Source organism: Sturnus vulgaris, chromosome 4 (genome assembly GCF_052056855.1).
Source record: "Sturnus vulgaris isolate bStuVul1 chromosome 4, bStuVul1.hap1, whole genome shotgun sequence".
Taxonomy (NCBI): Eukaryota; Metazoa; Chordata; class Aves; order Passeriformes; family Sturnidae; genus Sturnus; species Sturnus vulgaris.
Window position 1 is genome coordinate 38,019,378 of NC_142246.1, and position 288,358 is coordinate 38,307,735.

The 288,358-nt window shown below is 36.4% G+C and overlaps 1 protein-coding gene and 1 long non-coding RNA gene across 4 annotated transcripts; both read left to right on the plus strand.

The window, feature by feature from the left end:
- The first annotated feature begins 17,176 nt into the window (after positions 1-17,176).
- Positions 17,177-181,256, plus strand: SPOCK3 (SPARC (osteonectin), cwcv and kazal like domains proteoglycan 3). 3 transcript variants are annotated; one of them, XM_014878569.2, is made up of 10 exons: positions 17,177-17,381; positions 78,404-78,449; positions 91,547-91,661; positions 117,102-117,228; positions 133,878-133,992; positions 159,483-159,602; positions 169,841-170,062; positions 176,368-176,430; positions 177,977-178,114; positions 179,119-181,256. In XM_014878569.2, the coding sequence occupies exons 1-10, from the start codon at positions 17,208-17,210 to the stop codon at positions 179,286-179,288; spliced, it is 1,290 nt and encodes a 429-aa protein (XP_014734055.2). In that variant the 5' UTR covers positions 17,177-17,207; the 3' UTR covers positions 179,289-181,256. The 3 variants fall into 3 exon arrangements, with proteins under 3 accessions (XP_014734055.2, XP_088019751.1, XP_088019752.1); XM_088163625.1 differs by lacking the exon at positions 179,119-181,256 and adding an exon at positions 178,525-179,075; XM_088163626.1 differs by lacking the exons at positions 78,404-78,449; positions 91,547-91,661; positions 117,102-117,228.
- Positions 181,257-214,803: 33,547 nt separating this feature from the next.
- Positions 214,804-233,229, plus strand: LOC148223953 (uncharacterized). The gene is made up of 5 exons (XR_015803557.1): positions 214,804-214,924; positions 216,139-218,355; positions 219,636-219,666; positions 221,130-221,205; positions 232,296-233,229. It is a non-coding gene; the product is annotated as an uncharacterized LOC148223953 (long non-coding RNA).
- The last annotated feature ends 55,129 nt before the right edge of the window (positions 233,230-288,358 follow it).

The window sequence follows — 288,358 nt, forward strand, 5'->3', positions numbered from 1 at the left end:
ACTTTTGAAGAAATTGGTTTTTTAATTTACTACTCTTTGACTTAAAGGAACAAAAGACAAAAGCCTTCCGAATGTTCAGAGTGTATATATATATATTGTTAACCACTATTATTCTTCAGAGCTGTAACCCAAGTGTGTATTTCATCCCCTGCAAGTGCATTGGCATTGTATGCAGGACAAAACAACGTCATTTCCAGCTGCATAAAGCAGTTGACTAGTGAGTATATCTGAACAGGAACGAAGAAATGGAGAAATGAAAAGGGAAATACCTGCCATTCAAAAAGTTTTAAAAAAAATTAAAAGAGGGTAGTGTCACTATAAAGCACAAATTTGTTATAAATCAAAACCTCAAAGATTTCACCGTTTACCTTTCAGTTACACTTACTGTAACTTCTTAAAAACGTCACTCCAAAATCTAATAAGGGATTAGAAAAACAGGCATTTTAATCTATATGTACAAACATTTTTCCAGATTGGTAAAAACACTTTGAACAAGTTATGGGAAGGACAATTATATTTTTACTATCCAGTTAATTATTAAGAGAAAAGCATTCATTACATGCTTTATAACTCTGTCTTTTTATATTATCTGTGTACATGGCCTAGAATCAGGAATAATCAGGTTCAAACACAATTTCAAGTCTTTAGCAATTAGTTCAGACTTCTGACATTCGTAATGCAACTTGGTGTACTTTGATCAATGCAACCCATTCATTTACTGTGAAAGATTTAATTTGCTTCTGCTGTTCTAATTCTATGCACCATTTTCAGAACAATCTCTGAGAGGAGGTATCAACACGATTTCCTAGGCACATGTTTTATGACATTGTCTAAAAATGTCTGTGCTGTGTCTCAAAATATTACCTATCCCCATAGCTTCTGTTTTGGTCTGAGAACTATGGTCTATCTTGGAGCTAATTTTCATACTACCGAGATAGTTACAGGTTGCTGTCAAAAGTCAGAAAGCTCTATGTCATTCACTCATTGCTGGTTTTGAAACTTCTCTTGATGCATGATTCTATCCCTCTTCCAGGGGTACTTTAGGTGAAAATGTAATTGATTATTGTGAGTCTCTCTCAAAGAGAAAGGATTGAGTAACCCCAGCGTTATGACTCCGACATGTGGTCACCAATACAAAAGTTATAGAGTGGGGACATTCCTCCACCTTGATTAAAAGAAGGTCTTCTGTCATGTGGCTAAAACTGTTCCTGTTCTGTAACTCTGAGTCTGAGAGAGATCCTGTTATTAGAATTAGGTGATTCTTCGATATTGTTCTGAAAACATGAGGCTGAATGCTGTGCAGGACTTTCAAAAAACTTGGACGTTGATTTCCTACAAGTAGTCTGAATTTGCATCCCTTAATGAATGCAATGCATTTCTTCAAAGGTCTTAACAGTTTGGGGTTTGGATTCTCTAAGATGCTGGCAAATTTCAGCTCCGATGTTCTTGACTCTCCTTTTTGTATCATTCAGAGTGATACATGAAAATTAAATTTCTGTATGAAATCAAGAACTGCACTTGTACAAAAGAGTGAAAAAAATCTTGAAAAGACTAACCTTCTTTCTCTCTTACAATTTGAGTGATACAGATATTTGGTATTTGGAGAGACTATCCAAATAAGTCATCACTTATAGTATTAGGGGTTTCTCTGAAAACCCTATGCTTATAGGTATTGGGGGTTTCTCTGAAACATAAGCAGCCTCCTTCAAATGAATTCTGGAGCAAGGAAGGAGCACTCTAGATTATTATCTGTAATATAGGGAAATTACGTCTCTTGTACAATGTTTGAAGGTAAAAGGAATTTTGGAATACTTTGTGTTTACTTTGATGATACGAAGGAGAGGAGAACTATAAAAAATAAAAATAACCAAATCAAAGAAAAACCCAAAACAAATAGCAGTGAAAGATCAGAATTGCTTACTGTTATACACTCCTGGGTTGGTATAATTAAGGTGGGTGTGATATATGTTAATACAATAAAATCATAATAATTTATTATGGTGATATAATTTTTTTAATGCAAAGTATTATGTTGTGGACTAGCATACTATTGTTTTACTCTAATAAACTGAGAAACTATTGGAAATTCAATGTTCAAAGCTAACAAAATATCCCAACAATTATTCTTTGAAGAGCTATTAATCAAAGGTCAGCTTATGGTCTAGTGTGCAGCCTAGCCACATGAAAAGTAAGAGAAAGGGAAGAAGAAGTTTCATAAGCTGTGTCAATACATTTCTGCATTTCTGTTGAGCTCTGCAGGAGTCTCTGGAGGAACTGAGGTCTACTGGTGGGGTATGCTGAATCTAGGGGGTAGCTCAGTGGGTTACTGTCACTGACAGCATCTTCACTGCTGTCCAGAAAGGCACCATAGGATAACAAAATACCCTGTAGAAAAGCATGTGATCCCTATTCAAGACCAGAAAATTTTCAGTAGAAATGTTAAACCTGTGACCTAACAAATCTATTTAAACCTAGCTGGATTAAATTCTGGGTAAATTACAGATGTTTAAAGCCCTGTATTTGTCAAGGTAAGTGGAGGAGGTTGAGCAATGTCTTCTCCCCACTTTCCTCTGTACGCACAGACATTTGGCATACTATGTGTCTATGCTAGGGAGAAAATGTTTGCTATGGATGCAGAAAAAGTGCCATCTCAGAGGGATTTAGATTTGATATTGGAATTATGGTAATTCTCCCCATGGTGTCTTGTGCCCTTAGAAACAGATCATCCTAATGGAAAATCATCTTAAAATAAGGGGCATGCAAGTTTCCAATAGATTTATAAATTGCTTTCCAGACTCCTCACAATGTGTACAATATTTCATTCCTTTCACATAGTCTTCCTTGTCAATTTGAGATGAAATAATCAGTGTACCAAAAGTACTTGTAGGACCCTAACTTTTAAAAGAATTTTTTCTTTCATTTCAGTGTTTTAATTGCTTTGAATTGAAAAATTAATTTTAATTGAATGTCAAACTGCATCTACTGGTAGCTCTAAATTTCTGCTTTATTGTCTAAACACCATGTTCCTATTCTCTCCTTTGGTATACCTAAAAAGCCAGATGGTTAGAAATTTTCAGGTTTTTGACCAGGCTCTGTGACAAAACTACATCGTCTACAACTTGTTGCTGTCTCCTTTGAGGTTTAGACATATCTGGCCCACAGAGTCTAGGACTCAGAAATTTAGTCTTTGAAATACAGAAACTACAAAGTGCCAGCCAATTAATTATGACGGAAACTACCTTTTAGTAGGTCACCTAAATTTTGGAAAAATTTAATTTTTCAGTTTGGCTGGATAAAGTGTTAAATTTTGCTGTGTGAAAATGCTCACAGAATAAGCAGAATTAGCTTCCTACAGGAAGATTTTTTTTGCTAACACATTTTAACTCTTTACCTGGATAATTTGTTAATTGGAATGCCATGGAACTGGAGTTCCCTTCCTATGTTCCTTGGGTTATTTTCTGGTGGTTTGTGGTTTATTTTGTTTGGTTGTGAGGTGTTTGTTAGTTTGTTTGTTTTAGAACTTTTTTCCTCCTGATTTTTAATGCAATAAAGGTGACGAAAAAATAAAAATAGTTACAAGAATAATCATATGGAAAAATATTTAGTTCCTAGATGTCTTGATTAAGACAAGCTGCCAATTGTGAAACACTGCTGACAATTAAAAATGTCTAGTTCAATACAGAGAGATTAGGCTGGAAACTGCAATAATCTATAAATCAGTACCAGTCTTCTCCAAATAGTTGCATCACTCCTGATAATCTGGAAGGTCAACTCTATTCTAGAGCAGTGGTATTTTTTGTTGTGGTCTTCTTGTTCCACATCAATTTTCCACTTCTGAAACACCATATATACAACTGAAGAAAGTGAGAAAACAAGGGAGAGATGAAAAAAGATTAAAAGGAATAGGCAAAAAAGAAACTACTTATCTCTATTCTGAAAACCACAGAAAAGGAAATGAATTGGAAATAAGTGGTTTTGAAAGACAAGAAGTAATGGAATTGGTGGTTTTAATAAATGAAATTTACATTAAGAGGTAAATTGAAGAATTGTACTAAATAACAAAATAAATAAATAATATCAAATAAAATGAGAATTTTGAGGTTTTTTTCCTGCAGTAAATTTGATATTTTCTTATTTAAATGTTGGGTAGAAATATGCAGAGGCTCTTCTGAGTCATATCCTAGAAATTCTATCTTGTTTTTTTGCAAGATTTATGATCAATTTAACTTACTTTTAAATTATACAGAAGGTTTAATGATTACAGCACATTTATGAGAAAAAAAATGCCATTTCAGAGACCTCGCCTTTATATGGAGGTTATTTGTAAAGAAATTGTACTAAATTGCATAGCCTCCTCTCACTTCTGAGTGAATTGGTAACAAGGTAAGACATACAGCATGTGTGATAGCGCCTACAGGCCCAAAACAAATTAATGTAATGGGCACAAATGTGTACTCCTGTCAAATTATGTATTTGATTAGGAACAGACTTGGCTTCAACTGTACATGTGGTTTTGTAGAAGAAAATAAGAAGAAAAATAAGCCAGTTAACACATGTAATTCTAAAATGTCTTACACAGATCTAGAATCAGACCCAAAGAATAGATATGGTTTGTGATTGAACTGTAAAACTGACTACGATTCCTCTTCTGCTGTAATACAGATTCCTTTAATGCTTACACTGCTCCAAAATATATCATGTTAACTGAGGAAAACTTGACTTTCATAGCAAAATTCTTTTGAATATGTGCAGTACTCCAGATTTACATCAAGTTGGGTGGGAGTGTTAATCTGCTGGAGGGTTGCCAGCTCTGCAGAGGGATCTGGACTGGTTGGATCAGTGAGCTGAGACCAGTTGTCTGAGGCTCAACAAGACCAAGTACTGGGTCCTGCACTGCAGGCTTGGGGAAGCGCAGCTGGAAAGCTGCCTGTTGGAAAAGGACCTGGGGTGCTGGTTAACCAGCAGTGTGCCCAGGTGGCCAAGAAAGCCATACTGCCTTGTATCAGATATAAGGACATCAGACTGTATCAGCGGGACCATGGCAGTGACTGTGCCCCTGTACATGGCACTATATGCCACACCTCGAATCCTATTTCCAGTTCTGGGTCACACACAGAAAGGAGACTGGATGCTGGAACAGGTCCAGAGAAGGGCAATAGAGCTGGTGAAGGGTCTCGAGCACAGATCTTATGAAGAGCAGCTGGGCTTATTAAGCCTGGAGAAGAGGAGGCTCAGGAGAGACTTCGTTGCTCTCTACTGCCTGAAAGGAGGCTGTAGCCAGGCGTTGATTGCTCACTTCTCCCAGGTGACAAGAGGAAACAGCTTCAAACTGCATTAGGGGAGATTTAGATTGGGTATGAGGAAAATTTCTTCATGGAAAGGGTTGTCAAGCACTGGAAGAGGATGTCAGGGGAGTGTTGAGTTACCATCCCTGGAGGTATTTAAGATGTAGATGTGGCACTTACAGACATGGTTTGGGATGGGCTTGGCAGTGCTGGTTAATGGTTCGACTTGATGATCTTAAATGTTTTTTCTATCCTAAATGATTCTATGATTCTATAGTAAAGAGATGTTTCAGGTGGAGATGGCATGGTGAGTTCAACCAAATTCTAAGTAATATGACTGTCTCTAGCTAGTTCCACAGGTTAATTCATCAACCTACAGTTAGTCAATAAAGTATTGCATGTAAACCTGTCATCACTATAAAATACAGGAGACTTATGGGGAAAGACCTTTTCCCAATTACTGACAGAAGAAAGAGATGGTTCTATCTGATCAGCTTAGCTTTTGCTATGGTGAAGATGTTGGTCCCCTTTTAAGTTGTAAAGATTTACATCTTTCAAAGACATGACATTAGGCCATATTTGTAGCTACCCATCTTTGATGTCTAAAACATTGACAATGTTTATTTCTCACATAAAACATTTTGATAAAGGATAGCTTTCGTCATAAACGACACCTTATTGTGAACATTTTCAGACATGATTAGAATTATTTAGATTTAATTAAATCCTCTGTAACAGTCTCCATGGCAATGAATACATTAGAAGTGTCTCATAATATGTGCTCTATTAAGAAGATAAAGCTTGACAGGATATTCAATATGTAATAACGAATATATATGTCCAATATATGTCCAGTATATATTAGCAAGATACGTTATATTGTATCCAATTGCTTTGGACATCATGCATAAAACACTTTACAGGAAACATTAGTTTCTTAATAAATAAGATTCAAAAAAGTCTGAAATAGGAACTAATATAAAGCAGAATGTTTCTGTATTGGATAAATTGGATTAAATTGTTTTAAGTATTTGAGTAAACTTGGCCATTTTGATCAGTGTTCTGGCAAAACAGAAAAAATCTAATGCCAGTTTTGCACAAAAAAAAAAGCAAAATCTTGTGTTTATAAAAACCCCATGCAAACAGTCTCAAGGTTAAAAATTTATCATTAAATAATATTCTTGCTTGATACATTATGTATAGGCTAGAGCTATTGTTAAAAGAAGCATTCAAGAATTTCGAAAACCCTGTCTCTTCAAAATAAGATGTAAGAGCAGACAATGGCTTGTAGTCAGGGAGAGTAAATATTGGGAAGGAGATTAATTAGCATGCCAAAAGAACTCTACTAAGATGAGGAGGCTACAATGGGGCTGAAAATCTCCAGCTGTGCAGAACTCTCAGGAAGGAGGAAAAAGTGGTAAATGAAGAATCAAAAAGGGTCCCCTATCTGTTTCATCAACCGCAATGATTAGAATAATTAATGTTTTTTCAAACTGTGTTGCAGAGAACATTTCTTAAAAGATGCTGGTGATCTGCATAGTAAAGAAAAAACAGGAGAGTGTTTTTCAGAGAGAAAATTTATAAAAAAACCCCCAAACACTTCTGCTATGTAATATGCATTTTTTTCATGTTATTTTCATTCTTATCCAAAAGAATGAAGAGTTGAAAGTTTAATTACATACTTCATCTTCTAGTTTTGTCTGCACTAGAATTACTTGCCCAAATAAGTTATACAAATGGATTAGCAAAATTTTTCTTATCATTTACTTCAGGCTTGAAAATCCACAGTGAAATAGTCACCCAAACCAAATATACCTTTCATATAATACTATCACCCACAGTACCTTTTGTTGAGCATAACTCAAATTGTACATCTATATTTCAGACCAACATATTTGAGCAAACAGGAGAATTCAGTGGGTAAAAATAGGAGCAGTATTACTTCCTCTTTGCTTATCCTTATTTCTCATTTTTGCCTGAGAACAAAAAAAAGTCTTCTTCAGTCAAATACTTTGGAAAATGTAAACTGTAGGGGGTATGAATTGGACAAGTGCTGACCTACTTCATAAAGCTTCTGGAATACTTAATTATATAAAATGGTGAGAAAGGCGAGAAAAAAATGCAGAGAAGTCAAAGCTCACAAAGAGTACCTATGTCCCACCCTGTCGTGGTGGGCCCTGGGATGGTGGTGGAGTGCCGTGACCTTCTAGAGAAGCGTCCTGGGGAGGATGTCCTCAAGGCACAGGCACATCCTCCGTGCTCACTCCCTGGCAGAGAGTGATTTCAGCTCCTTTGTGAGCTCTCCGCTTCGGCCAGCGCAGGAGGAAGAGATGGGAGTCACAAGGCAAAGTTTTATTCTTCTTTCCTTGAAGGGGTCCAGGGACAAACTGGCTCAAGGGGACTGAGGGAGCAGGGTTGATACAGGAGAGCCAGGGGGTGGGGTAGAGCAGCAAACGAATCATCTGAGGGAGCAGGGGTAATACAAGGGGGGAAGGACCAATGGGGTACAGGGAATTTACATGAAACAAGGAGGCATCCTGGGAGTAAGTTTATTGTAACAATTATGAGAGGGAGTGCCTAAGTGCATTCCTTCCGGTGTAGAGATGCAGACTCTTTTAATGTTTATGCTTTTGGCCTCCACAACTCCCCTTTCTTTATTTATTAAAAAAGCCTCTCTAACAGCCCTTTTAAAGCAACGTATAAAACAGGAGAATGTAAGTAACACAACAAAAATAATAGAAATCCATAGAATGCTATTAACTAGGGAAAGCCTCCATCTTTTAAGTCCCTAATGTTCGAATAAGTCCTTCTGGAGCATCCCAGAGCTGGTAGAGAGGAGGCGAAGCCTTCCTGGCATGGCCTGTCAGGAAACTGTGCCAGGAGAGGGACTTCCTAGCATGGACTGGCACTCTGGTGGCTGTCAGCAGTGGGGTTGACGGTGATTGAGCCATGCAAGGTAGGTGGGGGTGGTCTACCTGGTGACAGGACAATTTGGCTGCTGCTGACTTGGCGGTCGATGTCATCTTAATCTCCAGGCATCTCATTTATGGCGTTGTGATTCTAAGATGGCCTTGCACTCAGAATTGGCATGCGTCATGGCAATTCTGTTTAATACTTCTTTTTGACTCTCAGAACTTTCAATTTGTTTTTTGAGTGTCATCTTTAATCTATCAACAAATTCTATGAAAGAGTCTTTTGCTGCTTGTTTAATATTAGCAAAGTTTTATGCAGGGAGGGAATTGTCAGGGACGAGGAGTAGAGCTGTTCTTGCTGCAGTGGCAATGTCCTGTAACGTCATTTCCAGCAAAATTTGGGCTTGATCGGTGGGCTTTTGGAAGTTCCCTTCTCTGGCTAGTTGTTCCACTGAAAAATTTTTCTTTGTTGGGATCTTTAAAGTATGCATCGGACAATGTTATGAGATCTTTTTTCCAGTGCCTGTCCCTAGCATGCACTCAGCAGGCATAAGGAGACAGTGCACTATGTTTTTTATGCCATGTGGAACAAGAACATGCTCGGAGAAGGTGGCTTCCAAAAGGTTTTTAAGGTAATAAGAGCTCTGGCCATGCTCCTTGGCTGCCTTACAGAGATCTTTAAGCTCCCCATAGGAGAGAGGCTCCCACAGGGCGTATGATGTTGCCCTTCTCCCCTTCTTGCAGATGACTGGGAAGGCTGTGATCTTATCAGCCAGTTCCCAGTCTCCCTCCTGGGTGGCCTCCCTTTGGGTCTTCACCCAGTGATCCTCGACCTCAGGGTTTGAGTCTGAATCAGAGGAATTGCTATGCTCATCCTCTGAAGAGAATGGAGGGCGCCTGATGGAGGGGTGAGACCTTTTCGGGTGTTCTGAAGATGCCAGGTGGTGGGTGGCAGTGGAGGCCAAGATGGCCTCTTTCTGGTCCCTGTCGGGGCCGCTTCTGGTTCGGGTGTCGTGGGAACTGGGAGTTTGGCCATGGAGAAACCAACTGTGGAGGGGGCGTGGATGGGGTCCACGACAGGGAGGGGTTTCCTGATGGAGGGGGAGGGTGTCGAGGTGGTTACACCCATTGACGCAGGGAAGGGGGATAATCTGGGTGTGATGGAGGGCGCAGGAAGTGGCGAAGGAGAGGCAAGAACGGAGCCATTTTCAGGTGGTAGGGCAGGAAAACTTGGGTATGAGGGAGGCAAAATGGTGGGACTGGCCGCGTTGCCAGCACCATTTTATAAAACAGTTACAGGACAAAACTGGGTAAGTGGGCATAGGTAGGAGGTTAAGGGATTGGTCCAGGGTGGCATGGCCAGTACCACTCTGGCAAGGGGAGAGACGGGATCGGAGGGTGTCAGGGAGACGGAGGCAGCCCTGCGTGTCATAGCGACCACCACCCACTGATCACCGCTCGAACAGGGAAGAGGATTCAGGAGCATGGGGAGAGGAAAGAGGAGAAAGGGTTTTTAATGAGGGACCTGAAACTCTTGATTTATGAGACAAAGGAAAGAACTTCACAACTGAAAGCCCAAAAAGAACCCAAACAACCAGATTAGGAAAACTTTTAAAAACCCAATGAATAAATCTTTTAAGTTCCCCTTTAGACAACTTAAGAAGAAAGGTGCTCACAACTTGGTAATAAACATGCTTTTGAGGAGGGCTGAGCTTAGAATGACTGATCAGATTCCCCATCCTCAAAACTCCAATCTCCCACCCAGCAGTGAAAGAAAAAACTAAAAGAAGAAGACCCCAGTATTTCTTAACTCACTCTTTTCTTCAGGCTAACTGAAGCCCGCTGAGTCAACAGAAACGCTGCTAGGGGGTTGTTGGGCCATCGACCGGCCTTGTGTGGTGTTGCTTGAAGGTCCCGGTGGCCCCGCAGATGGCTCTCACTCAAACGTGAGGAGCCCTCCTTGGGGAGCTGGCCACCTGAGAGCAACGTGATTCCCGCAGCCAAGGCTGCGGGAGACACTTATCCAGGAAACCCCTCTAGAGAGGTCCCTGTTCAGGCGCCAGCTGTCGCAGTGTGCCCTAGGGTGCTGGTGGAGTGCCATGACCTTCTAGAGAAGCGTCCTGGGGAGGATGTCCTCAAGGAACAGGCACGTCCTCCTTGCTCGCTCCCGGGCCGAGAGTGATTTCAGCTCCTTTGTGAGCTCTCCGCTTTGGCCGACGCAGGAGGAAAAGATGGGAGCCGCGTGTGGTGGTCCAAGGTGAAGCTTTATTCTTCTCCTGGGAGGGGACCAGGGACAAACAGGCTCGAGGGGACTGAGGGAGCAGGGTTGATACAGGAGAGCCAGGGGGTGGGGTAGAGAAATTAGTGAATCATCTGAGGGTGCACGGGCGGTATAAGGGGGGAAGGGCCAATGGAGTACAGGCAACTTACATGAAATAGGGAGGCATGCAGGAGTAAGTTTATTGTAACAATTATGAGAGGGAGTGCCTAAGTGCATTCCCTCTGGTGGAGAAATGCAGACTCTTTTACTGTTTAGGCTTCTGGCCTCCACACTACCCAGCTTCTAAATTGTTTCTATTGAGATTTTATGGTGTGAGATGGTTAAAACACACCACCATCCAATACACAAATGTCAACTTGATGCCCAACATATTTTGGTGCTTAAAGCTAGATCTGAAAATTCAGCCACAGCTCTTGAAGCTGAGTACTTCTGTATAAAGGACATGTGAAACAGAGATGCCTAAACTAGGAAAACATCTTCTCAAGGAGATTGTGAATAACAGGAAGATCTTAACAGGCATTGGTTTAGAAGCTCCATCAGTCTTATGATTTTATAATTATTTCGTTCACAGCAAATCTACTGCATACAGTGTTTAATTTTAAAGGGTGTGTCTGGGACTAGGACACAAGGAGACATTTGCCTCTTTCTGGAAGCTGTGATGTGTGCCAGATTAGGCTCTGAGATAGGAAACGTTTCAGATTTTTTATGATTACTGAGAACAGTCAGATGAGAGAGTTCCCAATTTATAATGAATAAACTGCATCTAAAAGAATTTATATGTAGAGATAGAAGATTGCCCTTGGAATCAAAGCACTGCTTATTATTGTTTTGTAAATTTTACCATACAGTTTAAATTGTTCCCTGGACAAAAAAAAGAGTCTTGAATCTTTGAACATCAGCAAATACAAACATTCTCTGCATGCTTTCTAGAGACATAAACTTAATTTTGACAATGTCAACTTAAAATATTCCATAGTCAAAGTGAAAAATTTAAGGTTTTATCCCTAGACAAGGTACTTTTCTTGAATATGCTTGATCAAACCTGTGCTTCTGAGTTTGGTCGGGGAAGTTCTTCACTTTGTATTATATAATAAGCCAGATCTTTCTGTGTTTAATACATTTGGATGGAGAAGAAATTCTCTTATTTTTGAAGACCTGAGTTCCAGGATTTATCTTTGTGAATTCCTGTTATATCTGCTGTGGTTGTTGGGGCTATGTGGAACATCAGAAAGATTAAATGCAGTGTCAGGCAGAGATGTCACACCATTAAGATGTTTTCTGTTTCAGTTGTAAGCTTGAGAGGACTTTGCTTAGACCTGTCTTGAGATGGTCTTCTGCCTCTGATCTTGGACAGGTCCACAAAATAATGCCTTATTCTGAAGTGTATGTAAGCTGTCCATAAAAACAGACATCTGAGCTACCATGCTCTCTGGATCTTTGTGGTTTCTGCCTTTTTGATAGTACTTGTGTTAGCAGAGATCCACAGGTGTTTAGCAATCTAATCAAATTCATGAAGAACGAGAAATATGAGTACCTTGGAGCACTCCACAGGAAAAATTAAACTGCAGTAAGAGCAGAAGAATAGGGAAAGCCATAGAAAACAAATACATTCAATCTTGAAGTTTGCAGTGGTCTGAAGTAGAAGATGAAAGTCAAAGAAGAATGAAAGATGAATACTTCAAAGCAGTTCGAGACACAAGTAGCAAAAGTCAAGGAGAAGGTGAGATGCAGCTAGCAAAACACATCAAGGTTAATAAGAAATAAGTGCAAACATAGTATTACTATAAAGAAGATGAAAGGAAAGTATGAGTCCCATTGTGGAGGAAGAATGCAGTAAGGAGAGAAATGTAAGAAAAAGTAATTCAACACCTATGCATCAATCATTAATGGCATGTAGTTGGTTAACTTAGTCATGACAGCAATGACAAGAAAATAAAAGGGCTTTGATAAGCTTTGTCTGTAAGGAATCTGTTTTGTAAAAATGAGATTGTTGTAATAATCTTATGAACTCTGACCTGAATATTAACAGAATTGTTTGAAAGGGTCTCAGAATTGTTAGTCATTGCTTTGGAGAAACTGTAGAGAACAAGCAGATACCAGATGACTGTAAAAAACCAAAGCAAATTAAAGGGTTTCTTTAAAAAAGGGACCTTTAAAAAAGTGGGTGAAAAAGGGTCAGAAAATGAAACACTTGTCATTCTATCTTCAGTTTCTGGAAAACACAGGGACAAGTAATTCAGCATACTATGCCTAAATGTCTGGAAGATACTAAAGAAGATGCTAATCCTATCAAACCAAAATCTTGTATATTTATGAAGTAAATCCTCTGCTCTGTTCAATGGTGTTTTAGTGTTCTAGACATTGACAATGGAAAAAGCTCATAGTCCAATTCAGTGGGATAATAAAGTGATCAGAGATGTCAAAATCATGGTATAAGATTAAAAGAACAGGGTAAAAATATAGTAATAAACATATTACTGAGATGAAATACAGAGTGGGGTTACAATAGTTTCCAATATGGGAAAGACTCCCAGAGGAAAATAGTCATTTGTTCATCCTATTCATGTTCTTAATGAATAGGATTCACTATAAGTTATAAGCTTTAATTGCAGCAGGATCAACTTGTTTCAGGTATTGGAAACCTCCTCTAAATTTAATCTAATAAAACCCACTGACGCAGATCAGTGTGGAGTTTCTATCACTGACAGACTGTACCAATGGTGATTCTAGAATTAGATTTGGATCAACATCTGCCAGCAGTGACAAGGTATATCTGGCTTTGCCTGTGGGCAGTGGAATACCTTGATGTTGTCTCGGGATTTCCTTCAACACAAGTTTATTCAAATATAGTAACACAGCCCTTGCAGTTAAAATACTTTTAAAAATGAACTCCATGCTTAATTGCCTAAAGTGAAAATATTCTGCATTTGCAGGAAGTGAGTAAAGCACTTCTGTGACACGGTGTTCAGGGCATAAATTTCCTTGCATTTCCTAATAATTTCTCAGCATGTCCCTTCTGTTCCATCAGTAACCTATGCATACAAACTTTTCTTCCAATATATATCTCCTTGTATACATTACATAATTCCAACACTCCTTCATATAACACACAGATGTGTACACAAAATACATATTTAAATGTATGCTTCCTCTTTTTTTCTCTTTCCATCCTTTTCCTTGTGCAACAACCATATTACTCATGCCAGTATTGTAATTTGCAAGTATATTACCAGCTACACCATCTTCATTGCTACCTCCCTGTAGGATGCATCAGCAACTCAGAGGGGAAGACACGTGTACAGTTATTATTCTAAATTAGGAAGTCTTAATATTGAAGTCTTTGTTACCAAAAATTTGCACAATAGATCATATTTTGGATTCAAGAAGAAAGATTTTTTTTTTAATAACAACAATGCTTCTTGACCGGACAATGATGAAGAGCTATGAGGCAGAGTTTCCAAACTCTCAGTACAAAATTATGTTCCTGTTACCATTAGTATTATTCTCTTACTCCTGCTGCAGTAACAGACTCCCTGTCACATCTTAAGGATGCTACTGTTAAACACATCAGTATATAACAATTCAGTTACATTTTCTGAAAGAAATGTATGTACATTTAAAATAAATAGTATTTCTCAAGGTACAAAAGTTTAATCCTTGAAGAGAAGTGAAATTACTGAGAAAAAAAGAGAAAACTTCTTAGTTTTATATCTTCAAAATGCCATTTCAATCAAGTATCATTGTGTGCTTGAATAAATGGAATTACCAACTTGTGTAAAGTCCTTCATCAAAATGAGGCTCTTAAACCAATTATGTGGAGATCAGAGTGCTTAAAATTATAAGGAACACGTTTAGAATTATTAAAGGCTTCAAATAGCTTGGTTCATGCAAAATTACATATAATTGATCATTAGTATGTGTTGTCAGTAGAAACTGCAGTCATAGGTGTTGAAGATCACTTTTTAGACAAATTGCAGTGAAACTTTTGTAAAACTCAAACCATAAGAGATCTCCCCTTTCTAAGGATTTTTACTGAATGCAAATCTTAGCTACTTTTATTGCTCTCCTTTAAGTATAGAAAGATGAACAATAACTTAAAAGTAATAACTAATGTTATCTGGATGATATTGTCAACACAGATGAAGCAAACCAAAACAAAAATAGATCACCTTCGATGCTGGGAAAGTAAAAACACAAATTCAGGAATTGGGATGCTGTTAAGAAAGTTCAAGTAAGTAATTCTTGAAAAAAAACCCCAAAACCCCAATACATTAGCTTTATAGAGAAATTTCTTCTTTGCCAAAGGGCAAAGCAATTTGTAGGAAATTAACATTAAGACTGACAAATACAAACTGGATTGTCAGAGAATGATTCTATAAAGCACTGACTCTATAACCCACCCTGAGAATAACATGACTGTTTTATTGATTCTTATTTAGCCTCTGTGCAGTCCCTCTATCCCTTTGCTTTGGATTTTATGATTCATTTATTACAGAATATAGTATCATTCTGGATAGGTAGCATTTTTAGAGTCAGGCACATAAATCCTAATCTGGCAATCATCCTCTCTGTCATATGGGTGACAGGATTTTCATTGATTTTAGTGATAGATGTTTAGGAACAAAATGGCATGTATTATGTACTGTATGATGTAGGTTATTTGATTTAATTAATACTTTACTATCTGTCTGTAGTTACAGTTTATGACCAAAATCAAAACTTGCTAAAATCAGTGGCAATCTCATAATCACTTCTCTTTTTGCATGAAGTGGCATTTTTTCTGCCATCAGAGAATCTCTTGATGGACTTGACCCTAGTTCCAAGTCTGAAAGTAACTCATATTTTACCACAGAAAATACTTTCAGCAACTACACTGGGAGTGTTGTGTACTTGACACGCTTGGCTACCTCGTGGTGGGTTAGTCTTGGCTGACAGCCAAACATTCATCCAGCTGCTCACAGCCCCTCTTCCCAGCAGGACAAGTGTAGGAAGAACTGGAGTGAGAGAGCATGATCATGGGTTAATATAAAATCAGGAATACTGTTTACCAATTACTGTTGCAGACAAAACAAACTTGACTGGAAGAAGATTTATTGCCAATTAAAATAAAAATGTAGTAGCTAGTTTGAGTAGTAGTAAAGAAGAAGACACGTTAAAACAAATTTTCTCCCTTCTTTTCTCAGGCTCAGCTTCATTCCAGACTCCTCTCTCCCTAACCAGCACAGGGAGAATTGAGGGCACAGTCAGTATGTAATAATTTCTCTGCACTGCTTCCTCCTTCTCACACTTTTCCTCTGCTCTGGCATGTCTTTCCCATCGGTTGGAGTTCTTCAGGAAAATGAGCTCTGGTCTGGGCTTATCACAGTTTCTGTGGGTATATCCCTTTGCTCTGGCATGAGTCTTCCAGGGTCTGCAGTGCTCTGCCATGGAGAGCACCTTCTCATCTCTCTCTGGCCCCGGCCGTTCCCTGTTGTTTCTCATCGTTTCTGCTCCCACTTCTCTCTCCGCACAGCATTTTCTGCCCTTTCTTAGCTGTGCTTTCCCAGAGGCACGGCTGGCTTTGCCAAAGGGCTTAGCTGTGTCCGCAATGTCTCCGCTGTGGAGCTGGCAGGAGCCAGCTGTTCCCAAAACGGGAGAGTCCCACACCTCTTCCCACAGAGGCCACCCCGCAGCCTCTGCTCCACCCCCTCCGCCGAAACCTTGCAACACGCAGCTAACAGGAACCTAAAAAGCAGAGTGTAACCCTAGGGAATGAAGCTAACATTAAAAATTAGATTAATTAGGTCAACAGGATGGCAGATAGAACTTAAATATGGAGGCAGCTATGCTGGAAAGGTAATGGAACTATTTCTTCACCTTGCTCTATTCTAAATTAAATTTAACTAATTCGGGAAAGCAACCAAATGTCATTGAAGACTTTCCGTTAACAGACCGTTGCTGTTTAAAAGACAAAAACCAGAAAGAGAGGGCAGAGTGCGCGATCCTTACAAAAGGGATAAAATGGGCAGGCGGCATCACAATGTGCCTCCATCAGCACTCGGGCGACACGCGAGCCTGCTCCCCTCCTTGTCCCGAAGGCGCGGGAAGTTCTATCTTGGCATGACTGTGGGTTTTGAAGGACCATGTCTGCCGAGGGGTTTCCGCCGATCTGACGTGGGGTGCGAGGCGCCAACGCAGCTGTGGCGAAGTTCCAGCGGCATCCCGGAGGAGGCGGCGGCGGCACCGCGGGGCTGCTGCGGGCCCGGACGGGGGCTGTGCGGAGCTGTGCCCGGGCTGTGCCAGGGATGCACCGAGGCTGTGCCGGGGCTGTGCGGAGGCTGTGCCCGGGCTGTGCCAGGGATGTGCTGGGGCTGTGCCCGGGTTCTCGGCCCCGCGCCGTTCCCGAGGTGCCCGGCTCCGGGCGGGAGCGGCGGGCGCGCGCCTCTCCCGGTGCGGCGCGGGGCGGGGCGGAGCGAGGGGCGGGCGGCGCGCGCGGCACGGGAGCGGGGCGGACGGACGGGCGGCCGCAGACGGCGGCGCGTGCGGGGAGGGAGCGGGCTCGGGGCCGCCTTTCCGGCCGCGGCGAGGAGCGCGGGGCTCGCAGCAAGGTGACGGGCTGGGCAGCCTCCCTTTCCCCTTTCCCCCGCCGCTCTCGGGCGGGCGGCTGTCCCGTCTCCCGCCGGCAGCCCCCGGCCGGTTCGGCTCCGCTGTGGGTAACCCTCCTCCCTGCCCGTGTCTCCTCTCGCCCAGATGCTCGCGGCAGCGGCAGCCTTGGTGTGCGTGTGTGCGGCAGCCTGGTGCAGCCCGGCGGCGGCGGCGGCCGGGGGCAGACCGGACAGCGGCAATTTTCTGGACGATAAACAATGGCTCACGACCGTCTCCCAGTACGACAAGGAGGTCGGGCAGTGGAACAAATTCCGAGACGTAAGTTCAGCCTTTCAGCCCTGCAGCCGGCAGCCGCGCCCAGCCCGCTCCCGCTGGTTCTGTTCCTGCAGAGTGTGGGGCATCCCTTGGGGAGCGGGAGCTGGAGTACAGCCTCAACTTTCCCCCTTCTTCCTGAATTTTAATTCTTAATTAATTGCCTGCGGCGCCTCGGCGAGGAGGATGGGAGTCCGGCCGGGCAGCTCCCGGTGCGCTGCCGCCGCCAGCGGCCAGGACCGCTCGGCGTGAGGCGCCCAGCTCGCACCTTCGGGGCCCAGCCCGCACCTTCGGGGCCCAGCCCGCACCTTCGGGGCCCAGCCGCCGGGCTGCGGGAGCCGCTTCCCGCCCTGCGGGGCACCAAGCGATGGAGGGGGAGCGCCGAGTTTATCCTTCCTCCTCCCGTTTCCCGCCCCGCTGCAGGAAGGGATGCGGTGGGGGCGCGGGGCCGGGCCGGGGCAGGGGCTCCCCCCGCGGCCGCTCCGCCGGTGCCGCCCGGGACACAGCCGCCTGCCTCCCTCCCTGGGCAGCGGCGCCGGGCGGCTCCGCCGCGTCTCGCCGTGCCCTGTCAGAAGTGCGGGCAGCGAGGGTGGAGGAGAAGGGCAGCGCTCACGGCCGCGGGGTGCGGTGTCAGGGGCGCGGGGCTGCAGCGCGGCGGTGCGCGGTGTCCGGAGCGCCGTGCTGGGAGCCCGGGAGCGGCAGCCCCAGCCTGACCCGAATCTCATCAGTTACGAAACCTGCCGCTGTAAGGTGGCTCTGTCCTCAGCGTGCTTCGCCTGTGCGCCTAGTTCGGGCTATGTTTGCTGCAAGTTGAGTGAAACACAACCTATTTTCAAAAGCCGTTCACATTTCCCGCAGTGGAAAAGATTTTCTTTAATCATCCTGCGTCCCTTGGCGTTACTTCTAAAAATCCGAATTCCAAGCATGCAAAATAATTTTCTGTTTTCTTTACTGTTTAACCTACTGGATTTCTTTGATTTGGTGTAAAGCATTGATTTGGTTCGCAACTTCCGAGGCAACAGGTTTCTTGTTCTACAGCCTGCTGGCGACTGCAGTTTGCTGTAGCAAACTGAAGTAAATGTCTCCAAGAAGTCTTTTGTTTTGCTGAGACCTGCAGTGTCTTGTGATGCATGTATTTTCTAGCTTTATGTTTGTGTTGCATGTGGGATGCAAACTTGGCTATTTATCTTAAGCAACTAGGAAAGAACTACTAGACTTGTGGGAGAACTTATTTTCCCAATAGTTTAATTAAACAGCGTAATTCTTATGTTCGGGACTGCTTCCAGTCAATAGTCAGATATTTTTGTTTTCCTTGAATATCTTAAAAGAAAAAGCTTAGTTTCACATGAAAAATACCTGTTCAGTATGCTGTGCATTGGGACCTGTGAATTTGGAAAAAAAAACAAAGCTATAGAAATGTTCTAGGATTAAAGGCTGCTGCTAGAAAACTCCAAAATATGTACATCAGTTATGTTTTGTAATTGGGCAAAGTCATTTATGTAAGGACTAACCTGCAAGACTGAGGAAGCTAAGTGCTCTCTAATGCCCGTCTCCTGGGTGCCCACTGACATGTACTGTAATACTGGATATTAGCCAGATAATTTATTCTGTGACAAGTAGGTGTCCCCAGGGGTTTTAAGAGTGACTGCTTTGAGGAAGTAGTGCATACTGATTCTTCTGAGGCAATTTGCAAATCTGCTGGCTTATTTTTACACTGTGTAAGCTTTATAAGGCTGGTGCTTCAATGAAGAGTATGCTTTTATTTCTTGTGCAGAATGCTTATGTGCTATTGATTGGTACCTGGTCTGGAATATTTATTTAATTTTATAAGACTCTCCTTTAAAAGCATAGGCAGCTTAACTGTAAGAGCCTCCCAAAATTGTGTTAATCTAGCTGTACAAGAATGCATTTGGAAAACATATTGTAAGAACACTTATCAATTATCATACTTAAATATAACATGGTGGATAAGTTTTTCCATCCTACATTTTTTTATAATTAGTAAATGTACTAGTATGACTGTAATATGTTGTTTTTGAATTGTGATTAGCAATGTGATCAGTGATTCAGATGTGGCCTCCTGTTAAGGAACAGGACAGCAGCATTTGAAACATATGTAAGGGTAGCTGTCTTGCAGAGTTAAAATCAAGATATGCAAGGTCTGTGTTTGTAATTTAATTCTCTGGTCAGAGTAGGATATTTTTTGCAGGCTTAAATACCCTACAGATGTAAGGGTGAGATGGAATTCTGGTGTGAAAAGAAGTATTTAAAGGCTTAGCTTAAGACTTAACTGACAGGGCTGATTAATGTGAAAGATAATGACCCTGACTTCTGGCTCATTGGCTCAGTTTCTTAAGAGTTTTAGATCATGGTGAGAAAGAACACAGTCATTCAGAAAGGGAACCCTTACAGAACCTGATAGACAAGGATATGATATTTTATTTATAAAAAACCAAAAACCAAGCCAACCCCCAAACCTACCTCTCTTAAGATCCTCTAAAATGTCAGTTTTGTCAGTAATTGTTATTAATATGAGATTATGAGCTAAGATCTTTTCAGTACTTTGTACAGGCAGAACTGTAATTGACTCTTCAATTCTTTTGAAAGATCTTGATCATTCTGACAAATCTGTTGAAAATAATGCAGTAGGTCTAGGCAAGAACTGTGCCTTAACATGTAACAGTGTAACTAGATGTGTGTTAGAGGCTACCTACCTTCCTACTTCTTTTTCTTGTGCAAAAATTGAGAATGGCCTTGTTTTTAAATAGGAGCCTTTCCATCTTAAAAGATGGGGGAGATGGGGTATGTCAAATATCGACTCCCTTAAGTTGTGTGTGCAAGTTAAACATTTTGGGCTCTATACGAGGGTACGTTTATTTTTTGCCTGAAGTGCTGGGGAGGAAGAGTTTTCAACCCCGTCTTTGTGCTGGTGCAGTCCAGTTGCTGAGTAGCTGCAACTATTCACATCTGTCACTGAAATAAGTCTCAGGGTTGATGTGTTTGTTAAGGTTTTCCAAGTTGCCTGGTTGGGCTGCTTCAGCAGCCAGTGGTGTCATGATGCTGAGAGGTTCCAGCCCATGGGAATGTATCCGCTGTTTATTTCAGGCTTAGGAGCTGAGGCTTTTCAGTAGATGTTGTTAGGGGTATCTTCTTCATTCATATTTTGTTACATTGATAATGCTTTGTGGTAATGGTTTTGTCTATGATGATAGCACTAGACATTTGATAAATACATATACATATACTGCAGTTTGTCTGAAAAAAAGATTATTCTTTTTGAAAAATGTGATCGAGAAATGGCATTACATTTATACTCTCCTACTTTGAACAGCTTAAATCTTATCTAGCAAACCTTCATTACTCATAATTCTGTAAACCTGTGGAGAAAAACAGAGTATCAGAATATAGGAATTATTTTTCTGATTACTTTCCAAATAGTGGTAGTGTTTTTAATCCTAGAGCCAAACACAGTGGCTTTGTAATTTAAAATAATTTTGTCTTTTTATATAATTTCTACAGTCAGTTGGGCAAAATTGCGTACAACCATAGTTGGCTGCTATATCACTATGTGAAAATCTTTCAGACTTTCTTTTCCGAAATTTTAATTTTAATTTTTTTAAAATACAATGGAGCAGGATTCTATAGAGTAACTTAGCTTAGCAATTGATATTTGTAAAGTGTATTGTGCATTTGTGTTCATTAAAAAGACTGTATTTTATATGGTAAATTTTACTTGCTGCTGGAAGAGAAATTTTGGGTTCTAACTGGCTTGTTGGTGGTCTATACTTTTTTGTTTTAGAGGTAATAATTTAGGTGATTGATGTATTTTCAAATTCAAGTTGATAAATGAACTCCACAACTCAACTGTGTCATAGTGTTGCTATGAAATAATCGGGCTGGTTGATCATTATAACCAGCTGCGTCATACTACAGTGTTAACTATCATCCCACCATGTTAATACAGTTATCAAGGGTAAAGAAGGTAGAAGAAAATTGAACAGACCATAAAACCAATCAGCTATGAAGAGGAAGTTTGCGCTGGTAGTACTCCTTTTTACTCTGCTTTGAGGTGTTCTCACATTGACCATCAAATATATTGCCTTCTACAAGATGTGGAAAGTTTGGGCAGCTTGTGTTGGCTTCCCAGAGGAGTCTTTTAGAGGTATTTAAAGAGTATGTTTTTTCAGCGTTAGTGAGAACTAAACCTCTGTGTTTGGAAAGGAGATAAATCGAATATTAGGTCTCCATACCAATTCAGTAATAGCCAGCATTAATTATTCCCTTGTCTGTTTTGGAAGTTTAAGGCTTCTCAAAAACAAATACCGCCCCTCAGTTAAGCTCCATGCCACCTGTGCAACTGTTGTGAGGAGAACATCTCTATGTGGATGACAACTACATCTTTGTACAGCTGAGCAAGCCAAAGGCTCTTTTAAAAGGAATTGATTACAAGTTCTTTGCACTTCACTATCATGGGATTACCATGTAAATATTCGGAAGGTTTTCGTGCTCCCAGAGTGGAGTACCAGTAACTTTATTGGAGGAGGACTTCTGTTCAAGATTTTTGCAATGGACAAGAAGCCCTCCTAGTTTATGGAGGATGCTAAATGTGCTTTAGAGAAAGTCAGTATTTAGGGTTGGATAGTGTAGCACTCTTTGTCTTTTCTCCAATTCATGTTAACTCATTAGTTGTGATAAAAGGTTTGGTGGTCTTATTTCTCCAGTACTTTTTATGATTCAGGGGAAACAACCTTATTATTGGGTATGGCAGCTCTTTTCTGATATACATATGTCATGATCATGACATCAGGAGAAAACGGAATTGCAAAGCATGAGAGATGAGCTGCTTCTTTATGTTGCCTTAAGCCTAAATTTAACTAAGATCTTGTAATAACGTAAAATTACTTTTGCAAATAGGGCATTGAATCTTTTCCAGGTCTGTCAGCTGAAACTTAGCAGCACTTCTAAAGTAGTGTCAGTCACTTTTTTCCATGACTTACTTTGTATGATCTGAATTTTATTAATACAGTGAAGGAGGAAAAATTTTGAAGCCTAGGAGGTCAGACAGAAAGAATAAGTATTTTGTACCTTCACCTGTAATTACTGCCTTTGAAATGAAACTAATAAGGACTTGACTGCTCTTTTTTAAACTGTGAAATATGGGAAAGTGTTAGAAATTTGTATTAATTTTAATTAATTAAGGAAATTTAAGAAGCTATTGAATTGTTCATAACTTCTAGATTGAATGTAACAAATTATAATGGGAAAGAGTAATGTAAATCTTAATTTTTCCTGACTTCTGTATTATAGACAAAGGCTTCTAATTTTTAGATTTGCTTTTAATTCATTCTCAAGATTCCTTTTTTCTTTCACATGATTACTTTTCCTGTGGTTTGTTTTTGCTTCCTGCTTGTAGTGCCTAATACTTTTTTCTCTGAAAAGGCAGAGTCTACTTATCTCAAACTATTGTTAACACTGAACTCTTAAATGTCTCTTGGAAGGCATTAGCTTGGAAGCTCTTTATATAGCTAACGTTTAGAAGTTAAGTAAATGGTAATGTGCTTTTCCTTAGATTGGCCTCATAATCTATAGTAAAGCTGATAACATTGTTTCATCTTACCTTTATCTCCTTTCTCTGAAGAATAATCTTTATTTTATATGGCGTAGGTTATTTAGTGGCTATGGATACCCAGTCTTCTCTTGTCTTTCCATTAAATCTTATTGGGATTGACTCTAGCCATCTGTGCTTATTATAGTGTAGTATAAATAGCTTTGTAATACACAAATAGATGGTAACAGTAGCAGAAACTGCATAGGCTATCTTGGCTTTACAATCAGAAGGGAAAGATGCCTAAGAGGTTTTGTAAGGGGTGGCAGAATGTAGAAAGCAGTGGATTGAGCAGAATTAGAATATTTTTAGACTGACGCCATTAATCCTTTCTTCCTATCTCCTCTGCTTCTATTAATTCGTGGTAATTGAAGCATTTGATGTAACTGTCTGCAAAAAAAGAGAACTAATAGCTTGGATTAGTACGTTTGCAAGTGTTGGCCAATTTCTGAGTGTGACTCCTTCGACTGAGTTGAAGCAGTCGTGTGTTGTTTCTGTGTCATGTCCATGTTGTCATGACTCCTGGTGTGTCTGCGTTGTCCCTGCACCCCCTCCCTTCCCTGCATGATATGCTGAAGGAAATAAGAAGATCTTTCAGCAACTGGTTACTTTTTTTGGAACCTAGCTTTAGAGCAACTCCTATGTATTTAAGCATAAGGAAGCTTTTATTCTAACCAAGGTATTTCTGTCCCTTTTCTATTAGTATTGAAAAAGTACTTTAGTAAAATAGCTGTAGTTTTGTTTCATGTTAGTGTTTCAAATGTAGACCTTTCTAAATTTTTTTATATTGATTTTGGAATGGAGTTTCTTCTATTGCTTGTTTTTCTGTTATCCTATTTGTCTTAACTTGACATATTTTAATGTCTTAGAAAACCATAGTGTTTCTTTTTTGCATCTGTAAGCTGCACTGTGCTTAGTGATAAAAATCTTGCCTCTTTGCTTTAGGAACAAATACTATGAAGGCAATGCTAGTAAATGCCAGCATAGGGGATAGTATTAAAAGTTTTTGTGATTTTCATATTTCTTGAAATTTGATTTCTGAAAGAGAAAAGTTAATGGCTAGTTATGTCAGTGATCAGAGCTTCACTGGGCATTCTTACCTAATTTGAACAATCTTTAGTTATTAGATCTTTCTTTTAATGGCTTTTCACTTCTACTGTCCTATTTCACACTGATAGATGATGGTAAGGAAGATTATGTACGAATTAATGATGTAAATAAAAAGGGTGGTGAAGTTTAAGGCAGCAACCTTGGATACAAGGAGAGGTAGAATGAAATTATAACCCATGACAAAACTTTCACATTACAATGAAGATGTGATTTCACTGTTCTGTTACTGTCTTTGCAAGTGGCTGCTTTAACAGGGTAAGAGAATGGGTTTAAGAGATTGAAATCATTCAAACTTGTTGGTATTTTACCACTTCTAGAAAGTATTCTCTTAATATATTTTTATTACAGACTATCCAGTGCTTGACATTTTGCTGCAGAAAATTGTTTTGAACTAATTTTTTATTTTCTCATGTGATACATAATCATTGATTCAGAAGAGACTGTCAGTTTACATCTTGTTCAGTATCTCTCCAAAAAAGTCTGCAAGTCATCAAACAATTTTATGTAGTGAACTTAGACTGGGGCCTACATGCAACTGGAAACAAACTCCTTTGACGTTTTTGAGCTTAGTCTTGATGGTGAAGTTCATTCCAGTTAAATCTTTGTAGCATAGCAGTGAGAAGTACAGAGCTTATTCCTCGTTATATGCTACTGCATGTGAAAAATGATCTGTGTTTTGCCAGCTATTCACTAAAGCAGAGGGAAGCTATTAATGTGAAGAGTGTGGTGATCTATATTTAATGATGCGTATATGTTTGAGGATTTGACAGGACTTGTGTTGGTGACTTCACTTGTGTGGTGACATCACTTTAGGAGAAAATCCAAACAGTGATTCTTAGAAGTGAAAACAATTGATTGGTAGGTAAAGGAGCAGTGGCAAGAATCCATTGTGGCAAGTGGCCTTCCAGCCTTTTGCAACAGAGTAAGTTAACCACTTTGGTTAGATTTAGAAAGTCCATGTCAAGCTCTGAGAACTCTTTGTATTCATAAAGTTTAGGGCCAGAGTAGACGTTGGATTTGACAACATACTTGCCTGTGTATAGTGGCTTATTTATTTATATCTTTACAATATTATATTACACCCAAAAATTCTACTATGGCAAAAGCATTTCAGGTTTCAGGAATCTTTGTGTGCTAGTGGCACAGATTAAAGTTTGCCCTCTAAGGCCTGCACTGTGAGGGAATTAATTAGCTGCAATATACCCAGATGATCTAGGCAAAAGATTTATGCTGTTTTGCACAAGAATAGGAAGAATACCATTTAAATTCATATTGGTCTGATCGGGAGGTGTTTCCTTCTTTGGCCCAAGTATGAAATGACTGGAATGAGTGCTTGATTTTTCTTATGCTAATTTGCTGTTTAAAAGGATTTCTGTTCTACCATCTACATATAATTTTCTTGTGCGCGTTGTCAATAAAAGCCAATTGCGTTTGTGTGAAAAATCACAGTTGATGTTGGAACACAAGCCAATTCAAATCTTAAGGAAGATAGAGAAATGGCTTCAGAATTTACATTAAGATAATCACCAGGAAACATACTTGTCTTAATCTGGTGTTCAAGTCTTTAAGCATATTAAGAAATAGGTAGGCAGTCTTGTTTCCAACATCCAGGAACCAAAAACATGAATGAAGAGTGAAGAGCTCGTACTTAACAAAGCCAGCAAAGGGCTTTCAGATTGCTCACTGTATTAGTGCACAATATTTCATATGTGAACTGGATTAAAGCCCACTAAGTGCGTAACTATTTTTCTAAATCTTACTCAATTTAGCATTTCTCTCCAAAACTGTTAAACGGTTCAATTTATCATACATGTGCTTATTTTTACAGGTGTATATATTTAATTTTAGTTAGGGCTTCTTGGTAGGCAGTTACAAAGTCCTGGTTTGATGAACGCTGGTACTTGGGGCATGAGTGGACAGAATTTCTTTGCACTGTTAAGAAAAAAAGCTCTTATGTTAGAAAAAGAGGCAATCGGTTCCACTTGTTCTACCACTCATATTCATGGGCTCCTCTCAAAGCATGCAGGGATATATGCCCAAAACTGCCTTGTAGTTATGGTAAGTAATGTCTTAGCCAAGTTAAGTGTAACATGATTATGAATCATGAGATTTCTCTCTGAGATCTGCGGGTGTAGTCTCATTAAGATGGAGAGGGAGGGATATGCAGAAGTAGAATTAACTAAGTAAGTTTATATTGAGTGAATAATATAGACATATAAAATCTCAAAACATTTCAATGTTCTTCTCTAGGACTGATTGTGGATTTATAAACTGGGTTCTACGCAGTGGTAGAACTGTGGTTTCAACAAAAGCTACCATACCCTTCTGTCTTTGCATGGTTTTTACGTATGCTGAATGCTTACAATTCCTCTCTTTCCTTTTTTTCATTCCTATGTAAAAGTGAGAGCTTCTTAGGGTGTATGAAACGATCTCTTTTTTTCCTCCAAGTCTTCTAGATTTGGATTGTAGCACAGCTTCTGTAAATAGAAGACATTTTTGAGTAACCTAACTCATTGGAAGACAATAACGTTTTTCCCCCAGAAGGTTTTAAAGTTCTAATATTATAGAGTATTTGATGTCCAGCACATGGAAAAGTTGAGCTGTTGGGTTTTTTTCGTTGTGGTTTTTTTTGTTGTTTTGTTTGTTTTGTTGTTTGTTTTTTTTAATAATAAGTGAATGAGACCATGTGTGTGAGGGCACACATGCTTATGCTAACTGGTACCTCAGATCAATAAAAATGTAAAGTGATTTTATGTTGTCTATCTCTCATTCTGAGGAGCAAAATACCTCACAGAATATTAGAAGTATTTTGTAGGTCCAACCTCACCATGTCTGCAGTTTTATCTTACCATTTGATATCCCACTGATTGCAGATCATTTTTGGAAATATACTGAAGGTGACATGGGTTTAACAATGTTTGTGGTGTGCAGAATGAAATAATTCTGAATTCATGCCTCAGATTTGTGAGGCAGTTATACGCAATAGTTTCAGCTCACTGACTGGAAGAACTACACCTTTTTTTTACATTCCTGTAAATATCACATAAGAACAAGGCAAGTTTTGCTACAAGCATGTAGCGATTGTCAAGAAAGTGTTTGTTTGAACTTCAGCTTCTCCAAGAAAGGTGGGAGAAGTTATAAAAATAATACTTAAAGAAAATGTGAGAAATTATTCTCTGAAGCAAAGCTGATTCTAACAGTGCTTACCTGGTTTTAAAATGTGATAGCATGTTATATAGTTAAGGTTTTAAAAAGATCTTTCTTGTCAAACAGGTACTCCTTTAGCTGGATGGTATAAGGGGATCTTGAATTTTTTTTCTACTGGACTGTGGCTTTCTAGCCTGGTTTGAGTGTAGTTGGACTATTCAACAGCATGAATGTTAGGAAATCTTTTCCCTAAAATATTGTAAATTGCTGTCAAACACTATTAATAATAAAAAATTCATCTGGTTAGTAGTATCTGTTTAGTGCTGCTGCTTCTACAGATATCTATGCTTTTTATTCTAATGCAGATGAAGGCTAGTAATTTGTTTGTGCTTAATTCCCACATACACAGATCCTGTTCTTGCTTAGTTATATCAGAAAGATGGTTTCTTTAATTACTGGGAAAAATAATAGTTGAAGCTAAAATTTCTAGAGCTGTATAATTTTTCACGATATTTATGCAACTGAGTTAAAATATGTCAATGTGCATCATTCATTTATACTGCAATAAAACAAATTTAAGCTTGAAAATTAAGTAGATGTTATTTTCAGATTTGACAAGTGAGTTTTTCAGTTGTTTTAACTTAGGTAGCTGTGGCCAAACAGCTTGCTCATTAGACCAAAAAAACCTGCCAAGAGTAATCAAACATAGGGATGAAACAAAAGATGTGGTGATGTGTTATTTTTTGTCCCATGTTGATCAAGAGAAGTGGTTGATTGAAGGGAAAAGAAGAAAATAATCCTCATAATGCTGAATTAATTACAATTTCAAAGTGATATGTAGGCAGTCAGCCCTATAATGTCTGAATGTTAAAGGAAGTTGTTCAAATAGTGTATTTTTAAGGAGTTTTTCAGGAAATGAAACATTTCTGCTTGAAGGTTTAGGATTGTTTTTTCCATTTTATCAAATCTTCACTATGGGTTTCTCTGGGATGATGCTGTATTAGACTGGGTCTGAACCTGGTTTGCAGGGAGTCTTGTCTAATTGAGGTCACCGAAGATATGTTCACTGATGTTTGCGAGAGGTGGAATTATGCCAGTCTGCTTATTTTAAGTCATTATTTGACCAGTAAGTCTACAAAACAGACTTCTGGATATATTTTGCATCTTTGAAAAATGGAAAGAAAGCAAACTTGAACTGGAGGACAAACTAAGTCATCCATCCAGTAACTCCTATTCATTAGAAAAACCTCTCTAGTGGTCTAAAGTAGTGTAAATACCAAGATTATTGTGTGAGTTGTTTTGGGTTCTTTTGCTTTTATTTTTCTTTTTGCTTCATATATATATACCTATTTTATATATATATATATATATATATATATACATATATATACACACACCTATAGGAGAATTACAAGTTCGTTGCAACTTATGGAGTACGATGAAAACATTGTTTCTTTATTTTGTGAAGTTACTATATTTGACTGGAGATTATCCTTTTCAATAAATTATTTTCCTGAATAAGTTGTTATTCTGCAGCTCTTCCCCCTGCCTCCCCTCTTCAGCTATTTGTGACATGTGGGTACAAAACAATCTTTCAGTTTCACTGACCTGAATCCAGGTATTTCATTTTGGCTAATTCATCTTCAAGGACTTCTGTTTGTGTATTTAAAGTCTGTGTCTGATTCATTTGCTGCATTGCTTCATGGAGTTGTAGGTAGGTGCCTCTGTGCTGCCTTTAAATGCGCTGCTCCTACAGTGAATTGCGGATTGTATGATCACTCTGCTTTCCCCTTTTGCTGAATCACATGTTGCACTGTGCAAAACAATACAGAAAGTCAAGTAAATTGAAGGGTGACAATTATGAAGTAGAAATAAATAAAGTCAGACAAGCACTAAAAAAGCTGCACAGTGCATAGGAAGACAGTATTTCTGAGGCAAGACTTTCATCCTGTATCAGAAAGGCCATTTATATACATAATAATATTGTTAAAAACTAAAGCTGAGTAACTTGTTTTTTCAGAGATTAAAGCATCTATTGCATGGCTTAATTCTGTGGGAAATCACAGGGTTGATGGCAAAACAAAGTACTGGGATTGATTTATACAGTAGTTGTTTCTTTCATCTGATGCTAGAGTAGATTGATCATCTGGCATCATTAATTCTTAGATGTCCCAAGTAAGGTACCAATCTGTAGGCAGAACAAGTCAAAACCAGGTTTAGGTAAGATATACCATTGTATAATTATAACTAAATTTTTTTTAGTTTGTATTTAATCTCTGTTCATATTATGGTATATCCTGCTTATTTCGCTCGTCTTAAGTTCTGTCATACCTTTCTCAGATTTATTTTCTTAAGAAGTTACTCAATTTTTTGATGTTGCTAACATTTGTATTTTTTCCTCATCTTTATTCAGAAATCTGCTAAGCTATTTGTTATTTTCCTTGACCAGGCAACACAGTGGGTTGTTCATGTTCAAATATTTCCACTAAAATAAAAATATTTTATGTCACTTTGCTTTTATGACATTGACCAGAAAATTAGAAATGAGAGTAGGACGAAATGGAAGTCAAAACTTTATTGCTGTTATGTCAGCTGTAGGGATTTGCAGCAAGTACTTTATCCATGTGGATATTTCTTTGACACTGGTCACAGTGATAAATATCCCTTTCTATTCAACATTTACACCAGGTTCACGTCCCTGGTCAATCCCATAAACATCTCAAGTGTTAGTGTTGCTTGGACTCTCCAGGCAAGAACTGGTGATTTTATGTCATTTCTACACCAGTTTATTTTTATGTATTTGGTATAACAGAACTGGAAAAATGGATGAAGAAAGAACTTCCTCCGTTTTCAACCTGGGTCTAAATCATCAAGATCACTCCTGTTTTAAACAGTTAAATGCACAAGACTATAAACTCTGAAACTGAAGGTCAACAGTACCAGCCATCTTTGGGGGGTAGAGTTAGTGAGCATGTAAACTCTCTGCCCTCCCTGAACCTACGTTAGTGGAAACCTGGGCAGTACAGTTGCATTCTATCAGCAGTAGAACATCTTACCTAAAAAAAATGAGTATCAATTGAGATCAGAATTCCAGATCTTACCACTTAGGTCATGAATTTAGAAGAATTTTTCTCATTCTTGTCCTTTCTGACAAGTAGACTGTATAATTCTGGTAGTCTTCCTGCTTTCCTCCTGCAACTTGAAGTTTCCTGAGGAAGGATGTGAGTGAATGGTGAAGTTAATCTGTTACACTTGTGTGTGTTCTGTGAAATTTGACTGTAACTCTAAGATAATGACGTCTTGCTTTTCAAAATACAGTTACTTTCGTATTTTTGACATTTGGTGGGGTTTTTTTTTGTTTTATTTTTAATTTAGAAGGAATTACATGCCTAATTTTTGTTACAAACCGGGGCAGTTTGGCACAGAAAATGTCCTGTAAAAAGTATAGATTGTTTACTGGGAAAAAGGTTTAGGAAGTAATTGAGTTATAGGGGATTAAAAGGAGGTTAAGGGCTTCACTCCAACAACATAAAATTATTAAAGGACTTGATACAGTTATTTACTTTTATATTGCTGTTGTGAGCAATTTTTGGCTTGAGGTGTTACAAACAGGTATTTCTAATGACTGGCTGCCAAATAGATTTGTAGGACAGGGAAGACTCCTGAAATCTTCAAACACTATGTATTAGCTTTCTGAGAAGTTTCAGGGAGATATGTCAAGACTTATGAAACATCAAAATACTTAAGTATTTTGCTAAATATGAAGTAGGATTGTGCCACCCCAATACTTTTGCTTTAAAAGTTAAAAAACCCCACAAATATGAAAAAATATTCTATATTGTCCTTTATTTTACTGTTTCTCACCTAGCTCATTGTCACTGCTCAATTTATGTTGTTTTCTCTCTATTTAGTTTCTTGTACACAGCAATTAAATCAGCATTCTTGGGAGAACGCTTAAGAGCAATTCAGAGGATTTCTAAAGAAAAATTGCTGGTTTATAAATCACATGAGTGTTATTTCATGATTTTTTCTGAGAATGGAGCAGTACAATTTGTGAGCAAATATTCATCCAAAGGCATTTAAGTACCCAGAGTTTTCTTACCTCGGGGATGTCTAGTTACCCTCTATAGGCAGCCTACTCTGTGTGTTGTTTGGAGAAGTGAAATTTATCTGATTCTTTTACTAGATCAGATTCCTAGTTAATTTCTAGGAGTCTGTATTTTACTACACTAAAAATAGCTGTCTTATTTCCTTAAATCACTTAGTAACGTGATGAAAATAAGACTGAGTGCCAAGTCTTAATTTTCACAGCAGCCATTAATGTTTGAACATGTTAAGTGCATCCAGAAATATCGTGATGAAATGGTCAGGTATAAGGATTTGTTAATATAGCATTTAACTATGAAGATTCAATTTTAGTCCAGTACCACTGACCAATACTTGGATAGGTTGAGATCAGTTTTAGAGGGGATCTGACACTGGATTTCTCAGTTGAACCAAACTGATAGTGTAGTCATCCTAGGTAATCACTACTGGGACTGATTTCTGCATACTGAATTTGAATTTCTCTCACATCTTGAGTGCTCTGTGTTCTGTCCAGCCTGTGGCTAATGTAAGCCTGTGAACAAGCTTCCTGTGAAATCACTTGTTGTGATTCCATTGAGTAAGATTATTAATATGTGTTAAGGTCGTTGCTATCTGGTCAGTTTCTTTTTTTTGCTGTTCATTCCAACTGTGTGGGGTTGTTTTTAAATAGATGAAATGACTGAATTGTTTGCTTTTGGCATAGGTAATGCCTTACTGGTGGGTTTGATATGACAATATTACTCGGACGTTTCAGAAAGTTAAGCTCTGCCACTTTGGAAAGATGAATTGTAGCACCAGTTACTTTGACAGCCTAAGTCACATTTCATACACACACAAAAAAGAAATATGATAAATTGTCAAATTACTGTAGTGTCTGAAATGATTTGGTTCTTTTTAAAGAAAATGTTAAAACCACTGGTTTTCTGACCACTGAGACTTGCAACCTTCTTTTAAATTAAGTTTCTCATTAATAATGTAGTATAAGTATCTAAAGCATAGAATTTGTGGGGGGAACTGCTGTACAGGAGCAAATAATGTTAGTAAATATCAGATGTGTGTCAAATATCAGGTGTGTAAAAACATGAAGATTAATTTCTAGGCTGTTATTTGCAGATATAACTATCCTGAGGAAACACTATCCTTTTCAATATTTTAAAATTTATTAAAGAGGAATATACTTCAAGAAACCCAAAATCTTTCCAGTAGTTAAACTAGCTTATCTTATTTGGACATGTTTCAAAATTTTATGTTAAACAGTAAAGCTAAAAGTAAGATTGTGTTCAAATTAAGGGTGGTACTCAGATTCTGAAGCTTCAGCTATGTATCCCATCTTTTTAGTGTACTCTTCTGTGCCTAAAAATTCTACATTTCCTTTATATCTGGACACGAGCCACTTACCCCTTCCTGTGACATAGCTCTTTTAAAGTCAAACGTTTCTGTAACACACAAATCAACAGTTTATTTTGAACACTGGCTTACAATACATGAGTTGCAGAAACTTGCCTTGTTTGTAAAGTTGTTCTTCTGCAGATGTGTTTTTGTTGTAGATCTTTCACAACAACTTGCTGAAGAATAAGCAATAACTAATCAAGAACAGCAGAAATGAAGAGCATGACCTCAATTCTTTGTATCCTAGGGGAGCACTTACTATATGAAAAGTAACTTGAATATCATGAACTATGGGCCAGGTGTCTTTTAGCAGTCAGCTCCTGTAGTTTATGTGCTTGCATTCAGCTAGAGCTGTTACTCTGAAAACACTATCCTGAAATAGATTTTTATGTTTTTTTAGTATCTTGGGAAAGTTTTGTGTTGGTAAGAAATTGTTTCAGGTTCTGTAGGGCTGTTGATGAATTCAACAGAAGATGAAAGTAGCTTTTAAATTGAACGCGTGGAGAAAGCACTCAGTTTCTAGATAGAAAATAGCCCTATCCAGTGGGGTTTCTGTATAGTTTTTTTTTTTGTAAAATGTGGACTCTTTGACGTAAAATTAATTATTTTCACCATATCTGATGATTTTCACTGAAAGTTTGAAACTGTAAACAGTCAATTGTCTTCATTCAGTCTTTTTTTTTTTTTGGGTAGGAAGTGAAGTTAGAGAAACCTCGTATGGAAAGTTAGTTGCATACTCATGGACTTGTAGTATGAACTGTTGCACAGCGCTATCTGTGAGGAAAAAAAAAACCACCAGAAGTACTGCTTATATGTGAAAGGTTCTCATGGGTTTTAGTGAATTCAAGATAGAGCTCTGATCTAAGAACAAAAATGGTGTACTCTTATCACAGTATTAAAAAAACCCCTCTAAAATACCTGATGAAAACAAAATGTGTGATGTGTTGCTATGTATGAGTGCTGTTAGGCACTTTCAGTTCTTACAGTTGTTTCACAATACTACAATTTATTTGTGGTCAGTGCATTTCTTGGCTATTTCTGTTAGCACCTTACTGCCCCATATCACTGATTTGGAATGAAAGTGTGATACTGCAGTGTGGTTTCACAATAGGCAGTGTATTTCTTGATGGATTTTGGTGATTGATTATATCCAGAGATATATGTGGTTCTTAGCTTGTATTTTAAAAATGCCTAAATGAACCCAAATGACTAAGCAACAAAGAAGCAGCAACTTGCTGCATATAATTAAGTTTTCTTGTTATTAAGTTACCATTTAGATTTGGTTGCTTGGTGAATAATTCTTTAACATACCTAGTCTATTTAAAAGGACAAAATAAATATGCTGGTTTTAAGGAGTAATTTCATGTACTTTACATCTTCATATATTTTCGTGTTTGTTTTTATCGGTCTGCAACAATGTTTTTCATATTTTTGTGTCTTGTGTTTACTTTCATGTTGTTTTACTAGATAACTAATAGAACAAAAGAAGCTGAATGCTTCTCTAGGGGAAACAGGAAAATAAAATGTTGGTATATATACAACAAGCACTTGAAGGATATTCTCACTGATGTAAAAAATTATAGCAATCGTATGGTAAATTCTTCAGAGCTGGATTTTTAAAGCCAGTGTTAGGTGTTTTGGATTTATTTAGGCACAAAAGAGCAGGGCAAATATGTGGCTGTTTGCAGGAGGAGCAAGTTGTTGGTTTTTTTTTAGTGTGTGCATACATATTCATGTGGTGGAATTTTTTGGTATATAATTCCTTTGACTGTTAACTGTAGGTCTGAGACATTAATATTCTTCTCTGTTTTTAGGGTGCAAGAAGAAAAAAATGAGGCCGGATGCTCGTTTTGCATCTTCTGTAATTCTAATTGCAGAGCTAAGCTTGAGGAAAGGGTGGTGTAGGTTCTTTCTATTGTGTATCTTGCCATATATCATGTGGCATAAATTAAGTTAGTAGGAAAATTAATAGCTTTTTTATTTGTTTGGTTTTGTTGGGTTTTTTCTTTCTCTTGCAGTCAAAAACTGTAAGTTTGCATTGTTTTATTTTAAGAGGACTCTTGCAAAAGTACTGACTTATTAAGTTTGTCGTGTGTACAATTAAACCTTTTGTCTCATATAGAAATACTTCATTTAAGTTGGGTATGTTAGGAAGACTTAAATCAGTTTATCATAAATCAATAGCGTGTTATCCTTACTGTATCAATTATAGCGAGTAAAGAGAGAACCTTGGAATTACTTTTCTCTCCAAATAAAATTGGAAGATCTTACTAAAACTCCCTATTATTTGCTTAAAAAAGTATTTGTCATCAGGGCATCTGTCAATCCTGTGGGTATTAATTTCTACCGAGCACTTTTTCTATCAGTGGTAGAAATACATCTTTGAGTTTCTTGTTGAAGAGTTACAGAAACAGGTAATATTTTTCTGAAGCAGGAGCAATCTTGTGAATTGAGTCCTGATTACAAAATTGCTATCAACAACTGATAGATGTATATGATGATTAATGTAAAATAAGTATGTATAGAGAACAAATGCTTTAGCTGTTCCTTTTGGTATCTCCCTGTGGAGAGACTAAAGGTGCATCTCCGTGACAAAATGCTCTCAAGAGATACGTGTAACAAATGAGGCTATGTAAGTAATAATAGTATAGAAATAGCGCAGCTCTAGTAATGCAGGGTATTAAGCAAGCAAGTTTATCCTGTTTCTGAGCAATGCCTAGAAAAGCAATATATGTTCACACTTTCAGTGATTTTGAATACTTTCAGGTATTTGAATTTGGTGTGCAGAGGTGATTTGAATGGATCTGTGTGGTACTTTGAACAACATGTGTAGTTTTACACATTTTGTGTAAAAGTGCTTAAGTGCCTTTGTATAGAGTAGCTTAATATAAACCTAATTTTTACCACCTCCAAGTGAAAACTTAATGCAGAACACTTAGCAAGCTTGCTTTAGGCAGGAGTTGGTCCATTGAGCTTATTTTTGAACAGCGACTAAACAATTGTATGTATTGTGGCTAGCAGGATATGTATTACTGCTACTTTCTGAAACCAAAAAATGTCCAGTGGCAATGTTGTAAAAGTAGGTTGTAAAAGACTGAAAATCACTGCTATTATCAAAAAGGTTCCAAATATATTTAGCTTACTCATTTTTAAACCTGAAACTTGAAAAAATGTTTTGTTGGTGTCTTAATTTTTTTGACTTGGTAACTAAATTTTAATTCAAATTGAAAAGAAAGGGTTTTTTTAAAGAATGTATTTGACACATTTCAGATACGCTTTTTTCTTTCAGTAATGCTTCAGAGCTCTCCAAATGCTTATGAGTATCAGACAAAGAGCCCATGCAGATCAGGGGCTCTGTTTACTAATGCTAATCATAAATCAGCTAGACTGCTACAGAGATTTTGATATTTCAGCTGGGATTTAATTCAGGACGCCCTGGAAGTTAGAAGTGACTATTTTTTTGGTTTTCAGAGTACACGTTTTCTTTGACTCATTTTATTCCACCAACTGAAGTAGGCATGAGAGGAGGAAAGAGTCCTTAATCTGTGGGAAAATTTAGTTAGGTATTTTTTTGACCATGGTTGACCTCACTTCTGAGGTAAAAAAGAAGAGCAAAGAGAAGGATTAAACAGAGAGGAAAATAAGTGTACATACCCCAAAAACTTTAAAGTAGAAGGGAGAGGGGTTTTTCCTTCTCAGTTTCTGACAGTGATTGGAGAGAGGTGTAAACTTCAAACTGAGTGAGAGCATTGTTTGAGATGTTCATATCCTCTGCTACATATACACGTAATATTTGAGTAATTTGCCTGTTAAGCTTCAAAATGGGAGCAGCCTTTTCCTATTGATGTGTTTCTTCAAGGTTCTCAAAGATAAAGCAGCCTAAGGGAAAATAGACGTGTTCGAATACTATTAGAGGTGTAATTTAATTTGCTTAGGGCTATTGCATTTCCCCTTTTCCTGTAAGGATAAATGAGGAGCTTGACCCCAAAATACCAAAATAGAAGACCACAGTTAGGAAAAAGTACACGATTGAGATTGGGTATTGTTTTCTCTCTTCCATGACACTTTATGATTATAAGAGTATTTATGACAAGCTTAAGACTCCTCAAGTGTGTATATAATAGTCTTGATGTAATTTATGTTAAAATAAGGAGGTATTAGTTAATATTACAGTAGCCTTTCTACTTTGTTAACTGTGTTCCTGTACATTAGACTCTGTTTTCTGGTTATCATTATGAACTATTTGGAAATGGAGGAATTAGTAAGACATTTTTAAGGCTTTTAAGCCTTTCAGCATTGATTAGTGTGACAGTTGGAGAGAGAAAAATTTTGCTAAAGCTTTATCTCCTGAAAGGTCATCCCTTTTCCACATAATTTGAGCTGTAATTAAAAGGAAGAGTTGTTTAAAAGGAGAATGAGCTTAATGGATACTACACTTGTTTGAAAGGGCAAATCTGCTGTGAGTAAAAATTCTTCTTCTTAAGTGCCTGAGTTTCTTTCTCAAGAGGTGTTTCTTCACTTTTCCTCCTTGTATGAGCCTTTTAAAACTATACCTGAGCTTCTTTCTCCCTCCATCTGAATCACTAAGGATACAGTCCAGGCAGGAGTAAATTGCTAACATTATCATCAGAGGAATGAAAAATCTTCAAGCTCTAAATGACCATGTTATTTTTTACTGACTGGCTGTTACCATCTGTGCCTTAAATCAGATCATGTGGTATGTGCAAGGTCTGTGCTCTGTCCCTGCACATCTCTAACCCCGGTATCTTGGCCTGAAAGTGTGCACATCATACAGCTGCAAATAGTAAATACTTGACTTCCTTTAGCAATACCAAGATAGGAAGATTTGACCAATGTTTCTGTCTTTCCTGCACTTGTATTTTTTCCCTGTTTCCCTCCCTATCTTTTGCATGTTAATTTTTTTTGGTCATTTACATGATCACACATGGCAATGGTCAGTTGGCAGAAATATGTCAAATTTTCCAGTGCTGAATAATTCTTACTAGGATTGCTCTAGATAATTTTCACTGTAGATTATTATTACTCTACAATAATTTGTTGTCTTTCTTCATAGTTATGAATGTAGTCATGGAGGAGTTTTACTTTAATCTGAATGTCAATTGCCTGAAAGCTTCATGCATTTTTTTGTGCTAGAGTGCAAGAAAGAGTCCTGTGATAAGGCAAGAGGAGATTTTAATTTTTATTTCAGAAAAGTTTTGGTAGAAGAAATAGAAATGAAGAAAAAAGCTATTCTTTTCTATAACACATCATGACTTCTGTCATAATTTGTATCTTTGCCGTCGGGATACAAATCCTTAGAAGCTGAGAAAATGCAAAGAACCAGTTCAAGACAAGTTTTGGTAACAAGAATGCTACATCTCAAGGATGTCAGGATATTGTGCAATTCCTCAAGAATAGACATCACCTTAATAGTGGAAAGATTTTTAGAATCTTCTTTTTATAATTCACATGTATTTATGTATTCATTTTTCTGTCGAAATTGTTACTAGGCAAGAAACAAAATGAGGATATAACTTCTATGGCTTTTGTTGAAATAAGAAGACTATTCAGTGCCTGGACACTTACCTTGGTTCCTTAAACAACCAGGAATTTCTTTCTCTGTATTTTCCTTAGCTGATTTCTATCCTTATATTTCAGCTATTTCTGTTTTTCAACTCTTGTAAATTATGAATATTATTTTCATGAGCACCTGAGGTAAGACATTAATTTGTCTTTCCTTAGGAATAGAATGTAAATTAGGTATTACTGTGTTACTGGTGGAGATAATGAATTGTTTTGCCTAGAAGAATATCAACATTAAAGATTTTTCAACATTTTTTTCAGAGAAAAAAACCCAGATGTAAATGAACCATTTTTGCTAGCTTGCAGAAAACCAATTCTGATGAAAGTTGAATCAACTGTGATAGTAATTTATTGTTTCTTATTGTGTGGAGTTGCTTAATTTTCCAGCCTAAAACTGCTACCTAGATTTAAAATGCCATGGTATTGCAGCTGGAAAGGAAAATAAAAAGTGCTAACTAAAAGCATTTTCCCCTTTCCATTTTTTCTGAAATAGACACTTTTGGAAAAGTAGTGTTGTCTTTTTGGGTAAATTTTACAAAACAAGAAAAGTTTCTTTTTTGTACGTTGTCCAGGTAAAGCACTGCTGGGTTTGTGTGTCAGGTGATAATCAGGGTTTCCATGCTTGGCCAAATAACTACTGAGAAGTGGAATGGTTATTCAGAAAGTGAAGCTGGGACTCCTCTTGCCTAACTGCACTAGTGTAGAAGCTTAGCAGAAGCATGTTCTCTGCGGACTTATTTTTTATGGTAAGTGGAAACAGATGTCTGCTTTAAATATTTTTTTTGGTTGTGATTTTGCGTGTGACATATCTTCCTTTCAAAATGGTTACCTTTTTCTGTCACGAAGGCTCTTTGTCCTAGATGCTTTGCTCAAATGGAAAAGTTGATTTTGAATTGCTAAAATTAGGTACAACTAGTCTCCAGTTTTAGGTGTTTTGTACAAGTTGATGGAAAGACAGATTTTTTATTCTGTAAATTCTGCCTGTGAAGAGTAAAGTATTGAACCTGCATGTAAAAGAGGTATTTTATGTGTAGATTATTTTATTTTTACAGTATGGCATTATGGTGCTAAAAGAAGTTGAAAAACTTTAACCCTGACATGTATAGCTGTTATGTAGTTAATAAAAATGTAATGATTTTGTTTCAACATTCTTCTACTTAAGATCACGTTTGAGGTTATTCTGTAAGAATGAAATAGAGTTATCACCTACAGGAACTCTTCTAGATTTTTTTTTTCTATCCTTTGATGTTCAGTAAAGTTGTTGATGAATTGATTTACCTCATAAACATTTAATACCTTTTAATGACCACACCTATGTTAGAGAAGATACATTATATCCTTTTAATCAATTGTTTCTAATTTTTTTTCACAGAAGTGTCTGACCTTCAGATTAGCTTGTTATATGTGAAATATTGCAATGTGTTATATATGCGATGGAGGACTGATAAAGGGCATGGCCTGAAATTCTTGGAGGTATTTGGAGTACTTAAGTGTGCTGTGGGTTAGTCCTTGAAGACCGTGCTGATTAATGCACTCTGGATATGAATGTCTCAAAACATTCTTTCCCTTGCCCCACGTGAGCTGTGTTACAGTACTTTCTCTGAAGGAGGCATAGGCGTATATATTTTGTCAAAAATTCCATTTTTGCAGTAGTGCTGCAGTCTGCAGAGTGGGTGTTGGTTTCTCCAGGGAGCTACAGCAAGAACATTCTTAGGTGTGCTGTAGTTTGTTAAGGAAGAGTAGCTTTGTAGCTTGAATTGCTCTTCTGTCACTCAACTAACCACATCCATTTATATTCTGTAGTTTCAGGGAGAACCTTCAAACCTGCTCATCAGCGTAATGAATTGAAGGATCAGTAGTAAATTCTGAAGAGGAAATGAGAACAGATAAGGCCAGCATTTAAAAAAAACCTTAACTTCATAAATTTTGTGACAAGAATACAAATAAAAGATAAAATATACAGATATATCCATGCATAAGAAAGCCAGAAAGGAGAAAAGGAGAAAAAACTGTAAACAAGAAACGAAGTAAATGAAACAGCTTTTTGTATACTAGCTGCCATACTCCAGTTATCTAGGGATGCATTATATAGTATTTATAAAGTTCCTACTGTTCGTACAAAAAAAATGGTGAAATCTGTAGGCTTTGCACTGCAACTGTTTGTTTCTGAGTAAAAAGAAAAAAAAAAGAGAATTGCACAGTGCATTGAACTACCTATACAAAGATGAAAGCTTGAAATTTTAGACCAAATTGCCCCAAACATTGAAAAAAATAGATGTCGTGACTATTTCACCATGTTTTCTGATACAAAGCAGCTTTCACTGCAGATTTTTTTTCTTGTCCTACATAGCTTTAGCCTGAGAGGCAATGAGAGTTCAAAGTATGAGTTTTCTGAAAGTAGAGTGTTAAGTAAGGGACTTTGTTTTAGGAAGGGGGATGGGAGTGAAGGCAGAGGCATCAGGCTAAGGATGGGGTTTGGTGCCTTATTAACACCTGAAACATCTCGATTAAAAACATTCTTTCTCCTTCAGCCAAAGTAGAAGAGGGGGGCGTGAGTAGTTGTTTTAGCAAACATTCAGTGGTTTGAATTTATTTTTCTAGCTAGTCAAAAAGTCTTTTGTTATGGACTATAAGAATGCTTTAGCTTATAAAATTAAAGTGATTTTGGGCAACAGGATATACTCAGGAAGATATGCTGGAAAGATGAATCCAAAGTAGACTGCATTATATGTAAAATGTAAAATAATTTTTAAGAGTAATTTGAGTGCATTAAATGGAAGCTTTGCTTAATGGAGTTAAAATGAGTGAAGAAATTTTGAACAGCTGGGAGTAAGTGCTGTTTTAAATACAAAATATTGCTTTTATACATTCATGTAATTTAAAATTGGTGCTCTATATTGATCAGATAAATTAAGATGTTGGTATGATCAATGATTTTGTGTTTAAAAGCAAAGGATAATTGGCACTGTACACTGCAGGAAAACCTAAGAGTTTACTTTTTATTTCTTTAGTGTTTCTTTCAGATGAACTTAGATATGGAAGGGTACCTTTGGTCCCAGGCTTGCTAAGCTGGTGAAGAGAGCTTTTGAACTAAAGTTGCTGGGAAAGGGGAACTGCACCCCCCTCTTAACACTTTGATATCAGAGCTATAGGAGAAGCCAGAGGCTGGAGAGACTATGCAGAGCAACTGGAGAGGACCTCAAGGGCAGCACAAAAGAATTCCAGCCAGGAAGTCAACTGACTTACATAGGGGCCCAGCTCAAATGCCTCTATGCTAGTGCACGCAGCATAGAATTAAACTGAGTTAAATGTGTGCACACCTGCAGGGCTGTGATCTTCTTGGCATTACAGAGATGTTTTTTGTTGGCACCTATGACTGGAGTGTTGGAATGGAAAGATACAAGCTTTAGGAAGATAAGGGAGGGGAGATGGGGAAGGGGTGTCTCTTTCTGTGTCCATGACCATCTGGAGTGCATGGAGCTCCACTTGGGGACAGATGAGGAGTTGACTGAGAGTTTATGGGTCAGGATTAGAGGGAGGGCAGGAACAGGTAACATTGTAGTGGGGGGCTGCTACAGGGATCCTGACTGGAAGGACCCTCTATGGACAGAGTTGTGTCATTTTAACAAACCCTGGCTCCCACGCAGGACTTCAACCAACCCAATACCTGTTGGGCATAAGCATACCAGGAGGTTCCTGAAATGTGTTGATGACAGTTTTCTTCTCCAAATGATAGGGGACCCAATGAGGAAAGGTGCTCTGCTGAGCCTTGTTCTCAGCTACAGGGAGGATCTGATGGGGAGTGTGAATCTGAAGGGTGATGTTGGCTGCAGTGACCATGAAGTGGTTCAAGATCCTTAGGGCAATGAGGAAGATGCACAGCAAGCTCGCTACCCTGGACTTCAGGAGAGCAGAGCTGGCCCTCTTTAGAGATGTGGTTGGCATAGTACCTTGGGATAAAGCCCTGGAGGGAAGAGGATCCCAAGAAATCTGATTGATATTCAAGGACCACATCATCCAAGGTCAGGAGCAATGCATCCCAACAAAGAAAAATTCGGGCAAAATCACTGAGAGGCCTGCATGGATGAACAGATTGTTCCTTGGTAAACTTAAACACAAAAAGGAAGCCTGCAGAGGGTCGATGCAGGGATAAATAGCCTGGGAAGAAAACAGAAATTCTCTGAAGAGTCGGAGATCAGGTGAGGAAAGCTGAAGTCCTGATAAATTTAAATCTGACTAGGGACATCAAGGGCAACAGGAAAATCTGTCACTGATAAAAGCCAAGAGAAAGTGTCCATTCTTTCAGGAAGGAAACAGGGAAACAGGTCACACGGGATATGAAGAAGACTACTCCACAACTTTCATGCCTCAGTCTTCACTGGCAAGTGTGCCAGTCACACTGGCCTGAGTTGCAGGATGCAAAAGCAGAGACTGGAAGAATTAAGAACTACCCACTGTAGAAGATCAGATATGAGGCTATCTAAAGAAGCTGAGGGTCCATGGGACCTGATGAGATACAAGTGGGTCCATGGGAACCATCCAAGGAAGTGGCAAAGCCACTACCCATGATATTTGGAGAAGTTGTGGCACTTTGGTGAAGTTCCTTCTGGAAAAGGGGAAACATAACCCTCATTTTTGAAAAGGAAGATAAGGAAGACCTTGGAAACCACAGGTCAGTCAGTCTTACCTAAGTGTCCAGCAAGATCATGGAGAAGTTCCTCCTGGAAATTCTAAGTGATTGGTGACAGCCCAAATGGCCTTCTGTCATGGGATTACAAAGTTGGTGGATACAGTAAAAGCAACTGATATCATCTTCTGGGTTCTGTGAAGAGCATATGACACTGTCGTGCACAACATCATAATCTCTGAACTGGAGAGACGTGTTTGGTGGGTGGATCACTCCGAGGATCAGGAGTTAGCTGGATGGCTGCACTGAAAGGGTTGTGGTCAATGTCTTGATGTCCAAATGGAGATGATTGGCATTCCTCTGGGATTGGTGTTGGTGCTGGTGCTGTTCAATACTGTTGTTGACATGAACAGAGGGATCGAGGGGACCCTCAGTAACTTTGCCAACACCACCGAGCTGTGTGGTGTGATCGTAATGCTGGAGGGAAGGGATGGCATCCAGAGGGACTTGGACAGGCTTGAGAGATAGGCTTGTGTGAACCTCATGAAGTTCATCAAGGCCAGGTGCAAGGTCCTGCAACTGGGCTGGGGCAGCCCCAAGCAGAAGTACAGGCTGGGTGGAGAATGGACTGAGAGCACCCTGGGGAGGACTCAAGTGTGTTGATGTATGAGAAGCTCAACATGACCCATCAAAGTGCTCTTTCTGCCCAGAAAACCAACCACATCCTGGACTGCTTCGCAAGAAGCATGACAGCAGACTGAGGTGATTCTCCTGCTCTACTCTATTGTACTCCCATGATACTCCACCTGGAATGCTGCATCCAGGTCTGGGGCCCCCAGCATAAGAAGGATGTGGATGAGGAGGCAATTCCGGAGAAGAGTTGTGAAAATTGGTCCGGGGCCTGAAGTGCCTCTCCTGTGAAGACAGGCTGAGAGAGTTGGGATTGTTTAGTTTGGAGAACAGAAGTCTCTGGAGAGAGCTTAGAGAAACCTTCCTGTACCTAAAGGGGGCTGTGAAAGAGCTGGAGAGGGTCTTATTACAAGGGCCATGTAGTGATAGGAGAAGGGGGAGTGGCTTCAAAGTGAAAGGGAGGACGTTTAGATGAGATGTTAAGAATAAATCCTTTATTGTGAGGGTGGTGAGACACTGGAAAATGCTGCTCAGAGCAGCTGTGGATGCCTCATCCCTGAAAGTGTTGAATGCTATGCTGGACAGGGCTTTGAGTAACCTGGTCTACATAAAGGTTCCCCATCCATGGCAGGAGAGTTAGACCCACATGATCTTAAAGATCTCTTGCATCCCAAAACATTTTGTGCTTCTATGATATCTTCTATTTTTTGAGTTTCAGCAACCTTTTCAAGAATCTGACTGGAACAGGAAGTGTTAACTGTAGATCCTGATGCCTCAATCTGTATGAGGTTCATTTAACTTTGATACTCTTGCCAGTTTTCTTTTTGACACTCTTGAAGCGTCACTTTTTTTGAATGTGTGGAGGAGGTTACAGGTAAGTTTAGTCTAATGTTCCTATTTTCTCCAGTGAAACTAGAAAAAACATGGTATTTGTATGGAGTCAGAAATTGCAGTTTGTTTAAAACCTCCAGTGCCATTTAGTTGCAGTAATTTAAAATTAATAGATTACAGTTGTTCTTACTGAGAATAGTTTATCCACTAATGCCACATGGCAAAGTAGTTTTACAGCTAAGTAGTCTTTTATTCTGAAGTCTGACTGCTTTTTTTATTCAAATTGAATGTACCCTCAGGCTTTAGATTTGTGACTTCTCCTATATTAGGGTAGCCTGAAGATGAGCTTTCTAGTTCTTGGCAAGTTCTAAGCTCTGAAGAAAGAGTTTTTGTCATACAGAGCTGTGACCATCTGGTGGTAGTTGTCTTATTTTTCCTTCTGGAAGTGTACTTTTCCCTAGTGAGCATAAATATTCTCTAATCCCGTTGAGAGTAAATAATTCTGTTCTGAAGAGCCTGGCAATACTTTTTATCTGGATAGAATGCTCCTATTGTCTAACAGTGTCCTGTTAGAAAGAAAGCTGACTTCATCAGTATTGCTGAGAAGAACTCTAGTTTTACTTTTGTATCTTCTGTCAAAGGCCAGTTTCTTATTCTAGGTTGTTATAAATCTAGATTAATCTGAGTTCTAAGCAAAGGATTGCTTTTGACTTTGTGTGTGGGTGTGTTTTTCTTGTAAAGTGTGTATATGTTCAAAAAGAAAATGGTATTTTTTTCTACTTTATATTTTGAAAAACATCACGAAGTCCTATAGAATGGATGGGAAACAATGCTGCGTTTCTCCTGAAAGGAAAGGAATGGACAGTTTCGAAAGGTTATGTATTAAAAGGAGAAAAATATTTTGATGCTACAATTAATGTGACTGGTGAAGAAACCTTTGATCAGGACTTAAAATGGCTCTTCCGTGGATACTGGTTAGATCGTCGTATTACAGAGTTGTGTGAAGAAAAGCCAGGCAGATATTCTGGGGCATTTCCCAATGTTCCCCTCCCCTGAATTTTTTACAGCAGCTTATATTGCTGGCAAGTGTCTAGTTTGTAATCCTTTTTGCATGTATGAAAGATACACCTGGAAAGGGAAGGCTTTGTGTAACTTGTGTATTCCCAAATCTGTTCTTTTATAACAAAAAGACTGTCCATTTACTCCACCATGTACTTAAGTATCAAAACTACTTAAGATAAAAAAAGCAAAAGCCACAAAGGCATAATGCTGTCATTTCAAAATGATACAAAGACACTTCAGAGCAGTCAATAATATTACAGGCTTTATCAGTGTTGCATCAGTTCTTTCCTTTGTAAGTCTTTCACTACACAAATCAAATAGTCAGATATTTAACAAAAGTGATGTAAGGGAAAAGATATTATGCATCTCTAGTACAGTTAAAATTTCACCATTCCACCCACAGTTCCCCAGTTCATCTAGAAAACCAATTATTGAGAAAGACTTTGTAATTTTGAGGCCATGCTCGTTCTAGGCTGTTTTAAACTAAGTAGTTGGCTCAGGTCCAATAATACGTCTTACTACCCAAGTCACTGGAATTTTTTGGGGGGCTGATTAGTTTTTTTCCCCCCCTTACTTAGTTGCACATAGAATTGGCTGTGTTATACAGCATACACAAGCAATTTTTGCTTTAGCTGATAGGCAGTCACTAGAGGGTAATATATTCTCATCTCACTTTTGGTCTTTCCAAATCCTCAGGCAGCTGCCTCTGCACATTTATTTAGTGTGTGAGGCAGAATTGGCAGCTTTTTGAATGTTTGCAATCAGAATACTTTTGTTGGATGTTGCAATAATGGGGCTGCAGGATTGCCTGAAATATTTGTTGGAATAAACTGGTAATGTCAATGCTGTTGGCAAATAAAGCCTGTATTTTCAGCAAACTCTTGAATTCTTGAGTTCTAAATTTTCATATGCTTGAAACTCTTTGTGCCAAAGAAAGCCCCTTTGAGAATCTACCAGGCTAATTGCTTGCAAAGAAGGATGACAGTCTTGGATTTGATGAGAAGTGTGTGGTTGAGGCGTATGGTTGTTTCAGACCATTGCAATTTGGGGAGAAGAAAATGGAAAGTAATCTTTTTTTAAGTAGCTTGGTTTCCTGTTCTGTACTGGTCAACTTGATGTGTTGCTGCTTAGAATCACAGAGAATTGCATATTCTCAAATAATGCATATCAGACTGTCTGTCTAGAACCGAAAATTGTGAAATTTTTAGTGCAATATTTCTATTCAGCAGTAAGCCCTGATCTACAAAATCTGAAACAGCTTATCTCATTTGACAACTTAGTAGCTACAGGTTATTTCAGGTTTGTTCTGTTCTGCTGTGAGTTTTTCATCAATCTCTTGCAAGAAATGTTCTCAAAGATTCTACTGAATAAATTCTCTACGCTTAGAAGTGCATAGTGGTAACAATTTGCTTTTGAGTGGTAGTTGTCACTTACCTATACAGACAAATTCAGAAGTGCTTTTGAGAAAATCCAGTAATTTTCTCTGGAGTTCTGTTTTATCCTCTGATTTACGGAATTCTAGTGGCATAAATCAGTTTGTTTTTCTGTCCTTCAAAACTTTCTGCCCTCCATTTGCACCTTTTTATCTTTCCAGGAGATTAAAAAGTTACATTCCGTTAGTTTTTAAAATATCTTAAACCTGGTCAATGACTGGATCTGTACAAGTGGTCTGGTAGACACTCAAAGGTATGTAGCTGGAAACTGTAGAAGGAATACCAAGTTAACAGCTGCAGTTGTGTGCTAAAAATATATGAGGGGTTAGATGAAGACCTGTGAAAGTAATTGTAGCATACCTACAGCCTTCCAATGACACTGATCCCGAAGTGCATCCTTGTCTAAATGTAGCCAGCATTGGAGTTGGCCACCAGAGGGCAAACTAAATGTGCATGCTCCCCACTTCTATGTGTTCTTGAATATCAGCTGCAATTCTTTGTCAATGTAATTAGATTTTTTCCCCTCTACTTTAATGGTAATTTTTTTTTAAAAGAAAATACTCTTTTTCACTGAAGAGGCTTATTGTAGCAACAATAAAGAAACAACAACTTTAAAACAGCGTGTTGCGTGGGAATGATCTAAAACATCACCAGGCTAGTTTTACACCTTACTGCTGGATGGGTTTTGATGGCATGTGCAAGCAGAAGATTGTCTGTGAGTATTTTACTTCTTTTCATGATCTGAAAGAGCATTAATCAGTATTAGGCTATCAAAGAAACTCTTTTGTTTACAGTAGGAAGTCTTTAGTCATGTAAGTTTGGGAATAACTATTCTAAAGTCCAGTTCCCTGACGCTGCAGGCACTGACATTCTTCCTGTATGTTTGAAACAAGATAAAATTTTGTTCTGAAACTCTGAGTAGTTCCAGGAGTTTCCTTTTACACTTGCATAGAACTTAGTTACTTACGTTCACTTTAAAGCAAACTGCTTTACTAGACAAAATTGCACTAAAGTTTTGCTGAGGCAGGTGCTGAATTTGGTGTCAGTTTAGGTATAAAAGATGATGGATCTCCATGTTCATACATTTTAAAGTCAGTAGAAATAGAGACAAAGTAGATTTCTTTGGAAAATTATGTACAAAATTAAAATATAGCAAGAATAAATAAAGCCATCTACTTGAAACCTTTCAACTGCTTAACAAGCAGGGAATTGATTATAGTCACCGAATTCAGTAGCTTAAATGGATATTATCTTCTGTCATTGTGTGCTGATAGATGCATCTTAATTTTAATTTGTTTTTCCATGAAAGAATATCTTTGCTATTTGACATAAAATTGTGGCTGTCAGATGAAATAGTATATGTAATGATATGTGTATCTTGTTGGAAGGGAATGGTACAATGACTTAATTTGTTGTTAGTTTTCATGCTGGTTTTAGAATGTAGGTGAATGCATTTTCTTCCTGGTATTTGTCAGTACCAAGCTATGATGCTATGTGTTCCTGTTTAAATTTGGGCCATGGTTTCTTTTATTTTGTAAAAGTTTCAGTATGGCCTGGGTCAAACCACTGTGAAGCTAGATGAGATATTACAGGATAGAAAGTCTTTGACAGGTTCTGTATTGAGTACCTTTGATTTATAGAAATTGTGGATTTATTCGCCCTCATGTGCAGGACAATAATTAACATGGACTGTATGTTTATCATAAAAATTTTCTGTCATTCTTTGTAAACATTTATAAATATATTTGTTGAGTTTTTCTTTGGGATTCATGTGACTTTGTAGAAATTTTGGATTTGATTCATATAGAATTGGTAATTTTATAGTTAGAGACCTTCATAGGTAGAAAATGATCCTGACAGAGTAAATTAAGTAGTTGACAAGTTTTCCGTGGGTCTGCTTTGTAGATGATATGTTGTAATATAATTGTAAATATATTATATTTACAATATAATGTTTCTGTAATGTCTGGTAGAGGAAGATTTTGAACCTCTGCATCTATATACATCTACCTACTAACACGAGTTGTAGTAAAGGACCATTTTCATTAGTGGCAGTTTGATATATTTTCCACAACATCTTGGCCATATCCATTGTATTTCATAAAGGTTTTCTCTTGAAAGATTGAACGTGTCATAGTGTTGGTGGTATGTCCCTGAGTCATTAAAAAATCCAAGAAAACACAAAAAAATTAGAAACTGTCTTAAAGCAGGAAAGTGGCAAACTTCAAATACTTGCTCGTGCCTCATCTCTGTGGTGGATCAAACAGCTTAAAGACTCATTTGATACATATAATGCTTTTCTTTTTAATTAAAACAGCATGTAAAGAGTCAAATTCTCTCTGTTATTTTGCTAAATCTGGGTGTGTAATAATGTATTTTTTTCCAAAATACTCCGTATTCAGTATATACTTTTTGTTAAAATAAAGTGTTTGAAGTTTAAAAAAATAATTTTTGAGATTGTTCTTTCAGAATATCTAAGGGCTTTGAAGCTCCCCTGCTGCAGGGAGCCTTTCATTATAGAAAAGAATTGATGACATTACAACTGGAACAATAGTCTGCATTGATTTTCATAGCATCATAATAATAATGTGAGGGATAATTTTATAATACCTTAATACAAATTTGGTTATTTCAAGCAAAAATAGTAGAATTCAAGTCCTATTTTAGTACAATTTCATATTTAAAACTCAAATGGTATTACTGGTATATACAACTGAAGGAGGCATACTGTGGTCTTACACAAGATTCTTTCCTGAATGAATATCGAAACATGTTTTTTGAATTAATTTAGATTTTTTTAATGGCATTTCTACCATCTCCTATCTAGTTTGAACTTTTATCTGTGTTATTAATAAACATTTCTTTTCCCTCTCTTCTCCATCAGACTTGACCTACCTGCTCATGCTCTTGAATAAATGCAGGGATATCTACTCCAAATGACTCCGGGAGAGGAAAGGTTTTCTTAAAAGTGACTGTAAAAATAGGAACTTGATGTACTTATTAGTGTATTACTGTGTTTCTCAAACAGGGTATAATGAGCAACTCTAAAAGAGGCAATTCATGACTCATCAACTGAATTATTGAAACAAATGAGTTCCCCAGAAATGTGTTCACACAGTAACAGAGGGTTTTCCAGATACATCAGAGATGTCTCTGATGTATAGATGGCTTTTCTTCCTCTGCCTTTTCTGTTCCAAATAGAAGTTCTTGCTGCCTCTGCATGAGATCAGTGATAGTTCAAGGAAAGAAAAAACATCTATTCAATAATTGTGTTCCTTGTGACTGCTTCAAAACTGGCTCTGATACGTTGTTGACAACTTGAGCCTTAATGACATAGAATGCATGGTTGCTTTGTTTCCTTTTAAAAACCTGGTATTTTCAACTAATCTTGTTCTTCTATCATTATGAACATGTGTTGTATATTTAACTATCCTGCCTTTTGGAAGGCAATTTTCCTTGTTTGTTTAACAAACTGTCTTATTTTCAAGGTTCTTTTTATTATTATTGTTTTAGTAATGTGCACTTAGTGAATTATAGACTGCACCTTAATGAAGTAATTATTGAGGGAAGAACAGCCTGTATCCACTGTATAATTGTCTTTTGCTGGGTAATGCAATCAAATTTGTAGTCACCCTCATTCAGCTTTTTGTGTCTCTTCTCTAGGGTCTTTTAAGTGGATTGTTGTAAAAATAAACCAGTTGGTCTATTTGATATTGTAAATACTGTGGGGATTTAGAGTTTAAGGTCTTTTAGAGGAAAAAAACACAATGGCTTCATTGATAGACAGATCCACAGATACCTGTTGCATTTTGTGATGCTGGCTATTAGCAGTCTGCTTTATAGTTCTTTCACATTTGATTTAAATCTGGAGTTTTTAAGGAGTCAGTTATGATCTTGGCTTCTAATAAAATTTATTTGGACTTTATCTTCCTGAAAAATAGAGTCTGAAATAAATGTATCAATGTCTCTGGAATATTTTCTGTAAATGTACCAGAGGTGACAGGAGAATTAAGATAAATTTTTCTTTAAATTAAGAATAAGGCTGTTTGGGACCAGTATGTTCAGGCCATATATCAAACATTAGACATATCTGTTACATTTAGATTCTGATAAGACTGCATGCAAATTTCTGTATTTTAGTTCTCTCTTTTAGTATTTCTCTCATAATCAGGTAAGTTTTAAGGAATAGGTAAAGTGTGTGGCATATATGACACTGATTTGAAGATAGCTATCCTGTTGGACTTGAACTGTATGTCTTGCTCATACATTTATGGCTTTGTATGAAAGGTGCTTGAAACATGCACTGCTTGCAGAAGGGAAGGTAGTGATGCACAGCTGTAGAGATGTTAAGCTAGCCATAGGCATGCCCTTTGTGTTCTTTCTTGCTTTTGTTTTGTCTAGAGTCTTCTTTTGTTTCTTTAGCATAAAAATACTGAGAAAATGAAAGATTGTACATGGCCAGCAACCCAATGATCCTAAAAAGAAAGTGTCATAAATCTGTAGTAATGACTTCTTTATATGAAATATTCAAGATTGAGCTCAGTGTTTCTAGTCTAGCAGCTTATATCTGATAGTTGGCAAGAACAAGCAACAAAAGTAGCCAATAAAAGCATGGAGGTATTTATAGAGGCTTCCTCTTTTAAAAAAATTAAAAGTCTCTGAAAATCTGTAGTGCTACAGTATCTTAATGTATTTCTGTAGTATGCTATAGCTGCTCCCCTTTTTTGTGTTCTGTTTTGCCATTCACGGCTGTGGTTGCAGCTTTGAATGCAAATTACTGTCCTTCTGGTAGGATAATGGTTTTATTTTGTATTCCAGACATTGTCCTATATGGATATTTAAAAATTAAGAACAACATTCTATTTAACTGAATTACATGAAGCATATATAATCTGTATTTCCATAGAATTTAACCAGGAGCTGCCTAGGCCTTCTGGTTAAAATAGATCTTAAGATACTTCTGAGTTGACAGGATTTCACCAGCTATGACTACATCATTTGGCTTCTACTTTAATGAGGAACAAAAATAATTTTGGATATTTTTGACTTTGATTTTCAACAGTTAACCAGCAAACATTTGGGTCCAATAATGAAGGAAAAACTTCTTTAGGTAAACTTATTTAGGTTTGTATTTTGATCTTAATATGAAGTTACTCCTTCCTTAAGTTTTCCTTAAGTTTGACTTTTTTTTTTTTTTTTTTTTTCATTCGTAATCAGTTATTTTGGATTTCCTAGCACTGGATTTGTACCTGTGTCTGTCAGTGATGCCTTTTCCTGCTTCTGAAAACTTAACAACAACTACTTTTCCTCTAACAGTAAAGGATTTTTTTACTATTATGAGTGGCTGTGGGATCACTGCTATTTGGAAAATGTGATATTCTTATGAATTTTGAAATAGTGATATTCTTAAGAAATCTCAGTTGTCACTTATATTGCTTGTTTCAGTTTTGTTGTGTACCAGTAAAATAATTCTAACATTTCTGATCAGTCTACAATTAGTTCTGCAGGTTTGGTTTTTTTTTTATTTTCCCCTCAGTTTAACAGCTGCTTTAGTTTGTTAGATGCGGTGCTTACAAATTAGGAGGTACTGCAGTTCTTTCAATCTCTGAAGGTATTTAAATTTTATCAGTGCTGTTTCCTCATCAGATTAACAGATAAGAAAAAGGATAAAACAGCAGTTTACCAGGGTACTTAACTGAATACTTAGCTCTTCATGTCCTACCTACCTTCATAAAATTCTTGTGTAATCTGTCCTCTAATCTTTGGCCTTCATGAAAGAATAATGTTATGGGCATATTTTCAGAGTGAACTTGTTAGTCACAATGGACTTAGCTGTCATTCGGCACTGCTGTGGTACTTTACTTGCCACCTTGTTTTGTGTGGAAATTTATCTTAAGCAAAAAATTGGATTGTGGTAGTCATGACTGAATTTAGAGTTTGTGGGCTATATTTAGGCATTTTTATAAGGTAGGCTGTTCTGTACTTGGCATCAGATTTAACTAGAATGAACTGATGTATCACTGCTACAAAAAACAGATGACAAAAACCATAGAGGAATTCAGGTTAGAAAGACAAATGAGTATCTCCAGAAACACGTTCTGACATGGACTGTGCCGTTTTATTCAAAGGCAAATTGTACACTTTCATCACAAGTATTTGAGATAGAATCATTTTATGCAGTGATCTACATTTTTATGCAGCTAAGTATTACTTGTTTTCTTCACAAATCACTGATCTTCAAAAAATTAACATTAACAAAGATGCAATTTTCTGAAAATTTAGGCAACAATCAATATAGAGGGGAAGGAGAAAAAATAAGCTACAAAAGTGATTGTTAAAGGAGTTACTAAATTCATTTTAGAGGAGTCTAAAATACTGAGGCCATTGAAAACACCTTAGTAGATATTATGGGCCCCCAGTGATCCTATAGTACAATATTGAGTTTATGAAATGTGGAGAAACTGTGGATAGAAGTCTTAATGGTGCCTTGTGTTTTGGAATACACAGGCTTCAGACAAGAGGCAAGAAAATTTTAAGATTGTGCAGATCATGCAAAATTAATATTCTACATTTTTACTCTTTTTCATTTACATTTTTCTTTTATCGTTTTAAGAGGATTTATATAAATGAAACAAGACTATGACTCACAGTTTTCAGTAACTCCCATGTAATTCAGAGTGTGAGCATGTGAAGTATATTTGTGGAATATGATCAATAATTCTGGATTTGTATCTTAGGTTTAGGTTTAATGTGGACATAACTGAAGCTGGTGTTATGAAACTATCTTATAGACAGTGATCTAAAATGTAGATACAATTTGGTAGATAGTGATGGCAAAACCGGATGTGTAGGCATATGCTTCAGTGAGCATATGAATGTTTTCAGGTTAATCATATTCTGATACATTTTTATCATCTAGTGAAAAAATGTTTGCATTGTGGGTATATATTTAAATCCAGAATGCTACATTTATAGAAAAGAGTGAGGTAATCTCAAAGTTTAGTCATTGAAGGAAAGTACTACTTGTTTACTTTGATTGCAGAGTGAGGCAATTGTGTCACCTTTAATATTATGAAGTTTTTTTGAGGTCTTCAGAGCTTATGTGGGTCCCTTGCCAGTGTGTGATCTTGGAAGGGAGCACCAAGTATTCCCTACTTGAACCTTACACTGCTAAAAGTTCAGGAAGAGCCAGTTTCTCTCTGACTGTTAGAATGTTGCAAATTGCTACTTGCAATTTCAGTCTTTCAATTTCAAACTTACCATGTGGTTATAGACTGTAAATCATTGGGTTTTCTCTCAATTCTAAGTGTCATTATTCTTAACCTTCCAAAAACCTGTTTGATTGTGGTGTTTTTAAAAAAAAATTTCCCTTCCCTACTTTTATCTATCTTTATACAGGAGGCAAATGGTCGTAGGACAAATTTTTCATATGTGAATTGTCTTTTTCTTCATCCCAGCTAACTGAGCTTGTGTCCCCTACAGACTATGTAGATAGTAACCATACAGTGATATTACTGTAATATCAAAAAAAGACTTAAAACAGGAAAAAGTTTGTGATCTGATCCATTTTTTAATTTAATATGTATGCTAGATTTGGGATTGCAGATATTTTAATTAAGATGCAGTCTGTACTTTAAAGAAACATATGGTTTAGTTTTGAACAAAATAAATTATCTTTGTAAGAATTGTTTGGAAGAAAATGCATGTTGTGCTTATCCATGCAATAATTACCTGTGTTTTGAATGGGCAGGCTGATGTGCACTGATAGCAGTACTGGATACTTTAGACTTGCAGCTTCCAAGCATGGACTTGGAGAATGGACCATTGCATGCTGCTGTATGAGAATGAACTCCATCCCAGCCAGACTCAGTACAGCCTGCTGCCAGTTCCTAGTTGCATGGCTTCTATCTTTGAGTACTTTTTCCTTTCTTGCTGGAGTTCTGCCTCCATCCTGCTTCTCCCTTATTTGCTTTGCTTTCACTGCTATCCTGCTACAAAGTCTGTCTCTTGTGAGAGACAAGACATTCACAAAAGTTGTCATTATTCTATCTATAAGAGCACTTTTCAAACTTTGATTTGCTACTGTAATCATACATTGTTCATAAATTGTGGAAGTCGGAGGTAGCTGCTTCTCCCAGACTCCTATTTTGCTTCTAATTAGAAGCATTACATGATGAATTAGTGCTGAAGTGCTCTCCCACATGTATGCCTCTCTTCAGGACAATTACACACTTCATCAGTGTAGACTGAGTTGAGTACTTAGTCTTCTGTCCCACTCAGTTTGCATTACCTTTTTTTTCCCTTTTTTCTTCTTTTAGTCTATTTTATGTCCTTTTAACCACAACAGCTATAGTCAAGGCAGATAACCTATTAATTCTCTATATATTTAATACAAGTGTAAATATATGTATAAAATTTGTTTTTTATGACATAATTATAGTTTAATATTTTAAAATTATTATTGTCCTTTCCTGGATTCAAAATCAGTACTTGATTTGGCAAACAGGCAAAACAAAGGATGTCTCAGACATTTTAGAATCCTAATGAGACCAACTGTCAAAGAAACGCTATGAGATACGGCATTTCTTAATGGAAACGTGCTAAATACTTGAAACTGTTGACTTGAGAATGGTTGGCTTAACTCTTCACAGGGTTTTAAAATTATGGTCTTGGGTAGGGTATGCGTGAAGATTTTAGGTTGTAATGAATTTGATTTTCTTTAAGTCAGCTTGCAGCATGGGTACTGTCAGATATTCGCACTCATTGCACATCAGGAATATTGGAGGGGACGTTTGTTTTTCAATGCACTTGGCAGATTCATGCTTTACGTAGACTTTGTTTCAGAAATTTACAGTACTTTAAAACTTTTCCTGTATTTAATAGCACGTTGTGTGCCTGAACAGCTTCAAGAATTGATACTTTCCAGGTATTTATGTATTAAGGCTGCTATGTACCCTGGTTCTTTGCCAAGGATCCTGTTAAAATTGCAATATTGAAGGATTTATCCTTTTTCATTGTTAGCTGTGTTTCTTGTGTCACTATTGATTAATTTGGAATTTAGTTGCTGTTTGTCAGTGAACTGAAAACACTGGAGACATTGTTACAATACAGTGCTGTTTAAATTATATTGAAGCATTCTTTTGCATTTTCTCTCTCTTTTCACTTGGTTGTAACCTTGTGGGATAATTCCATGGAATAAAGGAGAGAGCACAAAACAGTGGAAACTTCTAATTAATTTTGAGTAATGTTTCTTCTGTAAGTAGTTCAGTTAGTGTACATTCAGAATTCAGGTGATGAGTTACAGAACATTACTATTACTAATAGGAACCAGCTGACCAAAAAGATAGTCAAATCATATGTTAGCAACTATTAGAAAATAATGAAAAACAAATTGGAAGATGTGGTTAAGTTCCTGTATAATTCTGTGAGGCACATTGTCATTCCACCTCTTCTTACCCCTCAAGATATAGTATAGAATTAGAATAAATATTATAAAGAGCAAAAGAAGTGATAAAGGGTATGAAAAAGTAGATTTTCATTTAAAAATTACTTAATATTTGAGGACTCTGATAGGGAGAAGCAATGGTAATGAGAGGATGTTGCTTTGCTTTCTTTTTCTAATCTTTGTTTATCGATCAGTCAGCATCTCTTCAATAACAGACTGCAGCTGTCTGTTCTTGGCTTCAATTGGAAATGGAAATTGGGGTAGGCAGTTCCATGTGGCAGGGTGAGTTGCCTACATTCAGTGGCATACATTCTAAAAACAGAAACATTCATGTCAATGGAAGTATTTAAATGCACAAGAACTCTAGTGGAAGGAATACAAGATGGATTCACTTGAAATTTAAAGCCAAAAACAGTAGCAGAGTTTTAACAAGAAGATGGGAAAGTCTGCGTACCATAAGTAGTGGAGATGGTGGGTTCTCAGTCTTGTGGGTGACTATGCATTTTGAGAGCAGAAAAGAGGTACTTCTCTTTGAATTTGTTTCAATTTCACTGAATTTCAGCTTCACAGGAGGAACAGGTAGGGTCACAAAGAAACGATTTATTTTCCCCAGCTTATGCCAGTCCTAGCAAACATACAAGCTGGGTGAATCTTTTATTTAATCTACCTCCAAAACCAACACTAGTGACAGAAAAGAACTCTGGAAAACAGGTGGTGATGCCATGTTTTTGAAATGTATTGCTAAAATTATTATTTTATAATAGCAGTCCGGGTCTGTGGACACATGACTTGCTTCCAATGCATTAAGGACAAAAATCATGTATAGTTCATTATGTAATTGTCCTTGCTACTGGATGGAAGTCAAGATGGCAATTAAAAAAAACCAAAATTCACCTCGGCAGAAAAAAAAAATAGAAACAAAACTAAGGAAAAAACCAAATTTGTCATGATTTTTTCTTTACCTTTTATTTTCTTCACTACCACTCATTCTGGTTTTCCTACTTTTGTCTGAGCTTTAAAAAAAAGATCTGCAGATCAGTGAGAAGAAACAGGACCTCTGTTAATGAGGTAGGCTTTATCAGCCCTGTTCTGAGTAGTTTCAATCTTCCATATTTATTACTGTACATCCTGTGAATAGAATTATTGTGGTAGGTTTTATTAATTGAGATAGGCTGGAGCCATAAGTATGGAATATTACTGCTGCAACACTTCTTTGAGGAACTGCTGACAGAACTGCCAGCTGGTGACTGGTAAAGATAAGGAGGACTATGATTGCAGATTGCTTTGTCCTTATCATTGAAATCTCAGTATCTTTCAAGAACTTCCTAATATGGCATAAGTAGGACTTGACGTGATTATTTTTTGATTTCACTAAGTGTGGTTTTAAACTTTGTTTTTGCAGTACTTGTTCTTCCTAGTTTCTGATTATTATCTTTTTCTTTTCTGGTAAGGTATGGCCAGACAGTGGATATTGCATTTTAGAAAGGCAAACAGCAGTGCCTTTAAAATTCTGTTGCTGTTACTGATTTTACGAGATAAAGAAAGACCAAAACAGAAATAACCTGGAGTAATAATCTTCTAGGATACATTGTGCACCATCAAAAACTCAACCTGAGCAATGAGCATTGAAGCTCATTGCAGAGGGGTGAAAGGGGACTCGGCATAAATTATATAAGTTGCCTAAAAAATTAATTTCTTCCTGGTATACTTGTTCGAAATAGAAGCAGTAACTGAATGAGTAATTGGCTTTGTCAGTCAAAGCATGCACAAAATATTCAAAGGAAATTTCACTCAAGCTCTAAGATGCTTGCAACTTTCAGATTTACAGTAAGCTGAATTGGCAGAAGAGAAGTTGGCTGGCAGAAAGGAGCTGAGCACGTGAAGTGTAAAATTGCTTTGATTTGGAGTCATTTCATTGAGACCATTTTTAAAATTCATTTTTTTCCCTTTTGATTTGCCTTGTTCCTTGTAGTTAGAATGAGCTTGGGCCATGTATGACCATAATTCCTTCTTTCTTTCTCAAATCATCTTGGAGGATTTTGTGGAAATAATAGGCTGCAAATCTTGTATTATTTTTCATGTTGATTCATATCTATATGGTGGTGTATGTGAGAGAGCTGATGCTTAAAGTTGCCTCCTTATAATGGAGCTGGTGTGGGTGTGGAGTATTTAAGACTGGTGAATGACTTATTTAGAATCAGGGATAGGAAAAGGATGAAAAAGATCCTTAAGATTGTCAAGTCTAACTGTGAAAGTATTACTATTGAATTATTCTGGTTCTTCTCTGGTAAAGCAGGACTGAGTCAGATTAGTGGAGTTTTCAGTATGCATTTTTATGGTATGAGCAAAGATAATGCCCCTAAAATGCCATGTAAATAAGCAGCATCATGTTTATAAAGTCATATTTTCTTTTAAAATTGCGTAGTGCCATCCACATTGTTTTTAAATGCCCTAAGTTACGGGAAAAAAAAGAGAAAATTATGAAAATGTAAGGTAGCAGTAACATGTTGAAGATACCATTGATGTGTCTAGGGTTAGGAAAAAGCTGATTAATAAAAAAACCAAACTAACTACCAGACGTAACGAGATTTTAGGTGGTAAACTAGGGTGTCTTCTTCCATGTAGCGAATAATATATTGGCATAAAAGAAATACGACAAATCAGCCTTTCCTATTGCAACTGAACAAAAAAATACATGTATTTAGCAAGGATATGACTGGCTAGTATGGCAGGAACTCAGTATGATATATAAAGGGATTTTACAGTGAGCTCTGTATTAGTAGCACCCTTAGCAATGTTAGTTTGACTACTTGTAGTACAAGGATTGATACTGCTGGTTTTTAAAAATCTTGTTTAATGTAACTGAGTATTTTCACCCAGAAATATGCCTAACTCTGCTAGTACTTATTGTTTTAATTGTTCTTTGCAATGAATATAGGCAACCGGTGACTTTGGAACATCTGCCCAAATTTTCTTTTGTCAGGTAATTCTAGTAATGCCAATTCTTTTTTTTTTTTAACTTGATGGTGTCCAGTTTTCCATATACTGTGCTTGGTAAGTAGACCCACATAAACAATATGTGGAAACAAAGTTTCTTGATTGATAAATTTAAGGCCAGGAAAAAGCAATATTTTCTTACCCTGATGTTTGTGTATTATATAGGCCAAGTAATTTTACCACCAAGCTCTGTAAAACCCCAGATTCCTTAATACTCTCAATATAATCTACAAATATCAGGCTGGTCCTTAAAATATGATTGTTATGAAATCAAGTTACTGGTCCTGTTGTTGCTAGACAGTAACAGTATGATACAGCCTTGTACCTGCATGCTCATATTTGCACCTATTAAGTGGAAGGGATTTTCTATGAACCATGCTTGACTTCAAGGGCAAAGGACTTATGAGTCATTATACTTTTGTTGCAGTCATGTTTCAAAGAAGAGGTAGTGAGAGGACGAAACTGCAATAAGAAAAAGGAAGGTAAAGTTAGTTTATACTTCAAGTTATGTGTACCAAAATGCAATCTCTTATTTCTGTGTTTATTTTGAAATATTCAAGCTTTCTAACTCAAAGAAAGTAATAGTATTCTGAGTGTAACATAAAAAAAAGTTATTAAAAGTAAATCTTTTGCACAGAACCAGCTATTAAATATTTAATGAAATAGAAGTGATGGATCAATACTGTAGCATTAATGTCTAATGGAACATACACTGAAGAGAATATGTGAAGAGAACGTTACACTTAGAAGCCTGACTATTCTTATTCAAAGACTTCTTCAAGTGAGGTCCCATGTAGGTTTTCTGTCTGTGAAACTCAGAGGAAGGCTGTGTATCCCCCAGAGTGAGCAAAACCAGTTTAAGTTCTTAAATTTGATTCTACTTCAAAATGTAAGTCAGCTGCCTAATCTGTAATGTTTTGTTGCAGAATAAACTGCAAATATTGCATGTAAAGTTCCAACGATGTTTCTTTCATGCAAGCTGTCATAGTAAATTAAAGAATTAAAATCCAAAGTGAACGTGGCCTGCTCTGGTTGACCCTGCTTTGAAGCATGGATGAAATTAAAAGTATTCTGTTGTTCATGCCAACTTGGACTTCACTTTCTCTGATTCTGCAAAATGCAGATGCTGATGGTTCCCTGAATTAACAGGTGATGCTGTTAGTCATTGTTTTCAAGTTCACGTCTTAAAGTAGGCTGTTGGTAAACTCTGGAATGCCTTCTGTGCTTTCTGTGTTTAGGGGTTTGATAGTTTTCGAGTGGTTTTTGTTTTGTTTTAGTTTTGCTCTGTTAGGCTTTTTAAGGCATTTTTATTTGTCCTGGTTATGAGCCTAGCACACAGCTTTTTGGTAGAATTCTATTGCAGCTCAAGTGACAGCAGTGCAAGTATGTGCTACATGTACATACAAAAATATTAAAAAATAAATGATCCAAATCTTAAAGTTGTTTTGTATTGTCCTAAATCTTTTTTTTTTTTTTTTTTTTTTTTTTTTTTTTTTTTGTGAAGAGTAAGAAAGCAGGCTTTTGGATTCTGCCCATTGTTTCCTTCTTGTAGACCTGAATATTGAGTTTCTTCATCTCTGCATTTCTTGCGACAGTTCTGTTTCTGTATTTAGTAGTTTAATGTGAGCAGTTGCTTAAGTGGGTGCCTTAACTTGTTTATTCTGCTTTGTTTTCATATTCCTCAGTTTTTCAGAAAAAAATACTTTCTAGTTAAACATAATGTTTACAAGCTAAAATGCTGATTATTAAAAAAAAAAAATATAACATGATCTATGTACAGGCACATATTCCTGTTAGTAATGTTGCTTATACGTGTATGTGTGTATCTGTGTACCTCTTAACAAAACTGTGTAATTTGTCTTATTTTACTGTGGAATTAAGTAAACAGTTTGAAGGAAAAGCTTATTTGTTTAAGTGTAATGAATATTTGTATGGACTTTGCTACATAGTTCTGAAACAGGATTTATGTGGTTTCAGTAGACTTCTGGAAAATAACTGGCTTGATATCTTACAAGCAGGTTTATAAGAGCACTTTCTTTGGTTTCTGTGCATATACATGGTAAGCCATCAAACTGTTTAGTAATCAGTAGTTTTCAATGGCCACTTTAGACACAGTCTCTACTTTGTAGTGAAACCCAAAACAAAGCATACTATTATAAGATTGGTATTTTTTTCCAAAAATGTGTTGCTTATTTATAATGTAAGTACTTCAGTGCTTTAGAGAATATTTCTTTCTTGATGATGGAAGTAATATACAGTGGAATTCTTTGTATCTGACTTTTATGTGTGAGAACTCTGTGAAAAGTGCTTGTCCACAATCAAATGTCTCTAAATATTCTAGGAGGAGTCTTAGTATTTCTGTATAAGTAGGAAAGCTGCAGTGAGGCTAATGATACATGTAGTGGCAGGACAGGTATTGAAAAGCACTTTGCTCCAGTACCTGCTTTAAAATCTGGAACTGAACTCTGTCACTGAGATAATAAATTCCTTAATATCAGCCAAAGCTATTCAGACAGTAAATTGCATGCAGGCATGCATCCAAATTGAAAGGTGAGTATTGTTTCTTCCTCTCCCTTCACTGTAAAGCAAAGTAGATAAGGTCCAGTCTCTGATTCTCTTGTTGAAAACTCGAAGATGACTTCGTATAAAGGGACTTGGGGTAAAAAACGCAAGGAGTTTTAACAATATGGGAGTCTCACCAACAAGATACTATGATTAAGTTCAAATATGTTGTTTGCCGCTTTTAGAGGATGCACAGAATTGGGATCTGGAAGATGACAAGAACACTCAAGTTTGCAAATGGGTGCAGCCGTTGATCCTGATGTAGCTGCAAGCAGTACTGTCAAGCCAGAAAGAACATGAAAATGCATGCTTTTCTTCACTGAATAGATTACATCATAAAAGGCAATCAAAACCCTGCCATGTATTGAGTAGAGATTTGAAATAAAGATCGTTAGCATCACAGAACAGTTCTCCTCGTGGTTTTGGTCTTTTGAGTAAGGATTGTCATACTTAGGTATAATATATAGTTTTTACAATGAAAAAAGTTTCTGTGTATTTCATAAACTCATAGAATAGTTTAGGTTTTGAGAGACCTTCTAATGGTCTTTAGTCCAAACCTCCTGCCATAAGTAGAGATGTCTTCAGCTAGACCAGGTTGCCCAGAGTTCCATCCAACTTGGCTTTGAGTGTTTTCAGACAGGACATCTGCCACCTCTCTGAGCTGCCTGTTCCAGGGTCTCGCTACCCTCATTGAAAAAAGTCTTCCTTATATCTAGTCTGTATTTGTGTTCTTACCAGTTTGAAAACATGAACACTATAGATGTATTTGTTGGGCTTCTGTTCTTTTATAGGTCATTTTTTTATTATTATATAAGCATGTCAGCTATCATATAAAATATCACACATTAAATGCATTATTAGAAAAAATAGTTGGGCTGTAATCTTCTTGAAAATGTTGTGCGTGGCTGAAAATAAAGCTTGTCGAGGCTAATACACTGTAACAACTTGGAAACTGGCAGGATATTCATAGGCTCAGCTCCAGTATTCAATCTGTGTTGTAGAATAAGAACTGACTTGACTATATTCTAAGGCATAACAGGTAGAAAATAGATCTGTGGTTTGTTTGGGGTTGTTGTGTGTTTTTTTGTTTTGTTTTTTTTTTTTTTTTTTGTAGGTATGTATAGAGGGTAAAAACAAATTTTTTTTAATCCCAGACTTGGAAATCTGTTGTAATACTGAATATCTACTGCATTAGAATAAAAAAGCATGGACTTACTTGATTTTGCCTATTGTCTCTCAAGAAACGTTTGCATGAGAGGATGATGAGAAAAGAATCTTAAATAGTGAAGACTAAGACAGATTTTGTTGCTGTTTTCAACTTCCCTTTGTGGTAGTTTAGAGAAAGTAGAGCCAGGCTGGTCTCCATACTGATAGGCAGGGATGGGATCAGAGGTAAAAGGACATGTTACAATATGAAATCCCTAATTAAGTGAAATAAAACCAATTTCTTGTGAGAGTAGACAAACAGTGGAATGGGCTGCCCGGACCAGGAGTTGGAATCTCTGTTCCTAGAGAAACTCAAAGTTTGACTGGGCATGACTGTGCAAACTTTTGTAATTGGACGTGCTTTAAAAGGTGGTTAAGATTGGATGACTGCCAGAGGTTGTTTACAACCTAGATTTATTTTATGATTATATGGAAAATTAATATTAAATAAGAGGCTTTGCTATACTTAAGAACTGCAAGGGAGTTATTAAAACCTTGTTCACTAAACAGTTTGTGATAGTGTTTTGTGTAATTTATGAATGTAAATTGCAAGCTTTAAGTATTAGATCTGCTAATGTTCTGTTGAGGAAGTTTACAAGATGTTCACTTCTTTCCTAAGTCAGAATGTGCAACTATCCATTATTTGCAGCTTATTTAATCAGCAGGGTACAGGAAATACTTGAGGGAGAATGATACAATAAATAAGTAATTTTCTTTTTAGATGTAACACAAATGATACATAGTTACAGAAGTTAAATTACAGAATATGTTTGAGAGAAATTATGTGTATTTATGTGTACTTTACCTCAAACATATAGATCTGTGCGCTAAAACTTTGTGTTTGCAAATTTAGAAGTTGTTTCTAAGTGCCACTACCAGACTAGGAAACTTGCTTTCTAGTCTAGTAAAAAAGAGTATAGAATGGAGGATGGACAATTTTTTTATATCTTACAAAGGTAGTCTCCTTTTCTGTTGTGGTTGTCTTACTTTCTCCCTTTATCTGTGTGCACAGTGGTTCTGGTGTAGTAATTTCCCTGTCTCATGAAAATAAAAACAATTGTTTCTGTGTTGATCATAATAGCACAGGGTAGACTAATTCTACTTCCTTTATTTTATCAGTAGGTTTTTGTTACAATTACTCAGCAGGACAGCTTAGAGACATATTTCTCCTCTGAGCCTTTTAAAAGTTTTAGCACTGATGCTGCTGAGGCAACACTTTATTTTTTTAATCGCTTTAAATTTCACTCTGTTGACAGTGATAAGAGGGGAGGCTGGAAGAAAACACAATCTCAGGCCAGTGAGGCTGGTGCAGTGTTAGCCACTTTTGGATCTAACAGTGTTGTTGTAGCATTTCTCCTAAAATCTGAGAGAGATGCTCTAGAAGAGGATTTAGGACAAAATGTAATCTGTTTAAAGGCACCATGATTTTCCTAAAGTATTTCAAGGTCCATAAGGAAAACTGGAGTCTGGTTGCAGAAGCTTGGCATAAGGATTCAGATCCCAACTGACCTCACAATCCAAAGCAGACAGATTCTCTCAAGTATTTAAGAGGGAAGATTGTTGTTTCAATGTAGGTCATAGCTGTTGACCTGGAAAACATTTTGCTTTTTTTGCTTCTATCATCAAAACAAACTACATCTGATCCTGACAAAATATAACTAGTTGAGGATGGGAACTCAATCTGTCGTTGAAGTATCACTGAGAAGAAATGAACTGAAATGTTAATGTTCTCAAGTGGCCTTTCAGGCCATTGTTTTTCTTTTCAGCAGAAGGAAGGTGGCACATACAGACCATTAGAAATAATGAAAGATAGTATTCAGCTATGATTGCAATTTATATATAAAGTGTGTTACTGCTGAATATTTGTACAGACTGAAGAAGGGAGTTAGCATCTAGTCTTAAATGTTAGCTGTACTTCTTGTTATTGTTGAATTCACTACAAAGATTTGGTATGTTGCTTTATTTTTTGTAACTAGCACATTGACAGCCGTGACATTCAGCTGCTGCTTGTTTGTCACCGTAACTAAGACAACTTGACATACAGAGTTTGTAGGTAAACACATAGTAAGGGCACTAAAGATTTGATTCTTGTTCTTGGCTTGTAAGTTTTTATTGCAAAACTTAAATGGCAGAGAAAGGCAATGATAGGTGGAGCATATTAGAGATTAGTTTTGTGGTGGATCAGGATTTTCTGCATTGTCATTAGCACTGTATCTGCTGCAATGAACTGTCATTCAGTCTGTGTAAGTAGAGCTGTTTTTACTTCCAAAGTGCTTCTGGTTTTAGTTGCTGTACTCTTTCAGTCTACTTGATAGCTGCAAAACCTATGTTCTTTACTCAACAAATTGGAATCAAATATTAATGTCAACATTTCAAGGAAATGTCAGGCAAAGAGGACATGCAGACAGAAAGTCTGATTCTCCTTCCACTTATATAGTGTACTTCTTTCGGAATCAACGTGGAATTAAATTAACAGAATAGTTATCCCTGATGTTTTCTTTGTAATCTCGTTTCACTGTTTGGAAATGGGAGGTCTCAGCTGTGTTTTACTAGATCAGTCTCCTCTGTGCCAAGCTTTACTTGGGCAGAGAATCTACTGACAGACACATATAGTGCCTTGCTGAATTTAACATGCCATATTCAATAAACTGTGTTTAGAAAAATAGTTCATTTCTATAGCAACATCCCTGTAATATGGAAAGAAGAGAATGTGTTTAATTAGTGATAGACATTTTATTTAATGTTGGTCTTTTAATAAGGCAGGTTATGCTACTTGGTATTTCCTCGTGAAGTAAAATCTGAATATTGATCCTCTGTGTTATACAAAAAGTAGTGGTAAGTAATTCCACCCCCTTCCAGCTACTAAAAGATCAGTAATTATTTTTTGTGTTAGGATATTATGAAAAATTCAACAACAGGCAGGCTGGATGTGCTTAACAGATCGTTATAATTTGTTGAATGTCAAAGTCTCTTTTTCTGCGTACTTTAGGTGTGCTTTTTTTTTTTTTTTTTTTCTTTTTCTCCCTTCTTATAGTGATTAGAATAATGGCGAAGCCTGGTCCCAAGGTGAGAAAAATATTTGGAAAAGCCTTAACGGGCTTATGTGGATTTTGGGTCAAGTCTATGGGGAAATGTTCCCTAAATCTAGGCTTAGAAACTTGATATAGTAAAATGAAAAATGAGATGATGTGATTTGCAATGGATTTTTTTTTTTTTTTTGGCAGTATAAGGCTATGGAGATTCCTACAGGAATGTGGACTGGGGTTTAAAGGTACTATAAAAAGAACATTTAATTTGATCTTCTATAATTTTGGCTCAGTTTAAGCTTTTAACAAAGATAAGTCTCATTTCTGAACAGAAAAGACAATAGCTTTCTGTGAGAAGGAGTAGGGAGTTCTGTTTTGTCATTCTTAGTATAAAGCACTGCATCAGGGTTTAACTCAGAAACTGAGAGAGAAAGAAAGATTAGGAAGAGGCTGAAGTTCACAAATTGCCTTCTATTTTGCCTTCTATTTGGAAAGATCCCAAAATAAATTGCTGTATTTTGTACAAATGATTAACATTTGGCAACATTGAAATTAATCTCATTCTGGGGCAGGATACAGCAGATTTTTAGTGCTCAGCAATAAAATTCTATTTTAAGGCAAATTGAAGACTCTCACTGTTCTTGAAGCACAGGGAAAACTCAAGAATGCAGAATTCAATTTCCTAATTGGATACCAAAAAGGCTAATCTTGCCTTTCAGGGTGTGTGTGTGTGTGTGTGTGTGTGCGCCTGTGCATGTGTGAAGAATTGCGTCAGTTGTAATTGCAGCTGCTAAGAATTCAGCCCAAGTAAAATAGTCAAGTCCTCCGTGTTAAGTCCCTCAGAAAAAAAATGTTTCTAACAGCACAGTCCTTTCTAATACACTGCTCCTCTGAGTTCAGCATGGACTTGGTGTGTCACAGACTGAAGCATCAGGAGGATTTCTTGCAGCCAGTGGGATTATCCTTTGTCACTCATCCTGGCAAGTTCTGAATCTGCTGGGTTTGAGATTAAAGTCCATAATAACCTGACATAAGACCTGAGGGACTGAGATAACAGAATGCTCTTGTAGATGGGAAAGGAGAATGATGCTAGGAGTGCAGTAAGGTTGTGAAAGTACCATGATGTAATTTATTTGATTGTTAGATAAAAATTTGTCTTGGTCATGGTACTTTATTTTAATAGTTCACAGATATTTGGTATTGGCAGTTTCCAGTTAAGATTCAAACATTGTGGTAAGCATAGCTTCTTAATTTTGATGTGTGTAAACTAGTCGTTTAGTTTGATCAGTGAAAGCATTCAAACATTTGCCTTGTCTGAAAATATTTCTGATGTCCTTGAGATCTCGAGAAGCCCTAAAGACTGAAATAAGAAAAATGTAACTTTTTGAGGAAAAAAAGTGAAAAATTTTATGAAAAAATTCAGAAGATAAAGACTAAGAGTAAAGAGCAGGTGATTAGTTACAAAATTTGGAGACTCTAGTGGAGTGCACATTGTAAGATGCTGCTGCAGCAAGAATACCAGCCAATAGACTTTTTTCTTTCAAAAGTTTCTGGTCTTAAATTTAGGGTAGATTTTCCTTTTTTTCTTCCCAACACAGGTAATAAGATTTTCTTTACTTGTGCTTGGTCTTTGCTGACATTTCTTACTGTAGAACTTTGTTCTGTCCTGTTTCACATTCAGGATGTCTGCTGTCAGAGGATCTATACCAGGGTTCTGGGAACCATTTGGAAATGGACTGCTTCTTGATCTGTGTTCTGCTCTTCTGTGAGGGATGCAGGGCAGGGCATCTTACAGCACCATATGCTGAAGTTGATTGGAGGTTTTTGTATAAAGCAGGAACAGAATACTGCATCACTAAGATCTACAAGAAATGGGTCAATTACTTTGAATTAAATTTAGATGGTATGTAAGAATAATTCCTTCGAGAAATTCAGCACTTGGTAATATACTTGTTCGTTATTCTATGTGAATTTATTAAAAGAATAATGCCGGTATTTCTAAACTTCCATTTGTGCTTAAAATCCTGTAGATTCCTTTACTGATCTTTTGAATGTTTTTATCGTTGCTATTAACAGAAATGACTAATGATTTTATTTTCTTTAGAACCAGTGGAAGATAGGAGAACTGTCCTTCAGTAATTTCCTTGAGGAAGACTATTCTGATGCAGCAGATTTGACAATAACATTTAGTGATTAAAAAAACAGTAATAAAAAACACACGGTACCAAAGTGTGGTTTTGTACATATTGTCACCTCTGCTCAATAAAGACGTTAAGGATGACTTTAAGGATAGTATCTCTGTATATACTTAGGAGAAAGAGAAACCTCGTTTTCTTTTCCTTGCTTGCTGAGCTAAGATGTGTGTAAATAAACAGATGATGCCTGATACATTTACATCCCTAAGAGAAGACCACTGTAGGAGCTGACTTGGAGAAACCTCTTTAGAACTGTTCCCAAACATTTGGACTAAAACTAGGTCTGGATCATCTTCTCTGAAAAGGGAATGATCAGGAGGACAAAGCAAATGTGTCACATGTGCAGACTTCTTGCTGTATCTGGGAGTATTAATAGAGGAAGCTGAACCAGTCTGAACCCTTTTTGCTGCTGATGGCCCTGCAGTCAGTAAGCCTACAGCTGCAGTTTGAAAGACAGTGGAAGGCTGCTGTTTCTCTGAAAGACAGTGGAAGGCCACTGTTTCTCAGCTATTTTATGGCTTCTGTAAATGTTTTGACTCATATTTCTCTGGAACATATCCTGATTTTCTTGGAATTTTAGGAAAGTTAATATATAATAGAATAGTTTTAATACTTGTTAATGAATTTAATGCATGTTAATGAATTAGGATATAGAGTTTCCTAGGTAGTATTTACTTCATGTGGGAGTTTCTTACATGTTTTTCACCGCACATGGTTAAGATATCGAAACAACCTTAACTCTCTGTAACACAGGCATAGTGGCTGGAGTTAGGAAACAAAATATCCTTGAATTCTTTAAAATTAATTTAATTTTATTTGGTATTCTTAAACTTCACTGTCAGTGATGCCTTGAGGGGCTGGAACAGAGGTTGCACACAGAGTTAAGGGGGACAAATGGGTATTTATTGTGAGGCCCATGAAAGGCCTACAAAAGCCACACCCCAGCAATACAAGTGCCACAGTCGTGGCCCCTGCCCGGATGGCTCCAAGATGGAAGGAAAGGAGGGCTTGGCCATGAGTTCTCACACCTTTATAGGTTTCAGTCCATTTGCATTCAGGAGTCAACTGTCCAATTAATAGTCTCAAATAGGGAAGTTTCATCCTCCTGCTTGCTTGTGTGTCCGCCCTCCTCTTTTCACGTTGTTTATGCTTAGGGCTTGAAGTTTAAAGACACTGTCCTCGAGTCCCTAGGTAGAATTAGACTGTTTTGTCTTCATCACCCAAGCAAAACAGAAAAGCACATCCAAGCAGAACAGAGCAGAAAACTTAAACTTAGAGGTATCATCAGTAGGATTCAGCCTAAATTTCTTGCCTTGTTTATCCACCTGGTATCACCATCATGCATTTTATTTGAAATTGTTGCAACTTTCGTGCCTTAACATAGCTTTTATCAAGGGAAGAAATAATTGGAATGTGCAGTGTTGTCAACATTTTTGCTATTTAGTATTTGCAGATACAATAATAAAAATGTCACAAGACAGGTGTTTCTTAAGGGATGAGGAAAAAGCTCTTAAATGGTGGACATGCTAGAACTAGTGTTTGAAAAATTGGAACATTAGAAAGCTTCATGAAACAGCAGCCTCTCTTGATTTATCAAAGAAATATTGTAGTGTTATATTAATCTCCGCTAATATGAATAGAGCTTTACTTGGAAGTATCTGATTAGGCGAAGTTCAGAATAGGAAAATTAATATGGCAATATTGTAAATTTTTGACTGAAATTCCACCTTAAATATAGGTTGAATGACCACAATTCTTACCATTTCTTCCTACAAAGACTGGCATATTTTTGAAAAGAAGTTGCAGTTGTGAGGTGCGTACCTTAAGGAGATAAAGTAAAGCCTAAATTTCTTAAGCATATGGGACGTTTGGCTTGCAAATATTTTTCTAAGAAATAAACCCTGACTTGGTTCTGTTTAAACAAAGATATGCCATTGAAATCCCTTTCATCTGTAGAATAACTATTTCTTTTCAGTGAGACAACTGATGTTTTCCAAATGTATCTAATAATTAAGCCAAATTCAAAAATATATTGCTTGCTGAAATACTTATTTTCCCAAATCATGTGATATACCATTGCTGTACTAAATCACCTATCACTCTGAAATCTGTATGTGCTTCTTCTGTCTTGTTCTTCAATTTGCTAAATTTGTAATTTTCTAATGTTGGCAAGAAATGTGGTAATTTCTTTGTAGCCTACCAGTCAAAAGGGATGACTGAGTTACTTAGAATATAGTTATTTTCTTCTTACATGGCATCATATTTAAATTCCTTAATTGTGAATACCAATTATTTTCTTAATATGTGGTTAGCACTCTTTTGAACTGAGATCAGTAATTTTAACTGCTTCCCTCTATTAAGTTGCAAATATGTTGTATACATGTGGTTTTTTTTCCATCTCATTTTTTGTTGACACATCTGTTCCTATTTGTTTTTTAATGACAATAACATTGTAATTCCTCTCTCATAATATTTTGTATTCCTTAATTTCTTCAATTTTGGACTGTTTTCACACTAGGGTGTTCTTTGTCTCCATGGCAATGAGAGGTAGACTAGAACATTGTTCTGAGCCTTAGCGTGAGAGATTTTTTTTTTCTCCTCTGCTAGGAGAAACATACCGAAATTCTGTCCATGCAACTGGCATTTTATGGTAGATCTCATGATTATTTTTTAAATTAATTTTCTGCAGGCTGAAAAATGACACAAGCAAATAAAAGCAATGTCAACAAAAGTATAGTGTCTGTTTTGTAAGTTATTCCAGGTTTTTATGCCTGCTAAAAAGACATAAATTTTCACCTCCTGAATGAAAATTGATGAGTAGCACTTTTTTCTCCCTCTTGCTGTGGTCAGATACGGCTGAAAAAATGTTTTCCAAAAATTGCTTAAGAGGCAAAGCCTTTTCAAATCCTTTCCTAGACATTTAGTAGACCTTTAAAACCTAGAGTGTTATTGTCCTTGTGTCCTCTGTGTGTCCTTCACATCTTACAGGACTTCTGTCCTGAATATAATGCAAGTCTTTATTGCTGCATTATACAAAAAAAAGGTGGGTGGAGGGAGCGAGAGAGGAGTTTGAAAAGACAAATTGCATGAGCTCCTGTCATTTGTGGAGTAGTGCAGCATTTAATATAGAAGGTGCACCACAGCCCCCATTGTCTCCTTGTGCACAAAACTGTTACTTCCTTGCACAAGACTCTCTGGCTGGTCAAGCACCCTTGGTGGGTCTCTGCACTGAGTATTTCTTTCTTGGCTTTTATTTTTTAAGATGTTAACTGTTAATTCCAGTTTCCAGAGATCTCCTTTATACAGTTCCCCATTTTCTTTTACAGACCCAAACCATAGTGTCACAATCATATTGTCGTTCTCTTTCAACGTACCAAGGTAAATTCTCTCCAGCCCCACATATGTGATCTGAGCTCCCTGTATAGTCTGTTGCTGTTTTGCCACTCTTGGCTGTCTGTGGAACTGTAGGCAGAGGATTGGGGAGTAATTTTTTCTCTTGTTGCCTTGGGCTGGTGCATTAGTGAAGTTGCACCTGAGGAAATGGAGCAGCAACAGATCTATGAAATGCCTGGTCAGGCATATGAAAGTCCCATGGATAGTCTTTTACCTCGCATATGTCACCTATTTTAATTTTTTTCTCTCCTGTTGTCTAGCAAATGTATTTTAAGGCCTTCTTCAAAAGTTGACTCTTGAAAGCATAATAGGATGAGCATGACCAGAACTTTTAGTATTTGTAGTGAAAAGATGGTTCATTATTTCTTTTATTCATGACAAGAAATATGAGATGCACTTTTAAAGAAACAATGTTTTAAATTTTACTGGGATTTGGAAGGTTATAGTGTTTATGCTTTGATATTAATTCCTTCCTTTTCAAAATGTTTTTCAGTATTTTCTCCATATTTCTGAATATGTGCTTTAGTGAGCATTTGGTATTTCTTGGCAAGTGCTTTCAAATACTGTGCTATTCAAACTTGCTGTTAGTAACGCTGCTAAGTACTAAATAGACAGCATCCACAGAAATCTTACTGAATGGGAACTGTGCAACAGAGAGGGCTGAAAAGTGGTGGCTCCTAGCCCAGCTTCATCAATAGTACTAGAAAAACGAGGCAAAGGAAGGGAGCAGGACAAACATTAAATGTGGGGAGCTGAGTGCCAGAGTCACTGGAAGCAGCTATTGATTCTAATAGTGCTTTGCCAGCCCCATGAATACAGGGCCCAGGGGTGGCACAGCTCAGGAGCTGTAGCCCTGGAGGAAGCTGACATCAGCTTCCCTGGAGGCTGGCACTGAGCAGCAAACCAGTGTCCTTTCATCCGTCAGTCCTGCACCCTGCTCGTCGAGGCTGGGTGCCAGGCAAGCAGGGAGTTTTGCAGCAAAGCTCTATCTTGCCTGCAGGTGTTTAGGGCTTTCTCTGCCAGAGAAACAGTGCTTATATTACCTCAGGGGTGTTTCATTATTTTGGAGTTTTTCTCGTGTTGGTTCTTTGAGTTAGTAAACTGATTATTACCTTGACTTCTTGATTCTCAGAAGTATTGATGTGAAGGGCCACTACCTTTATCTGTATCTGAGTACTTTGTGCACTGAACTCCTGCTGGTTTTGGCTAAACTAATTATGTTTCTAACAGGAGACTTAATCTGGAGTCAAAGCTGGCAGAAGTCACCATTTTGCTAGCCTGTAAATATCTTTTGCACTTGTTTTCTTCTAACTTCCTAAGTGTAATAAATGTGATTTTAATTTTTTTTTTTAAACTGATTCACTGAAGAAGCATTCCTTGTCTGTGCAGTTCTTAAATGTGGTTTTATGGGAATCATAGCAGGTATTTCAGCTGATGAGAAAAGGGAGATAGATCCTGTTGAGAAGAAAGTATTAAGCCAAAAAATGTGCTAGATACAACAGTCCCTGCCCTCCTGAGACTGGTTCTGTTCTTAGTTCTACTGCAGACCTGTAGCTATATAACATCATGTAAGGTCTGACAGATCAAGTAACTTACTGAATGCATCTGGGACAATTAGTAAAAAAATGTGCTAAGGAGCACATGGTCCATCCTGGCTTCTTGCCTTCACAGATGTTCTGAGATACGTGAGATGCTGTGATAGTAAACAGGGTTCTGGGGAGTGTGGTATCTGCCTGGTTCTCATGTGTGCACGATCCTGCACTTAGGCTGAGCTAACACTCCACATTTGTACAGCAGAGAGCTCACACGGCTTGTGATAGATCAGATGCCTGTGCATGTCAGCACAGATGAAAACCAGCATCTGATAGGCAAGTGAATATCCACATGCTGCTGAACAGCTTGTCTGCATCCTGGATGAGAATTCCAGACTGGCTCAGGTTTCAGGTTGAGGAATTTTCCAGTACATAAGCATAATGTGCTTTCCTGGTGCAGCTTATGGTTCCTCGGTTATGATTTATGTTTTGGAGTAGTCCTTTCATTAGATGTGTGTTTCTTAGTTATCCTATGTATGCTGTCTGTGGCCCTCATTTATTTAAGGAAACTACTCTATTTAGAACTGGTGGATTTCCCATATGATGGCAGCTTTGTTATTGTCTTATCCTTTTATTCCTGTAACAGTTCTCCATGTGACCAGCAACTTAATGCTTCATAGGATGATGGCAATCTCACTGAAATTAGACTGAAGGTCCTGGAGCGAAATACAAGCAGAAAAAGATTTCTGCAAGTGTTTCGTGCTTTCGTTTCCCAGCACTGGGAAGAGGTTGGTGCACAGATATCAGATGGCAACCCTACCCCAGCTCTTTCAGTGAGACTTAGGATACAGATATCTGTTACAGAGTCACTGAGGAGGTTTGGGACAGATAAGTCAAATCCTCTGCTATTGAACTGGTGCAAAGATGTGGAGATACTTGGTGAGCTCAGGTTTGCTGCAGAAGCGAGCTTGAGACAAAGGGAGAGCTGTGATGTGGGACAGTTGGCTTGCTGGAGTCTGAAAACAGCATAGCAACCAAATAGCAAAGACCTAGCTTCAAAGAGGTAAAGGGCTTTCATGTCAGATGAGAAGCAGATGTGTGTACTTGAGATGCAGATAGAAGAATTGGAATGGCAAGCCCATTAAGAACTCCTTTAAATTAAAAAGAGTGAAATACTCAATAGGAAAACAGCTAATGGCAGTGAGGAAAAAAAATCTGAATCTAATATTGTAGGCGTTAAGTTTTTAGGATGCATGTGCAGCCAGAAAACTTCTGCTTCTAAAATTGTCGGATGCAATTCCATTTCGCTCATATTGAAGTATGTAACTTTTTGTTAAAAATAAACCAACCCTTCTGTAGGAATAGGGAGGGGTTTTGTATGTATACAAATACATGCAAATGCGTTTTTTGCATTATGGTAAGTCATACAAAATTCCACTCAGATTTTATGTAGGTAGAATTAAGTTTGCTGTTGAACAGTGTTCAGAAAATCTTATATTCCATGCTTTGGTAACTGTTAGAAGTATTGTTTCTTGAAAATTTATTGTAAATGGAGTCTGGCATTGAGTAGTTGCCTATTAGACTTCTTCTAAAATTGGTACTTTATAAGTCGCATAAATAACAATATCCCTGTATTGCAGCAGTGAAATTGTATTTCAATAAAATATAAAGATAATTATAAGTTCAGAAAACTGCTTCAATTTTAGTGGATTCTCTGTTACAAGTCAGCTTTTATTTTAATATATCAGCTTTTATTGTGTAGGCCATACTAGAGCTAAAATGTTATACAAAACAAGGACTGAATTTTCTTTATCCAGTTTTTCAGGTCAACCTTGGTCTGAAAATATTCCTTCCTTTCCCATGGACACTTGCTGTTCTCTGAGTCACTCATCAAACCTGTATTACTGTGTTCTCTGGAATATAGATTTCTGTTCAAGTGATGGCAGCATCTAAAGAAAATGTAGAGGAGAGATCAGTTAAAAAATGTAACTAATGTGCTACAGAGGAAAGAAAAGTAATAGGATTGTAGGTTCTGTGTCTATTGAAAGATGAAAACCTCTGCTGCACAACTACATTGCCATGTATGGGTTAGATTTTTTGTTGATTTTTTTTCCATTGAGCTTTTTTCTCTTTTATCATACTTAAATGTAATTTTTTAAAACTTATGTAATAACTCCTTTTTAAGAATGAAAGAATACATATAGAAGAATATTGAAGTCCAAAAAAAGCAATAAACATGTTCAAGGCAGATTTTTTTCCCTATTTTTAATATCTTTTCTGATTTAGCAGCTGTTTTGGTTCTTTTTGGAGGGTTGTCAGATTTTCAGATGAGATGGATTTTTTTTTTTTATAGTAAGACCTTTTCAAGAAAAAAAAATTAGTCTCAGTGTATTTATAATTGTAGCATGAGCTTAAGTTCTTAGAAACACTTCATCACTATGACTCCAAATGAGAATAATGCTTAAACATGCATAATTTTAGGGCATGGATATTAAGCTCATTGAAATCCATCATCCATGGCTATTAGAAGTGCTTTGTGTCTTTCAAAGAGACACTTGAAAGAAATCCTGACATTTCATGTAGTTTCAAGTAGAGAAGTAAGGATAAATTTCCTGTTTAAAATGTGTGAATACCTTTAGCTGGAAAATGTTGGAAAAGTGGTATGGTTGCTGTTACAAATCTCTGGCTTTATTCTGTGTACTTTTACAGCTTCTCCTTTAGCATGCTCAGGACAAAGGCAAGGAAACCCCTAAAGAAATTCAGAAGACTTAGGCTCTGTCCTGAGATCCTGAGACATTGACTTTTGCATTTATAGATTGTTAAAGGGTACCTAGAGATGCTGTGATACTGTGCAGCCTTTGCTGTAAACTGTGGATTCCTTTAATCTGTTTTGATATTAAAGTTATGAAAATGAGGCTTTGTACATTACATAATGATCTTTATTACATTCTGCAGAGGATATTGAACATTATTATAATCAGACTTACTGACTGAAGATCATGAAAGGTCTGAATGCAAGAGGAAGCCAGGTTCTTAGGCAGAAGGTTAAAGAGCTTCAGGTATATTTGTAAAATTGTGAAACTATAATTTATTGAAGCAATTTCTTTACTTAATCTGACAATTGACTAACAATTTTAATTGTTTGTAGAGGCACTTAGGGGTTTTGTTTAACATATCCAATAGTGGATTTTATTTAAATAGCAGCTGACTGGAAAAATTAATTTTTTAGGAAAATCAGCATAGGTATATATGGTTTATGGGTATTCATATTTTGGATTTAAGATAGAAAATTCCATGCAAACCATTCAAATAATACAATTAAAAAGAGCAAAACCGCAGACACAACTTACAAAGACTACAGAGGGATAGGCATGTTGGGGAAAAGAATACAGAACAAAATAGATGTGTTGTGTATAGATCCATAATGCTGCTTCATCTTGAATGCTCTGCACAATTCTGGTTGCCAAGAAAACAGACTTGGAAGAGATTCACAGAAGGGTAACAAGAAAGGTATGGAGTTGCTTTGTAGACAGAAGTAAGTCAGCAAGACTTCTAGCAATGCCTGAGGGATATTATATTTGAGATCTGTGAAGTTGTCTGCAGTATAGAGATGAACAAGAATTGATTTATCTTCTGGATGGTTTGAGGCCAACTTGAGAGCATATAATTTATACAAGCCCCACTTGTACATTCTTCCTTAAGCAAAATGCAGGATGCTTGGCCTTAGAGGGCATATTTGTGACATTCAGGATGAGTTCTCTTTTTTCGAATACCTTTATGTTCTAGATATTTTAATTTTTCATAGTTTTAATTATAACAACCCAATTTTCTTCGTGAGCTTATTGTGCATGAACATTGTTGATTTAGTCGACATAGAGAATCTACCACTTCGTTTTGTTTTGGTTTTTTTTTTCAAGAAATATAAGTTTTGTGACTGTGGTGTGACTCCTGGAACAGCATTGCCTTACAGCTGGTTCAAACCTGCTCAGAACACCACTGTAGGAATAACATCATAGTGACTATTAGGAGGAATATTTGAAAAATACTATCATAGTTGTAATTTCTGCTTACTTCTTGTGTGATTAAAAAAAAATGACAAGGCTGTGTGTATTTTATAATTTAAAAAATATAGTAATTAAAAAGGCAAATCACATATACTGATTTGTCGATTGTTGATCTGTGCAGCACCAAAGCAAAGGAATGGGTAAGTATTGGTACAGAAATACAGTTTTATTTTGCAGTTCCAGATTCTGCTCATTTGCATTTTTCACTTTCAAAGCACAGGTTTTTGTAATAACATTTTTACTAACAGTACATAATCAGTCAAATACAGTTTAGGCTGCAAACACTTTTTTTTTCCTTTTCTTTTGGGGTAAAAATCCAATGCGTGTTCTGTACTTGCAAAGAGGTATTTGATGCGTGATCATTTTTAACTTCCGACTGTCTGGTTTTGACAACTGTATAAGATTTACATATTCTCAGTAGTTAAAATTTGTATAAATGGATGGTTTTTTAAGGTGATCTTTTAGCAAGTGGGATGGAACTGCTGGATTTGATAGTACACCCACTGTGTTTTGTTAAGTTTAATTTATGTCCACTTCAAAATGTTTGGTAGTCTTTAAAATATTTTGTTCTAGAGAATAGTTAGTTGGATTAAGACATAATAAAAAATAATTCCAGCCATTTTTCTGTGACACGTGTTATCTGAGATGTGCACATCAATCTATTGTCTTGGCTATGAATTTGTAATTTATTATCATATTTCTCATTTTTGGAGAAATCCTGCATTGAAAATATAATTGAGTTTTTCAATATCTTTGAAGTTAAAGTGCAGGAAAACTATTGTAATATTTTAAAAACAATGTTAGAAACATTACCTATGTGAGTACTATAAGACTATAAGACATTTTCTATTTTAAATGCTAGTGACTAATATTTTTGAATAGCATTTTTACTTTATGCAAATGGCCTCTGAATTACATTGTTTTATTCTATATAAGTAATTTGTCCCGTTATGATAACTGTAATCTTTTTTTCTCCCTTTTTTATTTTGCTGCTTGCCTTTTCTAGGAAGTAGAGGTTGGTATGCTTCTTCTGTCTCTTATGATACTGTGATCTTTTTATGACTCCTTATGTTTTACTAAATTTAGATTGTTTCTCCCCCTCTAGGATGATTATTTTCGTACGTGGAGTCCGGGTAAACCATTTGACCAAGGTAAGAATTTTCTCCTAGGTACTTCTGTGGGATAAAATTTAAGTAATTACATTTGTGCTCCTATTCCAGAATACTAACAGAATTTTGTTAAGTTGTGTAATTTTCTCTGTCTTCAAATAATTGATTTAAAGAGGACCAGAAATTCAGCCTAATCATTGTTTTGTGTCTATGATATTTATTGATTACACAGAGATGGGAGCATTAGAAACCTCCAGAGTAGATTAATGTTTCCCTTGGAAAAACATGAGGGTTGGAAGATTTTGTTTTAGTTGTATACTTAAGTTAAGAACTCATGTCTTTTCAGTAGGACATCTGATGGAAAACAGGCATGCAGTCCCATACTTATCCTTTGCAGTCAAGGAAGAAAAAAATATTAAGATTTTTAATGTCTCTTTATATCCATTGGATAAAAGACGATCTAGAAAACCAATTTTGGGAGTCTGTCATGTACAAGTGATCTATCTTGAGGCAAAATGCAGCTGGAGCTTTGGGACTGCTGCAGTACAACAGTTTTAGGCTGAGAATACTATGAGCAAATGCAGCAGATATTCCTATTACACGTTCTCTCCCCAGACTTGGAACTTTGTATTTACTGTCAATATAATCCCCCTCATGTATGTTGTTTCAAAGTGTATTGCTGCCATTTTAAAACTGCTGACAATTTTGATACTTTTTTTAATTGCTCTGAGAAATGCTTCAGGGACTTTGTCTTTTCTAATAGTACCAGTGACATAAATGCAAAAAAGAAATCGTGCTTGAGACCAAGATAAAAATATGTTGCAAAGATAGTGCCTTTTCAATTTCAAGAACTTTCTCCGCAATGGATATTGACTTGTGAGGGATATTATTTTGTGTTAATATTTGAAAAATTTGTGGTTCAAGGAATTGGTAGTTGTGCATATTATAAAACAATGAATGTCTTTAAATTTAAGTCTTCTAGTCCCTAAAGGCGCCTGCATGAAAGCTGGTGAGAATGGACTTTTCCTATCCCATGTCCTCGTAAAAAGAGGCAATAGCCTTAAGCAGAAGGAAGCTAGGTTTAAATTAGATGTTAGGAAGAAATTCCTTACAAAAACATGGGATGAGGCACTGGAAAAAGTTGCCCAGAGAGACAGTGAACTTCCCATCCCTGGAGGTGTTGAAGTCTAGGCTGGATGGGGCTCTGAGTAACATGGTCTAGTGGAAGGTTCACTGCCAGCAGTGAACAGGGCATTGGAACGAGATGATATTTAAGATTCCTTCCAACTTTAACTGTTTCATGATTCTATCAACAGTGTTTTGATTCATGCTTCCGTACTTTGGCACATTTTGAAAGGCCTTTTTATGTTAATGTGTTAAAGTATGTCAGAATTGCTCATGTAGGCATATCTGTGTAATTCTGTTTGTATTAGTAAGAGTTTCTATATGGAAATATATATGTCCAAGCATACTAGGTGGGAAAATGTATAATGGTATTTATTCCTGGGCTGCAAAATCTATTTTAAAAGGTGGAAAAATAGTATGATTTACATTGCAATCTACCAGCGCCATTTCTTAAAGCAACATCTGACATTTGTTTGAAAAAGAGGAACTTGTTCCCCTTCAGCTCTTGCTTGCTTCACATATTAAAATATGTTTGACTATATTTTTTATATTTTGACTGTATATATGTTTATAAGCCTCTAAATGTTTTTGTATTTCTATAAATACCACAATGTAACTTGTTAATAAACAATTATGTAGGGCAGGTATTACTTTGGAACAAATCTGAGTGTTCTGTTAGCATATTTAGTTACTGCTAAAAGGCAGGTTTTGCTCTTTCAGTGGTTTTAGAAATAAACAAATAGAATGTTCTTTATCTAGGACTATTCAAAGTTGACGACTTTAATAGCTTTATCAATGTTTTATCAATACTTACTCAAATTAACCTCCCCATACACACACTATATTTTCTGACACATTTCTTCATACACCACTTTTACATCAGATGAAAATATACAGAATACTTCTGCTACCTTTTATTTTTAGACTACAGATGGTAGCAGAGCTTGGAGGGTGTAAGTATTGAATGAAATTACATATACAAAGACACTGGTGTAATTTTGTGAAGTGTAAAGGATGTTTTCCTTTGCTCAATAGAAATACCTTGGGGGGAAAGTGGAGTATATTCATGTAATTGAAAAAATGCAGCATGACATTTCTCTGAGGTTGAACAACCTGGAGGTATAGTTGGTTTGTAGATGTATTTATAACATTTCTTGTAGACCATTCCACTGAATTATTTTTGGCTTTTGTAGTATCAGGTTATATTAGATGTCTGTTTACAGCAGGAATTTTGTAGATACTGTTGTACAAGAAAACCAGATTTTGAAACTATTTCACTTATATTAGTTTAATGTTTGCCTTTTAGCTCTGTGTATTTCATCTACCTAGTTCTGTAATAATTTGGGTAACTAAGGATATCCAAATAGATGCAAATACATATCTATAATTTGCAAATACATTTCTGTACTGTGAACTGAAATAATTTAGAGTCATATTCAATAAAATAATTTGATTCACTCATTTGCAAGCCCTGGGAAGTCATAAGGGAGTTTAATGAAGATCCATTAGTTGAAGACTGAAAACAGTCATGTAGAATTAACTTTGCTGCATTTGGTATGTGCTCTCAAGATCTAGTTGCAGTGCTTTGCAATTAAAATGTATCACATAGCACTTTGAAATGTTGTCTCAGATAAAGAAATAATGATGTCTTTGTAGTAGGACACTATGAATTTCAAAAAGAGCAGAACTTAAAAGCTTTTAAAAATATTTCATGCTTATTTACTATTAAGACTAAACTATATTTAATCTGGTCAACAGTTTCAGGTAATTAGGTATGTTTAGGAATCGTGCTTACTAATGGAGTACACTAAATCCTATGTTAAACAGATTCCCACTCCTTCTCAGCTAGCCCTTGCCTAGAAAGATCTCTTGTAGATTTCTGAGGAACACTTTCATGGCTTTTTCTTAATTATCAGATGCTGTGTTTAAATGATTCTTTTCTTATTTCTCTTTTATAAGTTTATCTATTGTGGTAACATCACGAAAACACCTTGTTCTGTACCATTCACAGACATGGCTCCTAACTCAGGTTCACTGGATAATACAGATCTGCTTCTCTAGTTACAGCTTGCAAATTATTTCAGTATTCATTTCTGTGGGATCATTGAATGGATTCTAAATTTTATAGCTATTTTTAAAAGAGGCTGTAGAAAGGATTTTTATTGAAGGCTACACTGAGCCCATAGTAAGAGATTTTGCTTGCCTTCAGTAGCAGTCTAAGCCCTTATTCCTGCTCTCCTGACACCTTTGCTTTATGCCCTGATGTTAGGTCTAGAATCACCACATTGAGGATTATTATAAGATAAAATAAGAAGTGGGTTTTTTGTTGGTTTGTTTTTACATGGCCAAATCCTGTTCAGACTCACAAATAGTTATGTCAGAAAAGTAGAAATGCATTGCAGGGTGATGGTGACTGGCCAGAGGTACAACACCAGAGCTTCTTGAGCTGGCAGCATGCTGAGAAAAGGGTGTGTGGAACTGTTTCTTTGCAGTTACTAACCTGCTAAAATTTAGTCCTGCAAATCTCTCATCTTAGAAGTCCAGCTTCTCTCTACTGTGCTGACATGTCCCAGATAATGGTCAGGTCCGTGAGCACTGTGTACCTGAAAATATTTTGGTATGTACTAGGACTGCTTCTTCTTCATAGGCTCACTTTAAGTGCCTAATTTGCTTATATTTGCCACAGAAATTCAATATGAAGGCACGTAAAGCAGCTAATTATTAAGAATATGAAATTGGAAATAACATTACAGTTTAATGATGAAGAAAAAGGAAATAGTTTGATAAATTCCTTTAAAAGAACCAAACAATAAGCAAGACTGTTGTCTTAGACTGCAATACAAGATGTAACCAGAGGTATGTATTCTATCACCATCTGTTAAAACCAAGTGGAGCAGTATTCCTTCTTTTCCATAACTCATTCCTCATAATTCTGGGGGAGATACCCTCTATTAATGGGCCAGCTGTTAAAACCAAGTGAAGCAGTTTTCTTTATCTCTTCCACAACCTATCTTTTATCCTGAAAGATATCTTCTGTTAATGGACCATTGAGTCTCACTACATAACTAATAAAATTACATCATCCCATTATAAGATGTCCCACCCAGAAGGAAGAGCCAAGCATTTCCTACCTAAATAAAATCTAAAATTTAGAACATCAGAGCAGCCTTTTTCCACTAAAGTCCCAGAAGAAGACCAGACCCATCTTCACCACCAACTGAACCTTCAGAAGAAAACTACACCCTTTTCCAGAATCATTGCTTCAACAGACCCACATCTGTCGCTCCAGGAGGACTGCAGCCACCGTTTAATGGGACTGCTACCAACGCCCTGATTGATGGAGTGTCAGGTTGTATTCTGACTCCGTCAGTGTTTTGTTTTTTGTATTATAGTATTTTTATTTTAATTTTCCTAGTAAAGAGCTATTATTCCTATTCACGTCTTTACCTGAGAGCTCCTTAATTTCATAATTATAATAATTTAGAGAGAAGGAGTTTACATTTTCCATTTCAAAAAAAGCTCCTACCTTCCTTAACAAATACCTATCTTTCAAATCAAAACAACTGTAAAAAGAAAGAAGAGCTGTACATAGTTTTACGTGAATAGAAGAATTAAACCTGGAATATTAGAAGTTACCTTTTCGACTTATTTAACTTCCTATATTTAAAAACCTGTTAATCTTTAAAATGACAAAAATAAAGACTGTTAAGATGTACTCTTTACAGAATTTATTTTATATGGAGGCTATCACAAGTACATATCCTGGTCATTTTTGTTATTCCAGGCTTTTTCAAAATGCAAGTGTATTTATATGTCTGATGTATTACATACTTCATATGCATAGTCTACTGGATTCTGGTTTTGTTGGTTTAAAACATTTAAATGCTGAAGTTGATTACAGTAAAATGAAATTATGATTAAAATTCCCTATGTAACTTAAGAATATGTAATGAAATACAGAAATAGGAGTTCTCCAAGAGACAAAAACAGAATCATTAAAGTTGGAAAAGACCTCTAAGATCATCGAGTCCAACCTTTAACCTATCTCTTCCAAGCCCACCACTAAATCATATTGCTGAGTGCCACATCTGCACATCTTTTAACTACCTGCAGGGACAGTGGCTCAACTGCTTCCCTGGGCAGTCTCTTCCAATGCTTGGCAACCCTTTCCGGGAAAAAAAAAAATTCCTACCATCCAGTCTAAACTTCCCTGGTACAACTTGAGGCCATTTCCTTTTTGTCCTATCACTTGTTAGCTGGGAGAAAAGACCATCTCCCACCTCAATACAGTCTCCTTTCAGGGAGTTGTAAAGGGTGATAAGGTCTCCTCTGAGCTTCCTTTTCTCCAGGCTAAACAGCCCCAGCTCCCTCAGATGTTCCTCAGTCAGATCTGTGATCCAGACCCTTCCCCAGCTCTGTTGCCCTTCTCTGAACATGCTCCAGCACCTCTGTGTAGAGAGGGGCCCAAAACTAAACACAGGATTTGAGATGTGGCTTCACTAGTGCTGTATCTTATCTAGCATGTTGTTTTGTAAGAATAATCATCTTGGCAAGGTGAGAGAATTTTCAGGAAAATGCATTTCTGCTCTTATAGGTCAGCAGATTTTTCTTTTGCCCTCGTTGCCCAATTTGAAGAACCCAGAAGAGAGTTCTAACACAGCCAGCATGTCTCTAAATTATGATTTAGTGTATTTAGGAAAGGATAATATATATAATGCTTAACTGTTTGCTAGTGATATATCACTATTGTGAATGTTCAAGAAGTCTTAAGGTGTTATTTATTTTCTGCCAAATCAAGAAATTGAACATTTCCATATAAAAATTGTTTTAAAAAGTGCTTTACTAAAGTTGAAAATCGAAAAATGTCTGCCAGTGGCGTGTGCACTTGCATTTCTCCTTGTCTTCGTAGGTTTGGATATCTTTGTTGAATATTTGAGAGTTCCTTATTATATATAGAAGAAACTCAATATAATTGTCTTAATTTTTTTGTCACTTCCATCAGTCTGAGCCCAAAATAACTATGTTTTTCAGCAATTTAAATAAACAGGGTCATTTCTGAATTGTCACAGATAATAAGGAGGGCATTTGACTCTATGTGGAATTCCTCATTTACATCTGTTTTTGAGCTATATGGAACCTATTCTCTTGTAAACTTTCAAGAAATACCCCAAAGACAAAACACAAAATAACAGGAATGTTTTTGAAGCAGAGATCATAGGTATTTGTGAGGGGGATAATTTCTTATAACTTAGTCACTGCACAAGTGGCTTAAAAAGTGTGACTCAGTGAAGATGATTGTTTTAAAGGGAGTGCAGAAAGAATGAGTGAAGTATTTGAAATTTTGAAAAAGAGATCAAGCTTTAGTGGGTTTGTTCCAGAGGAAGAACAGAGACTGGCAGATTCAATTTTATTTTTTTAGCACTTATTTTAGCTTATCAGTACCTAGAATACCAGGTACTATGTTATGAATCAGTATAATGGCATTTTCATGTCCTTTTTAGAAAAACTTTATTTGCAGCTGTGAGCAAAATGGAAATATGCAGTACTTTGTATCAGATGGTTGTAACCAGTGTCAGATGGTTATAAATTGGTATTAGATGTTTCTTTATCAGAACTTTTGTGTAGCATAGCTACAACCATTGCAGGGCAGTTAGAAACTCGGTGCTGACATCTCAGAGCTTTGTAATATGGAACACTAGGAACGGTGGTGCTTTTTTAAGAAGCCTGATAAAGAGGTGTCTTGCGGTGACTGTATGATGCCTGTATCCCCAAATCATCTGATCTGTTGGTGTTGAATATTAAATTCTGCAACTTTAAGACTGGTTCCAGGAGTAAAGGGGGGAGGGGGGGAGAAGAAGTGCAGAGTTTGTTATCAGAGACTGCACTGGCTCCCCCGCATTCCTGCTCACAGACTGTGTTGTCTGCGGTGGACAGTGAGAGAGAGCTCTCCTTTGCTCTTGGTTAGTTTTTCTGGCTAGCTGAGGAAGAGGAGCTGCCTGGATTGGTTTTTCTTCCCCCTTTTTCTGTTTTCCTGGAACTGTTTGAACCTGCTCTGGACTGAAAACCCAGAAGAGCACCGGGAGCTCACACCTGTGTCCCACCACGCCTGGCCTGGGCTGTGACATTCCCCAGCACCGGAGGGACTGAGAGCAGACTGAGAACAGACTGAGTGAGCCAGGCAGCCACGGAAAAAACTCTTCTAAATCTGCTGTTTCCTCGGAACAGCGAGAGGTTTTGCTGTTTGGTATTGTTAATTTTTGTGCTGGGAGGTGTGTTGCCTGTTGAATAAACAGTTTTTCTTTTTTCTACTTCTCTCCGAGGAAATTTTTTTTCCCCTAGCCGACTGGGGGAGGGACTGCTTGGATCTTTTTTTCCTAGAGGGACCCCATTCAGAGGTTTCCTCCTAAATTTGCCCTAAACCAGGACAAGAGGCTTTATACAATTGTCCTTGAGTCATGAGTACAAAGAGTTCTGAGCACTCGTGAGATGAGAATTTCTTGGGTAGAAGCTTCCTCCATACACATAGCCACCTTAATTATTGAAGCACTTCCTCACAAGTTAGAAACAAGACTAGACAATCAATGATGTTCAGGGATTTGAATCTAAATTTTTAATTACTTCTTTGGCCACCTACAGAAAAGCCTCCACTCTAGCCTTCTTACTGAAGTTGTAGATTCATGTGTCCAGATGGAGCTAGTGTTCAGGCAGATTCCTTTTGTGAACACCCAGCTGTTGTTACCCATTCTGCTTTTAATGCTATATAGTGAATCTTACATGCAAATACAGTCCCTGGGAAAAGAAACAAAAATTTGAGGTTCTTCTTTTTCAGACTGTTCCCATCAAGTTACTGAGGTGGGCTATTTCCTGTTTATTCTCTCATTTTAATTTATGATTTTCAGATTTCTAGCTGCACAGTGATTCATTTTTATGCTGAGGTTAAAAGGTGTTTATTCTCAGTAGATATATTGCATGGTAAGATGCATCAGCTTTTCTTGTTATGAATCCACAGCAGTGTGGATTCAAACCATCTATGACTGAGGAGGGTCTGTGTATGCACATGCAAATTTTGAATGCTGATCACTGAAGAGTTTAGGCAAAACCATAACCATTACCACTATTAATTTTAAACATTTATCTGGGCTCCATGTTAGCTGACAGTATCAGCTGAGTGTTTATGTGCTCTGCTTGTTCTCCTTCCTACTGTTACTGGAAATGGTGGTGCTGGGATTCTGCAATTATCTAGACCCACAACGCTTGTCAGTGAGAAATCCTGCTGTAGCAGGTGAGAAATTGTCATCTTTCAAAATACAGAAGTAAAGATACTCATGGTCTCTAGGTACCTTCAGGAATTGTGTGAAATATCAAAGGAGGCAGTATGAGTCATTCCTTTCTATGGCTCTGTCTGCCTTGGGTTATAACCTAGGCATTTGACCTGATTATTAGTATTTTAGTTAAAACTTTCAGATAATTTAGTTGTTTTTTTTCTCTCTGCATTGTCAAATATGAAGACTTTTAAGGCAAAGCTTACTTGCCTTTTAAAGTATTAAATTACTCATGGGAATTAAATGGCTCGTGGGATGCACAAAGCCTAGCTGAAGTTTTGGTAAATGGAAACAAAATTTGAAGTTGCTTGTTATTTTGCCCATCAGAAATTAATCAGAACATTACAAGAAGAAATAAACTTTAAGTCTGAAAACTTTGTCCTTAGCCTTTTTTCACCTTCCATTTTACTTGGAGTGGAAAGTAAGGAACATGTTAGAATGCACTCAAAAGATTGTGAAACAATGATAATTTACTCTGGTTTCTGCTGCAGTGCTACCACTAAGAATATTCCTATGTTATGGTTTGCGAGTCTTTATTTCCTATTACATTTCCTATAAAAATGATGCTCTGACTAATGTCAGTTTTCAGGAGTGCTAGCTATAAATTAGCTTACAGAAGGGATGATGGGAATCTTTTCTTAATTGCTTTCCCAAATTTGAATTACAAATAAATAAATAGATCCTTTTCTAATTATTGAATCAAGTTTTCGAATGTTAATTGCTTCCTTACCATGTGAGCAGAACAAATCCATACTAATCTATAAAAGTCAGCAGAAGTTCCTAATTGTGTTCCATTATTTTTTGACAGAGCAACTTACTTGCCATTTACAATGTAAGTTCTTAGAGAAATAGTAGATGTTAGAAAAAAATTTATACTTTTGATATGCTTTATGTGACAGTTATATTTTTCTGCTCATTGAAATTTAGTTAACATGATATTTCATGGTATTGTAGCCAGATACATGGACAAATATAAAGTAGGCATGCAGGCAAATAACCTATATCAAGTGCACTTTCCTGAATATTAGAAGCTGTATAAAGCTGAACATTATCAAGTTGTTGAAGCTAAGATCAGACCTGCATCTTTAGAAGCTTGTTGTATGTGACATTGTAGGAAGTTAGCTGGTACAGTAGTGAAGAGATGATTTCTGACAAAGCTTACATAAATGTATTTCTTATGTCTAGTCTCCTCTCCATAGTGCAAACCTTTACCTCTTTTCAATAGCAGTGTAATTGTACTTTAAAATTGGTATTTTCACTTCAATTATGGGGGGAAAAAGCCTCTAATTTTAATAAAGATGATATTTTAGTAAATGTTAATTGGATAAAAACTTGGATTGCTACCTGTTTTGTGTTGAAGACAATAGCTGTGAGGAATACATTAGTCCCGCTGGGGAATTTTGATGCTTGTGATGATTTTGGTGTGAATATTGTACTTTTTCAAAGCTGCTTATTTCGGCAGAAGTGGAAAGAAACATGCAGTGTTGTCTGTGCAAGTCTGCATACTTTTGAATGAGGTGGGGGAATGCCAGGTATGTTTTGTTAGGGGTAGCTAGAAGATGGACTGAAGAAGTAAAGACTTAGTGCCATGTATTTCTTGATACAAATGAGTTACATGCTTAGCAAAAATCTATGATACTTTTCCTGGAATAAATTTATGCATTTTCATAGTATTTTAAGATATTTAAGATGACTCCTTGTAGAGACCAGACCCATAGTCATATGTGTCCCTGCATTGTAAGGAGAGTACAGTTCTTCCCCAGCATGAAGGACTTCAGACTGTGGTTTTGAAAACTGTTTTTCTTGTGGTTCACCCTTTCTTTCTCATGAAAATTATTCATGTCAGTTCCAAGTATCAAGTAAAACAGATTCACAAGAAAGGCAAGCCATTTCCATGCTTTTGTAAATATAAATTTTTTTTAGGCCTTTCAAAGCTGGCGAAATCACTAATGCAATCTGATGTGGATGCTATGTACTTTATAACGTAGGATTGACTAGAGCATCTGATATTCAAAGAGAAAAAAGAGGAAGACCTACAATGGTTTTCATGGTTTCTAGCAATATTTCTTTGTATGTTCCTCTGGTATGTTGTTAGCCCAGGCAGACATTTACCTTTCAGTTAGTTCACTTTTTTTGCATTCCAAAAATCTGTGGTTTTTTATCAGTTTTTTCTCTGATCTCTCCATTGCCGTTTAATAAAAATGTTTCCAAGCATCTACATTCTTCTTCAAGTTCTGCATCAGTAAAACTTAGTTTGGTAACTAAGAAGGTTTCACAAAAAGGTGCTGGGAAAGGGAGGTCGTGTCACACGTAAGACAAGGAAAAAACACTTCTACAGAAGGCTCATAGGTGACAGAGAACAAGTTCAGTAGGTCATGGAGTGATAATGTGACTTAGTGTCAGTGGCAAGGCTGTGAGTGCTGAAGGGGCTTTTGAATGGAAGAATGGTCTTGTGATTTTGGGACCCATCGCTCTGTTGGCTTACTTGCCTTGCTTAGTGAGTATGTAACTCACCTGAGGGGATCAAAGGTTACATACAGGGCATGATAACCACTGAGTCAGCAGGTAGTAAAAGATTATGTTTCTTATATCAGTAAATACTGGAAGGCCTAGTTTCCATTTCATACCTATCTTCATATTGTCATAAAGACAAAGTAGGAAATTACCGTCTCTTGCTTGTAAAGTTGGATTCTGCCTGTAATGTTTTGCCAAAACCATATTTTATGGCTAGCTAAATTTGATGGAATTGTCAAAATATACCTTCAGAGTCCCAAGAACTTTTGAAATGAATGTAACCATTTCAGTGGGAATGGTTACACGATGTCCCCTGTTCATCCTTTTTCCTGAAACCTGTTTCCTTCTTGGTATTAAACTCAGCATCCTTATATGATTCCAGATTTCTGTTACTCATGTTTTGGTTTTTTTAAATTTCATTAACCTATTCTATTTTACAGAAGAGTTATCTGAAGATAGGCCGTATTCCAGTATTGCTACCTTAGTGTCTCCATCAGGGAACAGTCTGGGAAGAGGTGCTTGGAACAGTACCTTAAATGATTACTAGGGTTTGGCATCACATTCTGCCTGACTTAAAGCAGAGAAAGTATTTTAAATGGAATCTAAAATCTAAAGTAAATCGGGGAAGGATATGCTCTCTGTAATTTTGACTCCAACTCTAACCCTAGTTCAGTCTCTCTTTTTTATTGTTTTTGGTGCAGTTTCTTCCCATTCATGTAGAATTGCTGTAATCAGATTTATTCTGGATTACTTGTGGTGGTTTTATGGCTAGTTTGCTATAGAAATAAAAATGTATGGAAGAAAAATATACCTTTTTGCTGCAATTAGCAAAATACTTATTTTCTATCTGCATTGAGTTATTATTATACTAATGATTCAGTCACTTTTCTGCTTTGATGATAATATGATGTATTTGTTTTGCACAGTTGAATGTATTATTAAAAAAGAAAACTGAAAAAGTCACTGCTCAGACTATGTTTAATCACACTTAGCAGTACAACATCACGTGTCAAAACTGCAACTAATGATCAGCTCAGTTCTTGTTTTCTGGGTACATGCATGGTTGGCAGGCTTAGGTTAATATCCTCTGTCAGGTCACACAGAGATGTGCTTAAAAGATTACTTTTGATTGGGAAGAACAGAAGAAACATAAATTTTCTTTCAGAAAATATGTATGCAAATGTGTGTTCTCAGGCACATGGTGTGCTTGTTGGGAATGTCCTTTGCAGGGCTGAGAGCTGGACTTGATGGTACTTGTGGTCCCTTGCAAATCAATATTCTGTGATATTTATAAGCAGATGCAAGAGATGGGGAAAGAACATTTCTGAAATACAACTGAATACTGGACAGTAATATGCTAATGTGAAAAAGAATACAGGAAAACTGAATTCCAGTTGTTCATAGCTTTCTTGATTTAAAAACGGGTACCAATAGGGGTAAAAAAAAAGTCAATTTTGGAATACTTAGATTACTTGAAAGGACACCATGGAGATTGGAGAAGGGAGAAGTTGATTGTCTCTTGTGAGAGCTTAAATTGGCAGATGCTTTACTATATTATAGCCATGTAGGCATGGGTACTCCAGAAAAATGCAAATTTACTAGTAAGAAATAAACAGCATTATTTGGATCTTTCAGTATTATGGCCAGAAATCACTGTTTGTAGTTGGAATTGTACTTGAGAAATGAATATGGATAATGACTAAAGGACCAGCTAAAAAAGAGAAAACAAAAAGGAAACCACAAAGCAGAAATAGAAACCTAGAAGGAGGTAGAATTTATGTTTAAAGATGGAGCCACACAAATTTTAGTTTACTTTTTCTTCTACTGAAATCTCATCTGAGTAATAATTTCTCAGTAAATTCAGTGTCATTGTTCACTGTGTAACGTTGAGTAGGAGGAACCCAGTTGTGTCTTAGTAAGCACTTAAGGGAAACTGCTTTCAAGGTGGAAATATGATTATTTTGGAATTGCAGTCAGAGAGTGGCAATTGTTAAAAGAATACAGCAGGGAGTACTCACCTCAGTAATACAATAGCTGTGTTTCTTCCCGGATCATTTTAGTCCAGCACTGTACAAGCAGCAGCCAACCCCCTCCACATACTGGGTGGGTTTTATGTGTGGTGTTGCCTTAATTTCACATTCTAGATAACTGTTAACAACTTTCTAAAACTATTTTCAGCTTTAGATCCAGCTAAAGATCCATGTTTGAAGATGAAATGTAGTCGCCATAAAGTGTGTGTTGCACAGGATCAACAAACTGCAGTTTGCATTAGTCACCGAAGACTGACGCACAGGTAAATACTTCAAAAGTTAATCCTAGAGACATTTTTGTAGTGTTCATGACTGACTTGTAAACCATAAATCCATTATACTTAATTTAATTACTTAGCAACGTATGAGCAGGGTAGAAGTGGATTTTAGAAGTCATTATGTGTACATAATTTGATTATAATGTTTACTAATTGATTTTTTTGAACTAGAAGGTCTACATATTTAAATATTGAAAGCTGCTGGTACAAATGCATTTAGGGAAATACCTACTGTGCCAGTATCATATGGATAAAATTATTGTGATAGCATCCTACTGCTGCATAACTTTGACATCACTTCTTACATGAAGCTAGAGAACTCATCACTGTGTGCTGAAGTGTAGGTAACAGCTTGATACAGTATAAGTCGTTTGAGATTAGTGGTGTTTTTTCCCCTCTTTTTTTTTTTCCTTCTGTGCATTCTGATTTTCTATGCATGCTGGACTGGTTAAATGTAAGGAGAAAATATATAACAAATTCATGTATTTTTGTGGCTTTACCTGAGGCAGAAATACGAATATGAAGGACCTGAACCATACACTTAGTTGTGTGCTAAGGAGATAGAGTCAAATTGCATTTTCGACTTGAGATTGTTCTTTTTTCTACACTTCACTGTGGGAAACAGGACACTGTAGAATGGCTAAATTTCAATAAATTGATTTAAGTAAGTGTCTGTTAAAGTACTTTGCTCAGTACGGGCTGACAAAAGCTGAGGAAAATAAGACTTCCTTGTGTGTTAGAAGAGGATCATTTCAAGTACAGTTTAATGAATGATGCAAGGAATGTTCTTCTGAGTGTCTAGTTTTGTTAAATACGTCTATCTGGAGCTTTTCAAACAAGCAGGATAGTACATAGTGGAAGGAAAAGTTTAAACTGTTCTCAATCTGCAGTTGTACTTAATTAACGAAAAACAGTATTTGTGGAGTTACACTGTTTATGTTAACAATTTCAGTGTAGAGCTAGACATTTTAGTTTGATAAGATACTATATATGGTGCAAGAATTATTATCAGACAAAGGTAGGTAGCCTGATTTCAACTGAAGTGTCACGAATATATGAGTGTTAACTGTGAAGAGACAACATAATAATTCAAAATTCTGAGGTATTACATGTCATGGAAAACAATGAAAATAATTACATTTCCTAGTTAAGTATACATGCAGTAGGTGACAACTGAAAACTCTTTTAGATTAGATGAATATGCGTGCTCTTGTTGAATTGAGAAACTTTTTGACATCAGCCTTCATCCCTGTATTACTCATCTCACAGTTCTTGGTACTCTTTTAGAAAGACAAAACTTGCCTGAATATAATGCAGTCAATAATGGGAAACTTTGGAAAGGCAGCAACCTGGTGATTGTAAAAAGCACTGTAAATCTAGTCTTGTAAGGTAGATGGAGCAATTTTCTACCTACCTGTGCTGAGCCCAGACAGGGTTTTCCCAAGTTTAGATCTCCCTATTTCCCCAGATTACCACATACAAGGAGAAATCATTTGCTTTGTCCTTTCTTTCTAAAAAGGTTTTTCTTCATGCAGTTTCTGACCTTTTTGTGACATGGTGGGATTATAATATGAATATCATAAACACAAGAAGTCATGTCTGCTGGATCTCTTTATCACTACTGATTTTCTTTGCCCAACATGTTATTCTTTCAGTTTTATCTGCAGTTTGCATTCTGATTATTAGTAGGGCCATCTGTTTCTCAGAATTCTCAAAGGACTAGTCCACTCTGTATGAGTCTTGGTAAAAATTAGATGAGAAAGCATAACTTGACTGTTGATAATATAACCTATCTACCACTATCCATTTCTAATATAGTATTTGTGTGTAATCTGTTGTGAATAAACATCTACAAAATTCTATCCCAGTAATCCTTCATTTTGCTTAGTCTGTGTGTGTGCACATGTGGAGTTCTTCTAGGATAAGATAGTGTCAATAATTAAGGCAGTTGGGGATGTTTTCTGAAAAAATAGTTGAGACCTTTTTTATGAATTACTAGGAACTCTTTATGAAGAACTTGCCTGTGGCTTAATTGCACAAAAGGAAAGACACACTCTGAGGAATTAAGCAGGGAGAGAACCACTTTATTTACATTACATGTTTATTTATAGAATTTTATCAATAACCATGGATTGGACAGTGAGGATAGTTTCTCCTGACCCCATAGGTCCCATTACCAGTCCATTAAAGCTTTCTTCCTCCAAAGAGGAATGCAAACAATCATTATTTACAAGAAAGAGTGTAAGAAAGTGTAAAAGAATCTATCAACAGTCAAAAAGCTAAAACACCAAAACAACACTTGCCCATATATTTTAACTTGAACATAACTGCTGTATAAATCCATAGATGTTCCAGAGATTTTTCCCAAGACTCTTGCACAGGAAAAGTAATTTAAAAGTATGTGAGTTGATACAGTGGCAAAGATAATCTCCAAGAGACTGTCAGGGGAGAGGAGACTTTGCACACTTCCAAGATAAATAAAAAGTTTATGGGCACCTTTGGGCTACCCTCAGGTAAAGAGGCATGAAATACAGTTACAGCTGAATAGATTTTTCTGTAGTGTCATCAAGTTGATGTGCTCTGATTTATAGTTGAATTCTCTATTACTAGAAACAGCATTCCCAAGCAGCCCTATTACCTAGTTCATAATTTTCTGTTTATAAATTCTGTTACTTTCTTTAGGTAATAGTATAAACAGAGAAGTTGCTAATCAGTGAAGACTGATAATTGTATCAAAGGGAGGACTCAATTTAGTAATTGCTTTTGCTGTTTGTAAGAAAATAACTTGCAGGAAGAACACATAGGCATAGACATTGTTATTCAGTCCATGCTGTCCTAGGTGTTCTTCTCTGTACAGTACAATCTTCAAACTATTGTAGCCCAGTTTGGATTACTGAGGGCCCCTAAGTAGTCCAGATCAGTACCACACAGTGAAGCATAGGTGGATATCCCAGCCACCTGCAAGATTGTAGTGATGTGATATGACAAGGTCCCAACAGGATTAATTAATGTGACAGCACACTTTAGTGATGATTCTATCCGGGCTTTCAGAAGTACTAAAATTTCTATTAGCTTGGGGACTCAGTAGTGTGATCTTGCTGCAGTGTGCTTGCATTTGTATGGTTTAAAAACCAGCTACTGTGTCTCACTGTCCTTTTTATGGACTTGTGGATCAGGCAAGCCTATGGTTTTGCTCATTCCTCAGTTTCCATGGCAGCTGAGATCATGGTCTCCCCTCAGTCTCCTCTCAAGGCTCATTTCCTTTTCTGGTAGACTGCCAAGATGGCAAGTCCTCTTCTAGCACACTCCTGCAGGGCCACAGCACAAGAGCTTCCTTTATGTGCTGTCCTGGAAAGACTGAATAGCATTTGACAAAAAGATGAAATAGGTGTTGTAGATCATTGGTCATGAGAATAGTTGTAAGTCCCAGGACTCTGAAAACACAGGGACATACTTAAAGGAGCAAGGATTTTGTTGGTAGCAGGTAACAGCATTTGCATCTCTGCTAACTTTAACTGTGTTGGAAGCTGTGTTCTGTGTGCTACACCCTTAGCTCTGTGCTGTGAAAGGAAGATAACATACTAGAGGGGAAAACATGCAGGCTATGTATATAAATGTAGTTCACATTATTCCCATGTGGATTGCTGTGAAAAGGGAGTATGTGCTGGCACTAGAATGCATCACAAACGGGTAATTCAAACTATAGTGTAAAGTAGAATTTTCATTGATTCTTTGAAATTCAGGAATTTGTCATTAACTTTTCCTTTTGGCTGAATGGTGTTTTGCCATCCCATTGTGCTTTCCAGTTTATCTTTTTTGGTTAAGTGAAAAGGCTTTATGGAGAAAAAAACCTCGAAAGGGTCTACATGATATAATGAAATGCTTAGGACTATACCTTATTCAGTTACAAATACAACTTGCAGAATGTGAAATACAATATTGCTTATACTGGGATGTGTTGATGTGAGTGTTACGGTGACAGGCAGGATATTCATCACACTGAGAGAAATTGTCCACTCATCTTAGATTCCAATCTCTTCATTCTCAGGCGATTTAGTTATTAGCATCTCTGGCAACTGTGAGTTCACCCCTATGAGCTTGGGGAAGAGGAAAGAAGTTATGTGAGTGTTCCACCAGAAGATCATGGGACAGGAATAAAAAGGGATGAGTCAGAGGAGAGGGCTGTAGGTGGTAATGGACGTTTCATAATGCCCGCAATGGAATGTGTGCTTTTTGTCTATTTAGTGCAGCAGGTGGTAGAGGTAAATTCTTAAATCTCCATGTTCTTCTTGTTACCACTTTGGAGTGAGGAAAGAAAGGATATGTGCAGACACAACGACATGCAGGAGCTCATTAAGGCCATGCAAGCTGGAGACTAACCAGGCTTAGAAAACTGGAACAGTTAGTCCAGTGGTGACCTATCCTAGATGTACAGATTCTGATTAATAATGTGTTAACTTTCTTTTAGATTTGAAACAGACAATTATCTTATTGACACATGCTGTAATTTTCACTAAGACTGACATTCTGTGAATAACAGGCTGCAGTACTAAACTAAGCAGTATATAGGTGAAGTTCTAAGCCACTAGGTTAGCTGCAGATGAAGAGCAGGAAAACATGAAAAAATGAGGAAGAGTTGCTACCCAGCAGAGAATTTTAATGTATGCATAACAGTAAACATGGGGCAGTGCCTGTGGTTTCAGGTGAATTACTTTTATTGGAATCCTTTTTGTACTCCATGTTTGTCAGAAATATCTAAGCCTAACACTTAAAGGTGAAAGAACGAAGAGATGCAGGCTCTGTCTTCTTCAAATGTTTCTCTTTGCTTTTATCTCAAATCAGCTGCAGGAGACAGTTTATAAAGGAGATGAATTCAGTTGAGACCTAGTTATTGTACAGCCCATTCCTGGAAACGAGTGAAGAATCTCTCAACATGATTTGTCTAAAAGTTCTGAAAATTAGGAAATTGTGAAACTGTTTTGGGCCAAAAATCGCATTTCAAGTAAATCTCAGTGTCTTTGATATATTAGAACCTCATGACTAATCTTGTACTTACTCATTGATCCTAGTGGAATCTGATAAAAACCAGTCTCTTTTTCTTCTTCCATAAGTAGAAGAAATGTACTGTGTAAAATTGATTGGATACATTTAATCAATCAATGCTTGGAGGCATTAAATTATTCAGTGCATTGAAGGTGTGTGCAGTTTTCCTAGGCAGATGTAGATCTATCTCTTTTATGAATTCCCCACAAGACATAATGCCTGCTGCCCCCACTGTGAAGGTCCTGCTATAATCTTATAGTTTGTTTATGTGAATTGTGCAGATGAGCACAATGGCTCCCTGCTATGGCAGAAATAGATTGCATTTGTCTCTGCCATAGCATATTAAGATGGAATAACAGTGTTTAAAGACCTGACAGCACTTACCTGTGTAATGATATCGAACTACCTATTTCTTCAGATTTTTTACCTTCTCCAATCATTTATTCTTAGTTTTCAGAGCAGAAAGCAGTAGTAGCTGGTTCTCAGTAAATATTAACTAAGCCACAGATTCTGGTGGTACTAGCAATTCTAAAAAGAATGTCGCTCCATTTTATTAAAGTAAAGGTTAAGGTAGAGTGGTGACTTTTTTCATGGTAAAAACATTTCAGATGTTGATCACCTGGAAAATAATGAGAGTTCACCAGTCATGAATAGAGAGTCACAATAAGAAAGCATTTCTCTAAGTTTAAAGTAAGAAATAAAAAAAAAATCACAGCAGGCTCTTCATCTATTTGAGCTTCACAAGGCAGGTTCCAGAGAAGTGTGCAGACTGGACATCTGTGAGGTGCACAGCTGGGTGGAGGTGAGCAGTATAGAAGGCATAATTATACAGAATTCACTGTCTAAGCGTCAGTGACTCTTCAGAGTTCTGTGAAATGAAGTTAGATTTAGTGACAATGGTTCCCTGCCCCAAGCCTGTGTGGAGTAGGACCTGAATTGAGGGATTAATAAAAATTCTGTAATGTTTCTGCCTATGGGTGCAGTCAGCAAGTTACAAGAGTTTCACTATTAGAGTGTATTAAAGAGTGTCACTTTATTGCAGACTCACAAAAACTGATAGTGGTAAATATGTTGCATCACCTAATCTAGTTTATTATAGTAGAGGAGTTGGATAGCTTTATAGATTTTGTGGTGGCATTTAATCTTGTTACAACTCCTTTCAGAGTTTTAGTTCAAATGACATCTTGAAGTGCTCATTTGGTTTGGTTCAAGTTATTGGTCATCTAGACCATTATCTTGCCTTGGACTCTGTCCTCTTCCAGTTTTCTGAAGAATATGGAAATTCAGTCTAAATACATTTCAGATAATCTACCTCATATGAAATTCTTCCCTGTGTTTGGTCACCTTAGTATTTTAACTTGAAGAAAATGTTCCATCTCAACTTGGAAGTGATGACTGTTGGGCCTTGAATGGAGCACGATGAGGATTGGCCTGGATGATGTGACAGAAGCTCAGAGTAACACTGTGAAAGACAGCCAAAACCTTTTCTGTTTCTATTTGTGCATGGCTGAGTTTATGCTCCCAAGCAGAAAAGGTGGAGAAGTCAAAATATGTGAGAGGTTTACTTATGCCTGTATGTGAGAAAAATTCACATATATATAATGCATACATATACATATGTATGTGCACATATATATATATGAATGTATATGTACACATGCATATGTATTCTTTTTGTTTCTATTGTATGTATATCTGTGTCCTAGATTTCCAAAACATCAGACTTTTGAACCTGATATATTTATTTTGCTATCTCCACTCCTTTGCAACAAAGGAAAGAGAGGTTTTAATTTAGACTTGTTGCCACTAAATTTCTGATTAGAAAAAAAAAAAGGTGTTATTGCAAATCTGTAGTTGTATTAAAGTAGTCTGAGCAGTTTTGAAAATAAATCTATTAGAGCTGTTTTGTAAGATTTTCTCATTTGGTTAGAAAAAAAGGAAAAGAAGCAGAGAAGAAGGAACAGTATAGTTTTGTAGCTTTCCTGTAATTTTAGGTGCTGCAATGTTTTATTATTTAAAGAAAACCCCAACAAAACAAACAAGCTTTCAAAAAACTGAAGGAAAACAAAGGACTTGCTTTGGTGAGATTTTGTGAAAGTTGCAAACACCACTATTTAGGATGTCATCATTTCACATGATAATGCTGCTGAAGAAGGCCAGCTGGTGCAGTTAAGTCCCTTATTGGAAATTTTAGTCTGATTCATTACTGTGATTTGTAGATGTACACAGAATCACTTAATCATTCTTATCCTCCAAGCTCTATTGAATCTACTGAAGCCTTTCTGGTTCTTTGCATAATTTGTGCCGCCAGTCTGCCAGCTTGGCAGTGTTTCAAGCTTGTTGTATTATCTGTGTTTGTTTGCACAGGAAGTGATGCTGCACGTAGGCTGAATTTACAGTAATTCTTTTGTAATAGGCTAATGAGCAACACTACTTCATTCACAATACTAACATTATATAGCTTTGATTAGACCAATTATTGTGTAACTATGCCATTGTGATCATACTTGCTCTCTACAAAGTACTGAAAAGGAAATTTGCTTAGCAGTAGCATAGTTGAACTTGCTGAGAAAATAATTTGGACTTTTATGTGCTTAAAAGACGTGAAAATTTGAATATGTTGGAAGTTTTTATATGCTATGCAATTTAATTTATTAAAGTGAGAAAAATGAAGCTTCTTTTTTTACTCTCCATTTCATTGCATTGGGGAGGAAAAAAGGCGACTAACACTGCATCATAAATTCTGCATCTGTTGTGAAGGCCTGTTAATTCCTTGGTGAGCTTGTGTGTCCTCCATTCATGTTAGTAGGGTTTATGGGTACACAGCTAGAGGAAGACAGGATCCTCTCATGGAATTCCTTCTCTCTCTGTATAGAGCTTTAGCTATGAATAGTGGAAGACACCTGTGACGATTGCATTGTATATTGAAGTATCAGTGTTGTCCCTATCAGCCCTACTATTTATTAAGGTTGTTACTAAGCCATACAGTATTTATACTTTTTTTTTCTTTCTTTCTTTTTTGTTTTGTTTTGTTTAGTTTGTTTTTGTTTTTTATTTGTTATTTTTTGTGGGTTATTTTAGTATGTAAAGCAGACTTTAAATAAAAGACACCTAAGCAGAGCCTTTGTGTTCCATTTGTTAGCAGAACAGGAATTGTCCACTATACTTTCCCCATTCAAAAATGTGTGAGATGCTTTTTTTTAAGAAAAATGTGGAGCCCTATGCTAGACTAAATCATATGGATTAAATCATATTCCATTAATTTAATAAGTCTTGGACTGCCTAATTTTCTACCTGCAAGAAGCTTGGTCAGCTTCTCAGTTGCCTGTCGGAGAGAGAGGGTGCACTGGATAATCAGTGTGCATGATGATTTTTTTTGTGATCATGAGAGATCTTCTTAGAAATTCTTCAATGAGATTATAAATTAGGACTGCAATTTTTTCAGGAAAATGGATTTCAGCTTGCTGTATTTCTTTCTGTCTTGCTGGTGGTGGCTGAAGGCACACTCAGTTGTACCATCTCCTAAGAAGCAGTGAGTTAGGACACTTCTGTTCGTAAAAGTAACAGGAAAAAATGTGATCAGGAGTGTGCAATTTGACTAATCCTGGGGGTAGTGTCCTGTTTGTAAAAAATGGTGTGTCAGCTTTTGTTGTGTTGTTTTAAAATGGTCTTTTTCCTTACGGTATTCCTCAGAATCTACTTTAAAAGTTAGGGTTTTTGTTAAAAAGGTTAGGAAGAATGATGAAGACAGTTTTTAAATTACTTCTCTGCCCTTAACTATGAAGTTGTGATTGCAGTCCACAACAGTAAGACTCAGTGTGTACAAGTGTAAACACTGAAATAATACAAAATTATAATAATAAAATCTTTGAATATTCCTTTATTAGAAAAGGTAGGCAAATTGAATTCAGGAACAGTTCAATGCCCCTTCCTAGAAATACCTGTGATATGTTTTAGTGGTAGTTTAAAAATTAGCTGTCAGAATCAGTTTTCAGTATACTTTATTAGAAAATATTATCAATTCTAAAATAGCTGATGCAAACATTTGTAATCAGTTAATGCTTAATTTGGAGTTTCTTCATGTGTTGTGTGTTCAGGGGTTTGGTTTTGTTTTTTTCTTCTTTCAGTATTAATAAAATACTGTAGTACTAGGTAATGGAACACGATAGAACTTCAAGATGCTTGTCTATGAAGGGTTCTTTAACAGGTTTTAAAATTTAGTTTTGGTTATAATGAGGTGCTTTTATTGCTACCTAGCATCAGTTCTTACGCATTTCATTTTATGTGAAAGTTGTGGTTCATAAGTTGTTTTTATAGGCTCTGAATACATCTGTTGTTTTGCTTATGTACCAGTGGTGGGAAAAGGATAGTGTATGAAACCGAGTAGGAGTGCTGTTCAGGGAATAGAAAGCATTGTACTAATTTCCATTTATGTGAAACAATACATTTAAGGTTTCCAATGTTGAGAAATACATGAAGTGTAGTAGCTGAAGGTGTTTGTTATCATTGAATGAAATATGTGCATGTAGAATGTATTACTGCTTTTGGAAATCAGATAGTGTATTCAGGATGCTAAAGGCGTGTCAGGAGTCTCTAAATGTTTGTGTTTGTTACATGGTCAGTTATGTTAGGGGATTTTGTGTCTGGCAGTATTTTTTTCTTTTGTTTAAAATCAAATGCCAGAACCCTTTTCATTTGTCCAGATTGTCTAAATTAGGTTTGCTTTACAAAATGCTGTAGTTTGCTGCAGTAGAACAGAATTATTTTACTTAGATGTGTAGCTTTTGCAACAGTCTTTTGCAACAGTTTTTTCTTTTTCCATTTTATGTCAAAATCTGCATACTGGAACACTTACACCACACAAATACTTTTCCTAAAACATCTTCTGTATTAGTAATAATAATAATAATAATAACAAAAAATTCTTATAATCACTTTACAGTTAAGTCTCGATTTAAAGCTTCCTAAATCTGTGAGATCCACTGCCTTAATTTAGGCATTATCTGTCCAGTGGTTTCAAGAGTTCTTTTGGGTTTATTGTACATGCACAGACTATCCACATGATGTGTGGCACTGCAGATTCTGTGTCCATAAATCTAGAGAAATACTCAAATTCTATCTAAACAGAACTCTTGAGGGAGGCAAAGAAGAGATTGCACCTGAGGAAACCTCAACTTAGAGTAGCTGTGACTCCAGTGTGTTCTGGTTCAATTCCTGTGAGGGATACTTCTTTCAAATGCAGACTTTCAGTGATGCAAGTGCAGGTACACTTTGGGGGTAAAATTTATAGAAGCATTTTATAATAGTAGAGTGTGTTTTTTTACAAGATTGCAAAAATTCAAAACATTGAGGATGTATCCTAGTTTTATAGACTGTGTTGCCTGAAGTTGAAGATGCAATAGCAACAATGGTTACAGTGTACCACTTTCCTACTTGCAATTCCTGGACTGTTCCATAAAGCAATAAAAAGCAAACGAACAAAACAACCCCGAACCAACCAAACAAAATTACATAGAAAAGGAGCATCAATTCTCTTCTGTGTTCAGGACAACTTTTCTCCACTAACTAATGGGGTAGAAAGATTAAGAGACTGCTGAACTGCACCTATGGATCAAGCCATCCAAAATTATCATCTTAGAGGATATATATTCATCAATGCTATTTTTTTTCCCTGTGATTTAAAATTATTTAATTCTTCATGTTTTTGAGCATGACTGTGTGTGGGACATAATTTTTCTGTTCCGCTTTCTAATTATTATTCTTTATCCCTTAACTGTAAATTATTTTAGTTCAGAGTCTAAAATAACAACTGTTGTAAAATGCAACCTTTTGAATCTTAGAAATAATGCCTCAGGGAAAGATGTTTCACAGAGAAATGTACCTACGTGGGCTTTTTCTTGTCAGAGAGTTTCATATTTGTCAACATTTAAGATAATTATTGTAATTTAGGGATTACTTCATTTCTTGATCAGCTGAAGATCTGGGCACCTAAATGTTTCTGAAAACATTTGTGTCTTGAAGAACACATTGCCCTTGCCTTTGCCTTCACCATTTGCACATTAATTGCCAATGAATGTTTGTAGTACAAAGATTTGCATACTTAAGAAAGCCGATTTGAAGTTTTTTTCCATAAATTCAACACAAATTATGTTTCAGGCTTTTTCTGTTGGACCTTCTTTTTAAAGATAACCCCAGACATCATCTCTTCAACCCCAAACTCATTGGTGCAAGGTAGAAGCAAATAAGAGAAAAGATTGTCTGAGAGGAGATTAAACCTGGGGAGTAGGGTGATAAACATAAGACTACAGGAGAGTGGTATCCTGAGGTTATCAGTGATTGATTTTGCATATTTGGAGTATGCTACTAGAGTAACTAAAAGGTATGAAGGTACAGCCAAGATCCTCTGGATGATCTTAGATATCATAAAACAAACATACATGCTAGGAAGTAGCAGGTGAGGGCTTGCTGTTCCCTTATTCATTATTACAGTGAACACTGGAGACCTTTATACCGTTGAACTTCCTACCTATACAGTTCTTTCACAGAGAACTCACAATAGTGTAATTTCCAGGGTAACTACAGTGCTTTTTTTGTTCACATTTGAGATGTCTAGAAAGCTGAATTTCCTTCATATTCTAGATGTGTACTGACACCTAGAAGTTATATTACATCATATAACTGTTTACTTCAAAGTAAAAAATGCTGGAGGTTCTTTACCTACACTGCAATATTTTTGTCATCTCTAATTCATCTCTCCTATCTTCAAATCATAAAACAAGATAATTTCTGATAGGATCAGTAATTGCTTATATGTTCAACTGAGAAACAAACACAAAGGGTCATTATGAAGACCTTGTATAAATTAAGCAGGTGCAGTAGTTATAAAGGCAAACAAAACAATGGAAATTTGTAAAGAATGATAAAGAGAATAGTCTGTTAAGAAATCGTTTTGAGTGAGGTCTCACAATTTATTTACAATTTATAGCCCTGTTATCTATGGCCACCTAGATAAATGACGCATACCAGAAATAGAAACAATTCTGAGCTCCTGAAAATAGGATCAAAGACCTAAAGAGACTTCTGGATGAAGACACTGGAAAATGGGCACTTAACTTAGCACTAACTTAGTAATAATGACTATGCCAAGATTTTGTTTCTGTAATCATTGCTCAGTTACTTTAATTTAGTCTCATAATGAAGGAAAGGGGAGAATACATGAGACAGAAAATTCCAAACAAATTTTAAGAACCTGTTTAATTTTGAAAGACACTACTGCCACAGAGCTCTTGGTCCACATTGTGGTTAAAAAGAAGGTTGAGAAAGGTGTGTGTGAAGAGCTGGAGCCATCCTCTAAGATAGCATGCAGGTAAGACAACTGATTTTCCTGGCAGTTGACAAACCTGTTCTTCGCAATAGTTGTAAGTTTTGCCTCTGGTCACTTTACTGCTAAGTACCTTTTAGCTGTTCCATTTAGCTATTCCTTTCCCGCTTTCCAGCTGGTTTCTACAAAGAGGTTCTGTATTTCATGAGCAGACTGGACACTAGTCCAATTAGAGACCACAATTTACTGTCTTACTAAAGTAATTTAGATATCAAAATATACAGTTATTTATATATGCCTAAACTTATAAAGACTGCAATAAAAATAAAAGTTGAGCTAAATTATGAAGTAGAGAAGGAAAATGCCACTGGAAGAAGTAGCACTGTCCCCTTTCAGGATTTTTGAAATAAAAAAATCCTTATTTTGTGCAAACAGATGCTTTCCCAAGCAAATTATGAAATGCTTTTTTTTATCCCAGAGTGGGGGCAGAAAATATCTGTTTCCATTTGTCATCTCTCAGTAGATTATTTTTTTTCTTTTTCCATGTAACCATAGCATTTTTATCATTCTAACTTCATTGTGATTTTGGGACTTCAAAGCTGAATTTGTGGTTGGTCTTCTAAAGCAAATTATTTGGAAACATATTCAGCCGTGAGGCTGAGTGGTGAATTTTTTGTTTTGCAGAGTCATGATTTGAAGATGAAATTAGGCAGCTAAATCAGGATCAATATTGTGTTGTGGTATGCAGAGTACCAGGGGTGTCCATCTGAGGCACCAGCAAGGGCCCCGGTTGTTTGAAAATGTAGACGTTCTAGGAGTAATTAAGCCGAGGAAAAGGTGAAGCCTTAGGTATCTGATTTTTCAGTTTTTCTGAATGGTTGGAAATAATTTTTGAAATACTCAGAGAATTTTCCAAATTCTGTGTGCTGTAGAATGAAGACGTCAAAGTACAGAGCCCTAAAAGCTGAACTGCAATTTGCTTTGTGTCACCATCCCAGAAATATTGATTGATTGCTGTTTTACCTTTTGTAACATGTTTTTGCTCATTTAAGAATTTCTCTTTAAGCATTTTTGTTGTAGTTTTGTTTAGTTTTTTTCTCTCTCTTAAATAAGTCTTCTCTGTTTTTCTATATTACTTTTCTTTATCACAGTACTTGGTATTTTCACTCAGGATGGCTTATTATTTATGCAGTCATATCCAGTAAGAGATGCTTTATGGTGGCTTGAATGGAGAAGAAATAGATTATGTATTATCCTGTAGGTACTGTTTTATGGGACCCACATTAGAGTAATTGAGGAAGGAAGAAAGAAAAAGTAAGGAAGAGTCTATATGGTTGATGTTTATGAACATTAATAGAAAAGGAAAAAGTATTTAAATTGGAACATTACTGACTTCTTAATGGCAGAAAAAGAAATTACGTCCAGTTGTTTGCCTATCAGATTATTTTATGGAATCAAGTTGAGTTTCTTTTTTCTTATAGACATAAGGGGAAATATAGTGTCAGCATAAATAATAAAAGAGAACTTCTGTCATGCTAAGCTAAATAATGTGAAATAACATTACAGTAGGTAGTAAAACTACTTTTGGCAGTATTATTGACAATTTGTTTCTCAGTGATATTCTGGCACACATATTTCATCATGGATATGTCTGTTTTGTATTAAATTTTCATCTCCAAAATGATCTATTTATATGTGTGAATTATCAGACTAGAAAACCTCACACTTTAAATCTTTGATTTTCTTGCCTTGAGCAATAGCACAAGTAATGTTTTATATTTTAAAAGTAACTTCATTTATAGATGTCAATGAAAGTAGCAAAGTTTTATTTTAAACTGTTTTTTATTTTCAATGCAGCAATAACTGTATCTATCTCTATGGGTTTAATATATCTATGACAAAAGCAGATAAAGAAAAAAAAAACTATATATTATTTCAAATTTGAATATTTTCGAGCTGTAAAAATCTTCACTTGCAATATATAAAAAAGCTAAATTGCTTCCTAATTGTGAAGGGAACTTTTTCCCCCAGTGAGAGTCACTGTTGACGATCTTTGGATTTGATCAGAAGTAAAATACTATAACAAATTAAAACTAGCATTTAGGGAACAACAAGAGTTGTTGCAAAATATGGCCAAGTTTTGAAGAGCAAGGGCAAACACAAACAATATCAGCCAAAATGGAGGCTGTGCAGGTGTTGCTCTTTCTTTTAGTACATTTATCTGGTCCAATGCTTTGTTGAACTGGGTTTTATATTTTATCAGAGTTTTGCCCTCTTCTCCCATGAAGTTTGTCTAAACAGATTTTGGTACTCATTCAGTGAATTTCTGCATATTTACCGGTATGGGTGACCACAGTGTACAGGTGTATTGCACAGTGAGTGTGTAATAGAAATGGTACTCGCTGATGGTTTGGGCTTATCGTGGCAAGCATGGGTGTCATTGCCTAGGCAGGCTCTGCCCTCAGCTAGCTGGGTGAGATCTGAGAAGAAACACTCTTGACCTATGACAAACCTAGCCTTCAGTAGTAAGCAAGGAACAAAAAAGAAAAAGGAAAAGTTTAATGTTCTTTCAATATAAAAGAATATCAATAAGTTAATATATTGCAGCAGGTGATCCTCCATGGCTAATTGTTTGACAACCCGTTTTTGCTCCTTTATCATCTTACTAGACACTTGTTGCTATATGTTTTGTCTGAGCAGACCTCTACATGATAAAAGCTTGTCAGCTTGTCAGCTCTATCTTCCCATTTTCTGATGTTACCAGACATAATTCATAAACTCAGAAGACATCATACTGGCAGAAAAGATAATATCAAGCTGAAAAGCCTTTCTGTCTCTTTTCTGTTTGTTTTTTCTCCTCTTCCTCTCCCTCTGCAGGACTGAGAAAATCGGTGCTGATAGGTGCTCTTCCATCTAAGGAGCACTTAGAAGATTACAGTACAGTAAGCTGACAGTTGTCTACATGATCTAAAGGACTTCTCTCTTTCACAGACATGCTATAGCTATTAACCAGTGCCAGAATACAGAACTTTTATGAGATATTGCTTCACAGACATAGATAATTGTCTTAAACACTTGTGAACTGTAAAGCAGTGCTCTTTTAGCACCTGATTAACAACACTATCTAAAAACATCACAGCCTTTGTCAAAAGTGACCAAGAGTTACCACAATAGCAAAACTAGTTTGAGATAATAGTTCTTTAGTTTTAATTTAAATACCATATAGATGGTACTTGTAGTCCTGAGCACCATTGCATAACACAATTTTCTATCTGTGTGTGCTATGTCTTAGAATCTGTAACCACAGACAAGTTATTATCTTTATGCTTTTGAAATTATTTTGGCTGCAGAATTAAGGGCAAATAATAACTAGCGCTAGAATTATCAAGACAGCTGGCCTCTTTCAAGCCTTTTTCATAGGATGGTTTGAATTGAAAGGAACCTTAAAATCCTATAGTACAACACCACTGCAATGGACAGGAGCACCTCCTGCTAAACCAGTTTTCTTAAAGCCCCATCCAGTCTGGCCTTGAACACTTCCAGGGACGGGCCATCCACAACATCTCTGGGCAGCCTGTTCCAGTGCCTCACCACTCTTGCAGTGAGAAATTTCTTTCTATATCTGATCTAAACCTAACTTCTTTCAGTATAAAGACATTACCCCTCATCCTATTCCTACATGCCCCTGTATTGGCCCTCAGCACCAGGCAGTAGATAATACATAAAGAGGTCTATTGTTTTTTTGTTTAGCAGAATTATTCTTAATTTAGATAGAGTATGAGTCCGGTTCGAAATTGTTTAATATAAATGGGTGTACGGGGTAGGTAAAATTACATTACACAGTGCCTGTAATATAGCGAATTAAAGTAAAAAATTCCACTTTTACTGCTTAAGCAAATGAGTTGTGCTACTTCTGGAGGAGGGGAGAACAATAGATTATACCTGGCAGGTTTAAGAAGCTGAGCTGTAGGTGATGAGTGCAGCATCAACCACACAGATGGATGCACTGATAAATGGAGTTAAGGACTGTACAATAAAAGCTGAAGCAGGGACTGGGGAGCAGGGAAGTATCACTGACTCTAAAGCTGTGCTAAAGAGCAAAGAACATTTGTTAAAATGGATGACTGCAAGATTTTGTGCCATAAAGGGACTCTGAAGCAACCCTAAGTAACTTACACAATTAAGGGATATTCAGATCCCTGAACATGAATACTTTGAATGTATTCTTTGTAGAAGTGTCTTATTATTCCTCCCAGGTGTAATGAGGAACTCAGAATTGTTAAATACAATCTGGAGAGACATATAGTTCCTTATGTCTCTCCTTAAGTTTTTCAGTTTTGGTTAAAAGTATGTTTCTTTAGTTACCTTCTGTACTTGCTATATGGAAAGAAAAAATCCCCAAACATGTTCTTTTGAAATTGATCAATAACTGATATTTTCTACCTTTAATCCTACCTAAAGAGTTGAGTATAGAGAAGATAAATTTTAGTCATTGATAGGGAGGAATATTTAAGGAAGAAAGTGGAAATCCTTCTTTCAGATATTGATTACTGTGATGCTTGTAAATGGATTTTTCTTCCTTCTTTTCTGTCTTTATTTTTAAGCAGACACTATGACTGATCCTGCATGAGGGAAGAAAAAGCTGCGAGCATGGGCAGCAGGGGTGCAACTTGAATTTGTCAGACAATGAGAAAGATAGATTGCATGAGAATCACTCTGCAGGGTTCTGAATCTGATGAGTGGAATATCATTTTATTCTTATAGTGGTGAAAGAACATTTTTGTGGCAGCCAATATTTTGAGCCAATAGGAAACGTAGCTATTTTCTAGTGAAAATTATTCTGTAATTATGTTCAACATAAAATAGTGAATGCTGTAGGAGTAGACATCCTCATAGTAATATTAGTCAAAATATTGTTACTATTTGTCTACTTTGGGTTGTAGAAGTGATTATTAGTTATTTGACTGTTTCATTTGGTTTAATTTTTTTTTTTGTGTTTAAATTATTTGTATTCACTCAGTTTTTGTAAATCAGAAGCATTAAGATGCTCTTTAATGAACTATCAAATGCAGGTTACAGAAAACATCATATTATGAGAAACAGATTCTGAATTAATAACTTTGAATTCTCTCTCAATAGTAGATATATAATCATTGAAAAATTTAAACCATTATCCTACCTTGCGGTTTTTCAATTGCTAAACATGCTGATACATAAGACCCCCATTAAGTGATGATGATCAAATGAAATTAATTGTGCTTTTCTTACTATTAGGGAAATTTGGATTCTTGTTCAGAAAACTACCAAGAATTTAAGATGTGACAGAATACTCTGGTTATTAGATTTAGTTCTTAAAATTATGTCTATTGACTGAAGAGAACTCTTTTCTGTCTTAAAAAAAGGTTTCTGCTTTATTAAAGAATGTGTAAGAGAAAAAAAGAGATTACTTTTGCTTCTGTGTTATCTGTTTTAGAAAACGTTGAAAAATGTCTGCTTTCCTTTGGAACACAAATTGATGTCTTTTCCAATAGAACTAATACATAGTGAATATATTTATATTCAAAGAGGTAAACTGAGTCCACACAAAATCTATATAATGTTCTGCCTTTGCAAAGTAGAAAATGTTAGGTTTGAAATGTGTTTAGTAATTCTTTTGGCTTTATAAAATTAAAACAGTTCTGAGAAAAGGTAATAAATATCTCTAAGAAATCATTAAAACTGCATTATGACAAGGTCAAGCACTTAGATTAGCATAAAAAGCAGTTATGAAAGATATTTGCATATCTTGGTGATCAAAAGGTGAAGTCTAAGTTCATAAGTTAATATACGCTATTAAAAATCTTTTAAAAATAATACATAATTGCTTTCCCAAAGTGGGGGATGTGTGTGTATGAATCTCAATTTCTTTTGTAATATTGCGTATATGTTATATCAACTAAAATGTGTATTAAATTTTTTGAGGCTTCAATTCTGGAATGACTTAAAATTGTGAGCATCCCATGTAGTCACTGAAGCTATTCAAATCTTTGCAACTTTATTTCTATCAGTTTGTATTGTGAAAAATTTAGCTATTGATTATTACTGGGGTATGTCATGGAATGTTTAAGATTTTATAGATTAAAATAAAGTCTTTTTTAAAATATTTGTAACACTTAAGTAACTTTTGCAAGTTAGGAGATCCTTAGTTTCTTACCATCTGTTGAATGAGTAAAAATGCATCTATACACTGAAAGGATAGAAGTCATGTTTAGGTCAGTTCTTATATGAAGTACAGGAAGTCCTCTAAAAACTTGAATTAGGAAAAACAGTAGGTGAGTTGATAAGCTTAAAATTTATGAAGTCAGTAGTAATTTTGTATGATCTCTAATATGTGAAAATAATATATAGTAAAGGAAGCATCTTTATGATTTAAATTATGATACATTTTCATACAGTTTCAAAATAATTGAATTGAAAGATCTTTTTCTGTAACTTTACTGTTCTCCAGCTCCTGTGTTGGAGGCCAGAATAACTGCTAAAGAGCCAAATTAGACATCCTGTGATAGGGGGATCATTCTACCATGTGTAAACAAACACCTGCTTCATCCAAGGCTTCCTTCCAGCTTATGCTTAATTTGTGAAACTCTCATAATCTTTGCTCTCTGGACCACTCTTAAGTAGTTTTTACAGAGCACAGAGGCCCTGTAGGCAGAATACATGCTACCTAAAAATATAAAGTTATTTATTGCTCAATGGACACAATATTTAACTGTGACTAATTTGCTTTTAGACTGTACTGATGGTGCTCTCCACCTCTTTCCAGATACTCAGTGAGTCTTTGCTGGCCAGAGAATTCCAAGTATAATGTGTTGATTTCCATGGCTCATTGAAATGGACTGATCCTCAGGGTTGTTTAAACTTCTGTCTCTGTTTTTACTTTTATGATTTTATGAATTTTCATTTTTGTGGCTTGTTTTCCCTCCACTCCTGACTGACCTTATTCAACAATCTTTGTTCTGTCTGCAGTTTTACCTATCTTACATTACATGGTTCCACCCTACCTAATTTCTGATAGTTCTTCCTCACAATTTAGTAGTTTCCTCAGTAGCGTATGCCAAGGTTATTCATCCATGCCATATTAAAACATCAGTCCTTAGGAGGAAGGCTAGACACTTAGCTGTGAGTTAACTGGGAAATGTATTCCATTTTTCCCTATTCTCATGGTCTGAACTGCAGATACTTGTGGGGTGATGGAGTGTGCTTTACTGCTTCTTTGACCAGCAATGCCTAGATTTCTTAGAGACAGTGAGAATATGATTTATGCTCAACTCTTACCTTTAATGGGTGAGTCTAAAGTTTTGACAGAGTCTGTAGCTCAGGATTTCCAAGTGGGATTTGTAGAGTAGGTAGGAATAAAAGGCAAAACATAGACAAAAGTCATATGGCAAATGCAAGTGTGGGGTAAAAGTGGTAAATACTAATTTGTTTAATAGTCTTATTATCTAGGTATTGTTTATGCAAATGTGCCTCGCTTGTTTCTCTTAAAGTAATTTTATCAATCTGCTAACTTAAACAGATATTGTGATAGTTATTACAGATGTTAAGGGTCAGCTTGCATCTTTGTATTTAGAAAAATCTGAGTGCATGGTTTCTGTGACAGAAAATTAACTCTTGTTATATACAGGATTGCTTTTCACGTCTCTGACATTTACTAAGCAAAATCTGCTTCAGCTATATTTATGCATCCATTTCTAGTTAAATATATAGGAAATGCACGGAACTGTGTCTGATCTGTAGTAGGTGTATCAAAAATGTTGGACAGGAATTTCCACCTGAATGGGTCTCAGTAGACTTGCAGATGACACCAAGCTGTGTGGTGCTGTTGACACTCCTGAAGGACAGGGTACATCCATAAGGTCCTGGGCAAGCTCAAAAAGTGAGCCCATGGGAATTCATGAGGTTTAACAAGACCAAGTGCAAGATGCTGCATCTGGGTCAGGCCAATCCCTCACATCAACACAGGCTGGGATAAACAGGTCGAGAGCAGCCCTGCCCAGAAGGACTTGGGAATACTGGGCATGAGCTAGCAATGTGCACTCTCAGCCCAGAAATCCAGCTGTGTCCTGGGCTGCAACCAAAGCAGCATGGCCACTAGTTGAGAGAGGTGATTCTCCATTCTTGTTAGACCCCACATGGAGTGCTGCATCCAGCTGTGGGGCCTCCAACATAAGAAGGATGTGAATGGGATGGAGCAGATTCAGAGGAGGGCTGCCAAGATACTCAGAGGGCTGAAGCACCTCTCCGGCAGAGACAGGCTGAGAGAGATGGGGGTTGTTCAGCCCAGGGAAGAGAAGGCTCTGGGGAGACCTTGTAGGACCCCCTAAAGGGGGCCTGCAAGAGATTTGGAGAGGGAGTTTTCATAAGGGCATTTAGTGATGGGACTCAAAAATAGTAGGTTCAGATTAGATACTAGCAAAGAATTAATCACTGTGAGGGAAATGAGGCACTGGAACAGTTTGCCCAGAGCAGTTTTGGATGTCCCATCCCTGGCAATGTTCAAGGCCAGGCTGGATGGGACTCTGAGCAGCCTGGTGTAGGTAAGGTGTCCCTGCCCATGGCAGGGGGATTGGAATGAAATGTTCTTTAAGGTTCCTTCAAACCTGAAACGTTCGGTGAGCCTATGATTTCGTGTTGGGATGCAGTCTTTATTTTTTTTATCTTATTAAAATGGTACACTTGCTAACTCATTCAATCTACACTAAGATTGATTATAAATAAATACAAATGTCTTACCAACGTTAATTTTTAAATTGCTAAGATATATTTTATTTTGATTCCCACATCAATCTTACTAATTTTTCTTCTATTTATCTCAGTTTAATTCAGTTATTAGTTTATTCAGATGGGTTTTTCTTCTATTTGTTAGGAATAGTGCAAAGTAAAGAAACAAGTGAAAGTAGTATACTCAAAAAGGCTGGCAGTAATGAATTGAGAGGTTTTTTACATTTGAAAGAAAGATCTTAGTAATAAATTGACAACTATAGTTTTCTTCCAAGAGGCTTCTACGTGGAAAGGCAACTTTGAAGGAAATTCAGGAAACTCTAAAGAAAGCAATTTAGATTTTATGATGCAAGTGGTTTTTTTGTCAGATTATGTTAATCTGACATAGCCTGATTGTGTCCCCCAAAGGCCATGGCAAAACATAATCAGGCAGACTCTCTAAATTGGAATAGCTCTAAAATCTCCTAAGGATGCAAAGTAGTTATCAGAGAAGAGTTACTGGAGTTCTTTCAAAGATTAGTTTTTAGTAACTCAGATTTTTTCCACCAGTTTGTATTTGAAAAAATGTGTTTGAAGATTATCAAATCTAGCTATAAAATAACATTTTTCAATTGAATTGGGCACTCATGCATTTCATAGATATCATTAAATAAGTCATGCTGCCAAAGAGTTGCTTGAAGCTAAATTTTAAACAGGTTACATTAAGTATTCTCAAAGTATTTGCAGGCACAATCACTGTGTATGCAGGAAGGTGAGTTTATGTATGCAAACAGGTACATAGGCTAGAGTAATTGGGCAGATTGGCTAATTATGTTTCTAGGCAGGCATGCACAGTTTGGTGTGTGCAAATTAATGCAATCAGAAGCATTGCTGGTAAATTAAGCCCATATATTTAATTTTACCCTTTAGGTGTCAACAATATCAGATAAGGCAGAGCTTGCATTGAGTAATAGTTACTTTATTACAAGACAGGTACCAAAGCTTTTTCGGGAAATTTTTGGTGGAAGAGGTTGACTTTCTCATGACATTGTATTTAATGTGACAACATACTAACAAGTGCAAGAACATTCATAGTGATTGCAGTAGAATTGCAAAATTAAATGACAAAATTTAATTAGCTGCAAGTTGCAGTGATCTGGGTATTCTTCTTGCATATTGAATTATAATAAATACAAGGAAAAAACAAGTGATTTATTAAAGTGAAATATCTGCCTTGTTTGCTATTTTTTGTCTTAACATTTTAAAATGTAAATATATATTGCTTTATCTATGTAGCTCACATAATAACTAATTATATATGTTACAGTTTTGTGCCTATTTCTGGATATTGTTGACACACATCAATGATCATATCTCAAGATAATTTTTATCATCATAGTAGTTTCTCAGTTATTTCCATGTCAGTAGTTTGTATTGTGTGATCATTGCCTAGTTGTGAAAACATAACTCCAACACCTGGTTATGAAGAAATCAACAGAAACAAATCTGATGCAGTTAAATTATGGTGAAAGGAAAAGCTTGAGTACATAAGTAAAACGCATTATTCAGATATTTTTGAAGTGCATGTATCTACCATAACTAGCATTAAAAATATTTTAATTGACTTTTCATATTTGCCTGTCTGTCTGACTGACTGTCAAAAAAACCTGTTCTGCAGCTTTAATAATACAGTCCACTTTCAGCATCATTGTTCTAAAGCTTCTGAATAGATATCTATACAAACTGTTCCCATGACCAAGTCTCTGGATTGATACCTTCAAAGTATCGTTTTTTAATAATTTCTTCATCCTTGTGCCTTTCATTACAATTTTGGAAAAATACAGATCTATTTGTTTTTTCCAAAAATATTGTTAGTTATATAGAAGACAGTTTTGGTAACAGTGATCTGCTGAAGGTCTCAGAGGAGTTCTGTGTAAAAGGGGAAATTTTACACTCTTCAGCTTAAATGAGTGCCCTAGGACATTTTGCATTTAAAAGCCAAACAAAGCAGAGGTTAGTTGAGGAAAGTAATTTATCTGACTATATCAGATATTTTCTGTTTTCTTCATATCTCTCCACTCATCACAGAACTTCTACAAGAATTTCTACATTCTGAGCTTGTTCTAGTTTCCATCGTCCTTGTAATCCTGAGACACCTCTTTTTCTTCAGGTGATTTTACTTCTCTTCATCTAAAAGGAAGGTTTTTTTTCCTTTCTCTGTCTTTTCTTGTCTTCATGAAGGGCATGCACAAAGGTGTATATATACTAAAACACTAAGCATCACTGGTCCTTTCTTTGGTATATTTTATATTCTACTTCCAGTCTGGGTTTTGCTGATGCCAGTGAGCTTCTCTCTGTTGGTGTCTGGAATTTTCGCAGTTGATTTGTACAGTATTTTAAAGTTACTGTATCTCTGATAATCAGAAATTGCATCAAGTTGATAGTTGGGATGCTGATCCTGTCAGTAGCCTCAGGCTACTGGGGCACTTCTGGATAATTGTGAGCTATAAAAGTAACAAGAAGTTAGAGAAAGATGCAGCCATCTATATAATCTAATGATGCTGGAACTCATGTGAATGATTGGAAAACTCTGTCAAGGAGCAGCAGTAGTCTGATTATAACTATATATTGTACATAAGCAAAGATACAGTTAAGCTTTTTTTACTATAATAGAAATAAGATGATTTTTATTTTGTCTTCAAATTATGCAACTGATTAGAAGGATTGTTACTTTTTAATGAAGGTGATATGTTTGAATTGTTTTCTCTTTAGTACTTCCTGATGGACATAAAACCTTCCTGTATTGAACTTTTATTACTCATTATGCTACATATAACTAAAGCTATTTCTGAATTTTTCAATAGTAAATGTCAGCTTCTGTGTACAGCATCTTAGATTCCTGTTTACACTGTAAAAAATCTGTGCAGTTCAAAATTTCATTACATAGCATAACCTGAGTGTAAACTTCTGTGGTTCCTGTGATTTTTTTTTTTTAATTTTTTTTTTTGTCTAAAAGACCACGTTTACAGCTAAAATTGTTCACAGCATATAAACATTAGCATGGCTTGGAAATGGGCTTTTGTTTTTTGTCATCACCAGTTTAGTGTTAGGTGAATGCTTTTAGCCTTTGACTCTACTCATTATAAAACCAGAGGATAAGGAGTTTATTTTCTCATATTTCTTTTTCTTTCTCCAGACAAGTTCTTCTCAAACAGTGATTCATTACTAGGAAAAATAGTTCTTGATTAAATGTAGGTGAAAGAATTGAAAGAATTCTGAGAGTTCTGCTCCATTAAAGAATATTTGATTTGAGATTTTATGAGTTTGAACATTTCTGTGTGTCCTGATAAGTCATTGCTGTATTCTAACTGTAGTAAATTTTAGGTTTGACATCAAGATCCCAAGAATCAAAAACCCTGTATAAAAATTATGCATTATTGTTTATTTTTTTATTTATATGCAAGAAATAACTTCTTCATCTGTTTTTAGGTCATAAAGGAGCTGTTTCAGGATACAGTGGCTGCTAAATGCTTTCATAGTAGAAAAAAAAAATTGGAAAAAATAATGAATAAGAATTGAAAGCTAGAGAAAAAAGCATGCTTGTCTCAAGATGTCATACCATAAACTAAAAGCTATAAAAGTATTGTGAGGAAGCATCAGTAACACCTTTTAGACTTTTAGTCTGAACCAGCACAGCCTCTAAGTTGAAATAATCCATCTAGCTCTATATATGTTTATATAGAGGATACACATTTATGCTTGTGTAGATTCATTCTGTGCTCCAGTGGATTAACATATTTTTTTCCCTTTGAACTTTAACGTGTTGACTGAATTTTGCAAATTGTAAGCAGTGAAAAACAGTATTAAGAGTGGGGCAAACAGTAGGACCACCTCCTTGATTCTATGGAAGCATTTATGATACAATTCTCTAAAACCTTAATGTTACCTCATAAAATACCAGTAGTGGCACAACAGTTCTATTCATACTGTTTAATAACAAAAAGAGTAAGTGCCACGTAATTCCAACATTTTTCACTGATAATAAGTGTAGCAGTGCCCAAAGCATCATCTTAATCATCTTTTTCTACTCATATGTTTTAGAAAGTGAAATAATATGCAAGCATCAAGTATCACTACAGTGAGTAAAGTACAAAGGAAAAGAAGCTTATGCCAAAGACATTGGCAGCCCTTTATGTAGAAGAAAACTTATTGGTTCAAATTATGTATGGCTTACTGTTTGTAAAGGCTCATTAAAAATACCCTGAAAATGTTCTATTTTTACTACTGCTTATCAGAATTACATACTTTTTGTTTACTTACAGTATGAAAGAGGCTGGTTTAGGCCATAAACAGTGGAGGGGTGGTCCCATTTCATCAAACTGCAAGCAGTGTCCAGTAGTTTATACCAATCCTGTTTGTGGATCAGATGGTCACACATATTCTTCTCAGGTAAGAATTGAATAAAGAACTAAATTAATATTTCATTGTTCCAGTCAATTCCAGCTCTTGGAAAATAAAATAATGTATTGTAACACAAACCAATATTTATTTATTTTGGCTAAAATATGTATTACAGAATGCAACCTACAACAATTCCAGTGTTTTGCATGATGTAAAAGCAAAATAGTAGCAAACCCTAAGCAGTATAAACCAGTAATACCCAGAGCAGCAGAGTGTAAGGGTGCTCCACAGTGTAACTGAGCACGCTGAGTGCTCTGCAGTCTGACAGGACACCATGGGTTTTGAGTATGCAGGAAAGTGTTGGGTGTCCCCAGGGGTACAATAAGCATGTTAAGTCAGATTTTCCAGTTGAGCATTGGAGGTGTGCTTCAAATTCCAGACACTTAGATATAGATGTGACATACCAGAAAAAAACCGTAATAATGTAAACGAATGCTGCATATCTTTCCTTGCGACAGTGTACTATGAGTTTTAAGATCATAATAAAATACTCATTTTCTAGTCCTTAACATTCCTGTCTTTTCTCTCATACATATTTGAGATAAATTAATAATTTTAAAATGTTACTGTCAGTTTACCCAGTTATGTTTGGATGAAATATTTTGTGCTGCTCCCGCTGAAGTCCAAAAATCCTGAGACTGCATTAATACAGTGCAAAGATGAAATTGTGAGATGGAGGGACTTCATAATGCTGAAAACAGATTAATTTGTTTAGCATCCTTCATTAGCACTTTGAGCATAATAATGCTCAGGCAATACAAACAACTGAGTCTTCTTTAATGGAAAAAAGTGTGGGCTCTTGATAAACCCATTTTTCTCAGAAACAGCACATAATTCAGTAGTGTGAAAAGAGCTACTGTATTTTGTCTTACTGACACTGTGTCCTTACACTAACAAATTGTTTCATTAGTAGATAATATCCAGTGCTTCAAGAGAAATATAATAATAGATTAAATTGATGGAGATGAAAAAGCTCTGTGTTTGTTACTTATGAAGAAAAAAACCCATATTGCATTTTAAACAAAATACTTCAAGGATATTTCCCAGTATCTAAAGATTTTTGGAGTTTCCATGATTTTATTTGTTTTTACGTAATCACAAATTAATTACATCTGAAGTGTACACATCTGTAGTCACATGCAAAGTTTACAAAAAAAAATTAGTTTCCAGGAGGGGCTGGGTGTTGGACTCAACACCAAGTATCTTCTCCAAGGATATTTTGTTCTTGATAAAATAAAATCAATGCTTCCTAAACCCTGACAATACTTAGGCTTTTATCCTAAATCTTACATTAAAAAATGGATTTTCTACTAACTTGATTATTTAATTATAGGGATTTGGTCTAGAATCCTAGTTTTTCTTTAAAGAAAGCAATTTAAAAATTTCTAATGCTTACACCAGGTTATCTGAGGCCCTACGGTTGAATTCTGGACTCTTTGGCGTAGCTAAAATGTACTTCTTCTCATTGACACTATGATTTTAATTTAGGAATTTGAAAATTATTCTGATTTTCATTAACTGCAATCTCTTGCCTATGTTTTTTACATGCTAAAAGGTGATGCTGTCATTTAGTATTTACTTTGCCTTACCATTCAAAGGTTCATGCAGTCTTTAAATTTCAAGTCCAGGCTGCACACAGATATAATACAGATACTAGTCACTACAATTTTGCAATTTAAATAGATGAGGTAGATAAGTTAATATAGTAAATACTGGACGAACAACTTTTTTGTTTTTTAAATACTATATATTTATTGCAATTTCTCCCTATGTTCTTCGTAGTGGAATACAAAGTTCACCCCACTTTAACCTTATTGCCTATTTCCTGTTTTACCATATAGTAATGCTGTGTTCTAAATAGCTCCATAGGTAGAAGTGACCTTTCTGGCCTCTCATGGTCTGGTCTGGAGTAGGTGTACAAAAGTCTATAAATATTGATGAGATGCAGATATTTTTAAATCAGTTCATGTGTTAAAAGTGCAGCAGTTCAAAAGGAACGATGAGAAATGAGTGGATTAAATAGACACACTGGGCTCCCATTCTAGTGTATTGTCAATGCTGCAGTCAGTGCAGCATTACACATTATCCAACCTTAATATCTCTTGCATGCAAACAATGCAGAAGTAACATGCCATCAGAGATATTCTGCAGGGTTGTGCTTTTGTCTTGCACTACTTTGTAATGGGAGATTTCAAATCTCAGCTAATGGAAGAAAAATGCTAAAGATGTTTATTGCCACAGAAATATCTATATTATCCTAGAAATATTTATTTTTATTTCTTTTCAGTGATGTGAGGCTTTCATATTCTTTGCTGACAGTTGCATCAAAACAGAGGCCCTTGCCAGGTTGTTTCAAGAGCAATGTTTTTAAAAATTGACTAAAGACAAATATTTGTGTTCCTGTACTCCAGGCAAACTTTGTTTCATTGTGTCATCAAGCTCCAGTAGGAGTTAATACAGCACTTTTCTTGTATTTAGAAAGCATTCATCAATAACTCTGGAAAATTGTATAATACATTTTCTGAAAATAACTCATCAAATAGTATTGTAGAACACAGCCAGGCAGTTGACATTTGGGAGTATATCCTTGCTTTTCAGGACAAGCCCATGAAATGCATGAATTAAGTTATAAAACTAGCTATTTCATACATGTTTTTTGCTTTAGGAAGTAAACAAGCAAAAAAAGATGATAGGTGGATAAAAAGATGTAGGTGGACAATCTAGAAAGAAAAATTATCTCCTAAATTGAGCTTTTCCAGAGTCAGGTAAGTATATTTTGTTTCCTGCTCAATTTTGCAGTCCAGGTTAGGTTTACTGTTTTCTCAGCTCACAATTAGTCTCATGAAGTCAGTGTAAAAGAAAAGTAGCAGGCGTAAGATATTTGTTACTGGCATTACAAGAATGTTGAAACAAAAATGTTACATGCTCAAATGTTGAGTAATCAAAGTGAACATGAATCATTGTGCGAGAAGAAATTCAGTATAAAAACATCCTGCTGTTTCCTTGGCATGGTGGTGGTACAATTTTTACTTAATGGCCTTTAAATAATATGGCATGGGTTCTACACTTCGTCTGTTTTTACTTCTGCATTTCGCTAAACTTTGGCACTTGAAAGTGCGCTATGCATTTTTACACTAACAATTCTCAAGCAGTGCTGTCTCATAAGGCCTTAGTACCCCTATATACTTGACTTTCTCCGTGAATAACACAGCCTATTTGTAACTTCATCTTTCCTGGGATTAATAGGGAAATAAAAGGGCGTGAAGTGCAGCTCAGATGGGTTGTTTTGAAGCAGCATCCCAGCTGCTGCTATTCTTTCACCCAGAGAGGCAGCTCACTGCTGTGCAGCATGCACTGTAGAGCTGGTGTAACTGGGATGAGATGGTGATGCTCAGGCTTGATGCTTCTGTTGGAATAATTCTCCCATATTGCACTATATTGTAACTGGACTTTCAGAAAAATGGCCAAGGGGAGAAAAAATATGGCCATGCAGATGAATCTTTTTTTGAGTGGATTTTGCATATTTTGATTTCAGCTCTGGTATTTGGTATAATACCAAATTATAGGCTGAAGTTTTCTCTCTTAGGTTGAATGCAGTTGACAGTTAGTCCCACTTCAACAAAATCTAACCTTAAATAAGATGAATGAACAGTGCTTGCAGTATTTGAAAAGACAGCAGAAATAACTTAATCTTTAAATTATGCCTATTGCCCCACATTTTTATGCCAGAATCACTTAGGCAATTCTATCGTTAGCAACAATTTTCTCAAGATGACTTCATATTGATAGTGAATTTTTTATGATATATATTCTCTCCTACCTATGAAAGCTTCATGTTATTGATGACAACCCTGTATGTGTAAATAGCAATAAAAATTACATTTTTCAAAAGTAGTGGGTCTAAACTAGCTTCTCAGATTAAGATGCAAACTGTATAGAAAAATAGTCAAGAAAGAGGATAAAAATCTTGAAAGACTCCACAGATAGACAGGTATGTCGATTTAGATATTTTTAATATTCAAATACTTTCTTCAGTCTGCCAAATTACAATTCCTTTCTCTGAGGAGGCTTGAAAGAGTTGGGGATAAAATTGCACTGTGTGAAGGACTGAATTTAATACTCCAAGTTTTGTTTATCTTTTTGTATGTATCTGAAATAGATTTTTATTTTCAGGGCATCCCATGTTTAACATTTTTCTTTTTAAAATCATTGCTATCTTTATTCATTTCAGGAATTTTAAAAATTTTAATTCAATAATCTGCATCTCTTAGCAGTGTGCTTGGGAAGAAACATAAAAAATACATATTGGCATTTTTAATCTTTGTTGTTATTTTAAGGATTGTAATTTTATAAAAATTAAATTGATTTAAATGTATTAATTAGTGTATTGTAAGCTTTCAGGTCACATGCCTGAGCTGTTGAAAGGAGAGATTCAGGAGAGATTGCTAGAAATAGACTTGCTATTAAAAAATAGATGTTTTGTAATAGTAAATGAAAGTATTTTTCACAAGCCTGAATCAATGTATGTCAGCCTTACTTCCTAAATTGGGCTAATCCACTATGCCTTTCCATTTTTATCTGCCTTGTTACTAAGCAATCTACTGCAGACTTAACTGTCAGTTGAATTGCAGCCAAAAATAATAAGGTTAAATCGTTGCCTGCCACATTTAGTAATAAAATAATGTAATCTCTCTGAAATAAATTGTTTGACAGCATACAGATCTTACACCTTTGCAGCTGGAAGAATCAGCTTCTTCCAGGTGCTCTACCTGCACTGATTTGTTTTTCTACTAAAAGTAGAATTTGTCAAAAGGGACATCTCAAAATTAAGATTTGTGTCTCTAGCCCAAGCAACACCCCAAATCACTCCATTCTTAGTGGAAAAATTTAAAACCTTCTGCAGACCAAATCTGGGTTTTTCTGTTACTATGAATTTGTGGCTGAGATATAATGATAAATAGAAAAAAACTGTTGGTAAATGGGGTGGGGGGAAAACCAACCTCAACGGAAGCCACTGCCAGTCCTTTTTCTGCCGCATTCTCACCCCTTAAGAAAACCCACAAAGAAAGAAAACCCTGAAACAAACCTTTCTTAAATGAGACTGATGAACAGACAGTGACAAAAGTAAAATGCATCGTGCTTAATTAATCCTGGATTATACTTCAGGTTTTTACAGAAGTAGTAGAAACTGGTTGTTAATTGTATGAGAATGGCCAAAGCTGGAAAATCAGACATGGATGGGTTTTACCAGCAAGGCCTGAAAGGCAGAGAAATATCATAAGGGTAAGTAACTTTATTTAATCCAGATTATCAAATTGGCTGTGGTACTAAAATTCCAAATTACATAAAATTATACATACCTGATCTCCTCTTTATCTACTGCGTTCGAAATAAATAGCTGCTAAAGTTGTAGGGAAAGAAGACAATATCTTAGATAGCAAAATGCTTTACAGAAACTTTGTTATTTTGAATTTTTGAGCAATTCAGTATTTCTTAGACTAGGATGATGTATTTATGCAAGCAAGAATCGAATTTGATTCCATTTTTCATTTCCAGAATATCATGTTTGTTTTAAGATAAAATTATATATTGAATTTGCATTAAGAGATACCTAAACCTTGATAAAGTTTCCTTCAATAAAAACAAAAAAAATGTGACTTCATGGACTGGAAAATATTTTCCAAAGGCTTCATCTATGTAATTGCTTTAAATGGAGGTCTACCTCAGAGTGGATGAGATGCTGACCAAGAGCTTAAGGGTCAGGATTAAAGGGAGACAGTGACAGGTGACATTAAAGTGGGGGCCTGCTACAGGCCACCCCATCAGGAAAAACCAAGTGAATGAGGGCTTCTATAGGCCGATAGGAGCAGCCTCAGTTTCACAAGCTCTGGTCCTCATGGGGGACTTCAGCTGCCCTCTTGGAGGGTATAAGCATTCCAGGGGGTTCCTGGAATGTATTGATGAGAAATTCAGTCTCCAAGTGATAGAGGAGCCAAGAAGGGGGACATACAAGGCAGCTGGAGGGAGACTTTCTGCAAGTGATAGGATAAGGGAGAACGGTTTTAAACAGACCATGAGTAGATTTAGTTTATATATTAGGAGGAAATTCTTTACTATATAGGTGATGGGTTACTAGCACAAGTTGCCCAGAGACGTTGTAGATGCCCCATCCCTGAAAGTGTTCAAGGCCAACTTGGAAGGGGCTTTGAGAAAAGCAGATTTATTTGCCCATGGCTGGAGAGTCTGAACTAGATGATCTCCAAGGTTCCTCCCAACCCTCAAACATGGAGTCATACTGTGATTCTGTGTGTGATTTTTTAAAAGTAGTTTCATGTTTTTTCTAGAATAGAAAGTATCTAGGCTCTAAGGAAAAATTAATAAAAGGTAAGTGAAAGAACTGTCAGTGTTTATTAAAGAAGTCTCCTGTCACAGCAGTAGGATACGGATACAAAATTGTAAATTTGTGTGTTAACTGTCAAATGGGACAGCTAGTAAAACAAGAGGAGTCACATTTCTGATAGTTAAATATTCAGATTTCTTAAACTTTAGATTGCATTAGAGACATACCTACTTATGTGGAGAACAGTCTTTCTCTGAGAAGTTTAACCATCAGAAGTTATTATTTTGAAAGTAGTATCAGAAATATTGTAACTAGAATTACAACTAAAATAGCTCACAGCAATTATTTTCCAGAAAAATGTGTCCACATCATATGTAGGCAGAAATGCACAGGAGCTGAACACAGAACTTGCACAGTTAACCTTGTGGATCAGAAACCAGTTCTCTAAAGAAACCAACAGAGAGATGGGTCTGAGTGTTGAGACAATTCATAATGTTCTTATGTTTTATAGTTGATTGAAACATTAAGGCACTGAGAAAATAGTGTGGAAACTAGAGATGAGCTGTGTCAGTTGCAAGAAGGAGATCGGGAGACACAACAGCCTCAGATTTACCAAGTGAAAGCTCATTAAAACATGTTTTCAGTGGAGTAGAAGGATGGTAATAATTCACTAGATAGGTGGGTTTTAAAGATTTTTATGTTCTTGGGAGGCAGCTCTTTAGGCATTTATTTCTAAAAAATGGAAAAGAAGCTTTTAATAGGGAGAGAGAATGGTTAAAGATGACATGAAACGAAATAACGTCAACCTAGGGGAAGGGATTTTGACAGTTTATAGCAACAATCTGTAAGAAGAATGGGGTTAAAGAAGTTGACATGGAAACAAGCAAATGGCAAATGAGAACTGGCTCAGATCTTGGCCCAATGAAAGCGTTCTGTAGCAATTAGCTACAGAACTGCAAATAAAGGGAAAAATACTGGAAAACTTAATTATTCAAATTTAAAAATTTAAAACATGTAATTAGATTTAGTAACGTTTGCATTTAGAAAGAAGCTGAAATACTGTGAAATTTAGGTTTCAGACACCATAACGGAGATTTAGACCAGCAATGCTATAGTGCTATAAACTAGTCATGTTGGCCTGGAGAAAATGAGAAACTTAATTTTTTTTTGTCAGTTTCCAATGAGGAAAAATATTTGTAAAATAAAGAATCATCTTCCAAGTCCCACATTTTTGTTTTTGTTTTTTAAAATTTGTAGTTCCTGCAAGCTCACAGTGAAATATTATAAATTTGAGCCAATTCCTACATGGATATTTAATTGAAAACAAATTCAGACATATAACTGACGATCAGAGGTAGGTCCTCTCTATCATAGCAATGTGTCAACAACAGAAAAAAAAAGTAACATCTTAGGCCACCATGAACTTATTGGAAAAGAAAAAATAAGCACTGATGTAGCAAAATTTGTCACTCTGGCTCTTCATTCAAAACATAACATATGAAAACTTGGCTTTTTGTTGTCCTGGTTTTAATCCATAGGGATTTATCACAGAACAAGGAAAATTTTTGCCTGTTTTAGAAATAAAGTACTAACAGCACAAGGGAAAAGACTTAGGCACAGTTCTCTGTGTTCTCACAGAGAGAGTTCTCACAGTGTGCCTCTACACAAGACATATCTCTTTAAGCTCAAGAAGAGATATGTAATCTAGTGAAAAACAGTAATGCTTTGGAATGTTAATTCCCACTTGTCCAACACCATGTTTCTGTCCTGACAGGGTGAAAACTAGTATGAATGTGGAATTTCATAAGTATTTTTGTCACTGATAGCACATGGGGCCTTGTATTTTGGACTGTTTAATAAATTAAATCTACCACTTGGAGTTCAAATGAATGTTAGCATGCATTTTTTAGGTGAGCAAAAAAGCAGAGAGCTGATACAGGCAATACACTGATAAGAAAACTGAAAGTGCCTAGGTGTTTCACTTATTTGTATCTAACTATATAGAATTTATTTTTCCTTTTCTTTCTTTCTCCCTTTTTTTTTTTTTTTCTTTTTTCCCCCCACCTTTTTTACTACAGTTGTCAAAGAATAGTTTAAAAGTCTTTGAAACTTTTATGGGATAACCCATTATGGACTGTCTAGGTCTGAGCACATTGCTTTTAGTACTTTTATTATTTTTCCTGTAATTGAAATGAGCATGCCCTTTAGATGCTATTTTAGCTCAGACACAACTTTATAAATATTTCAACTTAGATATAATTGGATAAATTGCACTTGTTTAATTAGCAATGCAATCAGCCAGCATGGCTTAGGAAGTCATATCACATTAAAAATATAGTGATAATGCATGTTAAATAGGAATAAGCAAATCGTTTTACCAAAAAAATTTCATAGTTTTAGAAGCCATTTGTGTCTTGTTATAAGGTCTTACAGCTTTGCCATTACTTCTGTTTTACTATTGCCATTTTTCAGATATTTGCATGCCAGATGAAAATCAGTGAAGAGCTTTACTAGATGATTTTTGAACCAATATAGTCAGCTATTTTTAAGATGGTTGTGTAGGAGAATGAAATGGGTTTTTTCACCTTTAAAATTTTTCTTTGAATGTTAATTCAGTTTCAAATTTGTAGTGGGAACTTTAAAATGTAAAGTTAGTTTTATCTAAGCTATATTTATTTCTCAGTCTCACAAGAAAATTTATCCAAATTGCAAAATACTGAATGCCAGCAGTGGGGTATGCCAAGGATCTCGCATACACACAGTGTTGAGTCACATTCTGAGCTTCTCTAGCTTGGGTGGGATAAATATGATGGAGAAGTTTGAAACAAGGAACCTGATGAAGTGCTGAGGTTTGGACTATACAGACAAGAGCTCTGAATAAGAGCCAGAATTTATGAACTTAAGTATATGCTTGTATATGTCAGAAAGAGGTTTTTTATGTGTGTGTATTAAGTATGCTTACAAGGAGCTTTTAGTAAATTTTCAGATTGCATCAATGTTTCTATTTTTGGAATAAGTCAAGAGCACGATATAATGTGTAATACAGTTATATTTTTTTACCCCTTTAGTGAATAAATTAAAAAAAACACAATAATTTTATTTGAGATATCTTTTTACACAATTTATTGTATTCAAGGAATATTGAAATATTAATTTGGATGTGAGGAAATATATTACATTTTTTACACAGATACTAAAAGCATTATTATTAATTATTCTTAATTTACTAGAAATAGTGTATATCAGGTAGAGATTTACCATTAACTAAGTTTTGTGTTCTTACTTGATGGTATAAAATATTACTTAGCCTGTTTGTGATATGTACAGAATAAGATAGTAAGGTATGTATTTTCCAAACTGAGTAGGTGTCTAAAAATTCAGACAGCTGATTTTAAAAGCAGATAAGTTCTTCAAAGGATTTTCAGAATCTCCTATGCATCATGTGTCTCTAAGAGCCTCTAAGTAGGAAAGCAAACATAAGCAGGCGCCTAATTTAAATAATCCCATTAGGCTCTATCAGCATGATTCTGTGACTTAGTATGTGTTCTAGGATGTCCGAGAAAGATTGAATATCTAGTTGACCTGATTTCAATGTTTTCAAGTTTTTTATTTTATACTATTTCACTGCAGAGCACTGAAGAAAACAGACAAGAGCTGTTAAAGGTGGATGGGAAGAAAACTCTGCATTTAGGTTTTCATTTTGTCATGAAAATAGCATTCTCTAATTCATAGCTTCATAAACAATGTATCATCAGTTGTCTTTCAAGCACAAAAGATTTTCTTTGCTCGGAGTCTTGGTTCAATAGACACATTTCCTGTTTTTCTCTGACCAAAATTCTAGTTGTGTGTCTTTATGGTTAATATATTCAACAATTGTTTTCATTTTAAATAGTAGTACTTGTTTGCTGAAAAGCTTTTTATCTAGACTCCTATTTTTTAGGTGAGTAATACACATGCTTAGCAGGTTACTGATGAGATAAAAAAGCATCTGTAGATCTGACTGATGCTTCATGGATAGATTTGCACATTAATTTTTCCTTTCTTAAGCTTGAGTTAGTTGTAAATATGGTCTCTTGGCATTATGCCTTGCTGCATTTGGCTTGAAATGCTGTGCCTTCTTGGCTGCTTTTTGTAAAGAAATTCAAAATTACATAAAATTTTCAAAATTAGGTTTACCACATCACTAACTTTGGCCATATTTTCACCTTCGTTTTAAGCCAGCCTAAAGTGATTGCATGAAGCAGTCCTTTACTTCTCTTCCATGTTCTGTATCAGGTAGTGGTCTGTGTTGAACTGGACCTGGAACACACCTGATCAACATTCACTCTACCCTCCCTGCCCCCCTATGTTTGTGGCAGGAACCACCTTTGTATAAAAAGTAATTTACTAAATGCTCAGTATTATGGTGTTCTAGAAAGCATTTCTGTAAGTATCGGTACCTCAGCAGATGAAAATATCTGAAAGATTCCTAACACTGAATTCACACTTTGGCCAATATTACGATATGCTTCTGTTTAGAAAAGGGTATGTTGATATATCTGGCCAGACTTCAGTCTTTCAGTGTGAAGGGCTTGAAGCACATAATCGGCACAGCATTCACTGGACATCTAGATGAATATCCTGTCAGCTAATTTCTGCTTGTGTGTTGTAGGGGTGTACCAGATCTGCTTTCCAGCTGCCCAGGCTGTATATAGATGGGAAAGAGGGTTTGGAGGGGGGTGTCTGTAGGTTGTACCTCAGGGCTCCTGTTTTTTATTTGCCAGAGAAGTCACGGGTGTCCTCATTACTAAGTTTGAGTTAGTTTTGTTTAAAAGCCACTAGATATTCCTTGCAAGACAGTACTGTTGTGGGAAGACATTATCTTGCACTGAGGTTGTAGCATTCTCAAAAAGAGCAGAATTAAGTCTATGAGAAAAAGCAGATTGATAGGAAATGCCAAAGTCAATGCTATACAAGGACTTTTTCTTTCTTTTTGTGTAGACTTATAATGCAATCCTAATTCTGTTGCTTTCTTCCAGGAGGCTCTTCATTCATGTAACACACAGAATGGACCTCCCTTTTATCTAATCAGGAAATTGTTGTCGGTACACTCTTACGTCTTTTATTATATGGTAGCCAGACAGTTAAACTAAATTTCTCATCTACTTTAATATGTCTTTATTCCCTGTACATTTTGAGAAGTCTGCAAATAGCAACTAATTTACAGCTGTCTCACACATTGTCCCTCAGTGTGATATGTCTTTTTACAGGTAGATGATTGTTCTGTAGATGAAAGCAAATAAATTATATGTGGGATGCGACTATCCAATTCAAGGATTTTTTGTTCGTATTTCACATTGCAAAGCATTTATATATTCAACTATTTTTTGTTTTAGTTTATCTAAAAATATCTACCATGATCCCAAATCATATGTCAGGTTTTCAAGAGCTCAGGAGAGCACAAATACACTCAGTACCAAACAGAACTTTGCTGAAATTATCTAAGATCAGTAAACCCATACGAGCATTACTTTTCATTCCTTTCATGCCATCTCCCTAGTTCATTCATTACACATCTTTCAAAGTCTTCAGTAAAAGAACAAGATTTATGCAAGCAATAATCTCTTGACACTGGTTCATTCCTGGAGTGGGTCTGTACTGTACTTCCCAACTGAATAAGCTTGATGCCATCTGATCCACCCATATTCTCAAAGCAAGATAAGCTAGCAGGTGTAATTCCTGATAGATTTATCTAAGCCTGGTTGTAAAGACAATTATTCAGATTCGAAAAGCTTCTCCAGTGATTTAAGATGTCACTACCCTTCTTAAAAAATCTGCCTAGTATCTAACTTATTACTTCTCTGCAGCAATTTTAGACAATTACTTCTCGTAACATTGATCGTGGTATTCTTTTCAGGTACCTTTCAGATGTCTTTTGCCTATTTGACAGCTGTTATGTGAATCATCTTTTCTTAAGACCCAGTCCTTCAGCCTCTTTTTGGCAACTGTTTTCTAGGTTTCTTATTCCTGTTACTCCTTTTTCATTTAATTCCTGTCTTATTTGAAACCTTGTCACAAGCTGTGCAGTGTTGCCAGGACTATGTGAAATTATCTTACATGTTTTTTAGGTTGCACTAGCATTTATATATCCTGGTATAATGTTTTTAAACACTGTTCAATTGTTCTTAATGATCACTAGACTTTTGTTTTTCCATTAGAATGAATGTCTAGCCAGTTGCTCCGGTTTGTTGTTAATATCTTGATTATTTTGTCTACGTAGCATAGCAATTTTCTGTTTGCCTATTTTAATATTATGAATATTTTTATTATATTTCTGTCTTCTAAAACCTTCCATGTTTAATAGGATATCCTTTAGCTCATCTTCCAACACTCTAGTATCATAGAATAGATAGAGTTGGAAGGGACCCACAAGAATCTCATGTCGAATTCCTGGCCTGCAAAAGACATTCCCAAGAGTCACACTATGTTCCTGAGAGCCTTCTTGAACTCTGTCAGGCTTGGTGCTGTGATCACTTCTCTGGGGAGCCTGTTCCAGTGCCCAACTGGCCTTTGGGTGAAGAACCTTGTCCTAATATCCAACCTAAACCTTTTCTAACACAACACAGACCATTCCCTTGAGTCCTGTCACTGGTCACCACAGAGGAGAGAACAGTGCCTGCCTGCCCATCCTTTTTCCCTCATGAGGAAGTTGTAACTGCAATGAGGTCTCCCTTCAGTCTCCTCCAGGCTGAACAGACCAAGTGATCTCAGCTGCTCCTCATATGTCCCCTCAAGGCCCTTCACCGTCTTTGTGACTCTCCTTTGAGAGCTCTCTAGAAACGTAATGTCTTTTTATTTGTTGTGGCACCCAGAACTGCCCCCAGGACTTGAGGTGAGGCTGCCCCAGAGCAGAGCAGAGCAGGACAATCCCTCCCTTCCCAGCTGTGATGCTGTGCCTGATGCCTGCCAAGGCACGCTTGGCCCTCCTGGCTGCCAGGGCACAATGATTCAAATTTAACTTGCCATCAGCCAGAACCCAGTTTCCTTTCCATGGCACTGCTTTCCAGCATTTCATTCCCCAGTTCATCTGCACATCCAGGGTTGCCTTCCCCCCCACCTCCATTCTAGGTGCAGAATCTGGTACTTTTCTTTGTTGATATTCATACAGTTGGTATTCCTTGTCCAGGTTTCTCTGCAGGACCTCTCTGCCTTGAAGGTCAACAGCTCCTCTCAATTGAATATCATTGGCCAAACTTACTTCATATGCTTTTGAGTCCTGCACCCAAGTTGTTTATGAGGACCTTGAAGAGCACTGGCCCTGCAGTGGAGCTGTGTGGAACCCCAGTAGTAGCTGCTCACTAGCCTGATGTACCCCACAGTGCTTTGTGCACAGGTGCTCACCCATGGCATGCTGGGTTTATCCTGCTGTCTGCTGGACAATTTATTCAGAAGGGCCCTGTGAGAGACAGTATTGAAAGCATTACTGAAATCCAAAAAGCTAGGTGGGTAACTTTATTGTAAAAGGAAATTGTCAAGTTGGACTTAATCCTTATTAAGCTGTCCTGGCTGTGGCCAATGACTGCCTTCATGTCTTCCTGTAACTCCCAGAATAATCTTCTCCATAAATTTACCAGGCACGGAAGTGGGACTGGGTCAGCATTTGCCAGCTTCCTGTTAATTCTCCAGTTTCCCAAGAGCATTGGAAGCTCGTGGAGAGAGATCTGGTTAGGAAATCAGGCAACTCTTTCAGCACTACCCTGGCATGAATCCCCTCACACCACCTCTCCTTTTTGACCACTATTTCTCATTATGTCCTCATAGCATGCATGTCAGTGATTTCTTTTTCTGTGCAGTTTTTCAGGTATGTTGCTTGCTCTTCTACCAGTTTAAGACTGAAGGAATTTTGAACCACCTTTATTTAATTGAGCTATCTTTACAGTATCCTAGTGCACTGTTAATTTGTGGAATGATGTCAAGAGGTTTGAACCAGAGTTCTGTTCCTGGTGTCGTTAGCTGCTAATAGGAAATTGTCAGAACTGCCTTGATTCATTACCAGGTTATGCAAGCACCATGATGTCACTTTGTGTCTGAAAAAAATGAATATATCTCTGCTGCCTGCCTGTTCTTAAAGTGAGTTCAACGAGAGTAAAGTTTTATCATACCTGGGAATGGGAGTACTGATTTGGAAGTGTTGTGTGCTGACCTTGCACTCAGTATTTCATGTATCTCTGCCTGTGCCAGGTGTTGAGCATTAAGTTTTTTTTAGCATTTAAAAGGATAGTGTTATTTGCAGATAGGACTGAGTAGACAGCTTCAAAGAAAAATAAATCAAAAAGACTAAACTTGGAACTCATGATTCTAGCTTTCTTTTTCTTCACCCTTCATACTCTGTTTCTCAGTAAATCAAACCTGAAATGCGTTTGTGTGTCAAATATTAACTGGTGGTGTCACCAACTAGAGTAATCAAAGCCTAAAGCACAACTGTCTGTAGGTTTGCATCCTTAAACTACTAAGTTTGAATAATCAAAGCTCTCAGATCTTAAAAAAGAAAGGCATCTCTTTTTAACCAAGAAAAGTATTAAATTTGAGCAATATAATCCATTCCACAAACTCCAGATATTGGTTTGAGCATTAAAATGTGAAGTAAGTAATGTACTCTCTGGAGAGAGGGCTGGTGGGCATCATAGTAAATGCAAGCACTCTCCTTTACAGCCAGGATAATTGAGATAGAAAAAGTATTCAGTTGTTTCAAAATCAGCATGGGCAGGTGTTTGCTTTGTGTCCATTTTTTAGTTCTTTATGGGATGGGATATTAGTGCTGTATAGCTTTCAGTTATGTTGGGGTTTTCTTGGGAGAATTAAAAGGTTCTATTAGTTTCATTTTCCTTTAACCATGCCTTTTTGGCAAAAGGTGACACATTCAAAAGTGAAGTACAATGATGACTTTATTTAAGTACACAAAATTTAAAGTATTAATTTCTGTCTTTTTAGTACAGGCATTGGTGCAAAAGTGTACAGTTTTGATACAATGATGCACTTCACGTTATGCAAGATATAGAGCTGCATGAGAGTGTAACCAGAATAGAAGTCTGCTTAAAAAGTTGATAAAGTTCTGTAAATTCACAGTACTCTCATCTGCATACTAGTGGAAACCTCAAGTGCAGTCTTTCAGGAGGCTCTTTGATTCTTACATAGCTACAGTGCTCTCACCCCTTGCATATTTTTAGGTCAGAGAATAACTTTGACTTTAGCATTCTCTGGAAATCCTGAGAATCATATAATGGAACTGCATTACAGTGAAGTTATGTAGCCCAACAAAATATGACTTGAGGGATAAGAGACAAATTCTGGTGAGATTGTTCTGAAGTGTTGTGATACATAGAAAACACTTAATATTTTTATTTGTTACTTCAACTGGTTTTCTGACTCATATGCTTCTGTGTCCTTTACCTATTTAATGAGACATTTGGCATCTTTTTTTCAAATATGAAGTGTTCCCCGTAACACTCTTTCTTCTTTCTCTTTTTGAAAAAGTTCTTTGTAGATGCTTCTCCTCCCTTGATTTTTTGTTTATTTTTCCTGATAATACATTGACAAAACATCCAAGAGAAAGTTCTCTATGTAAACTATTGTACTGGAAGAAAAGTTCTGCTTTTCAGTAAGAATGACAGTGTTTACAGTGATATTATTTTCTGTGTGTGTGGTTTTTTAACCACATTATTTTTATATGCTTGAAAAACAATTTTGTTTCGCAGATATAGTTAACTGCTATGTGGTTTCTGGATTGGAGCTGTAAGTACACAGGTCAGAACCTCAGAAATTAATCTGTTTCTGTATCAGGAAAAGTAGTCACTATGCAGGATTACATTAGGCATGGCTTTTGCTTTTATTCATTAATGCTTTTTTGCCAGAATACTGTCATCTTAAAGATAGAAATTCAGTATAAATTCTATAAAAAATGACTGTTTATTACTTCCTATTGATAATGAATGTTGCTGTGTTTATTTGTTCATAGAATACAGATAAATCCAATGCAGTCTACTTCCATTTAGCATGGATATTCAAACCAGTCTCACACCACAAGTGCATTCATGCTTAATTGAGTCTGGAATTGTAGCCAGGTTAGGAACCAAAAACTTTGTACCTTTCTTTATTCTGATTTTTTTGCTAAAGTAGCATATACTGCAGAAGACTTTTCTTTGTACCTATATGCAAAGATTTAAGCATTTCACGAAAGATTGCTTCAAATTTCTTAGAACTACATTTTTTTTTAATAAGATATGTTTATATTAATGATAGTCATTCTGTCTCCTTACAGTGCAAATTAGACTATCAAGCCTGTGTCTCAGGAAAACAAATTTCAGTGAAATGTGAAGGACGTTGCCCTTGCCCTTCTGACAAATCCACAAATGCAGGCAGAAATGACAGGAGAGGTGAGTGATGGTAATTCTTGTAATATTTTTAATACTCATTTCCAGAAGGAAGGAAGATTTTGCACACAGAATATTACAGTTATCAGAAACACTCATTATTCTTGAATAAAACCAGCTTTATTTGTTCATGGTTGTTTCTTTGCCGAGGATTTTGAAATTGCACCTACAGTAAAATATCATGGTATTTTTCAAATGAGCTATTGTAGTACGACTTACTGCTGTTCTTTTTTTCATTTGCTTTTTAATACTCCTTGAGATGCTTAGAGGTGTATTTAGGACAAGAAATTAATTCCGTGTTCCTCAGTGTTTTCAGTTGACTATTCAAGAAAACAAGGTGTGATGGAGAGGAAGTAAACTTAGAAGTCCTCGTTGCTGGTCATAGGAGCAAGTAGTTGAGCTGTATAACTGTTAGTAATGGCTGTATTATGTAAGTGAGTTCATTTGAAAAGTGCTTGATAGGAGTAAATCAGCTTCCTTTTGGACCACGAATGAGATTATGCTGGTAGAAAAGGAAGTTGCTTTGCAGTGCTTCTTAGCAATTGGTGCAACTGGAACAAACTGGGGAGAAGAAATGGTGGCTAAGCATATTTGTGTTTCAGGGGCTCCCAGGTGATTATAAAGGGTGATTGTTAAACAAAACATGATAACATCTTTGGTGCTTCTGAAGAGAGAGCTGTCATGAGGTTTTAGGCTACCATGGACTTGAATCTGTCAAGAAAAGCATGATTGGAGGTCTGCAATTTTAAAATTTCTTTAGACTGATCTCTGTTAGATGCATCATTTTGTTTTTTCTTTCTTTGTATAGTAACACTTTTGATGAGTAAAATGCATTGAAAATACAGCAAAATGAGTTTCAAAGATAATGTTTTTTTTTTCCCTGTAGGAACCTTATAACAATAAGTGAAAGAAATATTGCATTCCTGCATTAAGATTGATATTTCATTATAGTTTGAAGCACTGTTCCAGATTTATTGTGCAGGATAGTCTTACTTTCCATTATAAGCTGTACCTACTGCCAAAGCTATGTTTTTTTTCACTAGTTTAAGGAACAAATTTATGTTCTTTTAACAATGAATGAAAATGACCACTATAAAGATTGAGCTGTATGCAGGCATACAAGTCAATTAAAAAATTGCTCTGAAACACTTCTTTAGGTCCCCTTTTTTCGTATTTGTCAATATAATTGATTGTGTAATTAAATATTAATTGAATATATGTAATTAAATGCTCCCTGTGCTGTAACCTCTCTGCAAAATTTTGATGTTTTTTAAAGCATTAATTTACAATTTCATATAGTATCTTGAAAATAAATAGATAAATATGTCATCTTCTCACATTGTTGAATGAAATGAAAAGTACTGGAAGACCTGGCATCGTGTGGCTAATGTGGCCCCTTTGATAAGATATACAGTGAGTGTAACCTTAATGTGGTTGCAGCATCCTCTAGAAATCATTTCTGTATCTCTAGGATGGATATGGGAATATTTGCGTAGCAGTGGGCATGAAGTGAAATTAAGATAATGAGGTCAAAAGCATGTCTCTGTGAGTAGTGGGCCTGCCATTCTCCATTGTTAGTCTTTTAATATGCTATCATTGCCCTTAGTTTTTACCAAAATAAGATCAGCATTTTCTCTCCTGGCAACTGGTTTACCTGATGCAGTTATTTTTGTCCTTGTGTGTATTCTTTCAAGCATATTTAAGTTTTCATACTCCTGTGCTAAAACACTGAAAAAAATCTAGAGACAATTTTTTTTGCTTCAAATATTGGAATTTTTTAAAATTAAGAATTACTCTTCTTGATTATTTAAGTTGCCAAGGAGTCAGGATTACTTGTGCCTGGTTATGTAAAAGAGAAGAAATAAAGGTCTCATGAGTATAGGAATTAACACTAATCCTATCCTGACAGATTGTCAAAGCAAGCAAAATACAGTGCTTTTCCAAATAGTACATTTTGTTGCAATGCTGGAATTTGTTAATACATTTTCTTTACAAGGCCAAAAGCCAGGAAACGTGAGAAATGTGAGCGTGAGCTGAATATCATTAGAGAAATTTCAGCTTTTATTGTGACAGAATACAGAATTTCTTACAACAGAAATTCTTCTAACAAAAGTTATACGAATATACAATTTTTGTCTTTAAATGGAGCTCTGTAAATGTGGTGGTGGTTGGACTCGATGATCTTGGAGATCTTTTCCAAACTCAGTGTTTCTAAGCTGCATATGCATATGTCAGTTGCTTACAAATTTGATGAAGCCAAACAGGCAAAGTAAGGTTACTATTGCTTTTTCAGGGATAACTTAAGTAAGGCTTTCCTAAAATACATCCACTGTCTGGGCTGTTTAGGACAATTGTTCATTGTTTTCAGATTGAAATGACTGATTTTTTTTTTTTTTTTTTTTTTTTGGTAAATCTAGAGAGCAAACTATGTCTATGAAGTTTCCCAAAATAGTCTTGGTGTGGATCCCTATACTCCTTTGGGAAGCAAAATTAAACCACTATTCAGAAAAACAGATTTTCTTCATAAAATGTATGTGAACGTAGTAATGAAATCATAGGGTCCTTTTATTTGGAAGTGAACTATGAAGTTTGCCTAATCCTTATCTCTGATGAATGCATGAGGCAGGTGAGGGGATTCAGGCTTTTGTAAATGCTGTCTCATTTTAATGATACATTTAGAAACATTGAACCCAACTGATGTGCAGGGTCTCTTAGGTTAAATCCATAAATGAAAGGGCTAAGAACTTGATTTGACTCTAGATGCATAAGTTGTTAAGAAAAGCAAAAGTTACAAGCAAAGAAAATCCCAAACCCCACAACAAAAAAGCCCACAATAAAATAAAAATCTTTACCATCTTTGTCTTGAATGTAATTTAGGTAAAGCAATGGGTGTCATATAAACTCAACTACAATAATTTTTAAAAAGTAATTTTTAAAAAGAGACAAAAGACAAATAAACTTACGTTTACAAATGAGAGAGGGACATCAGCAGAGCATTAGAGGCATAGTAGGGGAACACGAAGTTAAAAATAAATGGAGAGTACAGAAGAGAGGGAGGGATTTGGAAGTTATATAGAAGCACAATGAGAAAAGGTAGAGCAGAATGAATGGGATGCCACTTGTGACAGAGATGTTAAATAGGAGATGTGAGGAAGCATCTTGTTTTCCAGGCATAGCCATTGCCTCATGTCCTGCTTTTTGCCCCAGTCTCCTTTTCAAGTATGTGCTAGGATTTGGGGTATCTGGGTCATACTGAGTTGCACAGCTGTAAATGAAAGGATTTAATTGAGCTGGAATCTGCAGATCATTATTTTCCTAAGCACTTCTGAGGCTTTTTTCAGTGTTTATGTGGAACTAGAAGCTAGGAAAGATTCTGTGCACTCTTTTTTTTACAAAACGGAGGAGTTTTTTGTCCCCTCGTCAGTGTCTGGGCACATTTTTTTCTTCCAAATAGTGGCCATGGTCCTTTTGCTTTGAGATATAGTGAGCCCTGTCCCTTGCTTGTCCTTCTCTTCAATCTGGTGGGTAAGAACAAATGCACATGATGCAAAGTGTGGTCAGTGAAGACCACAGGCATTTCTGCAGAAATTTTGTCAGCAGATGAGTATATGGCTGACAGCTCTTAGATATGGTTAAAGACCTTCAAAGGTATCCAAGAAAAGCATTAATTGTCACTTATTTAAATTTGCTCTACTCTAGAGTATATACATTGGGAAAGTTTAATTATTGTTAAAACTAAAAATCTTGACAGAGTACTTTGTTTTATTTCCCTGTCAAGCTGCGCTAACATTCTGACAAATGTGACTGTGACATGCCGAGGATCCTGGTTTCCCAGTCTATTTCAAAGATTTGGCTGATGTATATTGCAGCATCCTTCTCAATTATGTCTTTGGTTATCTTCATCATAGAAATAAGGCTGTGTTTCTGCCCTGACACAGGGTCAAGATTCAGCTGGGACATGCAGTCACATCCAAAAGCTCAGGACCAAATGAAGGCCCTGCAGTTTAAGTGGCAAAAGCTGTATCATTGTTGGTAAAGTACTGAAGGTGAATTTTTATTAGCTATTGAAATACAAGAATTCAGTCTTGATAACTTTTGATTTTCTAACAAATCCTGTGCTAAGGCTCACTTGATATTTTTCACTAAAATAAGGAAATTTGGCTTATATTCATGGGAGAAAAAAGGGCTTCTCTTCCTTCATCATCTGAGGAGGACTATATAGGTAACAAGGAAACTTGCAAATGTCACACTCTTTGACTAAGCTCTTGCTAGAAGGAGGTGAAAAGGCAACATTGCATGCTCAAAGTATTTTCAGTTAGCATATCTGAAAGACTTTAATCACAGAATATGACTTCTCTCTCAGGTGCATCCTGTTTTGTACTGAATACTGCCGAATGGTTAATTGCTTTGTAGAGATAGGGAAAAATAACAGTGGGACTAAAGGCACTGGGGATACTGGTTCATTCTGTGTGCATCAGTGCTTGAAAAAGAAATAGAGGGACAAATAACCAAGCAGCACTCTCCCAAATCCTCTGATTTAATTTGCATAGCATCATCTTTTTGATACATGACCTCCCCAACTCTTCATATAGTACAGGTTGAGATCCCAAAAAAGAGCTTTTGTTTTGTTTACATTCAGTGAGAACACTGACGGGTTTCCAGACTTCACAAATAAAGAGCTTGAAGGCCAAGAATACCACTTGTGTTAACTCCTTAATCTCTACTTTGTATTTCTGCCTTTCAATGACAGATACTACTGTTTTGTAATTCTCTTTTTCTCTTTTGAAAAAGTAACTACAGGACATCAATAGAATAAAACTCCTTGTTCAAACCAACATATACTAGGCCAGTTATTATCAGTGACCAGTTATGGGGTAGCCAGAAGAGGCGATTTGTAAGAGACAGTGAGCAAACTTTCCATCTCTCAGTTGAAGAGGTTCATGCTGTGTGGTTGAGGATAAAATTGAACTTTCAAACTTGAAATACAGCAGAAAATAACCCACCAAAGAAAACTGCTGTTATGTTATAGTGCTGTTTGGGCTCTATTTACAAATGTGGTAATATATTCTACTAGAGTACATAGCATTTACTTTTCATTCTTAATGAAAAGATTCATCTGAGATCTGTATTTGTCCAAGCGTCCAAGCTACTATTTTTCACCTTTTTTACTTCGTTACACACATTTACAGTAATGGTGAGCTGTAAGTATACATTATGTATAATTCAAAGCTATTTGAAGATAAAGTGAAAACTGATGCATTGTGGATTTTTGTGCTTTGGTATTTGGTCAACCTGATTCATTAAGAATGTCCTTTTTTTTTTCTCTGTTGTGTATAAGGTGAATGATAGACCATTTTTTACTTGATCTTTAATAAGATCATGTAAATAAGATAATATTGTTTTACCAACTTTTTAGATTTACCAGATTTTAGAGCTTCACTAGATATTTTATAAATGGTAGGTTATTTCTGAGATAGCAGACTAATAATCTTTGCAACAATTCATTTGTATATGTAAATTATTTCTGTATCTATGATAGAAAGGTTTGATTTGCTAGCACAAAAATACTGTATTACTGTATTTGTAAAAGGCATTTATTTAGGATTCATTACTGTGTTTGTGCAATAACAGAAACTCAGTGGAGCTAATTTTATTGGCTGTTTCTTCAATCCTAAGATAAATTTTTTGCATGAGTCTCTTAAATTTTTTAACTGAATACCTTTTTTTCTCAAGTGACACTGAGGCAACTAAAATTGTCAACAGTATCTTCTTTTCATTAATCAAACTCCGTGCCAAGACTTTCTAAAAAGAAACTTCTCCATCAAAATTAGTAGTAATCCAATGTAGTGTGATTAATAGCAATCTAATGTGGTATAGAATGACAGAGAATGTGTTTGGGATGAGAGTGATTTGACCTGTGTGCCCACAATCTCTGGATCTCTTGTCAACTAGCCTGGGCTTAGTCAGATACCTGGGCTTCCTTCCTCTGGAAGCTGGGAAAGATTGGAAAAGGGCTTTTTAGGCTGCTTGCCAGATATTGTCCATGTGTGATGTGGAAGTGATGAGGGGCCTGTGGCTGTGTTTGAAGGACTGGAGAAATGCAGATGCAGCTGTGTAAGCTGTTTTTAGGCTCTAAAAATGATGTCAGTGTTGCATCTCTGCTCACTGTGTTATCACAGGACACTGAGGGCATGTATGTCCTGTGCAAGTTGTGGCTTAGAAAACAGATGTGCATGTTTGAGGAGCTGGGCACAGCATGGGACTCCTTGTCCATCCTGTGTGTAGGGAGCAATTCAGGGTGAACTTCCCAAACTCTATCACAAGCAAAGCTAGCTGGTTCACTATAATATGTGGAAGTGAGCTTATACCCATGAGGTGAATGCTTAGAATGCATTGCTTTTTTTGTAATCCTTGATTTCTGTGGGGTTATTCTAACACTCAGGGCCATTTATACACTGGTTCTTTCCAAGTAAAGTCTCACTATATCCAGGATGAGTAATCAGTCATTCAGAGTTGTATTCTTACTACTACACAGTATTGATGTACTTTTCACAGAGGGAAAACCTCTATAGGAGGTTGCTTTAAAATGATTTCTTATGAAAATTTTGATCAGCTTGATTGATTTCTTTACTCCCTTTCCCCTTGCATTTTAGTAGGAGGGGAAGCCCCAATGAACCCAACGACAAATATGCCTTTAGAGGTGAAAAAGTTACCTACAGTGTATCAGCCTGTGGTTTTGTGTGTGTTCCTGCAATTCTGAGAGTTAGGCAAGCTGTTATGGTTAAAGAAGATAATTAATGCTGTTTTCATTTTAGGTTTTATAATCATTAATTTTAACTTAGATCTTGAAACAATTCATTAACAAATTCAGTTCTAGAGTCCCCAAAATATGCAAATTATTTTGAAAGCTTAGTCTGTGTAGCACAACAAACTCATTTAACTATTTTAGGTAGTATGACAGCATGCTTTTTAAGGATATATTAATTATTTTCTTTTGCACTTTGCCAACCAGCTTCCATGGATTATAAACCAGAAGCTTAAATATAGTCCAGACCATTAAAATGGTGTTGCATTTGATTATAATGGCTATAATTGCCTTAATTATGTAAATGAAGGGGCCTTGCCAATCTTATGGTACATTAAAGGCTTTACAAATGTGTCACATTAGTTGTATTGAGAATAAGTAACCAAAGAGATGCAGATCGTATGCTAAGTATCTGCATCAGCATTATCTTTCTGTTCTGTTATCTTTCTGTAGAAACAAGCTAAGGATGCCTTTATGTTGGTGTCTCAGTTACTAATGTGATGGTAATATTTTTTTACTGATATTATTTTTATGCCATCAGTATGCAGTAATATTTAAAAATCTTTCCTTACTCAACAGTGGAAGAAAACTACTAGAAAAATCAGGGTTTTTTTTGTAAATCAGGTAATTACTTTAAATTACTTAATTTTCTCCTCCTTCTTATTTATTGAAGATAAAAAATGGTGCTAATTGCATAACCTAATTCTGAATTATTTTTTCTGTACGTATGTCAGTTTATTGAACAGGGAAGCTACTTGAGATCCTTAGGAAGCTCAGGAATGGACTGGTGATGGTTCAGTAGTGTTCTGAAGGTGGATGAGTGAGATTCATGGAGTCCTCTTCAAGCAGGATGTAAGCTGAGTGGTATTTAAAGAACATGTGATAACCTTGTGGCAACCACTTCTCAATAATATTAATTGAGTCTTTAGTACTTCAATATCCTATTTGCTTTAGTACTTTAACTGTGCTCTCTGTGCTCCCTGTTAAATAGTTGCAGTATCACTTTTCTGAAATGACTGTTCTAATAGCTGCTAGAATTTTAGAATTTTCTTTAAAATACCGAAATCCTTTTGAAGACAGGGATTGAAACGTCTATTTTTGGCATCTATTGCTGATGTTTCGACAGCTGCTACACTGAAATTGTCAGAAATTTGTTATTATCCTGGTAATATGATGGCCCTTCCAATTTTCTTTTTTTAACATACATGTTGTATCTCATTTATTCTTTAAAGCTGACCTGTCATGATAGCTAGTTTCTCCTTGAGCTGTTTTTAAGCAAATATTCCAGTGACTTACTAGGCAAGGTAAAAAGTTTACTTGGTATCACAATATCCTTTTTCTTTCAATAGCAAATATATAATCAGTTCTTACACATAAAAGTAGAAAGTTTCTCTAAAAAAAATCTCTCACCTCTTCTGAGCATACAGACAAAAGGTATTGATTTACTGTTTCACTTTTGCTTTTCTCACATAAATGTTTGAACATTCTTTCACAGTTGACAACCATTGTTCTCTTGGTTTGTGTAAAGTTTTGAGGCACTACTGAACATTTTAAGGTAGTTGTGTGTATTCACTGATACTCTGAAAATGTCTGTGCATTGAAGGTGTGATGACACCTAGGCCATGTTCACATCACTCATTTCTAGCTATGATGAATCCTAAAAGTTTGAAATGATGATGCAGTGTTAGAAAAAAATTTAACAGTATTTGAAGAAATTTATTTAACAATATCTCTCCAGGAAAATTTTTACATACTTCTGAGTGTCTTTAAGCAAGAGAAACATGTATTTTCAAAACGCCCCCCCATCCTTACTGTGCATGCAAAATAGTCCTGCTAGCTTTGAGTTTTTATGTAGGTTACTACAGCTTTACTCACAGTCTAGGTAAGAATATGTACTAGGGTCGGCATGATCTAAATCTGTTTCAAGGGATACATTTTCATATCTTGAATGTTTTTACATCCAAGAAGGCAGGTTTTGTATTTGTAAATACAGATTTGTTTTGTATTCTTGATGAATCAGCATTATGAAAACATGTTTTAATACAACTATTAGCTCAATCCTTTGTGCCTCAAAGTATAGTAATTACCCAACTGTGTTGCTTTTTATCTGCACCACAAAATACGATTCTTATTATATTTTTTCTTGATGTCTTTATTTTATGTCGCAGATGGAGATTACTTTACATGTTAGAAATTCTCTAAATAAAACATTAATGTCTTCATGGAAAATGAAAAACCCAACTTCTTTCCTGAAGGCACCATGATCCATGAAATTAGCTGTGGCATCCGTTTTAACTGTTGTGCTGATACTGCAACATCCAGTGCTACAGCCACCTCACATGTAGACATCAGCACTCGTTCAGTTTTGTCAAATTGTTAAGCTTCGCCTCATTAGCATGGTGGCACCTTTAAAACTTAACTACCCCCTAAAATTAAATGGCTTTATATTGTGATTTACTTGTACTGAAGTATGTTTTTTCTAGGGAAAAAAACCAGCAGACAAATCTTCTATTTACCATTTCTATGAGTACAAGTCATAAGAAATCCTGGGTTGATTCATCTTCAGTAGTAATTCCTGTCAGTATATTTTGCATTATTTATCCTCTTTTTAGTAGAGGTTTGTTAGAATACTGTTCTCAGTATTCTAACAAATACAAGTATTCAAAATATTTTAAAACAGGAGTTGTAAAGCCAGTTTAAGTGGAAACTAAGTAATTAAGAAAATTTTATTCTGTTTGGTCTCTTCAGCAGGATTGTCTCGAATTCAGGTGTGGTTGAAAGTTTTAAGGGAGTTTACTATGTCTCGTTGGAATCTGATTTTTTGGTCTAGTTCTCTTTTAAGGTCAGTACTAGAAGCTGATCAAGTTCTGTAGTATTTCTATATTTCAGTTTAAGAGGATTAAAAGATACGTTGAAGATAGAGGCCACTAAATTGCTGGTATTATATAGTTACCTTCTTTCTAAAGGTTTGGCTTTGGAAAAGAAGTACTAAAAGAACGTATAGTTTTAGGAAAGTGAAAAAAATACTGCTGTGGCTTAGAAGAACAAAGAAAATAATAATACTCACTGGTTTTATGTTTCACCCTGTTTAAATTTATTAAAGAGGTAAAAAAGAGTTTTAACAAGTATATTCATGGCAGTTGGGATGTTTCTGACTTAATTGAGCACTGTATCATAACTAGACTTCATAGCAAACAGGATACATAACATTAGGAAAGCAAGTTTAAAAGAAAACTACTGCAGATTGGAATAATTTAGAAGAGTTGTCCATCAACTTTAAAGATTACTGATAGATAGCTTAAAAGTTTTTTTTCTGAGTCAAAAGCTGACAATAGCCAGCAGTATATAGTGTGTCAAGGCTAAAGGATAGAGAGAATTGTCAGAGATGAGTGTTTGTGACCATTTTTTGCTTAGGAAACAAAAGTTAGAGATCAGCGCAGTTATCCACAAGGTTGTTGTGTGCATGTGTCTTGATATCTCTAGAATTTCGTTCACTAGGGTTAAAGGTAGATTTTGTAATGCAAGCACTGATTTACACTGTCCATGGTTCATCCAGATGGTCTTTTAATTATTAGTGAGAGCTCTCACTGACTGTAAGGATTAGCATCCTGCACCTGTTACAGCCAGCACCTCTGTAGTGTTCATTTGTGGGCATGAATCTCTTCCTGTAAGATGCCAGTCTGTCAGGATGGTTTTCCTGCATTGCATGAGGAGTTGTTAGAAGTTCATTGATGTCAGTGAGTGATGCCAGGGAACAGATTTCTTTAGCTTTTTGAAAAAGGTTCTCAGCAGTGGCAGGAATGTAGCGCTCAGTACAGAGTAAATATAGTAATTCAGCTTTCTAGCTGAAGTATATTCCCTTTCCAGAGACCATCCTAATTTTCTTACATTGAAGGACTATATATTGCTACTTTCTTTGTCTTCTTCCCTCTCTTTAGGCCAATTGGTACTATTTTTGCACACACGGTAAGTCTAAGGTATTAGTCCTTGTAAGTTAGAGTAGGAGAGTTAGAGTGAATGATAAGCAGTTAGTTGCTCATTTATCTTAAATAGTTTCATTTGCTATTTTAGTTTGAAATTAATTCAGTGCTTTGCATAAGTGATACCCAGTGTCATAAAGATTTTTCCTTTTTTCTTGTAACTCTATTTCCAAATTCCTCCAGTGTATTGGGAGAGATTTAAAATCAGTTGTGTTTTGTAAGAACAGACTTCAACATGACAAAGGGGTCAGGCTTTTGACTTGCTCTATTTCTCTTTTCAAAATCAGAAACAAATATAGAAATAAGCTTGGAGGTTGGGGGGAGGTGGAGGTGGAAAATTTTGCTTACTGTGAAAGGAGCAAGAAAGGAATATCCTTTTTTCCTGAAATAATCTGTGCAACTAGGGAATATGAATAAAGATCCAGTAAATGAAGAATTAAATTTTACCATCACTTGAATTGATTTTTGTTGCGATGTTTGAAATTATCAGTAAAATACTTCTGCTATCAAGCTACACACCAGTATTACAGAATCACAGACTAGCAGAATGGTTGAGTTTGAAGGTGACCTCTGGAGGTGCACTTGCTCCAGCCCCCTGCTCAAGAGGAGCCACCTGGAAGAGGTTGCTCAAGACCATGTTCAGACAACTTTAATATATCTCTGAGGGTGGAGCCTCTACAACCTCTCTGGAAAAGTCAGTCACTCTCACAGCAAACAACTCTTTCCTCATGTTCAGCAGAAACCTCCTGTTTCACTTTGTGCCCATTGCTTCTTGCCCTGTTAGTGGGAACCACTGAAAAGAGCCTGGTTCTTTTTTTTATGTCCTCCCTCCAGGTATTTATTCACATTTATAAAATCCCATTGCTTTCTTCTCCACCAAAAGAGGTCCAAGCACTTTCAACATTTTATCATATGAAATTCTTTTGATCCACAAAATGTGAAATAAAAAGGTCCACATTATAATTAGCTAATCAAAATTGTCTATCATAATAGAACCTCATGAGTGATTTTGTCACTTTCAGTGGCAGTTAGTGAGACTAATTGCTAATTTTGGTTAGCTGCAAAGACCGGTGAAATAAAGTTTTTTAAGTAGTCTGAGAACTATAGCACTTGTATGTATATTAAGGAATGCTACACTTGCTTCTGTGTGCAAATGCCTTTTTTCCTTTTATAGCCAAAATATAAAGAAATACAGTCTGATTTCATGCATTTGAGGAGCAAATTGAGAAATGTGTATCTTATCATATAGCACAAAATATAGTCACAAAAATGTGATTTATAGCTCAAAATATATTTATCACAAAAAATTGTCATTTTAAAGTGATGATGTAAATCCATAAATTTCCTAGCTAACTTTGTACAGTTACAGTGATTCTAGATTTATATGGTATCTTATGTTAAGAGTAATCTCTCAGAAAAAAATATTGTTTGCCTATAGGCACACAGAATGCAGATGTTGTAATACTTCATATATACATATGAAGCATATTTTATATATCTATATGAAGCACCTAGAATATTGAAACTATTCTGTGAGACTGAGTGGGGTTTTTTGTAGGGTAACGTACTTATGTAGAAGATACACTGAAAACTATGACCAGTAGTAGTAGTAGTCTAGAAACCCAACATATTTTACAGAACATGAATTCATTAAAAGTGTTTGCAAATCACAAAGCCTACAAAACAGCCTTTGCTTTCCATCTGCTTCAGGCACAGTGATGTAATGTTCAATTCAATCTGAAATAAAAATTTTAGTGGGTAATGATTTATTCTTGACATTTCGACAAAGGACACAAGGAGCCTTGGAAGTAATTTTTAAATCTCTAGCTATATATATTTATATGTAGAAGCAAGTTAATTATACACAACATAAAGATAAAATTGTACTGAATTTCATTACCACAGAGGTCATGGAATAATTGCACAATCTACTATTCCTTATTTTCTATTGCTCTACCTTGAAGGAAGATTTCTTCAGACTGGAAGAATGCCCCTGTTTTGGTTTAAGGACTTCCATAATGGAAATAGAAATGCATATATCCATTAAAAAGGCGTTTGCAAAGGGATTGACAGTGTTTGCATGTGTTTGCTAAGCACCAGGCAAGCAATCAGTCCATATGTGCAGACTGCCCCCCTGCATGTGCTGTGAGTCTGGTGTGGCCTGGAGGTTTGCAGCTTAATGACTTGAAACTTGTATGGTACACGCTTCTGGGAGAGCTGAATATGAAATGGTCTTGTCAGAGCTTCTGCTCTTGTTCTATTATAATCTGAATTTCCTTTTTATTTAAAAAGTTTTGGGGTAGATAAAGAACTGCATTCTAAAAGTTGAAATGTGGGAACTTTTTTCCTATCTGATTGAGCAATTTGTTCCAGTGTATCACATGGACATTGAGTCATTCTGTTACATAAATCAAAATGGAATATAAAATCGTTATCAATCAGTTAATAATCAGTTTATCAATTATAAATGTTTCTTAGTGTTATTTTGAGTGACAATAAATTATTTTGTAATGGAAGCCAACCAGTAACTGTGAAAACAAAGTACATCTGCCTATTGCAGTCTTTGCAGAGGTCTTCTTTTTTTTGCTCTCAGTGTCTCAGTGTTAGCCTGTGTTATTTTATTTTTTAAAAATTTGAATTTACTTTATCTGTGCAATATCAGGCCATATGAAAAATGGACATTTTCCTGAAGACAATTTCCTTACTTTTTTCAATGCTGTAAGAAAAAAAGGTTGTATGTGGGCTCAAAAACTGCACATATTTGCATTTCTTTGTAGCAATTGGATGAATATCAATCAATTAACTTAGATTAAAATGTTCAGCATCTTACTGTTGTGAAAAAAAAGAAAAAAAAGTTTTACATTGTAGTATTTTTCAAAAAAATAAAACCTATTATTTTCTTCAGAAAGAAGTCATTCAGTAAGATAATGATAAAATATATTTTGTTACAGAAATATGTACTGACTGACAATACTTGATTTCACAAGAATCTTTTCGTCACCAAAGTGATTAAATGGGACACCTTGATTATGTGTTGTACAATGAAATACAAATAATGTGTGGTTCATTAGCTCTTGACACTTCAAAATCTGAGAGAGTTAAAAAAGAAACAGCCTAGACAGTGGGAAAAGGGGAAAAAAGAAAATGTGCGTAGCAAGGAGATGATGATTCTTTAATTACATCTTTGGCTTGAGAGCATAGTTTTGTGCCCACCAGGCAGGTGCTTGGCTGCCTTGTCTAGATAGAAGGGAGGAGAGAAACTCACTATTTTTTTATGTCTGTATTCAGCTATATATTTATGTATGTTCCTATCTTTTGCTGAAGAGCTGACTTACTTTGTGCCTCTGTGTGTGTGTAGTAAATGAGAAACAAGTAAAATCTAGATACCTGATATACCTAGTTGACTACCTTTCAGACCTTTCAGGGAGAGTTTGGAGAGTTTGTGTGAATTGCTCCGTTGTGGGCCATTACTACTGCCTATATCCTCAGGAAGTTTCTTCTAATTATTGTCACTGTTGAGTTACTGAATAATCAGAGGAGCTGTTACCTGCATCTTTTTCACAGGTGATCAATATCAGTGTGTTGAAAATGTCATGGTTTCTGTTTCCTTGTTTATTAATTTCTTCTAAGAGACTTACCTAACACTTGGGCATTTTTGAACTTTAGGCAGTGACTAGACAATCAGTATTGATTTAATTTATTTTGGTCAGCTATTTGTTGACATCAGATATTTTATGCAGCAGTGTCATGGGGGTAGCAGGAGTGGTTTTGAGTTCAGTGGACCAGGTGTTGTACATTGATACTATTTGGTCACAGCTCCGTCATGCTGACTCCTATTGGAATAAACAATATTGCTGAGTAATGCTGGGTGCAAGTCTAAATTGAGAGAGAAGTGGCTGAAGAGCAGCCCTGCCAAGAGGGATCTGAGGGTGCTGGGTCCTTGGATTCATCCAGAGCAGGGAAACAAAGCTGGTGACAGGGATAGAAACAATGTACTGTGAGGAGAGGATGAGAATTTTGGGCTTGTCGAGTTTGAAGAGAAGGAGGCTGAAGGGTGACTTCGTTGGTCTCTACAGCTCCCTGAAAAGGTGGAAAGGGAGGTGCTGAGCTCTTCTCCCTGGTATCTGGTGATAGGACACATGGGAATGCTTCAGAGCTGTGCCATAGGAGGGTTTGACTGGACATTTGGAAGCATTTTGTGACTGAGAAGGTGGTCAAACACTGGAACACCTCCCTTCCTAGGGAAGTGGTTGATGATCCTGTCAGTGTTTAAGAGTCATTTGGACAATACCTTTAATAACATGGGTTATGGTCAGCCCTGAACTGGTCAGGCAACTGGACTATTGTAGGTCCCTTCCAGGTGAAATACTATTCTAAGTGAGTAAGCATTATTTTAATTTGATTGCTAAGTTATGATTCTATTTAGGAGCCTCCCCACTTACTTGTTTAATAGATCTACCCCAAATTCAATATAACATACCTTGAGGCACAAACAGCAAAATTCACATATTTAATTTCTAGTATCTGGAAGATAATAAAACCAAATTATTTTCTATGTTTTTTATATATTTTGTTCTTCTCAGTCTGTACAAGAAAGTCAGTTTTTTGTAAAGTTTGAAGCTTTGATGAGTTTTTGGTTTATTTCTATGTTCTGAGGCTTAAACAACAGTTTTGATACCATTTTAAATTGCATATTCAGTGCCTTCAGGTTTGGTGGGAAGCCTGTACTTAATGTAACTACCCTTATCAACCTGGAAACTTTAGGCTTTAATGTAATTTTTTTTTAAAGAAATCTTTTCACAGCTCAAGTTACTAGCTGATTTCAAAATACTAGTTGAAGTTGTACTGAAGTTTTTTATATGGAATGTTAAACTACATTACCATAGCTGCAACTGCTGACCATACTGCATCAAGTCCTGCAAAAGTTTGTTTAGTCATGGCTATCAGCTCTGGGACCTCCAGCATAAGAAGGACATGGAGCTGCTGGAGTGAGTCCTGGGGAGGGCCACAAAGGTGCTCAGAAGGGCTGAGACCTGTGGTTGTTCAGCCTGGAGAAGAGAAGGCTCTGGGGAGAGCTTATAGCAGCCTTCCAGTATCTAGAGGAGGTTATAAGAGAGCAGGATGCTCAAGGCCTTATCCAGCTTGGCCTTGAACCTTTCAGGGTTGGAGCATCCACAACCTCCCTGGGCAACCTGTTCCAGTATCTCATCACCCTCACGGAAAAAAATTTCTTCCTAATGTCTAACCTAAATTTCCCCTCTTTCAGTTTGTGCCCATTAATCCTCCTCCCATTACTACAGTTCTTGATGAAAAGTCCCTCTCCAGCTTCCCTGTAGTCTCTCTTGAGATACTGGAAGGTTCCTATGAGGTCTCCATACAACCATCTCTTCTCCAGGCTCTGAACAGCCTCTACTCTCTCAGCCACCATCATAGGAGAGCTGCTCCAGTCCTCTTTCCAACCTTGTGGCCCTCCTCTAGACTTGCTCTAACAGCTCCATGTCCTCGTGTTCGGGACATTAGAGCTGGATGTGATATTCAGGTGGGATCTCACAAGATCAGAGTAGAGAGGGAGGATTATCTTCAATTTGCTGGCCATACTCCTTTTGGTGCGCCCAGAGTTCCCCTGGCTTTCTGGGATGTGACTTCACGCTGATGGCTCATGCTGAGTTTTTAATCAACCACCACTCTGAATTCCTTCTCTGCAGCCCTTCTCTAAGTCTCTTCTCCACTCAGCTTGTCAGTGTGCCTGGGATTGTTGTGACATGAGACCTTGCACTTGGCCTTGTTGAACTTCATGAGGTTTGCATGGGCCCACCTATCAGGTGTGTCAGGGTCCCTCTGGATGCCATCCCTTCCCTCCAACATGTTGACTGCAGCACACAGCCTGGTGTTGTCAGCAAACTTGCTGAAGGTGCACTTGATTCCACTGTTCATGTCACCAACAAAGATGTTGAACAATATCAGCCCCACAATATAATTATTCTCTACGTTTAATGACCTTTTAAAATTACACAGTACATCCAGTCCGATTAGACTTCCAGGTGTGGCTATAAATTATAAAAATACGCTCTCTGCCATGTACAGTATGTTGTAGGATTATGTTATATTTAAATTTTGTCATAGTTACCAACTCTTACTAATCTGTGAACAGCCCTAGAAACTTAGAAACTTCTGTTTCTAAAACAGGACTTCAGTATAAAATGAGACTAAACTAGTGTACTTTCTCTGTAAGTTGATTGCATATTAAGAAATAATCACAGTGTTGGTTCTTAAAGTAGAAACATCTGAAAGTGATGATGATGTCCTTTCAATTAATTAATTAATATATGCAGATAGCAGCAAGGAAATAAAATCACAAGTCTGTGCAGGTATTCAAGCAATAGCCTTTGAATTACAACTGTGGAACCAGGAGGAAGTTTTGAGGTTTTATGCAGTAGCAGTTGGGGTTTCTTATCTTCATTGAATGTAAAACTGTACTGAAATCAGTGACAAAACTTCCACTAAATGGAACCAGGGTTTCTGTTTTTTTAATGAAATATGAGCCATGGAGAAACTCTTTAAACTTGGACCCATTACACTGCAAATTATTTTTTTGGTGGTGGTGCCTGCTGTTGAGTCCAGTAATCTCTGCACACATTTGCTGTGCCTCAGCTTCACCTTGCTAAATATGAATTTGCTGTTTAAAAGTCATTGAGGAGCAATATCAACATCTTGAAAGCAAGGCAATGAGCCATGCAGGCAGGAAAGCAACAGCTTTCTGAGCTCAGTGCAGTGGTAACAAAACATGGGGTTTGACCTCGATGAATTCACATGTGGCTGTAAGGGCCTGTATCTTTTAAAACCCCCTAAATAGCTTAGTGATGCAGCTGGCCTTAAAGAATAGAGTAATCAGGCAGGACTCTGTAGTGCCATGTTGATTTAATGGTGGTCGTTGTTGAAGAAATAACGAACTTTTGTGTGAAATTCAGTGAAATTCTCTGAAATTCAGGTACCACTGTGATATATTTCTGTTTCTTTTCTCTGTAGTTATTGATATGTTTTCAGAAATACAGAATACTTCTAAGAGCATGGCCCAAAATGGGCAGAAGAGAAACATGCATGAAATTGAATTTCAGTAACAAAAGGAATAACAGCTAGAAATTATGTTAAAATTCTTTTAACAGAGAACAGAAGAATCTATGTGAGAAACAGACATCATTTCACACTATAAATGTTTCTTACTCTTCTTAATAGGATGTCTCCAAAACCATTATCAGTAGGTATTTCGTTATTTCTTAAAATAATTAAACTACTGATTTTGTTTTTCACTTTTAAGTCTCAGGTACTGATGCATTATTTTCAGACTCTTGCTGATGTCACCAGCTGTTTAAAGACTTCTACAGGTTTTATAAACAGTGCAAAACAGTGATGCCATTATTAGGGATAGTAGTTTGGAAGTCTCAGATGCAGTGGTGAAGAGGCTCACAGTTGATGATACTTGGCAGTTCTTTTCAGCTGTAGGCAATGGTGCTGATAATCAGCACAACCAGTTAGTATAAATGCCTTTCATGGCTTATGATTAACAAGTAAAATTATAACTGAATAGATTGCTACCTGGCATCTCTAATTGCCCATACCCTTTTTGCCTCGAAAGGTTCTTAATCACCATGTTGAAAAACAATGAACATTCTAATTATATAGATTTTGTCTAAAATGCATCACAGTTTCTTGTATAGATTTTTTCCAACATATAATGCCATATTTCTTTATACAAGAAGGTTATCTTTTTCTTTTAATAGATTGCAAAATTTATTAAATGTAATTTTTCATTGTGAAAAATGTCAACAGAATTGTTTAAACAGTCATCACTGTGTTGATCAGTGTTAGCATTCCTTTCCTCTTCAAAGAACCAAGTAGCTGGTCTAGACAGCAGCAAATTGAGGGTGAAATTCTGGATGTACTGAAGTCAGCAAGAATTTTACTACAGATTTCAATAGTGTAAGGATTTTAAAAGAGCTTTGTTCTCTTCTGCATACACATGGTGCTGATTTCTGCCTTCTGTAAGCAGCTCCTTTTGAAAACTTCTGTACTTGTGAAGCTGACGTGCAGACAACACTGCATGCAGGTAGCCAACAGAAAGGCTATAACTGGAAAAGAATTTCCTGAAACCCCTCATGATGTCTGATTTGGATCTGATGTTGATTTACATCACACATAGTATATTCCATGTATTAAAGGTTATCTGTAAGACATGAGGATCACTGTTGGTAATGCAAGGTTTTTGGATTTAAAATACATACAGGAATAACCACATTAGAAATTATAAGGCTAAATAAATTCCTATCTCTATGAATATTCATATACAGCTCATAAAATTTCCCTGATCTGTATCAGACATTCATGCACAATCCATTTAGTGCTGAATGCATAGACTAGCAAAACATAATTGCACTTTGCTAACATATTTCATGTATGCATTTGTAAACATTTTGGATATTTGTGCCCTATTCATATTTTTTCAAACTCATTAGTTTCTTCATTTCTCCTTACACTTTTGATTAGTGAATTTGTGTGGAGACACAGCTGCACATTACATTTACTTGTCCAGCATTCTGATTTCACTGAGGTGGTGGTGGTAGTGTAGTAGAGTTTGCATTTCACTGCCTGGTATTTCTGGGCCAGGGGAATTGGGTCCTGCTGTTATGTTACTATATAATGGATGAACTGTCATAGGTTTCTTCAATAGTAGAGAAAGAGCTTGTCTACCTCTGTTGGCCTTACTTTGGGGAAGATAAAAATTATTAGCTAAATTGGAGTAATTCTGCCCTCCCAGTCCTTTCTGAAAGGTCTACGGGCAATTGTGCTCTTTGATGAACAATTCTGTGCAATTTATAGCAATGTTAGTGATTAAACATTCAAGGAAAACACACAAGCAAATGGTTAGATTAAATACAAAGTGATTTAAAGCATCAGATCACAATCTAAATATGAAGAAAAGTAAATTGCTGCAATGCAGCCTTGGGTCTGTTAAACTTCAGTGGGATCCAATATAATATAAGATTCCTTTATGCCATACACTTACAGAGTAGACTGTAGTTGATTTAACTTTTTTCTGTTAAAGGGTGATTGTTCAGCCCACTGTTGAATTCTCCTGCACTTCTGTGCCAGAGAAAAGGTGAAAACCAGTAAATAGTCATAATGAGCAGTATTAATTTTCTCTCACAACAGAAATAAAAGACCATCAGTCCCTTCTAGGTTCTGTGCATGGCTACTTTTAAAATCTTTTATCACGACAGAACATTTCCGATTTCAGAAAATACCTAATATGAAATGGTGAAAGAATATATACATATTTTTAAACTTTCTTTATAAAGAGCATTGTTCAGCGATCTTTTTACCTTTGTCTACTATGTTTCATGGAGTTGTGTGTCAAATGAAAGAAGTCTTTGCAGGTCTCTCAGTCATGATCTTGAGGGGAAGAAAATGTCCAGATTTTATCCCAGAGCTGTGTAGTGCTTTCAGGAATCCTTAAAACTGAATTTTGAAAACTACCATACCTTTGGGTTATGGTTTCCTTAAAACCTTTCACCACTTTTATGATTTCCTTTCCTTTCACCACTAACATAATTTTTAGTCTGCCCCTATTTGATACTTGCTGTATCTTTTATAACATGAAATACTGGATTCAATCGAATATACAGAAATATTTGAAAATTATATTGGAATATAGCATATTAAAGTGGAACGTCTCTTTGCTGTCTTATTTTGGTGTCTGTATTCATAACTACACAATTTAACGTCATTTTCATCCTCAGAAATGAATAGTTTGCAATAACAGACCACGATGAGAAATGATAGCCAGCTCTAAAGGTTAGCAGCAGTTAGCAAAGGAAGCCATAGACATTGACTGTCCTTCAGAAAATAAATTAGCTAATTCCACAAGAGGTCTGTGATACTTCTGAGAGACCAAAGAATCACTATTGTCTTACTTAATTGCAATGTCTTTTTATTTCTACTTATTTTAAGTTGAAGACAATAACTTGGCACATAAATTCTGTGTGTTGTAGTTACTACTATTTTTCCTGCACTCAGAAATTATTATTATATATAAATGTGGAGTCTTTAAAAACTGTGAGGACACAAAAAGATTGGATTTATTTTATGAAAATGTAATTTATTGAAATCATTTTGCATTTTATGAAGCATTAATCATGTACAGAATGTCTGTATGGAACATTAATTTGGGGCAGTAAGAATAAGCAGCTGCAATTCTCTGATATGGTATCTGCAGCATTTGTATTAATTATCTCATAACATAGACTAACTGAAGTAGAAAATTCATTATGTTTAGTTAAATAGTAAGGAAATCAGAATGCTTTTATTTATTAATTTCAAGGTATTATCTTCCTAAAATCACTGGCCCTAGAGGTAACAGATGGCTCTTAAATATCAGCTTGTAGAAATTGAAATATAAGCATGAATTTTTTCAGTTTACAGCCTTTTTTTGTAAAAAAGCAAACCAGTTCTAACTGTACATCTGGGATGGTAAAAAGATGACTGATATGACTGTCCCATCCTTCAGTTACAGGTTTGGAGGGACTTTTGTCCTTCTGCCAAATTTGTTGGGCTCATTTCTTTTTGCCATATGCTACTCTTCCCATTTGTGACAGATGATGCAGAGCTAAAAGTGCTGCTCTATATTGCAGGAATTGTAAGTCACTTGTATACAATTCTTAGACATTTAGAGTTAGCCACATGGGTACTATCCCTTATTCTGGAGCCAGGAATTTTCACTCCAAGTAATCAGTTCCTCAGGGCTAAATTCACAAACCTCTGCAGAATGGCAGCCTTGCAGAGTACTGTCACTGAGTCATTACATGTGCTATAATGTTCCAGCTTACTATAGCAGATCATGTCTTTAAAGGCAGCACTGAGTTCTGATGGCAATTTTAGGGTTACTGTATTTTTAGAAGAACATTTAAATGCCAGTGGTGGAACGGATGCTCAGCATTTCCTGTGTAGCCATATGATAGTACATGGTTGGTAGGTAACTCTTTGAAGGGGCATTGGGCTACATGAGCATCAGCTGTGGACAGCTCCTAATAATCCTGCTCACAGCTGATTCAGAATTGCTAGCAATCCTGGACAGATGAGTGCAATCATCAAGTTACAGCATGAGGAAATGCTCTTGTATTTTTCAGGGAGATCAGTATAGACTACAGAGTATAGAGCTGATAGTAGTTCCTCTACTGGAGTTGTCTCTCAGACACTAAGGAGCCCTCATGAATTGCGTGATGGTCACCGGACGTGAAGGACTGGACACTGCTCTGAGCAACCTGATGTAATTAGAACTACATTTAGCAGAGAGTAAGACTGAACTACTTCTGGAGGTCCATTTCAACATGTATTATTGTTTGATTCTTTGAATCAAACAATATAATATTGTTTTTTTTTTAAATTGCAGTGCTTTTCTAAATCATATGCAGTGATTTTAATATGTTGAAAAAGTTTGAATAGCAAGTCTTGCTTCAGCAAGACACACTGACTGATCAGCTTCCCATCCCACATGGAGTAATTACTAGTTGACTCTAAAACATGGTTGATTTGTACCCTGTTCTTAAAGTTTTCTATATACCCCTCTTTATATTTACTTCATGGTTATTTTATTGTATACATGAATTTATAAATATAGTTCTGCCTGATTGAATGAGATTGTGTGTGTTGAGGAAGATCATCTACATAGTGTGTGGTGTCGTTTCTTGCTTCTTTTTTTTCTAAATAATTTTTTTGACCCCTCACTTAGCAAAAGCTGCTCCTTGATATACAATATTGCCATGTGCTCATTATGTCCATTCAATATTTACAAACCGACAGATAATTTTTTTGTGTCTGTGTTTACATAAAAAGGAAGCACTTTTAAAATAACTTACTTTCTCTTATGTCAGGAAGCTAAGACTGGTTTAAATATGTTAGGCAATTCAGTACATTATGCTAGTGCTAAAACACGCTCTGCATGTCTTTACAGCTTTCAGTAACAGTATTTTTACTTCATTAATTAGCTTGAGTTGAAATGCACTAAAAGAACTCAGGCTGATACAGCATTTTCAAATATTTTACTTCCAATCTGTAAAGTATATTCAAATGCCAACACAAATCATAACATATTGTATGAGAAAACAGATTGAACGGTTGGTTCCACCTAACATTTAAATAATATTTATCATAAAGATATATCCGGATTAAGTACCTATAAATTTTCAGATCCCTTTATTTTTTTTGCATAGCCATAGCTCTTAGTTTTAGAAGACAGTCTCATTGCTTGAAATGACAGTAGACTCCAGTAACCTTTGAGCTAGTGACTTCTTATTACCTTGTACTAATTCTCTTAATGGCTACTAAAATTGATTGTAATAGCAGGATTGCCTTGCACTGGCATTGTGCAAAAACAGAAGTACTTCTTGGCAGGTTCCTAAGTGGATTCATGTGATTTAATATGCATTTTTTGATTACTGTCTAACCTTCTACAACCTTTACTGTCTGTCTTTCACCATTAAAGATTCATCTCCCAGTCTATCAGGTGAAATAATAGTCTGAATAGATCTGAATTACCTCATCTTAACCTATTTTAAATCAGTACAGACAAATTTGCACAATACTCGCACTACTCTGTGTCTTTACAAGCTCATCACCAGGATGAAAAATTCCTAAACATTTTTTAGTATGTATCAACTAATTAATATAATTTTTCATCATACAATATACCCTTGAGCAAGCATGTTTCAATGGCAAATAGCATTCTAGTGAATGGATTGTTAGGTTGATCATCTCTGTTACAGAGCATGAAGTTAAACAAGAATATGCTGTCTTATTCCTGACTTACTTAGCCTTGGCCAGCAGTCGGTCTGTCCTGGAGCCTGCTGACCTCGGCTCTGCTGGACACACAGGAAGCTTCTAGCAATTTCTCAGTGAGGCCCCTCATGTAACTTCCTGCTACCAAAACCTGGCCCTACAAACCCAGCATATAGCTGTAATGGAAGGAGAAATTAAAGAGGAGCAGAGTGTCCAAGTTAATAGCTAATTCTTTGTGCTGACCTGTCAGCTGATTGCAAGAGTTGGTACAGGAAAGTGTCATTATAGCAAACATAGAAATCCCACAGGTTTGAATTACAATATGTACTCTTGGACCAGGAGACCATTTTCATCTGGTTGTTGTAATACATTTTTGAGTACACATGCTTATTTATCATTATTTTTTCCCAGTTCCCTATAAATTATCAGAAAAGAAATAATTCTGTTACACAATAGAGCAGTACAAATACAAATTTTATAAAAAAGTCGGTCCATAACATATGCAAATGTATGTATAGATGAATTGTAGTTTAGTCTTTCTCGGATAGAATCAAAGTATCAAGAGGGACTTCAGTAAAGAATAAATAATCCTGTGTTTAGATGGATGCAGTTGTACAGGCATTGATAGTTGTTGACATAATGACCTTCCTCTATCTTATTCCAAAATACAAATAAGTCTTTCACAGTGTTTTTCAGTTTAATGAAGTACTAAAAAAGCTATGTCACTAAGTGTATTGGATTGCTACACAGTAAAGGAAAAATAAGCAAACTGGAGATTTGTTTTCAAGAGTGTCACTGTGAAGCTCTGCCAACTTAGGTATGAGCTCTTCAGGTTGTAGCTTATTTGGTTACTGGTATACCTGGGAAGAGATCCTCGTTTGGAAATGATAGCTATTGAGAATGGCAGTGGAAGGTATTTTGTTCCCTGAGCAGGGATACAGCTGCTGGTGTCTTTTCTGCTCTTGTCATCTTCCAGATACTGTTTTGTCTTTTGTCTTCTTTTAGTTTTCCCCAAACAAATGGGAAGATGGAGTTCTGGGAAGGATATCTACTTGCTTCAAGCATGCCCTTCCTTTATCTTCTCAGTGAATAAGCCTCTTGACTGCATGTTTCTCTCTGATACCTACTTCTGGTGCTGGCTTCTGTATGAACTGCCAGTACTGTACAGCACTTCAGCCTGTCTGCTGCTAATCTGCTGCCCTTGGTGCTACAGATGCTCTCTTTGGTCTGGTGTGCTTTTTCTGCCTTTGCTATTTCTGGTCAAAGAATCCACCCTTTCCATCACCAAGTGGCTGTATAGTTGCCTGTTTGCTGTTATGTGCTCGCAGGTTTGGCTTGTGAAACTCCATTCTATGGTATAAACTTCCAGCACACTGTTGAAACACTTTCGCTGTCAATCCTACTTCCTCTTTTCATTCCTCAGCATAGGAAAGCAGGTTGGGTGTTCATGATGATCTGCCTAAATCACACCTCTGACCTATTCTGGTAGGGCTTGGATTTGTGTTTCCTTGATGAACGTGGAAATAAAAAGAATGTCATGAGTGTCTCAGCCTCATCCGCAGTAAGATGTGAAAATACCTGTGCTACAACTGTTTTTAGTAGTTTGCAAAGGAAGTTTTCTATCTCTTGGTATCTGTAATTTTATAATTCCTTAATACAGCAGGTATCTATTTTTGAGGACCTTCACTGGGTTTTGAAGGCATACCTAAGCAATGCAACTGAATTAAATTAATTTTAAAAGCTGTGGAACATATATTTTTGTATTATTGTGTAGTGTTCAGTTTTTGTGGGGGCCTGGGGGATTTTTTTAGCATAATTTGAGAAGTTTTATTTAGCACCCTGAAGAAAAACATTAAACAACTCTGCATTTTGTTTTTCAGTGTGCAGTGACCTGGAATTCAGGGAAGTTGCAAACCGATTGAGAGATTGGTTTAAGGCACTTCATGAAAGTGGAATTCAGAATAAGAAGACTAGGATTGTTCAAAGGCCTGAAAGAAGCAGTAAGTGATTTCTGCTTCTTATTTGATGTTTTCTTTGATCCTTTTCTGTTCTTCTGTTTTTCAGTTGCTGAAACCTGCCTTATTCTCATGTGCTTTAAATAGGCATGTGGACAAGACTATACATTTGGGCTTTTCTGAAGTTAATTTCCTATTTATGGCTTAGTACTAATACAAGACATTCGCTTTAGACTTGAAATATAATTTGGCAGGACAGCTACCTTTCACAATGCTTTAATTTGTGAATGCCATCAAATTAAAAGAAATGAAATAAAATAAAAGAACTTAAATTATGTGTGACCCATCTTTGCTAGTTGATGTCACTGTAGGTACTGGTACAGAAAAACAGATGGAAAAGAAGCTTGTAAGTAAAAAAGGAATTTTTAAGGTTATATTTGAAATTGGAAAAGACTCAGGAGTACTAATGAAGTGGAAACAGTAGGGGGCATAATTTGTTTTTAACCCCCTCAAATATTTAAATAGATTTTTTTTTTTTTGTGGAAAGTAGTTACATCTTAAAATGTAATCATCAAAGGGCGTATTTAGAAAAGCAGTTGAAGTGTGAATTAATAGTTCCAGAAGTGAAGTCCTACTGTGAGGGGAGTTAGATTGGATTTCATAAGCCAAAAAACCCTAGCTGTCATTAATATGAAGAGCAAACTATGAATTCTTCTAGAGTATGTTTCACAGAACTTGGCCACCACTGACTTCTTACCTTACTTATTTTATTACTAGCTTTTTTAGTATTTGAGATTTTTTTTAGCTTTTGTTTGTTTCAGTTTGTAGCTTTACTTTTTCTTTTTTTTCAAGAAATTCATTAATTTCACTTAATTGGAAATGACATTTCATTATGTGATATTTTCATGCTAAGAAAATGTGAATAATTCTGTAAAGCAGAGTGAATTAAAGATGATTCTGTCTTATCTGTGAATACTTTTCTTAACATTGAGAAAAATTGTTTCTGAGGTAAGGTGGTAATACAGTAACGCCACTTTTTATTGATATAGAAAAAAATTACGTTAAACCCATATAGTTCCAATTTACATTCTGGTTGGTGCCCATAACTGGCATGTGATATGCTTCTCATGCAGTAGTGAAAACAATAGTAATGCAAAGTTTGCAGCCCTTAAGTTAGAATTTTTTGTTTAAATTTATGTTTTTAAAAAAAATGTATCTAATTATGTAGGTTAGTGCTCAGTTGAAGGTAAACTGAAATATCATGCAGGGCCCTGTTTCTTGCTGAATGCTTACTTTGAACTTTGGGCAATGTTAAAGGAAGCAACTGTAGAGCTGTTAAGCATTATGTCCTGCATAAAGTCAGTGTTTCAAGAAATTGGATTCCTTATAGTGCAAGAAAGTAAAGTTCACAATTAATACTTTGGATACTGTGAGATGTAGTGCAAACACGAAGTTCTTAAGAATGATATTTTTCTCTTTGCTTTTTATCCTTTTTTAAGCACACAGGGGGTTTGGATAAGACCTACCATCTCCACTTGAAACAGGCATTTGTAGCATGATGTGTATGTGGATATAATATAGTCATATTTATTATGTCACTTGGTTGTTTGCAAATTTTTACTTTATAATAGCAATCAAAGACTATATTTAGACTTAAGAGCCAAAATTTTAATATGTGAGGCTAAAAATGCAAGAGTGTTGTGGGTTTTTGGATACTCAGTTTTGGAAGCCTTCAAAGTCATAAAGTTCTCTCCTTTAGCATTGTACAGAATCTGCACATATTTTAAGAGGTACATAAAATTTAAGGCACAATTTAGATTGCATGCTAATCTACCATTTTTTGAGAGATAGAATCAAGAGTTAATTTGGATGGCTAAGAATAGTCTTTGCAAGGTTCTTTTTCATCACAGGTGAAAGATTACAATCTCTGTGGAAAATTCTGTTTCCCATATATAACTGACTTTAAATTACTTGTCAACGTCATACTGTCATAAATGTTTGACTTAGGTTTTTATTGTGGTACCAGAATTTGGAATTTTAACTAAGTATTAATTCATTACTGGTTCTAAACTTGGTTGAAGTTTGATGATAGGCTTTGGGATGTTTATTTTCTTTTTACTAAAATAAAGCAAATAAAGTTTCACAAAATGGTTACATGTGAGACATTCAGTTTGTCCTATATTTTCTTCTTTTTCTTTTCACGAAAGAGGCATTCAACAGAAACCTACAGTGTTTCACATTTGAAGAATAACTGTTCAGTGGGTAATGTTTCAGTACTGTGGTCAGTTACTCAAATTGCATATAGCTAATTGTGAAAAAATACTGGGTTTAGATAGTAAACATCTTATTTGTGCAATATTTACTCGAATTTATAAATAACCGATATTTACATGTTTGTAATAATTTGACAGGCTGCTGCATGAAGTCCATCTACAGACAGAAGGCAATTGAATGAGTGTGTGCTCAGTAGTAGGTTTTTTTTTGTTTGTATATCTGGAGATGCACAAATTATTTTAAAACTGAGTAGTGCTGTATGTTTTTCCTATCATGTAAATTTTGTATTTCAAAATTTCTCGTTTAAGACAGCAAAATACATGCTGCATTTTATGAGAAATGAACATGTCTGTTGTTTAGAAGAAAATACCATGTCACTATGTCCCAGTAAACACATAAAGAGACCTAAAATATGATAACCATTTAACATGGTAATGTCCATTCTAATACCATTAAAAAATTCTTTAAACTGTTTTCAAAGAGCAAAATTCTCAAGTAATATCCCTCGATATCTATTTTCAAAGTCATAGGAGGTCCAAGACATCAGGCCTACTGATATCTAAGTATATCAGGGCATCCATCCATACTGATATCTTAGTATACCAGAGATGTCCATTTCCTATCTTGGAGATGCCAGAAAGCTACAGCTACAAATAAAACTTGCCAAGAATTTCTTACCATGTATAATGACTTTACACGAAGCACATCAGACTTGGTGGTCTGTGCAGAATAACAAAAAACTGCAACGAAAATCCACCTGAATGCAACTTCCCCTTTCAGAGTCCCATCTAACAGATCCCTGGAGTTGTTCATTACCCTTGGGGAGTTAAAAATGTGATTTGTCACCCTTTTCCCCTAGGCTTTCTTGTATTCTTAAGTTCCTTCCTCACTGAAAAACCATTCTGCATTTAAAGAAGCAATTTGTGGCATCCTCTCCGGTTGTCTTTTTGTATTTTAGGTTTATTTCACATTTCAGTTGCTCTGGTGGCATTTAGGATGGGATATATTAAAAGACTTGAGCACAGTCCTTCTGACCAAGGCAGATGTGGTGGTGGAAGTTTATGGTGCCTTGCTGATGCGTTTTGGAGTTGTTCCAGCTATTAAATAATCCACTTAGTTCCATACAATCATTAATATACTTAAATAAATCAAACAATAGTGTTCTGCTAGAGCCGTCAATATGCTGTTAACAAGTTAAAAATGTCAGGTGCCTACATTGCTGTGTTTTTACAAGAGTAAGGTAATTTTGTCTTACTGACACCTTTTTTCAAAGCAGAATGTTATTAGTAATCAAGAGTAGGATATTTCAAAAAATAATAGGATATTATTTCCAAAATCCCTTTTGGGTCCAGATGTGGTCAAATGTAATATACCTAAAAGTATCAATAATATGGATACTACATATACACTTAAATCTTTTCCTCAGGCCATTTATGGTCTAAATAGATGACACAAAGGGGAAAAGTATATTTGACCCCCATACTACAATAATACCCCCATTATTTTTCACTTGTGGATTGGAATAGGTGGAGTTAAAAAATTAAATGATATTTTATATACCTGTTTAAAGTCTATTAGAATATTTGTTCTATTTCTATATTAATTTTGTGTGATAAAACACAAAATTAATGCATCATATGCAAAGCACAAAAAATACCATAGTCCCACAAATATTTCTGCTAACAGGCAGTCTATTTCTGAAGAATACTTGTGCACCTTTTAATGTTAGAAGATGAAAGACCAGGGGCCAAAGGTAATAAATAGAGAATCTTCTTATGGCTTGGAAATAATATGATGATTTGGAGTATAATACACTAATAATTTTGAAAATAACCTAAAAATATGAGAAATCTGAAAGAAAATTACTTTTAAGTGGCTTGTCTGGAACTAGAATAGGAAGATACTATTACACTAAAATAGGAAGCTATTATTACACTATACAAAATTGTGGAGAAAAAGGCTAATTTTGTAAAGAAAAGTAAATAAAATAAGCAACTTCAGATTTTTGCTTGAAGATTTTAATTTCATTCTGACTATCTTAAATTCCTAATTGATGAAGAGACAAGCTGATATTATGCAGTGATAAATTATATTTCCCTGATCTTCACTGCCAAAGCATATTTGAAAACCCTGAGGCAGAGAGAGAATTCATGAGAACAATAGGGTTTTCCTTACTTCTAGAGTAAGGAAAGAACTCCTAGAACTGGAAAGAATTGTGGTTTTAAACAGTGTTTTTGATGTCTTCAAAACACTGATGGCTTGAAAATTTGTCTGATTCCTGAAATTATTACAGAAAATGTTCCATAAAGCTGAACTGCAAAGTTGAACAGGCTGACAACCTGAGCCATAGTTCTAGTTTACTAGAAAGGAAAGGTTCTTCCAATGAATTTTTGCATATGTCAGGTTAGCTTATGCAAAGGCATCCTCAATGAAAGAGTCTGGAAGAAGGAATCCAGCCTAGAATTAATTCTGTACAGGAATTTTAATGAAGCCATCTCTACTTAAAATTAAGTCTCTAAATGAACCACATCACTGTTGTTGACTGAAATTGGTCTTGACCCAATCTTTTGTAGAGAATTATCCTTATACAGAATGAAACGTTTGTCATTATCATTTTATTTTATTTTATTTCAAAATGTATTTCTTTATCCTCAGTTATCTGCTTTCCTCTAACAGTCACTCCTGTTAATAAAATGGTAAATCTGGTGTCCTAAATAACAAATTTAATCTTATCCGTCAATCTATTAGGAAACTGATAGTTTCTAGCAATAGGATTCATGTTGCTTTCTCCCCCCCCTTCCATATAAAATTCTAGAAAACACTTTCTGGAAGAGACTTCAGAATGCAAACTTTCACAGAGACATTGCAATTGTACTTAATTTCTTTCTTTTGTACCTTTTGTTATGACATGAGAGTCAGTTTTCCTAGGTTTATCAAAATACCTTTGGTACCTTCTGCATGTTCCCCAGGGCCAGGAGTTGGTCTTCGATGATTCTTGTGTGTCCCTTCCGACTCAGGATATTCTGTGATTCTGTGTCTTGCCCTAACCTGGGCTCTGCTGGTATCTGTGTAATCGCAGTGAGCAGGAATGTATTAGAGCCTCAGACAGGAGACAGAGAATGTTGTGCCTAAATCTGTCTCCTGCCTCTTGTGGAGCCAGATGAGGCCACCACTTTTGTAATCAAGTACAGAAGCATTCACCTCTGCTTAGTCCTCTTTATTTCAATCTTTCCTGCTTTGCTCTCCCCTGATTGCATTAGGAAGGGAAACATTTTCCCAACTTGTGCACAGCAGGCCTCAGCTGTGAGATGCTGTTCACTGACGGTTTTCTGCTAACCACAGTATTACAGAAATCCATTTCAAAAGAAAACCTTCTTGCTATTCAGCTTTCACACTGAACAGGTAAAATCCGTGGTCTAGATGACAGCCAGGAGTCTGGCAAAGAGTACATGTGTGCTTATTCACATGTGTGATTTGCCAGCATCTTTTATTCCTTCAGACAGCACACTGGTACTGGAAAAAATTGTGCACTTCTTGGCATTTTAGAGAAACAATTTCTATCTATGTGAGCCCTGTGTATGTATGCTGTTTTAATTTCGACATGGTTTCAAAAGCTGTCTTTCTCAATGTCCACGTTACTTATATGCTTAGTAAGCAGGCAAATGATAGTTTTACCTTGGAAAGCAGGTAAGAGTTGAAATTCTCCCCAGAGAAATAACCAGAAAGAGGAGCATTTCTGTTGGTTCCTTTTGAGAAAATATTATGAATGCCCAGTATGTAAGCCATGGAGGATGATTATATTTCTTAATAATTTTTCCCTTGGGATTGTTTTGACCAGGAAAAGAGCATGAGCTGGTACTTCGTATTTTTTAGATAGTGTTCAGAAATAGCTGCATAAAAGTTCATTATGGTATAGGGAAATAGATTTTGAATAAGTGGTTAAAATGAAAGAGAAAAACATCTTTCATAATTTAGTCATCTGAGCAGCAGTTTTTGCTCTGCTCAGCATAATGTCCTGTACTTAATCATAAAGAATAAATTATTATCATTCAATTATACTAATTATTCCTTAGTTTCTGCTTATTGCTTGGTGTTACAACTGTGAAAAATGTGTAAAACCAGCATTCTAGTTGTCATTCCAAGTGATAATAGACATAGTATGTAATTTGGGAAATAATTTTCTCGGTCTAGGTCACCTGGTAATTTTTTGATTCTTAGTTCTGTATTACCTGACGCCTTCGTGTGTCCAACCATATTAGTAGATACTAAACTCTAGATAGGTACTTCAAGGCTTTTCTGCCTCTTTTACCCAAGTGTATCACCTCCAAGATGTATTATTTTACCAATATTATAATAGAGGAAGCAAGACATTGTTGAGAGAAAGTACTTCAGATAATTTTAAATTTCGACGGTTTAGTAAAGGTTCTTTCAAAATGAACCAAGAATTTTACCACAATAATCTCTAAAAGAGTTGGTAATGTGTATATAGGCCTGAAGTTATGATCTTTTTGTGTTATAGCAGTTCTGGAAGAGGTGTAGTGCTCCATTTTATATCAAACAAAGCTGCTTCTATCTCTGTCAACACCTGCCTGGTTTGCCTCTGAAATACTTGAGCCATTTTTTTTTTTTTAATTTGAGCAAACCTAACACTTCACCTATATTTCAGCCATTTCTATATTGCAGTAACTGATGGTTGTGAAAGCCTTTGGCTAGATGAAACAAGACCAATGAAAACTAAGAAGAAATGTGATTTTTCTCTATTTACAACACTAAAATTGTATATACTAAACAAGAGAAAGAACGGAAAACTAGTAAAAACAACAACAAATATACCTGGGGTGTAAATGAAAATACAAACTACTTCAGAGTTGAACTCTGGTAAAAGAAACATAAATTCCTTTCAAGGTAAAGCATGATCAGTTTTAGAAATTATTAAATCAAACAGTTATTTAGTAGAAAGTAAGACCTCATGATCCACAGTACTTTTTTCCTCCATTATCTGATGCTATTTAACAGCTAGGTTATGACAGTTTTAATAAATGTAAGCTTTTCTTATATGAAATGTTACTGTTCGAAGTAGGTTTATTAGTTCTGATGTACCAGAATAATATATTCCTATCTTCTAGGAAGAGTGTGTCATGAATATCAGACTTCATACTCTATATTTAAATATTCAGTTATGGTTATGTTGAACTTTGTCAGGATTTATTGAAAATATTAGAACATAATAACATTTTTCTGGTGCTATCCTGTTGGTATCAGTGATCTGTAATAAAATGATCTGCCTTTTAATTACATTGCTGACTCCAGCGCAAGTTTTTTTAATTTCAAGCTTTGTCCTTAATTATGAAAAATGTAATAGAGAAGATACTGGTGGGACATCACTTTAAAAAAAAAAATTAAAAGCTATATAGAAAGAAGTGTGAAAAAAAATTGAGGAACGGAACAGAGAATGAACTCCAGTCACAGGTTAATGCTAGTTAAGGAAATCAAGAAAAAAAATACGGCTGAAATCTTACACAGTTGTATAATATTGTTCCAGCAATTACAAAATATTGTAATTTAGTGATGTGTACGTCTTTGGAATGTTCAGTTCTCTTTCACTATTCTTCAGATAAATTTATTTCTTTTTAGAGTATAATTTGAAACTGACTGAGGAGTTGGACTCGATGATCCTTGTGGGTCTCTTCCAATTCAGCTTATTCTGTAAAATAGGCAGATGTTTGGAGGGTTTCTGCTTTTCCTTAGTATAGTTTATTAAAACATAAAACTGTCTTCTGGTATCCTAAAATACAAATACTTTATGATGTGAGATTTGCCAGCATGAACCACAAATGCTAATTTAAAAATATTTTGTCCCAAATTTGAAAGTGATGCCTCTTTCAATAAACTAAAGCTGGAGTTTCCACATGCAGAGATATTATCTTCAATTACTTTGGCCCACAAGGTCTGTCCTTAAATACACCTTTTAAATGGCTTTTATCTTAAATTCCTTACTAGTTAGCATCTTATTAATTAAAATCGTAGTTGCTCTATTTCTGCCCTGTCTGTTAGAGTTTGGTGAGCTGGCCAGAGTGCTAAATTTAGAAAAAAAATGTGACTACAAGAATAATTTCTCCTGTCATGCAGGTACACAAAAGGCAGGATAGGTAGCAGTATGTTTCATGTTGACCTCTTTTGGTATCCAAGATCATGAGGAGGATCTCTAGTTAAAAGCAGAATTAAGAGAGAAAGTGTTAAGAGGCCATCAGGAACTGAGCCTTACAGGTAAATAATGTTACACTGAACATTAATTCGTAGGAAAAAAAGATGGAGGAACTTTACAGATTTTTCCAATCAGAAACACCTGTTGAATAATTCTGATACCTTTTACAGATAAAGTTGCATAAGACATTTACTCTATATCCTTATTCATTCAGTTGGGTCCTGTATCTCACTGCTCTTCGTAATCCACAGAAAATAAGTTTTGTCCTGATTTTTTATCAGGGGCTGAAGAGGAAAGGAAAGAGATCTTTGGCTCAATGATTGGGTATGTCTTTAAATTGTAATAAAAATATGAAAACTTCATAAATATGAAATGGTTGGCTTAAATTTTTTTTTGCTTTTTTTTTGTCTTCTTTCTATCATACAAAAATAATAATTACTGCAACAGATCATCAGGGAACTAGAAAAAGTGAGATAATTAACAATGACCCTGGTGAAAAGCCATGGTTAATTTAGAATTTCTGGGGAAAGTGATTTTATGTGTTGGTCTGACTTGCACAGGGAGTTTTGATGCTATCAGCTTTCTAATCCTTTCTGAAATGGTCATTCTACCACAGAGTAGGCATTTCCATATATAGATACATATCTAAAAGGACATCTAATGACTTCTAAATATAATTACTGGATTAATCCTGTTTAGCAGTATAGAAGTACTTTCCTGATTTCTTTACTTTTGTCAGAGCAACAGCAAAGGCAGGCAGGCCTGATTTTCAACAGCAATAGAAACTGGTAATTCCTGTGTGGTCTCATATCAGCTTTTCTGTAGCCATATCTACCAGTCTCATTTGTTCAGTGCTCAGTTAAAACTTGAAAGTTATGAGAAGAATGATGTTTAGTAGCACTAAATCTTGTTCTGTATTAGGGTGTGTACTCAACTGCCTGGCCACATCAGCCTGTGGCATGACCCACAGCACATGAACCAGAAAAAGAGTGTGTTTTTATCATCTGCAGCTCACAGCTTCAACAAAGGCAAGAGACCTGCTGGTTTCTGCATTTTCTTTTCATGTCCATAGGCAAGTCGGCATGTACTTTAAAGTTCACACAGGAAACATAAATAGGAGGTGTGAGGGCTGGCTACAGGAATAATTAACTCAGTCTGTTCAATTTGTTAATTTTTTCAAGCACTGATTTAGGAAGATGCAAGCCATATAGGTAAGTACAATCATCTTTCATATGGCTTCCTCCAAGATAGAAAGTACACCAGTAAAGATAAAATACAATTTTCAAACCACTGCTGGGACAATCATGTTCCTTTTTCATAGATTTAAATGTATATTATCAGAATAGAAAAAAACACCCAAGCACGGACTCCTACAAGTTCTGTGGAATTTATTCTCTTCTTAGTTCAGTAAACTTTGCAAACAACTAAAGTTTCATTCTCTTGATTTATAGTATCACTTAAATTCCTCATCAGTATTATTTTCCAGGAAATCATTATATATCATTTATTACTGTACATAATGTATGTGCTATATGTATAACATTTGACATGAAAACTCTTACTTCTAAATGTTTTGAGGCTGACTGTAGAATTTATTTTTTAGCAGGTTAATTTAGTGACTTTTAAAGTGAGTCTGACATATAATTTCTATGTGCATTTCAATAGCATACACTGTTTATTTATGGTATCTATGTACCACCAGAGCTATTTCTATGATGCAGCATTCTTTTGTGGTGGCTGAGATCAGCAGCTGCTCCAGCTTTCCTCCTATATAATTTTTTATTATTTTTGTTTTGCCTCTTAGGATTTGATACCAGCATTTTGCCAATTTGCAAAGACTCCCTTGGCTGGATGTTTAATAGGCTCGATACAAACTATGACCTGTTGTTGGACCAGTCAGAGCTTGGAAGCATTTACCTTGACAAGAACGAGCCGTGCACCCGGGCGTTCTTCAATTCTTGTGACACATACAAAGACAGTTTGATATCTAACAATGAATGGTGCTACTGCTTCCAAAGACAGCAAGGTAAAAGATGAGATCAACCTGCATATATATATATATATATGACTGACCTTTTATCTTTTTTTTAACATATTAAGAAGATTACAGTGAACTATAAGCTCTTAAATGCTGTGCAATGAATTTGTGTTAAGGTATGTGACATATGGTGATTACCTAAAATGAAGTAAAAAAATAGCAAACAAACAAAAAAAGCAAAATTACTCAAACTAAACAGAAAGGCTTGCTAGAAATTCAAGGATTCTAAATAAAGTGCAACACTGCCACTAATGTTTTTGCAGCTATATTATTCCTCATGCCTAAATTTAGTATGTATGTAGAAGAAAACAGATGAAAATAAAGAAGAAAATTATTTCTTTCCCAGTCTACTTTGCCTACATTATAAAATAAACTTTTTTATTGCTAATTTAAAGTATCTTAATGTTCAATGAGCCTAATAAAATAGCTGAATGAACATTATGGATAAAGTTATCTCCAGTCATTTAGACCTAAAACCAGTTGGTTTTTATTGAATCTCTTGAATCTCTTGTTAATGTTCTGATATCACAACCTCTATAAGCATTGTTTTCCTGAGTAGTATATAACAATTTTAGACATAGGTGAGACATCACGTAAATTATATAATCAAGCTAGTTGTGATGGATCAAGGAATTCACTCATTGAATATTGTCTGAAATTGGTCAGAATAACCCCTACATTTTTCCTACTAACATGAGGGAGTTTTTCTAAAGGATAAATAGCAATTAGGGTTCAAATTTCTACTGCCGATAGAGGAGCTGAAACTGATTTGGTGGAAAGTTTGCTAAGCTAATTCAGCATTTTTGAAAGTTTTAGTATCGGTTTTTAAATCTCACTTGTACCCTTAAAACTCTCACGATAAATTCCCATTAGCATTCAACATTTATGGTTTCATTCTGATTTCTGTGGAAATAAAGATTTTTATCATGCCACATCTGCCAGCTGTAAATCTAAGTAAAAATAAAGCTGTACTTCTGTAGAGCAATACTAAATAGCAGATATCTTTTCTTTGGTAACTTTCTTGTTAAAAAGTTAGCATTTAAACTTTCAAAACACCTTGTTTGTTTATAGTACAGCAATAACTTGTGCATGATTTTTTTATAAGCATGTATGTACTGCTACCAACACTAGGAAATTAAAAATAACCGATCCCAGAAGTAATCTGGCTCTTAAAGAACATTTAATAATTTCAGCTTAATATATAAATACCCTTAGTCTTTGGAGGGCAGTATAATGCTTTTCTATTGCCAGAGAAAGTACAGCAAATTACATGTGGGCTACTATGGTCCAAGGTTTTTCCACCAATTTCATATAATATATGCATGACATTACTAGGGCATTAAAAAACATTTCCACAGATCAGTTTCAAGTAGTTTTGCATTTTCTTACCTATAAACACGTTTTGTACATAGTATTTGTTCAGTGGACTGTTAGAACCTCAGGATGGTATTGTAAAGACTGATCTAAACGCTACAGAATTTTACTAATGCTATCCCAACAGATCCATCTTTCAGTGACGCTGATTCTGCAGGTTGCAGTACCCAACATTATCAAGCTCTTTTTCCCCTTTTTACCAATTTCCTCATTGTCTTGATAATGATGTTGAGATAAGGTGCTGATTTCAAATAGATTAGATAGTCTTTGATACCACAGTGTGTTTTGAGTATATAGTAAAAAAAGATGTCTCCTAAACATTGTATATGAAGTGACATCTCAAGTTCAGCAGCCCTTGCGTATTAAACACGCACTCATCCTTCAAAATGAACAATGTCTGGGCCCTGTCTGTTTCCCTAGTGTATTAGTTACCCATTGCATTCTCTGTTTGTAATTCGCATTGTTATGCTCAACCGTGGAATATGTTCGTGTCTGGTTATGTTTTACTTGATGAAATTATCTAAATAAGGCCTTTAACTAAGACCTTGCTATTAATAGCAAAAAGATGGAAAAGCTGAAAAAATTCAGCAGCTTCTTTCTGATGTTTATTAAAATAAGTTGGTATTAACAGAATGCTTCAAGCAATATAGAGTAGTTCTCTCTGTTCACTGAGCTTAATAGTGCTTTCTGGGCAGATCAGTGGTTTTACAGTACTGTTGTTGATTAATGTTGTTCTAAAGGGAATACAAAATTTAGTCAACCGTACTGGGATAGCCATTTCATTTTGCTTTTTAAAAGTACACAGTATTTGCTTGAGTCATTATCTGAGAAGCCCTCATGGTCTTTGATCTTAGTTTTACCATGCAAGACTGTCAGGATTAGACAAGTACTTGAAACTCTTCTTCAGTCTTTCTTTCTGCTTGATTACACTACACTAGACCTATTACTGCACATTGCTAACAACTTATAGTCAATATAGGCAACATTTTTATGAATCCTGAAGTCAGATCTTTCTTGTGGAGATCTTTCTGTAGTAGTTGTCCCACCTTGACTAATGGTTAAACACTTAGGTACAGTCCAGTGATGCTTATTGCATTTTTTCTTGCCCTCACTCTGCTTTATATGTAGTTTAGTATTTCTGAAGTATATCCAAGACATTAAAATGCATTTCTGCAATACATCAAAATCTGCATTGTGCCAGTGCTCTTTTCCAAGTCTTTCTGTACACTTGGGTCACATGGCCTTCTAGTTTCAACAATCCATGCAAGCGTTTCAGCACCCATTTTCAGAACTTCCTTTCTTAATTTCTTAGTTTCAATGCTAACCTGACACTCCAATGCTTACTGAAATTCTGAGGCCTTTGCAATGTTAGTCTTTTTCTAGGCTGAATTTTTTTTCTGCCAGTAACTGATTACTGCAGCCTTGTTTTGTTTCATCACTGACTCACAGTAGGAGAGTAGCCAATTCTGCTGAGAGTACTAATGCTTAACAGCAAAGTATTTCTTTACTACAGGCTCTGCATGGATCTATTAGTCCAGCACATCTCTAGATGTGTTTTCTTAGAGGCTCTTCTGTCTGTCATGCCTAGAAGACATCTTCATGACTTTAAAAACAGTCTCTCTTACAGAAGAATGATAATTACCATGATTTGTATCTGCCAGTCTTAAAATTGCAGGGACTTCAAATATATTTAGAGATAGTTTCAAAGGAAGATGCAACATGCTTTTATCAAGATAAATGATGATCATAAATTAAATTCCCTGGCAGACTTCTTGAAGTGTAGTACTGATGCTTCAGATTCCTGAAATACAAACCTTGGATGTCCGACAATTACAGTGCTAGACCCTAAGTACAAGCAAGACATCATTGTAGCTGAATCTGCAGTGGACCATATTTTAGAACCTAGGGGCTCTGCCAAATATTATATACTTGATATGTGAAAAATCACTGTTTTATTCTTGAGTAAGAAAGAGAATCTCTGAAAGTTGAAGGCTCACTGTGTGGGTAACAGCTCCTTGAGACCTATCTGTTAAAAATCATAGACATTCTTTGTCAAACCTACCAGTTTTGGTAAATCAAAGCTTAATTATGCTAGCCTTGAAGCACTTCTTGACATGACTGGATATTGATGTCTCAAGGGCCAGTGTTGCATACTCTGGTGTGTACTAGTGCTTTGAGCACTGATGAATTGTGAATGGCTGGTGTTGTGTGGTTCAGGATTCACTCCTAGCCATGCACTGATATTATCAGAAGGACGATTCCTGCCACATCTGTGAACATAGATTAAGGATGAAGATGATTAGATACCTTGCATCTAATTAATCTGCCTTGTACCTTACATTTGTATTCAGATTTTTAGACTGACTGATGTCAGATTCTTTGCTATTTCAAGAGAAGCTACCACTCTGATATTTGTAAAGGATTGTTTTTTCTCCTTGGCTCAAGACTACCTTAAGTTGTCCAGTGACTGCTTTTTTTATTGAAATAGTTTCAGAAACCTAAAAAAAAAACTTTTCAAACGTAGCAACTAACCTGCAAATGAAGAGGGAAGCATTATGATTTAGGAAGAGAGGAAAAAGGATGTGCTGTGAGCCAAAAGGAATTGGTTGAACTTCTAGCCTGCCATTCTCTTTGACAGTTTTAAGCACCAGAGTGATTAAGTATTGTTAAGAGTTTTTGCTGCTTTTATCCTGAGAAGCAAAGCTTAAGTGTGAATCTTGAAGACCTAACTTCTGAGAAGGAGAGTGTTTTGGGTAAGTAACTACCTCATGTTGCCTTGTTACCTCTTGGTTAGTGGTATTCCTTTTTGTAGTTATGCCACCAAAGATTCATAGCTATAAAAGATTTTTTTCTTTAGGCATCATCCATAATTTTTACATTTCCACATGTTAGTGCTCATGTGTGCATATCTCTGTTTCTAATTTAGGTTTATTTTTCATGGAAAAAAAAATACATGTATTCTTCCTATTTGACTTCATTGGCATATTTCCATCTCTTTTGGAGGAGGATAGGACAGGATAGGACAGGACAGAACAGAATAGAATAGGTGGGAAACGTTCTGTGACATAACCCAACTGTTAACCTAACCCTGCCAAATCCACCCCATTCAGATCCTGTGATATTTGTATGATAAATTACTGTCATTTATTAGATAAATAGTTTAAGAAATAATTGATCCTCAGAATGCTGTAGCATTAAGAGTTTAAGTCATCAAATATTGGGAAAGGCAGAAACCTTAGTTTTGAAAGGTAATGAAATAGTGAGCATGATCATCCTCAAAGTACTTCTTAAAACGAAAGAAGTGAAACTTTGTGCTGCCTCAGCAAATACTCAAAGGCTGAATTATTAAAATCCAATACCCACCCAGTGATGTCAAATCTCAGTGATTTTCAAGACCACACAGAGAAATTGGTTTGTTGTCTGGAAAGACAACTCCTGAAAATTTCTTCTGGCATTAAGACTCCTGTGGACAGTATTTTGAAAGTGGAGCCTACCCTTAAGGCCTTTGCTGTAAAAAGAATCATTAGAGATTTTGTGTGAAAAGCCAGACCCACCAGAGTTGAGACCACTGAAAACATTTATTAGCTTCTTTAAATGTATTGCATATGTAAATGTTATTTAAAATGTAATATTTAAAATGAACAGCCTGCTTCCAGTAAGAGGTTATTGTTGTCTACTAGTTTTTATTTACTCTCTTAGATAATACCAAAGGCCTGTTGGAATAACTAGGCTGTTCCAGCCAACAGGCTCTGTGTTCATCAGAAGTATATTTTTGATCCCCACTTCACGTAGTCATTTGACACCAGAGTGCCCTACATACTTACTGGGTGCTTGTCTTATGTGTGTTCTGCATCAAAGTCTTACTCATCTTTAAACCAGCTCAGAAAACCTTTTTCTATTTGCATGGAGAAAAAGAGATCCTTAAGTACATGGCAAAGATGTATTATAAATGATCAGAGTCTTCTAAAATTGAAAATGCACTTAATATTCATGGAATGTAAGACTTTGTCTGGAAACGGTGCAAGCTAAAGACACCTGTGAGCAAACCTAGTAATTCTATTGCTGGTTCAGAATGAGAAATATCCTGGTGCTAATAATGGTCTAATGTGGTATGCAGTGCCAGTGTTCAGAGATTAATTAGTGCTTTGCTGTCTTTGATTCTTTCACTTATTGAACAATGATGTAAACACATTCACATCTTATTTTCTTCCCATTCATGGGGCATACTGCAACTTTCTTTTATGGACAGTAAAAAAATAAATTATTCAGAACTAGAATAAGCTGTAGCTGAAGAATAGAACACTGAATTGTAATACATTTTCTGCTTCTTAGAGCCATCTAAAGTTTGGCCTCCATTTTTAAGTTAGTTTGCTGCACATGGGGCTTCATACCCATGGGGTCCAGTCTTAAATTGTTGCCAGAGAATCACAATCTTGCAGATTTCAGTGAAGAAAAAGGCGTTATTTTCTTACTGTAGTATGTGAAATACAAAATTGGAACATAACTTCTAAAAAGGACAAAAGGAAGGAAATTAAGAGAGCCATCCTTTTTTTTAGCTAATACGTGAGATAAGCTTCACAGTTGCACTGGTTTTTATAGACCAGTAAAAGTAGGGTGTGATAGAGTTACTATTTTGGTCTAGCATTCCTCGATATTCCAGACTAGTGACTAGATGCTCACTTGGAGATGAGTTAACTGGGAGTAGTGTTCTGCACAATCCATGGTGGTATGCAGATTCTCAGTTCTGAAGCTGTAGCAAGGTGTGGTAATTCTTTTGTTTCAGATGTGTGTGTTTTATAAGATTGGTAGTTAGAGTGACCTTACAAGATAGCAAACTGTGAAAATCCTGTGAAAATGTAGTCATGTGCTTTCTGTCCTAGATACTGTGTAACGTATTTAACATCTTTTTGTCGTTTTAGACCCACCTTGCCAGACAGAACTCAGCAACATTCAGAAGCAGCAAGGAGGAAAGAAGCTCCTAGGTGAGCCATAGATCATTCTTTTGAAGGTTTTATTACTTACATAAATAACCCTAGTTAAACAGCAACACAAAATCAATATTAATCCAATGAAGATAGACCACAGTAAATCTCAGCAACAAAATTTATGAAATTTTTGAAAGCTATTAAACTTGGTTTTATTACGTTACCTACCAAAAGCTCTTACATCTGTTTTATTACCCTGATAGAAGGTACATTTTTACAGTTACAGAGGGGACAGCATAAGGTACTCCTAAAGCAGTATTTGTGCTGATCCTTTAACTGTAATATTCTGTAAGTAATTGAAATCTTTGTTGTGAATCAGTTTATACTGCATCACTATTTCTGAAGTGTAAAGTCTTCATTTACCACTAGCCACTGTGTAAAAGCTGCAATAAAAGGCTTGGCCTGAAGCAGTCGAAACTGTGTTTCTCATAAGGATGGTTTCTAACAAGAACGATACACTTCAAATGCTTTAATAGGAATATTATGTTCCTTGTGGTCTCCAGTTGGAGATTCAGTGGATTATTGAGTTGTAGGCAAATCACTGCCTCACAAAATAAGCCCCTCTTGTACGTATAAATGCAAATTTAGTATTAATATTTTATAGTTTTTTTTGTGGTGGGTTCTGCTGCATTTGTCTTCTGTGGTGGAATAATTAAATGTTAGTGTGTAAATAAGTGGTTTGTACAATGCATATTAAACACAACTCCTTGTAGCAAGTAGTTTGTTAGTCAGGAAGTCTGGCCCTTACTATTCAGACTTGTTTGTACTCTACAAATGATAGAACTTCCCATTCAGGAGTGGGTCCTACATTTGAGCCTTTTTCACCAGGATATAGTGAAAATCTGGACTCAGATATTCAGGGAGAAATATATATCATTGGATCAACAAAAAATTCAAAGGAAGATCTCTCGCTTTATTTGTTGAGATCAGTCCAAGACTGATGTGTGTTATTTTCCTTCTCACATTTCATACATTCAGTCACTTTGAGTCAACTGCATTTAGCACTACTAAAGCAGTCAGTGTAGAATCTGAAATGATGAAACAGGAAAAGTGTGGACACACACATTTAGAGAGCTAGAGAATTACAGCTTGGAAATTCTTTTCAGGCCTGGATTTCTCCTGACTCTCAGGTCCATTCCCAGGCTGACAAGCTGACTACAGCTTCAGTTAGGGAGGAAGTCTCCCAGGGTGATAATATGGTGAAAAACAGAGTGGAATTCATAATAAAGATTAACACCTGGTGTCTTTCCTGTGGGATACATCCTGAGGTACTGTCCCAGGGATGTTTTTCCCAGTTGTCCAATGAACTACTGTCCTGTCCTAGCTGCATGTAACACACTTTAAATACGGAATGTCCATACAATGAAGTTGGCCTTTTTTCCCAAAGAGGTCCGTGTGTGTTGCTGTCCTTTCTCTCTTTGCAGCACAGTAACCACAAAAAAAGGTAGTTGCTTTCGTCTATAATTGTGATGTTGGCCAAGACATGGACTTCAATATACTTATTCACCATATCTATCTATCTATCTATCCATCTATCTTGCAGGGCAGTACATCCCCTTCTGTGATGAGGATGGATATTACAAACCAAGTCAGTGCCATGGAAGCCTAGGGCAGTGCTGGTGTGTGGACAGATATGGCAATGAGGTGTCAGGATCCAGAACAAATGGCGCAGCAGAATGTGGTAAGTTAAGAACCTTCTGTGGTGTTTGGTTTAGAGGTGTTATTCCCTTTGATTGCCAGCCAGGTTAAATTTCTTCAGTAAGAAATGTGGGACTAAACTACATGGATTTTGATACAAAGCCCAACAAATTACAATTTGTTATTGTTATTGCTTCATTAATTTTTGAAACTCCTGTCACTGTGTCCACTATTAATAGACCTCTTACATGTGCTTGGCATACTCTATATAAACCCAGGAAAAAATAATTTTCTAGAGCAGCATTATATAAGTCCCAGAATGTTTCATGAAACTCCTTTGGGTCATCAGCATGCAAGTGAATTCGATTTGACATTTTTTTCAGTTTATATTTGAGAGAATTGCCAAAAGTTTTTAGCACACTAAATCTTCCCTTATTTTTCCCTTCCCTACAGCATTGTGCAGCTTCTTCCAAGAATTCCCATGTCACCTTTATTTGATGTCCCAGATATAAAAGATGAAAAAAAATATTTTTACTCTTTAAAAAAAAAAAGTCATTTATGACTCCTTTCCACTTCTCCAACAAAAGAACATAGCCTGAAGCAGAGAGTAAATTGTACACAGTATTTGAGGTACAAGCTCAGGCCTATTATCTGTCTGATCCAGGATCATTTCTAGATAAATGGACAGTTTGATATAGTTCAAGACAATATGTAAGAAGTGAACAACACTCAGGGTATATTATCGGTAGTCCTTACTGTCATCTATAAGTTGTACTTAATTTTTTTCAGTTGTTCCTAGCGCTCATTATAGTTCTACAAATCTATTAAATTTGTCTCCTTTTGTTAACATTGAGAAGTTAATTCAATATTGAGGTGGATTTTTTATGACAAAAGAATCTTCATATTATTATATATTTTTTTATGTAACACTCTGTAGTTGTCCTGAAAGTAACTATTCTGGTGTACCTTTTGTATGATTATGTAAAATATACTATAAATACGTAGTGTATCTTGTGAGTCTTTTCTATAACTGTCATACCTTTTTAGCTGTCGATTTAGAGACTTCAGGTGATTTTGCCTCTGGTGATTTCCATGAATGGACAGATGATGAAGATGATGAAGATGAAATAATGAATGATGAAGATGAAATTGAAGATGATGATGAAGATGAAGGGGATGATGATGATGATGACGATGATCATGATGGATATATTTGATAATACTAAGAGGTCCATATGTTGTACCTTTCTAAATTTCGCAAGATGATATTTCATAAAATCCCTTTGCTCTCCAAGATCAAAAGGGTTCTAACAAATATGTATATTTTGTATGATTATTTCAAACATTGCAGCTGGAGTCATAGACTTTTTTTGTTTAAATAAGAATAATTATATCATGTGCTTTTGAGTTTTAAAATGCCGTTGCGCTGAAGAAAACACATTGGAATTCTAGTCTGAAGAAGAAAATGTTATGTGCTACTGAAAATATATATATGTGCAAAACACACTAGAAAGCCAACCAATCTCTTCAAAATTCTGTTGAAAAGATATTTGCCCTTATTTGGAACCATGCATGTCCTCTTCAGAATGCATACTGTGACTTAACTTCAGTTCTGTCAGTGTTTGAGGCCCTGCAATTGTTCATTTAATGAATCAGAAATGTATTACAGTTGAAAAACATTGGTGCACAAGTAGCATCTCAACCAGCCTTTAATTAACCAAAGGTATTGAGAAAAATCAGGAGGGAAAACTCTATCAAAGTCCTCCTTTGGGTTTGCATTTGTAGTTACGTTTTTGTTAGGAAATGGCTAGATTATTAAAAGGATTTTTCAAAAGCAGTAACATGGACAAGTACCAATTCTGTAATTCTAAAATGTTCTTGTCCTTCCTTTTTTTGATTTCATGTCAAGGTCGTATAAGCTTTATCATTATTTACTTAAACATTGCTTCACCCTTTGTGGTTTCTCTGTATTTCTCTCTAATCAGACTAGCGTAAAATATTTACATTGGGAAAAATATTTGCTTAAAATTGTATTACCTTTATACATGACTGTATTTCAGAGTATTGTCACTTGCCCCGAGGTAGTTTTTAATAAATGTATAATGATGCTTTTTATTTTCTTATTTCAGGAACTAGTTTTGCTCTTTATCTTAATTCATGTTGTTTTCTGTTACTAGTGCAGAAACTTATAGAACGTATTGTAAAGGTGCCTTGCAAAATAGAACTAGAGAGGTTTTAGCATGCATACCAGTATAGGATGTTAGGCAATAGCTAAGCACACCCAGTTACCAAATTAATACCAGTATAGGTACTGCTGCTGGAATGAAGAAAATGGATTATTTTAATTTTTTTCCTATTATTATGTAATTACCATTTGGTCCAGATTATACTTGTTGTGTAGAGTAGCACTTAAGATTTGACTGTAGAGAAAATTACTTTAATCACTGTATTTATGTTAGCATGTTAATTAATTGTGTAGACATTTTGGGACTCCACCGTCTTCATTCATATCCTATCTGTTTCTTTCTGCCCACAATAAAATTGACATGACCTGTATAATGTATTGCTACAGGTTGTATAATTTAAAAGTGAATCACTGATTTCCCATCATTAATAAAAGGAAAATCAGATTCTTATTTGAATTAATTTCTACACAATAAATATTAAATCTAATGTTTATCTTATGTAATATTGAAAAGTATAATGCATTTTCTTTTTTACTGTTTCTGTATAGTTTGCAAAATAAAAACTCTTGTAACCAACCTTTGGCCAGTATAGACCATCATTTTGACTTTTTACATAGTCTGAAATTTAGAATCAGGAAGAATTAATGTTTCAGATGCATTTTACCTATTAAAATATGTATTTATTTGAATTAAGCCATTAATGTTTTATTTCTATTAAAAATATTTGAATAGGGCAAAACACATACGGAGCTTCTGTTTTTCCGTAATTTCCCTGATTTTTCTATAGCTTTGTTATGTACTTTTATGACATTGTCTTCGTTACATAGTAAAGAGACTTCTTTTCAAGCTGTCATAATTTGCGCGGCATAGTTGTGTTATTTTCTAAAATAAAGGTAGTTAAGAGTTTACCATTCTGATAGTGGGATTTTGTCAGAGAAGTTTCTTATGACTGAAATTCACTGATACATAAACTGATTTTAAATAAAGAAGCTAAAGAAATAGTGTTGTCATTATTGGCTGATACAGTAAGTACTGTTGTGGGGAATTTTTTGTATGTGACAAACTGAAAATGCATTTCATTAAAACTTATGATATTACCAAAATTAAAGAGAATTCATAATGTGTTTTGTCTAAAGGGATTACAGTATGAAGACCTTTCTGAAAACAGCTTCATGCAGAAGAGCCTGAAAGAAGTTTATATTCTTTATTCCCTGAAAATTCCCCACTGAACTGAAAGAGAATAGTAGGTGCATTTTAGTCCCTGAGTATGAAAGCTACTTAGCATAAATTCAGAAGTAAGTCAAGATAGTTAAATCCACTAAAGAACAGTGACAGTGGGGAATATGGATAATTTGGGATGATTTTTGTGGTCCAAAACTAAACCAGCAATAACAAAAAATTGAATTGTTACATATTCCTGAGGAAAAGCCAGAGAAGAGACTGGTACAGTGCAAGTCTTCCTTTGAAAACATCCTTTAGTTTTGTAAAAGATAGGTAACCGTCTATGGATTAGTACCGTGGTGTTGCTTTCCTTTCATGATACCAAAGGAACTGGAAACTGCTTCACTGTGCACTTTTTTCCCGCAGTAAAGAAAGGCAGAAAATCAGGAGCAGCTAGAATAAATAAAGGCAAAGGCTGATAATATAAATGTACTAAATACTTAAACTATTCAGAAGGTTTTTTTCTGCTTTCCATAAAATGCAAGAATTTCCACAGATGTCTGTCCTCATGACGACAGTCATGCAGAAAGCAGTCGGGAGCCCTTGACTATTTTTACAATGTTGCTGTCATTCGTTGTTTTTTCTTGATCTTCGAGTTCTGCACATGTATTTATAGATAGGCAAAGATCATGATACAAATTTGAGGATTTTCAGACACAGTGATTATTCCTTGTGCTCTTCTGAGAATGTGTGAAATTGCAAGTTTCAGTTTCATTGAAAAGTAAGGAATACAAAGCTAAATGCAATAAAATATTATGTAGTCTTTGAAAGGAGTATTTTGGGTCGAGGCACAGATGTGCTTAGTTTAGAAGGAAATTAATTAGTGCCATTAGTTTGCTGATACGAAAATTAGATTATTGTACAAGACTGAGGGAGATGGATCATAATGATAGTAGAAAAGTTTTTGCCTGATTTGTGCATATGGACAAGAACTGAATTTCCTTTATTCTTACTTAAAAATTCCACTGCCCAGGTAGAATAATAAAAGTTTATCAGGATGTGGATTAGCTTTATGATTAATAGGAAATTAAAGTCTTTTTATTTACAGATTCTCTGTGAAGGCAGTGAACATATTTCTAATAACTAAAAGCTTTTGAAAACTGGATTTAAATAAAGCCCTGGCAGCACAAATTTATTTGAAATACTGTAATTCTTTTTACTGTTTTTGCAGCTAATTTATCTATATTGGTTCCAAATCATTCACAATTTCATTTCAGCGAGTGCAGTGGACACTAAAGTAGTTTGTCAGCAAGTTCCTGTATGAAGAGAGATTGGTATTAACATGAAGAAAAATGCAATGGATTGGAAGAATCTCTAACTTAACCAGGTACCACTGGGTGAGTAATTAAAATACCAAGTTTTAAAAACCTCAGCCACCTCCTGAAGGCAAATACAATGCTGGATATGCTGAATTAAACCTTTTGTGACAATTGGATTTCTGTTAACAGTGTCTCTGTACTTGCTGTGCGGGATGGGTACAGTTTGCTAATTTGTTAATTCATCCAGTAGAAATTACTCTGAAGTTAAGGAACCAGAGCAAGAATGGGAAAAAGAGTTGCCTAGCCTAAAAGATGACACCTCCACTCGAATTTTATGTTGTGTTTCAGATGCTAATTGAATCAAATCCTGAAAAAGAGACTTCTGCACAGTATATGTTCTCCTTGAAGGTGAGTTTTACAAGTGAACTTTGTGTGCCTATTTTTAAAGAGAATCTCCATGCTATACTGTTAGTAATAGTGCAAGACATTTTACATTTTTTCATCAGCTTTCCACACAACTCCATAGAGAAATCTGATTAAAACTTCAGACAGGGATATGCACAAATCTGGTGCTCATGCTTATAGCCATTTTTACCAAGGTGGTTGAAATTTATCAGTTAAAATTAAGATGAACAGAGGGGTCACTTGTTCACCCTCTCTGCCCATAACATTCGCAGCTGTTTTATAAACTCATGGAGCATCCTGCAGTCTGCTGTATTTAAAATGAAAAAAAAAAAATGCTATTACACATCCTTCCAAGTCAGGTCATTTATTCTGCTCATCAGGCAAGTGTAGTTTCGAAAGAGCCGGCTTTACCCAGCACAAGGCACTGAGAGTCTGCTCTAGAGGTCTTGTCATTGATGTCAAATACACATTTTTGGGAAGACTCTCCCTTTTCATATTTTATTTATTTCACAGACTTATATACTGACATGTTTCTGTGAGAATGTCTGCTGGTCTTTGGTCTCTGTGAAGAAGAGGAGATTGGATCTCTTCTACTCTAAATGCAATGCTTCTGATTGATTCCATATGGCTGAGGAGGCTGGAAGGCCACAAGAAAAAGTCTGGAGTATAAGAAGAGAGTATTTGCTATTAAAATATGTTGATTTTGTATGAAAGCTAGCAAAGATTACTGCGCTTTTCACTTGTTTTAAAAAATGCCTGGCAATGGCAATGTATAGGAAGAATCCAGTTTTGCAGTCATAATGCCATGAATATTTTTCCTTGTTTCTTAAGAAAAATGTAGTTCTTCGAATACACACAGTAAGTCACATTCGATTGGTTGTTTTCATTCTGCAAAGTGTCTTCAGAACTTGTTCAGTTTTATTATACTTCTGTAGTAAATTTATTAATGCACATTAATTCCACTGTGCTGCATTAGTGTTAAGGAACTGAAACATGCTTTAATACAAAATCTATTGGGTGAAGTTTTTATTTGCTTTTTTGGTATGAGCTTTCATTACTGAAGTAAACAAAACTTAGGGATGATTTTACAGATGCCACCAGTAAAATCCAAACCAATTCACCCAAAATAAAAAATTACTGTAAAAACCACACTCAGTTCTCAGCAAGCATACATTTTAGTATTGAGTATGAAATGGTTAAAACTGGCTTAAGAATTCTTATTGCTGTAACATCTGTGGCAGTTACCTGAAGAAAACAAATGTATCTGTAGGAAGTTTATGTACTTATTTTGTGTTGGGAAGTTTTGTATTAGTATGATGAAGATTTGTACAAAGCTAGTGTGTCTGTGCAGTGTCATCACTGTGACTAATTGTGACCCAATGGCTGGTACCAGTTCATAGGTTAGTGTAACTTGGAGTATGCACAATGTGAAATGACACTGCAACAGCACAAGGTGATGGTACCAGCCTGTGTTTCTTCATATGCAAGTGAACTTGTTTCCTCAATTTCCTCATGTGTTTGGAAACATAGACTAGTTTCCAGTGAAAGACGGAAATCAAATGTTGAGCAGGACTACTGCCTTCAGCAGTAAGAACTTTAGGATCTATCCCTAGAAATCTTGCCCAAATATAGGAAGGAGGCTCTTTTGAAGGCACAGCAGCTTCAAATGCATGATTTAGATTGGATTGATTACTCTTACTTTTGTAAAGAAAACCTACCTATAGTTTTAATTTATGCCTTGAAAATGTACCTGAATATAATGTACCTGAATATAATCTTTACTCATGGGAAGACAATGCCTAGTTAGAAAAAAAAACGAAACAAAACAAAAAACAACCCAAGATAGTTATGCTGAAAATAAAGCAAGTTCAAAGGAAATGAAAGGCAGGAGAAACATTAGAATGTGACAGCATTAGGACAGCATCTATGTATCTGGGTAGCTGACTGATTCTGTCATTGAATTAAAAAGTATGTGGATTCTAAGTTCATTGCTCACGTTGCTCTTTCTCCTCATAATTTCACCACATATGTTTTTATTAGTCTATGTAGCCTTCTACATGTCTTCACATCAGAAATTAAGTATAATTATTATATTATATATATAATATATATAATGCTGAGATGAGTTAAGTTCCCACAGTGGCATCTGTAGGAATTGCACCATTAAGCAGCCCAGAAGCTGAGGATGTTACTGACACATTAAGTCATTCCTCAGAAGGAGTTTTATAGCAGGTGTTTGTCCAGATGTACTTTAGTATATCCATTACAAATGCTTGACTCAGTACAAGGAAGTGCCCAGAGTTTTTGTTTATATAAATGGTAATTTACTCATATTCTGACATAAAAGTGGAATAATACCATTGACAGTTGTATCTCTAGTCCATTAAGAGCTTGATTTTCATGTAGTGGAAATGGTGTTACTGTTTTATCTCTCTGCGTAGGTACTTTCATTTGAATCAACAATAATAGCAGAAAAAGTATTGTCTTCTAAATAGATTTCCTGTATCAGTTTTGTAAAGATAAAAAACGTCAGTGTTGACATAAGGGATGTCTTAAGGCCAAAAAGGTAATGAGTAGATCCCCTAATTTACAATTCACTCCTGTGATTCATAGATCTGACTTTCACTAAAAGCACTAGCTGCCTGTTTAGCTGTTGTCTGGCCGTACTTAGAATTCAATGATAATGCAAAAGTGAGTGAAAGAAGCTCTCTTTTTCCCCCTTTCAAATCTGTAACACATCTGTTGCTGTTCATTAGAGGTCAATTTGTATTAAATTGTCTCCCATTCCACTGCTTCTTAAATACTATTACGTAACATTGGGGGAAAAAAAGGCCTAATCATCTTCAATAGCAGGAATGAAATTGCACAAAATTCCCATTATTTGCTGCTCTATGGAGATAGGTCTTTTTCTTTCTGTGTGCAGACAGGAACCTTGCAGTGCAGCCCCTGTGTCCTTTGAGTGAATGGTGCTGTCATGAGTAGAGCAGGGTTTTGGAAAGCTCTGCTGCCTGTCTAGTTCATCTGTGTGCTGCCCTCCCTGATGCTCAGGCTGTGCTGTGAGCTGGCTGCAGAGGATTTATTTGGCTGTGCACAGACTGTGTTTGCTGAAGGGGAACTGCACGTGCCTGCTGAAGGGCTTTGTGGCAGTGCTGCTGCTCATGCTTGCCCAAGTGTGGTGGAAGAATGGGAAAGATTTTTCTCTTTTGGCATAGTGAGGTTATACAGACTGGATAGTCCTGCAGCATGGCCCCTCTAGTGTCTGTACTTCGTCTTCACAAAAGTATTTGCTCTGTCAAGTGTATCGACTTTCCATTTCTCCTGGTCGTACCAGCCTAAGCAGCATAGTCAGCTGCTTTTCCCTACCATTTTATCTATCTCAAAAAGAAATAAATACTGTGCTTGTGAAGTTTGTTTCTATTTTTTCTAAAGCGTTCTTGGTTCAGCTCTTGTTTAAAAAAAAATTATTCTAAACAGGAGAAGCAAACAAGGCAGAAGTGTAAAAAATAGTGAATTACTAACACAGAATTATGGAAAAAAGTAACATATTGAGGGTGAGAAAGCCTCACACCACTCTTACTCGTCCTTACTTCAACGAACAGCTCTTTGTGATCTTTGTCTGCATCAATCTGTAGCCAACATTTAATTTAAACACTTCTGGGATCACACTGGCTCATGGAGAAAATGTCCGTAAATTGTCAAAGCTACATTTTTCTCATGGGAAGAAATTCCAGTCACTCTCCCCTTAAGATGGCGATTGCAATGGATAACTCTCAACATGTGAAAATTTTGAGAGTTTAATTCACGTGTTAATATGCTGCAGTATAATTTCTTCCATTCCCTTGAGTTCTTTAGGACCAATTTCACATGCCACAAAATTTAATCATCAACTCAGTATAAGAATACCAGAGCATCTAAGATGTGATGCATTGAACCAAAGGAGCTGATGTCCACTGAGCTTTGCCTTTACCCCATGGAAGACCATCCCACAGCTGTGATTTAGTAAAGGTACATTGCAGTGCTCTCTAGCAGACACTACAGCAAAAAGTAAAGAGGGAAAAAAATGTAAATGATTAGTGGTTATGATAATAGTTAATGTTTCTCTTTGTCCCCTACAACAACATGTTCTTCAGGATATGGTCTATTTGTAGTGCTAATTTGGCCCTTCCCTCTGAATCTTACCGGACCAGATACTGACTTTAGACAAGGTACTGTCACTTCTTCCCTGAAATAGATTCAGAAGGTCAGCACATGGACTAAACACACACACGTAAACAAAAGTATCAATGGCCATTAATGACATCTATAAGACTGCCCAAAATCAATTTCTATAAATATGCTTCTAGGCATTGCTCAGGTTTATTGGTTCATTGTTCCAGAAATCTAATCCTTTTTCAAACTATGAAAACATATGGTGGATCCTGACTTTCCTTATTGAAGCTGTTGAAAAGAACCAAACCAGAACTTTTTTTTTTAACACATTCCTCCTGACCTACAAGTTGGCCTTCAAGTGGCATCTTCTTAGCAGGATCACAAAGCATTCAACACATGCTCTGAAGAATTGGCCTTGCCTACAAAAAGAGCAGGTATGACTTTTAATTGTATATCTTCTTACTTAGCTAAACTGTAATATCTTTTTCCCATTTTGAAATGTGATTTTAGTGGTCAGACTTCTTTTTCTTTGTGAAGAGCCTGATCGTTGTTCTACTCTCTTAAGCTACTATCTACTGAAAATTGTCACAGCTAATAGATGTCTGCTGCTTAAATAAATTCTCCATGCATCTACATCTATTCTATACATTCATTTTATCCTTTTTGTCACTGAATTCCGCTCTTCTAGGAATTACAGCAGCAGTCAGGAGGTTCCATGTTTGCTCTTGGTCTCAGTGTTTCATATGCTCAATAGATCTCTTTAAGCAGAAGACTCTTCACATATGATTTGTGCAGCAGCAGATGGCCTACTTCACATTCCTTGAGAATTAGCAATTGACTCAGAAAAGTTTACACTATTCTTTTCCCTCTTATACTACCTCTTTGCTGTCACACTTGTTTCTTAGGAATGTTCCTTGAAAGGAGGCTTATTTTGTGGAAATTTGCCAAATTGATTATAAAAGTCCAAATAATCAGGTTGTATGTCTTGTTGACTTTCATAGTAAATTCTTCAAAGGAAAACTTAGTGATAGGCAAGAGTTCTTGAGGGGCTTATTGCCCTTTATTTGTCAAACAAGACTGGGAAACCCACATCTGGATCCTCAGGGAAAAAAATACTATGTGACCTATTGGCTGGAGTTGGTATTCTATGTAAGAGTTACACAGAATCCCAGAATGGGCTGGGAATCCCAGGTTGGAAGGGACCGCAGTGGTCTGGTCCATCTGGTCCAGCCTCCCTGCCCGAGCAGGGTCATCCCAGAGCACATGGCACAGGATTGTGTCCAGATGGTTCTTGACTATCTGCAGTGAGGGAAACTCCACACTCTCTCTGGACAATCTGTTCTGGTGTCACCTGCACAGTAAAAATGTTCACACACCTTATGTTCGGATGGAACTTCCTGTGCATCAGTTTCTGCCCATTGCCACTTGTCCCATTGCTTGGTTTATCCTACCTAAGGATCTCATCCAGCAGTATTTTTAAAAATGGATGTAAAAATAGTGAGCTTTCTTTCACCAAGGGTTTTGACATTAATAGCATTTGACTGACATAAAAGAGTCACTGATAATTTACTGTAATGTGGTTGTGAGGAAAATGACCTTTATAGCAATTCAAATGTAATTTTATTTTACAATGAGAAATTATTTAATACTGCACCCCTGTTAGAACCTAGTTTTTTATGTCAATCCTGGTTAAATGTTATTTTCAAATTATTTGAAACTCATTTACTTAATTTTTTTATTACTGGGTAGAAAGTAATTCATGCCTTTTTAACTAAGGCAGTTTTAAGAGATTTTTTTTTTATATTTCTTCCTTTTTTTTTCTTTTGTTTTTTTCCTTTTTTTTTTTTTCCTAGAGAGTGAAATGTATAGATACAAAACCTGTATCTCATAGTTACTTTAATTTAATTTAAAATTGCACTTGCCACCACCTGCCAAATCCCATAATGGAAGTAGTATAATACCATAGTGACTATACTAGCAGTGTTGTAACTAACAAGAATTTATTGTTAAAGTTGCTAACACTAGTAAACACTGCAAATCTCACCTGGAAACCTTCTCATACATTTTCCAGATCTAAATTTTTTTAAGAGCTGCCAAAATTCTTTCATCTGAGAGTCAATCCTCAGAATTTTGTCATTTGGCATCTGCTTGTTTCAGATTAAATATGTTTCCTCAGTGTGCACAGTGTGTATTTAGGGACAAGGCCAAGTTCAGCTAGGGTCGAATCCCATTTATGTCCCCAGAGGGACATAAATGGGACATTTCCCCAAAGTTTGAGTTAATTGTTTTAATTGTTTATAAGGAGCCTTTCAGACTCCTTATTTTCTTTGGGGACTTACTTATAAGACCAAATGTGTCTATTTGTGACAGACAAGAAGGATTAGTACTGCCTTTAGATGTGCTCTTTTATATGCATTTTTCAGAAGCTGTTTCCTCTGATACAGGACTCTATCCATGAAATAATTTTTAAATTTCCTTTAAACATGTTTGTTTGGGCTTTTTTCCCTTTTTGTGTCTTCCATTTCTGCATTTACTTGGTGGCTTGAAGAGTAGTGGCCAAAGGTGTTTTACATGGTAGTGGTGATGTTTTACACTAGTTTGTTCTTAGGATTTGTGCTGTCTTAGTAGTCCACCAGAAATTAGTGATTTGGCATGTAGGTATTTAGAAAGATAGTATCATTCGACAAAAGTGTCACTAAGTGTCTTCCTGCACTTTACAGATTTAGGTATTTTTAATATGCAACCTCTGGGACACCAAAATTTATCATCTTCATTTTTGAGGGTAATGTCTGAAACTTTTCAATGTAATTAAAATATTTTCATTTTATTTGATATTGCAAGGTTAGGATGAGAGATATGATTAATGCTATCTGTGAAAACAGTGTGTAATGAAATTTTCAGTGGACAAAGTATATTGCTATGGTTATTGCTTCAGAATGGAGTTCATTCTATGAAGGGTGGATTCCAGAAAAGCTGTGGTAGTGACTACTCTTGGATGAACACTGGATGACAGAACTAAGGGAATATTACATGCATATGTTTGCCAAACAGAAGATAAATTTTAACTTCTGCTTACAAAAGGATGATCATAACTCCTCCATTGCAATACCCAAACAGGAAGGCCTTGTTTCTTAAGAGAGAATTGAATAAAAAGAAATAATTGCAGTAAGTAACGTTTTTATTATATAGCATCTGTTCCAGATTTTGGTAAAATTTAGTTACATAATTTCCCATTCTGCTTGTAACATGTGCGAAGTAGTGACAAGTGTAAGTATATTAAATATTATATGTGTGCTATGCAATAATTTGGATAAACTTATCAATGTTCTATTTGTATTTAAATTCTTCCCCTGTTCATATAGACCACTAATCTTGTTAAAATCTTAATCATCAGCAATCTTGACCCTAATAACAATTTTTTCTTGGCAAAAATTTTAGATTTAGTCTTCATTATAAATTTAAAAATGAAAAACAAAACATAATTTATTTTCCTTATTATATAATTTTAAGGACAGCTTCATAATTTTTCTAGTGAACATAATTTTTCTGAAATGAACGTAGAGGAGTCTTAGACTCTCCATCCTTGGAGGCATTCAAAAGCCACCTGGACATGGTCCTGGGCAACCTGTTCAGATTGGGACAAGGTGATATCCAGAGGTCCCTTACAACCTCAGCCATTCTGTAATTCTGTGAAACTGAAATAAGAAAAACATTTTCTATTCACTCTTCATCATTGATCATAGATGGGTTTTACAGAATCACAGAATCACTGGGTTGGAAGAGACCTTCAAGACCATTGAGTCCAACCCCTACCCTAACCCCTCAACTAGACCATGGCACCAAGTGCCACATCCAATCTTTCTTTAAACACATCCAGGGCTGGTGACTCCACCACCTCCCCAGGCAGACCATTCCAGTACTTTATCACTCTTTCTGTAATAGACTTTTTCCTAATATCCAACCTATATTTCCCTTGGCACAGCTTGAGGCTGTGTGCTCTGGTTTTGCCAGTTGCTGCCTGGAGAAAGAGACCAACCCCACCTGGCTACAACCACCTTTCAGGGAGTTGTAAAGTGTGATAGTACATGTCAATCCTTCTTCCTCACCTGTTTCCTGTTAGAGTGGTGGAAAACAGTGTGCATTATTTAGGGCCCTCATTATTTAAGTAGCACTTACTGAAATGGAGCCAAGATCTTTTTGAGCCATCCATGTGTTGATATGATGCAGATCAGAGTAACCAACTGTTCAATAAGTAAAGCAGACACATGTTCCTATTTGATGAGAGTTTCTGCTGGCCCTTGGTAAATTCCAGAGAATAATTTTTTATTGCTTTTCTGGAGAGAAGGGAGTTTTGGTGGAGACAGGATACAGGGGGAAGATGAGCTTTATAGAAAGAAGTTTGAATTGATAGGTCAGAAGTTGGTATGAATACGCTCACAAGACTTCCCTCTCCCAAAAATAGGACTGTTCTGTATAACACATGCCATTTATTATTTTTAACTCAAGAATTCAAGCAGACTCTTGTCCTTGTCAAGGATTACTGAAGGCCAAGGATCACTACTGTTCAACAAAACTTTATTTTAATTCATGATTTTTACTCAATTTATACTTTTTGTTGATCTGGCTTTTTCTTTTTTTAGTAAAAAATAGTAATGAATTTTTACCATTTCCATATTTGTGGCAGTTACTGAAAGTTTTCCACGTCATTGTTGTTTTGTGTCTGTTCATTCTGTCTGCTAATGGCTTTAGCAATCAGTTTCTTTCTCCTGCTGCTTGATTTATTTCACTACCAATCTGACCTTAAAATAAATCTGGGATTAAAAGCATCATTAAGTTTCACCATTCAGGAACAGATAACCATAGTTTCATTGGACTACTGCAAAAGTAATTTGGATTTCACCCAGAAATATTGAAGGAAATGTCACTAGGAAGCCCAGTCACAGGAGAAAGGAATCTTCTCCCCATTTCTTTCACACAAGGACTGTCAATAACAGTTTTTTAGCCAGTACAAATGAGACCACTAGAGAAATCTTTGAATGTTTTTTTTTTTCTGCTGTCTCACTTTATTAGGTAGCTTAAATATTTATTGTATGTTAGCTCTCTGGAAAGAAAGGTTATTGTGACTAAGCAGTAAAGAGAATCAGGATTTGAGTAACTCCACACTTGTGATAGAAAAAGACATATTTGCTAGTGACAGCAGAGACTGGGGCTGGCAGCATGCTGTGAGATCTCTGATTTAGTGAGTAGTTACAATGTGATGTGGCAGCTTAAGGATAAGAGAAACTCTTTTTGTATTATTTCCATGGAAAAGGATGATTGATGGAATACCAGATTTTTTTTGGCCTATTCTCTACAAGGTCTTGTGATTCAGAAGCAAAACAGAGTCTACAGAATTTGAAAATAATTCCTCATTGTCTAGTAAATAGTATTTTTGTCTGAGAAAGAAGAGAAAAATGTCCTGAGTAAAAGTTAGTCTTGCCTTATTGTCTAAATATTGTAGGATGCATTTAATAAATTCCTTCTAATCTAAGTGATGCAGGTCGTGTTTCTTCCAAGGAACATCATGCAGGTCATGTTCCTTCAACTTAGATATTTTTTAGTGCTAATCTTGAATCCTTCCCCACAGTATCTTGATGAGTTAACATTGGACAGGCAAGAAAGCAAATTTCTAAATCCTTTTACTATCCTGAAAAAAAGGTCCTTAATGTGTCTTGGAAACTTTCACTTGCTTTGCAGTCAAAAAAAAAAAAAAGGTTAATGACAACATGCAGAGGAACATTTTATCACTGAAGACTTCACAGTCTCGCAAAGCTGATTTGTCTGTCAAATGTAAGAAAAAGAAAGAAGTCTAGCTAATCCCCATAGCACATAATAATTAGCAAGTTCTCACATTTTTACACCTGAATTGCTGTAAAAAAAATAAGGGGCCTAAAAATAAAATCACTCTTCCTCTCTTAATTTGGAAATGCCCTGTAATTACTGGCAAATGACTCTATGTGGTGTCTAGAATATATATGCAGAGAAGCAATGATTATCTATTACAGGCAGATTTATATTCATTCTTGCTGTGACAAGGTGGCTGTGCTGTAAAATCAAATTACAAATGGACATTAGCATGTGGGATACACATTTGTTGCCACATGCCACTTCGGGAGTCCAGGGGCAGCGTGTGTCCCTTCAGCTGTAGATCAGCGCTACAGTCGTTCTCAGCTGTCAACACCCAACAGAGTTCAGTGGGTTTTTTATCCCCCAGGCTGTTCTGCTGCAGGGAGATGAAGCTGAATGGGAAGTTTCATTCCACTCCTCTTTGGAGCCAATAGCAGGTTTAGAAAATATTTTTGTTCCACGTATCCAACTTCTGTCTGCTAGTGAAAATATTCTGTGGATTACAAGGGAACCAAAGTTCTGTACTATAAGGACTGCATCATGATGTGCAAGGACAGAAATGCAGGACAAGGGTGTAATGGCATTTTTGTTTGTCTAGTGAAAAATTTCGGATAGATTGGTGTAATTATAGTTAAATACCAATGTGAGTGGGAAGTCATTTGAATTCCCTAAACCAGATGGTCTAATTCATCTCTCATTTAAAGCACTTCGATATGAAAATTTTGAAAGGGTCTAATGCTCAATTTTACCATATTTAATTCTATAGAAAGGTGGGAGAGCAATGTATTGCCATGTAGGATATTACAGTCTGGGTGTGTGCAATGAAAACTTAGCCACAAAGAAATGCCAGCATCTTGTTGTTATGTAATAAGCTAGACATGCTTTCCTGCTTGTGCACTTCTAGCTCTAGATAAAAACCATTAGGAAATCAAATCTTAGCCACTCTCTTTATCAAATGTGTACATTTCTTTCTCATCTACCAGTCCTTCAGTTGCTGGGGAGCTGGACATTTCCCCTTAGCAGGTTGACTGGCCTTTCTTCCAATTGTTTGTAGTGAATGAAGTTTGAAGCCCAGAGAGACTAAGGGATTAAATCTGTTGTCTGAGGCTTGTTTTCCCCAAATGTGTATAATGTACAAATGTGTTTATCTGGAAAAAACACCATTGGGGAAAAGGATTATGTATTCTCTATAGTTGTGAGGATTTTGAAAGGTACTTAGGCCATCAGCAAAGAGATTTGTTGAAATGAGATTTCTGTGGTCATCTCTTTACACTGGTTCAACAGGAAACATTTAACAATGTTGTGGTTTAGGAATGGGATTCTCCCCTTTAGTACTCCCACCATGCCCCACTCCTCTCCTCCTCCAACTGGAGGAACAAAAGGCAAAGAGCATGGGTTGAGATAAGTACAATTTACTGGAAATAACAATGAGATAAGAAAGCAGGCAGTAACAGCAAAAAAACTAATAAAAAAGTGTGCGAAAGTGATAGGGGTTCATATGCAAGAATGTTCAATGCAGAGTCCATGACAATAAACAGTATCAGACCTCTTCCCCTGCCACATTTTCTTGACCAGAAGGAACCTCTTCTCCTTGGAAGAGAGTCGATTTCCCTGACTCTGGCATTAACATGAGGAGATATCCCTGTCCTACCCATGTTCCTTTCCAGCTACTGCAAAAGATTAACCCTGTCCTGGCTGGAAGCAGGGCAAGTAGGCACTAAACCTGCAATAAATAAATGATAATTTTTTACCCTGACCTACCCTGTTTCCAGTCAGATAAAGTGTATTATCTGAAAAAGATTGTTTATTCAGATACACATGCACTGAAGCAAAAAATCCTGGATGTTTTATGCATTCTTGTTCAGTTACTGAATATTTACATGAACCTCAACCCTCAGCTTCTTAGGTAGTTTTCAAAGTGGAGTCACTGTTCAGCTTTAAATTTTGTGCTATTTTGGCACCTTTATAAACATGGAGAGAGAATTTTACTGGTAATTTTTTTCAAAATTATTAACTGACCGTGATATTTTTGGGCTTACCATGTAATAATTTCTCAATTGGTCTCAATAAAAAGCTTCTAAACTCTTTTTCTAGTGGAAATACTCCACACTCAGATTTATTGTGGAATTCAAGAAAATTGCTGCTTTTTACTTAATTTTCTCCTGTGACATATTTGCTAGGTAACTACATTCATAACATTCCGCTGTCTCAGCATGACGGGCTTTGTACCTTTTTCTCTCCCTCTGAACTTCCTTAACTGCCAGTCTAGCATATTTCAGACTTAGATACTTATAACTCATTTTAAAGGCAAACTTATAATGATCTGCTGGGAGAAATAGTTCTCAGAAGAACTGTCAGAGCTAGTGGTCATAAGAATGTGTAGATCCCTTTAGTAGCAGGAAAGATGGCATCTATCTGAATGGAGCTGATGGGGATAAAAATGAATCTGTACTAGTATTCAAAAGCTGTTTCCCCTGAATCCATATTTTAAATCATTGATTTGTTACTTACAAGTATCACTTACTGTTGATGGTCCTGATCCTCAAGGGCTCTAACTCTGCCTTTTCCTGGTGCATATGTGAGTAGCACCTGGGAGGCCTAAAGGAAAACATGGAGGAATACACAGGTATATTAAACTAAACCCTAGTGTTTTGTGCTCTCTGCCATTCCAAGTTACTGTTTTGCTGACACAAATTCTGTAAAACTTTATTGTAGAGAAATGAAACACCAAAGTTACTGTCAGGCTGGCAGTAACATTGTGACCTATCACTGATGCCAGCTGAGGGGTGAATGATGAAAACGGAACCTCTAGAAACATTTTTCACCAGCTTATTAAGTACAGAAAAACATTGACAGTATCTATCTGTTTTGTCACTATCATATTACCTTAATATTTATTTTCTCATCTAGAAATATTAAAGGAAGGCAGAATAAACATAATCCATAACATAAAAGATGTGTGAGCCCTTCAAGCTCAGTCTTCATAGTGTCTTCATCCGTGACTGGTGATTATGTAACAAGGTGCTCTTCTCAACAAGCTCTTGCTAAGCAGCCTTGCTGAGCCTCCTTGTAACCATGCCATACCAGCAAGGATGGAGACAAACATACTCCTTCTCCAGCACTAATAGCAAAATCAGATAATGGTGACACTTGACACTCTTGTGCCAAGTCAGAACAGTCCTACCTATGCTGAGCCTGTACACAGCACAGTTTCATCTGCTATTTCTAGCTTGGTAGTGTTCTTATATGGTAAAGGCCTCTGGCTTTATATGGGAATTCAAAAAACAGGTTAATATGGAAGCCCATGTACCTCTTTCCATTTTTTGTTTGTTTTTGAGATAAGTATAGAACATCAGTGATTTTTCACATGTAGTTTTGAGTGTAGCCAAGAAATAAAACCTATACTAGGCTGAATGATTTTTTCTCTGAATTTGTAACTATGGCAGCCAGGCATTTCCTGACATTAACATACATATTTTTATGTGCCTTTACAAAAAAGAAGTTCTGCTTGTGTGCCTCAGGACAGTTGTTGCCTTTGGGCACAGGTCAGTAACTGAGGACAAACAGGATGTCCTTGTGGAGTACTTCAGGTCTGAACATAGATCTACTTCATCTACTACTTATGTTATTCTATTGTCTGACAGAGTGCCTTCAAGAAGCTTCTGAAGTGTCTGTGCACAGGAAGTTTTTTTTTTCTGTAAACATAGGTGAAATATTTATAACAGTTGCTGGACTGTGGTATTCATTCCCCATCTATCTTCCTGAAATGGGATCTCAGCTGAAGGAAAAACACAAAAGAAGGGTTTATATGAGAGAGTGTCTGAACAAGGAACATGTTTTTCCTTTGTTTACTTTTTTTTTAATATTTGGTAGCACAGACACATAAGCTGTAAAGAATTGACAGTTGTGACAGCAGAATAGGGTGTTTGTTGAAGTTATTGATGCTGAAGATACATTCTTCTTCTGAAGTTCAATAACACTTCTTAAATAGGATCAGTTTGAAAAATCCTTCACTGCAGAAAATGATTTATCTGTATGAAGGCTGAATTGAAACAGGTTAGAGTTTACATTTCACCCAGAATGAAAAATCTTATTATATATTTGGGCTCATGCAAGTAGAGATGTGCTCAAAACTGAGAATTAATAGGAATTTCTGAAAAACACTCTATTTTTTTGGCAAATCAAAGACTTGTTTTGTGGTCAGCAGCTGACATCTGTTTCTCTTTCCTGGTATATCATAAGTAGCTTTTCCTGCTTTCATCTAAAGATTAGAAGATAATGCTGTAGGGTCAAAGCTTATTCTAACTTAAACCACTGAAGTTAATGAGCAAAACTCTCCTCTGTCACATTAGCACACCTGCTGCCCTGAAGTGTGTTTCAGTGATGGAACTTACAAAACCACTGAATGTATTACTGTTTTGTTGGGGTTTTTTTCTCTCAACAGCATGGATACATCTTTAGAAAAATCAGTGAAAGTGACCCATGAGGTTATTCAGGGTGTAAATTCAGCAGATAGTCTCTTTCACTGAAGTTGCCATAATACTTTTGAACTAACTTTCAGACAACTCAGCTTCTCATCATACCCTTTTTTAAATAATGTAGCAGGCATGTAGAGTCCAAAGCAGTAACATATTCACATGGAAACAGATAAAGACACAGAGAAAGACATTTATATAAAAGATGCTAAATATTTTGTTTTCCTTGAACCCTGAGAGGGTAAGTATACATTTTAAACAGATTCACTGCTCTAAAACAATTGCAGTAATATCTATATGAATTAATAATAAATTGTTTGCAGAAGTTTAAGAAAACAGGTTTGTTAACTTTAGTCAACTAATAACATCTTATTTAAAGAAAGAAGTTTTGAATCAACATTTCAGAAGGATTATAGGTGGATTAGTCATTATAATTAATTTCTATGGAGGGAAATGTCAGGAATCATGTTGATTGATAATGGTATGAATCTCTTAATAAAGCATTTGTAAATTCTGATGAAATCAGAAATCAGTTGGTAGGGATTGTTGAAGTATATTTGATAGAGACTCAAAATGCTGAGCATCTATTATTTTACCTTTCATTAATTCTTTGCTACTGGGGACCATATCAACTATTTAGACATTTGGGGTTTTTTTCTCTTATTGTTGGGATTTTTTCCAAGAGAACTGAAATTCTGCAAATGGCACAAAGACTGGCAGAGTCATAAACACTGAAGAAGACAGGTGACAGTTCCCTTGTTAGTTAGACCCAAACTCCCTGAAATAATTTTCATACAGACAAAGGTTCAGCCATTTATCTTGGGAACAAATAAGGCTGTCATGTAGAGTGTGAGCTCTTCTGTTTTAGGCAGAAGTATTTCTGAAACGGACTTATGAAGAATAATTAGTGTACCACAGTTGCAGGAGTGACATTTTGGCCAAACATACATATGTTATAATATTTAATGGTTTTCCTACAAAGTATAAGCCACAATATTGCTGCCTTTGAAGTTATAGGTTGACAGGTGGCTCTTGGATTGGCTTTCTTGGAGATTGTTGTTGTTATTCCTAATTAAAGATGGAGAGGAGAAGAAGAAGGAAAAAGAAGAGGCCTCCAAACAATACCCTGTACATTTGTGTCTACCTCAGGGAGGTTCAGGTGCTCTGTCCTGACAGCTCTGAGGGACTATGATGGGATTCTGACTTTTTTTGGGTAGAAATCATTCCTATGCTTTCTTGCAGATTGTATTGTCACTTCTACTTAAACCAGTTCAATAGGGAACACTTTAACTCTTTCAATTTGATTTAGTAAAGAAAGGTGTGCTAAGCAGAGTGATGCAGATTCCCCAGGCAGATCCAAAGGAAAGCCGCTTTATTCCAAAAACCAGGCCTTTATCAGTTACATAGTTTTCAATCATAACAAACATAATTCAGCCAACCACCATCCACCACGATGTGAACACACATGATATAACTTGTGATGTAACTTGTTTTTCTACCTCTAATTCAGCTGAGTCACTTGCCCAAAGTCTTTTTCTGCTTAGAAGTAACAGGCCTGAGCCATGGGTCTTACAAGGCCTTCCTTTTGTAAGGTTTTACCTATATGCAGCACAAAGGTAGTCTTAAATGAATTTTGGATGCATAAATTAATCTAGTTTAAGCTCTGTTGGTATGGATTATTGTTTCATATCAGTAGGCATTTTTTACTGCATCTGAATAATAGAAGGTGGGGCTGCTACAGAACAGTGAGGCATCTTTGCTTACCTGCTCTTGGGTACAAAAGCATTCATATAAAAGAGAGAAGACAAGAAAGGAGGGAGGAAAACAAAATTTGTATGCTTAGAATCCTGCTTTATTACTCTTTTTAAAAGATCTGTCCAATATATGGCTTCTCTAAAATACTTTTATTCCCCTTATGGCTTTTAAAATAATATACCAGATACATTGGTTCTGGAAAGGGATAACTACTAACAGTGTTACCTCCTCTGTGCCAATATGAGTGAAGAAACTAAGTCAACACAACCTAAATCCAGAGAAATGAAATAAACTAAAACCTGCAGAGCACAGAATAATGAACATGTAGGGGGGAAAGGCAGTTAGCTCTGGAAAGCTGAAATGGATTCAGAAGCCAACTAGACTATTTTCCTTAGAAGCAGAGCACTGAAACAGTCTGGTTACACACAAATGAGTGAATGTCAACATAAACAAAAAAGGAAACCATTTTACCCAGGTGTTCTCACCCCAACCCCTAAAATTATTTGCAATCTGCAATGTAGCACGTGCTTTGAATAAGAAGTGATGGGGAGAGAAAGAAAAGAATAATTTGTTAACATCTTAAATTTGCATTGCAGTTTATAATATGCCTGCTGTCATATTTTACATGCAGAATCAATGGTCTCTGCAGGCTCAAGTTGCTGCACTTCCCTAGCAAAGGCAGCCTACCTTTCTTCAACTAGATGAGGCATGTAATTGGTGATGGGTTATATCGCCAGCCATGGAACTTCTTGTTTGCAGATAGACTCTGAATTTTATTTATATTGCTGGCTCAGTGCAGGATGGTGTCTGAATGTCAGATCAAGGAGTTTCCTATGTTAGTTTCACATTTTTAACCTTTTGTACGTAGGCATAAAAATAAAGGGGACTCGGGAGGGTTCACATCATCAGTATTTCACACTGAAAAGGAGGCAAGAAAAAGATGTAGTTTCAGTGTCTGAAATCTGAACAATCTAGTTAGAAATTTCATCATTCAAAGTAAATCCAGCTGTATGATAAATTCAACTCCTTTTACAAGGGTAAAAGGAGGTGAATGTCACTATGTCTGCTGCAACCCCTTGATATTTACAATATCATATTATACCTCCTTGAGAGCATTGCCAAGAGCAAACCTGCTAACGTGGGTGCCAGTTTCTTTCCAGTTTTGTCCTTCTCACCCTTCCTTAATAATCATGTAGCTTAGAATTCTCTTCTACTTACTCAGATTTGTCCTGTATCTACAGACCTGGAAATGAAGCAGTGTTCCTGCTACTCTTAAAGCTGACACAATCTTGTTTCTTTTGGCTAATCTAAGTGAGTCTTTTGCATCTTCAGACTAAAATTAAAACAATTATCAGTTATTTTTCAGTATTTGCATTTAGTATCTATGTCTCTATCATGGAATAAGTTTTCCTGTGAATGAATCTGTCAGGTTCTTTTAAGGTGAAATCCTGTCACTACCAAGTTGTCTGCTAATGTCAGTGTGTTAACTATGGAAAGAGAATACTTCAAGTTATTGAAAGAGAAAAGGAAGACGAAAGCATATGGTGTAGCTACTTTCTGTAGGGTAGGTTGAATTAGTTTTCTTTTATGATTAATTTTCTTAATATTTTGTTTTAATAATTCAAATAAGATGTCAAATATTGCAATGTGTTCATAATTGGCATCCAGGAAAATAAAGTGTTTTCTGTTTAGTAACTAAAATATTGGTGATTCAAGCATGATGAAAAACAGTCTAGAGGGCTATAGAATTTTCCTAACCCTAGATTACTTTATTTCCTTGAGGGTGCTTAAAGTTTTTTGAGGTAGCCTTTGAAATTTGCCTTTCTACTGGATTTCCACTGACCTTCAATGCCACACTGTACAACCATTTTATAAAGTGTTGGAAAGTAGCCTGAATGCTGAAGGAGAATGGAGGCAGAGATAAGAGGCTATGTAAGGTCATAAGAAGTTCATAATAAAATGAAAGAAAACCGTATCTATTCATCCTCAGCTTAAGGTTATCCTACTTTATTTTCCCTAGGAAAATACATTGTGTCAAAATTTCTGTGAAACTTGGGAAAGGTTCCCTGTGGTGTTTCTGACACCACATTTTCTGGCAAAGCAGTATAAGCTGCAGTAAATACTCTGTCACCTGATATCTATTTTCTGGTATTTCACTATCCATGTGTATTTCCTCCAACTTTCCTCCAGGCTATTAAAAATACAGTTTCCATTCCTTCCCCAAAATGGTGGAAGTGACAGTGATGCCCACTTGTCACTATACTTTCCATCTGAATGTTTCTCTATGCCTTTTCTTTTAAAAAAGGAAGCCCAGTTTATTTGTTAAATACTGTTTTTCCTGTGTTAAGTAATACAAGTTTTAGTAAAACAAATACCAAGGGATATTTACTAAAATGCCCTGAAGAATGCACCATTTATATTTTTGAAGTTTCCTATTGTGAAAGAGAGACTGGCCTAATCTCTAGAAGATTCTTTTATTTCTTTCATTTTCTTGATACTGTAGTAATTTGTCTTAAAGGAATTTTATTTAAAAAAAAAACAACTCCAAAAAACAAAAATCGAAAAACCAAAACCACACAAAAGGAAAAAAAAAGAAAAACCAAACCCACAACTCGGGTGTATTTTTGTGTGCATTTGTAAGATGAAATTCATATCTTATTGAAGAAAAAAGGTATTTTGTCTTGTCAGATAGAGAAAAGACTCGGGATCTTGAAAACCTAGTATGTCCTTAGGGGGTCTCGTAATGTACCAGAGCATTTTATCATGACTGAATGCATGTTAGGAGGATGATCTGTGTTAGTGCAGTAACATATTTTGAAGATACATTTTTGACTTGGTCAAGTCCTGAACTATGTAGTGCCTGAGGAGTTAGAAATAATCTTTCTTGCTGCTATCTGTTTTACCAGTGTGTGATCTATATCTCTGTGTGATTTATCTTTCCAGATATTTGTAGAAATCTCCCTGCTCTCTGTGTATGACAATTTTTCTCTCTATTCTAGTCTCGCTGCTTTTGACTGTTTAAACCTGGTAAGCAAGAGAGCTGACTTTTAGCCTTTTGGGTGGTTGACCTTTCTAGCAAAGAAATGAAGGGTTTAGAATAGATTTTATGTGTATACTTTCAAACTGTGTGAGATAGCAACAAAATAATGTGTGATAGATACAGTGTACTGTAAAGGGTAAGGTTACGTTTCAGTGTATACCAGCAACATTGATAATTGCATTATCCTCTGTAAATTTGTATTTCTGCTGACATTTTGCCATTTGAAATTTTATTCATTTCCCTATGGTGTTTTGCATTTGTTTTATAAATGACATGTGCACAAAGCTATGCCATGGTCTAGAAGAAAGGGAAAAAAATCTAATATTAAGCCCTAAAGGCATCTGTTCAGTAACCTGTATCTGAGAGTAAAGCAACCATGCTGCCATCTGTTATATTTTCTGTTTGATGGCTATTGCCCTCATTGTAGGTTATTGCAGGTCTCAAAGGGCTATGCTCACTTTGCCTTTGAGCCATTTTCTAGAGAATAAAAAATATTTTGCATTTTCTCCTGTCACCGCACAAGCTGTATTGAAAAGATTGCTTCAATTACTAGATCACTTATGTTGTTTTTAAGGAGAATTGATTTTGTTTTTATGTAGTATAGATGAAAGTGAACTCTCTAAGAGGTTATTAAAATGTGATGTTGTTGCCGTACATGACTTTGCATAATATTAAGGCATTATTTACTATTTATTTCAGATATTTAGTAGAAAAACCACAACTCTCTGAGCAACTCTTTGTCACCTGCACACAGCAAAAGGAAGGCATTATTTAGAGCTGGATGTTAAAAACCAAAAAAATAGCATGTATAGAAGTTGTTTGGTTTTTTTCAGTCTTGTTCCAGCCACTAATCTGTCATGATCCTTGTCAGAGTAAGTCAGATGTTTTATGAAGAAAAAAGCAACTCTCTTCTCTCGCTATTTTCTTGGCTCTGCTGAGTGTGAAAGGTGCAATACACTGCTGTGATCCTTTTCAGATAGTAATTTCATTTCTTTGCCCAGACTAACAAACAGATAAGTAGAAGCCCAAACACTTCACCTGCCAGTGCTTGCATTTAAACTGTAGCTTTTCTCTGAAGCAGAATTTTCCTCACTTTTCTGAGTGGGGAAAAAAAAATTAACCATGAGACTGTGAGGCTGAAACACTTATTTTTGAGGTAAGAAATAGTCTAGGATTTCAGAGGCCCTTTATGACCCCTAGTTCATGAAATGAGAAATGAATGGCAAAAATCTGTTCCTTATTTATTTTGTTTTTAAGATGGCAAAAGGACAGCCTCTCCAGCATGAGTTATTTGTTAAAGCTAGCCAATCTTTGCGGGGGGAAATATTCCTAGATTAAATAATAACATTTAAAGAACCTGAGGTAGGGGTATTTATAGTCATTTGTAAGAGTTCTCAACAAACATTATAATCTGAATGCTTTGGAAGGTGCCATTTTAAATTCAGGGTTTACAACTCCGTGCTTCAACTCACTACTTACAGCTCGGTGCTGTGGGGAGTAGGAGGGGTGAGGAACAGCAGAACTTTTCATCCAGACAGATCCCAAAGGCAATGTCCTGGGCCAGCCCCTCTGTTGTTGACCACTAAGCAAATTCCTACAGCAGTGCCCGTATTTGGAAGCAAAATATTATGATAGCCTTCAGAGCATCATTTAGCATATTTTTATGTACTACAGCATGTAGTGACAGGATAAGGGGGAATGGCTTAAAACTGAAAGGCAGTAGGTTTAGTAGGGTATTAGGAAGAAATGCTTTACTGTGAGGGTAGTGAGGCACTGGAACAGGTCACCAGTCTCTGGAAGTTGTTGAAGCCATGTTGGGACTGCAGCCTGGTCTGGTGGAAGGTGTCCCTGTCCACAGTGGGAGGGTTGGAACTAGATGGTCTTTAAGGTCCTTTCCAACCTAGACCATTCTATGATCCTATGATGTCATTTAACTATTGTAAACAAGATGACAGTCAGCATCTCATAGGGATTTGTTTGGCCAGGTAGCTTTAGGAATTAAACTAGCAAATATATTTTAAGTTGCAGTTTACCAACAGGTAGTATAGGACATCTCCCTGCATATTTAACCATGAGATTTCCTACCTGAAGAAATGAATTGTAAATATCTTAAAATATTTCCTGTTTCTTTAGTATGTTTGTGTGAAAACAATTGCAGCATTACTGGCATTTCTTTAACCAAGATATGCAGTGTCTGTGAGGTGAGCAATAGATGAGATTAACCATTTCTCCTTCAGACATACAGAGTGAGGACAGTGACTTTTCATAAAACAGCAGCCTGTTCCATATGTGATTGTCTTTTTATCCTCCACAGCAATAGTTTATCAATATGGAGTCGATGAATATAAAAAGAACGGGAAATGTTAATGAGGGCAGTTATTCTTTTCATTGCTTCGTTAGTGCTGATAGATAACTTAGCTGAAGTTTGTCCAAGGCTTAATACATAAAACAGGGCATTTTTACTAGATGTAGTGAAACACCTGGTTTAGGGGTGATAGTAAACACTATCACTAAAGAGGGTGCTTTGCAGGAAGCTGTCATTAGAAGTGGAGGCAGAAAACACCTGGAGAAACACATTGTGTTGCTCAGAGTAGTTTAATTCATATTCCATAAGAAAAGGTAAGGGAATAAAAGTCCCTTGCTTCAATCACCTTATCAATGCACAGGATTACAAAATGGAAGTTGGAGGTTGTAGTGGGTAGAAGAGAAACAGCTGAGACAGTGTTGCTTATTTGGTTTGGGGGTTTTTTGCATTATACAAGTGTCTTGTTATCTTGTTCCATCTTGTTATCAAGTGAGGGATCCAGACTCATGGGGCAGTCTTTGGAAAGATAAACAGAAATGCAGTGGTGACTAAATTTATATTCTTAAAAGGGCTTTTGCAGTCTTTTTGCCAATTGGTCACTGAGGTTATGGCTTAAAAAGAAAAAGATGTCATTAAAAAGAAAAAAAAAAGGAAAGAAGAAGAGAAAAGCAGAACGTAACCATTCAATTTTAAAACTGGTCTGTTGATTTAGAGAGACTGCTATTTAAATATTTAAAGCCTGCTTATCTCTAGTACTTTACTGCTACACAGCTTAACTCCTATTGTATGAAATTCCTTTTTCCGCTTACTTCTCTTCTTTCAATGTGACAGGAACAGAGACTATGTCCCTAGAATATTTGGAAAAGTATTTATAAGGCTCCCTTTAGAATTATTGCCTGCTTTTGTTCATGGATGTGGTCTCCTGGAAACTGGTTCATGCTATGTAACTGTGCACAATGGATCTCATTTTTATATGTAAAAAATACATGGTTATAAACACGAGTCTCAAAAGGTTAAATTTCTGTTAAATACTGCACTCAAGAGACAGAGGCCTTTATTACTGCTTTAAAAAGACAGAAAATAAAACAAAGCTTTTCTAAAAAAAATTCAATTTTGACTTTTGACTAGACTGGAAGGCCTATTTTTCTCCATTGCTGATACTTTTTCCCTTATATTAAGAAAAGTCTATTTAAGGGGAATCTTTTTAAAATTATTAAGGATAGCTCTAATCTGTTATGGGGTGTCTTTCAACTTCATGTTTGGCAATTAATTCATTGTAATTACCCATCTCTGGGTAATCTGTAATTACCCCGGCTCTTTAGCCTTTCACCGTAACATTTTCTGCTAAACCTCTGCTGCTTGGGAATCACTTCATGCCATTTTTTTCTCTTTATCTTCTTCCTGTGCTTTCCTAATTTTGTGGACGTGTCCAAGGAGGAAGTGGTATGTCTGAGGAAATGACAAAAGCATTTGCAAGCAGTGGGAAAAGAGACCCTGAAGGGTATTTATATTGTACTAGGGTAGAGAGGGAAAGAGCTAAGTGCTTGTGCCTTTTGCTCTTCCTCCAAGTTTTTAAAAGAAGCCTTTTCAGTAAGTCACTGCTCCTTCTGTGTTACTGAAGAGGAGGAAACTTTCCTCTGACAAGGGAGTCTTCACATACCATGGACATTTGAAATAGTCTGTGGCAAGTTGTTCTTTTAACAGCTCAGAAAGGATGAAGGAGAGGTGATTATTGATACGTGGATCAGTGCGTGGACTCAGTCAACGCTGCTGTGTAGTGTGCCCTGGACTACCAGCTGCCAGGACTGTGACACCATCAGAGTTGTTGCCACATTTATTAACCAAACCATCTGTCACTGTAAGATAAACCTGCAGATTTTTTTCTTGAGACAACAGACAGCTTCCAAAAATCAACAAGACCTGATTACTCAGTATGATAAAGCCAACATAAATGCTTTTGGGGACAGCATCTTATTTGATATGTTTAAATATCACATACAAGGTTCAAAACACAAGAAAAAATGATTGGTCGACCCCCAGAAATGTTTGCTGAATTAAAAGCTTTCCAAGCTGCTGAAGGTAGAAAAATAAAATCTTTCTCAAAGGAAGCTATTTTCTGCATCAACATTGCCAAAAATTTCAGATCAAATAGGTTCAAATCTTAGGAACTGAACATCTTGAATGACAGTATCTGATACACCTGTTGATGTGACTAATGCTGGATAACATGTATCTTTATTGAAGAAAGATTACTTTTCTCTAAAGCTGTTCTAGCTGTTCTCAGCAGGCTAATACCCATTTCAGATTCTTTAGAAGGAAATTAAAGATATCCATTAACAGTAAGTAGAGCATTCGGTGATCTGGCCAAATAGTGACAAGTCAGTGACAGTAAAGAATAATATCATGTCCCTTCAAAAATGTTACATAATTCTTTATGAATTTCCTAAAGGAAGAGTCTTCTTATGTAGGAAAATTAGTTACTAGTTTAGACAACCAGCAAAATGAGGCCTTGAACAAAATCTTTTCTTTGTACAAGACATTGCCAGAATTATTCCTTCTCTGTTGATATTCTGAACATATTTTTTTTCCGCAGAGTAACTGTTTGCCAGACAACTGAATTAAACAATTTCTAAATCTGTATGTCTACAGTCAGGCACTGACCTGTGTAGCTGTTTATTTATATATGTCTTTCTTGCTCCTAGCTCTGTCAATACTTGTTTACTCTGCCTTTCATCCCTTGCCTTTCCAACTTGGCAAAGCAAAGAGGCAGCCCCTCTGCATTTGCTCCCCTCCTGCTGAGGTGCTACATTCCCATCTTACAGTAGAAGGCTTGTCTTAGACATAAACAGGCACTGTCTATATATATATATATATATACATATATGTATGTATTCCTGGGATTCAATTCATCCCCAAAACTCACTAGCTATCCACCTGTTGAGTAAGATAATGTTCCCAGGTCAGAAGACACAGCATCACACTCAGCCTGTTCTCCCATGCTTGGAGCAGGGCACAGCAATTGATAGTGCCCTTGTTATTATTTATCATTACCTATATGTAGGACAGAGAATAGAGAAAGTACAAGTTTATGAAATTAAACATTTAATTAATATAGTGTGAGACAGTGAGATATTCCCAGAACCAGAGGCACAACCAAGGGATAATGCAAAAACTTCCCCTGAATTATATATAAATGTAAAAATGAAGAAAAAATGAAGATTCCATATTAGTGAGGGTCTTCTTTTCAAAGTTAGGGAAATTATTTTTGCCATTCTGATTTAAGACCTAGGAATTACCAGTGGTGTTCTTTGAAAGGAATCTATAAAATGTCATGTTGTTTAGGCCATCCTTTTTCTTGCTTCCCATGAACTATATAGGTGGTCCATTCAGGACTTCTCTTCAGGCTTTCCTTTGAATGTCTCAACAAGTATAAGAAAAATTGAATCTTTATAAGAAAAGTGACCTTTAGTTAGATTTTATGCCAGACTTGTCATCATGTGTATACATTCTTTTCTCTGCTTTATGTCCAGAGCACTTCTATGCCTTTAAATCGTTATACTTCTATCATAAAGCAGTCCAGCCCAAGTACATTATATTTTATATTATAAATATTATACTTATTTATTAGGTTTCAGGTGCAGACCTCATTCATTTTTGTATATAAAAATTTTTCAATTTTAAATTATTCTCTCCAGCATGGCTTTGTCACCATGTGGGTGCTCCAGAGCTCTGAAATAAAAGATTCATCAGCCAAAATTACATTGTCCTCTACTCAGGTTTCTGTGCTTTCTCTTGCTTGATAAACAATAAAGAACTTTACAAATTATTGTCAGGAAAACCTTGTTGCTCAGAGGAGAGATTTAAAAGAAGGTTGTAGCTAATGGAGGGCAAGGGATTCCTTTTGTTCTAGTATGAGGATGAAAATCAGCAAGTAGTAACAAGAAGATGTTGAATTTGGGACATTCCTTTGAGATGCTAAAAGAAATTAGTTGGTTTCATTTATTATTGAGGATTCACCTTTCTCCACTCAGATGTTATTTTTGAAATAGGTACTGGTGTGGGGGTTTTTTCCCCACAGAAGCAGATTTACATGCAAATGCTTTTTCAAGAACTGAGCACGATTTTACATGTGCAAAATGACAGATGTTAGAGACACCATGATATAATACACACATATATGTATTTGAACAAATACCTCATGAAAGCAAGAGCAGCAGTGCTACTGCTAAGACTGTGCTATTGTTTCCTCTACTTTACTACTGAGGCTTTTCTAAGTACTTCCTCATCTCACTTCTCCATATGTTTCCCTTTTGCAACATTTAAGTAACACATGCCTTCAGCACAGTGATGGAGAAAATCTCTCTCATAGGAGAACTGATGCTCAGATACAAATAGTTTGAAATGTGGAGATGGTTTGGAGGCTAGAAAGGTGTTTGCTATGTCTCTTTACAGCTTCTCTGTGCAATACCTACACAAAGCGTATAATAAAAAAGGTCTTTTTTCATGAGCAAGGATTTAATACTAATGAAAAAAAAGTGGTTATCTCTAGTGATATCCTTGTGTGGAATGTCTTTTAAAATAATGCATCCTTGCACATATTTTATAAATAAAATGCATTATAAATCTTGCAGTGACAATTCTTGCAGTAATTAGAATGGAAATGTATCTGTGATGCTTTTTTATTGTTTTTTACAAATCCTTCTGTTCTTGTTATTTGTCAGTGACTATATTCTGAGGAAATACATTCAGAAACTATTTGTTTCCTCAGTAATAACTCTGAAACTTAAGAAGCACTAATTGGCACTAAAGGTTATTCAGAAAACTCTTATTAGGAGGAATGAAGAAATAATTGTTTCAGCAACTGCATCTTTGTTGTAAGATACTGAAAACCACTCCAAATCCCACTGAAATAGCCAGAAAGGTTTTCATTGACTTCAGTGAATTTAGAATCAAGCCAATTAAAAGCTGATAGCCTCAAACTCTCTCCCTACTAGTAATAATACTTAATACCTATTACAATGGTAATTACATCTGTTTCTCTTTTCTGCTTGCATTTCTCTAGATGTTGTGACAAGCCCATACTGTGTTTCTTTCCTCTGGCCCTGAACTAGATTTCTACATGATATGTGCTTTGACTGTGAGATACTGTAGGTGATGCAAGAAAGCAATCAATCTCTTATTTTTGTGAATGCCTTGAGGTTAATTCTCATTAATTAAAATTAATTTGTTGATCTTTTTCTCAGTCCCATTATTGTAGCTACAAGACCCACTAACAATTGTATGTATAAAAGTATTAATATAAACCACTTTTTCCTGTTTTATTACTAGATTTTTTTTTTTTACTTATCTTTTAATTCCTCTGCTCCACGAGGAAGAGATTTGTGGGAAGATAGGTTGAAAGGATAGTGCAGAAGGCAATATTTCCCAATGAATTACAGCTGCACTGATCGCTGAGAAGTGGAAACAGCCTTGCCTGCCCAATGAGGACGGATGTTATAAAAGAGGGGGTTAGCTGGTCTAGAGATAGTTGCAGTTGGATACCCAGAGTCTGCTGCAGTTTGGGATGGAGGCTGCTGGCTGTGCTGTGGGGAGGCAAGGGACAGGCCAGATAAGAAGGTGCAGCGTGAGGGACAGACAGGGTAAGGGATGGCTTGGGTTTAGGCAGCTGTGCAGAGAGGAGAGAAAGGAGTCCGTGCTGTGTGGAGCTGCCTGAGAGAAGGCATGAAAAGCTTTTAATGAAGGATTAGTGATGACGCCAGTCCAGTCTGTCTTGACATAATTGCTATAGACAATGCCTTGTGACAGCATTTCTATGTTAGAAAACAGAGAGAAACTTTCACTGATCATAATATAAGCAGGAAAACATCAAGAATTCTTTTTCATGATGATGTTATAGTCCATTATTTATGTTCACAGCCACTTTGCTTATAATATGCTTAGTCACAAGTGGTTTGAACCAGTTTTTTAAATAATTAATAAATTTAAAGTATTTTGATCATCTGCTTTTCTTCTGAGACAGGCTGTCCTTTCTAAGTGGTAGCAGTAAGAGTTGACTGACAGATACAAAGTTCTGGTCTGTTTTTCAGTTTGCATTTAGTCCTACCTCAAAAAATAATTAAATGCTTACTATGTTAAAAGAAAACAATATAGATAAATACTTTTATTTAAACTATTTGAAAGCAAAATAAACAGCAAATCCAAGCACAGCTTGAAGTGGGAAGTGAAATTTTCTAATTTTTTCTCAGAGAATTTTTTTACTAAGTCAACTAGGTAATAAAAAAAATTCAAATTCAGAAAACTTCTCAATTTCCTAAAGCACGTTTCTAAAGATAGAGGGAAAGTTTTCTTTTTTTTCTTTCCCTCTCCTGTACTGAAACAAGGGATGCCCCACTTTAAGGGGCTCCACCAGGCTTTTGATGGACCACAACACGTGTACAAGCTGTGTTTCTGAAGATTTCTCATTATGTAAAAGCACAAAATTATTGGTGCTACTGGTGTTACTGTTATGAATGCTACAGGTACTAATCGGCGGATAGAAAAGTTCCTGCAGTCTGAAGTATTCCATACATTTAAGGCTTTCTCTTTGCTAGGAGGATAGAGTGGAAAATCAACTTTAATTCAACTGTAACCCTATGCTTGGTTCCTTAAAAAAATCTCCACTAATTTTCTGTAGTTCCCCACACCTTTCCATTACTTTTTCTCTCTTTCTTTCCCTCCCAGTGGTCAGTAAGCAGCAGCGGGGCTTCCTCCCTTCCTCTTTTTCAGGTTACATTGTGGTAGCTGGCTGGTGAGTATCTGAATGTGAAAATCATTCATTTCAAAAAGTTAAAATTCCTGAATGTGGGTGCATTTCCTGCTCAAGGAACTACCACTGGATCAGCAATGGTCATGCACGACCTGATATTGTCATCCAGCCTGCTTGTTGTAAGGACGAGAGCAGGAAGAGAGGAAGATGTAAACATTTTAAACATTAACTTGGAAAAGAAATTAATTTGGGACTTTATGTCGTTCTATTAAACCCTCAGTTTAACTAGAAACAAAGGAAAGTGCTAGCATTTGCACTTATTGTTTCAACTCTATACAGATTCATTAATCTTCATTCAAACATTTACTTACTGAATGATTCAAACTGTTAAACATGCACTCTTCTTACTAGCGAACTGAGTAAAGATTTTGTTTGAACACTTCTGAAGTGGTAGCATAGGTGACATTTTCTTCACTATTGGCATGTATACCCAGTCCAAAAGAGACTTGGAGCTATAGAGCTCCTGAAATACACACTGCAGTAAGCAGGACACTTCAGAGAGAAGGCATGTAAAAGGTCTTTGAAGAATAATTTTCAGAATGGTTTAAAAGAAAAGTAACTTTGAAAAACTGGGGAAAAAAAGTCGTCTTAAATAATCATTCAGTAGAATGGAGTTTTTTTCCTTTCTTCTTAGAAAATCAGCAGCTTGGCAAATTCAAAGCTGTAACTCAAAACTTGGGTGATGGCACAGTATTGTAAGAGATCTTCGAAGAGATTGCTTGGTAAAATTGTGCCCGGAATGAACTTCAGACACAGGAAAACCAGCAGTTTCCATAACTTGATTTCCTGGAGTGTAAAAGGGAATAAAGTCACTGCGGTACATGAGGGGAAAGATGAAAGATTTTTTAATTTTCAGATTTTCTTTTCTTTCGATGTTCAGGCAATAACCTTACCAGCTGAGGTCCAGAATAATGCCAAAATGACCAACTTCCAGGTTCTTGTTCTTATCATAGATAGAACACAGACTTTAGCAACAATTTTAAATCCTCATGGCGTCAAAATATTTCAAGGTTAATTTTCTCTTACCCATTTAATTTTGCCTGTAGGAAATGTCAGGTGTGCCCTCTAAAATGAGGCCACATTTCTAGCAAGTTTATATGCCACAAATTGAAGAAAAAATATTCCTACAGTGTTGCTCGGTGGAGGCCTCCAAATGTCCATTGGTGGAACCTCCAAATGTAGCTGTGGAAAGGGGTTTTAACCCTTTAAGCACGGCAGAAATAAGATGCACAGCTACGTGGTCGTCTTTCATAACAGGAAGAAAGAGACAAGTTTATTCAGAAACACACTTGGTTTATAGCATGACTCGCAATTCCAAAAGTAGAAAAAAGATGATTGGTTTAGAGAGAAGGCACCCCATTCCCAGGGCCTGGTCACACACCACAACAGGTGTTTTATCTTGTTATTAATTCCTTTTTATTTTGACCAAATTATCAGCCTGAGAGAAATTCTCCCTAGCTTTCAGCTGGACCAGCTTATCGGCTGGGAACAGAGCTGAGAAGCTCCAGCCTGGAATATTTTTCAGGCTGTAATTTTCTTACTTTCTCAATATGTGTCCCACACTGCAGTCTGCATTATTTCCCCTTTTTTTTTCAGGTTTGACAAAGAGGTAAAATACTAATAACCTCAGTATGGATTAAACTGCTGTGATTACCATTCTCATTCAGTTCTTAGCTTTTCTAGCTGATACTGAGCATTTCTTAATGCTAATTCTGAGAATACTTTTAAGGCTAATTTGAAGCAGAATGGGAATCAATCATGTATCTTCAGCATAGTGACAAAAGAAAACCCTTCCTGAAAACCAGAACTAGCATGTGAGTATTTACTTGTATGTACATTACCACAATACTTTCTTTGCTTTTCCTTTCACAAATCCATTTCAAAATCCTACTAAAATTTTAAACAATCAGGATTCTTCATAAGCAAAACAAATGAAAGCAGCTGCATGTGAGTGGGAAGCATCAGGCTGTGAGTGCATAAACTCTGCTGGCTGAAGAAATGGTGTCTTAATAATTAGAGAATTGCTTCTGATGCTGGCCCCTTTCAGCACCCATAGACTCAGTGGAATTCCAAACACTGCAGCCATATCTCTATGGTTGTGACAGTAAGGAGCCAAGGTTGCAATGGCAGTCACAAATGATGCAGAATTTTCTAAAGGGCAAAATGTCAATCCTGCTCCTACTAGAGCCACTGAGACTTCACCAGAGAAGTATTTTTGGAAACCCCACTCATACTTTGCTGTCAATGCAAAATGCACATTTTGGAGTCTATTTTCCTGCCATAACAAACCTCTTGAGAGCACAGGAAAGAGTAACCACAAGAAAAGAAAGTCTACCAAAGTTGCTCTTGAAATAATGGCAAGCTAAAAACCAACACAGAAGACCCACTGCAAAATGAGGAAAGAAGCAATGCAGAGGTGCATTAAAATAAGAGTATTAAAAGAGGATCGATGTTACTATGGCCTTCAGTCTAAAGCTCTTTGAGATACATGACCAGGGCTATTGCCAAGTTTGGGCAGCAGCACAGTCACTTTAATCTCAGTTAATCAAGGCAAAGAAATACTTTCTTCCCCCTAATTGAACAGTTTCCTCCCACGGGTACCACAGAAGTCAGTAGATTTGCAGTCCTATTGGTAGGATAACTTTACTTAATAATAACTAAATGCTTTCAACGAAGTGCCATGCAGTTCAGTATCCTGTTCTCCCAGCTGCAGAGGTTACAAATTACTGGAGCCAGGTAGAGGTATCCTGACTGTTTAGGAAAAGGTCCCTGAAAGATACAAGGTAAATGCCACCAAAAAAACAAGTACCAGCAATGGACTAGTGCTTAGCACAAATTTCTGCATGAGCCCATTAATCACATCAAGGGCCACTTCCATCCTTAATGGCATTATAATGAGGAAAAGCTTAGTATTTAACTAACTTCAGAATTGATTGTGCTTATAGAGAATTTTAATGTATTACTAATGCAATACTAATTACTGGAAATATACATGTACAGGAACCAACTGAGACTTGATCATTTGGTTTCTATTTTTGGTAGCAAAAAAGTTTTTAACTGCAATATTAACAAAACCAGAACTTCAATATGTTCTCCAAAACACATTAAAACAAATATTTAACTAACAGCCCTTAATTTACTGCTGTAAGATTTACTGGGTGATGAAAAAATACTGAATTACCATTATCTGAGTTTTGCTGCTTCAATAACTTGAATGAAATCTCATGCTTCAGACAGTAATCTTCAGTTTTTCCACTCTAATAGGATGCTGCAAGCAACATCACATGTTGCTTTTCCAGTCAGCCTAGGAGAAGACAATTGTGGAAAGTGGGAGAAATGAGCAACCTGAGAGGATCTTGTGGGATAGGTACTGCCTAGGAGTCATAATTTGGCAATCACAAACCTACACCCTGGCCATTGTATTGATGTGATTTTGAACTGCTGCTCTGAATTAAGCTGTCTTTGATATCAGCTTAAATAGTCTGTTACCAGAGGTGTAAAAAATGAGGAAAAGAGAAGTAGGAAGTGTCATTTATAAATCTGGTTAAAATACTTGCATGTTTTCAATTAGAAGTGATTTTGGATGAAAATTCTGGAAAATAAATTGGTTAGGTAATCTAGAAAATAGCTTGGTTTGGTTTTTACTATTTAACTTTTTCTGACATGAATTAGTCATTGGCAATGACCTAGTGCTAAAAACATTATGGACAATACTCTGTGAAGGCCATGTACAAGGGCAGTCATATATCATTCTCTGTCAGAAAATGTCATTGCAGTTAAGTAAAAAACCTCTGTAACTTTATAAAAGGAAGCTTCTTAGTCACCACATTTCTAGTGATGGGGTTTTAAGTTTTGTTTTGGTAAGCAGCACAATAATGTGACAGAGATCAAAGAACCAAAGGTTCATAAATACCACCTTCTTGATATGGAAAAACAAGTTAGCTGACACATGTAAAAGGTGACATCTTGTGAATAAAGCTGCTTAAAATCTCCTTTTTATACCTCTTTTTGATTCAAAGCATCTAATTAATAGCATCTAATTAATGAATGTTTCCCACTGCATTATGTTTTTTGTCCCTAATTAAATATCTATTACACTTTTACTTGCAGTATTTTTATGATCCTTGTTATCTTACAAATATTTTACAAAATTGCTCAGTGTGACAAACCATTTAAATAGTAATTCTCAAATAATATCAAAGCATTCTAATGAACCTTAAAGGTTTTCTAGTCCAAGAACTGAGTATGTTATACCTCATTAAGAAATCAAATGTCTTCCTATGTATGTTGTTTTGTTGTTGAGGTTTGTTTTTTCACTGCCCAGTTTCCCAACAGCAAGGCACTCATGGGCGTGGATTTAGATACTGTATTATTTTATAGTGTTTAGAATTAAGAGGAAACTGTTATGGCAAGACTACATAATACAGTTGTCAATGACAAGAGAGGACTGAATTAAGAAGTCCCCTCACTTAGCTTGTATTTTGATATTCTGTTCCTTGCTGCAACTTAACTAACATAGAAATCCCGCATATGAAGAGTGCGTATGAAACACTGTGTTGAACACATCCTATCTTTTTTCAGGGATACATTCTGTTCACCATTGTCACTACTGAGCTGGAGAAAGCAATGATAGCAACACACAGACCTCCTTGAGGGAAGAAGGCGATTTTATTGAGAATGCGATTCTATTTATAGGGTCTTCTGCGGACCTGCGACAAGACAGTAGTTCATTGGATAATTGGGAAAATGCCTCTGGGACAGCACTTCAGAACGGGTCCCAAGGTCGCACCAGGTGCTAATCTATGTTATTAATTCCATTCTATTTTGACAAAACTATAGTCCTGGGAAAAACTCCCTACCGGAGCTGAACACGTTATCAGCTTGGGAACGGATCTGTGAGAGAACCAGGAGAAACTCCAGCCTGGGAATGATTTTCCTGGCTGTAATTTCCCCAGATCTCTAATAGCATGTCCACACATCACGGGAAGAAATATGTAGGGAGGCAGGTTGTATGGCTAATTCTCACTGTAGTATTAAATGCAGAAACAGCCGGGATATGCACAGTGGAGATGGAAATGAGATCAGATATATGATGGTTTGATATGGTCCTTTTTAATTTGGCATAAAATTAATATATATGGAATAAAGAGCTCTTTGGAATATTTTGAGAGCATGCAAACAGAGAAACTTAAATCAAATTAAATTTAAAAGGACTTTGATGTAGCCTGTTCAGAAAATATGAAGGGTAAGATTCTTAAAATTATACTGTCCTAGATCCTAACAAACTCATAGAGAAAGTGTCAGATGTAAACCTTCATTAAAGCTAAAATAGATACAAGTTTAAAGTGATAGTTTCTTAAATGAAAAAAAAACATTTACTTATATTGAAATTGCTAAAACCAATATATTTTTCTTTAAAAATTATTATATTTTTAAAATTTCCGTTTGCTAGAAGCAATTCTCAAACTAATTTTTCTAAAGTGAGTGGAGGTTTTAAATATATTGAGAACTCAGAAATAGTGGGTATTTCAAAGTTTCTGAAAATCTGAATGCTTAAAATCCTTCAAGCTGAGTGCACTATTGCTCATGTAATAAAGTTGCTTCCACCTGAATTCTGACAATATCTCCTCCAGAAGAACAGTCCTTTGCTGTGGGCAGAGAGTTTTCCTTCAGTCCAAAAACTTCTGTGAATGGTTGCTTTCAACATAAAAATGTTTTTGCCTACCTTTCCTATCTTTTCTGCTGTTTTTAGCATTAGATCCTGGAGATGAGGTCATCTTCTGCCGCATCTCCTACAGCTGAGACTCATTTCACTGAAGATGGATGAAGCGTACAAGAAACAGTGCAGAATGTAAAGGTCTTGTGCTCTGCCTCCCCATGATGTAGATAAATGGAGGCTTTTGTGTCTTTAGTGTTGTTGAGGCAGAACATTTCTCAACTGCCAAAATCGCACAAAAAATCAAAATTCACAACTGGCATAGCTCTATGTATGATATACAAACTAACATTTTCATAGCATGCCATCAATTTTAAAGTCTATCTTTCTCAGTAAATCTCACCCAGGGCAGCCTTTCTTGAATGAGAAATCACCAGCAATGTGGCTTTATTTATGGGATTGATCACATTCTATGTGTGCTATGGAAATAAAAATATTATTCATATTAGTGCATGCAACACCATTTTTGATAATGTACATAATTTTAAATTCCCAGAGTAGGGTCCAGAAACATATATCCTCCATCACCTTTTCAAATCTGAAGCTTTATAAGCTTCATATTTACTTGTTAAATGTAAGGTTCCCCTTAGCTTTAAAAAGGAGGAAGTGTGTGTACAATTCAACTTGTATATAGAGAAATACATAATATTTTATTCTGACAGTTGGCATACCTGGCTTGATTGAATAATTCTTCACAAAAAAGACTGTATGGCAAATTTGTAAGTAAAATATTTATTCAAGAATAAGTATTTTTTTCAGTCCCTTAAGCAACTTTTTAATGGAAATGTGGAGCTAAATCTTCCTTTAAAAGCATGGGTTGTAGAAAATCCAGAGAATGTTACAATGGAAATGGCAAAATGCTTTTTTATGTGCCAACATTCTACTTGAAGGGGAGACAAACTCTATCTACATTTATAGAGGCTGTTCTAAGAAATGGGAAATCTTACTGTGTGCAGTTTATCACAGGACATACTTTTCCAGAAGGAGATTCCATTCAGAAGATGGAATATCTATGAGGTACATGTATGCCAGATCCTGAAGCTTGAAATGCATTGCACAACTTGGAAAGGATGAATTTTATGGTGAGATAACAAGTGGAAAAGTGTGTGCCTGTTTTATCTATGCAAACCATGTAAACTATGAATTTTCATAAGTTAACATCAATATTCATCAGCTGGTCTAAGTCTACTGTATTTACATGCAATAAAACATATTCTTGTCTATATAGGGCTAAAATTAGCACTACCTGATTTCCCAGAAGATAGTCCACAATATGTAATTTTTTTAAAATTGATACTTTAATGTACATGAGGACCGTTTATTTTGGAAGGAATGCAAAGTGGCATCTCTGGATGCACTGTTCTGAGCCTGTGTATCAGGGTAGACTTTTAGTGGTCCAGTGCAGCAGTTGGTAACCAAGCAGTGCTGAGCTGCAGATGATTCCTGTCTCTGCTTTTGCCATATATTTGCTTTTCTCACCAAGGGTATATCCATCAAAGGTGCTGACAAGCAGCACTAACAGTGTATATCAGAAGGGTCTTGGTTATGGTTTTGGTATGAAACTTGGAGTAGCTGTGTCATGGAAGGTGCTTCAGGTTGCCTTTAGAGATGAATGGATAATCCAGGGACAAAGAATCTGCACTAACTGTCTTTCAGAGCTCTGAGATTTTATTTTCTTTCTTTTTTTTTTTTTTTTTTTTTTTTTACTGTCTGTGCTGGCGAATGGGAGTCAATTCCATGTTTTTTTTTCATCACTGCAATTTCTAGATTGCAGGAAAACGTATCAAGATATTTGAATAGCAAAGAATGTAGTGATAGGAAACACCTTATCATTATTCCTCAGCACAGCAGGAAGTTAGCAAGGGGACATTCAGATAAATGACTTGTGCAGGCTCCATAACATTGTGAAATGCTAACAATTTCAAGTTGCATTTTTCTAGCTAGAAACTGTAACGACCAAAATGAAATATAAACACTTCTTGAAATAATTTTTTTTACATCTTTTTCTTAAAAAGTACAATATTTTTTTAAACACAATAATTGTAAAAACTTATGTTTCTGTTGACATTCATTCTTACAATTGAGAGCCCTAATATGATCTAAAAGCAGACTAGGAATTTATTGTAGACCTGCCTGTTCAGCCATTTTAAAAAGAAAAATCTGAACTTTGAACACACTGGTACATATATTTTATTTGGTTTGGGGTTTATGTGGTTTTATTAATTTTCCTATAGATAATGGGGGCCGTGGCAGTTTGTTAATGGCATCAGTGTTGTATATTTAAAATTTTTGATTTATGCGTTTTAAATAATATTGTAAAAGTTAGTTTTTAAAACTACACTTCTAATTCTTTTCTTCATAGGTATGGGTGCTTCATTTGCGTGACTGTTGTGGTAAGAAATTACATTTGGCTTGTCATATTTGGAACCTGTATCTCTTGGTGACCCTCTTCAAGAGAAAGAAACTGTTCAGGGCACGAATAATAAAATATGTGCCTTTTCTTGCATCACTTTTACCTGCTTTAGTATAATATATATTTACGGCTTTTCCCATTTTCCATTAATTTTGACTTTGAAATCTCCTGCTTGTATGTCATGCCTGCACATACAAAAACTCCAAATAGCTGGATGACCTGAGATAATTCTCTATGAGGATTCTTGCCATGGTTTAGACAAAGGGGGGAAATTGCTCTCTCACACTTGTGCAAGCTCCCTGCCAGAGATTTGTGACTTTGGCTGTGCTCTGGGCAGACAATCTCTCTTCTACACAGATGGCATTTTTTGCAAAAATTGTGATAATTTCTGACTGGCCAACAGGCAAACAGAAAGTAACTCTTCCACCCTGGTATCATCCATTTTGATTTCATAAATCTATCTAACCAAATAAATGGGAATAAGAAGCAGATTTGGATCCTGAAGCTGCTGGCCTTAGCATTTTGTTCTGTGGTTTGAAAGTACGTTGCTTCAATCTACCATCTATTTCAAATTCAGAGGATGAGTTATGTTGCATCTGACAGAGAAATATATATGAATTATTGTAGCCGAAGTTACAAATTATGCTTTGAGATGAATATTATCAGATAATGATTTTTTTCAACTATTACATCTATATGGTAAGAAAAGTACAATTTTCCTCTCACTGAATTTCATGACTACTTCTAACATAAGTGATAAACCTTTAAAGTGATGCAAACAGATTTAGTAGTACAGCTTCCACTTAACACTAATAGGACTTTTAAGGCTAATTTCCTGTGCATCAACTGGAAAATATGCCACTTAATATAATCTAAACATGTATTTATAGCTTAATTATTCTCTACCATTAGACAAAATGCACCATTACATAGTTCCATAACTTATTTTAATGATATCCTGTACTATGCCCTGGTTGGAGAAAACACTTCAAAATGTTTTGAATGCCTGCATCTATGATAAATCTGACAACTGTGTGTGTACATAGTTTGGAAAGAAACCACAAAACCTCAAAGTGCAATGAAAACTTATCTGTCAAGCTAGAGAATTTTATTTTGAAAATTGTAATGGCAAACAAAATGAGAAACTTCTGAAGAATACAGTGAATTTGAGCACTCTGGAATCATACAAGAATAAAAGCCTGTACTTTCACTGGTGTGAGTAGTGGAAGAGAACAGACTTTGTATCTAAAACAACAGAACATGCCTGATGCTTAGAAAAATCTATTTGCATGAAGAAAATACACTGTCCCTACTTTTATCAATGTTCAGAGTGTCTATCATGGGTGATCAGTGTTTGAAATCTCAAAAGTATAACCTTTGACAGTTGCAGTAAGAAACAAGGCAATTTTAAAACAATTTTTTTTTTAATTCTTTCTTTCCCAGGGTATGTTTGATCAACCAAAGTGAATTTGAAAGGAAATGGCAAACTTCCTTGAAGTGGCCTTCAAAATAAAAAAAGGTAAAATGTTAATGTTCTGGGAGTATGTAAGACTTTAATGTCTTGTAAATGACTGTGGAAAAGCAGCATGCAAGAATTCCCAGTTATTGCATAGTGGTTATACTTGGTATAATACTGACTTCCAGAATTTGTTTGCACCAGAGGAAAATAAAATCTGGATATTTCTGCAAGACTTGGGGAAAAAAATGACCTTCCAGATGGCACATGGCATAGATATTGGTGTTAGGAGTACCAGGTAAACTTGGTATCTCTCTAGTACACAGACTAGAAGAACATTTTATTACATTAAAATAAGCAGTGAAAGTACAATTAAAAACACACATAAGACTGGCAGATCTACTACCATTTAGTGAATAAAATTCGCAGAGTTGATTAAATGACATTTTTCTGTACTTAAACATATTGTACTATAGCTACTTATATTAGCAAGAAAGTAGATTAACAAGATGAGTGATTGTTCTTGGTATTTTTAATAAGTATAATACTGCAGCAATAACTTCAATGATAAGTTGAACTGCTTAAAATAATTGCAGTGTGGTAAAGGCAAAAAAGTATTAAGTATTTTTAGTGTCAGGTGCCTGCTGTGCTTAAGAATAAGAGCCCAGTGGTCATCTTGTATAAGTTTTTATGCCTTCATTTATGCTTATTGAGAATCTGGCCTTTAAATGTAATGCTTTGATTTCAAATTTGATCAAATACCTTTTAAATTTGGGAGTAGTTACTTTTGCAAAGCAATTCAGACTAATCTGAAACTAGATTATTAATTGCAGACACTTCAATGATCTGATAGGAGAGGGTGACATCATGTAAATGATTACACAATTTTAAATGCAGAAGCTTACTTTTTCTTTTTTCTAAAAAAATAGCTCTAATGCTTCAAGGCTACAACGAAACCAATTAGCCCATTTTCTAGTGAATAAGTCTGAATTAGAGATTTCTATGTCATAAATCAGAAAGGGTAATGGAACTTCTTTGCGGCTTAGCACAGAAGTGGCAGAAGTTAACATGGGGAAGATGAATGTGCCATACACATCCTTCCTCTGTATTATTAGAGGATGTGAACTAATGGCATTTACTATGATCACTAGTTGTGGGTTAACACTAAGCTTTACATAATCAGCTTCATGGATTTTTTACCGGGACTTGCAAACTGAGAAGCTTGTTTTTATTGGCACAGTTTGCTCTGTGAACAGATTATCACATGGTTTAGACCACCTCAAAGACCTCCTTTCCTCTCTGTAAGCTGTGTCTGTTGTGAACTTGCATAAGCTCATGCATTAGGTGGGATAATTTTCTTCTCAATCACAGACATTTTCAAATGCAGTTTTTAAGCTTTCCTTTTAAATGCATTGATTAAAAATCCCAACAAAACACTTTTTAGTATTCCCCATCCTTAAGGAATCTCCTACCCCTTATAAATCAGCTTCACCTAGAAAAAGGAGATTCTGCATGAGAATGACCTGTACCTAAATGTTGTTCCAGTATGGCTCAGACTGCTCAGTCCTTTATATCTTATAGCAACGTTCCTCAGTAAAAACCATATTGGTTTAGTATTTCTTTATTCATCATCACTTCTAAGCTCTAACAGAAAATGTCACTGGAAACAGATCCTATTTGTTTTGGTTCTGTTGACCTGTTTCAACCCCAATCCTGCATTTTAGTTTTCTGCCTTATTACTTTGGCAGTGAGAGATTTACACATATCATTGTGTCTCAGAAACTAATTTTTCAATGCAAAAATATAACCATGAGAGTTCTCAAAACCTGGGTTTTGGTCCATAAGAAACCGACATACAGAATATTAACAGGGATGTACCAAACATTGCCATCAGAAGTGAATATCGCTTCCTTTAAGATCTGCAGGTACAAATTCAGATTTTATATCAATGTCTCAAAAATGTTTCCTGCTACTGTTCCCTAAGACCTGTGAGCATTTAGGATGCTAAAGAAAAAAGTTTAAAACAGCTTTAGAGTCTAATTACTGGATATATTCTAAGACACATATCCTAGTTAAGAAAGTGTAACTCAAAATGTCTATCTTCCTTCTTTTTTTATTCTAAACCTAATTATATCTGAGGGACACTGTAATTTGTGCAGCTTGATGTATCTGCCTCAAGCTTAATGAAAAAACATCTGATGATATAATGAGGAAGCACTATGCCATAAAAAGAGACCTAAAGGATTTCCACAAGAATAGAGGTAGAAGGATTAAGGAGTCCTCCACAGTTAGCTCACCAGCTGAAGGCAATTTTAAAATTTTGCTTTGTTGCTTAAAATTTAGCTCACATTAGTTTTCTCTGAAGTGGGAAAAAAGGCTATTACAACTATGAGTAATTGGAGTGCCATCTGCTTGAGGGACATAAACTTACAATATAGTTCAGACAGTTAATATGGATTAAAACACCGTCAAAGTTTTATGCCAAAAAGTTGTTGAGACTGTTTTTTTTTCTGGCAGAACACTGGCTCTTGGTAATTTATCCTAATTTTCTATTTATACAAGAGCTGTAATCTTAAGCATACAAGATTAATGAAGGTTGATTTGACTGCCCTCTTTGCTTCCTGTGCCTTCTACAGCATTATAAAGGTGGCAGATTGCTAATCAAGAGTCCTTGACACTTTGTCCAAACTCAGGGGTGAATTTCTTAGAAATTATAATTACCTGTAATTCCAGACATGATCTCTTTGACTGAATCACAGCTAAATTATTTCTTTTCCACGCATATTCCTTGCGAAATGAGACCATGCTTATAAATAGCATTTCATTATTCAAAGTACTCTTTCCTTCTTTCATAGTTTAATCTCTGACACTACAGCAGTAGATGTCATGAAAATATAGATGGCAATAGTTCACAATTACACTTGTCTTATGTAACAAATAGGACACTTGTTGCTGTTAATTAGAGATTAGCTGTTGGAATGGCCATAATAAAACACACAGCAACAAAGTCTCCTTTCCAGATAGGAAAGGAACATTTTTTTGTAACACTACCTTCCTGAAGTACACTCACTCGCTAACCCAAGAACAGAATACAGCTCCTTGGTCAGAGCGAGCAACACCTCTTGCACAGATGTTTGCATTATAAACAACAGAGTTCTCAAAATACACACTCTGTAAACAGTAGCAGGTGCCTTTGTTTGCTCCTGGGAAAACCTCTGCCCCCAGGCCAGCCCTTGGGAAAGCTTTCTGTTCTCACACAGCTTTCCCAGGCTACTGTGTATCCACAGACACTAACCTGTTTTCTTCATTTTTTGAGGATATTTTCGTGTGCTACAACAAAGGATTATGTTGCAGTGTACTGTGTACTATATACAGTGCCCTGTGTATTGCACTTGCAGCCCAAGCTTATTTATCTGAATCTGAACATATGTTCATCTGAGCTTTGCAAGGGCCTTATAGTACTAGAAGATCATGTCTCTTAAATGCCAACTATTCTCAACCAGCATAATACTGCTTTTTTTATAAACTCCAGTATTTAAGGAATCCACTAACTGGATAAGCAATTATAATTTCTGTCATTATCTATGGCATCCTAGACACCTGCCAAATGTTCGATAAAAGATCAGGACTGGAAGGAGACATTCAGAATCTAAAGACAAGTAGGCAGAGATTACAGGATACAGATAGTGGTAAAAAGAGATTAATATACAGTGAGAAGATTTTCCTTCATAAATATAGACATTCAGATTACCATAGATGAGCGTGATAGAAAAAGAAAATTACCTTACAGTTTCTTTATTTCAAAGGTCAATATGCCTATAGTGGCTGCAGTGGTATTTCGTGGTTTTGTTCACAAAAGACATTTGCTATCACCTTTATTTCTGCTTGCTTTCCTGTTCTTTCCTTCCTAGCTTGCCAGCTAGGTACCCAAAACACTGATCACATAGGTGCTGTGAAAAGAGCTACTATTTCTATTTAGACTTTCTAAACCATTTTAACAGAAGGAATTAAAAATAAAATTGGTGATTAAATAATAATTACATAATTTTTATTGCATTAAAGACTCTTAAAGCCAGGGTGAAATAGTTTGACACTATTTCTACTTGATCTCCTTTGCTAGTCTGTAATGACTTCAGCTTGGTTACTTTAAAGCCATGCCTTTTCTTCTCCCTGGAGAGAGATCACCAGTCACAGATTATTGTGATTCTTATTTCATAACGGACAAAATTTTCTTCTCCTCATTTATGCAGCATATCCTACTAAATACACTTGATTCATGTTTGTTGCTATTACAATACATACAATGATGATAATAAATGGGGCCATGTGGGAGTCAGCACGACTGGTGTTCCAGGTCAGGCAACCATCACTGAAGAAGAGTTGTATCCCAACCCTAGACCATGGGAAGCACTTGTTTAAGTTGTGGTGACCCCAGAGAAATGTTCCAAAGAGTTATGGGATTGGCCACGTTAATGTCTAATTTACTAGTCAGTTATCACCACTCCCATATCCAGAATGTTTTCCCTTCCTTGTGTTCCTATTGGCCCCCAGTTGGTGCATTGTTCCACCCCACCTACCCCACTGGACCCTACCTTTCCTTACTCCACCTCTGCTCCACTTTCCCCTATACCCATTGGACCCAACCTCAACTCCACCTCCTCTCCTACCCCATATTTAAACCCTGGACCTCCCTTCACCCTCGGCTACAAGCACTGGCTCCTAAAGAGGCCTCATCCCCTTGGTTGCTGTAATCGGATTTTTGGGCCTCGTCCCACTTTTACTTTCACTGTTATTAAAGTGTTTTATGTTACTAAGCCGTGGTCATTGCACTGCTCTTCTTTTATTTGGCCACTCTTACCCTGAATATCTGCAAGCCCTAAAAAAGGATTGTCAGGGACCGCCCTCGATCCCGACAGGGCCAGACATCTGCTATGAAGAATTTTTTGATGCATTGGTCATAAAGGTCAGATCAGGGATGATTGTAAGGATACTGAATTAGCTAGTTCATTGAGTTCCCCTTCCTTTCCAGGTTTCTTTGTCCCTGACAGTTTTCACCTCTCTCCAAGACGTTTCCATTTCACTGCAGCAGATTTAGGTCTTCTGCCCTTTAGTCTGTGCTCTGGGTTCAAAGGCATAGAGCAGCAGCCTGACTTCCTTCTCCTTGCACAACACAAGTAGCAATAGTTTATATTTTTGTCTGAGTGCAATAGATAACTTCAAGGTTAAACCTCAGGATTAGAATATATATAGCTCAATGAATTAATATAAATTGATTTTTAAAAGCCAAATAAATACATGTCCATGCATTTCTTTATGGGAATGCTCACAAAAAAATATTTGCTGCAGGCAGCTGTACACACACAGGCACTCTATGTATTTAATTAAAATGATGAATATAAAATTAAATTTAAAAATCTGTTCAGCCTATATAATCAACATCCTGTCCTAGTATAAGGATGAAGAAGAAATATCCAAATTTTGTTGATTGAGTTAATATTACATTTTTTTTCCAAATACATTGTTTCCTAGATGCCTTTCATGCCTGGTCTCTTCTAAATTTGAGGTCATGTCTTCCTGCTATGGATCCTTTATCATTTCACTGGATAACCCATGGGTACCAGTGTTTGTCAGGATTGTTTTTTCTGTATGTTTCAAAGACACAAAAACTGCAGTATTTTTCTATTAATTTCAAATTTATCATGTAGAAATTAACTTCATTTTCTGAATGAATGCCCTTGGTATTAAAATTTCACTTTTACGGTTTCTTCCACATTGTAAAACTTATGTCATCGAAGCCTAAGACTGTGTATTAGGCTTGATTAAAAAGTTATGAACAGGCTTCAATATATTTTGTTTCCTGCCCTTATCCACTCATTCATGTTCCTGTTGAATTTGATAAGCCTCAGCATTTAAGAACCTCAGCACTGAAGTAACACAAGAGCACAGGTAACATTTTTGGACCACCTCAGAGCACCATCTTCTGTTTTGGTTTGTTGGGGGGGAGTTGTTTATTTATTTGGTATATTTTTCATTTACAGAGTTTTTAATGGGAAAAATGAAAATTCTAGCACTATGTTTTAACTGAAAATATAATCAATTCTTCTCTTAATATAAGGTGCAAAGTACCATTTTTCATATATTATATAAACATATATATAAAGTAATATATAAATATTAATTGCTTAAGTAATATTTACAAAGTTAAACACTGAATCTCTTTCTAAATCGTATCCTTCTTTTGCTTTTCTCTATTGCTCTATATGGCAGATTCCATTACACATCTTGTCCTATTACTGCTTCATAGTCTTCATGCTGTTTGATCTTTACTTTTTTACTCTGCTTTTCATAATTTTCCCTGCTCTTACAATTTAATTCATTGTTCCATTTTTCATTTGCTTTTATAAATTTATATTCTGTTTTCTATTTTTAAACTTATTTAACAACTTTTATTGTCTTTATTTCATTTTCTGTCTTTCCATTGTCACTCAAATTAAATACATCTTAATTTTCTCTCAGTCATGCATTATGTACCAGGAATACATTTCTGTTTTCTTCAGCTATTTTGTGAAATTCTGAGTTTGGTTTTGTTTTTTCTTTTTTTGGGGGGTGAGGGGGAAGGAGAACTAAAACTGCTACTTCTCCAACAAGAACTGATATTTCACCAACAAGTGCTGATATTTCAATATTAGTTTACATATGAGAATCAGTGGATTGATTTTATCCAATCATTTCTATGTGTAGATCCAAGTTAATATTACTGCTACCAATTTATTTTCAGATTCAGGAACACAGTGAAATGTTGTGGTCGAGGTTTTTGTTGAAGTGAAACAGGTGAAGAAGCAGGAATGGCCTTTGTGAGGGTCTCACAGAGATGTTTATTTCAGCCACGCGTGAGCACAGTCCCAGAGATCAGAGGCAAAGGCAAGACTGTTGGTCTGGGACTTTGGGTTAAGTACATGGGGGTTTTACAAGGATGGGGTTTGAGTGTAAGGGTCAACAGGGAACCAGGGTGGGAGCGACCAAAAGGCTGACAGACAGACAGAGGGCAGGGAACTGTCCCAAGGAACAGAACAAGGCTTGTCTAACCTGATAAAACAGGATTCGTTATCAAAAGCAGATAACTGAGAGGCTTCTCCAGTCTTTTAACTGGGAGCGCCTTGCAAGGTCTCCACAGTGAAAATAACCAGGAAAAGACATTATTCCACAATCACAAACAGTAGATTCTTGATAAAGAATACTGATGACATCACTGTGTATTCCCATACAACAATCTACAGAAAAGACTGAAGGCTACAAGGAAAGAGTAGGAAAGGTGGGGTTTTTTCTTTTCCAGACACCCTTCAAAAGTAGGCTTTATTACATAAACATCACAGGGCTTTTGGGGTGCTGGTCCATATCTTAACTACAAAAAGAAATCAAAATACCAGACATGCTTCCCCCAAAAACCTCCAAAAATACCATTCTGTTTCTGCCTGAGTTTAGAAAGTTATTTCCTATCTGTAGATTTGCTGATCATTTTATCACTGAATGTTAGTGACTGCAGAACTCTTTTGTGATAATTCACCTTTCAAAATTCATGTAGATAGAAGCAAAGGTAAATAGGAGTATAAGCCAATTTCTTATTTATTCAGTTAAGTAAAAATATGCTTTGAAAAATTTACTTTATAATGCTCACCTTTGGTTATCTTACTGAATTACTTCTCAGTCACCACTGAAAAACACCACCATCAATTGAATTTTCTGTATCAGAACCTGGTATTTAATTTTTTCAAGGAGAAAAAGGCAGTTTTTTAACTTATTCTTGAATTTTAAATTTGAATTACAATGAGATACTTACTTTTTTCTTTCACTGTAAAAGGACTTTTTAAATTAAGAAAATTATATCTTGTTTATAACTTTTTTAGTGTAAACATGTGGCAAGTGATACCAAAAGTCCTTGAGAAATAGATATTAAATTGGACTTATTATACTAGAATGGCTTTGTTCTTGTTTAGCTGTGTACAACCTGCAGCTACTGTTTTCCTTTACAATGAACTTTGGGTTCCTCCAAAGGTCCAGAGTAATCTTGCTTTTAAATGGAAGAAAAGAGAATGGCATTTCATTGTCCATAACTTAAAAATTCACTTCCTTACTTTTACTTTTTATAGAAAGTGTTGGCATATTATTCATATGAATACTTAGAATTTGTAATCACCAGTAAGGTTTATTGCCCTTGACTTGTTTTCAGCAGAGGTGTATGGTATTCTTTTTATTTTCTTTTTTTCCATATACACTGACAGTTATGCTGGATCAGGATGAAGGTATAGCAGGAAAACTTTAATCTTTTAGGCATGTTTCATTCAGTAACAAGCACAATTTCTGATGAATAGGGGAGTGATCTGACACTGACCTGATGTCTAAATCTTCCAGGCGTACAGTGTTACAAGCAGTGTATTAAAAAAAAGAAAGTCCATCATATATATGCACTAGTTAATTTGTATGGAAATTAATAACTTGCCATTTAAAATGAAATTTTTTAAAAAATTAGTCAGGGACGAATAAACATTTTGAGATTGGCTCTAGTTTAGTGGTTAGACTGTTCACGAATGTGAGGAGCCCAGATTCATGGTTACCTGAACAGAAAGGATGGGGTTTTTAACATATCTTAGAGGTGAACACTAAAAGAATAAAGATGCAATAGTTTGCGTGCTTTTAAGATGCAATTTTTGCGTATTTTAACAAAATTGAGATAAGACGTGAAAAATAATACTTCACAATGAGAGTGGTTAAACACTGGCCCAAAGAGGCTGTGGAATCTGCACACTGTAGCTTTTTCTCTGCCTCAAGTCCTGAACAACCTTTGAAATTAGTTCTAAGCAGAAGCTTGGACTAGATGAACTTGAAGGTTCCCCTCCAGCCTTCACTATTATATGAGTATTGCACTAATTGTCAGAGCCCATAAACAGACTATGGGAAATCCAAATTCAAATTAATGTTCTTTCTAAGTTAAAGGAAACATCCCATATCCCACTGAATGCCAAGTCCACAATGAACTTAAAGTCAATTTCTTCATTTCTTGACCCTACATCACTGAAGTTATTAGTTGAATAACTGGAACAGAAATTTTGTTGGGAACATCTGTTAATTGGGTCCTTTCTGCACTCCATTCCGTTTCAGTCACTTGTTTTCTGCAGGTTCCTTCTTGAGATGCTTCATTTTCTTGCACTATCTATCAAGTAAGAGCACATAAGCTGATGCAAGAAATGCCGCCTTGAGTCCAAGCCCTGTCAGCAGGTGGTAGCCCCCACGAAATTCCTTGGAAGCATCTAGTGGTCCATGTTTGATACACCATGGTTCTCACTTCTCAGAAATTCTCTCATTTTATCAGCTTATTTTCACTTGAAGCTCTGTGTCAGGAGATATATAAAAAAAACTGAGATACTATTAATTTTCCATCTGTGGTCCTGGTGAGTTTGTTCCACCATTTCTTGGAAAGAATGAGAACTGGTGTGCATTTGTACCATTAGAAGCAATTATTTCATTTTTTTGTGATGTACCTGGCTGTGATTTTTAGGACAGCATCACGCTTTTTATTTTCTAGCATTGAGGCTACTTGAAGAATCAGAGGTAGAATTTCAGGTTGCTTTTTGTTAATGTGCAGGACTACTGTTTACTTTCACTCTGAAGTAATAGAGTGCAAAGTAGGTAGAGGTGAATGCATCTTTCCAGATGGTGCAAAGAGGCAGAATAACTGTCTTTGCCTGGACTCCTGGATGTCTGGAGCCAGCCCTGCTCTACTCTGGAAGTAAGTGCCCCACTTCATATACCCTATGTTTTGTCAGGTCTCATTAACACAAACACAGGTCACCCAAATTCTCTCTCAGTTTCAGGGCCAGAGCTGCCTTGCAGCTACCCAGGTGCACTGGTGTGCACAGCAGTGCTGTCTGTCTGTCTGTCTGTGAGCAGTCACAGCACCACTATCCCCCAGCAGGGCAGGTGTGTGGAGTGCCAAAGCACAGGCAGAAGACTGCTCTCACTAGGTAGGATATCTCTCTTCCCAGAGCTGAGAGAGATGAAGATCTCGGTAACCAAGAGTTGACCTTTCCTGCAGAAGTAAACCATTCATTACCAGTAGAATCTGCTGGGCTCAGTCTAGGGGGTCACAGTGATCAGGCACAGCTACCCATGCATTGCATCAGTGCCACCCTTATTAGTACAGGTACTTCTGTTATTTGGAGAACTGCAAGGGTGTGTGAGAAAAGGTGCAGAGGTAGTCCAAATGTGCAGAAATAGAAATTCAGATAATTTATCATTCTTCTGTCTTGTGAAACTGCCCTCTCCTCAGGCTGTTGGCAGTAGAGTCAGCAGGTGGGGAGAGGAAATAGACTGCCTGCTTTTCCTTACATTGATTTATGTCTGTTCACTGTAAACAAGAGAGTATATATAATAGATGTGGACTTTAATTAAACTATTGTAAAATAAGCAATTACAGCTACTAGGATCCCTTTCATGTCTGAACACATAAATTATTTCAGGATTTTTGATGAAACTTTGTAAAGGAGCTAGCTAGTTTCCAAAATATGCATTTATGTGTTTGGTTTTTTCATTATCAAGAACGCATATTCATTATCAAGTTTGCATATTACAAAGACCTGAACAATATAGGTAATGATTTTGTTTCCATTTTAGTATTTTTTAAATAATTACTAATTTCTGAGAAGCAATAAAAAAGCAAAATTTTCTGTAGGCTTTTTTTTTCCAATGTGTGGGCCCAGTGAATTACATGATATGCTAGAGATACCACTGAAATTATAAGAACAATTTACTCATACTCCATGCAATCATGGAGTTGCTTTTGATAAGCAAAACAAAAATATTTCCTGTGTCTGTGATCTGTTAGCAAACTGCATGTTTTTGTTGTGTGGAATTCAAATAGCTTTATATTCCTATTAATGTTTGAACTCATGCTTCACCTTCAGCTGTTACTTAGATTTTGTAGCCAAAAGAGATGTTTTGCACATAAGGAAGGTGATGAAAAAATATTTGCTGTAAGCCAATATAAAAATTAACTTGTTCAACATGAAGCAAGTAGCTAAATAAGCTTTTCACCTTAACTCTTCTTTCTTACCCGCTTTTTTGCTTTTTTTCTTTCCTTCCAAATCATCATACGAAAGCCAGTGCAGAAAATGAGAGCAGAGCTGGAGCTGGTGACTGATTTGTAGACAGCCCTTGTACAGATATGAGGGAAGGAATATAGCTCAGGAAGACTTGTGTCTGTGTCTGCAGCACACGGAGCTCAGGCTGCTCTGTGCACAGCTGGAGCACAGTGCTGTCTCAGAGGCACCCAGCCTGCAAAGCCCCCACTGCTCTGCCCCTGCGGCACCGAGGTTACACCTGCGTGTAGAACTCCATCCATTTGACTGTGTCACTTAATGGGACAGCACGGTGCCAAAGCAAACACTGAATTTCTAAGTGGTGTGATGCACGACAAATGCAGCCAGTGTTTCATTTATCAGCAGCCAAGGTTTGTTTCCTTTATGTGCAGCTGCTCAGAGCTGCAAAAGCATCTGAAGGGGGACTGGTAAATCCTACGGCACTCAAGATGACCTCGTGTGACCACCCATGTCTCTGCATCCTATTTTCATGGGCTCGAGATAACAAATTTGCAGAGAATATGACCATCTTGGGCCTTCAGGTGTGGCTTGATAAATGCTGCACAGTGGAGAAGAGATGAAGCTTTTTCTGTATGTGATGTGGCCTGGAAACAGAGCAGTACCTTTGTTGCACCACACCTGCCCTAAGAAGCCCAGACGACCTGGACTGGCTCTGCACAGAGCCAGCTCTGAGTCTTCCCATCCAGGGCATGATTAATCCACCTGGATTTGATTATAAATGGTTAATCCCCTTGGATAAACCACAGATGATGTGAACTCACTAAGCCCTGCTGCATAAGAAATATTATTCATTGACTCTAATAGCAGCTCATGTGATTTAAAATAGAATAGTCTGTTTTGCCAGGAAAATAAACAACTAAAAAAAAATAAAATGGAATTGGGTTTTTATCTCAACCATAGATTACATCTAGAAGGATTTTTAAAAGTGGATTTTAAAAGATTAGTTTAAAATAATCCCTACAGTTTGATGGGATTTAAAATTGTATTAATTTATTTCAAAAATGTATTTGAAGTCCTTTTAAAAAGTAATTTTCTTTCCTTTTCTGTTGCATAAAATCTTACCTTCCAATTTGTCATACCACTGGCCAAATGTTAGTTGATAGTTTTTTAATTTTCACTTTAGTTAATATTGATTCATAATGCTGTGTCCTTAACTTCAGTCCTACGTCTAAAGATACATAAATTATGAGAAAAACATGAAAACATCAGATTTTGACCTGAGCCTTGGTGTTTTCTGTCTGATGGAATTAGAAACCCATCCTCCAAATACTGCTTTTATATCACTTTTCACAGACAAAACTCAACAAGAAATGCTTTTAAATATGTAAAACACTGGGGAAAAACACATTTCTATTGTTTTAGTATTTATTTTGTTACTTGAGGAAAGGTAATGAAAATGTTTTTATGGTGTTATTTGATGATTACCCTCCTTGTGAGGTTAGAAATGTTCATAAAACACATTTAAAATATGCTAGAAGTTGGAAAAAAATGTAGGAAAGAATGTGCTGTGGGTCCTCTTAAGCCAGACTTCTTGAAGTATTTCTTCCAAATGTGTTAAATGAGCCTTCCTTGCACTCATGAATGTGTTCTTTCTGAATCCTACTAGGACTATAAATTTAATTTTTTTCCCTCTGATTTCATAATTAAATGAGAGCTATGGATCATTGAATAGACATAAAGCTTGTAAGTAGGTGGAATTTAGGTCTGGGATAATGTGGGGAGAAGTGACTGATGTGTGGATGGCACAAAGGTATTTACATTACAGTAATTCTGTGTTCCCTGTATGGTAAAGAGCTCACCTGAATTCCAAGACCTCTTCCTTCCTCCTGTCCTTCCTTCCATCTTTTTCTTTCTGGAAAAATAAAAATCCTTTTCTGTGAAGGGTAAGAAATATAAGGAAGCAGGCTATTAGACAGGAAATTACATCTAATTTTTTCTGGATGAACTCATCCATGGTGAGAAGAATAATAAAACAACCCTTTGTACAGATTTTTATTCAGAAAATAAAGAAGCATGTGGATAATTCTTTATGAAAACATGTTTGGATGATCCAGAGTATCAAACTTGGCAGAATAATGAGAGATCATGTTTTATTCCCTTTGCATTTTTTCCAGCTGAGAAGAGTAACAGTACCATACAGAGGTAAGTTCTTAATCAGTCCAGGAAAGGTGATGGAGTTCTTGCCTACCAGGCTATTATTTTTTACTGAAGAGCAAGAGAATTGCTTTTTCTTGATGTTTACAATAACTTAAAGGCCAAAAAGATTGTTCAGTAATTTAGATTCCACTCACATAGGCAGAACACATTCTATCTAATTTGAAGGTATTTCAAATATGCTCTCCAATCTCATGTATTTTTATAGGAATATATAATTTTCTAATGACACCTCTATAAGCAGATGCCTCCATGCCATTAATATGGTCTTCTGCTCACAGCAGTTATACAGACCCATTGTTTTTAGTGAGATATTTCAATATTTATGTAAACATCCTAATAAAATGGGAATAGTTCCTAAGGGTCTTTCCGTGTTATATAAAATTACACCAGAAACACAATGAAAACCCCAAAATTATTTACTGCAGAGCAACTCCTCATTCCCTATCCATCCCACAGCCACTTCCTTAGTTTCCAGTCATGGAAAGAGGATCATGGAGGGAGAAAACTACACCTAGCTATGCTCACAGCCCATCCATGCCCTATTGATTTTGTGTGATGGTGGGAGCCCTCTGCCTGGACACCGGATTGCACCTCCTGTGCTGCAGGGAAGAGTGAGGAGCTGCAGCACTCCTGGCTCTGGGGAGCCAGTACAAGACTTTTATGTTTGGCAAATTTAATATGGTTTTCAGCTATCATTCTTGAACTTCAAACACTTGCTACTATTTATCATGAACTCTGTCATTATTAGCATCTTGTTGCCACCTGCTAAAGATTCTAAGTCACGGCTGATGTTTCTTTGGTTCTCTGTGCTTTCATAAGGCTTCCTTTCATTTTTTCCACACTTCTCAATTTGCTTTAGAATATTTAATTGCTCTTAATTTTAATATTTTTCTTCTTTTCAATTAATGATGAATGCTTATTGTATTTCTAACAGCTGTTCATTATTTTGTACTGAACCAAAAGAGCTTGAGCTACACTTATCCCTTCGTGGTGGGGGAGCTATGATTGATTAGATCTGGCCTCTAAATATCCCAAATTAAGTAATTTGTATTGAGATTCACATACATTTTTCTCTTTACATTTTCCCATTCATGTTGTTCCCAACCTTTCCTAGTCTTGAGGAAGCAAATGTTTCTACATAACTATATGAAAGTGTCTGTTTCTCTGGATCACAATCAACTCTGGATTGCTGGTATCCTGGCAAATATTTACCCTTGGATTAGAAGGGGAGTGGTATAGAAACATCCCATGCTGTTGGACATTATCTGTATTTCATAGGAAACTTTGGCTACTAATGTTTCAAGTCTCCCCACATTTGAAACTTTCCACGGGTTTTGCATCCCTTTGAGTTAAGTGTTTCTCTCCAGTGTGAATCTCTTAATTCGAGACCCAGCCATGCCAGTGTTCCTCCTGCACTCTGATCATGTATGTTAGAGACTGCAATTCAGCCGTTCAGATCTCTTAGAACCTGCAGAAAACTGATGTCCTTCTCTCTCCTCCCTTTCCCCTGAACTATGTAGGTGTCCATCCCTTTTGCCCACTCTCCAGCCAGTGATTTTAGCCATCACACTACTAGGCCTGTGGACTTCATGGGGCATCATAGTACCAAAGGGAATTTTAGCACTGCTCAAGGTAGTGACTCATCACAAAGTCATATAATGAGCTTGCTTTCTGAAATTACTTCATTCTTTGAAAGGGGTTGAGTTAATACTTCTCTGCTGTGCTAGACTGCAGGGCACCCTTCTATGCTCTATGTACAACAAATGTCTACTACAGGCATTGTGATTTTAGTCAGTTAACCTAATTGCACTTATGGACTAAATCTTCTGTTTGTCACTCCCATTTATTCAGAGGAGACCTCATCAGAGTGGGGAGGAGGGTTTAGTAGGTAGGTACATTTTGGGTTTACACCCTCCCTTCGGAAATAACATTTAACTCAGGCACTTGCATCATATAATGTAATGTAGTCTTTGTGTAAACAGCTCTGTGTCAGACCTTGTGGCCTCTGGTGCACCATATTTAGAGATTTTCAGAACAAGTGCCCATTTTTGAACTTCAAAATTCCTCTGGGAACACAGGTAATCTGAAGCCCAGAGCTAGTAGTTTATTAACAATGTTATTTCCATTTCAATTGAAACAATTAGAGTAGAATAAAATTGAAGTAACTAAATAAAGAAATAACTACCCAAAGCACATACATACGGTAAAAAATTGATTGCTTATGAGAGACTGAATCTTTTCCATCTAATCCTAGTAAAACTTGGGGTAATTTGGCACAGTTTTTCTGAAAGATTAGTATTTTTTATGCGGGCTCCTGAAGCCTACATTACTGCAAGTTTCAGCAGAGGTTAGAGGGATAGCCATAGTATAAAATGTTAATATTAGTACAGCATATTCCAAACCAACATATAAGAATGTGTTTTCCAATTGTTTTGTGGTTTTAGGAGATTTTTTGCAACCTGTTCTCAACTTTCTCTCAATTCCTGTATTATAAGCAATTTAGTTACCTATTTTCTTATGAAAACACTAACTAAATTTTCAAACCTTTTTATTTGAATTTAGATATTGCTATGACAGAGGTTAATGACAGAGGAATTTCCTTAATCAGTGTTAATAATGTATGATGCTGCACACTGAATTTCTTGTGTCTTTTGTTTTAGATTAAATTGAATCTTTACACAAGAAAGTTATTTCACAAGAAAACTAAATGTCCTTAAACCAATGTTTAGTTCTTTCCTGACATATGAAATGAGAAATTATGATAGATACATTGTATCATGATGAGGGTAGTTTCTTGAGAAATTTTGCAAAAGTAGTTAATTTTAGGTTTACTTGATGGATGTATATACAAATCATATTGCGATATAAATAAGAGTTAATGTCAAAGCAATTTACCTTGAAAGTGCTTTTCACTTACAGACTGCAATTCTGAATGCACGGAAACTATAAGAAATAATACAAAAAAGAGTCTGTTCATGATGGGGGTGTTTCGATACCATTCAATGAGAAGCCGTTCATTATCATCAGTAATTAAAGAATTTCTTTCATTAGTGGGTGTAAATGTATATATATATATGTATATATGAAATGGTGCTACATGAATCACATCAAAGAGCAATTCTTCCCTAATACTAAAATTCAGAGGTCCAGAGCCCTCTTTACAGTTAGTTTTAATAATATCCTCATTGCAAAACAGATGATTGCAGTCAGTAACTCTCTTATTAAACTTACTTTGAGAGTTTCAAACTGCAGCAAATCATAAACCAATCTTCATTTGGCTTGAATTATTCAAAAGGAAATGAGACCTAGTAGAATGTTCCTATCTTCTGAATCTGGCATAGAGGCAATGAAAGAGCACTGTTTATTTCAAACTGGTACTGTAACTGATTTACACTATAAAATAAAGTGTGCTTCACATTTCTTGTTGCATAGATATTAATGTATATCATGAACTCAGCTCAGTTTATGTCTGCGTGGATTAAGTCCAACAAAAGAGGCATTTCTGTAAAGCTGTCAGGAAAACAAACCTGTTACCACATAAAAATACATGCAGCACTCTGAACACTTTAGTTTAACGAATTTATTTTGCTGTGCTTTTCCCAGGCTGTGAGGCAATGGACAGTGATTTATAACTTGCAGAGCCATAGGCCTGATAGGATGATGAAGGACCATTTCTTCTCATTATGCCAACGGAGCTTCTTTTAATCTCTTCTCTTACTCTCTGTTCATTGTTTGTCCTTGGCATCATCAGTCACCAGGCAGTGCAGTTTACAAACATTGTTTTGGCTGGCAGAAAATAAATTGGTCAACCAATGATGTGAAATCTATCAAATTCCTACAAAGCAGCATCTTGAAATCCCTATTCGAGCTGATCCATACTTTAGGTAACATTTTACTTCTAAGAAATAGATCCTTCTCTCCTCACTCATTACTCAGAGCAAGATGCATTTCCTTTACTCTTTCAGCAGTCAAAGGCTGACCAACTTCCAAGGGCTATAGAGACTAAATCATTTATCTCTGAACTTTTTTTGCTTCTGTTACAAAACCCACATGGACAACTTTATGAAGGCATAGTTGAGCAGTATTTGTCATTGTGGGTATCCAAATATGAATAACAGCCAACGTGGTGAAATTAGCTGAACTTCATTGTTGAAAGGAAAATATATAAACCAGAAAGGTGACAGGAACAGGTCTAAATCCAGAAACAAACAATGTGTTATGTTTATCCACTTGGCAATATCCACATGAAGTCATTTGAACTATAATGCCCTGTTTGTTTGAGGGGTTTGGAATAATCCACAAGTAAATCAGTTGTCCACAAATGACTGAAGCTGCTGAATGGGAAATTAGGTTCTTATATATTCTATCTAAAAAAATAAATAAATCTGGATAACAAATCTGAACAGAAGTAGATACACTGGTATGGTTTTCCTTAAATAATTGAGCTCTCTGGTAGAGCTGTTGTGACCATAATGTGACTAGATACACACTAGAATGGAGACATGAAGAAAATTTGCAGAATATGAAGGCTGAAAGGGACGTGGTGTTTTTAGCGTCATACATACATGAATTTTAGACTCTTGGGACAAAGTCTTGAAAAATATCCCATAGCTATCATTATTGCAAACTAGGAGATCACAGACTGAGACTAACAAAAAAGTAATTTACTCTGCTAGTCTACTACGTCTGTATTTTGATGTGTGTTTGAATGATTTGAAGTATGATGGGTTGTTTTTTTTTTATGGTAGCCATTGTAAGTTGATGAACCTGAAGTTACTGCTAGGTCTGAGTTTGAAGGTAAGTATGAAAGGAAAACATTTTTTCAGTGTTCTGACCTTTCCTATGTCCTGTTAACTGGATTTACTGTTTATAGCTCACACAGTGGCAATATCAATGATTAAAGTCTTCCACAAAGAACCTAAGGACCAGAATGAGATTTTTCAAGAGTTTTGCTCTGCACAAATTTCTCATAAGTGTCACTAATTATTTGCCATCAATAACTGGAAATTGAAATGTGCATAGAAGAGCCAGAAGTAATAATTGAAATGTTCGGAGTAATATTTCTTAAGTTTGTAGTAGCTTATATGTGTGTGTCCCATGCTCCTTTTCTTTACTGGCCTGCCCTGGAAATGCCAGGATTGTGAGGTATCCCAAAGACCAGGGCTGTAGGCATCCCAGGCCATGTTCATATGTATCACACTGTTCAGTCTCCACCTGTGACACGTGCCTTGCCCTGCTGGGCACAACTGGAGGTTTTAAGCTGATCTAAACCATTCCAATGTGCAGAAGGCTGAGCTGTGGGGTACTGCAGGCTCAGCACAGAAGACTGCAGTGCTGTCAGTGCCAGAGCCCTGGAAAGACAGGTCAGGAGGGAGATCTCTTTCATCCTTATGTCAGTCCCATGGTTTCTACCTGTCTGAAGTGGGTCAAAACCAAAATAAACTCTCTGATCCTAATTCTTTCATTTATTTTGTTCTCCAATATTGTGATCAAGTCACAGTAGCCAAGTGTCTAAGAACATGCAAGTCCCTCAAGGACCAGTAAAGAGTTTAGATGAGAATTTTCAGACCTGCTGTTGATTCAGAAGAGATGGGATACTGCCACCGCCTCCCCAGACTGCATGAGTTTATTTGATATTCTGAAATGCATCAGCAGTCAATAATTTCGCTTTGCTCTTTTTGGTGCAACAAATATTTGTAGAAGGAAAGACTTGACTGAAAGTCTGTCCCTGAGAATGACAAAATTCAGAATGAAAAATACATTTGCTATAAAAAAATAGGGGGCTCTTTAGTCCTTTTAAAGTAGTAAAGTAGGGAAGTGTGTTTTACTGGTGGTAAGTTTGATTAAGTGCCATATCTCTCTTGTTCCTTTTTTTTAAAGTCATCAGGCTGTCACAGCTGTCCCAGATCTGGCTATCCAACTGTCTAAAGTATTTGTTTTAACAAATGACTTTGTGCTTTGGCAGCCTCCTCAGGCAGTGAAGTTGTTAGATTCTTAAATTACTGTTTGGATACTTATGAGATTGGCTGCTGATGTCCATTCAATTTACTTTTTATCTTTCTGTGAGCACAGTAATTTTTTCTGGGCTGTTTTTATATTTTTGTGGAATTTAGACAGCTACTTTTCTGGTCCTCTCCAAGATCTGCAACTCTACAGGTGACTTTCTTTCTGGAAATGTTTGAAATCAATGACTACTTATTGAAACATTCAAACTGTTTCAAATAATTCCTTGTACAGTTAAGTTTGTATGACTCCTTATTTATTTTAAAATGAGTATTCTTTTTAAAACAATATTTTTAAAGGCCATTTTTTCCCCTTAAGTACACATCTCTCTTAAGTCATCGTTTTCATCTTACAGGTTTGCAAATGATACAGGCAATTACCTCTATGAACTTCTAATATGTATAGCAGACAGAGATGAGACTGTTGAAATGGTTGAGAATTTAATTTATTTTTCTTAGATGACGGAGCAATATTTTTCACAAGCAGCTCTAAGGAAATAATTGATTGTTACAGGGCTTTACCTGCTTTCTTTTTTGACAGCAGGCAGAGCTGGTAGTCCTGCAGAAGGTAATAGATGAGTTCAGCTGTCAGATAGATGTCCCTGAACAGTCTTTTGACTTTTTCGTGGGAAACCTTGCTCTGGTTCTCATTCTTTGACTCTTGGTGCAGCAGCCGTTGATGGATTCCTTTGAATTGAAGGTAGAGTCCGAGCCAACATCTTCCTTCCTTTTGAAAGAGGATTTTTGGTAGGATTTCTTTATCAAATTGAGGAGCTTCTGTGCTAAGGAACCTCTTAAAAGTAATTAATCTTTCATTGGTACACATATTGAAGTCTTGACATAGCTATGACTTCATCCATATTTAGTTCTTGTAGAGGTATGAAGAAAGACAACTTTTCTCTCTATATGAGTAAAGACTGGGTAGAGGAAGAAAGATTAGCTTCAGGATCTGAGTTTCTAGGCGCTAATTCTTAGAAGTGTGCTAAGTCCTTTACAAATAAATAGCTGCAGTCTCACTTCTCCAAGGGTTTTATTCTGCTTAATATATAAGAGGGTTATTTAGATCTAAAGAAATTGTAGCTGCAATGATGTTTAATTGTCACATTTCAGTCATGTCCTTCCCAATGAATATAATATGCCACCCTTTATTTAAACATGGAAGTGTAATTTGGCAGCAGCGTACATGCTGCTATTGGTTGTAGAGTCACGAAGTATTTGTATCTGCAATTTTCCAGGGGACCACTCTTTAATCTGCTGTGGGCATTGAAACAGCTGAAACTTCTTTGGATTCTCTATATGGCAGTATTTATTGCCTTACTGTTCAGCATCTGTTTTTCATGCAACATATCCCTGTGTCTGCAGGGAAAAATCTATATTAAAACTTCAGATAAAACTTTCTGGCTAAAGTTACATAAAGTCTTGGATTTAGAGTTTCCCGAGTACATCTATATATAAACAGCATCAGCCTGTGAAACCTTTATATCTATTGTATATTTTTATTTTACTAATCATGATTAACAGCAACATGATTAAAAAATTTTAATCAATTTATGAACACCACTAGAATTACTGTTAGAATTAAGGACTCTGCATGTGTTGAACATTTCAACATGACACTAGAAACAGTAGTTTCAAATCCTTACAGGCTTTTGAAAAATTCTCCCTTTTTTATTCCTTTCTCGTACAAAAGAGATAGCTTTTGAAGATTTCATGCTTTCAAGGAAATTAGTATTCTTTGCATCTTCTTATCACTGTGGAAAAACCATGCAGCTCTTCCTCTTAGAAAGCCACTGTAGACTATTTAAGTTAGCTGATTATTAAAAAAACACAACATGGAAGGGCGATCATTGTGCTCTTATAACGACTTCTTCTCTTCATGGTCTGTTATATTTCTGCCTATTTCAAGCTGTGCTGAAATGCCTTCTGTATTTTGCTCCCTTTAGCCTATGTGCCTTTATTCTACTTTCAGTCTTCCATCACCAGTCTGGTCCCATGCTGTGTTTGTAGGTCATGATGAAGGACAGCAATATATCTGAGTTCATAACCACAATAAGTTTATCAAGTAACAGGTTAAAAAAAAAAGGATTGAAAAAGATCTCGTGAAGAGCAGGCAAAAGTTCTTCAGTGTTATCCTGGCCTTCCCATTAGCAAACACTTGATCTGCTCTTGCCTCACTTGTCCCTATCCTGTTGGAGAGATATAACTGTAAAACTAGTTGAGTCTCAGTTTTTTAAACCAACATAGGTCAAAAAATTGGAAGACTGCAAATGAAAGCTACCTGTAAGGTTCCTTCACAATAACCGTAGTCCTTCAGAATATATATTTAAAAAAATAAAATTGATGTTATATCCGTTTCTCATAATAAGCTTTTCTGTTTGCATTTCAGTCATTTTTCTTACTGTGCTTTTTAGCAATGTTATATTTTTATGGGCCTGTGTATTTGTATGTGAGAAGATAAATATTTCAGTATAAAAAATATCAATCAATATCTTCTTTGAATCTTCTTTAATCTCTATCCTTAAAGGTTTGAACATTCAGCAAGGATTTTTTTGTTTTGTTATACTTTGTTTCCAAAGTCAGTAGGAAACATCTCATAAAAATGCATTTTATTTTGTAAGTTTAATGCTAGATGTTATTATTTACAGGCTGTATTATGTTGGGAAAAAATAGCTTAAATTAATGACATGAAAAATTCCTCTCATAAATGATATTGTAAAGAAAAGAATATAAAAAATTCCAATAAAATCAGTTTAAAATATAACTGATACACCTCAGGGTGTATCTTTTAATTACCTTTCCTAAGCAAGGAAATGAATATGGTAATGTCATAATTCCAGTAATATTTGCCTGGGTGCTTGACCACTTCTTTGCAAAAGAAATTGTTGTATCCCTGTGGCAGCCCGGGTCACACAGATGGAGAACATCCCTACCAGACCTGTACAGACTCTCAACGCAAAGTAGGCTTTTCCTGTGGAAAAACTGACAATTGCTGTGGAGTGAATTTTCTATACCCTTCACTTTTAAATTGAACTGTCAGCAGGCACTATACTTAACAAGCCTACTTTATATGCTATTCATTAGATGTCTGCTAATAAATGACTGACAGGGCAAATCTGAAAGATTTCATCAGTGATCTGTCAAAATGCAGCATGATTAACTCTCAAAACTTAGAAGTTACTGTCATGAGGGTTGTCAGTTTGAGTTCATTTGTTTGCTTCACTTGGTTTGGCTGGCAAAACCTATCTTTGTTTAAAATCATGCCTCTGGGACTATCTGCCTGGTTCATTTTGTCTTCCAGTGCTGGAATCGTGTACTTCTCACTGAAATGGTATTGGAGCAGATAGATATGACTTCTGGGAAAGCCACAAGTCTCCCACTTTATTATGGTACCCTCCCCTAGCCTGCACAAGTGTATGATTTATCCTTTAGTGTGTACCACTCACACAGATCCATTTCAGAAGCCAGGTAAGGTTTAGATATGACACCAGATTGGCTTGTGTTTTCAAATTTTGGAATTAATCAAAAATTGGAATCTTAGGATTTTACACCGATTCAAGTAATTTTGAATCAAACCTTTGTCCATGGTATTTTGTGAAGGTGGTTTCTAGACTCTAAAATGTTCTGCTATATGACATAGAAACTGTGATGATTGTTGTGCACTGCAAAGGGATCTAAAACTTGTGCTGTGACGTTCCTATACCCTTTTGCAAAATGTCTTTAAATTAACTGTTCTGGAGAGAGCCAGGTGCAAAGTCCAAGCAGAAACTAGAGTACAAACCAACAGTTGGGCAGTCGAGTAGATTTTGGTTCTTGCAGGTGAGATCATTCCGTGATCTTCCTTTGCTATGAGTGTATATCTCTCACAGACACATACAGCCCTATCCACTGCAGCATCCGTGGATCAATACACTGTATCACCAAGGTGTCTTGTACAAGAAATGCTGCATGTAACCTGCTCTGAGATAGAACAAGGAAGCAAAATAGAATTAAACATTGATGCATTTCCCATTCTATCTTTGGCTGACAAAAATAACTCGGTAGGAGGCTAAGTCCAAAGTATTAAGTGCTCAGCAGGAGCCCTTAAAATCCCTTTAAATCAGTTAAGACATAATAATCTTGTTTCTTTGTTGGACTTATTAGATTCTGTTCCATAGTGTGTACTGATTCTTCTAGTCGAGAATCTGCATGGGGAACAAAAGAGAAGGTTCTATACTAATTGTAGAAAAGATGTGTTTCACTTTCATTTAATCCAGAAATGATTTGGCTTAGGTGAAGGTGTTATTTTAGACAAATTGTTCACACGGAAACTTATTAAGAAATTCAAAATTATTACTTCTTTCTCTAGACAGGCTGTAGCATTAGGGAGTAGGTAACTTACAGCTCAAAAAATGTAGCCTTGTCTTTCTCAGAACTTTGGAGTAAGTCAGGTGCCATATTTAATAAGTTAAATTGCTGCATTATGCTAGAAACATGCAAAATTTTAATTTATGTTTTCAAGTAATATCAATCTATACTTGTTTTTTTATTTTTAGTTTTCTAAGTAAAATAGTTAGAAACAGAGATTTTCAGTTTTCGCATCTTTCCCCAAATGTCCTGGCCTGCCTTTTCATCTGTGGCTTTTTAAATTTATAATTCAGTTTTCACACTTGAAATAAGATACTGCTACAATCTCGTAAATAGGGGATAAAATACTAAATTTTTGAGTGGTTCATCATCCAGCCTTCAACTTTCTAAGATGTGAAAATATTTCTCATCTTTTCAAAAACTCATTAATTCAGCAGGATTACTTGTGCTGAAATTAAGTATGCATCTCTTTTCAGGGATTAGATTGACAACTCACACCTTTAAAATCCAAGCCTTTTTAAAGATGGGCACAATGTTTCCCTTTTCCAGTCGCTTGGGACTTCACCTGACTGCCATGACTTTTCAAACATCATAGAGAGTGGCTTGGAAAGTGTCCTAAGAGTCCTGGGGTGATTTTATGATGCTTGTATCTCCAATTGTCTGTTCTGTTTACGCTGGATATTGAGTTCTGCACCTTGAGGACTGTTCCGAGAGCGAAGGGGGGAGAAGAAGGGCGCAGTTTGTTTTCAGGAGCTGCACTCACTGCTCCGCATTTCTTCTCTGGGGCTGTGCTGTCTGCAGCACACACAGACAGCGGGAGAGAGCTCTCCTTTGCTTTTTGTTAGCTTTTAGCTAGCTGAGGCAGAGAAGTTCCCCAGACTGTGGGTTTATTTTCTTTTTCTTGTTCAGACTTGCTCTGTGCTGAAAACCCAGAAGAACACCAGGAGCTCACACCTGTCGCCCACCAAGCCAGTGAAGGAGGGACTGATAAGAGACTGAGTGAGCCAAACTACACCCCACGGCAAGGACTCTCTGAATCTGCCATCTCTTCAGAACAGCGAGAGGTTTTATTGTTCATTCATTTTTTTGTGCTTGTGAGTGCTTTGCTTGCTGAATAAGCAGTTTTTTGCACTTTTCTCCAAGGAAATCTTTTCCCGAAGCAGTTCAGGGAGGGGCCACTTGAATCTGCTTTCTAGAGGGACCCCTTTGGAGGTTTCCTCCGTAATTTTGCCCTAAACCAGGACAGCAACATCAGCCATTTCCCTCAGGATTTGTGGCTAGATCTATGTAAATAATTTATGTGCATTCAGGCTCCTCAGGTTGCCTGAACTTGATCTTTACTTACAGTGGGAAGCACTTTGTTCCCCCAGTCTCCATCCTACAGTTTATCCTCTCAAGAGGTGTGGGAAGAGAGGTTGCCATTGAAGACTGTGGCAAAAAAGTTGTTGATTATCTCAGCTTTCTCCTAATCAACTGTTACTGGTTTGTTACTGTTGTTTTTCAGAGGGGTGCACCTTCTTTCACCTTTCTTTTATGGTTAACATACCTGTAGAAGCTCTTATTGCTATTGTTTGAATCCCTTGCCAGGTTCAGTTCCAGCTTCTCCTTGGTATTCCTTGCCCCTACATAAACAAACTTTATACTCTTCCAGGGTACCTTTCCTTGCGTGCATTGTCTGTGCATTTGCTCCTTTCCTTTTGCTTTGTCCAGCAGTTCCCTACTTAGCCCTGCTGGTCTCTCACCTGATTTTTTGCTCATGGGAATTGCCAGTTCTTGCCCTCTGTGGAAGACTTCCTTAAAGATCTGCTGTTTCCACCCCCTTGTTCCTGATCCTATTGACTATATGCTTGAAAAGCTGGAAGTTTGCTTTCCCAAAGTGCAACTTTAACTTCACACCTTTCTGAGCCATATCCCTCAGGACTGCAAACTCCACCAATGCACGATCTCCACCACAGCCCAGGCTGCCTCCAGTCTTGATGCCCCCGATTACCCACCTTATATTGGTCAGATCCAGAATTAAATTCCCTCTGGCAGAGCTGTCTGTTGGCTGGTTCAAGGAGTTATCCGCCATGCATTCCAGCAGTGTCCTGAATTGCCTTCAGCTTGCTCTGCTACTTTCCCAGCAGATGTTGGGGTGGTTGAAATTCCCCAGCAGGACCTGAGCAACTTTGATTACCTTGTTTGAGACTTGGCCTTAAATTGTGTTTCTTTTCTCAGTAATGCTGCCTGATAAGTCCTTCTAAATATAGTTGGAAAAGCTAAAAGATCACATATCATCAGTGAACAGAGAAACATAAAATCATCTTTGCTTCCTCTGAGCAAATCTGGACGTTAAATCAGGCAGACCCCCAGCTGCTTCACATTTCTATCTTAAGAAATAAAAATGTGATACATGCTGAGAAACTCTGACTGCAGGAAGCTGTTAAAATAATGAGCAATTTATTTGAAGGGATAATAAGGGTTTAGATCTGACTGTCTGCAGTGAGGAAAAACAAAAATAATACAATTAAAGTATATGAAATCACGTTGGTGTGAAATCAGTGTGGATGAGGTCAGAAATAGAGGGTTCTTAATATATTTCCTCGTTCAACTGTATTGATAAAATCAATATTTTCAGGTAATATAAAAATGTTTTGTATTAGGAAAACAAAATTTTTCAACAGTATTTCTTCTGTTTGTTTACTTTATTGCATGTATCTGAGACCTGTTCATTTCACCCCTGTTCACCTTGAAATAGACATCATATTCAAATGACCCCATTAAAGACTGTGAGGTTCACTGATAATGTCTGAAGGGCTCAGCCTTCAACTAATATGAGTTGGTTTTGAAAAAGGTCTACATTAGCTTAAAATATAGCTTTTTTAATTTAAAACAAAGTTTCTTTTTTTCCTAGATAGAATCAATTTATGCAAAAATTGAAATATAAATGCTTCTACTTTACAATGCATTTGAATCCTCTTATAGGTGTCTTGTATATCAAAATCCCCAGAGTATATTTTTATATCTTTATCTGTTGGCGTTATGCAAAAATTCTAGGGAGTAATTTTGTCATCCTATTATTCTCTGGATAACAGCAAATGAAAATTCTGGATCACAGTATTCTACTTTTATCTAGCTAAAAGTTAGAATAATCTATAATATAAAAGCTAAAGCATTCTTTTTAGGTTTCATCAGGTCACAATGGTGGTAACTTCAACTTCACTGTGTAATGTTCTGTCATGTCACCTCAGATACATGGGGAAAGGATTTGGCATGGTGTCACCTGAGATCATTATGGTCAGGACTTACTATACCTAGCTTAGGGGGGAAAAGAAAAGACAGTTGTAGGAAGACATTGGTGAGAAAAACCTCAGGATTTGGTATTTCTCATTTGGAAACACAAGAGCATTTCAAATCATGTTATGGTTAAATTAAACCAGTATGTATCACAGTGGTGTAAGGTCCACCCTTCATCAAAAACTGTTTCACTTTTTAGAGAAAAAAGCTTGATTAAACTAGGAAAGATTTTGCTCTAATTAGTAGAATATGTCGCCCAGAGGGAAGACACCGTGTGTCTCTTTCTCAACATTCTTGTAAGGAATTAAATTTGGAATTTTATTCTTGTATCTCATGAGACATTATTTGTTCTTTCAGATATTTCTAAATTGAGTATTCCAGTATAAGACTGTTATGACAGTTTTGTTCTCATTTTCCCACCCTTCCCAAATCACCTTTCACCTCACAACTTTTGGACAGGATTGGAATCAAAATTACTTAAAAAAAAATCTCCATGAGATAATTCTTTCCGTATTCTAGCCTGACACAGAAAGCAGCAAAAATCTCATATATCTGCATTTACATGATTATAGTGCATATTTAATATAATAATTTTGCTTGAATACTTTTGAACATGTATTGTTAAAAACATGTAGACCCACAGAAGCAAACTTGTGAGTTAGCATAGTTAATGTAATGTAAGGTATAAATAGAGTATAAAGTTATTGTAATTCTTAATATACACAAAATTACCAAATCCAGTCCCAAATCTCCAGATGGAAAGGCCTTTATGTTCTTTCCTTATAAAGAACCATTTACTTTGTATGATCATCATAAGGATATCAGCTCTTGCTTCTCACTCCTTTGTGTTATTCTGCTGGTGTAAACAATCCTAAAATTCACATATGACCCATATTCCTAAAGTTATCATGTTATATATACATCTCAGTCAAATTTATATCTCAGTGGTAATTTAAAATTTTGGCATTAGTTGCAGCTGGTAAGGATCTGTACCTTTTTCATTCTCCTTGGTAGTCTGTGCAATTCACCTTAAGTTCTACATGTTGGGTAATACAAATTCAAAAACAAAGCCTGGTTTTGTTCTAGGCAGCTCATTTCAAGCTAATTGTAAATGAAATAAGTTGGCACAAGCAACCCCTTCTGTTTTTGTGAATCTTACCAAATCAAACTAAACTTGAAAATCATATGTTCACAGGATGACAAAGAGCTGGAAGTTTCTCAGGTTAATGTGACACTTTTCTGACTTCTGTTCAGGCTTCTGGTTTCTGATGGAGAAAAGGTAAGAGCTCACTGGGAGAGGAAACAAGGCTTGGGGATTATTGATTTGTTTATTTTTTCTTTTTTTTTTTTAATATATCGATTTATGCAAGTACCAAGGAAATAACTTTTAGAATACCGGCTGATCCCAAAGTCTTGAAGATAAAGTGACAAAAAGTAGGTTTTTTTTGCTGCACTGGTGTTTCATGGCAAACACAGCAGGAACAAGAGCGAAGCAATAATTTATTCAGTTCAAGAGATCTGCTAGTCTGCTGATAGTGTCACCAGAAATATTTATAGCTGAACAGGTAGCAGCAGAGATCTTCACATTCATTTTTTCCAGCTTAGCAAGCCTTATTCTCTAAGATCTGTATCATTGCAGCCCTAATTCATAAATATGTTTAATTTTTAAACATGCTTCTAAATTAATTTTTAATAAGACTGTACTACTTCATGAATGAAAAATGTTCTGTGCAGCAAAATCAAAGGCAGGCTGAGTGCCACACAGATCCGTGGACAGACTAATAGATGAATGCAAGATGATTATTGTGTATGGATTTGTTCTTAACACTACTCAGTTATCAACGGAGTTTAAATTACATAGATTCTTTTTGTATCATCTACTAGTTGACATTCATCCACTATGTCTGCAATGCTGGATAGCACAACCATTGCCAAAATATCAACTTATTAAAAAGTTAATGGAATGTACATTTTTAATCTTCAGATTTCGGGTTCTTCATTTAATCATTACTGAGTCATGAAATACATCGATCCTTGTTGTGGCAGTTATATATATGTGGAATAAATAAGATACAAATCACAAAGGGGTGATTGAGTTCTGTGGCAACAAAAAAGTACACTGTTAATGGCTGCTGTATGCACCTCTGGGTTCCACACTGTTAAAAGCCTGATTTTTCCAGCTTATATTTTCAGAAACATTAAAAAAAATCAAGATAAGTAGAAATATTAGAATCCTTCAGCATATAATCTGAAGGAAAGACATGATTGAAAGCCCAGTCATTGACAAGGCTGGTGTTATGGTGCACTGTGCTAATTATTTTATTGTTTTCCAAGAGACATCAACTTTATTCAAGAACCTGTATTTAACATATAGCTGTGGTTTTTTATTTATGCATTGATATATGTGCAATAAATGGTACCATACTACTATTTAAGTATATGTACAGGGCATGACATTCATATAATCAAACTAGATATGTAAAACCAAATGTTTTTCCCTCCAGACACTTGAGAAACTGCTTATAGGCAGAGCTAATGGATCCTTAGCCATATAGCAGCTGAAAAAATAAAAAGAGGGCAGAAGTTTTTATGTGTCCTCCCCTACCCTCAGAGTTTGGTACTAGCCAGCTCCGGATCATTGCTCAAAATTCACTCTGAATCTGGATCTATCAGACATCTCTCTGGATTCTGTGAAGGCAAAGGAAGGTGAAGTTCAGCACATAGACCATTATAACTGTTTAAAAACTTTGATTTCATTACTGAATTCATTCTTGAACAGTGTCTGGACAGAGAGATGCGAATTAAAACAGGGAAGAATTTAACCGTTTGCCTTTTTTTGTTATTTATTGATTTATTTATTTTATTTATTACTAAAATGTTACTTGTCTAAAACATAAATTTACCATTCATATATTAAAAGGAGACAGGAAACTATCTTTTGCCAGTAATTACTGGCAGCATTATTACTGCGCAGAGTTGCTTTCCTTTAATCTGTAGAACGGTAGGAAAGCTTGTCTTCCTGGAAAGCTTTTCCTACCACAGTTCTTACTACCCCTTCACAGTGTACCTGCACGCAGCATGTCTGCCTTAACAGAACAAGGGTGATGGCTACTAATGCTTTACCTATCCATGGAATTGACCTGCAAGTCTATGGTTTGATGGATGAGTGCAAAGTGACTCCTTGGCCAAAGGAAGATCAGGGATCTGTGGTGGTTTTGCTGGGCTCCAGGGTAGAGTGTGTACATCAACCTCCTGTGTGAAATTGCAGGGCAATGCATGCTTGCACCAACAATGAACTTGTGTGTTTTAGAGAGGCAGAGCAATGTATACATAAAAGTTTTGTAAATATAGAAGAAGGCAAATCAGAAAGGAGATGATTCAGTAATGAAGGGAAACACAGGAAAATTCTAGTCTTGTTTCTAACACCTGTTTGTAACTTAAAACAGTGATATATCTGACCAAACACATATATATTTAGAGACATCTAAGGGTGCTAGGTCTTAGGGAAATCAAGGACACCAAGACTTGCAGCAGTGGTTACTGTAAAATGAAGAAGCAATCATTTTAAATTCAAGCAGAAAAAATGGATTGGCTAAAAAGCTGTAGGTTCTGAAAAAAATAAAGGATAGATATGTATTGTGAAGTCAGAGAATTTTTTTTTAAGTCATTTAATTTTTTACATTATTTTGATCTCATTCTAATTCATCTAATATTCCCTGAGACTCTTTATATACAGGTTTTATAGAAAGAGGAGAGATATTACTGAACTAATTGAGCTTCTTTTTAGAAATTCACAGAACATGGTCAATTCATGCACACATACAAAAGCAAGTAAGTTATTTCTCCTTATATAGACAAGAAAGAATGCTCCTGGATTTCACATTTTATAGGTCTTCATTCTTCTCCGTTTCAAAGAACAGAAAAGTATTAAAAATAAAACCTGACCACTGAGTTAGCAGTAACATTTGATTTTAAAAAGCAGCTTTCTAGGTAATCTGATTTTGTTTGTTTTTCTTTTCTATTATGACTTTTTCTAAGGCTGTAGGATTAGTGACTGGGAAATATCTGGAGTATTTGTAGAACACTGTGACTTTAGTAAATTACTTTGTATTGTATCTCACAGCAACTGATTTGAATAAATAAATAATCAAAATTGGTTTGGCCTGTAACACTTAGCCCATGAGCTCCGAACTGGCTACCAGACAAAGCCTACTGATGAATGGATGCATGCTGAATTGCAGAGGGAAGCCAAGTAGTTATTTTGGGGCAGTCTGTACTTATGCCAGGCCTGGTTGTGATTCATTGTTTCCTCAGGTTTTTTATGATAGCAATAACCAAATGAGCATAATAAATCTGGTTCCTTTTTGATAAAAATTGTCTTAGTCATAAAGGCATTTTCCCAGTTGGGTTGGGTTTGGCAGTCTCAGTGGAATAGAGGAAGGAAAATAAAAGGTCTTTGTCGGAGTCAGTCCCTTCGAGGTTAGGCTATGGATGAGGACTGCTGACTGGGCAGCAATGAGGGCTGCAGTTTTATTGCTGTTGGCACAGCTTGTCTCAGACACATCAAAATGGCCTGTGGTAGTTTTGTGCCATGGATGCTTCTTTACAGCTGTTTCCCCTCTGTTTCATGAAGTTACTCTGGGAGAGAGTAGATTAAAACATTGAGTTTATCTGTATGCTTCCAAGTGTCTACCCTCCCTTAGTGTGAGATGGAGACCTAGGCAGGACAGCCAAGAGAACAGCTCAAATCACCCTGAAGTAAATACTGGGGTTTATTCACTAGTAATGTGCTGAGCAGGTATTCATTGGATTCATTAATTCATTGGATTCATTAATTCATTGGAGTTTAGTATTGCACACAGGGATCATCTCTGTTCATTTATCATCCTCTCTGAAATGAGCCCTAACCCCCTTTTCTTAGATGCTGTTGTGAAGCAAACAAACAAACAAAAAAAGGCAGAAATATTTCAGTCTGACAAATACGCACCATTCATAGACTGGGACTTGTCTGTACTTCCCTGGAGTAGATCTTGGAGAGCCGTATTCACAGCTTATGTGATTAAAGGGCAGGCCTTAATACTGATAGTGTTGCAGACAATATTTCAGAGCTTTGTGACTCCCTGCTCTGAAGCTGAGACCCTCTCATCTCTATCCTTAACCTGACTGCCATAGAAGTTGAGATGCCATGTTTCCAAATGCATCACTGAAATATTTGTGAGTTAGAAATAATTATAGAATCATCTGTAGTTCACTATTGGTAGTGGCTAGAGACATCCTATTCCCGAAAACAGAGCCAAAAGAGAACTAGAATTTGTATAAAAATTGCAAGTCTAACCTATGGTCAGAATAATTCTACCACTAAAAATGATGAATGTGATTTGCAGGATTAGACTGCTTTCTAAACTTTGCCAGCAAGAATGGCAACATCACGTGCAGTAGAGCTCTTTTGCATAAATATCACTGATCAGCCACGAAAACTAAAGACTAACTGCTCATAAGTGTGGGGAACTACAAAACAATCTCACCACATAATGAACCAGGTGAAAAATAAGCACCTATTTTATCTCTGTCATCTCTTCAATTTACTGCAAGTTAGGAAATCTTGAAAAATATCTGTCAAAATTTTGAAGCTGATCAATGCTATTCCTGGCAATAAATTACAAACTGCCATTTCAAATTAGAAGCAAACTGATCAGAAAGTAGATTTCACTGAATTCTGAAGAAACTAGTAAAAGATGTCGAATGTCTTTCAGCTCTGGTCTCATCTTGTGCTTCCAGTTCCCAAATAGTAAGCATCAAGTTTAAACAAGACATTAAATCAACAATCAGAGTCCAGCCTCAGGCACAGAACAGAGATTACTTTTGTTGTATCAAACTGTGACCTACGTGCAAGATCCTGGACACAGTAAGAACTTGCTAAAAGTATTGTTATCTGTGCTGCTTTTAATACAGTGAATTACATAGTATCTCTGATTTGCCTTTGTTATGGACTTTTGTTGTGTTGGTTTTTTCTATAGTTATATAGAATCTGAATACAGACATTGCAATCATTTACCCATTCAGTAAAAGCTTCATGCAGGAGTTTTCACTGGAGGAATAGAACAGCTATGAGGGAAACATTTATGAAATGCTCAATAAACATCATGCTTTTCAGGGAAACATCACTCCCATATTCAAAAAGGGGAGACAGAAAAATCAGTGAGCCTCACCTATGTCCAGGCAGAGGCCAGCGACAAGAGGTGTCCCTCAGGGATCTGTCTTTGCACTAGTGCTCTTCAACATCTCTGTCATTGACACGGACAGTGGATAGAGTGCTCCCTCGACAAGTTTGCAGATGGCATGAAACTGAGTGGTGCATTTGACACATCTGAAAATTGGGATGCCACCCAGGGGACCTTGGACAGATTTGAAAAGTGGGCCCACGAGAGGCTCATGAAGTTCAACAAGTCCAAGTGCCAGGGGCTGCACCTGGGTTGTGGCAATCTGAGATGTGACAGGGAGTAGAAGTCGTCAACAACATCAGCATCACAACCCTGTAGAGAATAAGTTGGGGCTCTCCTGGATGAAAAGCTGGATATGGGTCAACAGTGTGCACTCACAGCCCAGAAGGCCATCTGCATCCAGGGCTGCCAGGTCGAGGGAGGCAATTATTAAATTATTTTCTCTACTCTGCCCTCGTGTGACCCCCGTCCCCCCCCCCGCCGAAGCACTGCATCAGATTTGGGGTCCTCAACACAAGAAAGATCTTGACCTGTTAAAAGAGGAGGGCTAGGAATGTGATCAGAGGTAGGAGTATCTCTCCTATGAAGACAGGCTGAATGATGGAGATTTTGCCCATGGTCAGTGGTATGGGTGAGTTACATCAATCTCTACTCAAATAATTGTTTCTTTTTGCTAGCTTTAATGGCATTGCTTTAATACAATTGCTTTGATACAGTGCAGTATCTTACACTATACTATACTAGTATTTTTAGGTTTTATAAATTTTACTAAATAATTCTGATTAAGCTATTTTTGCCTAGTCATTTATCATAACAAATTATTTGTTTTTATATAAATATACCTGGTTTGCTATCATTATCATTAATCCTGCAGGACAAAGTTGTGCAAAGGTTCAATCAAACCTCTATAATTTATTAGACTTAAACCATTGACAGTCTGAAACGAAGATTGGCTTTGTTTGCCCCTAGGTTCCTTTCTGAGAAGTTTACAAGGGGGTTCTTTCTGTACCTCATCATTCAAAGGGAGGGTTTCTCTAAGAAATTTTTCTGAATCTCCCGCTCTGTCCTGCAAAAGAAAGTTGCCTGGAGAAGGCTCCAAGGAGACCTCATTGCAACCTTCCAGTATGTAAAGAGGGTTTATTAAACAGAGGGTGAGGGAGTTTTTACATGAGCACAAGGGGCAATAGTTTTAAACTGAAAGAGGGCAGGTTTAGATTAGATGTTAGTAAGAAATTATTTACTCGAGTGTTGTGAGGCGCTGAAACAGGTTGCCCAGGGAAGTTGTGGATGCCCCATTGTAGCTGTGGAAAGGGGTTTTAACCCTTTATGTGCAGTGGAAATAAGATGCACAGCTACATGGTCATCTTTCATGATAGAAAGAAAGAGACAAGTTTATTCAGAAACACACTTGGTTTTATAGCATGACTCACAATTCCAAGAGTAGAGAAAAGGTGATTGGCTCAGAGAGAAACCACCCCATTCCCAGGGCCTGGTCACACAACACAACAGGTGTTCTATTTTGACCAAATTATCACCCTGGGAAAAATTCTCCTGTTGCCTCTCTTGAGGCAGGGCGACCCGGCTCGAGAAGGCACGATGACTCAATTACAGGTCGTTCGGGCCAATCACTCACAGACACCAATATGGTAGATGGTGAAATGGCGTTTATTTCCTCTTACACGCTCTTATATGACTATGGTCTGCTGACATCATCACTAATCTCCTATTGGCTAACTCAACTGGAGGGGCGGGGCCCTATCTTCCCGTACATCGCGACGATCTTCCGACCAAACTTTCCTGTCTAACCACATTCTCCCTAGCCTTGATCTGGACCAGCTTATCAGCTGGGAACAGAACTGAGAAGCTCCGGCCTGGAATATTTTTCAGGCTGTAATTTTCTTGCTTTCTCAATATGTGTCCAACACCCCATCCCTGGAAGTGTTCATGGCCAGGTTGGATGAGGCTCTGAGCAACCTGTTCTAGTGCAAGGTGTCCCTGCCCATGGCAGGGGAGTTGGAACTAGATGATCTTGAAAGTCTCTTCCAGCCCTAACCATTCTTTGATTCCAAGATCCTATGAATTCTTTTCTGTGGCTTCTTCACTGCATGTTTGGGGTTTATTTCCTCCCTGGGTGGTATCAGTAATAATACTGCCTTGATTTCTTCTTCTAAGCCCTATTTGGGATAGCTTTATTTAATTTTATTCATGACAAAACCATACTTAAAATATTTATTAACTGCGTTTTCAGAATATCTGAGGAAAATCACAGGTGCCTATGATCCTTAGATTAATGAAAGACAGTAAATCATAATTTTGAAGTCCCTATTCTAAATGAAGAACCTACAGTTTTAGTGATTAAAAATAAAATTTATATATTATATATCTGTTATTTTCTATGAAACACACAAAGACATATCAATACCTGCTTAGCCTTTCCTTATTTAAAAGAGGTAACAGACACAAAAAGAAAAAATGGGAAGATACAGGTCTATTGAAAAAGAATATACCATTATGAAGAATGTATTCTGGCAATGGCTTACATTCAGATACTTCAGATAAAATTTCAGTATAATCATAAGGAAAAATATGTAGTAATTATATTAATTATTGAAATCAAACATCCGTATCTGAAGGTCATGGACATAATAGACAGCAAAATGTGCCCAGAATTAGATTGTGTGTGATGCCATTTGTCCTTTATGAGGGAGAAGAGTAGAGCAAACTTTCTCTGAAAACAAATTAGATATATCTGAGACTTTACCACCATGAATTATGGAGTATTACTTTGCAACCTTTTTCCACTGTAGTTGAAAAAAGCTTTAGAAAATTAAAAACAAAACAAAAGCAAATTAAAACCAAGCCACAAACCCCACATGGCATGAGAAGTCATATTTTCTCATTTCCAGTTAGGACAGCAAGTGAAACAGAATAGCACAGATATCAAAAATAAAACCCATTATCTCCTGCTAACATGTAACCTTACTTTAAAGTAAACCTCTAAATAGTCAAGCTACAATTAATCATTGAGATAGGTTTATATCAGAAAAATCTCTCAGGAATTTATTGTACTGAATTATTAAAGTTCAAATTTTTCTTTTACATATGATGTTGAGCAACTCTAGCATGAGCATTAAACAATTTTTATCAGTTTTGCATAGGTGAGTGGCAGCACCTACATTTTGTGAGTGTCCTTTTGTAGTTGCTGTTATGTGTCTTAACTATGCTGACTTCTAAGACCTTGAGCAGTTGAAGTAAAAAATAGATACCAGAGTGGTTAGAAAGGGTGCATTCTAACAAAAGGGTAGATGGATAGTTTGAAGTTAAAATGTGGCTTGGAAGGCTCTATGGTGAGATTTTCTTAATGCCTAGCAAGATTAGGGGTTTGTATCATAATTCAGGTTTCACATTTAAATTATACCTTAGACCTTCTTCAGGTGCAGGTTTCAGATTTGAAATATTCACAAAAAGTACAGGGAGTGAATTTTTTTAAGGGTTGGATTGAAGAGCCTGCGTATTGCTCTGAGAAAAAAAATCCTTATTCTGTGACAGTTTCCTCACTGACAGATGCTTTTGAGGGCTGTCAGTTGGCCATTCCTTAATCCACTCTGTGGGTTGTACTTACATTTCATCATACTCATTATTAAATCAGCTCAACTTTCTCATGGTAAATTGCAGATTGGTCTCTGAACCATCTGCGACTGTGTATCTGAATGTATAAGCTGGTGGATGCCTGTTTAGTAACAAGGCAGTGAATTGATGTTCAGAAAGGAAGAGGAGCTTGAAAAAGAGCCTGGCTTCTGAACATCTGAAAAGAAATGGTTGCTTTTTGTGGTGTGGCTTGGCCAGGCTGCAGCCCATGCTGTGCCAACATTGCAATCAAGCAGCAGTGCTGCAACCTCCTCAGCAAATTTCCAACGTTTCAGATTTTATATATTCTTCTAATTCTAGTGATATAAACCTTGAAGACTTTTATTTCGAAGTGATAAAGGTACACGTTTTTCCTCAGTAAGGCATGTACAAAAGACTCTTTAAAGTAATACAGGCTTCAATTTGGAGTTACTCATTATGGGATTTAATGTGGAATAACTAGTGAGATAATGAGTTAATATTTCCTGCCTTCCAGAGAAAATGATATATAAGTAGTCTAACAGTGACTTACACCAATGACATAAAAGATCTGTGTGTATTTATATGTTATTTTTAAAATAAAATGAAAGATGATATGGCACATGGAATTACAGAGGTAGTCAAAGGGGCTTTATTTCTTCAATTTTGACTATTTAATTGTGTTCGTTTGTGGGTTTTATACCAGCTGAATATAGTTCTTTCCTTGTTAAAATTTATTTATTCTATTGACTATATTGGTTCTATGTGATTTCTTTTTGTTGCCTGTATTTTTAAACTACAAGGACAAAGAATCTTCAAGCTTCGAAGGCATCAGGTTTGTGAAGACAGTGAGATTATGGATTTAAATGATTTTTCAGTGGTTAAAATCTGTATTCAAGAACTAAATGCTCTTATTCTGAATCACAATCCACCCTGCTGTATGCCAGCTGTATATAATACACAGTGAAATAGCATAGCCATCTGAGCTAAAGGGACTTCCCTTCCTTCAGAATTGGACCAGATGTTGCCAGATAGGTGCCTCTGGGTGCCTTTATTCAGTAAATTTAAATTCTTATTCAGTGTATCTCTCAGCAATTTCTTTTTTCTGAAATAAAAATTTGTAAGTCTTCTTTAGCTCAGGAGAAATTTCCCCGCAATTGCCAAAACTCCCTTGTTTCACAGATTCTCAGCATCTTTATGTATTCTTGCATCAGTTCATGCACAGTCTGCTGGTGGCTTAATCCCATGAGTCAGACTGGCTATTTCCTGAAAAACAGATTGATTGTTATTTCCACTATCCACTCTTAGGCTCCCAAGCTAAAGTTCTTGCTAAAATTCCAACATCATTTTTACTCTCAGCATGTTCTTATGTTTGTAACCCTGAAGTGCTGCCCATGGGAGGACAATGTGATTTCTGTCCACTCTACCTCTGCCACAGCATCTGCCTGATCTCCACATAAGGTGAAAATACCTCCATGGTCTTAAAAATTTGCCTCCAGTGATTTGGGTTTTTTTGTTTTTGACAGATTGCAAGCAGCTTACTTCTGCATTTTCAATATATAATGATATCAAAGGAGCTATCTTTGAGTAAAAGTCTCTGGTAAGTGAAAGCAGGACACTTACTTCCATCTCCTCCAGCACTGATACTTGAAGTATGAGGGAAACTGTATTGACTTAACCTTTAAAAAACTCAAGAATTAGAAGGAGATGGGTTTTTCATTATTATTGGGGCTTTTTTCTAATATGAAATTCATTATGCTTTTCAGGAGTCATGATTCTTTAATTTTTTTAGGAAAACATCTACCTCTTTTAATCAATTATAACTTTAAATGTGATGACATGGGATGGTAATTCAGTTAACGGTTCCACATTGAAATGGACCTCAGAATAAGAGATTTATTCTATGTTTTAACATGGAAAACCAGAGGAGAGAGTTACTATTTAAAGAGAGATAATAATTATAAGGAGCCAGCTGATATTTCGTTCACAGGTCGATGCAGTGAATTTATTTAGAAACATAAGGGAACAACTATCCCACTCCATAACTTATACTAGCCAGCCTTGTCCTGTATCTCCACTTGGCCAAGCACATCATAAATTGGAACACTGTTGTTCTGGCCAAAGAAAACCAGAAAGAAGAAATATCTCTTACATTTCTGTACAGATACCACCACTTAGTAGCATACATATGGTATATGAAGAAGACATGGACATTATCCATGGACATCCCAAAGTTAAAATCTAAAAAGGTCAAAGGTTATAGAATATGTCAATATTCTGTTAGCATTTGATTCAATAAGGTGAATGACACTTTAACCTGATTTCACTTTGACTTTCTATTCTACACTCCCTTGATAAGGCTTTTTATCTCTTCAGAAGCAACTGATTCAATCTGGTCTGCTGTGGTAAAGCACATTGTAGTCCTTCAAAGTACGCTTAATGAAAACAAAAATAAAAAGAAGGACTATTTATTTACTGGGAAAAAAAATGTTTCTGCAATTCTAAAGGTAAATAGAAGTCTGTAATTCTTTTTTACTCTTTCTTCGTTTTACTCCTTCTTCCTTTCACATAGGTAATTTTTCATTACCAGAGGGTCTAGAAGATTTTATTTTAGTACCATCAGATTGTCAGTACCACAAAAATCAGTTTTTCATCAACACTGATTGCAGGGAAGAGACCTGTCTGCTCAATCATGAGGCATAGATCAGCTCAGGATTTTTACCTACCACATGATGTGAATAGGAAGACATTTACTTGACAGGTCCTTTTCCAAGTGTTTCTATTGCTGATAGCTGTAGTGCTCTATAAAGGCACTAGAGAGCTTGAGAGTTTGGAAGTCTGTTTCTCACATACACGTGCACACAACTTTTCCTTTTCCTTTCCTCCCATGCTTTTGTTCAAAACTCATCATTGTTCCTTATAGAAGAAAGGAAAAACTGGCCATAACTTTAAGTTGCATTAATGGATCCAGCTTATCTGGGCTGATCTAATTTCTGGTGTACATTTACATAATTGAAGGTTCAATAGTTTGTGTCTGTCAAGTCAGCTTTACTTTCCCTTTCTTGTGAGCTATGTGATGGTGGTTTTGTTAAGACTTTTGGGTCTGAGGTATAGAGCATAAGCACCACACATAGAAAAGACACATATCTTTGTGAAAGATGAAAGTGGAAATAAAATTTACCAGTCGATATCTTACTGGGAATTGTTATGTTGTGCCTCAATGAAGAGGCCACTAAAGTACCTTTACATCAACCAGTAGTCTGTGCAAGCCAATATTTGGCTGACTTGTCTGTCTCTTGAACCCACTGAGGCTTCTCAGCTTCAGCAGATACCTGAGGGCCTGAGACACTGGCCAGCTCAAATCACTCAGATCTAGGCCCAGAAAGAGTGGGATGAGTGTCCCCTGCTGAGATCCCAAAAGCAGAAGAGCCACATCAGTGAATTGTGAGAAAGTTTGCCTGACCTGACCCTAACACGGTTGGAAGCCACCTCAGCTAGTGATAAAGGATGAATCTCTGCCTGTTTCTTTCCTCGGGGCAAATGTGATTTGAGGCCAATTATGAGTTTTAGCCTTCATCTTCCCATACTTCTTTTTCCCAAAAGTGTAGTAATACTTCCCTCTTTTCTCAGCTGGTGATCTGAACACCCTTTATGAGAGAGTGACTACCACAGGTGTTTTGTACAGCCCCTAATAGAATGGAGCTCTAACATGGGATGGAGCATGTAGGCACTGCCATGCTTCAAATGCTACTGGCACTTAGCCTGCTCATGCTTCATCTGGGTTGTGCCACGACAACAGAGGCAATAAATATCTGAGATAACTGAATAAGGCTCTAAACACCAAAGGATATTTACTTCTATAAGGGTGGAAGTATCTTCTTAACTAATGTCTTCTTTCCAAATAAGTTTATAAGAAAGAGGCTTATAAGCTACTAGACTTTGCTGTATTAATGAACTAATGAAATGCAAATAGTTGAAGCTGCATTGTAAATGGAGGGGTACCAAAATGCAGTGCTCACATAAGTGTTAAGTGAAATGTTATTTGTTGGTCATAGTTAGAAAGAAAACACTAAACTAAATTAATTCCTAAAGTAACACTGTTAAAGAAATTTGGGGGAAGCCAAATGATTATAAGCAGAATAAAATAATCTAAATCTGTTTGACAAATAAGACAATACAAGCTAATGAACAGTGTTTTCCAGCAGTCTTTAGAGAGATGATTTAAAAAGTGTGAGAGGGAATGAGGCAACAAACTCTGTCAGATAATTTGTTTGTGCTGCCCTTCTAATGGATCTTTGCTTATTAATGTGCAGTAATTTTTGATCATTTGAGCCTGGATAGCAATGTAAAAACCTAAACACTGGATTTTAGTTTCTTGTCTAGTTTCTTAGCATGAGTTTCAGTGTGTGATAGCTGATGATCATTCATGATTATCATCAATTGATGTTTTCTATTCTGGGTTCCAAAGCAAAAGAACATCTGGGACCAAATTACTTTGTGCCAGATACATTTTGTGAATTTTGGTTTTTTTACTTATATTTCATTGTCATTGTTTTGTTGTTGCAAGCTACTCTGCTTTAATATAGCTTCACTTGAGAAATACCATTTGTGTTTCCTTCTAGGGATCATCCACTCTCTTCATCATGTCTGTTTCCTCTGGGTACTAATAAAAAAATGCCAGTCATTGCAATATCCACACAAATATACTTCATTAACCATCTGAACTACTATTAGATGATACCAAGTGCTTGTTGATAAGGTCATTGAGTAATAAGAGACAGCCTCCAGAAGGTAACAATACTTCTTACCTTGAAAGACTATCATTGATATTCTGTGCATGTGCCCTTCTTTTTATATATCTTAGAATAAGTACAAAATGTATCTGATGTTGGAGAAGCTCCTTTTCTCCTCTAAATTGACCACAAACAATAAACACTGGCCCGAGAGTTACTTGTTCAGTGATGCAGCCCTGGCTGGCTGGCCTTACTGCTTAAGCTGAGAAAAATACCAAATATACCTTGGATAGATATGGACATTGCAAGTTAGAGGGCTTCGTTTTGTCATACTATGTGGACACAATAATTTTATTTCTGATGCTAATAAAGTGGGAATAGGATCTGTTCCTTGAAAGAGGATGCAAGTAGCTGAATCAAAGCATTCACTCTTGGCAACTCATCTGCAGACCCTCAGTCTGACCATATGATTACCTAACAAATACATTCTTGGTAAGGCCACTTAAGAGAAGCACAGACCTCAATATATAGACTGGGCTGGTACACTCTGCTAACATAACTGGCATTTCCCTTCAGGTTTAGAGGCTCCAGCTGGCACATCCTTTGGGGACAGTGGTACATGTAGAGGTCTAGAAGGAACACTGCTACCAAGACTGAGAATGTATTGGGTCTTTTTCTTGGTCCATTTTGACCAGACATGGAGGGTGCTTATAATATTTATTTGCACATTTTCTTACACAAAGGAAGAAAAATGATTCAGTATGAGTTCACCAAAACGTACTCCTACCGTGTTGAATAAATCTTCCTAATCCTTGCTCTTTTTTACCTCTTGAGATTTAAAAGGCTGCCAGACCTTACATTGCATTGACATGTACAGCCACTTCACAGTCTCAGAATTTTACATTCACCTAGTTTTCATTAATCAGATACATCCCATCAGCAGAGTTTACATATTTTTAAAAACTATTATATTCAGTAAGTATCTTATCACCATATTTTTAATACAAGCAGTGATTTCAAAGAAAGTGATATTTTAAACTGGTGCTATGATGATTCGTGCTACATATGTGCAGTTTCTGAACCTTCAGTTATTTAAACCTTTAAATGATTTTCCACAGAAAAGAATCACTGCACTGCACTACTCTCAGGATTAATTGAGGTGAATAATACATGAGAAAAAAAATGGCTATTTCTCTTTGAAATTACATGATTATCAATATTTAGTACTTCTTTTGTTTTACAAGCGTCAGAAACAATAGAGAAACTACTTAAAATATGAACTTTTACTTGCTTTTATGTTGTCTTATTAGTCTCTGCAAAGACAGATATACTGATCAAAGACTGGTAAGGCAAATGAGATGTTTTCAATTCAGCAGAGATGGGAGAACTCAAGTTTCCAATTAATCTTACAATTACTTGTGTCATGTTTTCAGTAATATAATATTATCTACCTTTACACCTCTTCTGAAAGGGCTAAGGGAGCTTCTGGAATACATATGTCAGCCATTACTGGGTGGCAAGCTCCCTTTACTGTTAAATCAGCTAATATTCGTGTTAGCTATCTTGTTCCTCACTTGTAAAAATCTTGACATTTGTAATAAACATGGAAAGATGTACAGATATCAACTCATACCAGTGTAAACCTGATGGACTCCATATTCTTCTGCTTTTAACTTCAACCTCACATTAAAAGCCCAGAAAACTGTCCTAGGTTACAATGCAAAAATATGTATTCTATCACCATCTGTTAAAATAAGAAGGGGTGGTGATCCTTATCTCTGTGGGAAATATCCTCTGCTGATGTGCCATCTGATAAAATCAGGGGGATGATCATCGTTATCTTTTCACAACCCATCCTTCCTCCAGAAGATATATTCTGTTAATGGGCCATTAAGTCCTATTGTGTGACTGATAAGATTACATCATCCCATTGGGAGATGCCCCAGCCAGGGGCAGGAGCCAAGCCTTTCCTACCTAGATAAAATCTGAGATTTGGAACACCAAAGCAGCCTTTTCCCACTGGATCCCAGAGGGAAGTCAGACCTTTTTTTCCACATCATCACTGGATCTTCGGAGCAAAACTGCACCTTCTACAGGAGCACTGCTTCAACTGAACCACATCTGTCATCCAGGAGGACTGCAGCCACCATTTAATGGGACTGTTACCAACACCCTGACTGACAGGGTGTCAGGTTGTATTTCTGACTGTGTTGGTGGTTGTTTCTTTTATATTATTGCATGTATTTTATTTTTTTCTCTTTTTTCCTATTAAATTGTATTACTGACTTAGAGTCTCTCACTGGCTTTGCTTTCAAACCAGTACAAACACGTAATTGTTAGCAACATTGTGAGAGTGGCAAAGAAAAAAAAATGTAATTAAAAACTACATGCTCTCCTTTGTGTGCCTTTTTTTTTTAATATATTAATGGTATCATGGAACTGGTGAAACGTATTTTTCTAGTTTGCCATAGCTTAAAGGCTGCTCCTAAGATTAACTTGGGAACACAGAGGAAAGGTATCTAAATTCAAATGAAGCCATGAGATTTTATATAATAGCTACAACTGAGAGCTTTAAGGAAACATGCTTTAGAAAATAACTAGCCAGTCTGCAGTAGTGCTATAGCAGACACAGTTATAAGCTGGATGGTAGTAGGAAGCATTTAAAACTTCTTATTGTTGCAGACACTGCTGCCTGCCATTAGTCCCAATTTGCAATCTGCAAAACAGGTATTTCAAGAAGATGGAGTGAATGTTAGAAGATATATGCCTCCATCATGGCATCTGTGGGGAGAGTTCAACACATTGTGCTTTTAGTCCTAAAGAAGAGGTGCCTGCAGGGGCAAAGAAGAGATTGAATATCAATTGAGAAAAGTTACTTTATTAGCAGTTCTTCAGTATAACAGAAAAGTAAAATTAATGAGTTAAGAGGAAAAGGCACTGTCAGTCCCTTAAGGGGTACAGATGCTTGTGTGAATGAGTCATATCACTTAGGGGAGTAGAAGTCTGAATGTACATACATTCTCTTTATCTTTGCACAAAGAAGGGATAAAATACAAAAGGGACATTATTCTGCAGAGGTAAAAAGAATATCGGAACCCAGAGGACTTTATATATTTTTTCAGAAAGGACAGTTCAGAAGAAAAATTGCTACCATCTAGTTGTTCTTTTTCTTTTATTATGCTACTTTATGGAAATGTAAGTGAGCAGCATTGCCTGCAAATTTAGCATCAGAAATAGCGTGAAGATTCTGAGTTGAAGATAACCTTGTTATCTTGCTCTGTCTTCCTGTGCTCATTTAAAATCTCATTAAAATGTGTCATGAATAAAGAAAAAAAAAAGTTCTGTTTATACCTAACTCTCTCTCTTCTTTTTTTTTTTTTTTTTCCTGGAGAGATACAGCCAGAATACTTAAAAAAATGTTTGCATCATTTTATGCGTCTCTTTTATTTGTCTGCTTTCTTCTTATCACAGTTCTGTATCTTTAGCCCACTAGAATTCTGATGAGAGGGAAACCAGGCAAACTGCATGGCTGAGGAGCTACAGCTTCCAGGCCTCTCGGTGTCCAGATCCTTAGGGATCTGGACATGCAGCAGAGTGACACACGCTGTCTCTGCATTTGACCTGGGTTTGCCTTTGTTGTTGACTCACACACAGGCTGTTCTGTAAAAAGCAGTTGTTTGGGCCATGCTTGAGTGTGTTACATAATGAGAATTCACATCCAGTGCAGGAATACTGAGAACCAGGCAGAGATGGGACTGCTGTAGCTCTGGCTGCAGCTGAATTGTGCTTTTTGGAGATGACAGTGAAAAAATTCTCTCATGGATACAACAGAAGATAGAGCTGTGAATGCTGCCATAGCAAGGCTAGTTTATGTTGGTTCCCTAAGACAAAGAAGACAGGGAAGAAAACTGCCTTCTACTTGTATATTAATGGGAAGGAGCTTTACATTTCCAGTCTTCTTCAGAAAGGTCCAAGGCAGTGCTACAATGTTTTGCATTAGCTGATTTTGGTTCCGTGCTTGAAGTCCTACAACTGTTAAATTGCTTGTATGTTTAATCTGTGAAGTACTGTGCCCATTGCAAGAATATAAGGAGAAAGAGATATTTTCTTGTAGAGCTACATCTTACTCTTTAATTCACAGAATTATCTAAAAACTGTGGTCCCTCCAAAAACGCACTTTCAGAGGTAAAATAAAATTCTCATCTTTCAACAGCAGGATACTACAAACCAAGCACTGATTTTATCTTATTTTCCGAGGCTTACTGCCATGCATTGCTTCATGCTCTTTGACTTAACTGGCAGGACACTGAAGCCTATGGATTGCTTGCCTGACTGGCTAGATAATTCTCTTCTATTTGCTGCCTTTGTCTTTAGATACAGCTTATTCTCAAAGTATTGATAGCTTGTCTGCTTTCAGTATATGAAGCCTAAAACACATGGCCAAGGCCAGCTAATTTCACAATCATGCTCCAGTTCGGTGATATTTGATTCAGATCAAGAATTTGACTGATTTTGGAGGAGACTGTGTCCTGCTAATGCCTGCAAACAATAGAACATGCTGACGCAAAAAAGGAGACACTCAAGTGAGGTGAGCAAACATCACCTCAAGTTTCTCTTCCCCATACTCAGAGAGAAAGAAGTCAACAGGGGAAATGATTGTGAGACATCAAAATTCTTTGCAGTGGGGAAGAGGAAGGAAAAGAGCAGATGACCTCTAACTGCCCTGAACTCTCTGCTCCTTACAAGTCAAAAACCATCCCAAGAAGTGCCACTCAGATACTCATTTATTTTTCTGGTCTCAGCATCACCAGTCAAACAGCCCCATGGCACTCTGTTCACTGCCAAATGTTTCTGTCCCTTTCACTTTCAGCTGCCTCTGGAAATGTTTAATGTGGCACTCCAAAATGACTGGCAAAAATATTCCACAGCATTATTTACTATGGTACTTTGATGTTTTATTGAATGAAACCATCTGTTCAGGAATGTTTTCCAACGTTGTGGGCTAGATCTAGAATTTACTGCTGCAATATAGCTTGTCTGTGGGAGTTTCATAACAGGAATGCCACCCAATGTATCACAGATATGTGAGAGTCTGAGTAAGAAGAATATTGAGAAAGCTCCTATTTCCTCCCATAAAACAGAGTCAACTGACTTACTGATGGTAAAGATTCAAAACAGTTTCAATTTTTTTCATTACAGTCTAATAGCTATGTTCTATTTGCTCTGTAAACTTGTGATTCAGGATATTTCCTAAATTACTTCAATGACTCACAGGACATATACTTGTGACTGATAGCAGAATGCACTATAAACAGATTTATGGGCATTTTATGAAAATATTGGTAGCAGACAGAATATGCAACAAGGTGGCATTTCATTAACTTTTTCTTTTATACTGATAGAAATGGGTGTTTTATATTGAGAAGAATAAATTTTGGCCTTTTCCTCACCCTCTGAATTACTTGTTCATTTGAAGTGAAACAAGAGACAGCTGCTGATAGAAGTCAGCTCTTTAATTTATTCTGAGGGTTGGAAATTTAAGGATGTACAGAACAGCTCATATATGACCATAATTAACTAAATGACATAAATAATCAAGGTTGCAGCCTAGGCCTTCCTCATAGAAGTGTTTAAATACATAATTGATGGTTGCTTGGACTTTCAAATGTAAGGAGAAAAGTACAATCAAGTTAAACTTAGGTATTATGCCATATGTGCAATGAGATGGACATAGTCTCAAAGATTTCTGTTTTTCAGAAATGCCATGTACTATGTACTTGAGTCAAAAGCTTATAGGTATATAGATTCTGATAAGAAAATTAGAAAATTCCTTTGACCCAAGTCCTCTGTTAACCATCACAAACATGAATATTTTAGCCATGAAATTAATTTCTTGCTGAGTCATAATACCTTAGTAGATTAGTAAAAATGAATACCATGCTGTGTGAATAGGCAGGATGTAGCTGACACAAAATACAGTCACATACCTATTTACATTTGTAGCTGCAATGATAAAACTGGTTTGTAATAGGACATGATGAGTGTTTTCCCTTGGAACCTGTGTATAAAAGAACAGTGCAGAGGTTGCATGGGCACTGCCACTGCCTGTTATTTAAACACTCAAATAAACAAGAAAGGACCAAACAGCTTTGTAGTGTGCCCTTTCTGCAAACTGGCCCATGAAAGCATTAGCTGGGATTTCACAGGGCAAAGGAAAAGTTGGCAATTGTAATTTTTTTCTGAACTCTTCTAGGAACAGAAGTACTCAAAGACTTAGTCCCAGTCTACCTGAAGCATGAAGCTGAGTTTTTCCCAGGTGCAGAAAGAGTTATGGTTATGGAGATTTACTACCTACACGAAGGAAGTCAGAGGTTTCAGCAGCATTAAAAAGTTAGGTTGGTCTACCTCTCCAAGCAGAGATTATTTTGAAATCACAATTGGGTGGTTCAGGGCTCCTCTTCTCACAGCTTTGAACAAGTCCAAAGAGGATGGTGTGCAAGCACAGCATCTGTGACACCTGGAGGCCCAGCATCTTCTGCCCATCTCCCCTAACCCCCATAACGGAGCACCAGTGTGACTTTCTGGGATACAGATCCCTGATCCCATGACATTTTAAGAGGCATCAATTCCCTGAATTGTTGAACCTGCCCCCCTCCCCCCAGCTTTTTTTGTATTGGGTGGACTCAGCAACTCATTATTCCAATACTGATGTTCACAGTGGGAATTTAGCAGTGATATTACCTTTAGAAGTTCTTTCACTTTCTTCTCCTTCCTTTCATCCCATCACTGTACCTACAAAAGCCACTCCATCAGCAGCGCAACTACGACAGTCTGTGGCACTGCACTGTCATTTGGATACAGTAAAATAATCCTGAAATAATTCCTTGAGTCATGTCAATTCACACTTGTGGTATCATATGAGTGCCAAAAGACTTGTGGTAAATTAAAAATTAGATGGAGAGGGGAACCAAATACATCGTATTGCAGATTCAGTTTATTCACAAAATTTTAATAAATTAAATTAATATACACCTAATTTTAGAGGGTCTTTTAAAGTACTTAACCGCAAAGAGGTCTGGAATTTTCATCAGCTTTAAGAACGTGTTTTAAGTAGCATGTCCTATTTTTGAAATTAATTTTTGTTTGTTTTTTTAAGTCCGTTTGCTCTATTTTACTCTTTTTTGCCCTGATTTTGCCTTTCTGCCTTGGAGATGTGAATAAATGTAAGAACCATGCATTCAGACCTACCCATCTTCCTTGAGCTGAGATTTCTCACAATGTTAACATGGTTCAGAAGTGGAGCTCTCATGAGAAATTGTGTTAAATGCTTTGACAAACCTGAATTTTTCAAAACCATCCTACATGATAGTGATGGCAATACTTTAGGGCAATGGGATATTAATGCAAGCAAAGTATCCAGAAGGCAATAGAGTATGCACTATATAGTCTACATTTTTGGGTAGTTTAAAAAATCACTAAGGAAAGGTCATGTTCAAAGAAATTTATGAACCAACAGAACAAATACTGTTTCTGCAATCATTCCATGATGTATTAAACTAACTGGTTAGTAAAAATAGAACAGTAGTCATGGTAGTTTTCAGGCAAATGTAGAGCTGAAAGCATTCCTTTAAAATATGCTAAACCTAATCCAGAAGCAATTTAAAACTAAATGAGGATATTTTCTTTAATAGAGAAAACACTGAAAAAGGAGTTTGATTGTGTGTGTATGTATACAGAAAAAGCACTTCAATCAAAATATATCTATATAGATGTGAATTTGAGATTCCATTACTAATAGGAGTACTTAATAAGCCTTTAATCAAAACAGCTAGATACAATTACCTTACTCCCTGAAACATAAGACTTGGTCTAAATTCAGGTTTAAAAACTCTTTGTGCTTATATTTTTAAATGCAAATATTAGAAACACTCCCCTACATTTTTATGGATTTAAGGGAAATATTTTTTACCTTGGAATAAAAAAAAACAAACCTTCTCATTTAACAAGTAACAAAATCTTTTAATGAATAAAACCATTATAAAATATTCATAATATCTTTTGTAAGCCAGAGCTATGCCTGTTTTAGTTACATATATGTCCTATTCTATGAAACTGGTACAAAACTTTTCACCTCAGCTAAATTATGAAATATGACTGCATTTGGAAATGGTGACCACATTGTTATTAAATTATTGTTTCCTATTTAATGCACTTTTGATGATTCCCTTCTTATTTGAAAATACTATCACCTAGAATGTGCTTTAGAAATCATTAATATTCCATGAAATCTGATACAATATGAAATAATATCAAACATTATGTGTATTTACGTACTTATCTTATTCATTAAGAACTCTGTAACATTTGTGAAAGATCCATTTACCATCTGCCCACCTACCTAAAATTGCTTTTATGATTCAATTGTTAGTCATAAGCTATTAAGATCTGTAAAAAATACTCTGAAAAAAGCCGGAGTGACCAGAAATAAGCCTATGCACTATTTTCTTGCAGTAAAATTAATATCCTGGCAGGTGATTTTAACTGTTGTAGCACTATTAAAAAAAAAAAAAAAAAACCACAGGGAAATTATGGAATCTTTTTTCAATATTACAAAAACGCTAAAAGTTTTTTTTTTAATTAGTATTTTAATTTTACTATTTAGGAATCTTTGAGGAAAATAGAAATGAAGATACTACCAAACAACACTCTCGTTTTTTTGTTTTTTTTTATTCCTTGGAGTCCTGTTTGTAAGGCACTAGCCTTACTATCATTACTAATAACCTTTAAGCCAAGTAGTAAGCTCTGAACATATCCCCTCTTTTCAACAAGCTAACTATTAAAAAACCCCATATACTACTAATGTCCTTTAAACTTATGAAAGAGGCAGCATGGTTGACATCAGATTATTTCTTTATCACAGAGAAATGCAGGAAGGATTACCTGTTCACGTGTTTTTCCCCAAAGTCCATAAGACTGGGAAGATTATATTATATGTAAATATCTCACATGTCTGAAGAATTAAGTCTGTAGTCATAATTTCAGTAATTTGCTTATTCACAACACTTTATGAAATACAGACTTTGCCTCATGTCTCACCCCAATCACACCAAACTGCTTTTATTTACATATAAATAACTAAAGATTCATGGGACCACACTTTTTAATCTGCTAATCAGGGAATGCACTTGAGTGTTGGAAACCCTCATTTCCCAAGTTAATATTGTAAATATGTGTAAAATTTAATGGTTTTATGAAGGAGGAATTTGAATCCAAGTTTACCTTCTCAGGTGAATTAGCACTATTTATTCCTTGAAAAGCATCAGAGGAGATGAAGAACAGATTTCTGAATGTTCTCTAACTCAATGATTAAGGTTTTCTATAGGAAATTAAATGCATAAATACTTGAGGTGCTTAGAGAAAGAGCATAATTATCTCATTTCCCATTTTTTGTCAGGAGTTTGGTCTTCCAAGTGTACATTGAAAGATCAATTTATCAAATTTTAGCATCACTGAAAAATAACTTCTTAATTTTAATGTTTTTTCAAGGAAAGTAAAAATTCGTGGTTTTGTTACGAATGCAAATGCTTTCATCAATCCTGGTAGTAGCTGGAAAATGGCTGCTGAATCTAAAGAGAATGGTTGTAAAATTTTGGAGATGAAAGACTGTATTAATGAAAGGATCTCTCTAATGTGAGCATCTATGTTTTGTTTACAAAAAAACTTCTTTTTAGTTCAAGAAGGAACACATGATGTTCATGCTAGACAACTCCTGACTACTCCAACCAGGTGCAGGACAGAGGGACCATGGAAAGGCAAAATGAGGTAACTTCTATTATAATATTTTTTTTTTAACATGTTGAATTGTCTGGTGTCCCGTGTAGCAAAAGATTTGAAGCTATGCTGTGCTGTAGAGAGGACCAATAAACTGTCAAAGCTGAGTCACAGACAATGCTTAATATACAGCATGAGAAAAAAACGTTGACTTAGCTGTAGCAGAGCTGGTTGTGGGTCCATAAATGGGAAGGCTCTCCCTCATCCTTCTGACAGCCATGGCTGTTTTTTAGGATTGTGTTAGCCTGTCAGTCTGAGCTATGTCGTACAGTCATGTAAAGATTCCATTTTCATACATCAACAATTATATTTTATAGGCATAGGATAGTCTCATGACAAAAGTGATGCGTAATTTCTTATACCCCAGTCAAACTAGTATAGAAATGTATCTTCCTCAATATATAAAATGGCTGAGTCACAAATCTTTCTCCCAAGATACTTTTCAGAGGACGTTTCTCATTCTATTTTTTTTTCAAAGACACTCATTGTTCCCATGCTTTTACTCTTTACAACTTACTTACATCAGAAAATATAAATCATGGTAGCAAGATTAGAAAATGCATTCTAAGAATGTAAAAAACAGATCTCACTGCATTCTAACCTCTGCATGAATAATTTTCCTCCCTCGACTACACTGCCATCACAGTTGTCCTGAGCTCCACGTTGCCATGGCTGGGCTGTTACTGTCACCCAGGCAAGGACTGAATCTGGTTCAGGTTTGGCTGAGGGCACAGACAGAGGGCACATGGTAGTAGAGGACACTGACAGACTCACCTGCACTGGGTACAGTACTGGTGTCTCAACAGCTGGAGACATGACCACAGCCCAGGTAACTGCAGCCTTGGTGGGAGAACCCTAATGACTGTCCTTTCTCCTGAAATCAGTGTGCAGACTGGGTAGGAAAAAGCAGGATGGTATGGCTTCAGCTTAGCTCAGCTCTGAGTGTGTTTTCTAATGTCAGACCTAAATATATATTTATATGTAAATCTAAAACTATAAAGAGAAATTTTAATAATCTAAAGTGTTTATTTAGCTCTTCATCTCAATAATACTCTATATGGTTTTTCCCTTTATTGATTATTTGGCTTTGAGATGCAAAAAGTTCACATTAAAATGTCATTGCAAATAGTCATCAGTATAAAGGAAAGCATTCTAGCAATCTGAGAAAATCTTTCTTCCCCTAAGTCCATTCAGAAAATGTTGTGGTTCTCTGTTGTAGGTAAGATCCAAACAGAACTGACAGCATTTGAAACTAATAAATGAGATAGTGCAATCACTACTTAATAATGAGCTAATGTAATTGTATGATGACTTTGAGTGTGACTGTGAATCAATGTAGACTCAATGCACATGCTAGGCAGGTAGATTGGTATTCTGGATAATGCTTCATCTATACATAGGTTCACATTTGTTGTAAATTATCTCAGTTTATATCTGCCTATATTCTGTTGGTATATTACATTTGTGTCAAAGAATACATATGTCAAACTTTGTTATTTCTATAAAAATCCTATGCTTAATACTTTCAACACTGTTAATGTTTTAGTCATCATCTATAATCTGCTTTAAAGCATTTTCTTTATGAGCCTATTATTTTCTGCTGCGTCTTTGAAAAATGTTTTGCATTACTTTGGTGAAGATGGTTTAAAAAGGATGCTTTAGAAAAAAATCATAATTTCTTTCAGCACAAGGACAGGCTTTGGCTGTCAGGGTAGAGATTCATGACAATTGTTTCATAGTTCCTGAAATATGAGAGAATGTAATCATGCAGACTCCCTCAGCTGTGAAATAAATGTGAGAGATGTAGTCAGAATTTAAAGAGTAATGATAAAAAAAATAGAGCTTCATCTGAGAAAATTACTCAAAAGTACTCAACAAGACCACATAAAACTCTACTGCACTGAGACTGTGCCCATTTAGAAATAATGAGGTTATTGTTTGTCTCACCATTTCTCTTCTGTCTTCTGCGCTAGAAGACTTGAACGAATCTCCAGTTTACACAGTCTAGGTATATTGTTGTCTTTATTTTACAACACATCCTCAGGTCATTCTCTAATATCCACTAAGCTGCTTTGGTTTTAGCTTATTACATTGGAATTTTGTGAACACTGAAGTGCAGAGCTAGCTTCCCTATCTATAATACAGTCAAACTATTGTAATACTTTCTTTAAAAATACTCTCCTGACTACACTTGTTGCTAAGAAACTATTGTAATATTTCAAGTGAGAGACAGAAAGATTGGCAAATCATTACCTCTTGAGAATCTGTGAAACAGATAAATTCATTGGCTTGCTCACCTGTAACTCAGTTCCTTCTTGTCTGTAACTATTATACTTCTAAAGATTAAATACCTATTAAACCATAGTGCCAGGTTCTGGCCTGCAGCTTTGAAATGGTTTGTACAACCTGTATTGTTACAGTATCACAGGGTACCAAGAGCCACATGAATTGAATCAGCCATGTACATTGAATTATTTGCGGTTATTACAATGTGTTGTTTAAATATGGGGAGGCAAGAATGTTCCTGAAGATGCAAATCTCTGTCTCTATGCAGCTGAATCACAGAAAGGATTATTTTACTCAGAAGATCACAACACGAAGACAGAAAGCAGCTTTCTTCCCAATCACCCACAACATCTACAGAAGTTAAAGTCTCTGGTATAATTTCTGATAGTGTGAAACTTTCAAAAATACATCACTTTAAAAAAACCCGTATATTTTACCTTCAAGATTTGAGCTATTCTATGCATATTCTCCATTGCTTTGCACCTACAAGCTACATGTATGATTCCAAGGCAGGGATGATCCAGGGACTCTGTAGAACAAGAAGAGGAACAAATATCTGAGAGTGAGATTGCAAGTGGGAGGATGAGTATGATCGCACATAAGCCAGATATTGCACATTCAAGAAATGACTGTGCATCAAATGCCACATTTTTTTGCAATGTGAAGCTTCCAAGTGAGGCATTTGAGACTGCCTTGTGGGAGCACCCACGTCAATGCCTTTTTGTGACCACTGTGGTCACAATGTTTGCTTTCGCAAAAGAGTTGATATCTACTTTAAACTACTTTAAACATTTCACTTCTTACAAGTAGGACATGAATATAGAAGTTGGCATAAATATGCCCCATTTTTAGACAACCCACAAACTCAGAGGATAGAAAAGATAGACAAGGGAAAGGGTGCTGGTAATTTGAAAAGTACAAGAATACTTTGGTAGACTTTACTCTGTCTATATTTACATGCTTTCAGGAAACATTCTTCCAGAAACCTAATTCACATTGAATACTGTCAGTGACACCTAGGAAAACTGGTACTCACTGTCATTCATCTGTATACAAAAGTACCCATTAATAAAGTTATTTAAACCACTAGGATGATTAGAGTGAAGGCCAGTTTTCTTGAAGCCAAGTTGAAAATGACATGCTGAAATATCTTGTTTCATTTAAAGAAGATCATTAGTGTGATTTTTACAGCAGATATTGTTTTTACTCTTGAAGATGCTATAGACATATGCTAATACTTCATCATCTAAATAAATTCTTTCAGAGTTAATTTTCAGTCAACAGTTTGGTTATCTATGAGCTCAAGGAATATATTAATGCTGAAAACTGCTTTAGTAAATGCTTTACTCCCAGCCAGTGAGCTTTTATGACCCTTTTCTAGTTGCTTCTCTTTTCTGTGCCCAGAAATAATGGTCTTTCCCCCAGATTTGACACCGTATGTGCTCTCAGAGGTGAAATAAAGAGACGCAATTAAGAGATCTGCCTAATCTCACAAACAAAAGTCCTGAAGGGGTTACAGTGACTAGACACATTCTTGGCACAAAGCTAGACAAGTCTCAGAGCTGTTGCTGACATGAGGTAAGTGGGTCTACTTTAGTCATACCAACTTTAAGAAGTCTATGCTTGAGTATCCTTTAGCTTCCACTGAACATGACAAAAATCTCAGGGAATCGATGTGCCTTTTCCTTAGGAGAGGGAAGAATGCCAATGGTTTACTCACTTCTTTTCTGCTAAGTCTTTAAAGTAATTCAGAGATCAAAAAACTGAGAGATTAATGGAAAATATATACACAGCTGGCAGTTTTTCTTAAGATGTCACATCCCAGTATAGAAGCCTAAGGATGCTCAGATGACATCAAACATGTAAAGCTGAAAAAGACTTGTGAAGACAAAGTTGCAAAATCAAACTGGAGGGTACAGCATGCCTTAGGCAGCATTTTGTTCAGCTTCATGGTTCCCTGAAAGCTTACACCTGTAATTTTCCCTGTATCCAGGACTGACCCAATGTGCTGCCTTAGCTCCATGATAATTTTCCAGCTAAAACTGACAAGGACCCTAAAGTTGACATCATGTTTTCTAAGTGAGCATAGTCTTTTGATAATACTCTGGTCATGGGCATTTAGTATAATTGTAATTACTAGTTTTTAGATTTCCACTCTTTATACAGCCTTTAGTGTACTGGCTTCATAGGCAGAAAATGTGGGTTCAAATAATTCCTGGAAGGAGTTGCCTGGGCTGATTGTGCATCGCTCAGTGAAGGTGTCAGGGTGTGAGATACATATTAGGTTGTTTGTGTGGGTGGAAGGTTTTGTAAGTTTGCATTTCTTCTCCCTCTCTCTCTGCCTTCCACTCCCAATCTGCAATGTACACACTGTTCTTGTTTATCCCAAAGTGATTTTTCCCAGTTTTCTTCCTTTTTTTCTCCTGTACCTACAAGATGCCATCCTCAATTTAATAAAAAAAACCCCAAAAACTACTCAAATGCTCCTTAAATAAAATTTAAGCACAACATGCAGATTGAGAGATATAAACAAAATCTTGCCACTTCTACTGATTTGAACTGAACTTCATAGAGTCAGAGTAGTTTGGGTTGGAAGTGACCTTTAAAGGTCATTTAGTTCAACTCCTTGCAATAAACAGAGACATCTTCAAAAAGATCAGGTTGCTTAAAGCCCTGTTCCATCTGACCTGGAATGTTTTCAGGGGTGGGACATCTGCCACCCCTCTGAGCAAACACAGTTTGTTTACTGTTGTTCATTGATATTGCTCTGTGTGTGTGGTTCATTGATATTGCTGTACAACTGTTTAGGGCATTGTGCTACAAAATATCATTCAAATGATTCTTGTTTTAAAAAAATCCAACGGGGTTGTTTCCAGAGATGGGACATCTACAACCCCTCTTGACACCCTGTTCTAGTGTTTTACCACCCTCATGGTAAAAAAAATTCTTCCTCATATCTAGTCTGAACCTACCCTTTTTCAGTTTAAAGTAAATATCCCTTGTCCTATTGCTATAGGCATAACTAAAAGGTCTGTCCCTAAGTCCCTTCAAGGTATTGGAAGGCCATAAAAAGGTCTCCTGGGAGCCCTCTCTTCTCTAAGCTGAACAACTCCAACTCTCCTAGCTGTTCCTCACAGGAGAGCCTTTCCTCTCATAAATTTGTGGTTTGAAACCACAACAGTACACAGAGTGCACAATATGAATCCAAAACTGTACTGTGATGAATAACTGAAAATTTTGCTATCTCAATGAATTCTGTGCTTTAGTGAAACTACAGATGTTCTGCTAAATCATCCATGCAGTTCTGAATAATATAAATACAAAAAATAGATCCAGTGTTAACAGTCTTTCCTGTTAGTCTCATGTGGAGTCTGAAAACTGAGGCTCACTTATAGAGGAGTGTGCAAATATTTCCCTCAAGAGTACACTTTGGAATTGAAGAGTAACTCAAAAAATCTTATGAATGAACTCCTGTGCTTAAAAAATCATTAAGAAAGTAGACTGCAGGGCACTGAGGTCATAATTCAAAAAACACAAGACTGCTGCCCCATCTATTACTGCCTTCTGTGCCTTCAGACTTAAATACATATATGGAAAATCCAAGTACAAGTACTATGGTTTATTTCAAAATAAAAAGGACCAGCCACTCACAGTAAGAACATTTAATCAGTTCATTAGATATTAGAAACCTATGAACTATTTATATATAACAGATGTAGGTCCAGCCATCACCTTTTTAATCTTTTTCTTTGTTTAAATAATATTTAACCAAAGTAAATATGTTACAGAACAATCTGTCTGAGGGCCTGGCTTCCTACTGGAGGTAATAGTGGTGATAGAAAGCATAATCGTTTGGGCCACAGCAAAAGCTTTTTTTTCCCCTAAAGATCATTAGGTTTTATTGATATATTTTCAAAGGCAGTAATTCATGAAACAAAAATCCTGGGCAAATACAACACTGAACTTCCATTTCTTTTGCACCTGTCAAAATGCACATGCCTAGGAAAGGGCTCATTTGAGCGTGAAATGCAAGTAGGAGCGGATGGCAGCTTTGGGCCCCCACGTCATTTACTTTCTGTGTGGAGGCACGAGAGGGAAGCCGTGGACAGACAGGTGGCCATGGCATAAGTTGTCAACACCCATTGCATTGCTCTTACACACTTCTATTGCTCATGCTTGCAGAGCAGAAATTATTAAAGCACTAATGCTAGACAGCCCGGGATTTTGACAGGAAAAATTTAGTCATAACTCTTTGTACCAGATTTTTGTTCTACTGTCTTGCATATAACTACCATTAAATGTAGGGATTCTTTCCTGCAATATTTTGCATCAATGTTGTAGTTCTCACTACGAACTTTTTAATATATATATTTTTTTACTTTAAAAAATATTTGCCTAGGGAGATTACATGAATGACTGGGAGACATTATTACATTGCTCTATGAATGCATGAATCTATTTTAAAAGATATATTTTTCATTTCATAAGCTCAATTTTATTGTACAGTGAAATTCTGTAAAGTCAAAATTATTCAAATAAAATTTGTTAAATTCATGTGAACACTGTTTCACAAAAAGAAAATTTATCCAATCTGATAGTGGATAATACGATTTATTTTAATAAAATTTGCAGTTAAAGATATGGTTAAATGGCAACATACTACCATTATTTCACATGATGACAATTTTTCCAGAGAAAAATCTAATTGGAGGTAAATTAAAATTAATGATTGGGAGCATGTAATATTTTTTCTTAATAATTTCTCCTGGTAAAGAATTTAACTTTGAGAACCTACTCTAAAATATGCGATACTACGTGCAATATCAGATATTAGGAAAAAGGAATCTCAAACAGTAGACATTTGGTACAAAAGTTAAAACATAATGCATTTCAGCACCGATGTTTCTCTGTTGTGGTTTACTTCATTTGGGTCAATTTGTTCAGAGGTTTGATACTCGGGTATTCATGAATACTTGAGAGTCATCTGCATCTATTCCATAGTGGAAGCTATTAAAACATTACTTTTTTATTGCTACCTGCCATATAGCATAGTGTTGCCGTGTATTGTTTTATGTTGCTTTATCTCTGTTTCCCCACATGTTATAATGGTTTGATCTGCTGTTTGTAGTTCCAGTTACCCTAACTCCCACCTTCACCCTGTCAATCAGCCCTTGCCCCATCCCAGTTTCCAGACTGTTCCCTGTCTGTCTCCCTAATCCCCTCCCAAGCAGTTGTCGGTCCGTCCTAGCCCCTCCTATTCTTCTAGAGAGTTCAGAGTCAATCATTCCCCCTTTGGTATGTCATTTGATGTTATGCACGATTCCTTGCCCAGGTTTCCCCCTATTGGTAAATTGGTATATGGTAAATTGTATATGCAGCCCTCCCTTATGTTACGCCCCTAAGTTGTTATGATTGGTTATCAGGTTGTACTCTCCCTTGGGGGTGGTCCCCTATTTAAGTTGCTGTAACTCTGAGATGTGTCATTTGTGGTACCCTCTTCTCTTCTCCTGTTGTGTCCTGTTCATCTTTCCCGTTCCTTTAATAAGCCTGTTCCCGGACGCACAAAAGGACTCCTCCGAATCCTTCGCCTTTCCCCGGACGTGAGATGAGCCGAAAGGGTTCAGAGCCCGAGCCGTGTCCTTGGATCTTTGTAGCCGGGAAGGAGCCCACCCTCGGCATCTCGCTGCCTGCAGAGCCAGCTGGGCGTGCCGGACACCAGTGGAGCAGGCGGCCGTGTCAGCATAGAAAGCATTAAAAATTGAGCATTTTAACCTTCAGCAATGAAGATAGCCTGAAAAATCCCTGCCCTCCCCATTCTGCTTTTTGCCATAGAGTTACAGAATGGTTTGGGTTAAAAGCAGCCTTTAAAGATCGCTTTGTCCAACCCTTCTGTGATGAGAAGGACACCATCAACTAGACTGGGTTATTCAAAGCTCCATCTAACCTGATCTGGAATGTTTTCAGAGATGGAATATCTACCACGTCTCTTGGCAACCTGTTCTGTCATTGCTTCTCTCAACTGCTGTTGTTCACTATATTGCTGTGTATGTTTTATTAATACAACTTTTCAGGGATTATGATATAAAGTGTAATTTAAATGATTCGCGCTTAAAAGCAGCCACCAAAAAATTAAATTATTTCTTTAGATCAGCTAAGTTCTTTGTTTTACAGTGCCCTAAAATAATATAGTTTTGTGAGAATGAATAGGGAGGAGGGTGAAGGTCTGAGTATGGCTGAGAATGAGAATAGGAGAAAGGAAAGTATTTCCTGGAACATCTCTTTCCTGGGCAAAATGTGTTCCACACCTGTATGCTCAGTTTCCTTCCTGAACTGACAGGCCAGTTAGTGTAGATAGAGGACTTTTTCACTGTCTCTTTGTTGCTACCTCATAACTTTTAGATGCCTTTTTCCCCATACACTGGGAAACCCTGATCTTTTAACTTCACAAAAGTCCCTGAGAGCCATCAAGTTGTTGCCTAGCAAGACTGCAGTGCCTGCCTGTATTTATGTCAGACGCTTAAATGTGACATACACGTCCTTTGCCTCTCATTTCATGCTAGCCCTAGTGTACTTCACAATAAGCACTTATTTTGTTTAAAATGATACTATAAGTGGATACTTTTGAATGTAAATATCTCATTTTGGCCCTCTTTCAGAATTTAAGGATCTGGTCATTCTCTGGAGTTGTTCCAAGCCTATTGTTATAGCCATTTGTTCCAAGGCTATAGAGTAAGTGCACAGCTTCAGTGCTAACCCAGAATAGAAGCACAACTAAAAAGATGTTGCAGTACATCAGCACTAGTGGGATACCCCTGGTGGCTACTCAGTCCTGCAGAGAGCTGCCTCATTTATTTGTATTTAACTGCACACTCTGCCTGTAATCTTCCATCACATTATCTGTGTGTGTTGGTTTGAAAGTAAAACCAGTGCGAGACTCCAAGTCAGTAATACAATTTAATAGGAGAAAAGAGAAAAAAATAAAATACATGCAATAATATAAAAGAAACAACCACCAACACAGTCAGAAATACAACCTGACACCCTGTCAGTCAGGGTGTTGGTAACAGTCCCATTAAATGGTGGCTGCAGTCCTCCTGGATGACAGATGTGGTTCAGTTGAAGCAGTGCTCCTGTAGAAGGTGCAGTTTTCCTCCGAAGATCCAACAATGATGTGGAAAAAGGTCCGACTTTCCTCTGGGATCCAGTGGAAAGGTCTGCCCTCGGGTCCCAAACCCCAGTTTTTTATCTAGGTAGGAAAGGCTTGGCTCCTGCCCCTGGTTGGGGCATCTCCCAATGGGATGATGTAATCTTATCAGTCACACAATAGGACTTAATGGCCCATTAACAGAATATATCTTCTGGAGGAAGGATGGGTTGTGAATAGATAACGATGATCATCCCCCCATCTTATCAGATGGCACATCAGCAGAGGATATCTCCCACAGAGATAAGGATCACCACCCCTCCCACATTTTAACAGATGGTGATAGAATACACATTTTTGCATTGTACCCCAGGACACTGTGTTTTAGCTACTGCTATATTTTTTGTTCTTTGATGCATCTTCTTGCCAGAAATGGATGAAAGGTCACCAGTGATTAAGAATTTACATCAACATTTCCCAGTCTCTGATTAGGATGAATGAACAAGGGGGACTTCGGAGAGATTGGTCTTGATTCTCTTGTGACATTTCTGCTGTCTTAAATCTCTGCCCACATCCTGCCATTCAGTTCCCATGAATGAAATTTATATCTTCAGGTTTATTTCTGGCTATTGTTCTGCACAAAATGACACTAACAAATTATTTATTTCATTTGATAAAAGCAGAATTAAAGCAGTGTGTTCCCGGTAATATGATGACATTCAATGTTCTTCCAAAAATGATGACTAGTAGCCATAAATCAAAGTGGATCCACCAAACTGCAGATAAAAATAAGGGAAATGGCTGTCAAACCTGTTCTCTGAAAATAGATCTTCTAGCTATAGTCACAAGTGATGTAGAAAAAAATGAACATTAGATTTTCTTGTGTATTCCCAATCTTAAATGTTGTTAAGGTGATTATCCTGCCATGGTTGGCACCTTTCAAAAAGCAATACCTTTCATAACAATAATACACTTGCATAATTGGACAGCCTGCCAGAATTAGAAAGTCTTTTTTCCTGCAGAGATGAAGCAGGTGATCACTCACTCTTCCTATATTTCTTATTGATATTATTTTTGTATTAATTTATTTTCTTTTTAAAGTGACATTTTATTCTCTGAGCCAATAATCTGCTCAACCTACAGTTTAGAGAAAAATAAATTTATCTTCAATTAAAAAGGAAAAGCACTAATGCACTTTTGCACATATGTTGAGAAAATTGTCAGAAGAATGAAGTTTCCTACGTAACATATATATCCAAATCTCAGAAACTTGAGAACTAGATGATCCTGTTCTTTACCTCAATGATTTTTGAAGAATGTCATGTATATATCATAGGACATTTGCTGGCAAAAGTCTGGGGGAATAGTAGCATTAATTGTGAATATCCTACTTCTTGACATTTAAATTATACCATGTGGGCATTATTCAAAATCTCTTGACATAGCTACTGCAGGTCCCATCCACTGAAATTAGATAGTTGGAAAGTCAATGACAGAAGAAAAAGGCACCTAAAATGTTTGATTACGATGATGTGTAGCTGCTTCAGTCATTACAATGTCATAGCAAGGTTTTGAGACATTTCCATTTTTAACAATCTTAATGGGTTTGGGTCCGGAAGTCCTTATTAAATTACAGACTATTTGATTTGTCAGTCTGAGGCTTAGCCAATGTATCTGGGATGGAGGAATAAATGGTAATGTGATCTGTCTTGGGAATTAAACTGGATGCTGCTAGTGGTACCAGTACTGTTAATGCCAGTTGTATAACACATAAGTATGCTCTTTCTGTAGAGTTTTTATGTATAATATTGTCACTGGCTAAAAGTTTCTGAAGCAGAGAAACTGCTTAGTTGTCATTTCCCTGTAACAATAAACTGTGATTAAGTGCCTAATTAACACTTACACAAAGAATGTGAAAAAAAAAAAATTCATAAGAAGAGTTGAAATTTGTCTGAGCTTAAGGAAAATATAGAAAGAATTAATTTAGACTTCTGAAATGTTTTCCAAAACCTTACCACCTCTAAAGTTTTATAAGCAGTCATGGAATATTTTTGTCTTGCTTTTCATATACATGCCTGCATTCATTACCAAGTCACCTTGAGTTTGCCACTTTATAGAAAACTGCCTGCAGAAAAGTAATAGCAGAGGCAAAACCAAGAAATTTCTCTTTTCATCCTACTTATTTCAGTTCAGCATTCTCATTGTGGTAATCTTGCACTGATTTAATTTTTAAAAAGTGAGATTTCTAAATGTTTCTTAAAATTTGTAAAAATAGAACCCAGAATGTTAAGTAAGTGTAAATCATATTTAAATAAATTTATTTATATAAAGGGTTTTAAATCAACTTGTCTAAATCAATAATAAAATATTAAAATTATATTGCTTCAGTACCAGAACCCAAATTTATATGCAGTTTTTATAGTACTTGCTCCTGTAAATCTATATTTTCTTCTAACTTTCAAGATTGGAATTGTTAAGCTTAATATTATCTAATGTTTTGCATATAATAAATTTCATTAATAGAAAATACAGAAGGCAATAATTTTTGGGCAGGGAGATTGAACTATTAATTTTTTTAACTTTTATGTCATATGTCGTACTATGAATGTGTAAAATTAGCTAAAAAGCAATTCGTAGAGAGAATTGAAACTATTTTAGGACCTAGAGAAATTACTTCCAAATGCACAAGTAATTCCAGCTGTGATTATTATTCAAGATCTTTAACAACTTGCAAATCCTTTAAAATGTCCTTTAATGAAGCAGGCTTTCAAAACGGTTTTCTGAGAAATAACTGTGCACTCTTATTTTGTGTAGGATTGACTGCTGGTAGTGTCTCTACATGTACTTTCATTTTTAGCATTCCTGATTTTTGCCTTTGTTGTGTATTTACATGCAGCTGTGTTTTTATATTATTATTTTTTATATTCTTTCCTTGTCTTTAAGGAGACTAGCAGAGCTAAACTGTATACGTTAAAAATACAATAACTAAGATGATAAAAGGCAAAGCAATTTCTTACTACAACTCTGCTTTTAATGTCTAGCTAAAGTACAGTGGGACCATTAGGGAAGCTAGAAATGTGTCTTTGACACCCCATAAAAATAAATCTCTTCATCTCAGAGCTCTATTCAGCAAGGTACGTCTGGAGAAAAAAAAATCCCATTCGTGTTCTTCGTTAGGAAAAGACTGTCATCCTAAGAGTACAGAATTGAACTACAAATTACCATGATTTTTAGTTTTCTTTTTTCCTGCTTTGAAACCTGTCTACCTACCTAGTGAATTCCTTTTAACAAAAAAAGTAGTATAGCTAAGATAAGCTACCTACACAGCCATGTATTTTTGAACACCAAAAAAAAAAAATATATATATATATACACACTTATATCTTTTCTTTAGCTCTGTTGTTGTGCAGCTGTGTGAACAAACAAGCAAAGCAACAAAGACAAGTAGCAGGTATTGAGTCACCAGCTGAATTTAGGCGTGTTAATACTGGCCACTGCCACATCAAACCATGGGCATGGAAATGCCCACAAGCAATTCACAAACCATGTTTTGGCATTTGACCTCCTATAATGCAGGAAAGTGAAAAACTGAAGGGATTTGCAGAAGCCAATGTGCTGAGGGGAGAGATACCCTGAAGGAACAGCTGGTGAAGATGGAATCTGTTACCTCTCTATGCTTGGAGAACTTAGCTAATGCTGCACTGGACATAGGTGCTTATTTTAATTTGGCTTTTACAAGCCTTAACTTCTCCTGAATTAGAACCATAAATCTTACAGTGACAACTTTATTTCTACCACTGTACTATTTCTACACTACTTCATAACTGTCCTGTAGCATAACGTTTCTTACACTGGTTCTTGGAAGAAAATTTCTGCTTCAGCAATGATCTGCTCATATGTTGACAACAAACTTCTTAAAAAAAAGTGACATGGAAAATGCAAAACCATACCATTAAATTTTCCTTACAAATATCATATAAATTGTGTATGTTGTCATTCCACACTACGGTTTTTCACTGGATATCTTAAAATAACTTTCATTGTAAACCCAAACCTGATTTTTATTTTCAGAACCTTTATAACTTGTGTAGCACCAAGATACCAATTCTATAGCCAAGGAATATGTGAGCAAGGTCAAATGCAGATTTTTGGCTTTCACATGGCTTTTAGTCTAGATTTCAGGATATTTACTATTCTTAGATTAAAAAAAATAATTTTGTGCATTTCTCTATTACATAGCTAGCTATCTCTGATTATCACTCCATTTTTTGTTGGGCCATATGTAGTTAAATGCCTTGTTATTTTAGGGAATTATGAGGGGCTTCCCTTAATAACTAATGTATGATTTTTATGATTTTAACCTGTGATTTAGTATACTTCCCACACATCTTTGAAGATTGTGTTGATACTTGGATATGCGTAGGTTTCTTTTGGAAGCTCTGAATTTTTAGTGCTGTCCTAGTACAAGCCACTGGAATTGCCCAGACAGAAGTAAATATACAAATTTTTACTTAAGAAAAGCAGTGGGTTTGGTTATGGTATCAGTTGCTTTTGACTGTCTGTAAAAAATTATTGCAAACAGGCCTCCAGGTTGTGTGTGTGGGAAAACCTGCTTCCAGAACAGCTTCCAGAACTAACAGCACTGAGGCCAAGGGCACGGAGCCTGTCCTAGGATTTCAGCAGCGTCCAGCAGATATTGCTGAAAGATTTGTATGTTCCTGCTGGCTCATTCCTCAGATCAGAATCAAACCTCTTTCCACTAAATGTGGCAGTGCCTGTGCTTAGTTGGTGAGCTATGCCAACGGCACCTTTAAATCTCTTCTTTCATATCTCCATTAATTTCTTCAATTAGCAATGGACAATTTGTCTCCTGATGACCTTTCTTCTAAAGAAAATTTTCATTTCAGCACTTTACTGTCTTTCTTAATTTTTTTTTAAACTTTTGGCTATGAGATTTGGCACTTCTTATACCCCAAGATATTACAAATGCCCAAAATTACATGGACACTAAGAAGTAAGGGTGAACTGGCATCAGGCATTTCATTTCTCTGCTCCTTTATTAACAAGAAAGAATAAAATAGAGATGAAAAATTATATTCCTGTTCTTTCATACATACATCCTCTTTGCATAACACAACTTCTACTACCGTAGCACTTTGAATAATTCATCATTTTGAATTATGGGAATATATTTTGAGCAAAATAAAAGAAACCAATAGTAAAAACCAAAATTGATGACCTTTTAAAAAGAATGCTTTAAATGGCTTCTCCAAGAAGGGCTAAGCATTTATTTTCATTTACAAATAGCAAGCACTTTGAGTTCTAATTATTCACCATTATTATAAAGCCTTTCTAAAATAAGACATAATAGTTTAAAATAGCAGTTAAAGAGCTGCTTGATACATTGAAATGAAAAGTGAGAGTATGAAAAATACATTTCATTACTTCCAGCTGCCTCAATGTCTTGGGGCACTATATTTACAGGGAGAAATATTAAAAATAAAATAACCTGCAGAGCAATTTTATGGTGGACTTTTCCCCCTGGTGAATATAGTCATTTGACAACAACTTTTTCCATGTATTTGCATGCTGTACTGCACTACATTTGAAAACCATTTAGTGAGGGAAATTAAGAATTACAAGAAAGGGCTGAGTCCAAGCAGACCTTAGAGAATCAGAGTGCAAAAGAGGAAGCAATTATTTACTTGCAGTAAGTGGGGAATGCAAGCTGCAATTGAAAGATTGTATTCCTGCATTCATGGGCAACCAGTATGACATCTCTGATACGACATTGCCACAGTTACAGCTCTGTCTTATTTGAACCACAATGAAATTGCAGACTGAGTAGCTTAAAATGTACAAAAACCTTCTGGTACCCCATGGCATCTGGGGTACAAACAAACAAAAATTGCTGTTTCTGCATTGTTGGGGTACTGCAGTTGTTTTCTCAGCTACATGGTATTACTTATGGCCTTGAAAGCCAATGATTCAACTTACACATAGAATCCTGATCTTTCCCCACAAAACAAAACTGCAACTCTTGCTGCCTTTTTCACAGTGGCCATCATAGCAGTTCTCAGGAGGTGAGAGATCTCCTTGCCATATTCTCTGGAATTACATTATCACTGATTTACGACCTTTTTCCAAGAACATTTTGTGACAACACCAGCAACCAGTGAGTTCCATAGGTGGAAGATCTTTTATACTGCTGCAATGTCGTGGTTCTTCTAGCTCTTCTGCTCTGCCAGCTGACCCAGTTCCTAGGGACCAGGTCTTTGTGAGCAGCAAGAACAGACCATGTGGAAGTCAGCTCAGCTGTTATTTCGAATTGTATAAATTCAATGACGAGCTATTTTTGTACATTGTATAGACACTCTTTAACCAAATCCCTAGCAAAGAACTATATACATTTTTTCTGATATTACCATTTTCTCCTACTGTATTCTTGGCTCCCTGTCATGTT

Excerpts from the sequence above, each read along its gene's own strand:
- SPOCK3 (XM_014878569.2), top strand. The coding sequence starts at position 17,208 with ATGCTCGCGGCAGCGGCAGCCTTGGTGTGCGTGTGTGCGGCAGCCTGG. Across the intron at positions 78,450-91,546 it reads GGGTAAACCATTTGACCAAG|CTTTAGATCCAGCTAAAGAT; the intron begins GTAAGAATTTTC and ends AACTATTTTCAG. Across the intron at positions 91,662-117,101 it reads CACCGAAGACTGACGCACAG|TATGAAAGAGGCTGGTTTAG; the intron begins GTAAATACTTCA and ends GTTTACTTACAG.